Here is a 287,557-nt window from a genome sequence, read left to right on the forward strand (position 1 = left end):
ATGAGGCACAATTTCAGTTTCGTGGGAAGCCTAAGGAGTGACTCCAAAAGTGCCACCATCACTGGTGTTTACTGATTTAAAGCACAGACCCCTCCTGGCTTTTCACTTGTCCCAGCAGTTCTTTAGGAAGTTGCCTGTTTCCCTTCACCATCCTTTGCTGTATGAGCCCAGGGAACTCCTTGAATGAAGGCTTTCCTTGCATTCTCAACAGGAATTTGCCTTCCTGATCTCTAGATCATTCAACAAAAATCCTCTTTAATTTTTTCCTTGTGTTGCAGGTCCATGGCAGCTTCCCTGAGACAGAGAGGTTGTCCTTGTTGTCAAAGCATGTAACCTATGGACAGATTAAACCTTTAAACCTCTTCCCTCACTTCTCTTGCTGAGGCTGCCAAGGTGTAGGGGTTTTCTGCAATCCTGGGGGTGGTTTTTGGTTTCTGTAGGCTGTTCTTATTTAGAGTCGCTAAGATTTTGTTCCAAAGACTTTTTTTTTTTTGGTGAACTTTTTGTGTCACAGGTACCTTTAAATGGCAAATGTGGCTCTATTTCAAGGGAAAGGGGAAAATAAAAGGCAAGAGGTCTAACTTCAAGATTTAGCTGCTTTTCTGTGAAACGAACAAGATCTGTGCTGGTGTGTGAAACCCAGCCTTGTCCAGAGAGGCTCAGACTGGGGCAGTAGCTCTTTTGCTTTCTGCTCTGTGTAAATACCTTTGCTGCCTTCCACACCAGTCTCTGGGGATTTCCACTGGATAATAAGTTGTAGTCCAAATACCGAACCATTTGGGGTGATGGGGGATGTTGTGCATACACCCAGGGTATGTCATTTCCAATCTGAAGGGAAGCAATTGTTTCCATATGTTGGCACGTTGGGGTTCTTGGTGCTGAGCCAGTTGTCTGGCTCTTCTGAGCCTCAGCAGGCAGCAGCATCTCTCAGTGATGGAAGATTATACCTTGGAAGAGGGATGCTAACTTTAGGCTGTATTCCTTAAAAGGATACAAACTCTGAACACTTCTCCAGGATGTAATTTATGGTTCCAGTATGTTTTGACTTTACATAGATGAAAAAACAGACCTTTTCTGTATGCATATATGCATAAAAATTCCTTCCTGCTCCGCAGCCCCCTCTCCCCACCAAAGGAATCCAATAAAACAATAGCTGGGGCTGGGTTATGTTGCTAGCTTGGCTGCATGGGCTGCTGCCTGCTGAGGCTCAGAAGGATTCTTCCTCTTATTAATCCAGTTCCTTACAGGTATTTTAACAGTTACATCTAGTTTTGTTAACTAAATCTAGCTTTTGTTGCTCAGCTGGAATTCAAGCTCTTGTAACAGATTTTAGAGATGTCTTGCACCTACCAAACCCATCATGTTGGGATTTTGGGGTGGTTTAGGTTTTTTTGGTGAAGCATCAAACTGGTTGCATGTTGCTGCACAAATGAGTTAATATAATTTTCAAACTTCATCAGTAAGATTCCTGCATGCCAAGGCCCTGCTGCATCAAGCAGGGAGGGGCCAAGTTAAAGGTTGCTGCAAGAGGGTATTTTTAACATAGTGAGAAGCCACCAATTTAAAATATTCTATGAGTTCCTGAGCTATCCACAATTCCCTGAGTCACCATCACTGGAGCAAAGCTGCCTGATGGTGATGCAGCCAGTGAGGGAACACCACATCCTCCCTGAAGTGTCTGTACTGCCAACAAAACCTGCAGTAGATGTTGTGTGTGTGTGACCCCATTTGAAAAACACAGGCAGGTCATCAGGGACTTCATTCTATGTCATATCCAGGCCAGTTATTCCGGATAAAGTCAGTCTGAAATTCTAAAAAATGTGTAATTCCCCTCCCTAAATGGTGAGCAATCATCAGGCTTTAAATTCTGCAGCCAAAAGCCTTTGCAACTGTGAGACGCAGTAGGCAGAATCACTCAAATCACTGCAGCAATGCTCCCTCCTCCAGCTGGGAATAAAAAACACATCAAATCACTTTGCCACACATACATTTCATTTAGGGAAATAGGCTAGATTGGCATTTTAACTCTGGAAGTGTTTGCAGTGATATTGTTTGAGCATCTTGGGGTTGTGTATTGACCACTGGATGATCTTCTCTGTGCAAGATGAACAGATATGGAGAGAAATGTTGGAATGCTGAAAGCCAAGGATGGAAGTATCTTCCCAGGAGGACTTACAATGTTGTGAGAGGAAAGCAGAGACACAAATTTGTTTTTGTTTTCAGTCATGTGTATGCATTTTTTTATTTATGGGAAATATTAACTTATTAAGACCCTCTACAGGAATATTATACATAATATATATTACATGATCTGAAGAGATTTTTGATGCCTAAAATTACACTCAGAGGAATGAACTAATGTCTTTTAACAGAAGATTCATTTGCAAAACTGAAATGTATGAGGATACATAATGTATTCAACTTTTAAAGTCATTTATTAAGAAAGGAGTTTTGATCTTCTGGTCAGGTATTTGGATATTGAGGAAAAAAATGCTCATTGCTTTTATAGGAGCTACATGCACACTCAAAATGTCAACAGTGGCATTATTCACATGTCTTTTTGAACAATGTGGCTTTTACCTTGTCTCTAAATAATGCTCTTGGTGACTGAAAAATGTCAGAGTCTGGAATTGCTAACAATATTGTTCATGCAGCTACTGCCATGGTTGGTGTGAATATATATAAATGTATACCTCTGGATCCCAGCATGAAAATTGGGACCTAGAATTTCCATCTAATTTTGTTTTTCACTTTTAAGGTCTTCTACAATTGCATGTGTAGATTTGGTTATAAACATGAGGAATCAGGCAATTTATAGTTCTACCAAACCAAACAATTGTCTATATAAAAGAAAAGTGCTCATTTTAAACATGCCTCATTCCTGCTCAGAAAGCTGTAGCTCCAGGGGTGCCTCAAGTTTGTAGAGCTTCCTGAACAGCTACAAATCCATGTGTGTGCACTTTTGTAGGAACTCCAGAGCTGTGTTTCCATTCCCAAGCTGCAGGGATTGCCGTTCCCCTTCTGCGGGGTAAGCCTAGGATTGTTCTGCAGTGGTTGACCTAAAATTGCTGTGTCCTCCTACAAAACTGCTCCATCCCACCCTGCTGGAATGTAGGTCTGCCCTATCTTCAGAGCCATGTTAGCACTAATTAACTACTTCCAGCATATGAACAGCCTTGGCTATATGTGTCAATACTAGATGGACGCTTATCTAACGAGCTGCTCCGTGTTAATTACAACCTCATTGAGCCAACCCGTTTGGGAAGAGTGGGAGATCCATTCCCCTTTGTGGTCTGCGGGCTCCTTCCCTACCGGCCTCTCTGCCTGGCGGCCATGCTGACCTTGAGGAGCTGCCGACCTTGGATTCCAATCCTTTCCACAGCGTAGCCCGTTTCCCTGACTGTTGCTCTAACAAAGGACTCCAGGTTATCATACTCAGACTCCTGTACCTGATCTGACCTTTGCTGCTATTTGGGGCCCATAGACTACTATTTCTATGTGATGGTGCATGTTCCCAAAATAAATGTCCTTAAATTAGCAGGTTCAGTTACAGGAAGCAGTCTGGCTGTAGCAGCAGAGCCTGATTTAGGCCAATTTGGATATATATTTTTTTCTTTTTAGAAAATGTGCTCTTTTGAGGTTAATAATTATCTAATACTCAGTTAATAATAGATGCCTCTCAACATATTAATGGGACATTATACATTTTTCAAAAGGACTGGGTCCTTTAGCAGATGCAAGCCTTGGTCCAGCAACGTTGTAACAATAAATCAGCATCTGTTCAAGGACTGCTGGTCGTATCACGGGGATGCCAACTGCAGATTTACTCTATTTCAGCTCTGCTTCCACATTCAGGAGGATTTATTTGAGGGGTTTGTGTCCTAGTGACTCTGACACTCTGCTGAGTTGCTGCTGTGCAAATGGAAGTGCAGTGGCCTACATTTCCCTGGTGATCTGTGAGACAGCCTGACCCACTTGAAACACGTTAACCAACCCTGCTTCCAGACAGCTGGGAGCACTTGTCCACCACTGGACCTGGACTGATGCCATGTCTCAAGCTGAAAATTCGGAATTTCTGGCCTTTTTGGAGGATTTGATACAGATCATTTAAGTTGTGCTTGGCACTTGTTTTCTTCCCCTTGTGCCTGGATGTGTCATGGTTCAGTGTAATGGGTCAGTCTGTATTTCATTAAATATTAACAGGCAAAATGATTTGTGCTCGTTTAGAGGGTAATACTGCTGTGCTAATGGATGGAAAATTGCCTGGAAGGCTGCTGGTAAAGCTGTAGTGGCAACTGGTGCTGAGCCTTTGTTCTGAACTGCCCTGCCAGGGGGATGGAAAACGTGAAGAGGTAAAAAATCTACAGGAAAACAAGAAGAAGGATACTGTAAGGAATATTCAGGCATGTGCTGAGTGATCTGACTGGCCTTTTCTGCTCTGCACTGTAAAAATTATCCTTCTGACGTGATTTTCATCCAGACCCAGCCAAAGCACTGCCCTGAAGCCACCTTAGAGCACTGTCCCTCAGCAAAACCTTGTGTTGCTGTGACACATGTAAGCCCGGCCCAGCATCTCACTCCTGGCATCCACTTTCCTTTGTGGGAAGCGTTATGGTCTCCCTGTCTGGCAAAGGCATTTGAGCAGCTCAAGAGGAGCAGCTGCCACTTGTGTTTGTGCCCTGTGGGCTTGCTTGGCCATGTCCCACAAGTGCTCCCTGACAATATTATAACAAGATATTTTTCAGTTCCACTTGCGGTTCCCAGAGCATCCAAAGGTCTCCTGGAGCTGTTCCAGGAACAGACCTCCTTTAGCCATTGGTGCAACGCCAGGGAGTCTGGTAATGAACCCATCCCAGGGAAGGTGGGACAATGTGCATCCGGTGTGATTAATGGCATCCAGGAAGGTGGAGGAGAACGTTTATCCCAGAGCTTCCGACTGTCTGGGCAGTAGGAAGATTTGTTGTCAGATGCTTTAGATTAGCTAACAATTAATATTAACGATGTGCTCTTTTGTGCTGCTGGGACATGCTCCCCTTTGTATTTGTGTGTGCTGTAGCACCCAGGCTTCCTGTGGGCTTGATAAACAATAACCTAATCATAAATCACATGATTTGGGTTTCTAAAGAGGGTGTTTATGCTGTGACTTCACTGAATCCCACTGTCTCTGCCTGCGAAAAAGCTGGAATGAGTAAGATAAGAACAAGGCTAATGCAGAAGGGTCTGTTTTGATACAGGCACTTAACTCTTGCCAGGCCTTGGCTCTCAGGAGCTTGTACATGTGATTATACATTCCTTATAAAACAGTAACTTAGCATAACTAGGCTATAATATATATATATATACACAGACTTTGATTTGCTTCAAGAAATCCAGTATACAGGATATGACTGTGAAAAATATTTTGAGAAGTGCAGGACCTGCTTGTTTCCCCTTCTGTTTATGTAGAAAACATAATACTGAGGAGAATCCTGTGTGGCTCTGATGAGCAGAATGGTTGGGGATGCAGTCATAAATCTCCTGGCCTACAAAAGCGGCGGTTCAGCATCATCTCCATGGCAACCCATGGAGCAAGAAATGAAATCTGATATGAAGAGTCTCACTGAGGAGAGCCGTATGCGAGTCACACACTCGCCAAGGCAGAGTGCTGGTGAAGCAGAGAAAATAAGATGCATTTTCTTTTACTTGTTGCTTCGTTCTGAGTATTTCTGCTGGGAATAAAAGGGGCTGACAAACCAGCCATTATTCCATGGCCTTCAACTACTCGGAGCCAGGCCAGGGGCCAGCAAAGCGGCTGAGAAACAAGCGCAGGCTCTGCCAGCACTTGAGCTCATAAATGAACTCAGCTCACAGCTGCATCTCTGAGCTGCTTATGTTGCCCTGCTTAATGTCAACCTTGTTTCCCCTGCCAGTGACATGGAACTTTTGTGTGTGCACAGATAAAACCAATGAGTGGTCGATAGCTCCTAAGGGGACAGAAATATTCCCGAGCGCTGGAGGGTCATGTTCACCAGAACGGCCAAAAACAGTGAAAGAAAACTCAGTGAAAAGCTGAATGACCTCACCCACTTTCTTCCTGCAGAATTCCTAGGAGACACTAGGCTCTGAAAAACTTATCAAAACCAGACGTCAGAGAAATAGCCAAGGCATACCCCTGAATTCCTGCGGGAGGACACAAAAGTTCAGGCATTGCTCAGCTGAGGTGGATGTTGGCTGCCCTGCTGGGGAGGAGTCCTTCACATCCTGCAGTGAAACACCTTCCATCAGTACAGGAAGGGGGTTTTACCTCCTGCACAGGAAAACATGGAGATACTGATCCCACCAGCAGCAAGTGACAAAAAAAAAAAAGAGCCTGGAGTCGCTCTCTTTGCTTATACCAGCGTGTCAATGATGCCAACCACGAGCTGACACCAGGGAGTTGTTGGAGGCAGCACAATCCTCCTTTGACATACCAGCAGCTGCACCATGCTTTGATATCTCCACAGAACTCTGTTTATCAGAACCTTCCCTGATGGTAAAATTTCATTGCCTCCCTGGTGCCGTCAGCCCCTTGATTCCTTCCCTGCATCCCATGAGACGATTTTTAAATTCATAAACGTTTTCAGAGCTGCTGCTTAGAAGTGGAAGCCACTGTGAGTCATGAAGAGGTGCTTCATTTTCTGAACCAGTTGTAGTTTTCCTTTCATGTTTTTGCTGGTTGCTAGGTGTTCTGGGTGTTTTATTTACCACATCCCTTTGGGTGCTGCAGTGTGAACAGTAATTCCATATGCCGGGTGGTGTCAGTTCGTGATAAATGGGAGCCATTGTTGCTTCCGTAGGAAGCAATGACAGCCAAGAGGGACAATTTGCTGCAGTCCACAGGAATGCAAAAATAATATGTCACTGCTCTCCACAGCTGATGAAGACAAGCCCTTGGAGCAAGCCCTTTTGGGAGAGAAGAAAATACTTTTACCTAAGATTTAAGTTGACTTTTTTTTCTCATATTGGGATACATTAAGCAAGGAAACAGTAAATTTACTCAGGGTTTCCCCCCCAGACTAAGAGAAAACAATTGTTCAAGAGGCCGAAGGACAAGTTTTATTAATATATCTCCAGTATAATTCCCTATACTGTTCACTGGTCTTCCCAATAGATTTTCTCCTGTATTCTTGTTTTTTAATTCAAAAACTCTCCCCTGTACAACATGCTGAGATAATTTTTCATTTCTTCTTGCACACTTTCTCTGGGTAGACTTTTTAACATGAAGTGGCAGCAGTTTTGTTATGTTTAATCTGATATTTATGTAACACACACATCTCCAAACTGCATTAATTACTGTGAAATTTTGCTAAGTCCAGTTTTAGATGAGATGCCTCAAAAAAACCAAATGCCTAAATTAAAACCTATGAGAGACCAAGTTCACATGATGGAAAGGGTGTTGCAATCACATCTGGTGCTCTTTCAGTCTCCTGAGTGCCTGGAGCATCTTCACCAACCAGCTCTGAGGCACCACTCCAGGATTCCCTGTACTTGGAGCTGTTTTAGGACTTCTGTCTGTCGTACCTTTTATTTTCATTGAGAATCAGTAAAATCAATTCTTTAGATACGGTACATAGTGAGAAATCTGTGCCATTTAATATGAACTTGTTACAAAATAAATTTCTGTATCCTGAAGAGTTCTGGGAAATAAGTGCAATATAGAAGAGTTGGGTCTTGTTTTACGTTTCTCTTTTTCAATCAGAGATTTGTGAGCCCAAGATGAAAAATCGTGTGGTAAAATCTTTGAAATGTGCCAACATTTTAGGACTTTTGATAGTGGATACTAAACTCAGAAGTTCCCAGTATGTGCAGTTGAGTTTTCAGAGTTTTTGCTGACTTTTTGTGACATTTGGATGCATTGTTAGGCGCTCAGGCACAAGGAATTTCGTCAGGAGTTGTGCTACCCATCATGTCTGGCTCATTCATCTGCCAACTGAAAAATCCTATAAGGCAGCAACAGGAGGATGAAAGTGCTGGTTACGTTGTCACAGGTCACCAGCCCAGCCTACAGCTACCCAAACAGGCATAGTGGGGAGGTGCTAACCAGACAGAACCTGCTGCCCTTGGCTGCTGATGTGGATCAGAGCAGAGCAACTTCCCAGAGCAGGCTGTGCCTCAGGTTTCAGCTCTGAGAGGGTGTTTCACTGGAGAAGACTCCACAATTCTGCCCTGGAAGCATCCTTGCACCAGCTAGGAAACCCTGTCCTGGTTTAGGTGATGGGAAATAGCAGACTCACAGAATGGTTTGGGTTGGAAGGGACCAACCCCTTCCCATGGGCACTTTCCTCTATCCCAGGTTGCTCCAAACCCCGTCCAACCTTGCCTTACACACTTCCAGGGATGGGGTAGCCACAGCTTTTCTGGGCAACCTCACCACCCTCACAGGGAAGGATCTGGCACTGAATTCAATTTGCTGCTTCTTCAGCTCATCATAAAATGGCAAAACTTGCAGCTGAGGCTTCTGGCAGCCCTGGCTGTGTTGTTTGCTCTGTAACACATTCATCCTTCCCAGGCAGCTCTTCTCAATGGGGTGTCTGTGTTTTTTGAATATAAATATGCAGGTAGCTTCAGGGAACATAGATTTATTTCTTTTTCTCTTCTTGGAGAGGTGATTCAAGATGGTGGGTAGGGATCAGTTGGACAGATTTGTGTGTTGCCCAGAGCTCAGTCACCAGGAATTCCTTTGGGATCTGTGCTGCTCAGTGTGTATGGGTCATGTGTCTGTTGCTCTGTCATGCGAGTTACTGTTTGCAATCTGTTTGCACACCTGGGCAGGCAGAATTCTGTGAAAAGAAACCTGGTAGAAGATCCCACAGTGTACGGGAAACCCCAGTCTAGACAAGCTGAAGGTGGTTCATTATTCAAGGCTGCTGCATTTCTGCTGTGGAATGAAGACAGCGAGTGATTAGCCTTGTTATTGTCTCCATAGCACTGATTTAACAAAACTTGTGAGATTTAATCTATCTGGGTGAGCAGGTAAATTTTTGGAACCCCTCACAATTAATCAGCAGCTGTAATTGCAATACACAGCCTAAAATGCTGTGTTGCTCTCAGCTGACTGAGACACGAGGTTGTGTCTGCTTCCAGTCCAGTGGCAAGTTCATAAATTCCATCATTCCATAATGCAGAAATTCAGCTAAAATAGCTGCAATACGGGATATTATGGCTTATAACCAGCTTCCAGAGCCAGTCCCAGCCTGGCAATGGTGTCCTGCCCAGCGTTTGAGTCACCAAAGTGCAGTACTGAGGCTACAGTTGCAAGGTGTGGGGACTGTTCCTTGTTTTCCAGGGAGGAATTTCGCCTCTCCTCTCTCAAGGCTGCTAGTGAAGGGCAGTGAAGCATCCTGAGATGGCCCCAACTGGAGCATCACATTGTGCTGTCGTTTTCCATGGCAATTGGAGCAGGGATAACCTTACATTCCCGTGGCATGTGCCATTATCTGTGTGCATCCCGGCAGCTGATGATCAGCACCTTCAGTAAAGCAGCAGCCACTCTGGGAAACAGAACACCCTTGAAAATCAAAATAACTTGTAAGGTACTACGAAGTCTTTTCTTGTCAATCTCTAGTTCTAGGGTGGGACTGGAGTGAATGAAAATGCTGCCAGCAGCAGTTGGATCTGGCCGAGTGGCAGCACTTTGTGTTCCAATTGTCTCCGAGGGCTGTGGCTTTCAGCGAGCCCCAAGTTAATGAAACTGCAGCGTCAGTGGCTCCAGTTTAACAAAAGGAGTGGAGCCCCAGTTGAACACACATTTCCCCTCTGCAGTAAGTAATGGGGGCAGGACAAAAGTGCAGTCTTTGAAAAAGGCCCCAGCCCCGCCATTGCATTTCTTTGGCACAGATCAGCAGGGATTAAGCTGTGACCCATGGAAATTCCTACTAGAACTCCTCTGTGAATACAACTGCTGTCACTGCACATGGCAGGGGAAGTGGTTTGTGCAATCACAGAGTGTCTATGAAACACTGTGGTCAGACCAGGGCTGAAAGTGAGGAATATCTGATATGAAGTGAGTAAACCCTAAACACAACAACCAAAAGGTTTGAAATTTGCTCTAGGAAATCATCCTATAGAGTAAGTGCTGGTGTCTTGATCACTGTCCTGACCAAGATTTTATTAAATTTAACAGTAACTAAACAGAAATTTACTGGGAGCTGTACAGATGGTCTAGAACCCCCTCATAACACAGGTCAATGCAATTGTGCCTGTAGTTATCTCTCTGCCTCCAATCTCCCTCCAGCTCTCCTCAAAAAGAACATTTTTCCAGTGTGAAATCTATTTGCCAGTACTTGAGATGTGAGAGCAATGGGATCAGTAAAAAGTCTTAATCTGAATTTGTAGTTGCCAAGAAGCAGTTAAGGAGGTGTTTGGAGAAGGTGAGAATTGCACACAGGTTTAGCACTGATCTCCCCATGTCTTTCCCTGCTCCTTCCTCCCTGGACCAGGCTGCCTGGAAACAGCTCCGGACAGTGGAATGCCTCTGAAGGTGGGATGTGCAACACAGACACTGGGCTCAGCTGCTCCAGAATTATTCTTGTGGGAGAACAATACAGAGAAAACACTAAATCATTTACTCACTGCAAATGTCAATTAAACATTAATCAAATGCCAAGGTAGAATGTGGGCAATCCAAGCAGCATTTATTCTGCTGCTGAGCATCCAAATCAATTAAAAAAGGAACCTTCTCCAACACTGTTTTATTGGAAACTTACGGACTTGTTCATTTTTAAAGCTAAGAATCAGAGAAATTCCAGCCATCTAAAATTACAAAAAAATAACTATGGTTAAATAATTAATAGTGAATGATTTTCTAATGCTTTTTGCATACTCAGGGTGCTTTGCTGAGCTGTGAGCCATTTTCATGGAGCATTGCTACTCCTGTCATTGAAATGGGTCAATACACTGGATTTACATCATTTTATAGTAACCTTTCATATAAGCATTACAAAGGCAACACATCCTGGCAGTATCACCATGACCTGTGTCTCTAGGCAGAGGAATTTCAAGCTTTGGTTCTTCTTATCAGAAATAGAGGAAGGAATTTGCTAGAACAGAATGATGAGCTTTAGGCATTCAGGTGGGATCAGGGAGATCTCTGATCCCTGGCTCTCAGCTCCCAGCCACAGGGTGACAGTGAGCCAGACAATTTTTAGGACCATCAGCACTTCCTCTGTAAGGATGCTTGTTTCCTTCTTTGTAGAAATCCTTAAAGCTTCTCATGCATTTAAGGCACCAAGATAACTGTGGCAATATTGTGGCCAGCCTTAATATTTAGTTAGCTGTCCTGGGAGTCTGCCGATGTGGTAAAATATCATGCAGAGCCCAAATCCAGTCTCAGGGAGAGTCTCTGAAGATGGGAACGCTAAGACACTGCCTCCCGATCTCCTAGGTGACAGGAGCTTGTGTCACTAATTGGTCTCCAAGCCTGCGGCACCGGTGGTGACGTGATGGGGCTGAAAGGCAGCAATTACAGCTGAAGGGATTTGGTAAAGAATTTGGTGAGAACGAATATTGGGCATGTACACAGAGGATTTAATCTGTGCTTGTTCACACAGACCTGTTGTCTAGTGAGTTACTTTGAAGAGGAGCCTCAGGCTGCAGGATTAATATAAGAACCATACTCGGCAAACGATGTCTTTTCTGTGACCAAACCACAGGTCCAAAACAAATCTTTTGGTGAAGCCAAAATAATTTGGTTTGTGTACAGCTCGCATACACATGCCTGCAACCTTACACGGTGTTGATTTCATCCTTTTGAGGAGGTGTTTGCCGTCTATCCCACGAATTGCTTTGCTGCTGTCTTAGTAGCAAGTTAAAGTTGTGAGTCAGCTAATTGAGCTTGAAAAACAATTTAATCCTATTACAGTACATAAGACACTGTCTTTTTCAGTTTTCTTTCAATAATGCTGGTTCATGCGCTACTCCCAGATATTAAGAAACACATTGTAAGAAGTCTATCTCCTCGAAACAAGGTGTGGACCCACAACAGGTAAATGAGCATTACATTCTGCAGTCACTGGGACTCCCAGTTGACTTCATCTGTGCTTTGGTTCATCACCATTTTCACAGACCATCATGCAAATCATTTGCTAAAATATTGGGATGTGTATTTTCCCTCATGCACTTAACCCGTAACAAACAGGTTAAGTGGATTAGAAGCAGCAGGTATCAATAAAGCAGTGCATTTTCTTCTCCATGTGAGACAGTGTGTTCAGAAAGAGAGTAGCAGCCCTCATTTGGTTAATGAGGCAGAACTATTATTATAGTAATATTAATATTAGTAGTATTAGTATTACTATATTACATAATAATAGTAGTAGTAATAATAATGAAGCAGCTGGCTTTTCAAGAAATGTCTGAGCATGGAGAATTTTTGGAGTGAGAAGCCCTCTGTCTTTAGGGTTATGGCACAGGGCTCTGCTGTGACTGACCTCACAACCCTGCTTGTTGGCTCTGGAGGAATAAGTTTGTGGGCTCATTATTCCATAGTGAAATTCTTCTTAGTACCTGTGACTGTTTCCTGCTTGCAGAGGTTGGCTGCTCTCCAGTGCTGCTGCTCTCCTGTTCTGAGTGACCTTCAAAGGAGCAGCAGTCCAAGTTGGATTGTTCTGGGACAAAAGCTCTTTCCCATGGCCTGGGACTTGGTGTCCACGGGACATTCAGCCACTCACTGACCTCACTTCCTCCACCTTCCCAAGGGCTTTATAAGCAGGGACAATCAGCAAGGACAATCAGCAGGGGCAATCTGTGGCAGGCCAGCTAAATCTGCTGTTGTAACCACCACCACATTCTGTAGTCCTGTGCTGAAACAGCGACATGCAGGTAATGGATATTTTATTCCAGTACTTTGTGTGTATGGAGCAATATATTTCCCTACGTATGTGTCAGAGCTTGAAAGGACGATCCATTTTTAATGAGCTATATCATGCACACCTAACGCAGAAGCTTAATTTTGGATGCAGATTTTGGTTTTATCCATTAGGGAACACTGTAAACCCTTGCGGTGAGTTAGGATGGCACAACGAGGGTACTGGTCAGTGGTGGCTTGGAACACCAGGTAAGAGGCACAGGTGAAGGTAGTCCTGTAGGTGCCTCAGTCACAGCCCGTAGATATTGCCAAGCACAGCTGCTACATACATAATGTAACAGCCTGTTCCAGCTGACCAATTCCAGAGCCTCCTAAAGGTTCAGTTCCCTGCAGGCAAGGACTAAAAATAAGTCATCTGAGAGGGGTACTAGCTCAGCTAATTAGCCAAGGAGCAGAGTACTGACTGCTGCACTGATAACAGTGTCTGACCGCCTTGTTCCAGTGCCTGGCACTGCCCACAAGGATCAGGAAGATCCTACCCAAAGGTGAACTCCATAGTGAGCTGCTATGCTGAAATCAAGCACAGATTGAAGAAGAAGCACAGTGAAGAGGATCCAGCCTCTTTAGCCAAATTCTTTATGTTCTGGTGGTACAAAGTTTGCATGGAGCTGGCTTGGGGTCCCAAGGAGTGTTTCCATTTCACTGAAGATCCATGATCCACGTCCTGACCTGCCTGTGTGATAATTCAAGTCTGTCATGACCACATTGCTGTCAATGCACCCCACAGTGTTCTGGGCTACAAATAGAAGAGGTCGAACTCTCAGTCAGACCAGACATAGAGGCACAAATGCAGGAAGAGGAATTTTCCCGAGCTGCATCCCACTTTCTGTTGCATCCCAATTTCTGTTGCATCCCACTTCTTTACCTGAGTGTTCTGCTCACTTCAATGTGACAGTTCTCCTTCCATGCTCTGGATTGCAAATTTGGAGTGCAACATAAAACTTCTCTTTCTCCTAGTTCTGTTTTGGTTTTAATCTTTTCATTATTATTTTTCAGCAGTCAAGGAGAATTACAGAGTATTTCATTTATGCTGATTGGAAGTGTCTAAGCAGTACCACCATGGCCTTTGTGCCCCAGGAAATCACTGAGGTCCTTTATGGCTGCTGAGCATATCTAGAAGAACCTTTCTGCAATGTTCTCCCTCCCCTGCCAGTTGTTTATTCATGCATCGACAATGAGGAGCAGTTGAAGGTGAGCTTACTCTTGCACTTGCAGTGTATTAAAATTAAAGAGCTGTGCTTCCAAGAATTGCACTCTCCTTCCCCAAACACAAAAAGAAAAGCCAGACCTGAGCAAAGTGCACCAGGAGATAGGACATGAACCTCGTTCAGCTCCCATAATTAAATACAGAGATCCACAAGATCAAAGGGCACCTGGGTAAATTAAAAGAAAAGCCTGTATGGAATGGATCCATCTCTGAAGCAGCTTCTTATGGATTAGAATGATGTGAAGCCTTATCAATCAAGGCAAAGGTGAATATGGCTGGGATTTAACTGTTTGGACAGAGTGCACTTCTGGTTTGAATTCAACACAAAAGCTGAACCAGACTGACACTGGTGAAATGGGGAGGTAGCTGTCCTGGGCCTGAAAGGAAATAACTATCAGAGCCAGTGAGAGTCTTTTTGTTCATAGCAAGTGACACTGGGGAGCAATCCTGTCCCCAGGCTGTGTGTCTGAGCCGGCAGTGAGGCAGGCTGTGCAGGCACAGCCAATGGTGAATCGGGAATTCTGGGCAGCAGTGGGCCCAGTCCAAGTAGGAGTGACACGTGCAGAGGAGGACTGCACATTCCTGGGAGCACTGGGGCAGAGACACCTAGAAAACCCAAACCTGGAACAGGTGGGAGTGACTCACGTGGAATTTGGTGGGACTGAAGCTGCTCAGACTCATGCAGAGTTGGTCCAATTTAGCATGAGCATTTTCCAGGACACCAATGAGAGCATCTCTCCTTGCCCAAGGACTGCTTTTCATTGCAGGAAGGCTCTTGTTCCCACTCTTGAGATTCCCACAATGCCACCCCGAGTCTGAGGGTAAGGCAGGGCCCCTGAGCATTGAGGAGAGCAGGATCTGAAGCCAATGAGCAGAGATTAGAGGAACAACACACATTTGACTTTATTATTGTAAATTATCCCACATCCTTCCTACCACACCAGTTGGAGCCATCCCGATACATCTACAGGATAAACACGTCCATAAGAATCGAATGCTTCTGCCCTGCTTTGTTAAGCCCTCCACTGGTTCAGAAGTCATTGGGGGTAAGTAATAGCTCCTGGAGCCGGGTGAGATGATTGTTTCCTTATTTCCATTTCAATGTGTGCATTGCTCTTCCAGTTCACGGTTCTTTCATGACAGTGTTGATGATATCTGGGGACGGGGAACAAAGCAGGGATCTGAAGGCATATGTCTGTGTGCTGAGCTCTTTCTGCAGCAATTAAAAAATCACATCACTCTGAATTACATGGGACCCTTGAAAACCTTCCCTTCAGAACTCTGAAACTTCAGAGGAGCTGAGTGCTGCCAGCCTTACTCCCTTGCCCTGCTCTCCAGTTTCCATGTACACATTATTCCTTGCAGTAAAATGTGTGTGTGTAGTGTCTCGGTGGTCCAGCCTCCGGTGCGACCCCAAAGGAGCATCTGACTTGACTGGAGTGCAGGTAGCCTGATAGACTTGTGCTGAACCTCAGTCTTAATAATATCATAATATAGATATATACAATATCAGTTAGTAATGAGCAGAGATTCCCATGAAAGGAGTAGGAATGCTAAGACTGGCAAAACTTTATGGAATTGAGATGATGGATTGATCACAAGGGATTGGTGCTAGCTTAAAGCAAATTATTTTAAACACTTGGCTAGGCCTTTGCTAGGCCTAAAGGAGCTGTCTTTAAGGAGATGTCATCCCAACATCCATAACCCTTAAAGTCTATGGACCAGTGGTGCTGTCTCTGATGAGTGAGGGCTCACTTCATCCCTGGAAGTGCTGCAGAGCCTATGCTGCCATGGGACTCCCTCTGGAACAGGGAGCAGAAATCCTGCAGATGCTTAACACACAGATTTCTCTGTGGTGACTGCACATCTTATTGCAATTAGTTTGAGGGACTAAGAGACTTGGGAGGCTCCAAGCAGTCAGGAAAAGACAGAGAAAATAGGGTGTGGAGACCTCTTGAGCATTTCCTCAGTGTTTGGTGCAAGACTATGACTGATTTATTGTGCCTGAACTGAAGTGGAAGATGGAGGATCTCAGAGCTTTGCATGCCAGTCAGAGTCACAGATACATCCAGATTCACAGAGGACATCCACATTGTGTGAGCCCACGCATTGTTCCAACATGAATTTGGGATCACGAGGCCCGTTTTCAATTGCATTCTTCTCCCAACATTGCTGTTCCTTGGCATAGCCAGAGTTGTTTTTTGCTCAACAGGCTGAATGGGAGTTAAATATCATTTATACTTCTTTCTCTTTTGACTGTAAGAAAAACACAGTCTGTTCCCTTAGACAATTCCTGGGTATTAATTGCAGGTTTATTAGTTTGTGCAGAAGTGTTTCTTGTTTACAGGTGAGCTGTGATCTCAGGAGAAGATACATAAATGTTTCCATCCTAGCAAATATCAGTGATGGACTTCTAGGCTTAGCAATCCATTTATGTTGGTTCTCTCCAGAAGAGAAAAGGCTGGAGATTTGGTTTTGGTTGAGGAAAATCCTTTCTTGCATCACTGGAGGTGAGCCTTAAGAGCAGGTTGGTGTGAGAGCCACAGGGCCTGGCTCTGAGCAGTGAAAAAATACCAAAAAGAGCATGACATGGCTGAGTGTTTCCTAAATAGAGCTGCAAGAGAGGGGAGCATCTGGTGGAATTAATTGCCTGCAATTTTCTGGAGGTTGTAGCTGAATGGGAATGGCTGCAGCAGAGCAGAGGTCAGAAGGGTCGGGACAGATTTTGTTTTTTTCAGCAGAAACTGTATCTGATAGGGCATCTCAAAAGGAAAAGCTGCATGCAGAGACTGTCTTAACACGTTGACATGGCCCAAAATCTTCAGCTGCTTTAAACACATATTATAGAAAATTCAGGTGCCTGAGCCAATAAATGGCACAGACACTTTGGCTGAGAGTTCCAAGTCCCCTTTTCCAGTAGCTTGTGAATGTCAGATTTGAACTTTTCAGATGAAAGTATACCACCCTCAGTGTCAGGCTCAGGTGGAACTTGCTTTTGCTGTGGATTTTTAACTTTCAACGAAAGCACTTCAGCTCTTCCTCATAACCAGGTGTGTCCCACATACATGATTTGGTTTTTTATAGATTGGTTAAACTTCTTTGACTTGCTCTTTCAGAAGGTGGCTACCACAGGTGTGTAATTTGCCTCATCTGTGAAAGTAACCCAAATTTAGACCTTATAAAACCTCAGTAACACCTTCTACCAGAAAGAGCCTTGTTGGAGTTTGTCAGGGAAGAGTCTGTGTGGTGAAACAGGTCTTGGGTGAGTCCCTTAGTAAAACTGGGCTGAACACTGAGCAAGGAATGGCCTGGTCCAGGGGTGACAGATGGCTGGGAAGCCAAACTGAAGCCACAGGGACATTTCCAAGGGGCTGCTGCTCCACAGATGTTTCTGAAGGGCAGCCAGCAAGGCAAGGCTGCCTGACTCTGACAGAGGAGGGAGGAGACAGCACTGTCAGGGATGTGTCAGTGCAAGGGTGAGGTCTGGTGCAGTGGAATTTAGTAGATCAGCATGAATGCAACAGGTTTCCTGGAGCCTGAATCTGACTAAATAAACAGAGATAAAGATTGGAAGCCAAATAATGAGGATTGACAGGGAGGGCTAGGAAGCAGCAAGGTGTTAGTCACGAGCATCAGGAAAAACAAAATCGACCCAAAAACCAGCACAGAGATGGGAAATCAGAGTTAAGAGCAGAAAGCCAGGCATCAAGTAACATGTAGAAAAATTAGGAGAAAACAGAGTGTCTACTCATTGCTATTAGGGATCATTTTTTCCTGGAGACAGAAAGAAGGCTGGGGCTCAGTGGGAAAAATAGTGTGGAATAGTTCATAACACAGGGAGGGCTGAATTAAAATTGCACAAGCAACTCTTCATCTGCGGAGGTGGGAGAGCACTGGAAAGTTGCATTAGTCAGAGGAGTGGTTTGGTATTTTTTATTTGTTCTGAGGGAATTTTTGTTTTTAACAGGGAGGGTAAGTAATGACTGCAAAAATGTAATAGGCTGCATAATGAATGAGTAATGAATTCTCTTCCCCTTGGAACCTCCAAATTTCTAAGGAACACAAACCTAACCGAGATGTAATCCAATTTGCCCAGGATTTATAGCTGGGGAAGGAAATTATGATGGTGGACACTCGTGGCCTGTGGAAAAGGAACATTCAGGCAATTATTCCTAATTGTGAAGTCTCTGTTCCTTCAGTCCTGGCATTTCTACATTTGTTTTGCTTCACCACCACTTGAATGATGTTTCTTGGAGAATCAGCTTTCCATGAGCATGGGGAACTGCAGGAAGAAACAGAAAGGCTTTCCCTGACTTGGTGGCAGCCAAATCAGTTCCACTGGCTCCTCTCTGCTGCACAAGCCTGGCCTGGCAGTGTGAGCATCACTGGAAAAGCTGGATGAGGGATCATCTTTGGAGGCCCCAAATCTCTCCTGGAGTTCCGAGGTTGTCAGGGACCAGATGGTTCTGGAAGGTGCTTTTGACTCTCTGCCTACTTGCTCCCATTTCCAGCCTTCCCTGTGGGGATTGGCTGCTGAGAGGAAGCTGATCCTGATCTTCAGGCCTCTGCTTGTCCCTAGGGACAAGGGATTTGTCCTGCAGCCTGAACACAAGCAGCAATGATGCAACACAGGAAGGGAGGTTGGGGGAAGGGAAGGAAATCTCATTTTTCCTCCGAACATGAGAAATATCTCGATGCCTTGAAATATGCCAGAATCAATGAAATAATTTGGGAAACCACTGGAAAATCTGCTGTGGAGGCAGTGCTGTCCTGTGGGCTCTGAGTAGTCGTGGAGATGAAACAAGGATTTATTTCTGGGGCTTCACTATAAACCCCACAGGCTGCTGGCCATTTGGAAAAGGGTGGGAAGTCCCAGGCTGTGTCCTGGGTGGAGACCTGTTGGCTCTGAGGAGTGGGAAGGATGCCAGAGGACTGGGGCCAGCCCCGCGGCCTCTGCTATCTCCTGGCACTGAGGGCTCTGCTCCTCCCAGCCCTGCAGCTGACACACTGCTCCCTCGCTGTTCCCTGAGTGTTTGCCTGCAAAATCCACTCAAATCTTGCCTGGATTTTGAGAGATCCCTACTGAACTTGTAGGAAAAGATGCCCTGATTTTTGCCAAGGCTGGGGGGGCATATTCTGCAGGGCCCTGCTTGCCCATAACTGAGCCCCTCAGCTGGTGCGAAACCACTCTGAAGTAACACCACTAAATTCTGGGGGATACCAATCCAGTATGAAAATGCCATTGCCTTCCTTTAGAATATGCCACCATTTGGGCTGGATTTTAGGGCAAACTTTTAGAATTTGAAAAGCTGAAGGAGTGCATAGAGAAGAGAGGGAACACTGCGGAGGCTGTGACTGAAGGCCTGTCAAAAGAAGGATCTCAAACATGGGTCTGGGTGTGTCCTAGAAATAGCAGTCCTCTGGCATCCCTTCCACTCCCATTTTCCTCTAGTTCAAGGCACTGGAAAGGTTTTTGTCAGTGACAGTTTTCTGAAGAGACAGTGAAATGCAGCTGAGATAAGGCAGGCTGTCACCTGGGAGCATCTCCCTCCCTTTCAGCACTCCTGACTTCCAGATAATTCCATTATGTGCACACATGAAAAGAGTCCTGTCCTGAGATGATGTTACCAAGTCCAGCCAGGGCTCTGAATGAATATTTGCAGCTCTTGGAGTGTTCTTCCCATGACAGTGCATTCAAAGCCAACCCAGCACACAAGTCTTTTGCAGAACACATAAAACTGTCTTAAAATCACTTCTTCATATGCACCACAACAATCTTACTCCTTTTAAGTTTGGGCAAGGTGTTAATATTCTTGGCTAGCTGGAAACCTAACAAATACCTTTGACTTTTCCCTTGGCTGTGCTTCTTGCTGGATCTGCCAAGCATTTTTAGATGTCAAGGTCTGGGATTTATATGCTGGAAAGAGCATGATATTTTTGAGGACATGGAGTTAACCAATTTTGCACAGAATGTACTGGTTATGTAAAAGTCATATTTTAGAATGAAATTGATGCCTTATGGAAAATCCTAGATATGGAGGCAAAGTGAAGCTCTGTGTTTATGCACACTGCAGATCCAACCCCAGGCCTGGCTTTGCATTATTCTCCACCCTCCTGTGTTGCTGTCCTTCAACCACGACCTAAAAGGTTCATCCCAGAGGTGAAGAGCTCCATTTCTATGTCCCCTCTCCTAACAAGAATTTCCTCTTTGGCGCGTTGTTTTGTTTTCCATTTTGTGTGAAGATCTGAATTCCAAAAGCCTAAATAACCAGATAACACCAAGCATTTTGCAACATAGACTAGTGGATTTCTGCATGCTTCCTGAAGTGCTGTTGATTTGTGGAATTAGGGGAGAAGGTGAATGTCCTCCTCTTATCTTGCACCACTGCCTCATTGCACTTCCACCCATCCCAAACCAGATCCTCCTGTAGAGGTGGTAGATTAAAATCTCAAGAGACTGAAGAAAAAAGGAAAGAGGGTGAATTTTTATATTTGCCTTTCAGAGGTCTCATATGTATTTTAAAGCATTTTTGAATGGCTAAAAAGGTAAAGAAACTTACTTTTTCCTTTTTGTCATTATGTGAAGAACTAAAGTATATTAGTCATACCTTTATTTTAGTTTAATGAATGGAGAGATAAGAAGATATTTCCAAACAACACCCCTGGAATGGAAATAGAGATTACCCTTTGCTTTCTGGGCTTTAGTAAAGATCTGATTGGGAGCTTTGATGAACTTTAGTGCAAAATACATTGAATGAATATGGCTTTACTGTGAAAAGCAGATATGGATTATAGCTAGGTACATTCCATAATGGAAAGTCTCCCTTTTGAGGTGGATGTGGATCCACCCTGTGCATGTCTTTGTTTATTTGTGAGATTGTTTCCTGCTTTTCCTTATCACAGACTTCCAGCTGTGAGTTAAAGAGGCAGCACTGACATTTCGATCTCTGGACTAAGGATGCAAAGAAGTCTTTCTGTCCAGGGAAGGACTTGGACCACTATCCAGGGGTACATGGAGGCAGAGAAGACTTCTCCAGCTTCCTTCCTTCACCTTTTAGTTTGACTCCACTGAAATAGACGGAATAAGAGCAAGAACAAATCTGGACTATTTTACAGTGATTTAAAGCCTGGTTTCACATAGAATTACACATTTGTGTCTTCTTTCCCAATATCTTTTGGAGCTGCTGGCTGAACTCAACACTTGAATTTTTAGCAGTAATTAACTTCTTACACGTTTCCTAAAAGGAAACTTGTTTCATACTTCTGTCTGATCCTTTCCCTGTACTAAACTCCTTTTTTTTTCAAGAGTAGCCCTCAATAGCAGGTGCAGCATTCCAGCAGCATTCCCAGTAACAACAGAAGTAGTGCCATCCCTTTCTCCTGGAAAACAATAGAGAGTGGGATTGGTAGTTGACCCAGATTCTCCCCTTGTCATAATGTCAAAGTCAGTTATGAAGATATCTGAATGTGTAAAATTTTAAATTACTCTTCTAAAATTTAAAAGAAAAACCCTGATAAAACACATTTCAGTGATCTTTAGTAGTGACTTGAGCCTCCTGTGATAAAACATTTTCGTCTATCCTAGGACAGAAATGATTTGTAGAAAAGCCTTCTGAGTAAAAACACAAAGCAAATTCCACAATGTTCAGTGTGCTGCTTCTTTGAATATGAAAAAACCTCAGGCATTGCTCTCTGCTACCCTGACCCGACACCCATCAGTTACAATAAATAGTAGAAATGTTGTGAAATAAATAAATAATGACAAATCCCAGGCCCGAGTGTTCTGCCTACTCCAGGCAATGCAGGATGTCCTCAGCACGTTCCTGCCATGCGCAGCTTTACCCTCAACCAGCAGAGAAGGTGCCAGCCTGGTTTTAAGTGGGCCCCTTGAAACCACATTGAAACCCTTCTCCCAAAGACCTGGCAGTGTCTGGAGTGTGGATTTGGATGGGCAGGGCTGGCAGTGCCTCATGGTGACCTGTGGAGCAACATGGGGACAACAGCTCTGGGAGCTCTGGCTCATGGAATGACCCTTCCCTTGCACAGCTGCAGCCTTGGCACCCTCCAGGCTGCCCTCCCTGGGCACTCCCTGCTCCATGGGAACACTCTGCTGAGAGCAGTTTGCCCATATGGGTTCATCTGGACAAAGGAATTTAGGAAAAATTCCCATTCTTTTAGGCATGAATCTGAATCTGGATCTCATTTCCATCTTGGCCTCTTCAGGAACAACTGTCCCTTGAAGGGAAAGCTCCAGGCTTGTTCCCTGTGTCCAGTAGCTCAGGATTCTAAGGCAGTGAATATCAGCCACTGTGGAAGTGGAAAAACAGGAGAAAAATTGGTGAGATGAGACCAGTACTCCAAGGGTCAACAGGGATATCCAAAGTTACCCCATCACCATTGCGTGTTTTGAAATTATTATTTTTCCCTCTGAATATCTCATTCTAAAATGAAACAGAAACACCTGAAGGTCGCAAAAAATTCCTGCATTTTCATGTTGTATTACTTTTGCTTATTTTTGTTACATTTAACTCTTACTACCCTTCTCTGTTTTACATTATCAACACAGAACTTTTACTCCTAGAGATAAGTGTGCACTGAATTCTTCCACCTTAACTGGGGTGGAAGAATTCCTTAATTGGAAGGATGTCAATGACTTTCCCTGTTTTCAGCATGGATCTGATCCAAAGCTCAAGGAAGGAAACTTTCAGCAGGCGTTGGCCTGTGTGTCACAGACACTTGAATGACTTTCTGTGCACGGTGGGAAAATAGAATTTTCCATTGTGTTATTTTCCTTTTTAAAAGGACATGCAGTATGTACTGGGTTATTTTTTAAATTATTTATACAACTGTATCCTGACAAGCTACAACTTCCTCCCGGGTAAACACAGCTCCAGTTTGTTTCTGTAGTGTGAAGCTGTGTTTATAAGTTTGGGGAAGGACCACAACCAGTGTGGGGTGAGCTGTCCCCAAAATCACCCCCTTTATTTTCTTTACAAACTTTGGAGACATTCTTCTTGTCTGGATTTCACAAGTTCTGGTTCCTTGTACCACAAAACCCATTTTATGTAACCCACATTTGTTTTTATTCAACATTGTACATATGGATTTTGAATAACTGTATACATAAAACAGTGAGCTCCAGGCACTTGAGGGGAAAGTTGCATCACAAATCTTTACCATTCCCCGTGTATTTAATCTTGAAATTCTGGCATCAGACTCTCTTGTCATATATTAAAGGCCATTTTTCCATTCTAGACAAGGTCGAAGCATTAGTTGGAAAGTGTTTTCTGGTACCTTGAATGGGGATGCAGAAAAAAAAAATCAGATTCTGGTCTGTCAGGTCCTTTAAAAAGTTCATCTCTTGGCTGAGAAAATCACCATGCTGTTGTCTGGGTTTGTGCCATTTTCCACGAGTAACACAGAGGCTCTAAAAGCACTTGAGGTTTGGGAAAAGCAGCAAAACCAGTCTGATTTTACAGGGCTTCTCCTCCCATCAGCTTCCCACTTTTCACGCTTTCCTAATAGCCATTTTGTTGGATTTTTTTTCCCCCAAGTAACAGTCCTTGTAACAATCCAAGTAACAAAGCTGGATTGCCTGAAAATGCAGAAACTTCTGGATTTTTTTTTTTCATGAAATCCAAACCCCAGTTTTGGTACCAAAGAATCCCATGTGGGTTTGGAACTGCTGCTTCCCCAGGACCAGAGCACAATATTTACCTAGTGTTTTTCAAATAGGAATAAGTGTGCTGGCTGACAGGAAAATAGCAGTTTGTTTGGCTCTGTAAAACTTACATTTTTCCTCATGAAAATACCCTGGATAAAAAGTCATAACCTCTGAAGATGAAGTGACCTCTCGGTTAACTGGAAATAAAGCTGCCTTCCAGGAGACAGGGTTCCTGGAGAGGAAGGATGCAAGAAGCATCACCTGCTGTGCGAGTTTTGCTCTGTTTTTTCCTCACTTTGTTTTTGTTCCTAGAGGGAGAGTGTGTTAAACAGTAGTCTTCTAACTTGTTCTATGCTTTGACAGTTTTGGGAATAACATACACGCTGAAATACAGGAATTTAGACATTGTGACCTCTGGCTAACTATAATAAAGATAAAAGTTGAGAGTTTTCCAAGGAAACTAGCCCACAATTAAGATTTAATTCTGCAATTCACCATTCCCCCTTCAGCCATCCTGCTTTGTGATGAAATTTCCAACAGATGGTTGGGATCCTCGAGGCGTGGAGAAACTGTTATTATCCGAATATTTGCAGGCTTTTAAACCTTCCTCCTACCTTAGCTGCTGTGCTAATGAGGCTCCCATCACCCCTCCAGGGTTTGCCTCAGGGTTTTCTCATGCAAAAGGGACTTTTCAAGGAAGTAGTGAAAATGATGAAGGAAATGTTGTAGGTACAGCCTTGGAAGAAGATTTTCCTTCATATCCTTTCTGCAAAGGGCTAAATAATGCTCTTGATTTTTTTCCCCTTGTTGAGTAAAGATGTTTGGACCTTGAACTGAAGTGTGTAGGAGTAAACTTCGCAAAGCTTTAAAATAGAACCACAGTAAGAGGGGGAAAGCGGCATTCTGCAGAAACATGCTGCTCTAGAACAAGGAGCAGGAGTGTATGAAATACCAGATCCTCTGCCTCGGATTTCAGGCAAGCCACTATTTATAGGGTGATTACTGAAGCTGACTCCAGGCTTCACTTATAAATAGCTGAGCTTGCATTTCCCTTCTCTGTAGAATTTTGCCAACTGCAGTTTCATGCTTCCTTTGTCATGCTGAACGTTGCTGGTGGTTTGTGGACAACATGGCTGGGCAGTGATGGGGGCTGATAAAACTGGATTCACCAATAGATTCTCATTCCTCCTTAGCGAATTCTGCATGGATCCAATCCCACTTTGGGAGTGATGTGGGAATGTGGGTGCTATTGCCTGGACACAGACAAGACTCTGATGACACTTTTAAGATGAAACTTAGGACTTCAGAATCCCTATGGAACTTCTGACTGAAGTTTGAAAGTCAGATTTTGTGAAAAGGTGTCTTACTGTGTGGGCTTATGAGGAAATCCTGTATGCCTTAAGCTCTTAAAATCTGCTGTGTTTGGTGGCTTTTGACTTTTTAAAATCTGGCCAGACCCTTTGTAAGGCAGAATCATGACACAGGGGGCTCTTTGCCTGCCAGAACATGGCAGAGTCACACTCAAATTCCTCATTCCTGGGGTTCATGTGGAGAGTTCCTCACTAAGGCAGAGCCTGTTACAGGCCAGGACATTTTTAGAATAAGCAATCCTGCATGGTGGCAGGTGAGAGATCTCAGCTAAATGAGGAAGGGGGAATCTTCTTAAAGCTTCCCACTGAATTAAAAATTACCAGCTTTTGCTTCCAGACCTGCACCTGAGCAACAGCCCTGGTGTGGAGCATGTCCAGGATGGAAGTTGTGAATGTGGGAGGGAGCAGCTCCAGCCTGGAGCTTTGAATGATGGAGCAGCCTCCTGGTAAATAATTCCTGTTAATGTGCCTCTCTGAGGATAATTTCATCCATCTGTGTGGCTGCATTAAGGCAGGGAGAGCAGGTGACTGCACCTGGCTGAGGCTCCACTGATGTCAGACACAGCCTTGCACATGGAACTGAGCAAGGGATCATGGCCTCAGCAGTTAAAGCCCAGCATTACCAGCACAAGGTAATCACCACAGAAAGCATTTAAAATTTTATTTATGCTGCTAGGTTCTTGGAGTATGTGCTGGCGTCTTAACCTGATCTTCAGTTTTCCTACTTTTCTGTAGGAAAAGTAAGCAGGTTGTCAGGAAAATAAATAAAATTTGGGAGAGGGCTAACAATTTAACTTTTTTCCTTGTAGTAGTTAATGGACCAGCTGCACCTGACAACTTTGTTTTGTCAAATTACATGGGCTGATGTGTGTTTTTCATAGAATCATGAGATGATTTGGGTTGGAAAGGACCTTAGAACCCATCTAGTTCCATCCTCTGCCATGGTAGGGACACCTTCCACCATCCCAGGTTGCTCCAAGCCCCATCCAACATGGCCTTGGACACTTCCAGGAATGAGCTTTTCTGGGCAATCTCTGCCAGGGCTTCACCACCCTTCTAGAGAGTTTCTTTCTAATATTGAATCTAAAACTATTCTCTTTCATATTAAAGCCATTAAATTTCTAATTAGGTGCATTTCTGATGCGTCTAGAAAAAATGGAGGAGTAAAACTATGGTGAAACACAAGGAAAGAGAATAATGTTTGGCAAAAAGGGGCAAAGCTTTTTGCAGAGTTCTTGTGGGATAGATAAATGCTGAGGATTTTGGTCAGCGTTCCTCCCCTTTTCTCTTTGAGTGAGGAAACCTTGCTGCATCAACACCTTTGAGGCATTGAACCTCAAACTGCTGCACCATGAAAGTGGCTTTGAAGGGCCAAGAAACTTCCTTTGCAGTTGTAGACATTCTCTGTGTTTGGATTTCTGCTGTGTGGAGCTGCAGGACACAAGAGCAGGTCCCAAGACATGTATTTCATTTTTTAATGTACTGCCTTGAACACAATGGGAATGTCTGCAGGGGATGTTGTGGTACACTGGCCCTGAGCCCCTGCCAGCTCTCGCTAATGCTTCCTGTCCTTCCACAGGGATTCCTGCCAGGATTCCTCCCGGCCACTGGAGATGGCCACGATGCTGGCAAGGAGAGCAGGAAAGCCATCTTGTCTTCACACTGTCAGCATTTCCACTGCTGACTCCAGTGGCATGGGAAGGAGACAGCAGCTGGCTGAGGCCAAGGCCAAACTTTGGTAAGTGCCCTGTGCTTGAGTAATTTTCCAGGGTTGTGGATGTTGGGAACATAGAGAAATAGGCCTGGAGCTCACAGGGTCTGATGATGGAGGGAAAACAGCTGGGAATGGATGCTCTGGGGACAGGGTAGGCACAGAGACTTGGGAAGCACTTAGAAAAATAAGATTTTCTCAAGAAAAGAGTATTGCCAGACCTCTGATGTGCAGCCTGAGAGTAGAGTTACAAATGGTCTGCATGTCCCTGGTCTTTGTTTCTCCTGGTAGAGCCCCTTCCTGTGTCACACACACCTGTCTCTGTGGCTACTGCATGGCGATACCTAGAAGAGTGTTTATTCACTGGTGCAGAATTTTGGGCAGGTCAGCCTCCTGAGCTGGTCATAGAGAAAAGGCAAACTAAGGATTGAGGATCAGACACATTTATGTTTTCAGTGACTGTTGGGAAACAGGAATATCCCAGTAAATCCATTCTGGGAAATGCATTGTTACAGCATGTTCCTGAAGGTTAAAGGTGTAACCAAGGTGCTGAGGAAAAAAAGGGTTCTGTGAGGAAATGTTTGTGAAGAGGAACCTGCTTCCAGACACGCTACACACAGTCAGGGAGCTGAGTTTTTCCTCTGGGCAGATTCTTGCCCATCTTTGATTTTCCTCTCTAGAGCTTGGCCAAGTCTGCCACGAGAAAAATCTCCAGTCTGCAGAGCCCTGGAGTGTGCCTTGGAGCCCTGCTGTGTGTCTGGAACCAGGAGGTACAGGTGGAGGAAAGGTGTGTCTGGTAGAGGGAATGGATCTCAGTCCTGCTGGGAACCTGTGGAACTGGAACTGTCTCATAACAGGAGGCTTTTCCAGTCTAATGGAACAGCGAGGGAGTTTTTTATTACTGTGTGAATTTCTTGGTGTGCATTTTTATTGTGTTCTTGGAAATTGACACCATCGTTCTTAGATTCTTTTGAGTTTTAGTATTGCCTTAACAATTGTGGCTCATAATATCTCATCTAGATGTGCTGCTTTTGTATCTGCTTGGAAGTACCCTTTTACAAATTCAAATGTAGGCCTTGGGGACATGGTTTAGTGGTGACCTTGGCAGCACTGGGTGAATGGTTGGACTCAAGGATCTTAGAGGATTTCTCCAACCTAAACCATTCTCATTTTGATTAATTTTATTTTGAATGATGCGTTAGGTTATTTAAACTAGTATTTCTTCTTAAATTATCTTTCAGAGAGGTTGGAATATGTTTACCTGTATACACCTATGCAGTGTTTTCCCCTTGGTGAAGGTGTCAATGTGCACATGGATCTATTTCTGTGGGATGAACAATAATATTGAGTGTGGTGCCTTGGTAGTTTTTCAAAAGGAAAAAAAAAAAAAAAACAACCCACCCCAAATTAAGTATTGCTTCAACTGTGAAGACATCTACGTTCGCCTGGGCAAAATGTGTGAGGGAAAAAGCCTTGGGCTTCAGGGCCAAACCAACTACAAAGTAACGGGGCTGAAGGGAGTGACTTTACTCAACATTGTTGCTGCTCCTTTCCACTTCATTTAACAACAGTTTCTGTCGAGGCCATTCATTGCAATCCTTTCAGTCTGATTAAAGGAGCAGGAATGTGGACATCAATGGGAACAACCTGTTTGTCTGACTGGGTTTACTCACCGACATTAGGAAGTGCTGCTAGTTTACCTTGTGAGTATTCCCTGCTGAATTGTCACCAGGCTGTAGGCTTTGGCTTTCTAACTCTGCAAGTGGAAGGTTCATGCTGAAAATACAAACAAATTGGTGTAGTTTTTAAAATTAAACGAGCATTCTCTCTGTCAAAGCTGGAAATGTTGCTGTGAACTATCAGCAGCAAAACACTTGTACCTGCCCTGTTCCTCACCAAATGCCAGCTCTTTAAAAAGGAGAGAATGACTGTCAGTAACTGGGATAACTGATTTGAGCCCACAGTACCCCCTGCTATTTTGGTTCTTGCTTCTCCAAACATTAATTCCTACTCCTACCATGGGAATTCATGACCCACCCATCCTTGAACTATGGGGGCTAATGAATCCTAAAATCCACTGTGTGCTCTTGCTCACTCCCAGACATTGCAGAATTTTGTCCCTTCCAACTTGCTTGAAGGATATTAATAATTGAGTGAAGGGTGATTTTTAAAGGATATTTCTTAACATCCTAGCATTTGAATATATTTTTTAAAAATTGTATCTGTACACACACATTTTTACTGCATTCCAAGGTCTGGATATAAACCAGCACAAGTGACAAACATGGAAGTATGTTCTTAGATCTTATCAAGAATCTTATAAGCTTCATGGGGACAGAATATTGTAAAGAGACTTTCTGAATGCCAGAGGAGCTTTTCCCAAGTTGAAGGGACTTAGTTCCTTTGGGGTCTCACTGGAAATTGGGAAGAGGACTCACTGCAGGAGCTGTAAGGAGATGGCTCTGGCAGGGCAGTCTTGGAAACGAAAGAACAAATATCCAAAAGAGTCTGACTGATAATTTTGACACGGTGGAAATGAAGCAATATTCCAGAGATTATGCCAGGAAGTGGATATCGAAAATTTTGGCAAAGCAGCTGAGTGTGAAGGGGCAGGAGCCAGATAAGAGGGAGTTTAGGATATGTAGAGGAGAGGAACTCCAGACAGCAGTTAAATAGCGGAGAGTATGGGGATGAAGAGCAGGAGAAAAGGGAGTGATAACCAAGGAGCCAAATAAATCCAAGAGTGGTTTGTTGATTTTTTAATAAAAGACATGGATAGCACTGGTCCATAGCTGTATTGCAAGCAAGAGGTGAGGGAGAGTGGACAGGAGGGAAGGAGCATGGGCATGAGGAGGGTGAGGACAGGGATGCAAGCAGAGAGGCCAGGATTAGCAAAGGAAACCTGAAGCAGCAGTGTCTGCCTCTGACCTTGTCTGTGGAAGAGGGCAAAGGAGGAAAGGCACACTTGGCTGTGGGGCAGCAGTTTCCTCTGAATGACAAGACAAAATCCTGCCCAGGAAAGGAGGAAAAGGGAAAGTATGCTGCAAGGGCAGCTGGACCTGGGTTCCAGGGGCTGGGTTGCACTGGCAAAGGGAGGCTGTTTACGTGGGAAGGCGGTGGGAGTGGAGCAGCAGGAGAGGATGACTGCAGTGGAGGAAGTCAAACCCGGGATGGGGTTTCCACTAGGAATGACAGAGCAGAGGGAGGGAGAGCAGCACTAGAGGAAATGGATGCTGGGGGTGAGCCAACATTGTCTTTGCGATAGGAGAGGGTGTCATAGGAGGAGGAGCAAGGAGGCTGGAGAGACCCAATAACCAAATAAATGTAAGAGAAGGGAAGGGGGGCCGGTAGCGGCTGGATAACACCCACGGGGAGGCTGCGAGCGAGGGCCGGCGGAGGGGGAAGACCTGGCGTGAGCACAGGGCAGGCCCCAGCAGCAGCAGCAGCAGCAGCAGCAGCAGGTGAGGATGCGCGCCGGGCGGTGCGTGCTGCGGGCCGTGTCGAGCCCCCCTCGCCGCAGGGCCGCCGCAGGGCAGGGGCTCCTCCCGCGCTGTCCCCGCCCCCCGCGCCCCCCGCTCCGCTCCGCGCCGGGCGGGGCGCACGGAGCTCACGCAGCGCCGCGCGGGCTGCGGGCACCGTCGCTCCCTGCGCACGGCGCGGAGCCGCCGCCCGGGCGCAGCCGAGGTAGGGCCGGGAGCAGGGAGCCGGGATCAGGGAGCGGGAATGGGAGGCGGCCCCTCTTCCCGGGTGCGTCTGCGCAGCGCGGGCAGCTCCCGCAGCCTCTCCGCAGCCCCCATGGGCGCGGAGCGGGCTCCGCGCTCTCATAGTCGCCCCACCCCGCCTCGCCCTGCCCTGCCCTGCGGCGGCCCCGGCTCGTCCCCGGGGGCCGCGGCCGCCGCCCCTTTCCCTCCCTCCCCTTCCCTCCCTCCCCGCCCGCGGTGCCGCCTCCGCCGCGCAGCCGCACGCCCCGCGCGGTGCGGAGAGCCCGGCTCGACTGCTGCTCCTGCGGTATTCCTTGCTAGACAGATGTAATTCCTTCTTTATTTTATTTCGTCGGGGCGGGACGCGGGGGGCGGCGCAGGGGTCGCGGCGCTGCGAGCCGGGCCCGCGGCGGGGCTTTGTGCGCGGGGGCGCCGCGCTGACCCCGCCGCGCTCCGGTGCGGGGCTGCGGTCCGGGCGCGGCCATCGCCGCGGGTGCCGCGGTGCCCGCAGCGAGCGGCACAATGCGTGGGCTTGGCTCGGTTGTCTCGGGGCTGGCTGTAGCTTTTAGGTGGGTACAGGCCTGATTTAACAAAAAAAAAAAAAAAAAGGGGCAGACTTGTGCTAGAGACTGTGAGACTGCAGCAGCTCTGAAAAATCCTTGTTCATGGCACCGAGGCTGACATTTCGTTCGGTAGCTGATGTTTTTCCTTCTGGAGTGATGATACAGAACTAGAGTGAGCATTGAATTTGTGATGTTGATGTCTTAATCGTGAATGAAATTGCATTCTTGTTTAAAGGTGAGTAGTGATCTGTGTTTCTGTGCTGTGCTCTGCATTGTCCGTAGGTATAAATGCTAGATGTTCAAGATGAGGATTGCAGGGAGAGGGAATAAACACAAACTCTCAAGATCCGGAGCGTTCGGCTCATCCTTCGACCTTTATTGACAGGATACCAGCATTATGAAACCTGCTTATTGAACAGTTTGGGGAAAGGGCTGGGATTCCTGCAGCCTGGCATCGTGCTGACAGGCATCTTGGGGAACAATGCTCCCTGGAGCCGGGTTTAGAGAGGCAGAGCAGAGAGAGAAATTTATTCCGAGAGATAGCAGCCGTGTGGAAATGTCAGGGGAGGCTGTGACTCCTCAGGCCATTGCGGGAAAACTCCACTGGAGGAAGGACTTGCATATGCTCAGAAGGCTCTGGAGAGAGAGACAGGAGTGAAAATGGAATGGGATAAAAGGCTGGGAAGGTGGGCGATGGCAGCGGGATGTGATTTTAAAAGAATTGTTCTTATCCTTTAGAGTTTCTTTTTTCCCCTTCATGTTTCTGGGGAGAACAGAAATGGCTGTAGTGATGCCTCCATGACTTAGCAGTGGTTGTAGGGTGAGGAGGTGAGGAGGGATGAGGGGCTGGCTCATGTGTCACAACTAGTGCTGAAGAGGCAAGAAAATAGGGAATATTTTGTTACTTCATGCAGGAGTATCAGCATGGAATTATGCATGTAGAATCAGGAGGTCAGGTTCTGGAACAGAACCCGCTTTGGATTTTTCTGTAATGCAGGTTAAGTGCAGCAAATGACACTCACTAAAGCAGGATGCAGCATTTTGGGATAAAATAGGGGCTTGCAGCAGCCATGTGGCAAAAAGCGATAGAGATGCTGTTTCATCTCTGTGGTGGCATGGATCCTGCAGCTTTTGGAACTGCTGTGTGTCACTGAGCCCCACCTGCACTCAGGAGTGGGGCAGAGAGGGGCAAAACCCTCTTGCTGCATATATGGAAACCAGGATACTGCTGTGTGCTGCTCCAAGAGCCCCTGGGGAGCAGGAGGACAAATCATTTTATGAAAGATGTTTTCTTTTTCCTTCATCATCTATGAAATGGAATCAATTAAACCCCCTTTATTGGATGGGCCTGGACTGCTCGTTTGCATTACGTCACCTGACTAAGGATTTATTTTTCATGTGGGTCAGTTACGTGATGTAATATTTGTAGTTGGATTGTCTGCAGAATAATTGTGTTTCATTAGCGAGGACTGCATGGACATCTTTCATGGAACACAGAGAAGAAAGTCTGTTTATGCAGGTGTTTAAGGGTCAGGCTGCAAAAGTTATTTAGACTGCTAATCTCTATAGGCACCTAAATTCCTTAGTCATCTGATCTGGGCACAAGTGAACAACCAGTACAATAGTTTATCATTGCCCATTTGCTATGAGTCAGCTACTGAATCCTGCCCAGGCTGGTGTCTGTGGCCACAGGCTTCCTAATTGCCCTTTCCCTAGGGTCTAGGAATACCTCTGGAAGTTGGAGCCTCAGGGACCGGACAGGTGAGCTGACGTCAGGGCACGGAGCCATCAGCTGCCCTCGGATCTCTCTGGCTCAGCTGAGGTAGTGCAGGAGAGCAGTGCAGGCTCTTTCCTGTGGTGCCTGGAAACTCCTGATGAGACCAGGCCTGTGCTCCATGGTAGGAGCTGTGTGGAGCCATAAGGGCTTTCCTGGCGTATCAGCTCCTGCCGTGGGCTGCTCCTGTTCCCAGCTGATGGAGCTGGGGAGTTTGCCAGCACCTTGGACCCTTACCTCTGCTGAGGCTCATGGCAGCTTCCCTAGTGAAACCAGCAGGAATCTGGCCTAGAGGTGTGAACTGTGAAAATCCAGTTGCCTTCTCTTGCTTTAAACCTGAGAAACCATCTCATGTTGGATTGTTCTGACTAGATACCACTTGTGTGGAGAAGCAAGTGTTGGAGCTGCAGCTCCACACCGAGGGGAGTGTGATCCATTGGGATCCATGTCCTGCAGAGCCTGGTTTGGAGCCTGCGTCCCCCACTGCTGGGCTCTTTTCCCCCCACCCACATGTGGTTTTCATTTGTCTGCCTTTTATTATTACTCTTAAAATGATCTGTTGTGAATTTGTTTTTCTAATGAACATGAATACAATATTGCAGCAGAACAGCTGGACCTTTGGAGGCTTTTCTTGTAATGAAAAAAGGGTTTCAGAGAGATTACATGTTTTTTTAACAAAAGTAAGACATAAGAGAAACTTTTCTTATACCCAGTAGACCCCAACTTATTTAACAGCTTGATCAGAGTGACACAGATCAATCCTATATATATTTTAACAGGCAGCTTTTTTTTCTATTTTTCATGTACTGTTAATCCCAGACACATTTTTTACTCTCAGATCCTCATTAAAAAGGCTAGTTTTGCATGGAAAAAGCTTTGATGTGTATTGTTAGGTGAGGGTTGAGTTCATAACAGGTTTTGTGGCTGGGGGAGGGCTGTGTCTGGAAGTGTTATTTCTGCTTGCAGTGAAATGTATGTGATTATCAAAAGGTATGCACCAATGTATAAAGGATGTGCTATGGGATTGTGTACGTCTCCCTATGTCCAAGGACAGATTAAGGTTGAGGATTATATTGAGCTATTGTTTTTCATCACTATTAACATTTTTCTCATCATCTTCTCTGTGAGGCTTTTTTCTCATTGAACGGTGATAATTTCAGGATGTTCTTACTTTGTCATGTCTTTTCACTTTTCTGCTATTCTCTTAATATATTATTTGATTGTTTAATATATTTACTCTCCTATTACATTGCACAAACTTATATTTGTTTCTAAGCTGTGTGTGTTTTAGCCTACCAGAAACCCCTTTGGTGTGTTACCACTGCCACCAGAGAAACACATTTACGCCACTGTGCCGCCACTTTTATTCCACAATGTGCTGAGTATTAGAACTTTAAAAAGAGATGGTGAGTTGGTTTGATTTGTTCAGCAGCCCCTCACATCAAGAGGGCAGTGGGGACTGAACAAAAGAGGCACTACATGTGAAGCCCTTGTGGTAGCAGATGCTGACCCACACCTGTTGGATACTGGGAATAGCCCTGCTAGTCACACCCGTGCCCTTGGAACAGGAGAGGTGTGCCATTAACACTCTGTTGTGAGAGCTAAAAATACTCTGCCGCCGAACTGTTCACAGGTAAATGTTCCAAATTTAGCAGTTTTTCTGTTTACTGGGATTCCAAACATAGGCCGTTCCCTTTTTGGGAGACGTAGCCAGATCTGCTGAGCAATTTGCCTGTGATCTGTGAAACACGTTCAGGAATGATGTTCCTGGATTTCCTGATGTTCTCAGGTTTTGTTCATGTGTCCAGAGCTGTGCACCAGAGGAAAAATTTCTCCTTCTCTGTGACAATAGGAAACACAGATACAAATCATCAGAGAAGCTGTGGGCTTGCCTTGAAAAACAAAATGTTTGTATTTTACTTTTAAGACAGGAATAGGGATTGACTGACAGCTCAGTTTGATTGACCACTGGGTCCAGTTTTGTTAATCATGTCTCAATACAAGGTGGAATGATCCCTGGAATGATCCCTGGAATGGGCAGCTGCTACTCTGCACGAGATGTGGGATCTGGGAAGAGACGTAGTTGCAGACCCAGATTTAGGATGTGACCAGAGAGGAAGAGAGGCAGATATGGAGCCACCCAGCCGTGCCCCAGTGCCCATGTGAGTGATAGGCATGGGTTAATGGGTTTGAGGTAGCCAACTTAATGAATGAAACATTTATGCTTCATGTGTTCAGTCTCCCTGTAGGATGTGCTGGAGTGGCTGTTGTGATCCTTCTTGCCCTCAGTCTGTGGGGACTCAGACACTTTTAGTTCTGGCTTTTGTTTCTTCATCTTGCCTCGAGGTTTTGTAAAGCAGCATCACATTGAGGTCATGCCTGTGCTAAAATCTCCTGGCCAGGGCTGCAGTGGTGCCTGAAGAGATCAGGGAGGATCATGCCCTACCCCAAAACGGTGGAGTTGGATTTCCCATTTTTGCCCTTCCTTGGAGGCGTCAGTGGCCGGGCTGGGTGGGAGGTGCTCTGAGGTGACGCAGAGGTTCCTCTCCAAGCCTGGCCCTGACATTTTAAGGTTGTACTGATTACCCAGTTTATGCCAGGCAGACATTTTTCCCAAGCCAGACCTACAGGCATCGTTGGGAAGTCTTTAGTTTTTGCTGTGGGCTTCAGCCCCAGTAGTGTCCCAAGAACGTGGTCAAGGTCTTTTACAAGGAGTTGTGGGGATTTCCTGCCATCCAGCAGTAATCCAGGTCTGCAGCTTTTGATTTTGTAAGTTTCTGGTTTTTGTTCTGAATTAATCCTATTGCTCTGTGGATTGATTCATTATAGAATGACATGGGGTATCTGCTTTTGGTTCTTACATGATAAAAGGAAGCCTTGTGTTTGGAAGGGCAAGGAAAATGCATGGTGAGCTCTGGCAGCGTGGGCAGAGCCCGGGGTACAGTGGAACTGATCACTCTGGGATTGCGCACCAGGACCAAAAGCTGATTTTTCCCACTCAAGAAATCAATTTTGCTTAGTGCCTAGACACTACAAATGCTCCAGCTAATTATAGCAAGTAGCTCCTCTGGTTTTTGGCTTGGAAGGGAAAAGGTGCTGCCTGCTATATGTAAACTAATTTAATATAGATACATTTATTTGAACACCCACAGGTTTGGGGTTTGGACATTCCAGGTTTTGGCTTTTTTCAGTAGCTAAACCAATGGTGAGATTTTTCTTGCCAAGGGCTTTCACTGACTTTTCTCTTAGTAAACAAGTATTTAATGAAAATGTTTCAGGGTGATCTGTACAGGTCCCTGCAGATGGGGTGGATGGCTCATGGCTCCGGGGTGCCAGTGGCACACACATTTATAACAACTCTGGAATGCAGCTTGGAGTTAATTTTTGGAAAGAGACTTTGGGCCTAGATCTGCCTTATAAAGTCTGGGTGTTTGATCCAGAAGGATCATCCAGTAGATCACCCTTTGCTAGAGCCTGGATCATTCAGTGAAGAACTCAGGAGAGTTCTCCATAACTTAACAGGAATTCTTTGTCATGTAGGATCCATATGGGATAAAGATAACCTGGTTAGTTTAACAGTTGCTTCTTTTTCGTAATGTAAAATATTGTGACCTTTTTTGGAGCATAGTGCCGTGAATAACTCTCTACGATTTCATCACAGTAAAAGATGAACAGATTAATTGCTACCTTTTTATTTTTAACCTTTTTTAGAGTAATGTATTCTTATAGCAATTTTAAATGCCTTTAGGAGGCTAGGTCCTGAGCCTGAAATAAACCTGGCTGACTTTGGTGGGACTACACTGATTATCACAAGTTGAAAAATCTGCCTTGCAGTTTTTAAGTTTTCGTAAAATGAACACTGGAGCCTGTTGTGTTTTATTCTGTTGATGTTTTTGGCATCAGAGAAGCTTTTCCTGATTGTTTTCCTCATTTGAAGGCTGATTGTACTGAGTGACCTCTTGCTACTAAAGGGTGGGTCAGTTTATGTGGGAAAGTCTTAGTCAGTGTGTCTGGGAGATAAGTGGGACTGCATCCCAACGAGCCTTTTGCGTTAAATACTGGAATGTGCTGGGGACCTGCCAGGAGATTGGAAGCAGGACTCTGCGACAAGCCCAATGCAGTCACACTCTCCCTAAAATAGCACTGTGGATAACAGGAGATCTGCAAAGTTATCACTTACCTCATTTTTGCACAAATTCTTTCCTTTAAATGGATTATTGACTGTGAGTTCAGGCAGGTTTTTCTGGTAATATATTCCATTTACATTTTGAGAGCAGTCATCCTAAGTTCCTCTTAAGCGTTTGGCTGCAGGTAAGAGGGAAGAAGCTGTGGTGAAGCCACACAAGTCTCAGCACAGGAAAAGCCATTTGTATCATCCTCATCATCACCTGAATGAGAAAGGAGATGGGTTTTACCTCAGTGTAGGTCAGTAGGAGCCTCTTCAAATTCATCTTGAACAGTGTGGATGTATCGAGGCAGAGATGAATCAGTTCATTGGCCTCAGACATGCCTGGGCTGGCTGTGGGTGACAGGCCTTTGGCATCAGCCCCTGGATGCAAACAGCCAGTGTTTGGCTATTCAAATGAGCAGTGGTTTACCACTGCAGACCGTAGATGGTTTTGTTTAAGGGGAAAAAGAAGCAAATTTGATTTTCGGCCCCATGTCAAGTTTGTTGAGGGAAGAATCTGATTGTGCAGATTTAGTGGTTAGCATAAGCCAATTAAACTTTAAACCTGGGGTGCCTGGATTAGTTTCTTACAGAAAGAGGATGAGTTGGCTGCTAAATGGGATAGTGTGAGGAAAATGCGTGGGCGGCTGGGTTGGGAGCAAGGTTGGGAGATCCTGAGTCAGCAGGTGGTTGTTTAGCCCTAGGTGAGAGGCTGCCCAACAAAAGTATAGATCCAAATAACTATTCCCTGGATGTGTGTTTACACTGCTGCAGGGACCTGCACAAGGAGCTCTGTGAAAGGGAAAATAAAAGTGGGATTATCAGGAAATCAGAAGATTGAGAACGGAAAATTGGGGAGGCTGCAAGTTGTGACCTTTTGGTGCCTGCAGATTTGAGGATGAGCTGTGCTCTTGGAAAGGCAAATGGATTAGAGGTCATTTGTGGAAAATATCCCTCAGCTTCTGGTGTGCACTGCCAGCCTGGTGTCAGTTCAGCTCCCGAGCCCCGCAAGATCTGACTCCCAACAAGCCTGGACCAGGACTGACATCCCTGGCCCCGGGAATCAGATCCACAGGGATTGTGCTTGGAGCAGAGTGGTGTCATATCCCCTGTGCCGCTGAGGTTCTCCATGGGGAGGACGCTCCCTCAGCTGCAGCTGCCAGGCTCTCTGTTACCCTGCTCCACAGTCCCTCGGGAAGGGAAAGCTGTGGCCCTCAGGATGAAGTGATTGTGCTGAGAGCTTGACTGGAGAGGAGGACGAGGCACAGCAGCCCCACCCCTATGCCCCTCGGGGGGATTCCCTGACCCCAGGTGCCCCATTGATCCAGCTTTGCAGCTTCCCAGCGCCCGGGTGTGTAAAGGAGCTTTATTGCTGCTCCAAGGAGGGACACGATGACATCAAACCAAGGTAAAAGGGAAAAAGAGGTGAAAAACTGCAACCCAGTGGAGTTTCAGTGAGCTCTGCCCCCTCCAGTCTTGCTCACTTTCAGGTTTTGTATCAGGAGCCATAAAAATTTCCAGAAATTGCAGTTTATGTAAGAGATGTGAATAATGGCTAATAATAAGTGAAACTGCCACGAGGAGCTGGAAGAGGGGGGAAGTAGGTTATTTTTAGAGATCTATTCTCATTGTATGCTAGACAAACAAGAATAAGGTGACTTTGCATTAAACATATACCACAAAGAAGTAAAGATATTTTCCCCATGGTGCAGTAATGGTCTGCACTATCTGCCAGCTTAGGAATGAGACTCAAAACTGCTTCTTCACTGTTTAGTAAGAAAAAAGGGACCTTTCATACTAATTTTCATTGCAGCACTGTGATTCTTTTTGCTCTGTGAAGCTTGAGAATGAAGTATCTGAATCCCCACTTATGCCAAGTTACACAACTACATCCCAGCATGGGTTGTTGTGTCCATTTACATCACCATAGTCTGGGACTTGAGGTTTTAAATCCTCTTCATAGAGAAATAAGAACATCTTAGAATCACAGAATTAGCTAGGTTGGAAAATATCAAAATCACTGAGCCCAACCTATATCTGAGATAATTTTGTGTTGCTCCGTTATGTTTCAGGACCATTTTAGAAATGTAAAGATTATTTAAAAAGTGACAAGATCCCAAAAAAGGTCATAGTCAGGGGTGGTGATCCCTCTCTGTGGGTAGGTGACAGGGAGCACGCAGCTCTTATCTAGCTGTGTTTTCAGTCGGAGTAATCCTAATCAGGTAGTAAATCCTGAGTGAGATTATGCTGCTGCAGCAAGTGCAGCAAAGATCAGCTGCAGGGCTAGACGGTGATCTGGAGATGCCTGCTGGGATGTTCACTGAGGCAAACCAGAACTTGGGAGGCTTTGTAGAATCTTCCTCTGAAGAAGTGGGGAAGAAGCCTGGTGGAGACAAATGATGAGTTGGCTGCAGCAGGGCTGACAAGTGAGGAGCACATGGACATTCCAGGGCGAGGCAGAGCACTGAGGGATGTTTCTACAGCTGCTGCTGACCAGCAGAAAATAACATGAATCACTTGGGGTTGCAGTGGCACAGCAGAGCTGGTGCAGAGTTCAGAGAGTCCCAAAGTTCCTCGGATTCCTGGCATGGGCCGATGAACCCCCGCATCACCTTTAGGGCAGTTTTCTGAGCAGAGCATCCATGTTGTTCCAGAATGCCTCTAACAGGAGGACAGCTGTTTGCAGTTTTAACTTCTGGTTGTCATAAGCTGTGGCAGGAATCCAGGGAGCCATGGAAGAGCCCTGGGCCTGAAATTAATTTTCAGCTAACTTGATTAGATCGGTGCCCGTAGCAGACGTACCACTACAATTTTATGTGTATTTTGGGATAAATGCAGCCCCTTGCTGGTCTTTAATAGCTTGGCCATCATAGCTAAAGGAGAGCTAGGAGGGCATGCAGATACATAAAACAAGGAACAAAAATATCCTTGTATGCATTTTTAATGCTCTGCTTTGTCTATTGATCAAAACAGTGCAGTTTGATGGGGAGAAGCATTGAGAAATGGTCACCATGCAGCAGCACAGCTGCTCCATCAGAGGGGAATGAATTCCCAAATTGCATCCCAAGCATGTTATTAGAGGATTAAAGAGCTGGGCAGCTCACCTTGGCTAACTGTCCTGAAACTGTGCTTACACTCATCATACATATAAATAACCATTATGCAAATACTACCAGAGCAACAAAGCAGGTTTTGAATTTGCTTTGTGCCTTGCAGATGACCAAGTCTCTTGTCTCAGTGTTCCAAATGATAATCTTGTTTTCCCCAAACACAAAGCACTGAAATTACCTGTGTAGTAATTGGAATATACCAATCAATTCTTCTTTCTCTGAATCGGTCTCAGCGTACTGGAATGTTTGGTACATAATTTCCTTCCTTGATTAAGTTAAAATTTAGGAAGATTTCCCATTTGGGCTGTCAACAGGAGCAATAAGTCTTTGTTCCTTTTAAAAATCTGCCCATTCTGATTTTGACTGACATCACCTGCTGCCTGCATATGTCTCTGCAGAGAGGAAACCGCCTCATTTTGTACCAGGAGAGGTTTAGGTTGTGTATTAGGGGAAAATTCTCCATGGGAAGGGTTGTCCAGCCCTGGCACAGCTGCCCTGGAGGAATTTAAAAGCTATAGAGGTGTGGCACTTGGGGACATGGCCAGTGGTGGCCTTGTTGGGTTAATGGTTGGATCTCAGAGTGTGTCAGGAATCAGAGGCTGGATGGGTGCTGGATTCTGCCTCTAAGTGCTCATGGGTTTTGTGCTGATATTTGATCCTTGAATATTGCACCTTAGAGATCTGTTCCCTAAGAATCACTTGGAAACCCCTTTGCTACTCCTCAGAGAAGTCTTGGATGTGAACTGATATGGAGAGCTTCCTGTTCCCTGGGTTGGTGGTTTGGGAATCAGGGTATTATGATGGGAGGCTCCAAAATAACTGCAGATAATAATAATAGTAGTAATAATAGTAGTAATAATAGTAGTAATAATAGTAGTAATAATAGTAGTAATAATAGTAGTAATAATAGTAGTAATAATAGTAGTAATAATAGTAGTAATAATAATAACAATAGTACTGTGAAGTACCGGTAGCAGCTCCTCCGTCAGTGGAATGACCATGTCAGCCTTACCTGGGGTTTGGGTTTCTCCTACAGGGACTGATGAGGCAATTCCCAGAAGTGACATGTTTGGGGAAATGATGTGCCCTTGTGTTTGGTGACTGGCACTTGGCACATTTTCCTAGACTGATTGCTAGAGAACCCAGGTCTCCTCAGGGACAATGAGGAATTTTCCTGACTCTGTTGGTATGGAGTTATTTTGCTTTACCTGTTCCTGATGTTGGCAGGTAGTAGCCATGGGAGCCAGGGGATCCTCCATGGGGTTGGATGGGATGGTTTGGAATGGTATTAGCATTAGATGTGTCTGGAATTGTGTTGTTTAAAAGTTGCATTTTGTGGTGGGGGAATCCAAACAACGCAAAATCATGGGCTTGTTCTCGAGTTGTTGAGTTTAAAATGAAGGCCAGAGGCTGTCTTGTGGTGTCAACAACAAGGGGGAGGAGGCTTTGTAATTTGAGTGTTGCAGCAAACAGAAACCCGGCAAAGGCCAGAAGAAATGCAGCTGAGGGAATTTTTATACAAGCCTATAGTTAATTTTAGCTGGGAGTTTGGGATGTAGGTTTTTTTAATAGCTTTTTGTTTCAAGATCTGCTGAGGGATGGGGAAGAAAGGATGTTGCGTGTGTGTGCCGACCTCCCAGCCCTGGTTTTAGCTGTGACACCTGGCTGGGCTTAGCAGCTGGGTGTTGGAAAGCTTTCATAATCAGTAATTTTGTACTTTGTGCATAGTGGTTTCTGTTGGAGACTATGGTAGATCTGACCAGCTCTGTTTCCATGCAGAATCCAAAATGGTATGGGAAGCACAAGCCTTTGCACAGAGCTTTGTCACAAACTCCTCTTTGGCCATCTATCCCTATTACAATGCTGCGATTGTGAGGCATCTATAAAGCCAGTGCTTTGCTAAAAATAGTCCATTCCTCTTGTAAAAGCTATTACAATTCTGATATTCAAATATTAAACCTTCTCTGCAGTGTTAAAAATAGCTGTGAACAGACACATCCTTTCCTTATTCTCAGCTGAGGAGTTGAATATTGAACGAGTCAAAGGCTCAGTCCTGAGGCTGGAGCTGTGTGGGAGTTGAGCTGAGGCTTCTTCACCCCTGTTTCTTCACCCCTCATCTGCTGGTGTTGTTGTTAAACACAGAGGACAAGTGGGTGGGAGAGAGAAACGAGCGGGAAGTGGATGAAAAGAAAGTGAGGAGTAGCCAAAACGAAACGGAGAAAATAAGAGTGGAAGCAAAGCAAGAAGAAAAATCAGGATTTAAGTAGAAAACTGCATTGAGAGTGTTTAATCAGAATGAGGCTCCGATCCTGATGGCTGCCAGACAAGGATTTGGGGAGAAGCTGGCAGAGGGTGTGAGACTGACCTGCCTCTCTCAGGGCTGTGGGTACAGCCCTCCCTCCGTGCCTGTGGCAGGCACTGCAAATTGCAGCAAGCCACTAATTGTCTTTGGGAGGCCACTTACAAGGGTGGGAGCATCCCGAGGATTGAACTCAGTGGGAAGATCAAGGGCTTGGCAAGTTGGGATGTGTGCTCCAGGTGCTGATATCCTCAGCCTACACACTTCAAGAATGCACAGATTGAAAGGCAGGTGTTTATGTTTCTCCCCCTTCCAATGCTCTTGTGCATTAACTAATGTAAAATTTAATAATAAAATACCATTTCAGCAAAATAATTTCCTTCCATTTGCCATCAACAAAAGACATATTGGAAAAGAGAATTTCCACTAGGGTGAAATAAAGGACAAGCAAACAGAAATGACCATTGTAGATTTAATGGGGGAAAAATGGATTTATCATTTTGGCTTGAAAGTGGCTTGAAAGTCATCTTAATGATATTATGAGGCAAGGAAGAAACAAAACAACCTTTTTTCATAGAAATGAAGTTCAGGAAGGCTTTCAGCAAACACTGTTTAGCCAAAATAAGGGTGAAGGAAAATCTGATTTGACCATATAATCCTGTTGGCCCAGGTGAGTGATGGCAGGACTGCTCTCTTTGCCTTAGAAGTTCCAAGGGAAAGGAGATCCTTTTCCCCATTTCTGTAGGGAGGAGACCAGCACTAACATTTATCAGCTTAAGTTGGGTTTAACTAATTTTGTTCAGCTGGAAACCCCTCCGATGATCATCCATCACAGCTGGAGCATTCTTGAGAGAGAATCCTGGAGCAGGTGGATCCCACAAGGCAAAGCCAGAATGCTTTTCTCTGACAGTATTATCAGTAATCTAACAGGCTTGTCCTGGATTTCCCCCAGCAGGAATGCCATTTTGGCTGTGGGGACATGTGCTGCCAGAAGGCTGGCAATGAGGGAAGAGCTTGATAAATCTCCATGTCGTCGCTGTGTCTGGAATCACTTTGGGATTGCAGCACTTCAGCGCCCTAATACTCCCCCTCTGTGCCCTGGCAGCTGTCTTTGGAGCTCTTCCCTCCTTTAGGAGGTGCTCCAAGAAAGGGAAGGTCCCTGTGTGTTCTTCTACTTCCCCTGCCACCCAGCCACCCTTTTCTGGTCACAAAGCCCAAGTCTTGGAAACACAAAAGGGTGCAAATTTCAGTCACAGATGGAACACCCCGAAAAAACAACATGCTGTGTACAGGGCATGGCTTGGCTAGTCACACGCTTGGATTAAGTCATGGTTTGCACTGGCCTCTGGCTGCTGGTCAGAGTTTCTCAATCAGCCAGTGATTTTTCCCTTGTCCAGGTCACCTGTTGCTGTAAGTGGAGCCAGGATTCCTGGGCTTAGATTTGTATCAGGTTCCTCAGGTGTGGTACTTGTGCCTGTTGTGTCACACCAAAGGCAGCTGTCTTAGCACAGATCTGCACAGAAATGAGTTTTAGTTCCCCTTGCTTTAGCAATCCAGGGAGAATTGAGCGGCAATGCTTTGGAAGGCAATGCTGATGTGATGAAATGTCCATGTGTGCTGTGCAGGGAGCTACCCTGCAGGCCACCAGTGTCCTCCTAATGTCTTTACCTGAGTCCTATTAATCACTTTACATACAGAGATGTTGACGCACTTCTCACACCATATTGGTGCTTGGGTGAGCAGTTAAGTGCATTATTTTAATTCAGTATCATCCTGGAGGGATTAAATCCTTCACACTGGCATTGTTTCCTGGGCAGAGCATGCTCACAGGAGATAACAGAGGTTACCAGGCCTCCCAAATAAGTTAATTTGTATTCTCCTCTGATACATTTGAGTTATGGATGAAGAGGATGGGTGAGCAGTGTCTGCTCTGGATAGTCCAGGTGTGCAGGTTGTGCATTTCCATGGCTGTGATGATGGCACTGCCTACTGGTGGCAGTAATCTTGATGCTTCCTGTCAGGTATCACCTTCGCCCTTCTGTCTGGCACCTCCACATCTTTTGTCTCCTTCAGTTTTATTCAGTTATTTTCATTTTCAAATCACAGTGTCCTCCTGAACCTGCCAGCCTGTGCCCAGGCTGCACCCATGCTGCACCCATATTTTGGGTTTTCTCCATAACTTTTGGAGCATATGAAAGTAAAAGTGTCTGGAATATCTTAAGGGACTTGGCTTCAGTGCTCATTTTTCTTTGACAAAATCCAGACCAGCTTTGGAAAAGTTATATCAAGAAGAATGCTGAGTGTTGCTCTGGAAGGGAAAGGAAAAGGAGCTGTTCAGACTTATGGCTGGCTGTTCTCAGGAAGGCTGAATTGCAGATCTCTTGTCCTCAACTTGCTCATAAACCATCCTTGATTAATTTAGTAGCAGGTCCAAGTGGGAGGAAGGAGAGGGAGCCATGATGGTCTTGATGAAAGAAAATCTGCCCGAGGAGCAGGCGAATCCAAGCTGTAATTCCTGCAGAGCTTCAAACATGGCCCTAATTTTGCTGATTCAGAACGTCTTTTCTCCTAATCTTGGCATGGATACCTGCAGGTAAATTTGTCCATGTCTTCATTTGTCAGAGTAAAACAGTGAGGGCTGAGGTAGGTACCAGAATTCCCAGGACACAGATTGGAAGAGCCTTCCTGGGAGTAGGATGTTTGGGCTCACTGTGCTCAGGTGCCCTGTGATCTGGGGAAAAAAGCCCTAAATGGTGAAAAATAAAGGCCAGACAAAGCCCAGCCCTATAACAGCATTCCTGGGGCTAGAGAATTCCCTGTGATCACCTGCTGCTCTTAGGGCTCCTCCCAGGATGTTTTGTAGTGTGTCCACTTTCCTGTTTCACTTGCACTGAATTAAATGTACTGATGGGTGTGATTTTTTTCTTGGTTGAAAGTTTTGTGGGTATTCCCTGGACTTGCAAAGCAGATGATGACACTGTTTTCCCTGCTCTGACTTTGTGAGCCTTCCCAAAGCTCGGGCAGGGGGAGGTATGCTGAAATCCCTGTGCTAGAGACACAGCTGCTGTAGGCTGTTTGGGATAATGAAAGGAGGGAGATCAGAGTTTTACTTCAGGCTTGGAGCACTGGAGACCCAATTAATTTGGATGGCAGTTGTTGGTGTCCAACACCTGAAAATGAAGCTTCCAGCATTTTGGTGCAGGTAAGGAAGTGGCTCTGGGTTGGGATCTCTGTGCTGTTTTTTCTCAGATGAGACCTATAGGGTTAGAGAAGTAGTTACTTTGGGGGTAAAACATTGCTTTTGGTATTTTCTGCCAGTTTTGTTGCAAAAGGACAGATGGTGAGGCTAAATTTGAACTCCTCAGTAGAAGTGGTTAATTAATGTGTTGTTTGTGCTCACTCAGAGTCACAAGTCAGTAGGGAAAGGTTTAACATCAGAGAGGTAAAGTGAAAATGTGAGTATCCATTCCCCAGACCTACAGTCTGTCTCCTTGCTGGTTTATTTATTCCCCTGCACAAGCGACTCTCCTGTCGGACAGTTGAGCGTGGCTGTTCTATTTTAGCTGGTAATTTGTCTGTGGTTGGGTTACTCCTGATTGACACTTCCACACAGGAGCCCAGACCCTCCCCTTGTGCCAGTGGGAGATGAGGTCATGGATGCCTGCTTTGGCCTGGGAGGAGGCTGTGAGTAAGGAGTCATTTTTGTCCTGTGAAATGCCAGTCCTGGTGCCTGGCTGGGTCTGTCTTGGAGGGGAGGCGGGAGCTGGCAGCTCTTGCTCTGCACAGAATGTCTGAAGCTGTCCGTAATTTCCTGCTCTCCAGATCCTCCTCCTGCCTGGAACCCACACCCTGCTTTGTTCTGGGTTTGGCCAGCTTGGAGAGGTGCCTTGCTGTACTCTCAGGACAACAAACCCACCCGGTCTCAGTGCGCTCCAGACTGTGGAATTCCAACACTGGATGGGGCTGGAGTTGTGTCAGTAGGTGCCAGAAATGCTGATCCCAAGGGATAACAAGCTGTAGGGAGAATGGCCTGGTTTAAATCAGTGTTGCTGTTCCTGCTGTATGTGTGGGCTCCTGGGATTAACTCAGGCTTGAATGATCCCCAGTTTTGAATTTCACCCCCTCTGTATTCCCTGTAACAACATCTTTAAATCTTGTGCTTCACCAGGATCCTGGAAGAATCCAATAGCAGCCACTGGGGAAGGGAGCAGAGGAATACAGAGGGAGGTGCCTTCCTTGTGATGTTTGAGATTTTCAGCAGCCTTCAGGAGTTTAGAGGGTTTATTTTAAATCAGGGTTTCTATTCATCTCAGCTGATTTCCCTAAAATCACAGGTAGATCAAAGCTTCTGTAATAGCATAGCACTGGTAATTTTGCTGCTTATACCCACTTTATATCAAAACACATCATAATAGGCTCTGAAGAGTGTGCAGCAGACTTGAGCTGCAAAACAACACCTCTGTTATTGTACAGAACCTACAGTAACTTTGAATGGTATGAAGTTTTAATAGGCGTTAAATCTTTGTAAAATACCCAGTACAACTCTTGTGTATCTGCAATTAATAAGTAATTCAGCCATGCCAAAGTCAAGCAAGCACAAATCCCCTTTATACCACACCGAACCATCTGTCTGTGTCAAATATGGCTTGTTTGGGTCTGTCCTTCCATAGGCTGTTCTGGGTAGATTAAGTTAAAATTTCTGGTCAGGAGAATACTTTCTATGTTTTTAGCTCAGGTAACAAACATATGTTTGGTGGTAGTTTTTGTAATGTATTTGGTGAACAAGTATGTGGTAGTCAGCACAAATATCTTTTTGTCATGGCTGACTAGAGGGATTTTACTGCTCCAGCACCTTTCCAGCAATTCCTGTGTAAGAGCTGAGGGAAGGGATCGTCCTTCAGGCACTTGCAGGTGGACATGCACTGGAGTGGATCCTGTAGGTTCATCTATTGCCCAGAGCTTGTTTTCTGTTTGTTCTCTGCTACTCTGGGAAGGCTCTGTTTGCCTGGAACTTGCATTAGCAAGGTGGAATGTCAGAAAGGAATACTGAAAAGGATTTGGTTTCCTTCCTGCTCCTTTGTGCTGGTCTGTGTGAGTTAGAAGTGTTGGGGGAGTGGAAGGAGCAGCACTGCAGTGGGGCAAAAATAAACTCTGGGATTTGCAGGTAACGTTTTCTTTTGATGTTTTTCCAAAGCTGGTGCAGTGCCTGTGTCCTGTTACAGAGGTTGCTGTGCTGGGAGCTGCTGTTGGAGAGAAAGAAACTCCTTTTGGAGCAGAGCTGGGGGCTGTGGGCATGGATATATGGCTTGGGTTGGGGTGACTTGGGTTTTATTCCCTCTTCTGCCCAGGGGATGCCTAGTTTTGGAGAACTGGGACATTTGCAGGGGTCCAGAGATCCCAGAGGGGCTCCCAGGCAGGTGGGCCTGCACGAGGGATGCTTAAGGAGAGCAGGACTTGTGCATCTATGTGGTTCCCAGGTTCTGATGGAAAAGGCTCGATTCTTCTGTTCCTGCCCTGTCTCTGAGTGTCTGCACACCAGGCCCCAGTGGGTGCCAGCCCACTCCTACAGCTTGGGAATGGGAGAGTTCTCTCTAGGGCTGCTGTTAAAGCTGTTAAAGCAGCACAGACACAGCCTGCATTCACTGTTACCCTCTGGAGAGAACCAGAGCGCAGAGCTTTTCCTGAGATGCCTGTTTGGAACAAGAACAATCTAAAAATTCTGCATTTTTATTTATTCAGCCACATTACCTCGCTCTGCTGCTCACCACCTCCCCTCAGCCTCACTCAGGGTTTTTTTTTGTCTCCATCCTTCACTTACATGTGCTTTAGAGGGAGAGATCCCTGGTCTCCAGACAGCTGAGCCTGCTGTGCAGTGCCATGTGAAGAGAAAGTAGTCTCCAGCCATTCAGGAATTAAAATGGCTGAGTTGGAATGTGGTGAGTGTTAAGATGGAGTCAACCAAGCAGATCATTCTAAAAATTACCAGGGCTGATTTTGCTGTTCATGGTGAAGTCATGAGGGCTTCCCCTTGTGTGTTGTGCAGGAGCAGGAACCAACAATGGGATCCTCTGGAAGAGAAAGGGCAAAGCCACGTTCTAAGGTCTGCTTTAACCTCTTGCTGCCAGCGCCTGGCTTTTCATGGAGAGTATAATAACTGAAAAGCTGGCATAGTGTAATCCTGAGGTTTATATTAAAGCCTCTTATGAGTGCATCATGCATTTCCAAACACTCCCATTAATATATTCTCTTTGAGAAATGCTCTGATCCAGGCGTTCTCTGGGTTTATCATTCCAAATAAGGATGCTTTAATTACTGTTGACCTAATTTGAATATGCGCTGGACTGATTTAATTTAAAATATTGATTGTAGAGCATTGGATTGGTTATGCTTTTGCTTTATTCCTGGAGCAGTCACCATCCTCACTCAAATCTATGTGGTCCCGTCTTATCCCAATTCCCATCATAAAGGGAGGCAGCAGTGACCTGATCCTTTTAGTTAAAAATCCCATTGTGCTTTTACATTTCATTCCTCACTTTCACCAGGAGTTCTGGAGTCTGGTGCATGGGTGGAAGCCACAGAGAGGATGGTGGTCAGGGCTCCAGAAATCTTGTCCCATCCCAGGCGTGTGTGAGGTCTGGGAGCTGCAGTACGGCTGCACTTTCCCCAAGGAACTGTTATGCTGCATTTTTGGTAAGGAGGGGAGCTGGGCCTCCTCCAGATCCATGGGTGCTACAAGGGGGAGATCAAAGCACAGCTGGTTGGGAGCAGGGAGAGCTTCCAACCACAAATAATTGTTCCAGCTTGAAATGCCAAGTGACAGTGAATGGCATTTGAAACAAGTGGTGGGGTGGGTCTGCTCAAATCTGTTCCTGGTGGGGGTCAGAGAATTACAGAACCAGTCCCACTTCATTTAAAACCAGTGTTGGTTTTGAAACCTTTGAAAACACCCAATTTTTCTGGTTGGTTTTAATTTTTCTGCTCCAGGCTCTCATTTGGTGAGGCTTTGAAAGCTTGGAGATTTTGGTTTTGCCTTGAAAGTGAAACAAGGCTGAGGACTTCCTCCGGGAAGTGGAGCTGTTAAGAGGCTGAAAAGGTGGGAGAGCTTTCTCTCCGGAGGTTTGTCCTTGCCCAAGATGGCTGTCAGGAGGACGTGTGGGAGAAAGGAAAAGCAGGAAGATCTGGAGAGCTGCCAAACATTTAAAAGGGCTGTGTAGTAAACAGTCATTAGGTGGAAAATGATCAGGATTAGCGCTTTCTAAATGGCTCCAGGGCTGTTCTGGGTTTTGTTGGGTTGGGGTTTTTTTACTGTAAATCTGCAGGTGTACATATGAAATTTGTGAGAATCTGAGCTTTTAAAAAGTAAAAGCTAAAGAAGGTTCTACCACTTGTTTGTAAGCATTCCTTCATAACTGTATCACCCCTGTAGTACTTACTAGGTAATGTTTTAATTCTTATTAAATTAAAGAATCATTTAGGTACATGAAATAAGATAATATTGACTTAAGACCAATCTGTTCAGGATCCAAGGCAAGCAATCATGGCAAGTGAAGGATGTCTCTTTCCTCCTGTATGGGAATTACTTAATATATTTCCATAACCCAAGATAATTCCAGACCTTACTCTTCTGTAATTCAGGGAAAGGTGGAAGCTTTCCATAGAAAGCCCCAAATGCAGGGAGTGTGACTCAGGAAACCAGAGAGAATGGGTTGTCAGACAGACAACCCATTTACCCACATTCAGTGTAGAGGCTGTAGTCATCTTGTATGAACTCATGTAAACACGAATGATAAAACATTTCAGAATTTTTTTTTGACCTAAAAGTAAAATTGTGACTGATAAAGTCAATTTCAGAGCTGTGGGAAAAACATAATCTCCATAGATTTGTTTCCAGACCTCCAAATTTACCAGATTAACTGTTTTTCAGATGGGAACTGAGTGTCTAAATCTGTAATGAGGTCCTGACCTTTATAGGATCTGTGCTGTGATCCCACGTTGATGGAAAGGATGACATCATTTTTCAGGAAGAATTTATCAGCAGCTGTGACTTGTGGGAAACGTGAAGGGCGATGTCAGGCTATCCAGCCAAATTGAGGTGTGCCTAGGGTGAAGAGGGAGGGGGCCTGGGTGCTCCAGAAACTCAGTCCCACATGCTGGTTTGCAGACATACAACCTTTTTTGGTAATCTATCCTCCTTTGTAAATACTTGGAAAAACAATTTCCGAGTGAAATACACTGTGTTTTGCCATTTTGTGCTGGTGGAAAGAAATTATTCCTGATGTAATTTGAAATGGCAAAACCGTTACAGGTCAGTTATGGAAAATGCCCCTGACTTCCTTGTGTTTTCACTTTCGTGGTGTTTGCTGTCAGTTGCAGAGCTTTGCACATTTCAAATATTTTGCAGAATTAATCTAATGGACCAAGGTTCAGAAATGTGGAGGGCAACTGAGGTACTTTTGCAGGCAGCTTAAGCTGAGTGAGGTTTGGGCTCTGTGCACTGGGCAAGAAGCAGCCCCAAAAATGCTGAGCAGATGTTGTTTGCCAGAAAATAGGAAAAAAGTTGAAGATTATCAGGTATTTTGAATACTGAGAGATTTAATCATGGATTCTAACTGCTGGAGACTTGGCATGATGTGTCAGGTTTATTTTCTGGGCCATGAACTAAGAATGAAATAGTCTGATTGCATTTGAAAGTTGCTGGGTAATGAATACAACAGCCAAGATCATATTTAAATATGAAATGAATCTCAAGTGGCATTTATGGAACTCTGAGGAGAGATTGTTACTGAGAGGAGACAAATGGAGATCAAAAGTTATTGGGTTTTGAAGGAGGAATTCTGGAATATTTTTCCAGGATAGCACACATAGTTATCTTATTAAAAACTCCAAAAGCAAACAGGTGATAGAAACAATCTGTAAGATCCTGTCCAGTGGCGAGAGCTCCATAAATCTTCAACATCTGTACCCAATTAATGAGCTTCTCAGGGCTTTTTTTTTTTTCCTGTAGTGCACATTTCTCACTATGAACTAATAGTACATAATAATAAAGTGCTGGCTGTCTGCCAGCACAAACAGGGCTTTGGCGAACTTTCCGAGTGTTTGTGGAAGTAGAAAAGCAATGCAGCTGTTGGGCTGGGGCTGTGCCAGCTGAGGATCCATTTCCCAGACAAAAACCTCAGATCAGAATGAAACAAGAATCAGATATTTTACATGTCATTGCTGTATGCAGGTTTTCCCTTGGTGCTGTGATGGTGGGGTCTGTGGGCAGGTTTTGGCTTTGCCTCTGGAGTAATCACACAGTTCCAGAGCATTTCCTTGTGGTTCCTCCTGTTCCAGGAGATGGGTTGGAGCCCTTGGTGCGACAGTGCTTGGTACAATTTCCCTGGGAAGTCAGTGGGAAGGACCATCAAGCTTTTGGACCCTTTGGACTCGTTCCCTACCCGGGGTGCACAGGGCGGGTTCTGTGCAAGCCAGGCTGTGTTTACGTGTGGCCAGAGGCTGTTTGGATCCAAGTGCCAATAACAATAGTTGGATGCTTTGAAGGAGCCAATGTCATTGGTGTGTTTATTTGCCTGTTTCACTTGGAGAATCCAGAACTGTGAATAACACACGCTTTGGAGGATTCTGGGCTCTTCTCGTGGCCCCAGGGAATTGAGGAGCCCTTCTCCTGGCCCTGGCTCCTGGAAAAGGCCTTTGGCTGGTTGTGTAGCCAAGGTCCAAGCTGGAGGGATCAGGGCTGGCCAGGGTTTGTGTCCTGGCTGGACTTGCTGGATTCACTGGGAGTAAGATATTGGGTATGGTGGACAAGACAACACTCCAAGGATTAGCAAACTGACATGGAAAACCTGGAAAGAGTCATCACTCTATCATATATAAAATGATAAATATGTCTTCTCTCACATGAATCAGCACACAAGGATGTGCACTAAAATATTTATTTAAAAAACCCAAAACAACTCAGCCATAGTGGAAACATCAAAGAACCAAAATACTGACCCGAGTTATTTAAGACATAGGTCTTTTTGGGCATTTTCTTCCCATCTATCATCTTATTTCCCAGGGGTTTCCATTGTGGCCCATGTGCTTTTCCCTCCCAGGATACAAATTGTTTGCTCACAATGTTCTGAATAACAAATTGACTTAATTTAGATGGCATTAAGGCTCTTTAACCCATCTCAAAGGGCAGGGATGCAGTGAGGACCTACAGGCATGCATTTAAATGAAAGCAATAATGAGATAGATTTCTTTTCCTTGCCTGACTATTTTATCTATGCATCAGTTGAAAGTTGGAGGGGAAAGGTTTCTGTAAGTCTTGTCGGGAGTTGGCCAAAAAGAATGTGAAGAATGTAGAAAGGAATTAACAGCTGGTGTCCATTTAAAAACTTCCATGTGGGCAAATGCAGGCAGCCTGCTTAGTTTTACCTGTTGTGTTCCTCTTGTCAGTGCCCACTAACCCATTAAACGTTTAGTTTAGAGGAGAGGAGATCAGTTCAGATGTGGTGCTCTTGAGTCCCCTGCCAAGAAGTGGATGATGTGTGTTGTGTGTCCCCTGGGGAGGACGAGACACATTTCCTGCTCTTTGGGAAGCAGTGGCTCAAGCTGTGCTTGGTTACTTGAACCAGGAATCTTGTTAGCCTGCTAGAATCGTGCCTTACATTATCTGACTTGGTGATTTACTTGTGTGACATCTGACATTTCCCTCTTCCTGGGCAGGGATCCTTTTCCAGACTGCTTTCAGCCATGTTTCTGGTTTTTCTAGCCGAAGATATGCATGTGCATTGCTGCTGCTGCAGGCTGTGCTGATTTGCAGGACAATTCTTAACACCTCTGTTTTCAAATGGGTGTTTCAGCAGTATCAAACTGCTCCATTTCTCAGTTCACTTTCCATCCAGCTTTAATCCAGAGAAATGCTGGCATTCCCTCACCCACAGTCAAGTACTGTCTTCATCTCCCCAAAGCAAAAATTGTCCCATTCTGTTGGTTATTCTGGGTTTATTGTCGTTCAAGAGAGAACAGTTAGAATCCATATAGTACTTGTAACATATTCCAGGGCAAGAGACAAAGCTTTGCATGATCCTGGCTGTGACTTGGGCTCCAGCATCTGACGGAGATGCTTGTTCTGGAGCAGGCTTTGATATGCCTCCTTTGAGACCACCACACTATCCAAATCAGAGTTCAAAATTCCTCTTTGCTAGGCCAGCTCTTTGTCCAGATCTCAGGAGCTGATTGAGCATCTCTGGCTATAGCAGAACTCACTCAGTGAGGGAGGTCTTGGGAATCTCTGGTACCTGGAGCCAGTACCTGTGTGGGAACAGGCGGATCATCTTGGCATTGCTGTGGGGTAATTAGTGCTGTCTTGTGTCTCCTTTTAATGAGAGTCTCTGCGTGTTTGGACTCGGGACTGCTCCGTCCTGGGTAGGTGCTGGAGCTGCTGAAACCAGCTGTTGCCTCAGCCATGTTGCTTTATGCAGACAGTCAGCAAATCCTTCTCTATTCCTGCCCCCTGAATCTGATTTTTGTTGTTTGTTTGTTGATCCCAAACCTACCGACTGCTTAGCAGGTTATTTACTCCAGGCTGGCCCTTTAAATTGCTTCCCTGCTCTGCCTGCCTGGCTGTGAAGCACCGCTAATAAACAGAGTCCAGAACAAAAGCCTCTACCACAAAACATCCTTTTCTCCCTGGGCGTCTCCCTGGGTGCGGTTTCCCACCGCTGCCTTGCAGTTTGGGGGCAGAGCCAAAGCAGCTCAGTCTCATTCTTCCTCCCTGGAAGTTGTCACCAGGCAGCCTCCCCCGACCACCAGCTCCGAGCAGGGAGGAGGTGCCTGTGCACAGCCTGTCCTCAATTTCTCCTCCCTGGCTGGGAGTGATGGAACCTTTCCCTGCCCTTACATAAAACCCTCCAACACGGAGGAGTTTCGCCTAGGCGTAGATCAGGGTAGCTTGACATTACTCCCTGGTTTTGTGCCCTCTCCCTCAGGGATACTCCAGGATTGCCAAGCCGTGAGTGTGCTCAGCCTCCCACGGCTGCGTCTTGTTCTGGCTGTGCCTCAGCTCAGCACTGCGGCATGACCCAGGTGGGCGTCGCAGCCTCCTCCCTGTGGGAAGGAAACGGGAGCTCGCAGAGATGCCGGGAAGATGGGCAGAGGCTCTGGCTCACTCCCACTCATCCACAGGTTGAACGCCCATTGATTGGGCTGGGACCTTTTGGAAGGGTAGGGTGTGGAAGTGAAGAGGGAAAATAGAAGGGCAGGGGAGACAGCAGTTGTTTACTTGGCAGCCCTTCTCCTGTAAGGAGGTCATAGCTATTGCATCTCGGCTCCAGAAATGGACCGCAGGAGCAGGAATGTGCTCCGGATGGAAGTGTGTCAGTGCCTGGAGTCAGCTCTGTAGCAAGGGCAGGCTCAGGGGTGCTCTCCTTCTAAATGTAGTCCAGGGCCATCGTTTCTGTGTGAGATCCCCTCGCTGGGAGTAGGAAGTGGGGCAGAAACTCCAAATCCAAAGCCATGGCACAGCGCCTCTGATCCCTCTCCCACCCCCAGAAACCTGGCTGTAGCTCTCTTCATTTGAATTAATACAACAGATATAAACTGATATTGATAAACTATATGGTCACACAGAGGCAATCACAGCATTTCTTGAATGACCCAGTGATGTCCGAGTTGTCTTTTTTCCCTGAGGAAAGTTTCCTTGTAGGTTGCAAACTAAGGTGCTGTCTCCATGATGCCCCTCAGCCGAGTGCCACCTGGCACTGCCAGTTTGCTGCCCAAGTAAACAGTGATGTCACTGAGGACATTCAGGTTGCCTGGGACTTCCTGCCAAGTGAGGGTCATGACCAGGGTAAAGATGTGAAGCTTTTCCTGCACCAACAGCAGTGTCTTCATCCAAAGAAGAGCCAACTGTCTGGCAGACCAGAGGCAGCAGGACCGTCTCCGCTTTCAGTCCTTCCTCAACACACAGCAGGTTCCCAAAGCTCAGAGCTCTGCTTCTCGTAAGCTGGGTCATGAGAGAGTGGAGACCAGAAAATGGGGAACTCCTTTCTGAGAGCACCTGTTTTTTTACTGGGGCTCTGCTCTGCACGAGCTCTTGGAAAATATGAAAGAATTTGTTCTGTTCTGCTGAAGAAAAGTAAATACCACTATAGACAATTGCTCTGTATTTTCACATTCTTTTGGTGAAGGTCAGCCCACAGATAGCTTCTAGAACAGGGTGATAGTAAATATTGTCCTTTAAATGCTCAGTGGCTGTGGAAGAAATTTTTTGGGTAGTTTCTTTGGAAATGTGTTGATAAGTAGTGAAATACATCTGTTTTCCTTCCTGCAAGACAAGTTGTCCCTGGTGTCCTCCACCAGTCCATCCACAACTACTTCTTAGAGATGCTTGGAAAGTGGATCTTTGCCTTGCTCTGTGATCAGGATGGTGAAGGATGAAATGCAGAGGCTTCTAACACCTTTGGAAGGTGGTTTGGTGAAACAAGGTCCTGTTCTCCTCCATGGTAGCTGTGAAACGGCTGAGTTGGGCTAAAGCTGAGGGGTGGATCAGAGTAAAGGTTATCTTGAGTGAGAGCCTACATCAGAAAAGTCCTTCCTGTAGTTCCAGAAGGGACTCGGCTGACCTGGAGCCTTTTTGATTCCAGCTCCAGTTTGTTTCCTCTTGTGGATTTCATTTGGGTTCAACCCAGAGCACCCTTTGAGGTATATACAGACAAGGTAGTGCTGATCCTACTCAGATTTTTAATCACTTTATATTAATTTACCACCATCAGCACATTTCTGCTATTTATTTGTCAAAAAGTTCATGCAATTCTATGGTCAAAATTTCCTGTCTAAGAATTAATAGTAAAAAAGTGTATGGGCTGTCAGAACTGAAGGGCTCTTGGCCTGCTGGCAGTCATACTCCCCAGAAAAAGGAGTGGCATGCCAGCTGCTGACCCCACAGATCAGAGCACACAGGTGCACCAGCACATATTGGCTGTCTTGTAAAGCCCTCACAACATTCAGGATGCTATTCCAGTCCCAAGCAGAACATAATCCCTGGTTTGCTGCTCATTCCTTACTTTTCAAAGTGACCAGCTGCGTTTGCACCAGAACAAGTCTGCAAACTCTGAAAAGCAGATTCAGTTAAAACTCATGAACTAGCACATGAATTTTCCTCAATGGGAACATCCTCCCTTGGCCTAGGCTTTGGAAAAGGCACCTTCTGGATGGGTTACCCTACTCAAAAATGCAGCTCTTGCTGAAAATAGGTGGGAAATCTCTTAACTGGAACGTAGAAGTTATAAATAACGCAAGAATGGAGGTGGAGAGAGAAACCGCAGAGCTGAGCTGGTCCCCCAGGTTTTTTCCAGCTAAGCCATATGCATGGCAGGACACTCCCAGATATCCTAATAATTTCAGGGCCTTGTCTTTCACTGACACAGGGAAGACTAAGAGGATGATGAAAGTGTTTTTTAAAAGCAACTAACCAAGAGCTGCATGAATTTAAATCTGGGAATTTCTTTACTGACTTACTAAGAAGTGGAAAACAGGATGGTAGATTTAGAAAATGCCCAGCTGATAGTTCATAAGATTTTTTGGGTTCTGAATTACATCTCTTTTGGCTGTGTTAGATACAAAGGTGGTTTGTGAGTTGGACTGAAGCTGTACTAAATTCATGGATCTCACTGGAGCAGCCATGGACTATCTCATGATGTACTTATTGGAGCTGAACCGAGCTCTTACTGCTTAAATACCACTGACCTTGCCCAACAGTGTTTGTTTAGGGGAAACACATGACGAAGGAATTTGCTTAAAAACTAAATAAGGAGTTCAGATCTTTGAGCTGGGCCCAGTTTGTGGAGTTTAATTCTCACTTATGGGTGTTCATGCTCTGTGTGTAACTCCAGGCCCTGCTGGATCCCCATAGGCTTTCCCTTTCGGTGGGGATGCAGGAATGCTACTCCCTAGGAGCTGCTGATGGCCGAGACAGAGCCTTGCCTCAGCTTGGCAAAATGTGTTTTACAAGTGATGTAAAACTTGTGATGAGGGGAATCTGCAAGTGATGAGGGGAAAAGGAAGGCATTCCCAGAAGGAATTTGGTGCTCGCTCCACCCTGAAGTGTTGTGTGTTGTAAGTTCAGTTCTGCTTCATCTTTGTACTCCTCTTTATTAACTTTAACTTTATTAACTTTATTAACTTCTTTCCAAAACCAGCCACTTTCTACCTGAAATGTCCGAATTTTGTTCTGTTTTCGGTTTAGTCTTTTCGTGGTTTGTATGTAGTTGGTGGTGAGGCATGGACTTCTTTAGAGGATGGTTCAGAGGCAATATCTATTGTAGGATGTTCCACAGGGAAATAGAGAAGCCTAGAGGGTCTCACCACAGCTCCTGTTATGTGTCCGACTTTGTATGAAATCCATATTCTGCCCTCTTGGTGTTTTAAGGAGGATCTTCAAATAGTGTTGGCACATCTTGGGTTGTAACTTTAGCTGAATGGAGCTACCTCAGGTTACAGAGGGCAAATTTGGACCACATATATCAATTAAATTGTTCAGGATAAAATGTTGGAGTCCAGGTCTTCTGGGTGATGTATGAAAAACTGGGTGAAACTTCATTCCTTCAAGTGTAGAGAGAATCAGATCAGAAGGTTTTAATGGCCTGTGCTGGAACTGAAAGATTTGAAATAGAGATTTGTGTTTTTAAATAACATATTTTCAATCATTTTGAGTTTCTCTGTGCCCTTGGTGCCCTTGGCTGTGCTTGATTGTTGGAATCCTTGTTCTGGGTGGGGCATGTGGTGCTGGGTGTGCACCGGTCACCCCTGCTGACAGCTCCAGTACAGTGAGGCTGTGTCTGTTTTCAGGGAGCGGCACAAACACTTTCTGAAGTTGTTTCAGTGCTAATTTAATTATGTACCCATCTCCCAGCTAGAGCGTGATATCCTGTGGGCCTCAGAAGGAAAACAAGAGCCTGGAATCCACTGTTAACTGCCTGGTCTTTGGAGTGATGGGTTATCTGAGATGTGGGAAGCAGACCTCCCTTGTGAAGGACGGGCTGCCTGATTTTAGTGACCTTTGCACACTTTTCCAACTTGTATTGGCAATAAAAAGGCTTCAGTCTCGCCTTGTTTGTGCATTCCTGAAGTGCCCCACACACTGATTGTGGCATTTGGTAGCACAGCCTGTCCTCCCTTTGCTGTGACCTTTCAGGGTGCTTTGGGCTGTTGGGCTCCACATCCTGCAGGACTCAGCACCACAAAGTGGGTAGGCTTGGGAAGCAAAGACAAAGACATGGAGCGCTCTTGAGCTGGAAAATGGAGAAACAACATGGTTCTGTTTGTGGAAGGAAAGATGGGATTGGGAGAGGGGGAGGGGGGATATTGGAGGTCAAGGGAGTTACAGCCTTGCTGAGTTACTGCCTTATTATTTTGGGATTGGTTCAGCAGCTGAAACAACAAGCCAGAACATAAGTAAGCGTGCTGCCCTCTCTGCCCTGTCAGGACAGGGGAGCTCCTGTCCCTGGAAATGTGTTGCAGTTCAGCAACACAGGGGCTGAGCAGGGAGAGAACCTGGAAGCACCTCCTTGGGCTTCAGGCTGAGAAATGGATGGAATTGGGACATGCATTTTCCAGTCTTTCTAAGCTTTATGCTCAGGACTTCAGTTTCTCAATCCAAGGGTTCTGTACAACTCTTGAGTTTCTACAGAGTGTTTTGTAAATAGTTGCAGAGCTGGACCTGTGGAGGTATTTGATGTGTATGTTCGTATGGCATCCAGTCCTGAGCCTCTCCCAAAGTGCCCCCATTGACTCTGATCAGACCACTTTCCTCTGTTTTAAAGCTTAGGGTGAGAATTTCACCTTGTTGGAGTGACAAGATGTGGGTGGACCCAGAGAGTTCAGAGGAACTTCCATTCTCCAGTTTAAATATTGGCTTAAAATTACATTTAAAAAAAATTTAAATGTCTGTTGTGCTGCTCTTAGGAGGGAGCTACATGTTGCTCAGAATAAATGCAAAGTTTGTTTACATTTTATCTAAATTTCCCTCTCTTTAGTAATAATCATTGCTCTGAAGTGGAGACCTGGACTGGTGAGATGGTTTGAGGCATCAGTAGGGGAGAATGACTGACTGGGAGGGCAAGTATTCAGCAACAACGGTAATGGAATTGCTTCCTGTGCTCGTCCAGCCTTGGTTTCAGAGGGCTATCAGAAAGGGGGCAGTGTGTAATTTTGGTTTCTTGGAGGTACATATCTGATCTGTGGGATCAGGACACCATTCTTTATGTCACAGTGGTTGTGTTCATGCTGGTCACCAGACCCATATGCTCTGGTGACCTGCAGGTGTGAGTGTCTGTGTCCCCTTTTCAATCCTGTCACACAATCAGTGGGAATTAGAGATGAATTTACAATTTATCTTTAATGCCAGGAAAGCTGCAAGAGGTTAGGCTATGTGTTAGCCAGGGAATGGTCTATTTACATAAGCCATGAGACCGTTTGGAGATTGCTATTCAAACTGTATCTTCTTCAGTCACAGTGCCATAAAAACCTCTTGACAATCCTTAGCTAGAGTTACATGAATCTAACTACAGCTTAGCATGTTTTCTGGAAGAATAGTAACTCTTGAAAAAACAATGTTTACTTTAAAGATAAATGTAACTATTAGGAAGTAATTCCAGATGTGTGGTTATGGCAGAATTTCAGGGATAATAGTCATAGCCTGTTTAGTGAATTATATTATTGCATTTAAGAGTAGCCAATGAATTTTTTAAAAATTAATTCATTCTTCAGATGGGCCGAATAAAACTGTTTGTTTTCTATTATCTGAGAAACAAACAGAGCAGAATCTGGTCTATTTATGAAAGTAAATACAAAAGGTCTGACCCCTGGATGTGGTCTTTGAAAACTGTCTGAGAAAATGCTCTTCCTGGTAGCTGATTTTTTTCTTCAAGCCATTTCTTCTTTTTGAAGATAATGCCAACCCCCCCCCCGCCCTCAGATTATGCAATAGGTTTTAAGGAATGCTTTGAAATGAAATGGTTTGATCTCTTTTGTCTCATGAGGTTGTCTAGCATGGTAGCCATAGCAGAAGATAACAGAGTTATATTTTATCAATGAGGAAGAAGTCTGGGGATTTACAGATTTTTCTCGACCCATTGTGGTGGGCTGCGGATTCAGGGCCTGGAGCAGTTCCATGCTGTTTATTAGTTTACCCCTGTGCCTGCTTATCCCTGGAATTGCCTGCTAACATCTCCCAGCCAGGTGCAGACAGCAGTGGCAGATGAGTTTAAGAGGGCATGGATTAACTCAGAAACCCCACTGCCTGCTTTTTCTGGTTTTAAGTGCTATATGACATCCTAGAGTGACTCTGAACTGTGATTAGTAAAGGAACTGTGACCTGCCATTTCTGAAATGTCTTGTTCCCAGTGTGTTTATCCAGTCCTAAGAGTGGGTTGGTTTGAGCAGGATGCTGCTCAGAATGTTGGCAGCTGAAATTCCTGTTGCCTCTGGCTCTCTGCAGAAAACATCATTCCTTTATTAGAGGGGTATCTCAGCTTAAAGCCAAGCCAGGATGTTTAAGTGACAAAGGTCATTCCCGCTGGAAAATGGGCTTCCGTCTGTCCCTGTGCTCCATGGTGATCTCTCTGTGGATGTTGGTGGGTGCTTCATGCAGAGGCTTAAACTAAATCTATAAATATATGTGTGCTACACACACACACACACACACACACACACACACACACACACACACACACACAGGGTTTTCAGCATGGTCCTTCAAGTGCAGGGTTGATTTCACAGGTGGATTACATTCAAGGTCATTAATAGTGAACTCAGCTACATTAAGGGCTCCAGGGAAATGCCGGACCATTTTCCCGTTACTCCCTGGGTGGTTGCTGCTGTTGTTCATGTCAGATCAGGATGCCTTTAAAGTAGACATGAGATGTGCTGCTTTAGCTCTTCCCAGCTGCAGGACCTCCATCTCTGCAGTCAGGAGCCTGCAGCGTTCTGCCAGGGCTCGTGTTTATCTTCCCTCCCTGTTCCCAGAGGCATCAGTGGGTTGTGCTGGATCAGAGCTGTAGGACTCAAGAAAAGCTGTTTTCCAGCAGGGGCTGAAGGCGGTCGCTGCACTCTCTGTAGCTGGGTCTGACTCTGGAATCAGGATTCTGTTGTGTTCTCTTCACCTCTTTGCTGCAGGTGCTTATTTTTATCCGTGCAGTGTTTTCCTGCTCCCCCGTTCTGCTGTCCCTGTGCTGGGGAGCTGCATCCCAGAAAAGGGAGCCTGATGTCAGGGAGTGAGGTGCTGATTTATTAGAATCAGAACATGGATGCAGGTTTTCCAGCCCTATAGGTGTGGGATAACAGGCCATTTCATGCTCAATTTAGCTTTATCTGGGATAGATTTTGCTTGTGTGATGCTTAGGGTGGGAGAAGTGATAAAGCACAAGTTAGACTTGAATTTATTCTGGATCAAGTTGTGCGTGTTTCTAAACAGCAGTGACACAGAAATAAATCAAATCCCATGGCTTGTTCCATCTATATTAAATTACATGTCACTGCATCCCGATTTTGGGGTCACTGATTTTTATGGTTGGAGCTGCAGCTTTTCCAGTGGCACATCTGCTCTTCCTTGAGTTCTGGTGAATATAGAAAAGATGGAAAATGATGCTGTCAACCAGCCTGTTCCCACTCGTTGTTTATACCCTGGCTGCTCCGTGGATTTAATTGGAATTAACCCTGATTTCAGCCTGTGTACAGGGATCAATGGGAGGTTTTTGTCTAGGCCTGATGTTCAGTGAGGATCAGCTGGGGAGTGCTGTGCAGAAACGCGGCGAGTGGGGTTTAATCCTTCCCCTCGTCTTTGCTCCACGCTTGTGTTTGTTCCCAGCAGCAGGATCCGGCCGGATCGGCTGATCCGTCCCCAGCTCCTGCGGGATGCGCTGCGGGAGCGTCGTCCCCACGACCTTCCTTCCCTAGAGCCAGTACTCCTCGCGTTTCCTCGCTCTGTTGGCAGCTTCCCGTGACTAAAGCGATTCCTTCCCATCTTCCGTGAAGGTTGAGCACTCGCACTCAGCCCTCGCTAACAGCTCCTTATGTAACAGCCGCCCCAGCACCGCTCCGTTCCCTTTTCTGCGCCAGACACCGCAATTGTCCGCGCGGAAACGGGACGGATCTGCCGTGGGGTGGGGACGGGGGCCAACCAGCCGGCTCTGATATCCCAGGCCGGGACGGGGAATTTACGCCGCTGATGAGCCACGGCAGCCACGCCGTCTGTCGCGCGCGAGGTGGATTTATGTCGCGACATGCGGATGTCGGGAGGGGCCGGGCCGGCAGGTGGCGCCAGCGCACCGGGCGGGGAGGGCCGCGAGGGCGGGCTCGGCTGCCGGGGAGGGGCAGGCTCGGCCTCAGCCTCAGCCTGAGGGGCGGCCCCGGCCCCGCCGTGAGGGCGGGCTCGGCTCCCGGGGAGGGGCAGGCTCGGCCTCAGCCTGAGGGCAGGCCCCGGCCCCGCCCTGCGCTTCGGGCTGCTAGAAAGGGCGGTTGTGTGGCTGCTTTTTTCCCTTTTTCTTCTCCTTCTTATTTTTTTTAATATGTTTTTTAAAAACTTTGTTTTGAAATAAGAAAGTGAGATAAAAGAGAGAAAAGACAAGGGAGGCCCCGGGCGGGGCGCCGTGCGTCCCGCCCAGGTGAAAGAGCGGCCCCCCTGGCTCCCCCTTGCCCATTTATTTAACTGCATTTCGGGTAATTATTGCGTTTTGCAAAGGTGAACTGTGTGTGTCCGTGTTTCTGAGGAGCACCCTGTGCTCCTCAGGGTCTCTCTGAGCACTGACTGCTGAAGGGGATGCGCAGCGCTGTTCCCACTGGGCTCACAGCTGTGTATAACATCCCTCCTTCTCCTCCAGAGGTGTCTGCCTCTCTTATATCTAGTACTGATAAATACACGGAAATCCTAATCAGAAAACAGAATAAGTATGCAAACAGCACCCTGAAAGAGGAGAACTTCACCCCACAGGTTACGTTGGTGGGTGCCATGTTGTTCCTGTGGAGAGTTCAAAGTAATGCATCATTTAGTTGGTTTTATCTGGATTAGTTCATAAATAAATTGCCAGGACCAGACACAAAGTCAGTATTTGTATGTGGAGACAAAAATATTTATTTTGATACTTGTTAAAAGGCTTTTGCTTGTCAAATGCTTATGCTTTTTGAGAATCTGGTTTTTTTTCCCATCAGTATTCACACCTTTTTGTAGTAAAGGTATTGAGGTCATCTTTGTGCTTGAGGTTTTTCTTAGCCGAGTTATCCACAGCTCCATATGCTTAAACCAACACTCACAGTTCTCTAAAGCCAATGGTCTGCTTTTGACAATGACAGTTGTGGAAGTGTTTTGCTGCACTATCTATCCATGTTCTGCTTTGTGGAGCTGAACATGACAATTCTGGATGTATGTATGCAGCAAAGCTTCTGGCTTTGGTAAAGCACTTGATTTTTTGAGAATATTTTTTCTCTGAAGGAGTGGTTGGTATCTCACCTATTCTTGAGCTTGTCTTCAAGTTAAAGTCCCTGATTTTTGAAACCAGAACTCCTGAGCTTGTCCTTTACAACTTTCTTCCAGTATTTATGTACCATCTAAATTACTGTTTTTATGTGTTTTTCTTTGACAGAGGGTTTTAGGAAGAATCTGATGGTGAGGAGAGGCTAAGGAGAAGACTCAGGATGACGACAACGGTAGCGACAGATTACGACAACATTGAAATCCAACAGCAGTACAGCGACGTCAACAACCGCTGGGATGTCGACGACTGGGACAATGAGAACAGTTCTGCTCGGCTGTTTGAGCGCTCCCGCATCAAGGCGCTGGCTGGTAAGCACTGACCTCGGATTTGGAAAAAAAGAAAAAGATATGTAACAAAGCTTGCTTCAAAACACCTCCATCTGGAAGTGTGCAAAACACCTCACTAGTCCTGGGAAGGAGGAATGTGGTAGGTGGAGGTAGTTGTCATGTAGTAATGAATAATGGGACTATACATTCTTTCAGAAATACTTGGTGTCTTCTGCTGAATTCCACTGTCATCAGCAGAGAAATGAAACTGGATTGGATATTTTCTCATTTGAACCAAGATTAAGTTTGATTATGGCATATTAAAAGCCATACATTAACCATATTTGTTTATAGAGCAAAGAGATTATGTCATGTCCTCTCAGCTCTGAGTCACTGCCCTGCAAAGCAATTTTTATGCATTCTGTAAATGATTTCCTGGCTTTTATGGTAGCATGCCCACATTTCTGACCTCTGAACAAAATGCCTTGGCAATGTGGGACAGGCTTTGAAAACAGCTCAAAACTATGCTGAGCATTCTGCTGTCGAAATCTGAGCTCCAGGGATGGTTTTAAACCCAACACTTCAAAAGGTGTTGAGACAGGTTTATTGAATCAGCTGCACTGAGACAAAGGTATCACCTGTTCCATTTGTGATTCCAATGGGGCTGGGTCTGGAGTGCAGCGTGCCCTTTCTGCTCTCCACTGCGGCCCTGGGGATCCATTAGATGCTGAAGACCTTTACGTGTCAGGCACAGGCCAGGATCAGGTGTGGAGCTCAGCAACAGGAAAATGAAGTAGTTCATGCAGGTGGGCAGAGAGCAGATCACATAACTCTTCCTGGGGATAGTAATGCTATTGACTTAATGGAACTGCTCATAGAGAAAGGATGTGTGTTAACTTTTGGTGCCTTTAATTACAGCAGTTCCTATCACAGTGTGCATTTGGAATGACAGTGAGAATACTCTACCTGGGCAGGGCTGTGCTCAGTGGAGTGAGAAACAGCTTGCTGGTACCTGTGGTGATAAACAAAATGAATCTCAGCTCGGGTTGCTTTACTTTAATAGTTTACTCTTGTTTGAGGAAGAAACTGTGTTTTACTGCTGCCATGTTAGTGGTTGTAGGTTGCATCTCGTTCCTTGGGTAGGAAATGCTTTTAGTACAAAGCTCATGAGCCGTGTTTGGGTCCCAGATCTCACCTTACTGCAGCTGCTTGTTCCATTTGCTTTTATAGCAAGCAGAGCTCCCCACCTGAGTAATGAATAATAAACATGAAACTCTTATTTCAAGGAGAAGTAATGTAAGGAAAGCACTTGAATTATTTAGCTAGCCTAAAACACATACCAATGTCAAAGCAAATAATTTTGCTGAAGATTCGATTCAGGTATTTAAACATTTTCCCACAGTATGGTGTATTTATTTTTCTTCTGAATGAGCATTACTTATAGTTATTTTAATTTGATACATTTTCATACCTGTAATTCTTTACGGTTGCTGCTGAGAATGCTGTGTCCTGCCAAAACTTGGCTTAGCATCCTGCATTGCTGCAGCACTGCTTGAAAGCTTAATCATGGTGCAGGGAGAGAAGAGTGAGGAGAGGTTTATATTTCAAATCCAAGGTTCTGGTTAAAGGCTGAGCTGTGGTACTTCTGACACTGTTCAACATATCTTTTCAGAAATGCTGTCTGGTGAGTAATCTTCCCTTGCATCTCCCCAGGAAGGCGGTGGCAGGTTTTTAACAGCTGCAGCCTGAAGCTGGGCTGGCAGTAACCTCTGTCATTGTCTTCTTTCAGTGGAGACAGGCCCTTTCTGGAAAGGTGTTCTCTGATTCAGTTGCCTGTCACAAGACTGGGCACAATGACCTTTGTGAAAGCCTAGTGCACATGCAGTCAGGAGGTCCTTCTGGGTTCTGCAACCCCTGCATTTGACTGGCTGTTGCACCATCACTTTCCTCTGGGTGAACTTCACTGCTCTCTGAAGCAGAAGTAGTTGTGTACCACCTTTGGAGTCTGGATTTACTGAACAACACTCCAGCTTGACTTGGGTGAGCACTGACTCTTTGTGGGCATGAGCACCTTCCCACATCTCCAGGACTGGGCATCTTCTGATTTCTCTCTCCAGAGGTCACGGATGGGTTGTATCTCAAGACTGCCTGTGGCTGTCCCCTTGCTGTCCCCAGTGACAAGGCATAACAAAAAATTATCAATGCCTTGCAGTCTATGAAATGCTCATGCATCATTATCCCCTTGTCTCAATATGAAAGATTTCAAAAGAACACACCAGGCATTGGTTCCTTAAATTTCATCACCAAGATGCAAGCTGCTATATGCCAAAGTAGAACAGCCGTGGGCATATTACACTTCCCGACTAATGGCTCTGTACTCTCTGCGGGTGCAGGCATCTTCCTTCCATACTCTTCCACAAGCTGTGAAGTGCCTCTTTGGTGGAGCTTCCATCTCGTGTTCATTCTACTTTACTGTAATTGAAATGAAACTTACTTCCTTTAAGGTAAAGTAAGGTAAAGAGTAAGGAAATGAGACGTGAGGTTTGTAGCCAGGGTCTGATACTCCACTGTATGAAGAATCCTGATGGCCCCACATTGCATCAGGATGTTGAAATATTTAAACAGAAAAGGCAGGAGGTCAGAATAATCTGTGACTGGAACAATGTCCCGAAGGAAAGCTCAGGTAAAGCAGGTACGATATAATAATAATAGAAAACCAGTATTGTCAGTACAGCAGTTGATAATCGATGTTATTAAAGTGGTCTGTGTACCATGAAAACCAGAATGCAAAGGGTTGTTTTGGTTTAAAACCAAGAAATCATCTGGGAACTCAACTTTCAATCAGAATCCAGATTTGGAGGGATATGCAACCAGATTGGTTGCCATTCATGTTGAGCTAACTCACTCTGCAACTGATATGAGAAGGTAACTGATCCCTTCTTCTCCACGTAAGGTATCCCACTGTAGGAAATCATCTTTCACCTGTCCTTGTTCTCAGTGGTTCTTCGGAAGGTCTTGCTGGAAGACCAGGTAATTCTACCTGCTCTGTAGGAGCCAAAAAGATATCATGTTTGTGCAAGACTCTTCATTCACAAATCCTCAGGGCTTGGATTTCGTCTGTCTAGGACCATTAACTAACAGGATTTGTTGTGCATCTCCTTGGTGCATGAAGCTCTTGCAAAAACCTTAAGAAACAGTTCAGTTGTTCAGCAGAATTTTTCACACTCAGCCTTTGGGCTGTGAAGTTCAGGTGTGTCGTGCTTGTCTGCTCTGGTGCTGTTTTCAGGTAGTGTGAGAATTGTCACCTCCAAAACTTTCCATTTCTTCAGTTAGCTAATTCAATATTAAACTTGGCTACAGTTACTTGCTTTTCTGCTCATTCGTATTTTGCCCTTTTATCTTCTGGGTTCATCCAAGTGACCGGAAGGTCTGTGACTCATCTCTCTGGCCCATGAATTAAAACCAGTTTCAAAGTTTATGAAATAAGAGGAGTTTCCTAGTGTGGGCAGGAGTGCATTCCTTTTCCAGCTTCATTCATGTGGCCATGCGTGGATCGGGGCAGTTACTGGTGTTGCACGATGTTCATGAGACTTACAGGGCAAGCCAGGAGGATGCATGTGTCGTACAGCTTTCTTTAGTTGCTCAAAACAGGCTTGTCATTCATGCCAGTAATTTAAATCCTCCCAGCAGCAAGAGGGGAGAAAGTATTGAAATTATTCCTGATGTTACGCTATTGAATTTTTTTCTTTTTAATACAGCGAAATAGCCATTTCATAAGATTAAAAATATTAGAGAAAACTTCCAGCGGGAAAGTTCTGCATATCTTAGGTGAGGCTAAGTAGCCCCTTGCGGCCCTGATATTTGAGCCATTCCCCCCCATAGCTCCAGTGCAAAAAGTCAGCAAAACAACCCCACAAAGGAATGAAAAAGAAGATTCTGCTTCTAGTATGCTCCAGGTATCACACACCTGGCTGGCTCTGCTGTTGAGCATCTCTCTCATAGAAAAATTTCTGTTTCACTCCGAGCATACAGAATGAAGTTTCAGGCGTCAAACCAATAAAAAAGGGCGAAGTACAATGATTTAGAGTTCAAGAGAATAAACTTTGGCTTTGAAAGAGCATACTGAGAATAAGCTCTTGCAGGGTGTTTCCTGAGTATCCTGCACCTGAGCTATCCAGGACTTAAAAATCAGCCACTAATTTTAATAGCAGCAAGTGGTAAGGAAGGAGAGCTCAGCATTATTGTGATGCTCGTAAATCAACTTGAAAGGGCATGTGAAGGATTCACTTGAGACTAAACAGAAATAAAAACCTTAGAGCAGTGAAATCTGCTCTGCACTGGTGTGGCAGAGCTGGTTATCAGCCCATGGGTTTGTTTAGAGCTACAGGCCTAATGCAGATGTACCCAGATGAGCATGAAAGGGTTTATTTTCTTTTGCCCAGATAAAGGTTGATGGAGTTATTTCCACAAAGACTTTTCCAAGCGTTGACCTTACCCTATGCTTTCCTTCTGGATTTTACTTCAGGAACAATTTCTTCTGTCATTTCTAACCTTCCCAGAATCCTCAAGGGCGGTTGTTAGGAGCAGCAGTGTCATTCAGTGTGCTGTGTGTCATGCAGGCATGAAGAGAAGGAGCAGGGCAGCAGAGAGGCTGTGGTACTGCCACATGTCACCTGTGGTGCTGGCTGGGACTCCTGATGCACACTGTGCTCTTATCAGAGAGCAAGGGAAAGCTCAGCCCATCTGTCCCTGTGCATTAATGTGTTGGCTTTTAAAGTTGCCATGGAGAACTGTTTCTAAAGCAGATAGCAAAAACCAGACGATAAATAATACTTTGTTCTTAGTGGATTTATTTTTAAAGATTATCAGTAGACTGACCAAAAAAAAAAAAAAAAAAAAAAAAAAAAAAAAAAAAAAAAAAAAAAAAAAAAAAAAAAGAAGACAGAAAGAAGAACAGCCAGTATGTCTGTGAAACAAAATAACTTGCAAGTAGAAGCAAACATGTAGCTTGCTACACAGGTCATTTGTATCTTGCTGCTGTAGCAATGTGATTTTTGGTTTCAGTTGGGCATGGTTTGGGGACTTGCCCTCTCTCTATGTAGAATCAAAGAAGTCATGTTGCACCCTACAGGGAGGTGTAAATCAGGTTCTGGGTAGTCTGATTAGATCCCTGGTCCCGTGTAGCCTCTTGAATAGAGAGCCAAGCTGCTGAGAAGAAGTCCTGCTGAATGTGCCTTAGGAATTGTCTGGAACTGTGCATGCTTGTCTGCTCCATGGACAGGATTTATGAGTACTTAGTAACTGAGTGGTGCATGACAGTGGTTGCATCCTGGTGAATGACTGTAATCTGGCACACATTGTTCAGGCAGGATGAGCTGGGGCTGGAAAAATAGGCTTTTTGTTTCTTTGGGGACGGAGCAGGATGGGAGCAGTTCTGGCAGCCCCACTCTGGAAAGTCTGAGTGCTGCCATCATTTCATGTCTCCACTGAAATCCTTTCAGGACTAAGCAGTGTCGAGTTGGACACATATACAGAAGAGCCCAGCATCTTGCCAGCGTGAGCCTGTGTTGATTGATCCCTGGATCTCTGAATTCCTGTGCATTAAGTTCCTGGGCTGGAATACAAGTCCGTATCTGCTTCTCATAGTTCCTTGAGGAGAGCTCCAGGCATATGCCAGTCTCTATGCATGGAGGACTCTGTACTTGGACAGCAATTTAACAAAATAGGGTACAAGACAATTCTGTGCTCTACTTAAGCTTAAATATAAAAAGCCATCTGTACCCAGAGGAAGCCAATGGAAAGCTGATGTGTGTGTGCTGGCTCTGTGTGCATAGGTGTATTTGCCTTTGGGATATTACCCATGAAATGTGCATGGGGATAATCCTGCAGCAGGCCAATCTGCGTGGTCATACCTGGGCATTTCAGTACTGTGGCACTACACTGACTTCCAGAGTGAGCTCCCTTACTCACAGTGATTTCATTCCCAGAGCAGCACAGCACCTGCTCTCCTGTCTACTCCAGTTTTCCTCATCCATTCATCCCCATGGCATCAGTGAAGAGTAAGAGCACCAGGGGATGTGCTTTTGGCTGCCCCAAAATGCTGAGCTGAGTGGGAAGGGAGTGTTCAGCATCAGCAGGGCAGGAGTTGTGAAGAGGGGATAAAGAGGTTTTGCTGCAGCAGCTGCTCTGGGAAAGGAAAAATACTCCCTGGGAGACACCCTCCATGAAGTCAGTGAGAGCTGAGCTAGGCACTGTCTTAAGCCTGGGATAATATGATGAAGTTGAGAATTTAGAGGAGTCCTCCCAGCCAGATTGTTACCTGGTGTAAACCCGATTTTCCCCTGGTTTGTCTGTCCATGGCCATGCTGTCTTACACCAGCTGGGAACCTGACCAGAGGGTGGCCCTTCATGGGGAACCTGAAAAGGCTACAAATATTCTTTCCTGTTGAAGTCAATGTTTTAGGGATATTTAATACAGAGAGACCATGAGACCCTTCATTGGGATAGTTAGACTGTTTTTAGATAATTTGCTGAATAATCTTAATGGGAAGGATTTCTTCTTTATAGAAACTACATGCCAATATTTGCAATATATATATATATATTTTTAAATTATGACTTCTCTCAGGGTTGAGCTTAGCTGTGGATGAATATCAAAACCTAGTCATGAACCGGTAATTGAAAAGAAGTCTTTCAAAAAAAATGTGTATGCAGAAGAGAATGTTCTTGTCTCATGTATTTAGCATCTAACTAGCAATGTTTCTGTATTTATGTTATTTATTCAGCCAAATCTGCAATGTGCCTTGCATTTTTTCCTTCTATTTGTTGCTGGGATACTGCCTGAAAGCACTCTCTGAGGTATGAATAATGTCTAACAGAGCACACTGCAAAGTAAAATTCAGTGCAGGATTCAAACATGTTTACTAATTTCTGTTAACCTTGGAGCTCTTCTAATGGGGAAAGATTAGTGATGAAATCATTCCCTAGGATCAGAGCTTTGATTCTTATCTTGAGGTAATATCCTGGAGAGATGTAAACCCAGATTGCCTGGAGACGAATTTCCTTGATGGGGAAGAGGCAAAAAGAACAGGAATAGTGATGAGAGCCACGTAGAGAGGGTGATGAAAATCCACTTCTAAGTTCCACTTCTTTAGTTTTCTTTAGCATTCTCCCTAACAGTTTTGAGCTCTTTTAGTGAGCAAGGCAATCACTACTATTTTTTTTGCCGACCACTTTGTCTGTGTATGTGGTATGAGGATTTTTTCAAGTTTTTCTTCCTTTATTAAGCCCTGAAGGCAGAGGGGTGTCAAGTGACAGTGTTTGTACTTTCACTCGTACAATGTGTTATTTTTAAATACATCATATAAAAATTAAGTCGGTTATTCTGGAATAATAACTTCATGAGTTGGACACAGTTAATACTTGTCAACTGATCACAAAGCTTTTTTGTGGGGAGAGGCAGTTTCCAGATGCGGAAATACTCTGACTTCTGGAGATTTGTAAAGATCAGTGTATTCTGCTGCTTGTTTTCACCAAATTTCCATTTTGTTCAAGAGTAGCAGGACATTGAATTGTTGTGTGTGAGTGATTATGGTGTAGCAACAAAGCTTCTTCTGTGTTCCTGGTCAGACTGAAAAGAAAAAAACATGGTGCAAAAGGGAGAAAAAGGAGGGTGGGCATTTCTCTGTCTCTCTCCCATACATATAAACATAGGTGCAATTCGGGTGAGAGAGAGAGGAGAGAGAGAGGCAATGACAATAATCCCAGCTTCTGAAAAAGCAAATCAAAACCCATAAAAAAGAATTTTCTGCATGAAAATGAAGAAGTGTTTTCATGACAAAATTTCACAGCCACCAAGTGTGTTAAGTGTGTACCTGTGCAGTGTGCTTGATTTGAACAGGCTTTATAAGGGCTCTCCATCTATGTCAGGGAGCGAGCCAAGTGCATTTCATGGGCAACAAATAAAACCTGGGAATGTAGTTACAGCTTTTCAGGGGTGACTTCTCTGAGTTCATGGAGTATGGGAAGCAGTACAGGTTGGAATACAAACCAACAGAAACAGTAATTTCTTGCGAAATATTCTGCTAGTGCCTCCTATAGCTCTTCCCTGCTGGCCTTCCTGGCAGGTGTTTGATTCCTGCAGTTAGCAAGGACATGCTGTTACAAAAGTCATGTCAACTTTCCTGTTAATCTGGGACTTGTGTAAACTGAAACCTGAAACCGAGTGGAACTGACCCAGTTTCAGTAATAAATTGATATTCTGGCCTGGTTTGTGAGAAAATTCCCAAAGGTTTTGGTCTCACATGTCACAACCTAGAGATTTACCTAGAGCCCAAATCTAGTTTATACCTGGGATTCAGAGCTGAGCTGCTGGAAGGCCAGCCTGGACACGGAGAAAGGAAAACATGTAAACAGACCCTTCTGTAATAAAAATCTTTGTCTCCTTGTCTCTTACTTCTAAATAGGCCTCTTTTCCTTGCCTTTGGATTGCATTGGCTCTCCAGAGCCCACATGAGTCACAGAGAATATATCTGGAAGGGACTGGGAGGACCCCATGAAGGGGTAGTTGCCACTGACCTAAAATCCCCTTCAAACAGAAACATTGAGATGCTTTCTGCAATGGAAATGAAGAGGAGAGCTCTTGGTTTGCTTGTATTCATTTCACTTCCTTGTGAGGGAGTTACCAAGTGTTGCAGGACATGGCAGGTTACAAACTGAAGGCTTCTGTTCCTTCCAATACCTGCCACAGAGATGATGAGCTTGGCAGCTCATTTCTACTTGGTGTGTGGGCTGCTGCTCCCTGCTTCCAGCATCTTAGATAAAAAACTGGAGGGAAACCAGCTAACTCTTCAGGATTCATGTTATGCAAATTGTCAAACAGGGTAAAAAATAGCTATTTCTGATTAAGTTCTAGAACAATCCCCAGCAAACCTATCTCTCCTTTCTCCAATATATAAGGAAAGGTTTTGTTTTTACTGTGAGGATGGAGGCAAGTGTGATAATGAGTTTTCAGTTCCTAGTTGTAGCATTTAGGGGAGGTGTAAGAGCTTTATGCACCTTCAGGAGAGGAGTAAAATGTTACGTGATTTTTCTGGCATTTTAGTTTAATAAATCATCCTTTTTATCTTGTAATTTTTTTTGTCCTTGTTAGCTACCAACTAGAGAATTTACAAGAGCAAGAAAGAGTAAAGAGAAAAGGCAAGGGTGATGATTAACCAGGCTCCTAATTATTTTAAGCTCTGGCTTAGAAATAATGACAAATAGGAATTTGAAGGTAATTTTGCTGGATCTAACATTAGTGTCTTCCTTAAAAACCCTAGATTTTCCTTTGTGTCAGAACCTGTTTGCTTCAGCAGCATTTTTGAATTTTGAATATAAAGACAGAGCCCAGGAGAGACCCTTTTGTTCTGGGGTTAGCAGCTGTTTCTAAATGTCACTTATACATTCATAATATTACTGTAATCAACCTCTCATTCTCCTTGAGGCTTTGCAAAGCTCTGATCATGTCAGCTAGGACACTCTGCATTATGGCTAAGTGGATAATCACTTGTGTTTTATTAACTCTCAACAAGTAGGCAAGCCATCATCGCCTGGCAGGTGCTATGAGACAGGGACAATTCAAACTGTACCAGCAAAAGTTATTTCACAGTTATGGGCAAAAAATTGAGAACAAAATTTAGAGGGTGAAAAAAAAACCAACCCAGCACACCCCTCCCTCCTCAATATCCTAAGCTTAATATATGATCTGGCCCTTCTTTTCCTCCAGTGCTGTAAGCAGTAATGAATTACACCACGGACAATTTCCAGCTGTGTTGATGTGATAAGTTGCACTTGGCCCAGTTCTCCAAAGCTATCTATGGCTTTAAAGCATTCAATCCCCTCCATAACATATTATCTAATTAATATTCTCAAGGGCTTAGTCAATTAAAGATAAACAGGGAAAATGAGTAGAACTGGGGTGTCACAAAGGGCTTTGTGCATGCAAAGCCTTGTGATCGATCTGGTGCATCGCCACATGGCAGCAGAAAAGGGCTCAGGTTCACTCATTTGCAGTCAGCAGCAGAGCACTGGATTAGGCTTGGTGTGACTCACACAGAACGGGGAGCTGGCAGGATGCCTGTTTGGAAGCAGTCTTGCTACATACCGTGTAGCATTTCACAAACACAGACACGTCCCCATTTTGCTTTGCTCTTTCCACTGAATCCTCACCAACCTGTTCAGCAGAGCCTTCAAGATGTATGGCAGTGACCAGCAAAGCAGCAGGAAGGCCCTGGCAGCTGAGCCTGCCACCAGGGCCAGCCCCAGGAGCTGAACCTTCATCAGCAGAGTCTGTCACATCTGCTGCTGGGGGGCACATTGTTCAGCCCAAATGCCAACCTGGATGGCAGCTCAAATGAGGTCAGATATTCACAACTGCGCTGCTGACAACACGTCAGGGTCTGGTATCTCTGTTTGTCAAACCTTGAACAAAATAAGGTCAAGCACAGGTTCTTCCCTTTTCTTTTAGCTCTCCCCACTACTCACTGGGTAGCCTGCATTGCTCCATACCTGCTGCATTTCTTCCCTTTAAGGTAGTGTTTAGTGCTACTGGGCAGGCCAGAATTGAGAGGGACAGAGAGGGGACTGGGACAAAAAAAAACAACCAAAAACAAAACACCAAAACCCCCCCCCAAAACAAAACAAACCACAAAAAACAAACAAACAAACAAAAAACCCACAGAAAAAAGATCAACCCCCAAATTTTGTTCAGTATCTCCTGAAGCTTGCCAGCTTCAGTTGTTCCACAGGGGACAAGCTGAAATGTAAATTTGTGTGTGGTGTTAATGTTTCATCATGGGGTGGGTAAGGCCAGTCTGTGCTTTATATAGGCCTAAGACAAATAATTACTTTTAGTTTTTAATATTTTCCTTTTGTAATAGTTTACTTTCAAATATTTTTAATAATGGCCACACGCATTAGTGCGTTGCCTGCCAAAGGTTTTGGGAGAACTTTCAGCTGGGGAAAAGTTCCTGACTTATGGCCTTCATGGTATTAAAAATGCAACCAGTTTCCCCGTCAGCCACTTGGACTTCAGTTTTACCTTCTGAGCTCACATAGCAACACCTGTTTGCTCAAGGTGGGACACAGTGAGCTGATATGCCTGCAGGTAGGGCCTGGCTGCCTGCCTGCTCTTGAGGGGAAGGGTTTGCATTTAATTATAACGTAGGTCAGGCATGTCAGGTAAAAGCTGCTGTTGTTAGGAAGCTGCAGGAGAAATATCTGTGATGGAAATAAGCCTCTACTTGTGTGCTGGGCAAAACACGCTCCTCCAGCTCAGCAGAGTTCACCTTGCTATGTTAACAATTCAGCTTACCCAGCTCCGTTTCTGGGAATTTAGGAGCCTTTGGTACTTTGTGCTGCCCTTCGTCCCTGGAAACCCCATGGTCAGGGCTGGTGTGTGGGTGCCTGTGCGCTGGAGGGACAGCTGGCTGCACAAAGATCATCAGGGGAGGGTTTCGTTTCGCAGGAGCCTGCCACACCAGCCCATTGTTGTCTGGAGAGCAGCATCCTGCCTGCTGGGCTGCAACTGCAGGTGCTTCCTCAGGTCCCCCTGGCGCCTTCCAGACACGTTTCTAGGGCATGAGCCTGCAGGGCTCTGGTCCCCTCTGCAGCCACTTTCTTCCCTGATAGCCTGACTGGGGCAGCTGAGGAGTCCTTCGTGACCAAGTGTGTGTAGTGCTGAAGGGAATGAGGGCCAGCTTTCAGAAGTGTTTTAGGCTCTGCTTGAGGTGTGCTGTAGTACCAGGAGTCCAGGGTAAATACAGCTCTACTGAAATAAGGGGATGTAAAAGCCCTTCTGTATCAATATAACTCTAGACTAGAGCTATGGTGGTGCTTTAAGTAAAACAGTATAATTAAAATAAATATTTTAAATTGCATTTATGACCTCAGGAGCAGCCCACCAGACATTTTCAACAGTCCATGTGGTTTTGGAAGCCCCAGCTTCAGCTGAGGAGTGGTGACTTCCATCACTTCTCCCTAAACTGGACTTTGTACACGTTTGTTCCCTGGTGTGCTGGTAATGGCTGGTTGAATTTCCACCTTGCACCAAGCAGGACCTTGGGCTGCAGTGAGTCGGGGGAGTGGGCTGAGCTTCTCCCACAGAAATTGTCCTCACAGAAATTACTATATGACTTAAACCTTGTGAAATGACGGTATCAAAACAAAGGCAACATTTTGAAATGTTTAATGAAGGGATGGAGTGGGAGGAGGAGAGAACATGGGTTCCAGTGAAAAGGAATTTGGAAATGCAAGAGAAGAAAAGAGAAAACATTTGTGTGAACATTATCAGCAGTTTTAAAAATGAACAGGCAAATGTTATATACTGAGACTATGAATGTGGAATTGACCTTTTAATTTTACTTACAACTAAGTAAGGGCTGGGAGCTCATGTCCCTGAGGGAAAACTGACATCCTGTATCTAATACCATCTGCAGGAACTGACTTCCAGGGCCAAGCCCAGCTGCTGCTGCTGCACACGTTTGTATTTCGGCAGGGTATTGAGGTGCCAGTCAGAGCTCGGCGAGGCATCTTTATTTACGTTAGAGCCCTCCCCCTCAGCGCACAGCCCATTAATCTTGCAGTAATGCCCAACACACTGATAACTGGGCAAGGAGCCACATGCACAGTGCATGTCAAAATCCTCAATATCGTCAAGTAACATAAACCAAAGTGACAGGAATTGGCGGTTTAAAGAACCTTTCGACAAAGCTTTCGTTTGTTCCCGGTGTGCTGGAGCGTACATCTCCCAGCGTCCCCTCTTCAGCTGGTGCTAAATACTGAATGAGCGCTTCTGTGTGCGCGCGGTGCTTCTGCAAGCCGACAGCCCCGCAGATAAATAAAAGTGCCCTCCTTTTCAAGTGATAGTAATCTGAGACTTTTCCGTTACATGAAGCTCCTAACAAAAGGTTGTAATTCCAGCAGCTTCTCTCGGGAAGGTACCACCGTGCGAGGCGGCAGTGCCAGCAGCGCGGGGCCGGGACCCCGCGGGCTGCCGCTCCCGGGGCGCGGCGGAAGGACTCGCCAGGGCGTTGCATGAGCCGGGCCGCTCTTCCCCTGCTCCGCCGCCCCTTCGCCCTTGGTACAGCCTTCCTTTCCTCCACCGTGCCGTATGGTAATCGAGTGACATCAGCCCGCGCCCGGGCGGCTGCTGTTTATATTACAAACCAGCAGAAAGGTCTGAGGTGTGCGCAGCTCCTGGGAGCGCCGGCCAGGGCGGCAGCGCGTGGCTCCATGCTGCCTTTACTTCGGCCTGAATCGCATGCTTGCCTTTATTTCACTTGGTTTCGCCAGAGCCAGACGAGCATTTGAACCAGATTCAAGCACTTGAGAGTTGCCTGTTGTGGAACTGGGGAAAAAAAAAAAAAACAAAAACCAAAACCACCCTCCTGGTGCTTTAAGTTTGAATCCATTACAGAGAACTTACCGCCAAGCCACACTGCTGGATTTTGAACCGAAGCTGTTATTTACTTAGGGCTCAGGGGGGAGCGTTTTCGCTAGGGACTGACGCCAAACTACTGGAGGAAGCTGGGATTTACCTGGATGTACGGTAAAGAAACTTGTGGTTCCTTTATGCTGCAGTTCATCGTATCCCAGCGTTACCTGTAAATGGAATTACAAAAATCAACCAGTATGCCCGGGCCGTTGTCCCCAGGATATGCAGCTCAGGTGCCGTATAACTATAACCAGTTAGAAGGACGATTCAAGCAGTTACAAGGTAAGCCTGTGTGGGTTTTTTTTTGAGGTGTTGCCATGCTATGATCCTTGTAAAGATATTAGTCTGGGCTTATTCTCATTGCACCAAGGTGTTAGTGAGAGAGGACAAAAGCGGTTCTGTGGGATAGAACTTTGAGTTCGTTTAAAGGATACTCTGTGGCTTTTCTCACTCCGAAGGTGTCCCGAGCCTTACACAGGGTTAAGGTGTGTGTCCAGCCTCTCAGCCACTCAGCCTTGCAATGAGGACTAAGCCACACCAGTCTCTTAGAACAATAAGGGGGAGAGTCAGGAAACAGTCTTCTATTTGTTTTATCCTTAAATAAAATACAGTTAAAACTGGCCATCAGTCATAAATCCTAGCTGTGTTTGGGTGCAGTGTGCAGTGCAAGGGCCCTTTCCCACCCCTGCATACCTCCTTCACTTCTTCAAATGAAGAACAGTTGCATAATTGCCTAACGAATTAGTTAGCTCACGCCATAGATATCTGAGAAAGCAGTCATATACTTTAACATTCCCAGTTTTCTTTGCTTTTAGACAGGGATAATGTCCTTTAATATTTTCCCACTAAATTCTCTGTCTATGTGAGAATCGGAGGTTTCTTTTGGGAGTGCTGTGAGCTCTCTGCAGGGAGGGTAGGCCTCGACCCAGGCTGCAAGCCCCCATTGCAGGGGGGAGGATGGTGCCCAGCAGCTCCATGCCTCAGGCAGGGTAAAACAAGCTCTGCTGTTTTTCTGTGGAAGACATGTCCCAATAATGAATGAACTCCGGGATTGCAGTTACAAAATAAAAAAGAATTCTTCACTGAAACCAAACCTCCTCCTCCTCTAGATCCATGTGACTCGGGAGATAGTCCCAGAGCAGCTTGAGTAAGCGAAGTGCTGCCCTTCTGTGCAAGTTTCTTTATTTACTCTGGTCTGTGCTGCAAGTGTGGTCTGTGGTTCCTGTCAGAGAGGGGTCAAGAGCCTGGTTAGTGCAAAGAATGTTCCTATTTGTTGGCTTAAGGAGGGAGGAAAAAAAAATCTCATTCATAGCACTTGGTTTTTCTTGTAAACCAGCTCACAGCAATGGCTGGACATTGCATATAATGAGGCAAAGTGACAGCATCCTAAACACTGAGAACATGGAAATTCCTGGGACAAGGCATGGAAAATCCAGGCTCCAAACTTGCACATGAGGGAATACAAGGAATACGTTACAGGCTTTATTTTGGACATCTGTCAGATCTTAGGCTGTGGTACTTGTGTTGGAAAGAACTAAGTTTGTGGCATGAAGAAAAACCTGGCTCATGCCTCTTTCTTTGCTGGTTTAGTTAGCAGTCTAAAGAAGGCAGATTTTATCATTTTCAGGGTCACTGCTTCAGGAATCCATTATCTGTGTGTTTACATCACACTGAAAGAAGAAAGCAGACCAAATTGTTGAAAGCACAGAAAGTGAGTTTTCCCTTCAGTGGAATGCACTGAGTTGACTTTAAAAAAAGAGGTTAAAAAAAGATCCAGTGCTCTCCATAAAGTACTGCAATTTCTTCCAACAGAAGAGATAAAGGGCAGTAAATTCTGTGCAGTTTTGCAGCAGACCATCCAGTGGATGTTTACTCACGTCACAGGCTTGAAAATGAGTGCTGCCAGGGATCTTGTTCAGGGTAGAGCTTAGGTGCAGGCAATGTTGTAAATTATGCACTAGATACTCCATGAAATGCTAAATAACCATACAAAATACCGTGTGTGATGGAAAGGGAGTGGCTTAACTCTACTGACACAGAAGAGGTCTTTCCTCGGATTAGTGGCTCTTTGCTTGAGGAATGTCTACAAAGCCATTGTTTTGGTGTTGTAAGATTTTCAGGGGATTCTTGCTGGAAGGCTCTTGGTGTGAACAGGGGGTGTTCTGCATTGGGCAAGGCTCAAGCCCAGGGCACATGAGCTGAATATACGTATTTTTTTAAAACTACAGATTTATCACCAGTTTTACCTCTTTCACAATGGAAGTGTACAAACAAGTAAGAGCAGATGCATTTCAAATACTCAAATACTCCTTGATAATTGTTTCACCCCTCCTACTTCTGCTAGGATGGCTCTCCGGAGCAGCACCAGCATTGGCACCACACAGATTACTCTAACTTCTGCTCATGTCCTTCACACACTGAATTTACCCCTCTCTTCCTCACAGTTCATGCAGTTATCATGTGAATCCCCAGCTTTGCACTAGATTATAGCAAGGTACTGTTTAGATCTAATGAATGTTGAGTTTTCTTAAAAAAAAAAAAAAAGCTCTTGGGAGTGTGTTGTTTTGTCTAAACTAACACAGAGAAGTGCTCAGGCCCTGTACAAAGAGAAGTCTGAATCAGCAATGAGTAGAAGACAACTCTCTCTGATCTCCTCTTTCCTAGGATATACAATACATGAGTCTTGACACTGCCCGTTTCACATGAGGAGAGGAGTCAGCCTAATTCTGCCTCCAAATGCTATGGACACAGGAAATTCACATCATACATGATTGCATAGGCACTCCTATGTTCCAGCTCTTTTAAATGCCTTGAAGTGATGGTTGTAAGGAAACTCGTGTTCAACTTGATGGGGTAATTAAAGCCGATTTTCCAGCCCAGTCCTGCTGGGCCGTGAAGCCAGTGCAGTTTGTGGGACTGCACTGAAGGGACCAGACCGGCTCCTTCTGCACCTGGAAGGGTCACCTGGCAGGGGATTCCAGCTCCCGTTTGCCTTGATGGGCCAAAGAGAAGCAGGATGTGGCAGAAGGCATTGCTAGGAGTGAATCAAGACTGTCTTTGTGCCAAAAGAAGCCCTGAAGTTCAGTGTACAATAATCCAGGAGTTTTGCATACCCTGTCCTTGTGCTCGTGAGACTGTCGGCACAGGTGTGGGGAGAAAAATGCTTTAGCAAGTTGTGTTTCCTTTATTAAGGTTCAATAAGTTCCTACTATGCTTAGTTCACCCAATCCTGGAATGGTAAGTGAGCGATACTATCAGTGGTTGCTATCATCTTAAACCTAGGTGTGGAGTTTTGGTTCTCATGGCCACTTGTGCAGTAGAAAGGGATCAGGTTGCACGGCTGCAGTTGCTCACTGCAAGTAAAGACAGAACCCCAAAACTTGTTTGTGGGAAACATGTTGCCATGGAGCTTGTGCAGGTTCTGTCAGTGGAGAAAGTCTGTCCTGCTACATGGAGGAATGAAATGCAAATCAAACCAGATATGTTGTTGTTGTTATAAAACGAATGCTTCACCTATGGTATGTTAATGTGGCAGGATCCTGTGGATTGGCTGACGGGTGTAGGAGCTGGCAGGAAGAGGTTAATGCAAGTCAGGAATTTTGGAAGGAGATCCCTGCAGCTGTATCACCTTCCATCGGGAAGGGCACACAGGGAAACAGCTATCATCACTGCTCCAGGTGCTCTTTCCCACCTGGTTAGCAGGACAGTGGTATTCATTAACATCTCTGGCATTCGGGAGCTTAGTGACTCTATCAGCTCCTGCTCTGTCGCTGGAAAGTTGGGTCTCAGCTCCAGGGCTGTGCTCAAGGTGTGAGATTTCCAGTGGTAATTACAAATGTGAAATCTTGGGGGGTGGGGGTGAGCTAGATCGGCAGTCCTGATAAGTCCCAGAGGAAAGACAGCTTTCAAAGGAGCTCTGCCGTGTGTCCTGCTGTGTGGGACAGCAGGACGTTTCAGGTTTGGGCATTTTTGTAATGCTGCCTTTCAGACTCGGGACTGGACATTTTATTGAGAGCCTGATGTGTTTTGGTGCTCAGGCTGCATGAGAGGAAGTGCCTTTATTTTAAGCCATGTTAGAAATAGTATGTTTGAAAAACTGGAGACTGGAATAAGCTGTGGGAAAGTGAGCTGCCTTTCCTATCAGAGGTGTTCTAAGATCAGTTCTAAACTCTGTTTCATGGGGATACAAGGCTGACTGTGGCTGCACAGCACTACCTGCACCAGGAAAGGCAATGCAACTGTATTTTGGGTGTTTGGGGCAAAGACCCTCTCTCTGATAAAAGAGCCTTTCAGCAGAGGAGCTCCTTGGCTTGGAATCCTTTGATCTGCAGTGATCCAAGGAGATTTGGCATAAAAAGAGACACATAACACTTCAGTTTTTAAGTGGTCACTGGTAATCAGCTTGATCATGTATGAATATATGTATAGGCTGGTTCCCATCCATGCTGCATTACAGCAGGAAGATTTTCTTGGTTTTCTATTCTCAAGCAGGGCTTTCCCACAGCTTTTGCTGCAAGAAAATCTTCCCCCAAATCCCTGTCTATGCTCAAGGTTAAACAGGGAGCTCCTACTGCCGACAGAGCAGTTTGCAGGAGTTGCAGTTTGCAGGAGGTGCAGTTTGGTATCCTACACTAGGGCAGAGATGCCCTCTGTGACACAAAGGATCCTTGGAGTTCCTTCCCCCCGTGGGTGCCCTTTGAGCAGCCAGTTTCAGCAGTCGCCTTCCTGGTTGGGAGATTTACCTTGCGAAGGCTTTGAGTCTCCTGGGAGCAGTGACCTGCATAGCTCTAGGCGCTGATTACTGACCCGGGACACCCTACTTTGTCTACCAAATGGGTCACTGGCATTTCTTATCTTGGTAATTTCTGTTAACCTGAAATGCAGAGACGCTGAATGAAATGTGTGGATGAAATGTGTCTGGGTTACAAGGATTTTTGGTTTAACACCCACCCCCCTTCCTCCTCCCCCATGTTCTCAGATGCATCAAAGGTTGAAACTCCTGTTAGTGTGGCAAATTTTGCTTGATTTTCTGGTGTCTTGGTATCTGCAACACTCCAAAGCCCGAATGTGTCATGGCATACTTCAGTCTTCTGGTTTGGGTGAACACCTGAGCTGCATGGTTGGAAGCTCTGTCAGATTTGCAAGGAGTTTTAGAGGGATCCCAAAAGGACTTAAATGTGCATTTCTGTGGTAGCTGGGCCCCTATTCCTTCCAGTGCAAAGATCCCTGCAAATATATCCAAATCGTGACTCAGATTTAGGCAAAAATTTACCTTTTCTGGTCATGGGTTTTAGTACTTATTGAGGTAGAGAAGGCAAGTTAAAGGAACTAAGGGTAAGGTATTTCTGCTCGTGTGGTCAGTGTTGATACAGGTCAAAAGTAAACATTTAAATTGGATTTGGCTTCTCACTCAAATAACTGTGAACATTTACAACTCTGAGCTTTTGAGTCGGGTTTTTTTATTCTATTCTCTTTGGTTTTCATTTAGAGTATGTTTGTAACATTTGTTTTTTTAACTCTGTGTGTAAGGAACCTAATTTAAAAGCAATCAGAAATCTCAAGGTGCTCTAGCTTAATTTTAAAAAGGGCAATTCTGGAGCACTTTTTGTTGCTCTGAAATGAAGTAAACAAAGCTTGTCAGCAGATATTTTCACATGGGACAGTGGGGTGTTTTGAATACCCTGCAGGAGATGATTTGTGTGATGCTCAAGTGGTGTAAATCTCCACAGCTCATGGATCTGGGAATGCAGCATGAGAATCAGCCCTTGGGTGTTTCTGCATTCCATGTCTTCAAGAAGCTCTGTGTCACAGACCATCCCAGTGTTTCATGGACATGTTCTAATCACCTGGGAGTACAGGCTCCTATTCCAAATATTTTTCCTATCCAAAATGGATTATGGGTTTTGCCATTAAGTTGTATGGAAAATGGGGCAATAAAACAAGCCTACAGACAGAGATGAAAGTGGTGATAAAACAACAGAACAATGGTTGTCTTCTGTTCCTGAGCTCTTTCCCAGTTTGGATTTCTGATTTCCTCTTTTTCCTTAGTTTCTTTCATCTCTCTGTTTTCTGTTGGGTGCATACTTTGACTATTAAAGTGTATGAGCTGCTACCTAAGCTTAGAAGAAATGGTGAAGAAAATCTAATTATGTGATTCACAAAAACCCCACTCTCTTCCCTCTACTAAACTCCTGTTCTGTGAGATCCCAGCACAGGGTGTGGGGTTTGGTAACTGCACCCCTTCTGCTCAGTCCGAATTTCATGAGTATTTTATTACTAACATCTCTGAAGATCTTTCTGTTCCTGTTTAGGTTAAACTGAGAAGTATTAAGTATCAGCTATTAAGTAGCAAGGTATGACAATGACATCTTTTCCTCCTGTGAAAATGAATTATCTTCATTGAATAGATGGGTTTGGGAAAACTCTTACACACCAAATATTGGAAATTAGTCTCTGTTGACTTTCAAAGCTGTGGTGAAGGAGGTAGAATACCATAAATAGGGTGGTCAAGAATCTGTTTTGCTCTTCCCACAGGAAATCAAATCTGGAATTCCATTTGGATGTCTATTTCTAGGCCTGGCAAGTAATGGCCTTTATCCCAGTGTGATTGTCCAAGTGAAGTGACACTTAATCAAAGATTAAAAGTAGTTTAATGTATATTATTAAACAACTCCCCTCCCACTCAAAGTGAGTCCTTTCAAAGTAAAGGGTCATTTGTGAAGAGAAGCTTGTGGATTACTCTGCATTCCAGCAGCTCTGAAATACACTGCAACAGGAAAGAGGTGGTGGCCTGGCGTTGAGAAGCAGAGGGAAACCCGATGAACACAGGGATGCTGCGGGGAGCAGGGCCTCACTCCCAGCTGCACCTTGAGCATGTTGTGTCCCTGTGGGGACCCAGAGTCTCCGTGGCCCTCCTGTCCGCACAGAGAGCCTCGTGCAATTAAGGAGAGCACATGAACCCAAAATTGCTCCCTGCTCTTGAAAATGCATTGAGCTGAGTCCTCACATTTCAGTCAGAGGAGAAAGGCCCAGAAGGGATGGGAAAAGCCCAGAGGGATGGGGAGCACTCATGCTTGTGGCTTGTGATGCAGAGCCCGAGGTCACGGTGGCCAGGAGAGCCCACGCTCACACAAAAGCCCTTATGCACTTGCTGCTGGAGCGAGGGTATCCCAGACTGAGAGCCTCCTTTGTTGGGAGAGCACTACTGTAGCCAAACTAATATTAACCAGTCTTGTAGCCCTGCTCAATGCCCCACTGTTCTCGAGAAAGGAGCTTACAGAGAAAGGCCCTTCAGTGTGCAGGGAACAGCATAGCCCAGCAGACACGCAGGCAGCCACTGGGACATGGTCTGGAGGCCTTTTCAAAGGGCTTGTGAAAGAGCTGGCATTACCAAGTGGCCTTTTCGTGGGATAACTGGAAGTGCTGATAATTCCATGTTCAGTCAAGTTTGGTTTGTTCATAAAAATATAAGCTGGAACTTGAAAGGACAAGCCCAGTTACACATACGTGACAATGTGACACTGGACAGGGTCAGTTTGCTCTTTGGTGGGAACCAAAGATCAAATTTTGTGGGTAGCATGCACAATCCCGCACTGATTTTAGCTAAACTGTTTGGGGAGGTGGTCGCAAATATGATTCTTATGTATTATTTATGTTAGGAGAAAAGAACGGTATCATCCCAAATGACATTGTACAGAAGCCATATTTGATGTCCTTGCAGAGACTTCAAACATCTCTGCTTACAATATTGCCACAACGGCTGGGCATGTGCTTCTTCAGATTGGCTTGGTCTTGAGATTGGTGGCTTTATGTTCTCTTGCCTGTTTTAGTTCTGTTGGGACCGTTTTCAGGTTGAGGAGCTGAAGAATTGCTCACCAAAGGGTCAGTGAAAAAAGTGCAGTGGTAAGGTACAAACATGATCTGTGTGACCGCGGTACTCTAATCACAAGCAAAGGGTGACCTCATGCCTTCAAAGATTAAACAAAACAACATGTGGTTACAAAGAGATTCAAGAGTTTATCTGAACAGAATAAATGCTGGCTGCCCAGATTTTTCTTGGAATGAAACCCCTATGGTTTAATAAAGATACCTAAATTTCACTTAATGGCTTGGCAAACTGCAGAAAATCAGCCAATGTGCAGCACCCACTTCTCAGATAGTCTAAACCAATGCAGGCCCATTAAAAGGAACTGCACAAATAACACAGTGCTGAGGGATTTAGTCTCGCGAATCTACTCCTATTCCTATATTTTTCTCAAATAACAGCTCCCCCTTGGTTTCAGCTTCTCCATGCTTAATACCATTTATTGTGTTCTGCCTTCTCCTTTCAAAAAGCCTCCAAAGTCCAGTTCTTAATGCTCATTTTATCCAGGAAGTGTTTCCAGTTTTTGACAATATGATCTGATTATGATTTGGTTCCAGGAAAAAAGAGAAGTGAAAACCAGACCATCCCATCTGTAGTCAATGAACTACGGTTTGCTTTGGATAATAATTAATTCTGCATCTACTTTAGTATCTTTCCACAGTTATTTGGAGGGAAGCTAGACCTTGATAGTGCAACGGCTGCATTTTTCAGGGTGTGTTGCTCTGTCAGCTCAAATTGCCTGGCAATCTAATGGGAGAGACTGCTGTGAAATCACAGATGTGTCTGTACTGTGATTGCAGGTTGACATGAGTAAGCGCCATTACAGAATGGCACTTAAGGCAGGCTCTGAATAAATAGGGGAGGTGTCTGAAACATCAAATATTGGTGGTGTTCTGAACTTCTGACCTTTCTGTTATCCTCGTCACGGGAAGTTCAATAATCTGGGTTATCTTTACCTTTGAGCGCTGAGTGTCTCGTGTTCTCCCTCCCCGTGTCTTTGTTCACCCTGTGGGGTGTGAGATGAGTTTCATCCTCACAGCCTCCCCTGGGACCAGGAACAGAGTGTGTTACTTCTAGCTCAAGGAAGTCTCTTCAGAAAACTGGCAGTGCCTGCAGACTGTTTCCTGACTGTTCTCTGGGTGATGTCCTGGCCACTGTCACTTGTGCAGGTGCACTGATAATCTGTCAGCCTTTAATAGCAGATTAAGTGCTGCTTGTATCTGGACCTGGTTGCTCTTAGCTGTGGCCTAAGTCCTAATGAGAGGAGCTCACAGGGTGAGACGTGGAAGTTATGGAACATTTTTTCCATAAATTCCCTGCTGCTGATATATTACTAAATGCTTCTCTCTCTGCTTCTCTTCCAAAATAAATACATCTGATAGAGTATATAATAAAATTTCCATGATATAAACCTTATTTACTGGAGCCTTTGCTCCTAACAGTTGACTTGCACTAGTGTTTGCCAGCACACTGATGCTAATGATGTTCTGTGCCACTTGAAAGATGCTCCTGTTGTCCTTAGCTCCTGGCGCCAGCCATGTTCCAGCTAATTCCTCACTGCACATACTTTTTTCCTAAATAAAAGCAGTCACAAGTTGTCCTAGAGAGCAAACAACACTTAAGGACCCCTAATATGTAAAACCTTTAACCATGCAGCGCGTCCTGGCAGTGCCATCCCCTGCAGGGATGGATTGGAGCTCTGCCCTGGCGCCAGCAGAGGTGCTCGCCAGGCTGGGTATGGCAGGGCTGGGACCAGCATGGAATAAAACAGCAGCTCCAAGGGGACTTCCCTCTGTTTTTCCCGAATGACTGAAGTGGCTGGGCAGGGTGCTGGGTTTGTGGCTGTCCTTTCCCTCTCCTCCAGCCTTATGAGCATGGCCCATCCCATCCAGTTCCTGGCAGGTTTCAGGTGTACCTGTGTGAGCCACCTAATGCCAGAACACCTTTTGTTTTCTGTGCTGCACAACTCAGCTCTCCCTTCTGGTTTAACTCCTGTTGCCAAGTTTAGACGCATTTCCCTGGCATCAGCTGCAGGTCACCTTGGCCTTCACATTCGGGAGTGTATTCATGGGACTTTTTCTTTTGCATAAGCAGCTGGTGTATCTGAGTTAGGCTGAAATATGTGAAATGTGTCTAAGGTTGGAAACCTGAAAATCAGTGAGTTGTAACTGAGGCTTCAGGAACACACAAATGAGTGTGAGATGCCACAGTGTGTTCTCATGACTGTGCACCCCTGTATCCATGTGATTTTGGAGGTGTGTAAGATGGGTGCAAGCACAAATATTCTGCAAATGTGCAATAGTTCTGTGCTTAACCAATACCTGAACCATGTTCTAATGACATTGCTGTTACACTAACAGACAACTGGGACCGTTAATTAGACACTGAACTTTCAGAAGTTGCTTTTCCTTTATTAATTGCCATTACCTCATAGTCTGCTTGGGGCTTTATTGTGGGGTTTTTTGGTGTTATTAAAGAAAACATCACATCACGGATTCACATTTTGAGAGGGAAAAGCCCAGAATATGGAGACAATGTGCAACATGGCTAAGGAGGCATCAGTGAAATGACTGTGATCAGGAGTCTTTGAGTGCTTTTATAATTTTTTCACTGTGCTAAAAATGAAAGAAAATGAAGGCAAATACTTGGGAGCTCTCCTGGATCCCTTCCATGGGAGCCACACCCTTGTCCCTGTGTAGGGCCTTCCAGTTGTTGCAGTCAAGGCCTTGCACAATCAGTACAACTCACAAGTCCACTTTTAAGACTAGAAAAACAAGAAGCAAGTGATGTTTCTGGATCCAGATACACATTTAAGGTATTCAAACTATAATTTTACCCTAATTTCTTTAAATTTGCATCACCTTTTAAATCTCAGAGAGACTTTTGATGGTTTCAAACAAAGGGGCTTTTTCTGGTACTGCTTTGAAAGTTATTACTTGGGCAGGAAATACTGTGCTGGAAAGGGATCTCTTTCCCCCACTCTTACATAATTCCAAAGGCTGAAATGATTTTGCTTAAACCTGCCACATTGTCCCATGAAAGCAGATCAGTAAATGACCTTTGGATTGGAATCAAACAGGCAAGTAAGAAAATTTTGAGGTGAGGAATTAGAATGCATGTGCAACTTGTTTGTGCCTCAGAAGTCTTAATAAAGAAGGTGTGTAATGAAAAGAAATATTTCTTATTGTTGTTATTTTTTAATTGTCACATGGATTTCTTAAAGAACTTCTTGACTCTACAGTGACTAGTTGGAATGTGTGTTCAAGTGGAGATCATGGTTCAGTTTTTCTGGAGCTTTTCTTAAGCAAGCAAACAGGTGAAGGTGTGGATCTCGAAAGACACCAACTCCAAGACTTTCTTGGGAGCTCTGCATGATGGGTTTGCAGATTAGAGCCAGAGAAGATTAGTGGTTTTTCCTCTAAGGCTTCTTATTAGCAGTTTGTCTCAAATCTCATTAAAATTAATAAATTTTTAAAACTCCCTTTTTAGAAATAATGTCATTTTATAAATATCAAGGTTTCTTCAGTTATACAAGTGATTTTTATTGTAACCTACAGTATTTTTGTTGCTGTTACTCATTCAGTTTCCACATTTGGGATTTAGTTTGCTGACCTATGGTCTGGCTTACCTGTGGTGCTGCTGCTTTTATTCAGCATGCTGTTAGCACAGTGTAGTGCATCTGACTCTACAATATGGCACACAATTAGAGATAGCAAGTTATTGTGTGACCATGGAAACTGCAGGAACTAAACACATTATTCAGCAAGGCTATGAATTCAGCTCTTATTAATCCCTGATCAACACAGTGATTATTTAAATACGTGTTCTTCCATTAAAAATATTTCTGTGATAATGAAAATTATAATTTAGCAGCAATTAATTACAATGATAGCATCTCTTAGCACAGAGATTTAATATTTTGAAAGGATTAAATGCAGTCATTGTAGATTTCTTTATTTTCTATTCATGCTTCTCTGCCATTAAGGTGAAATTAGGTGTAAACATGAAACCAACAAAGGTTTGGCTTTCTTTCAGCCATTCTTCATTCTGATCACAGTGAGTTTTTACAGAATCATGGTCAAAACATACTATAGCTTTGACTTTGCTCTCCATATAACGTCTCAACTTGTGCCTCAGATGAAAGAAGAGATCCCACAGCCCTCTGAAATCCCTCAGTGGGATTCCACAGGAATACTGGCAGTGCAGTCTTCTGGCTTGTTCTTGTTTAAGCCTGCTGGAATTCATAGAATAACAGAATACTTCTGGTTGGAAGAGGAGTTTGTTTGGTCCAGCCCACCTGCTCAAGGCAGGGGCAACTCCCATGATAATCAGGTTGCTTAGAGATCTGTCCTCCTGAGTTCTGAATCTCCCTAAGGATGGAGTTCCCACAGCCTGTGGTGGATGTAATGTCCCAGCACCCTCACAGTGACAATTTTCTTCTGGATACCCCACTGGGGTTGCCTGTGCTTGGCTCCCTGCAGCCTTGCATCCTGGCAGGTCTTCTCCCTCCAGGTTGGCATGTGTCATTGGAAATGGTCACCCACAGTGCCAGGGTTTGCTCTGGAAATATGGGATTTATCATGCACTTTGCTGTCCTCACCAAGAGTGCTGAGTCCTGATGCTCATCTCTCTGTGACTCATCTCTGGTTAATGTCAGTTTCAATTCTGTATTTCTAAATCCCTGGCTGACAAGGCTGGGCACACAGGACCAGTAGGAATTGCATTGTGGGAATAGCAGTGCCAGCAGTCTTGTGTGAGAGCAGCTGCATTTCCCACAGTGCTGAGAAGAGGGAGGAATGCTGAAAGGAAAAGAGAACAACAGAAATAAAATAAAACCCTCCAGCTCCTTCTTCCTACCCTTGCTTTGCTTCCCATAGACAAGTGGGAATCCATGGTAAAAACTCTCATTCCGCTGGCTTTGCTGAACATGTAAAGAAATAAGATGGATCTGATGTAGGGAAGTAGCTGGCATGTTCCCTGCCCATGCCAAGCCCTGCTCTCATCCTCATTCAACACTGCCAATCAAAGTGCGGTTTGGACAAGTAAAGAAAGATGTTTTTGTCCCCCTCAAAAATCCCCTGCCACTTCCCTGCATTATGCATATAATGTGTTCTAAAGGAGACTGCCAAGACCCCCGCAAGATTGTGTGTACTTGAAACAGTGCAGTGAGCTCAGGTTTTCATTGTTCTTCTGTGGGAATTTTGCAGTCAGTGTCCTGGGACAGGCAGATGCTTTTTCCATGCTCCTTTTGATGAAGTTATTTGGTTCTTACACAAAAGGGAAAAGTGGCAACAAGCACAGACATCAAATCAGTCATGAGAGGTTTGTGTCCTTTTGTGTAAAATGCCAACAGCACTGAGACATTTTCTATGCTGCTTTTTAAGGGAGGCCCATTTGAACACTGCACATCATGAGGCTGAGAAGTTACTCCTTTATTCATCTGTACTTCTGCAATTTCACTGTAGATACAGTTTTGTAACATCTTTCTTCAAAAATGAGGAAGAGAGGCCCAGAGGAGGACACCAAGATGGTCAGAGAGATGGAGCATCTCTCCTTTAGGAAAGGCTGAAAGAATTGGGATTGTTTGGCCTGAGGAAAAGAAGTTTCAGTGTGACCTGACCGTGGCCTGACAGTGCCTGAAGAAGGTACAAGAAAGATGGAGAGAGACTATTTACAAGAGTCTAGAGTGACGGGATAAGGGGGGATGGCTTCACACTGACAGAGAGAAGGGTTAGATGGGATATTGGGAGGAAATTCTTCCCTATGAGGGTGGTGAGGCCCTGGCACATGTTGCCCAAAGCAGCTGTGGCTGCCCTATCCCTGGAAATATTTAAGGCTGGGCTGGATGGACCTCTGAGCAGGCCTTGTGGAAGGTGTCCTGGCCCGCTGCTGGGGGGTGAAATTGGGTTTTATTTAAGGTGCTGTCCAATCCAAATCAGTCTGTGATTCTGGAGATACAGTTTGGGGTCCAGGCCTTGGTCCTTGTGATCAGTTTGTTCAGCAGTTGTGTGCAACCCAGGGTAGGTGGTGGTGGTTGAAGCTGAAAGTGGGTGTAGATCTTTCCAAGAGCAGCCCCCAGAAGTGTTAAACCATTTGAATTGCCCACTAGAAAGGTGCTGTTTCTGTAGCTGCTTTGCATTTCATACAGAAAAACTAGCTGTCTTTGGTGGGATTCCTGGGGAACCAGAAGAGCAGCTGAGTGGTTGCTGTTGCTGTAATGGGTCCTGTGATGGGTGTTCCCCACAGAGGGAGCTTGGCATGTTTGTCAGAGATGGTTACACAGGTTTGTGTTCCAGTCCCCTGAAGTTAAACCAGCAGTTCACACAGCCATCACCAATGCAGGGAGAGCTGGGCACCTGCTCCTTTAAATTTGCTTAAATATGTCATCTTCATCCTCTGAGTTGAAACAAAAACTATAAATCAAAAGCTTATTTCTTCCACCAGTTTAATCTGTTAAACCCAAATGACTTTTATGTTTATTTGCAGTGGGAGCTTTTTGCAGATGAACATAGTCATTCCTGCACATGAATCTGCGTCTGGCTTGTGGAGGGTTTATTTTTGTGTTGCTGCTACCAAAATGCCATAAACTCTGTGTAAAAATAAAGACAATGAAGGGACATACCCTTCCACATCCCATAATGCTTGGCTGGCTCCTGGACATTGTTCTGTGCATCATGTCATTGTGTGAGGGAGGCTTTCTGCCATCAAAGAGAGAAAACAGCAAAATTGTTTGTTCCACATGCTGCATTATGTAGCTTTCCCTTTTTTCTTTTCCAGAGCATTTTCGGCAGTGAAAGTGGTCACATGCTGTAACATTTATTAGGGAAAGGTAGATGTTTAATAGGATTTAGCAGCTGGCTGGTCCTTCCTAGTAAAAGCAAAAGAATTGCTGAACACACCCCTGATTCCTCCACAATTGTCTCCATGTTGCAGAGTTGAAAAGCAGCAAAAATTTTGGCCCTAATGAAACCACCAGCTAAACACAGCATGAACCAAATCTCTTCGTTGCTTTCTCATCTTTAACATTTGCATTCAAGTTCTTGTTTAAGTCATGCTGGAGCACGTAAAAGCTTTGGTGTGATCTCACCAGTTTGGATTGGAAGTCACTCCGCAGATTACTTTGTGCCATAAAATAACTATTAACAAATGCATCCTGTTTGCATGAGAATCATCACCTGCTCCACTCCCATTCCTCCGTGGTAAACTGTCAGCAAGATTAAAGTGAAGGAGATGCATTTTTCTAAGCAGTGGACCCATGTGTATGATGTTCTCTGTATGCCATGTTTTATGCAGAAATTTGACTTTCTGCAGGTTTTGTTCTAGTTTTTTCCTTGTCCCGGCATGTGTGTACTACGGACTTGTGTTTTCTACATGAAGCTCTGTTTCTTCCATTTTTATCAATCCAGATTTTCAGTCCTAACCTGTCATCTGCAGCTGGAGAAAAGCAGTATCTACTGCTCATTTACTGCTATAGGACACCTGGATATTAAGAGAAACTTGAATGTTAAGAGAAAATTTCCTTTTCTCTGCTGATAGCTAATAGTGATCTTTCCTCCTTCCTTCACTTTCCTCCGTATAGATCAATTCCAATATATTTCTGTTTAGAGTCTCTGTGCCTGGCTGTGCATGTTTATGCATTGTTCCCTGGACTTCCTGTTGCCCAAGGACTAATGCAGCATGTGTAGGACCATGTGGAAAGGCCATCATTTTGGGAGTGTTTACTCAAGCCAGATGTTTCTCTCCTCAGTTGATCCTTAGTGGATACACTGAGGTGCATTTTACCCTCTGGGCTATATTTAGTGGTGCATCAGTTCAGTACTTTGCATAGCTACACACCCCACAAGCTGCAGATCGCACCCCAGGATGGGGTCCTGCTGGGCTGTGAGGAGCACACAAACCCAGGCTCAGCCTCCTTCCCCAGCCTGAGGCACAGTCCAGGGCTGCTGGCAGCCTTCTCTGAGCACACAGTCCTCAATTTGGACAGGGAATCTAAGGAGCGGGTTTGGACAGAGAATCTAAGGAGCGGGAGCCACGAGTGCTGTTTCTCAAGGTGCTGTATCAGACCCGCTGAGGTCTCTGTGCCTCAGGGCCAGGTTGCTTTATTCAAGCTGGCCTGGAATACCAGAGGCTGGACCCATGTTAGAGTTATTTCATGTTCTCTATCTCTTTTTGCTTCAACAAACAGTGAAGGTTATCACAGCACATCTGTTCATGTTGTTTGCTGATAAAATCTTATTTGATCACCACATTCTGTTCCTGGTAGCTGATCTGCCCTTCCCTCATGCATCTTTCTCAACTGAAAAACCTCTAAACACAGCTGGAATTTGTGAAGCTGGGAATATCACTGGCTGTTTCAGTCCACATCCTCACATCTGTGAGAAAGCATAGGGGTGATACCCTGCACCTTGAACACCAACACCAATGGGAATGTTGTCCTGTGAAAGGAAGCTCTGTTTTCTCTGTTAAATGAGAATACGATCTGGGAAAATCTGGGAAACTGTGGGTAGTGGATATCAGCAGAAGGGGTGTGCTTACAGCAGCGCTCAGCTGATTCTGAGTCAGTGGATGTAGCAGTGTTTCATGTAGAACACACACTGGATGCTATAGTGAAAAGAGTAATCATTTTAAGCTGGAGAAATTCCAGCATGGAAGTATAAGATGGAAACCTGCAGGAGATGGAGCTTTTGGAGTTAGAGATTAAAATTCATCTGTAATTTGTCTTCCTTGAGATATTGCAGGGATCCATGGACAGTGCCAGTGCCAAGAGCAGCTGCCCTTGGGCTGGGCTTGGCAGGGAGGCTGTTGGTGCCACTGATGGCTGGGCTGTCCTGAGGGGCTGAGAGCCCAGCAGCAGTCCCACACTGCGCCTTTCAGCTCTCCTTTTTGTGCTCCAGTTTCACTGTTTGGGCTCTGTTGAGAGCACTACCTTTGCTGTGTGGAGGCTTTTGCCCCTGTCCAGGGGCTGGTCAGAGCTGTCACACACCCAAAGTCATTTTACCTGTGCAGGGCTGACCCAGATTTGCCGCTCCATTTGAAAGGGACTCAAGGTCAGTTTGTTGGAAATGCGGTTTGACTGCTGTGGAAGCAATCAGGGTGTCTGGAAGCTGTTTTTAGCAGGCAGGTGGCTGCACAGGTAACCTTTGCCACAGCTGCACTCAGTGTTGCTGCACACAAAGGCCCTGGGGCCCGTAACACCCGCTGGCATGTGGGAGAACACAGGGTCACGAGGCCCATGTTGGTCTCAGCCAGTTCCTGTAGCCCTGCCTTTCCCAGGGCAGTTATTAAAACAAATTCACCATTATTCTGGCACAGCCCTATTGGGTTCACCCAGCAGAGTGAGTGTGTGACAAAGGGGGGCGGTGTGAGCCCCCTCCCACTCTCCTGCACTGGGGACTCAGTAACTGAGTTCTGGGCTTTCAGAAAGTGGACCGCATTTTTGTCAGATTTTTTTTCTCAACAAATTAGTGGAGGAAGAATGGTCTCCCCTCAAGTGAGGAAGGGGTTAGATGGCTGTTTGTGATCCTGTCCAGCTCATTTTATGCTTTCAGTGTATCAACTCTAGTTTATTTACTAAACTCCTAAACAAAGTCAGTCCTTGATGCATCACAGTGCTGGAGTTTGCAAGCTCCTGTTTGGTGGTAGCATTGTCGTGGGGCCTTCCGCATAAAGGAAATTTCCTTCCCAGTGTTGCTTCAAGATAAGTTGGATTCTCTATTATCGATACTGCTCTGAGAGCGGCTTCCGTTTTCCTGCTGTGTATGTTTTGCATGTTGCTCATTTCTCTTTACCCTTGGGAAACAAGTGTTTTCACAAGCTGTAGGACACTTGGGGCTCCACCCATATCCTCTCATTTTAATTAATCTTCAAAATCCATAACTGTGTTTTTGAAAATATGAAGGACATTTGTCAAAACCATCACATGAGATTTGTAAATAGCACTCAGGACCCATGCCTCATGTTAAATCCCTGGAGTCACCACTCATGGATGCATCTGGCCCTCACTGTGGAGGTTTTTACACATTAAGAGAGTCACAGCTGCATTGTTTGCTTAACCAAATTGTCAGGACTCTAAGCACCACATTTCTGTACACATCTTTCTTTATCTGAAATATACAACCAAAATTCCTTGGTTTTAATTCTGTGTGTGTTTTAACCTGAAACCCCAGAGCAGAAAAATAGTTTATCAATGTAGAAAGGGTTGATAAAAGCATTGCAAAAACCTGCTGTCATTGTGAAACACCATGTGGAAATAATCAGGAGAGGTTTTAACATGACCAACCCCAATCACACCACTTTCCAAATGGGCTTGGTTTGCTTTCCCACGTTGTGGGAGTGCAGGAGGAGTGAAGTGATGCGGGGTAAGAAGGGCTGTGCCTTCTCCCTCCAGGGGCTTCTCTGGCTGACAGGGTCAGTGAGGAATTAGAGCTGTGCTCTGCCTGTGCCAACTGTGGGATAAAGCCTGGCCTTCCTGGGTGACTGCCCCATTAGGAGCCTGAAAGAGCAGCCGTGTCTCTCTAATGGCATTCTTCTGACATAAGTTACTGGTTGTCCCCAAAAGTTGGCAGTGACATGTGGGGCCTGGGCCTTGTGTGGTGCCACAGGGTTTTCCCATGGGCTGCACCCAGACAATCAGGGATCTCCCAGCTTTGGGCTCTGCTCACAGTAAATCAGAGGAGAGATAGAAAGAAAGTGAAAAGCCATGAGTAGCTCCAGCACTGAAGCTGCTGGAGCTCATGTGAAAAGCTGACTGTAGGCTCAGCACCAGGAGTTAGCACTGGAACCAGCACAGCTGTGGTCCCAGTAGAGACTTTCACATTATTTTTAGGCAGTGGGGCCAGCAGGGAGGAGGCTGGTTCCACAGAGGATGGGTGGGGATCAGGTGAGAGGAGTTCAGGCAAGAACGAGCTGGGGTGGGGGCAGAGGTGGGGAGAGAAACCGACGGGGCCCTGCAGCCTCTCGCTGTAAACAGGAAATCGAGGCCGCTGCAAGCAAGGCTGAGGAAACGGGAAAGCAGAAGGGGAGAGGCAGTGACTGGCTTTGAACTCAAAGAAAACACTCCTAATGGCACCACCATCGGCTCCCCCAGCACAGAGGGCCTCCAGCCAGGCTGGAGTCTCATTCTCTCCTTCCCTGATAGTTCACTGTGTTTAAGGATGCTGAGGCAACACTCAAGACAAGAAGTCAGTCCAACTTTCTCAGGGCTTTTTCCCCAAGTCTCCACTGCCTGAAAAATGCACTTTGTCCTCCTTTGGCAGCAGTGAAAGTGCTGGGGTGGGAAATCTTTTTGAGAAAGCAGCCTCAGAGCAATATGGACACTGACCCCAGGAGGGACCTATCTTCACTATCCTGGAAGGGCTGCTTGCTCTGTTGGCTTCCTTGACTTGCTTTCAACACCAGAAGATCCCAAGCTGGTGTTAGTTAATACCATGGCTCCAAAGGTTTCACAACATGACTTGATGTGTCACTGCATTTCCCACGTCATGTCTTTCATCTGTTCAAAATTACACCCTGACTCTTCATCTCCTTTTACTGAACCCACATGGACGTTCTTTTCCCACTCTTTACTTCCACTGTGACCCCGAATTGGGAGGATTATTGATAACCATAATTTTTGACCAAATATTTTTAATGGTTGTCTTTAAGAAGGTGTTTGATAGTTCTTTTAGTTTTACCTAATATTTTGTATATCCAGCTCTATTTTCAAGGTCTTCTACATTGGCATTTCTCCTTGGAATTATTGTAAGCACAGGGATCACTGAATGTTGTGCTTCTGTGTAGAGACTGCAGTGATTAAATAAACTTGCTGAGCTGTTTTGGGGCTTGTTCAAGCTGGTGAAAGGAGACATAATTTCTGTTGGAATTTTCTTTAAAAAGCACCAGCTATTGCAAGGTTTCTCTTCTATGACTCATTTCAAAAAAATACTTCAAGTAAAGGCATGGATTACTAGACAAACAGATATGCAGATACAGCATTCTCAGGCACTTGCTATAAATAGTTAATAAAAAGTATAGTTAAAGCTAGTGAACACTAGCTGCAGTTCCTGCTGATTTCCTGTTTTCTTCCTCTATCACAAGTATCCTCTGCTCCATACAGAGTGAGGGCAAACACAAAAATGCAATCTGTCAGTTCACCCAAAGCACATTGTTTTGCCACTAACCTCAGCTTTGGCATTTTTCCAAGCCACATTTGTAATTTCACACCTTACAGGTAGGTAAGAGCTGTCAAAAATGGGGCAGTCTCAGGGCAGTAGAATTGGTCATGTCCAACCACATAGGTAGGAAGGGCAAGTTCAGAAATAAGTGAGAAGAACTGAAATCTTTGCATGGGGTTCGTGCAGTTGTGCAAACCACCACTCAGTGCAGGTCTGCTTTCCCTCCCACTCACCACCATTCCGTTATCTGATTTCTCTTCTTACTTGTCTTTTCTTATTTTACTTGGTCCCCAGTTTTCTGTCCTCTTCACTCTCAGTATCTTTGTCATCCCACATCACCACGATCAGATCTTTGCTGCTGTCCCCAAGGTCCTGGAGGCAGTGACTGATTATGAATGTGCTGGGACCATGTCCCCAACCATGCTGCACTGCCAGGAAGGGAGCACATCCTTCCTTTGGGAGGACATCATCTACCAAATCCCTGGGCAGTCAGATCTGGAATGTTCTCTGTATTTCAAGCAACATTCTTGGAGCTTTCAGAGCTGGGGACGCTGTAGTTTAGAATCAGTGTCTTCATGTCCTGTTCCTGCATATGCCAACGACTTTATAGAGACCGAGAGGCTTGGAATCTTGTCTGCTTGGGAAAGCAGAGCACTTCCATTCATTTGTCTAACGGTGGCTTTCAGAATCCAAGTCAGAGCACCTGTGTTTTGACAAATTTGGTCTGTAGTATTTCCCAGCTCAGTGAAATGCCTTTTGGCTAACAAGGAAGGGCTTCATCCAAAGCCCTTGGCAAAAGAATGTAACCACAGATATGTATAATGTTTTCTGTCTGAGAACTCTGGGCTTGGCAGATACTGGGTAGGAGTTTGTGAATTAATATGAACTGCAGTAAGCCTGTGCAGTAAGAGTGCTCTTACAGCCAATGTTTTCCTCTATAAACAGTTGTGAAAGACTCTGGGAAGGGAAGGTGGAAAGAATCTATTTTTCTATGGTTTGATATAAATGCTTGTCTACCTCAAGCATGCAGTTATGGAAAAATTCATGTTGACATTGTGTAAATACAGTTACAAATGTTAAATCTGCAAATAAATATTGTCATGAGAAAGGAAGAAAGTTAGTGGGAAGCTTTGGTCTCTGCTCTCTATCATACTTGCCTTAATCCAATATGACTTGTGGTATTTTGGGGGATCTGTTGCAGATTTGTGTACATTTTTCAGAGCAGGTGAACTCATCAGGTGAAGAATGGTGGGTTTTCAATGAAAAGTCTTGATTTCATCAATGATTCTCCCAAAAAGACAAGCCATACTTTTGATTTAATCTTTAATGTTTGAGTATCCCATTTTCACACAGGAACATGAGCTGTGATTTATTTTGAGTAACGTTATGTTGCTTTCCCCACAGATGAACGTGAGGCAGTTCAGAAGAAGACCTTCACAAAGTGGGTGAATTCCCACTTGGCTCGTGTGTCCTGCCGAATTACAGACTTGTACACTGACCTTCGAGATGGGAGGATGCTCATCAAACTCCTAGAAGTGCTTTCAGGAGAGAGACTTGTAAGCACTAATCAATATCCATTGTGGGGGAGGCTGGGTTGGGTTTGGGTGGGGTTTTGTGAATCCTTGGCTTGACTGCACTATAGGAAGCCTGAGTGCTGAGGGTTCAGCACTGAAAATGTCTTTTTATATATTAAAGGAAAAAAAACCCCAAAAAACAGGTCTATTGCTTCAGCTGGATCCAGACACCATTAAAATGCTTTCCTACTGGCTTCAGTGGGAATCAAAGGAAGTCTTCTTCAAAGATTCCTTGCTAGGAACATGCTGAGTGCTTCCAGCAGCATGTTCCCTGCTCCCAAATCTGACAGGCACAGAGTACAAAATGTTCCTGAACCCCTTGGATCCCTCGGTGGTGATGAGTTAGATATGCTGGGGGATGTTCCTGGGCCCTGTGGGCAGTGGCCCATTTCTCTGCTAACAAACCCTGCACTAATGCAGGTGTGCAGGCCTGGCACATCCCTGCTCACTTCCCAGAGTGTGCCAGGGTTGTGCAGGACAACAACTGGAGAGGGCCACGCCACCCTGGGAGCAGCTGAAGGTGTGTTCATTACACTCCACTGCTAAGGAATGTCCCTGAGCGTACTTGATTTTACTTGGATAGATAAGCCTTGGGCTTTATTTGGTTATGGGAATATCTAAAATCAATGTAAATAAATGGGTCACATTCTTTCTTTGGGTGTGCTGAGGTACCCCCTTGGTACCAGCACAAGGAATGGTAAGAAAGTCCTTGTAGTGAAAACGCTGCTGCACAAGAGGAAAACTGGGTGACAGGAAGTGGCTGGGTATCAGCTTCTCCTTCAGTTCCTTAAACGATGTCGATACTCTTAACTGCCTAATTTAGAGCAATCTTTTCAAAGAAATACGAGTCTTTAGCTAAGACCCAAGGCTGCAGGGGCTGGGTAATCACTTGTCATCAAGCTCTCCTGTTAGTGGAGCTCCGTGGCTTAAGACTCTGGTTAATGAGTGGAACATATGGCCCAGTGTAGAGTGTGTGTGTGGGGAGGCAGGAGAGGAGCCGAGTGCATCTGGGAGGGTGAGGGAGTTGCGACGTGCACAGAAGTGCGTGTGTGGATGGGTAACAAATCCTGGTGTTCATCAGCTGCAGTTTGCTCAGAGCCCTCCCTGTCTCTGCCAGACCGCTTACCTCAGCAACGTGTTGGGTTTGACATGCTCTCTGCAGGTGGCAGGTATTCCTCACACAGGGATAGTTGAGACCAACATGTCCCACTATTTGAGGGCTGAGACACCAACTGTGTCACCTCTGGTTAAGTCTGCCTGTCTGCTTGCCAAGATTTTACTTTCAGCAACAAATAGGAAGCTCAGAGCAGTCCCATGACTCTGGCAGTGCCATTCATTTACATTTTTCACTCCAGGTTTTGGAAAATGCAAACAGGGCTGAGGCAACTGTGGGGTGGGGAGAGGGCAGGAGCCTCCGTGGAGCTGCACTTGCATCATTGTGTCTGGCATCGGCAGCTGCCTGCACCACCACACATTCTTTTTGTAGCTTCCTTATCGGAGGCTGGAGGACAGCAGGCTCTGTTTGAACAGTGCATTCCACCACACCTTCCTCTGCAAACAAGCGTAAACGCAATGCACGAAACTTTGAGACAATTACACACACCAAAAGTATTCCAGGAGGATCTTAGACGCACCAAAAATATTCCAGGAGGATCACCATGCAGCATCCACTTGCTGATGTTCTTCAGTCTTCTGGAATTTATTTTAGTCAGTATTAGGTAGGTTCTGACATCTCTATGGTGCCCCAGGGAAATCTGAAGGCAGATCTTACACCGGAGGCTTAAAATCAAGACAAGAAACATCAAGTGGTATGAAAGCATAGATGAGTATCCCATAAACATGATGTGTTTACTGATGCAGTGCAACAAACAAGAGTTGTTTCCTCTGTTTTGAAACTGGGATTCAGATTCTGGAGCTGGAGCCTGTGGAGCAGAGTCCAGGATTTTGGATGCCAATCAGGGAAGCAGGGCTGCTCTTTGCCCTCTCACTTCAGTTGCACAAGCCCCTGCATTTTCCAAAACCTGTTATGATTTTTGTTGATGAAAGCCCACAGTCCTTGGAGGTGTGTTGGAGAAACTCAGAATGAGAGCATCCAATAACAGCAACACCTACATCTTTCTGACTTTGCTCAGTTGATTCCTAATCCTAGTGTGTAGTACAGACCTTACAGCATAATATCCTCTGCACAGTAGTGTTTGGAAGGAAACTGATAGCATGCAATGCTCTCACTGAGCACAGTGGAAAAGAATCCAGCCAGCATGAAAGGACAGTTGTAATTCTGGTTTGCACACACTGTTAGCCAGCTTCTCCCAAACAGAAAAATAAATCTGGGAATTGTTTTCGAACTAAGATTAAATATTTAGCTCAGTTTTTCCCATGAGTAAATGAAGGATTAGTGAATTCCTTACAATTCTTGGATGCTCAAAGGTCAAACCACTTAAGCACATTCTCTGTAGTGAATTCTATCACATTTTCACTTGAAAAAGAGGAAGGGTTTTGATGTAGAACCAGTTTTCCTGTAATGTGCATGTGAAGACTCTGGGTTTGGTACTTGCTTTCCCTTCATTCCGTATCTGGATCTGTGTTAGCCCAATAACTGTGCAAGATATGTCTCACTCTGCCTCATCCCGAGGCTATGCAGGGGAGTGTGGCAAGCACAGCCAAAGCTTGCACAAACCAGACTCAGACGTCTCTTCCTCAACATAAAACGTCGCTAGTGAATGGTTTTGGCTCTGTAACCATGGTGCTGGAGCTTCTGAGAGCACAAAAAGAGCTTTTTGAATCCTTTTCTGCTCAGTACTTTGAGACAATAGAAGTGGTGCAGGTACTGCTTCAGGCAGTGTCAAGGGCTGAAGGGCTGTGTTAAGGCAGAGGGGACAGGTTGGAGTCTGCCACTGCTACCGAGAAATGGCCACAGTCACAGTTATTCCTGAGCCTTGGGAACATCCTTGTGCAGCTGAGCAGGCCTGGGAAGCTGCTTCAGGGCTCCGGGTGTGGCCATGGGCTGAGAGGAGCCGTGGGCCGGAGCTGAGGGTGCAGCTGGGCCTCTGCCTTTCCTCCTGTCCCGGAAGTGTCTCCTACCTGTGTTTTGCAAGATTCACTCAAGCCTTAGCTCCAGCTTTCTACACTCCTGATGACTGATGGTGCCAGCTGAAGGCTGGATCCCAGATTGTCACTGCTGGCTGAGGAGTCTCCTGTCAGCCTCAGCCAACCATGCAGCTCCCTCCTCCTTCTGCTCCAGCTGTGAGCCTTTGCAGTGGCAGCATTTGGGATGGATGGGATGTACACAGGCTGTACATGCAATTTGGGCCTCTTTGGAGAGACTTTTATACCCCAGAGCAGTGGAGGGCTCTATAGTAGTGCATTCTTACACACAAACAAGTGTTTCTATATAAGGGAAAGCGTTTCGGCTTACCTTGAAACATATAAGGAAGTTAAACTAGAATCTTCTGTAGCCCTCTCATTGTAATTGGTTCAGTGCCAGCACAGAGGCACTGATTGGGCTTAGGAAGTGTACCTGAAAGCCTGGTGCCAATCTCATTGGGCAAACAGCCAAATAGCCCACCTAAGCCATTCAGTATTTAAGAAAGAGCACAAAAGAAGTTAGGGGCTTTTTTGGACTGCCTTAGCCAGTGTAACAGTGTCTTCTACACTCTGTTTGCCTTGTATTTCTTTGTTTTATAATGTTTATTATTTTTGTTATTATTAAAACCTTTATTTTCCAAAGCATGTCCAGAGAAGCCATCTCGCTATTTATTAAGCCATTTCTCTGCGAGGCTGGACCCTTGGAAAGTATTGAGGTCTTTCAGTAGGGCTCCTGGAAATTCTCCCACTTGCTGTGAGCTGGCATGACCTGGCATCATTCCCCAGCCTTGGGAGGAGAACAGACCCAGGCTGACTGAGGCTGAAGCTGCTGGCCTCAGGGTTTGTGTGCCCCAAAGGGCATCTTCCTGCACAACTTCCTCTCCACCATCCCCTGTGGTACAGGCTGTGTTTCCAGGGACTGTACCATGGCACTGGCCGAAACTCTTCCCCTTGAATGCAGGCTGGGGCAAGGATATTGCCTGAGCTATTTCCATGGCCAGTTAATTACATTCACTGCAGAAAACAAGGAAATTATGGCAATTAGTCATTTGGCTGAGTACCTTTGGTGACATCCCAGTGAACATTGAACAGGCTATTCAATTGTAGTCCTTATCTGCACAACAAAATTCCTTTAATTTTATTCAGTTTTACAGCAGAATTCTGCATGCTGATAACACATTCATGGTTTTGCAGATGCACTGGGCCTTCATATGATTGTATTATGTTGGTGTAGTTGATTTTTTAATTAGTATGTTTTTCCTAGAAGAAAAATTTGTAATCAATCTCTGTTATTTTCTTACTCTTTATCCGATTTACTGACCAAAGAAAAGCAATGCCTCTTCCTTCTGGAGGAGATTTACTGACTAGCTCACAGTTCAAATCTGAGCTTGTGAGTGAATAGCTTAGAGAGGAGACATGAGGGAAGTAAGCAGGAAAAATCCTTTGAAAGGCAAATGAAATTGGGGCCATGTGTCCAGCTCAGGTCCAGGATATTGTTATTTTCACCATGGGTTTGGCACCTGCTTCCATTATCCTGGTGAAAATGGGCTGGAAGATGCAAGGGGTGGTTTTGTCCCTGGAATTTGAGGAACAAATGCAGTGTAGCTGCCTGGGAGTGGTGATGGACCAGCCAGGACCAAAGAGTTCACAAGCTCTGATTTTTCCCCCTCCTGTCTACAGTAATAGATTTTTTTATACTTCCTTTTACCTTCTAGCCTAAACCAACTAAAGGAAGGATGCGCATCCATTGCCTGGAGAATGTGGATAAAGCCCTCCAGTTCCTGAAAGAGCAACGAGTGCACCTGGAAAACATGGGATCTCATGATATTGTGGATGGGAATCACAGGCTGACACTTGGCCTTATTTGGACTATTATCCTGAGATTCCAGGTAGAGTTGTGTGCACAGATACATGAATGAGCTTTCCACGCCTGTTTGTCACATGTGACACTGTGCATTTTAGGAGCAGAGTGCTCCCAGGTGCTGGGAGGGAGAAGTGCTTGGGAACCTGTCAGGATAAATCAGTCTGCGTGGTGCTGCTGACCTGCGGTTGGAGTTTCCTGTTGGGAAATTCATATGGCTTTATTTCTAAATCACTAACAAATGTGTAGCTCCACTCTCTATGCTAAATCCAGGAGGAAATGCTGCCCTGAGCTGCTCTCCATCTCCATGCTGGTTATCCATAACCTGGCTGGCTTGGCACTAACATGGATTAAGGTGCCCACAGGAATTATTTTAGTGTCTCAGCTAAGGCTTGAGATTTCTTGTTTTCTGGCAAGTTACATATTGGTCTTTGCCCTCAGTTAAAAAAGGCTGGGAAGTCCTTTTGCAGAAGGAAGAATGCATCCCTATAATAAATATATAATTCATAACAAATAGTGTAGTAATAAACATTTAATAGCATTAATTTTGGTGTTTCCCAGTGTTCCTTTCATCTTCTCCAAAAAGGCAATGTGTTTTCTCAGAGAAATATTGAAATCTTCTGTGTTACTTTTAGATCCAAGATATCAGCGTTGAAACTGAGGACAACAAGGAGAAGAAATCTGCTAAAGATGCTTTGCTTTTGTGGTGCCAGATGAAAACAGCCGGGTGAGTGTGGATTAAGTGAATATCTCTAAAGTTCTTACAGCATTTTGAGTTTTTGTTGAAATAATTTAAAATGGGAAATGTATCTCTTCTTTAGTGGATTTAGAGAGAGGGAATTCAAGACAAGTGAGTTGGTGTTTAGTTGAAGTCAGAAAAGTCTGAATTTATGATGTTAATGCTGAGTGGTAAACAATCTGATAATCCATGGATATATATAGTAATATGCTGACTCTTTTTCAGCCTATTCTGAAGAAATAATGACTTAAGGTCTCCCTGCTCTGGTTTTTGGTGCCAGAGTGTGCACAGCTGCAGTGGAGTTGCTGTATTGATTTCACTCTCCTTGTTTTTGTTCTGCAGGTACCCCAACGTCAATATCCACAACTTCACAACAAGCTGGAGGGATGGGATGGCGTTCAATGCACTGATCCATAAGCACAGGTACGTGTGGCTCAATGTCTGCCCTGGTTTTGCAGCTACTTTGCTGCTTGATTTTAAAAATCTGTGAGGAGCAGGAAGTTGAGGACTTGCTGAGAGTTTTACAGCAGCTTGCCTTGTTTTGAGCTTTACAGCTCTTGTGGTCATTGTGAGCTCAGCTGGGCAGCAGCTTCTCACACCACAAGTCAAAACAGGCTGTGTTTGGTTTCAAAGGAATAAATTACACCTGTGATTATTTGGGTTTGGTTTGGTTCTTGTACCTCAGTGAGTAACCCATGCCCAGGTCTGGAATTTGGGGGCAGGAGTGGGGAAGTACACCCAGAGCAGCCTGGAGGGAAAGGAAATCCCTGCACAAGGATGGCCAGATGTGGTGCCAGGCTGCCATGGCTGGGGATGCTGTTCATGGCAAGCTCAGGCAAAGTTATCCAGATGGATTGCACGCTTCCATGGGCACAAGGAGAAACTCATGACCACAACTTTGTTCTCTTCTCCAGGGTCACCTTCCCTGCTGTTAAGCTCTCCCCTGTTCTCTCCCATGGCGAGGTCCTGCCATGCCATGTGCTGGGCATTGCATCATTCCTTTAACACTGCTGGGAAATACACAGGGCACATGAAACCTTGGCCGGGTTTTCTAAGGGTTGGAGATTTTAGGTTATTTGAGGGTGGCTGCACTGTGCTTGGGGAAATCTAAAGAGTTTTCCTTCCTGTCTAGGCCTGATCTGATTGATTTTGACAAGCTGAAGAAATCAAATGCACACTACAATCTGCAGAATGCTTTTAACCTTGCAGAGCAGCACCTTGGTCTTACCAAACTCCTGGACCCTGAGGGTAAGAATTCCAGCAGTTTCAGCACTTAAGGGCTCTTTCCTCCCACCCCTCCATGTCAGAGCACATCTCTGTGACAGCTTTTTGAGTCCAAGAGCAGCTGGATGCTGCTGACTCACCTGGTGATACAGGCAGAGAAGGAGGGAGAGAACGTGAGATGTCTCCAGCAGCAAACTGAGCAGCAGTAGCAAGAGCCCTTAATCTTGTGTTTATTTACTGCCATCTGACAAGTTTGTTGGCCTGGCCATGTGTCCATAAAATCATTCCAGTCACAGGCTTCCTTCTGAGAAGGAAGAGAAGCAGAGGAGCAGAGAAGCTTCAGCCTGTGCTTCTATGGGAGTGTGTGTGCTCCCAATGCTGGGGCAAGAGCGTTTTGTGTCACAGGGCAGGAGTGATGTGTTTGGGCTCGTTTCTTCTTGCTTGTTTTCCAGTGCCTCAGAATTGCTGCAGGAGAGGAAATGCTTTATTTCCCACCTGTATCTCTCAGAGTCACCTGGACAGACATACGTTTGAATTTGTTTCTCCAAATGCTGACACAGCACTGAGGTTGTCAATTAACAGTAGTTCTATCAACTTACACAGACACCAGAGGAGTTATTTGGCTGTGCACAAGCTGTGGCAAAATCTGGAACTTGACTGTAAAGCCCAAAGGCCCCAAGCTTTAGCCCCAGTCCACACTACTGCCAGAACTGCAGTGCAAAGCTGCTCAATTTACTTTTTATTAGGGCACCAACCTTAGGGGCTGAACTGCCACTGAACCCATCTCTGACTCCCAAACACATCCTTGGTACACTCTGAGCTCTGTTAGCGTAACCCCTGCAGCCTCAGCGTGCTGAGATAACTCTTGTTTGGTTTGCAGATATCAGTGTTGATCACCCTGATGAAAAGTCAATCATCACTTATGTGGTGACATATTACCACTACTTCTCCAAGATGAAAGCTTTGGCTGTCGAAGGAAAACGTATTGGAAAGGTCTGCCCATTTAAATTATAAATTGTTTCAAAGCAGGCGAAGTATTTCTGATCTTCTTTTTCCTCTTGGGTATTAATTTTTTAAGAGTCCACTCTGTTAATTTTTTTTTCTTTCTTTCTTTCTTTTGAACATGTTTTGAATGTTAAATATTCCCATGTGACTATGAGGAGTAGTTAATTTCCAGCTGCCTCACATTAGAAAACACTTGGCTGGTGTTTTATTTTTGCTTGTTAATTTGGCATCATTGCTACTTTTCTCATTAACTTCTCCTCACCCTCTGGGCCCTCTGTCTCCTCTGGAAAAGTCCCTCATTTAAAAACATGTGCAGTCATTCTCTGTCCTTTGGCGACATTGCCCCTGTCCTTAGAGCTGACAGACTGAACATAAATTCTGGTGTGAGCCTCAGCTCTGCCCCCCTCTTGCTGTGGGATCTTGGGAATTTTGTGCTGAAAAATGCTAAACTCATTCCTCAGGGATCCTAGCAGTGAGTATTCTGATTCACAACTAAAGTCTCCCAGCAGTTTCTTTTGTGTGGCTTGTTGGATTTAAATGACCGAAGAGCACTTCCCTTATGACTCATTTGTATTGTTCTGCTGTTGCAGGTGCTTGACAATGCCATTGAAACTGAGAAAATGATAGAAAAATACGAGTCCTTGGCTTCTGACCTGCTGGAGTGGATTGAGCAAACCATTATCATCCTCAACAATCGCAAATTTGCCAACTCCCTGGTTGGGGTGCAGCAGCAGCTTCAGGCATTCAACACTTACCGCACAGTGGAGAAACCACCCAAGTGAGTTTAATCTCAGTTTAACACAACAGTCACTGGTCTTGTTGGCGTAGTCACTCATTGATTTTTTTTTAAAAAACAAACACATCCAAGTAATTTTAATTGTGGCTTAAGAATTTATTTTCCTGAGTAAGCCAAGCTCTTGTATTCCTGATTGGTACTCGTTGATGTTGCTTGGGGCCCATTTGCTTTGTGCCATTCAGCATGCAGATAATAACAACAGCAATGAGAAAAACGTGTCTCCCCCATGATCTGGGAGTCCTGGAAGCTGTCCCTGCCCTGGGATGCCTGTCTTATCATATGAGTGTAATAGCATACTGTGGTAGTACAGTAATGTCACTGCTCATGCTTTTAATAGCAGTGGATAATACCAAAATGCTGCTATTAAAAGAAGCATTAAATTAAATGCTGCTATTACTGCTTATCCAAAATGAAGAGGAAGCATGTCTGGCTTTGTCAGACAGCTCTGCTTGCTCAAACCGATACAAGCAAAGCTGGGCAACTTTTTTCTGGAAAGCCTCTTTTAGTATCGTGATATCAAATCTGTTTATTATTTTTGTCTAATACAAGTTCTAATGGACAATAATCACAACCCAAAACATTACACAGAATCCAGACTTCTTCCAAAACTGCAGACTATTCCCTAATGCCCATGGAGTTTGTTTATTTCCCAGGCGTACAACACAGGGAAAACAGTGGGAAGGGTTTATTGACTGAAGAGGGCTTTAAATAAAACTTCTGTTTCTTGTGTTGATGGAGTAAACTAGGACAGTGTATGTATTAGAATAGAAAAAAGCCTTTTCCTGTGCCCCGAGGGGTTTGAATCCAAACACTCAGACAGCTGACTTCTGTGAAGTTGCTTTTGCTGTCTGCCCCAGCTGGCTCCAGGGGAAGTGTGGGCTATTTCCATTGCTCCCAGCTTCCACACAAGATGGAGGTGTTTATGTGAATGCACCATTCACCACGTCAACATTTTAAACAAGTGTTTTATTATAGTTTATTGTAGTCCACTATATTCAATGTTTTATAGAAGTGCTTCCCTTGAGGGTAGTGAGGCCCTGGCACAGGTTATCCAGAGAAGCTGTAGCTGCCCCATCCCTGGAAGTATTGCAGACCGGGTGAGACAGGGCTGGGAGCAACCTGGGATAGTGGAAGGTGTCCCTGCCCTGGCAGGGGGTGTAACTAGGTGGACTTTAAGGTCCTTTGCAACCCAAACCATTCTGTCAATCCACAATTCTATGATTATACCTTAGCAGTAATGGTAGCTTGATTGTAACTCAATTGTCTTGCAAAATTTTGTTTAGATTTACAGAAAAAGGAAACCTGGAAGTGCTGCTTTTTACCATCCAAAGCAAAATGAGAGCCAACAATCAGAAAGTGTACATGCCAAGGGAGGGCAAACTCATCTCTGACATTAACAAGGTAAACTGAGCAGCTCCTTCCCTGTGATTCCGGATGTTGCTGTTTTCTCTCAGAAAACTGAGCAGAAAAACATTTGTGATCTCTAGCCTTGATGTGGGGGCTGTAAGGAATGGGTGAGGTGGGGTGACCTTTTCCTGTAGCTTGGACTTACTACCCTGAGCCAGGCCCTGGGTGTCCTCAGCATCTGTTGGAGCTTCTGCTCCTGGGCTGCCAGCTCTGCCTTGCCGCTCATGGTCCTGGCTGTTGGAAAGAAGTGATAGAAGGTAGCAGCAGTAGGTACTGCCCTTCACCTCCCAGTGTCCTGCCTGGTCATCGTGCGTCCCTCTGGGATCCTGCGGCCTGTTCTCTAGTGCTGCAGCTGGCAGGGCAGGGCTGGGCACAGCAGAGCTGACAGGCTTTTCCAAGGATAATAAACAGCTTCAGCCTGGCAGCTTCCTCCTTTGTGTTTGATCATGCTTGGCATTCCCAGACCAGCTGTTAAGGGTGTCTGTGGCCTCATCCTAGGGAGCAGCAAACTGCTCAGTTCTCCTGGTTGCAGGAGGAATGTCCAAAATAGTCATGTTTCAGGCAGTTTCGCATCTGTTTAGATTTAGATTTAGCTTGTGTTTAATTGAGGGTATTTTTGTTGTCTGTAAGAAGATCTGAAAGGTGATTAGCTGACTTCCAACATGCTTCTAAGACTTCTGATTTCTGTAATATTTTCATCAAGCATGTGAATAACTTCTCGCTTGGGGGGAAAAAAGGACTTGTAAGGACCAGTAATAACTAAATTCTGCAGTTGTTTTCTTTTCCAAAGTGTAATAAAGAACAACAATTGTATGTTGATTTTGGAGGTGAGAGGCCATGAATCTCTAATTCCCATTTCCTAAAGGAGGAAAATAGAATCTGCTTGTTTCGGAGTAGCAGTCAGGAGATTTTATTTTCTTAAACAAACATTTTCTTACACATTCAAGCCAGGTGTTTTCTTTAGGCTTTATTGGGAAGGAGGGTAAGAAAGGACAAGAGAAAATGCGTGTGAAATAAACAACTTTCTCAGAAAATGACTGACTAATTGAGAACAGATTTTAAGTCATGTGTTTATATTAGCAAACAAGGTGTAGGGCCAGCTGGTGCAAACTGGATTTATGGGCTTATAAATAATTGAACTAGTTTGGTGAAAGTTGCCTGTAGTGACTTCAGCTCTGATTTCATGCAAAGGAGATGGGATTTATCATAATCTTGTAAGAATGTGTTGTTTAGAAGCCATGTGTTTTTCCTCCACGTCTTCAGGCCTGGGAAAGACTGGAAAAAGCTGAACATGAAAGAGAACTGGCACTGCGAAATGAGCTCATCAGACAAGAGAAACTGGAACAACTTGCACGGAGATTCGATCGCAAGGCAGCTATGAGAGAAACTTGGCTGAGTGAAAATCAACGTCTCGTTTCTCAGGTGCTGCTCTCAGAAATTGTCTGGGTGACTAAAATGGTTCTCATGAGTAATTACAGGATGCAGTTCTTGCAAGGAGAACATTTTCTCCCCTGTGCCTCATATTTTACTACATCTACGTATGTGCATATTTATTTACTGTATTTAGTTACTCTATATGTGTATGTACTGTACATCCTCTCTTTTATAAGTTTGGGATTCCCTTCCTTGAACCTACCAGCCTGGGGTCAGGAGATTTGATGAGGAAATGACTACCCACAGTCAAGATTTTCTTTATCTGAGTATTTTGGTGAGGTCAGTTAAATTAGCCCAAGAGTTAATTTTATTGTTTAATATTAGAGATTATAATATTAGATTAGCCCCAGCCTAATCTTGATGGCCACGTGATTCTTCTCCCAAAGGCAGTGAATAATATTTCTGATTTTATCAGTGGTTCTTTATTATCAGAGGCATCTCTTATTTTATTAAAGAGTACTCTTGGAAGCAGTTTGAGGTCCTGGATTTGCTAACAAATGTGTTTTGCCAAGTCAGAACTGACAGCAGAGGTTGAGGAGTGAGACTTTTGTCCTCAGAAGCCATTCCTGAAGAAGTGCCTCTACCTTTGCAGGACAATTTTGGCTTTGACCTCCCAGCAGTGGAGGCTGCCACAAAGAAGCACGAGGCCATTGAGACAGACATTGCGGCATACGAGGAACGGGTTCAGGCCGTGGTGGCGGTGGCGAAGGAGCTTGAGACTGAAAACTACCATGACATCAAACGCATCACTGCGAGGAAGGACAATGTTATCCGCCTGTGGGAGTATCTCCTGGAGCTGCTCCGGGCACGGAGACAGAGGCTGGAGATGAACCTTGGGCTGCAGAAGATTTTCCAGGAAATGCTGTACATTATGGACTGGATGGATGAGATGAAGGTGGGTGGAAATCCTTTAAGAACACAGACCAAATATTCCTCAGAGATGTATGTGTCCTTTTCTGTCAAGTTTTAAGATTCATTTTGTCCCTCTGGTTTAGTAGACAGACCCAGAAGATCCACTTTCAAGAGCAGTGAACAAATTCTTTATGATTTATTAACAATAAAGATAAAAAACAAATAAAGAAAAAGAACAAGTTCACTCCTATAAAAAACTATTTTCCAGCTTTGTGTCTGTCTTGTAGAGCCCAGAAGTTTTGGTCACAGTGCACTGGTAAAGATGACAGATTTGGTGAAAGGGAATTAAATAATCTCTCTCCTTCATGATTTACATGGGGAGCAAGTCACCTCTTCACCTCTCTGCTTTAAAAAGCTTGAATTTCTTCCTGTCTGTTCTCCTGGGATCTGGGAAGGGAAAGGACCATGACTTGTCTGCCAGCCAGCAGAACTTGGAAGCTGTTGGAGGAGTGAAAGCTGTGTGTCACTCAGCAGGAGCTCACAGCACCTGGGCTGAGTGCTGCTCCTTGGCCCTGCTGAGCTAACTCAGCCTCTTGGCATCCTAGACTGAAAATACATTAAAGAGCAGTCAAGTTTTTCATGGTTGCCAGTGATTTCAAAAATACTGGCTCAAATTTGTGTTAGCCTTGTCTCTACATTTGGAATTTCAGTTCTTACGGGCCTGGAGTTCTGACCTAATGTACCAACAGATAACAGTGCCTGGAGTCCCAAAGAAGCGAACAGCTTATGGACTTCAGCCTGTTTTACCTGTCTTTCTCATTTTGTTCAGGTGCTTTTGCTATCCCAAGACTATGGCAAACATTTGTTGGGAGTTGAAGACCTGCTGCAGAAACATGCTCTGGTGGAAGCTGACATTGCTATTCAGGCTGAGAGAGTGAGAGGAGTCAATGCCTCTGCTCAGAAGTTTGCCACAGATGGAGAAGGTAACCAGCACCCAACATAACTCTTTTGTCTTAATTACCTATGAGGTTATCTGGGAGACTCATTGGTTCTGCAAGACAGGTTAGCTAAATTCCCCACCAGAATGAGAGAATCCAGCTCCATTTTTTCCTTCTGTACTCAACATGTCAATGATTCATTTGTCCAGGAACCTGCTCAGGAGCTGAGTGTGGCATTGTGCCCTACATGAGATGTCACGCTCCTCCACCAGCAGCTGCTGTGGCTTTGTAGAGTTCACCATGGTTCCCCCTGCTGTGTTCCAAATGCAAACATTTACACAGAGTGTTGGACCCAGTCTGATGGTGTCCCCATTTATCGTAAAATGGAAGCAATTCCCTAGAACCCAGTGTTGTTAACTACAGTAAATGACGTCCATTTTGTGCAGTTGTGTATAAATCTGAATTCAGTGAATTTTGTCTCACTGGAAACAGTTATGAGTATCTTAACTTTTGGGGTTTTTTATCTTCTGGAAAAAGCAGTATTTTCTGATCTGTGTTATTGTGTGGTGGAGCTTGAATACTTCCCACTCACTTTTCTTAGACTAACTATGGATTCTTTCATGTAAACCCTGTAGCTGGAACACACTGGAATTCAGAGCTCTGCATATGCCCCAGCTGTGGGGATGGTCATACGTGAGCCCAGGTGGTAACACACTTTCTCTGTCCGAGCAGGTTACAAGCCCTGTGACCCACAGGTGATCAGGGACCGCGTAGCTCACATGGAATTCTGCTACCAGGAGCTCTGCCAGCTCGCGGCCGAGCGCCGCGCACGACTCGAGGAGTCACGGCGCCTCTGGAAATTCTTCTGGGAAATGGCTGAAGAGGAAGGCTGGATCAGGGAGAAGGAGCAGATCCTGTCATCTGATGACTATGGGAAGGACCTAACCAGTGTTGTTCGACTCTTGAGTAAACACAAGGCGTTTGAGGACGAGATGAGTGGCCGCAGTGGCCACTTTCAGCAGGCAATAAAAGAAGGTGAAGACATGATTGCGGAAGAGCATTTTGGGTCTGAGAAGATCAGAGAAAGAATTAAGGATATCCGGGAGCAGTGGGCTAACCTGGAGCAGTTATCTGCCATTAGGAAGAAGCGGCTGGAGGAAGCCTCTCTCCTTCACCAGTTCCAGGCTGATGCTGACGATATTGATGCATGGATGTTGGACATCCTCAAGATTGTCTCCAGCAATGATGTTGGCCATGACGAATATTCCACTCAGTCCTTGGTCAAGAAACACAAAGATGTGGCTGAAGAGATTGCGAGCTACCGGCCAACCATCGACTCTCTTCACGAGCAGGCCAAGGCCCTGCCACAGGAGCACGCAGAGTCTCCAGACGTGCAAGGCAGGTTGTCTGGAATCGAGGAGAGATACAAAGAGGTTGCTGAGCTGACCCGGCTGCGTAAACAGGCCCTGCAGGATACCCTCGCTCTCTATAAGATGTTCAGTGAGGCAGATGCTTGTGAGCTTTGGATCGATGAAAAGGAAAAGTGGCTGAATAATATGCAGATCCCAGAGAAGCTGGAGGACCTGGAAGTGATCCAACACAGGTGAGAATGCCTTTACCAGGAGGTTTGGGGAATATTGGGTGGAAGTGTTTTACCCCAGCTACCTTTCGCAGCTTGTCTGTGGCTCAGATTCTCTAATGCTTGGGGGATCTTGTGTTTGTTTGTGTTCCCCCACTCCAGATTTGAAAGCTTGGAGCCAGAAATGAACAACCAGGCATCCCGTGTGGCTGTGGTGAACCAGATTGCCAGGCAGCTGATGCACAGTGGCCACCCTGGAGAGAAGATCAAAGCACAGCAAGATAAACTCAACACAAGGTAAGTGAAAGCCTCATGCTCAGGAACATCACACCAGCTGGAACAAGTATGTTGGGGTCATTTTTTTTTTTTAAATAGGCTTTTTTAAGATATTCTGATGCTGTTACCTGAAGTATCTTCAAGGTAGGCCTTTAAAGCTTCAAAAGGAAAGAGCTGTGCCTTTCAAATACTTGAATACCAAATGGAGTTTTGCTTTTAACTTAATCAGACTCTGAGTGTGTCAGTACCTTGATTTGAGAGCTGGAAATTTGCTGTAATAATTACTATGATAAGAAAGAAATCAATATAGTTTTGTGTAAACTCCCTCATTTTTTAGCTTCAGAATAAACCAAGGGAGTGTGAAAAGTTGATGTAACTGCCAATTTTTCACTTGAGGAAAAATTATACTCAGCGTGCTGGTACTTGTCACATTCTAATACACACCATATCTGGGTTAATGATTGCTTTGCCAGAAACACTGATGGTGTGGGAAGGACTGAGAAAACCCTGAGTAGCTGGGTTTACCGAGCTGGTGAGAGCAGCTGCAATGCTGCCACATCATTTTCCCACAAATCTGAGTTTCTCTGCTCTCCTCTCTTCACACATTTCAGGTGGAGCCAGTTCAGAGAACTGGTAGATAGGAAGAAGGATGCTCTGCTCTCTGCTCTGAGTATCCAGAACTACCATCTTGAATGTAATGAAACCAAATCCTGGATCAAGGAAAAGACCAAAGTGATTGAATCCACACAAGACCTGGGTAACGACCTGGCTGGAGTGATGGCCTTGCAGAGGAAGCTGACGGGCATGGAACGGGACCTGGTGGCCATCGAAGCCAAGCTCAGTGACCTGCAAAAGGAGGCGGAGAAGCTGGAATCGGAGCATCCTGACCAGGCACAAGCCATCCTTTCACGGCTTGCAGAGATCAATGATGTGTGGGAAGAAATGAAGACCACCCTGAAGAACCGGGAAGAGTCCCTGGGAGAGGCCAGCAAGCTCCAGCAATTCCTGAGAGATCTGGATGACTTCCAGTCCTGGCTCTCTAGAACACAGACTGCAATCGCCTCTGAAGATATGCCCAACACCCTGACAGAGGCCGAGAAGCTGCTCACTCAGCACGAGAATATCAAGAATGAAATCAACAACTATGAGGAAGATTATCAGAAGATGAGGGACATGGGTGAGATGGTGACACAAGGGCAAACCGATGCTCAGTACATGTTCCTACGCCAGCGCCTGCAGGCTTTGGACACCGGATGGAATGAGCTTCACAAAATGTGGGAGAACAGGCAAAATCTCCTTTCCCAGTCTCACGCCTACCAGCTGTTTCTCAGAGATACCAAGCAAGCAGAAGCTTTCCTTAATAACCAGGCAAGTGGTCAATATATACCTGACTTCATTTCTACAGGTTGGCACTGTGTACTGCAAGCAATTAACAAAGTCTATTGGTAGGAGAGCCACAAGCAGAAAAGTTCCCCTTTTCTAACTGTATTTTACTTCAAACTGTTCTTGGGAAATATCTGTTGTTGGAGCAGCAGCATAGCCTGAGTGTAACAGTTTTCTCTCTGATATCTTTAATTCCAGGAGTATGTTCTGGCGCACACGGAGATGCCAACTACCTTGGAAGGAGCAGAAGCTGCTATTAAAAAGCAGGAGGATTTCATGACCACCATGGATGCCAATGAAGAAAAGATCAATGCAGTTGTGGAGACAGGCAGGAGGCTTGTTAGTGATGGGAACATTAACTCTGATAAAATCCAGGAGAAAGTGGACTCTATTGATGACAGGTAAGGGCAGAAGGATGGTAAAATGTAGCTGTTCCTGCTTTAATTCTTTTCTCTGAGAGATGCCCTTTTACCAGGATTCAAAGGCAAAGGAACAGCTTAGAAAATGTCTGTTCCAGAATGTTTTCTTTGTCTCATGGAAAAATGGGAACTGTCATGTTTCAAGAATGTGCCAGGCTAATCTTAGTTAAACAATACCTCTCCCACTTTCTAGAGGCTTGGTGGGTAATGAGCTCCCTACCCAGAATTTGGCTGTTTGAGTGTTGCTGTGTCATTTCTAGAGTATGAACAGACTTGTTGCTCTGGTGGGAGCTGTAGCAGTTGGCTGTGTCTGGTTCCACAAGTCTCAGTTTCCTCTGCTGGTGCAATTACAATTTCCCCTAGCTGGTGTAATTACAGTAATGTATTCCTGTCCTTCCTCTGGAGAAGGAATGTGACTCTTCAAGAGTGTAATTGGCATTGCATCCACCCCACCCGCTCGACTTTGATCACCTCTTCCAGCTTGTCTGGCCCCTCTGAGATCAGATTAGGAAGCACTGGTACAAGTGTGTCTTTCATCCCAGAACAAGGCCTTTGCTTTCTTTCTCTGGCTGTGGCACGGATGCTGTAGAACATTAAAAGTTTCTTTTCCTTTGAAACCCAGATGTTCAATTTTGATGGCTGTTGTTCTTTCTGCTTTTGGTTTGGATAATAGTGGACTCTTTAAAGGCACTGTGAGTGTCAGGGCACAGCAGTGAGCTGTGAAATGTCACTGATGACCCTCCCATCAGACTTCCATCCCCCCACGGATGGTAAGCTCAAAATTCTCCAGATTCATCTCCAAGGAGAAACTGAACTGAAGTAGTTCAGAAAATGTTGTACCTTTCTTATTTGGACAGAGATGTCCCACTCTGTGTGCACCCACTTTAGCTATGCCTCATGGCATCAGGAAAGGCAGCTCTTCCTGTTCCCAGAACTTGCTGAGGGCCTCTGACAGCTGAACTCCCAGGGTACCCCATCTTTCCATTCTCTCTCTGACCAGCTTGGCTCTAGATCCCAGAGAGCATCTGCAAAGGCCAGGAAGAGAACATTATGTGAAAGCAATCAAGGGACAACTAGGACAGTGATTTTCCTTATTTACCTTCTCTAAGGGCTCTCTACTCTAATTTTTCCCATGCACTTAGGAAAGCAGGAGAGCTTGATCCTAGCCTTCTGGTCAGTTGTCCTCTTTCTTGCAGCTTTTTGTATATTGAAAGAAAGCATCCAAGGATATCATAGCAAATGGCCAGCTGCATCTTGCTGCCCTGTCTGAAGGAGTTGGAGCAGGGAACAGCTTCAGCCTACATCCTGTGTGCTCTGAGGATGCACCAGAGGCTCTGGTGGCTGTCACCCCAGTGCAGCTGCTCCTCTGTGCCCTGTTGTCCCTGCTGTCCTGCCTGGGGACGTGTGCTGGAGTTTCTACTGAGACTGAGCATTTCCTCAATTCCAAAGCTATATATGCCGAGTGCTGCAAAAACCATCCGGTGCGCTGCTATCCAGGAAATCTGTGTGATTGCTCCCTGAGTCTGGGGGGTTGATAAGCCTCTAGAACAAAGCCTTGAGGCTGTGTGCACTGGGAGGGGTAGCAAAGGAAGCCTCTTTGCTTTCACAAAAAGTGGCACTTCCAGCGGATCTCCTCCTGGATGTCTAACAAAGGACCAAAACAAACAAGCACAAGTATGTGCAATGGTTCCATACTTCCCATAGGGAGCCCTTTGTAGTTTCTGGTATTGTTCAGAGTGGGTTTTGCAGTTGTGCTTTTGAGCTGTTCCTGAAGAGACCCCACTGGCCCTGGTGCTGCAGACAGGCCCTTTCCTCGAATGGTTCCCATCTCAACAGGGATGTCACAAGGGGGAGGAAAGTGCGATAGGAAAGAAGCACTTCAGCACAACCTTTTAGCGCAGTTCACAAGCAAGAATGAATGGGCATAAGGACAATGGAGTAAGGATGAGGGAAGGAGAAAGGCGTGTTTGCATCAAGCTATCACCAACTAGCTTTTCCAACTGTGGAAGAAGGTGGTCTCCCTGTGCAGCTGTCCCTGCTTGGGTGACTTCTGCTGCTCTGATGCATTTTCTCCTCCATTTTCTCTTGGAAGAGTGTTAGGGAACTGCCCCTCTCCATGTGCCTCCTCATGGCCTCTGATTCTGCAAGGGAGATTTAGTCTAAAGACAGTGGCAGATCTGGCACTGTGATCTGAGCCTGCTTTACATCAACTTTTGTATTTGTGCAACTTTCTGCTCAACAGAGAACAGAAGTAAGTTTTGTTCTTGCCCATTCAGAAGGGAGAGTGCCTCATTTGCTGGAGCAATGAAAGAAGATAAAATTGCCTTTCATATATCTCAGGATTCCTAGCAGGCAGCTGCATTCTCAGATTTATTATTTCTGCACAGGCTTTGAAACCCACAGGCTTACAGTTAAACCACAAGTGGTTTTGTCAGTTTTCAGCACTGTCAGCATTCTCAGGGGCCTCTGGGAGTCAGCCTGGGGACACCGGGCAAATTCTGGATTAATTTGTGTCAAACACATCCTTGTGCTGAACAGATCTTATGCTTATGGTGTAAGTCATATGTGTGATATAGAATTCAAAACCATTCTAAATAACTGGAGTTTGCAGAGCAAACTATTCTTCTTCCACAAACTGTTCTTGCAAATTAGTAAGAAGGAGTCATTGACAACCTTAAGTGTAAGTTCTTTAAAAGAATTTAGGGATATTTGAACAAGGAGTTAATATTTTGGTACAGCTAGTCTGGAGCAGGAGAACAGACTAAATAACTTCTTAAAATCCTTTATTCCCATTTAAAAAGTCAGTGATGAAAACACAGGAATTCCTGTCTGTTCCAGCAGTGCCCATCCTCAGAATGCTTCTACTTTCTTATGGTTCAGCCCTGTTCTTCAGAGAAAACTCATTGTCCAGTCTCACTCCAGGTCATCTTGAACAAAACAACCTTGTACAGTTACATAGCTCTAAGCACCAGAGATCATATTTATTATGCTATGGTATCATCTGTTTGATGATATCCCAGCATGGTTTCCTTCAAAGTCCTTCCAGTCAGTATTTCCAACACTCCATGGGAGATATTTTTATTAGTTTTTTTAAAATTTGGGTTTTCTCAACATAAGAACTTCTGTACTTATCATAAATCTATTCAAGTGCCATGAAAGTTCTCCTTTAAACTTGTGTCCTCTCCAGAATACATGAGTCTGTAATGTGATCTAGCCTTAAATCTCTGAAATCAGCCTGATAAAATCACGCAAGCAGTTCTTTGCTTCATTTTAACAACCTGAGTAATGCAGTGTGTTTGCCCAGACATATAAAAGCCAGCCAAGAAAGAGTGGAATCAAACCCAGGGATGTTTGCATCATTAGAGAGGTTTTTCCTGAGGCACAGTTTGTGTCTTTTCCTTTGTGTTCCCTCTGTCAAAACTTCAGCCTCACCTGGGCTTGGAGTCCAGGTTCTTGCTTTGGTGGTTCCACAAGTCTTCCTTGCCATGCATCTATAAATCATTTTCTTGACTGCACCTAGAGAGATGCTGCTTGCCTGGTTGATTGAAGGCAGCTGTTTTGGCCAAAGAGAAGCAAACTGTAGTCCTGTAAAGGGTTTTCTCCTATTCCTCTGCCTACAGACCTTTTGCTTTTATAGAAAATGTATCTCCAAGTATTCCTTGTGTTTCTGAAGTCACTAAGTTGGTGCCAGAGAGCTTGCTGTGGTAACTTACTGCAGATCAAGGAAAGTGGTGTCATAATCCAGTTGTCATCAACATGTAATTTATGGTCTTGTAAAGTATCATGAGTCTCTGGAGATCCCACTAACATGGATTTATTTAGCTTTTGCCAGCATGTGCTGAGCTCATCTTATAAATTGCCACCCTTTAAAATAATTTCCAACTCTCAATCCATATTTATCTTATTACAAATGGCAGCAGTATTTTGCCTTAAACCCCTGTACAGTGCAATAGGAACAAGCCTAGCACAATGAGCAGTAAATAAAAACTATCTTCTTTACTCTGTCTCTTCCTTGTGAATTGCCTCATAAATAATGAAAGGATGGAAGGGCAGGGATAGCTACTCCAAGTTAAGCATTTTTAAGAATATGCCCAGAGGTACCTTGGAAATCAGCCCCATTCCATTTTAAGGACCCACCACAACCTTTGGGACTGCCAGTGTGACTCATCCTTCAAGGGGCAAACAGTGATGAATCAAATTAGGGCTTCTGGATTAACTTTTCCTTCTCTTCTGGCTGTGTGTAAACACTCTGAAAAATATGTTCCAAGCGCATAAAGCTTCTGTGTGCAGAACACACAGGAGTGCTGTGCATGGTTAAACACAGCCTTGGGAAGGTTCTGTTGCCCAGCTCAGTTTTGTGTGGGACAAGGAGGTGCTGAAGGTGTTTTACAAAGAGCATTCCAGCAGGTGCACCCTGCAAGGGCCACACAGTGTCACCTTACTGTTGCAATTTGCAGTTTTCTTATGTTTTTTGGCAAAGAGCCTGAAATTTCCTGTGGGCTTAAAATGAGTGGATCAAATTCTGTCCATAACACATTGAAACCCTGCTGACTTCAGAATGTTCTCTGTGTATTTAATGGGTCACAAAAACAAGGAGATGGTGAACTCCAGCGAGCCTATTAAGTAACACATTCCAAAATGTCCTTTGAAAGGCAGCAAAGGACAAAGACCACAGACTTAGCAGCACCCGTAGTCCAAAGAGGCTCCAGAAACCAACAGTGACAGTTTTTCATGAAATGCCTATTTAATTTCCTTTCTCTATTGCTTTTTTTTTCTGACCAGACATAGGAAGAACCGTGAAGCAGCCAGTGAACTTCTGATGAGACTGAAAGATAACAGGGATCTCCAAAAGTTTCTTCAGGATTGCCAAGAGGTAAATCATGCCCTTTCACTTTTATTGCTGAAAGCTGCATCCTGCAGAAGAGCATTCTTACTCCATATTTTATGAGGTCTGGAATGCTCAGTCATCCAGTAGTATTTAGTGTGGAGTAAACATTAAAAAACCCCCTGACCATACCATTGCAAAAAAGAATGTTTTTTCTTTTTTCATGAACCAGATTTTCTTCTGTCATATAAGCTGAAGACATAGAAAACTGTCAAAAGCAGTGAAGATTTTCTGCTGTGGTATAAATTATAACCATGTGGAATGTGGTAGAGTGCACTTACTAAGAGTTTTGTCTACAGCTGTACAGATGTATGTTGCCTGGTGCGGGGATTTCAAGTGATTTTTAGCAAACATTAGTCAGAGGAATAGGAGGTTAAGAATGAAAAAGGAGCAAAATTAGGCTGTGTCATTTATATGTGATTTACCTGATAGTTTGCATGTGTTTAAAAATTAAGTATTATAACATTTGAAAAAAGAGATTTTTTTCCAGGTTTTCTAATCACTTACATGGACTGTTTGCACTGAAGACAACATTTTAGTTTGGAATACTCTTGTTCCTCGCACAAGGAATTAATCAAGTAATTTTCAGGTTATTTCATGGAGTACTGGCAGATAATAATAAGCTTTGCCTGTTAGGTTTTGATCACAAACTGGGCAAGGGCTGTTTGCTGCTGTTGCCTGGATTCAATCTGTTTCCCAGAATTGCATAAGCTGCCCGCGAGCTTGACTTCAATTGCTCCTTCCTTGGTAGTTAAAGCAGGACAGATTAGCAAAAATTCTTCTGTTATTAGCAACAGCTTCTTCCTTCCTCTGTGACAGCTTTTGTACAAAGATCCCCTGGCTCTTGGGGCTCTCCTGGCCTCAATGTCAGTGTGGGTGTGTTCCCTAGGATCTGGTTTTTCCCCTGTATCACTGGAAGAAAAAGGAAAGTATAAAAGCTCTGGTATTGGCTGTCTGAATACTTTTCCTCTCCCTTGTTCCCCTCCAGCTACTAAAGCATGGATGTCTCAACTGCACAGTTCAAAGACAAACTTACAATCACCAAATGTCAGGGATTTCTCCAATTCTCTTTGAGAGGACATTAGCTTTGGTGATAATTGAAGGGCTGTTTCCTGAGAAAACTTAGGATTTACGTCAGTGTGGGGCCTGCTGACACCTCTGTTGGGCTGCTGGAGGGTTTGTGATGGAACAGCACTGTCCTGTGGGGTGGAAAGGAGCCAAGGCAACACCTCCCCCTTGGCTTTTTCCTTAGCACTGCCTGTGAGGCTGGGAATTGTTCGGGAACAGCTTTGAGCCAGTCCCCATTTCAACCAGCAATGATCCCTTGGCCTTCCTGCCTGCTGCTGCCTTGGGGACAGTTTCCTCTCTGTGTGTAACATGAGGAAAGGCAGAGTGTTTTCTTCAGCCCTTCCCAGGGCAGCCACATTGTCACTGTCACCCCGTGCTGAGGTGTTTGAGAGTGTGGCCTTCTGCCCCTTGCTCCTTCCTGCAGAGCCAGGGAGGAGGGTCAGTGGCACTCTGGAGTAGCAGGACTATTCTCTTCACAGCAGCCCAGCAGCGATAACCCCCACTCTGGGTTTATCAGTAAGGTAAGGGAAAACAGCAGATTTCGTTGTTGTGAGGAGTCAGAAACATTGACACAGGTTATTCCTGGGGCAGTGCTTTTCCTGCTGTTCCTTGCACTCATCAATATGAATGTGTTAAATAAATTTGCCGAGTGAGTGACACAGTGACAGCAGAAAATCCTGAGTGGAGGAGATGTGATAAGCGTTGCCATTTAGTTTTCTTTGACTTCCTGCTCTTTCTCAGCTCACCTTCAAGGAGTTTACAGCTGACCTTCCCTCTGAGTGCTTGGAAGTCCCAGCACTTTCTGGGCTCATTTCTCCAGGGAGATGGTGGAAGCTCTTGGCAAGACTCTGAACTCTGAATTTTCTCTCCCGGAGTGTGCTGGCAGGATTTGCTATGTGAGCCTCCCCGCAGGATGGGCTGGCAGCTTGGCTCCTGGCACAGTCTGGGAAGTGCAGCGGCACTCAGAGCCCTTTCCCCTTGCCTTGCTGCTGCCCCAGGCTCACAAGAGTTTGTCTCTGCATTTCCCTTCCTTCCTGGCAGGTCGGCACTGCAGAGTGGCAGCCAAGAGCAGGAACAGGGTCTTGTGCACAGGTGCAAAGGATGGGTGGAAGCCTCCTCCTCTCCTGGCCTTAACAACTTCCAGAGAAATAAATACTCCAAGTGTCATTTTGAGGCAATTTAGGGAACTGTTTTGTTTTTTGAAAATCTACTTTCACACTCAAGCTACTGACTTTTAGTGCCTGTAGTGGTTGCAAAACCCAGATTTTAGCAGTGAGCCCTTAAATACTTTCTCTGCATTTCTGTGCACTGGGGGATTTATCCCAACAGTTCCTGGCTGTGAACCACATGTTGTCCCTGTCTTGCCTTCCACCAGCTGGTAACAGGAATGATCCAGCCTCTCCTTGGGAAGCACTTTTAAATCCCCAGAAGCCTTAATGCTGTGGCTAAGTAAAAGCAAACAGTGAAAGCCAAGCAGTGCAATTTGCAGGGCAGAGCAGCTGTCTCCTCCCCAGAAAGGCAGGAATAAAACCGCTAATTCTGGGTTATATCCTAACCTCCATGTAGCCTTTGACTGTTCAGCAGCACAGTAGCCTGTTCTAGCATACACTTCTGCCTACAGAGCTCTTCACTAACATGGGCATTTTTCTGTTTAGAGTGGATAGAAAGATCCAGTGAGGAGTTTCTCTGATTGCTCTTGTAAATTTTCCTTTTTTGGGGAGGAGTGCACTTAGGGGACAATTGAAATTTTAAGGGGCAGTTGAAAAGAGGCTCATGAGTGATCAATGGAATTTGTTGCCCTGTGTCCTGAGCACACAGCAGAGGCCTCTGTTCCTCTCCTTTTTGGGCTGCTTGCTCACCCAAGTGCTGTTCTAGAAACCAATCTGAGATTTGTTTTGACATTTTCCGCTCCAAATATGCAGAAAATAGACCTTTTCAAATTCTATAAGCATTGCTGTGAATGTGGTTTTTATCCACACCTCAGGGATAGATGAAGCAGCCAGACTCACCCTGGGAGGAAATGTGATGTTGGCTGCTAGGATCATTTTCACATTCCATTTGCACTTGGTAAATCAACTGTCTCTTAAAGTATTGGTTTTCTCTAGTGATGATATGGAAATTGTCCCCAATGCCTTTGTGTTTGGTGAAAATCAGACAGAAAACAGTCTTGGATTTTATATAATGGAGAAAGGAAAGTCTCTCCCAAAACACTCCTAGAGACTGGATAAATAAACAAATTGCTTTTTGTAAACCTATACAGAGAAAAGACTGAGAGGAAAAGGTACAAATGTGCTGTGAATAAAGGTACAAAGCCATCTCTAACAATGTCCACAAAACCATCTGACCAATAAGTAGGATGCATGTCCCTTTTTCTCTTGCTGCTGAACTGGATGGGACCTGTGTGTTTGATTTTGCATGTCACAGAGGTGATTTCTTTCTGCTTGAATCAAGGATTATTTATATATTGGAAATGGATGTTAGAATTGAACTATTAAAGAGGGAGATGCTTGACTGAACCCTGAGTAAATCCCTGAGTAAGAGCAGTCTCTGAATTTCACACAACTCTTCTGTAGAGGCATCTCTTTATCCTTGATCTGGAGGCATTTTGCATTATTTCACACCAGAAGTGTTTCCTCACACCCCCATGTATTTTCCTTTCTAGCTCTCCCTCTGGATCAATGAGAAGATGCTCACAGCCCAGGATATGTCCTATGATGAGGCGAGGAACTTGCACAGCAAGTGGCTGAAGCATCAGGCATTCATGGCAGAGCTTGCTTCCAACAAAGAGTGGCTGGAGAAGATTGAGAAGGTAAGCAAAGAACATCCAAAAAATGCCCTTATCTTTGTCCAGGGTGGTTGTGCACAGAAATGGGATCTGCTCCTTTGCAGAACTGATCTTTAAATCAACCTACAGCTGAGGCTAAAGGAGATTTCTGGTGCATTGTGTCTCCATCCAACCCATTATATTCCTTACTGGTGTTAAGAGTCTTTTATCCAAGACATTCACTCAGACATTGGCTAAGGTGCCCATTTAGTTTTGTCTAGTCGTTCCTATCTGCCAGAAGGAAAGCACAGGCTAAATTTCATACCTGAAGGGTAAGGTGGGGCAAATGTTGGGATTTGAGCCAATAAAGTAGAAGTGCTTCCTGGGAAATAACAGACTATAGGGAAGCTGAGTTTACTCTCCTGTGCTGCTAAGCTGGCTTTCATTCATTCAGAACTATAACCAAGCTGCCTTTCCCCTTGCAAAATTAGGGCATGAGGTAAAGAACATCCAGTTTTGTGATTAAGATTCACAGCTCTGTATCAAGTTATTTGAAGCCTTATTATGCTGTGATGAGCTGTACTTTCCCCACCATTTCTCCTGTGCAGATCTGGAGCACTGAGAAGTCTCCTCTTTAGCTCTGACAGTGGGTTTCTGTTCAGTGTAAGTTAGCTTAATTGCACATTTCCTCTCCCACTTTGGCACTCCATATCCCATTAGAGGCTTTTCTGTGATCTACAAATAGCAATACCCTTTAATGGTGTAATTAGAAGGCTGCTCTTAGTACTGGAAGTTCCTTTTTAGTGATGCTAATGTGTCCTTCTCCTTTGCCTCTGAAAAATCAGATTGCAGCAAAGGACCAGGGTTGTGTACAGAGTTGTGACAGTCTCTGGATTAACGTTTATTTGGAATGTGCCGGGTTGGGGGCAGCAGTCCCATCTGCACCCAGCTGAAGAGATGGATAGGGATAATTAGAATAAAGACAATATTTCCCAAACTCTCCCAGCATTATGTATTTATGGTTCTCTGGTGATGTGGCCCCCAGGAGCTGGGGCCTCAGGTTTGCAGTGTGTGCAGCTCCAGCTCCCTGCTCCATCCTGCCTGAGCCATGGCCCCAGGAGCTCCCTTCGGGGAACATGTACTATGGAGAAGAGAAAGGAGGCATTGCTTGATCTTCTACTTGCTACAAAACCCTCTTCCAGGCAGCAGAGGGACCTGGGAGCTGATGTTCTGGAAAGAGTCACTGGCTAATAGGAGACAGAAAATGAGTGGTTGATGCTGCCAGCAGATGAGGAATCCTGAGTGCTTATTAATCAGGATAATTGCCCTAACGGTCTGTGAGTGCTCCCGAGGAGGTACCATTTGGTTGCTCTTTGCTTTGCAGGAGGGAATGCAGCTCATTGCAGAGAAACCAGAGACTGAGGCCGTGGTGAAGGAGAAGCTGACGGGTCTCCACCAAATGTGGGACGAGCTTGAATCCACCACCCAGACCAAGGCTCAGCGTCTCTTCGATGCAAACAAGGCAGAGCTTTTTACCCAGAGCTGTGCAGACCTGGATAAGTGGCTGAATGGTTTGGAGAGCCAAATCCAGTCGGATGACTATGGAAAAGATCTCACCAGTGTCAACATCCTGTTGAAGAAGCAGCAGGTAAACAGAGCATGGGGAGCAGCAGGCAGGCAGCAGATACCTGCACTCAAAGGAACAGGCAGGGCAGGCTTTCAGTTTAGAAAAGAAAGAACTACTTTTCCTTCTTCCTATTCTTTCATATACCTTTAAGAAGAACAAGAAATTCATCCAGCAACAAATCAGACAATAATTCTTAACATGGTAAATCCTCACTGAGCAGCACCTGTCCTCCCTTCTGAGGAAGCTGTTGATGTGCCCTAATTGTATGAACAGCTTTTATCCTGGTTTTCAGGACCTTTTTGCCATGTTTCTGTTTAGATGCTGGAGAATCAAATGGATGTCCGTAAGAAGGAGATAGAGGAGCTGCAAAGCCAGGCAAGGGCTTTGAGCCAAGAGGGTAAGAGCACAGATGAAGTCGATGGCAAACGCCTTACTGTGGAGAAGAAATTCTTGGAGCTGCTGGAGCCTTTGAATGAGAGAAAGGCCAACCTGCTGGCCTCCAAAGAGATCCACCAGTTCAACCGGGATGTGGAAGATGAAATTGTGAGTATCAAAAAAATCCCATTCCCCAACCAATAGGAAAATGTTGGAATATTGCTGCTTAAATGTGCTACTACTGCTGGAATGCAACTTGTGTGCACAAGCCTCTCTCTGTTGCCCCAACTGTATCTGGGATTGCTTGAAATCATGTGTAATCCTCTCTCTTTCAGCTGTGGGTTGGAGAGAGGATGCCCATAGCTACATCTACTGATCATGGACACAACCTCCAGACTGTGCAGCTACTAATAAAGAAAAATCAGGTGAGTAGGTGCTGTTAGAGCTCCATACCTGCTATTTCTCCTCAGTGATGACTAATTCCAGAAGGAAATGTTTGGGGTAAAACAATGGGTGCTGTGGTGTGACCACAGGTGGTAGCAGAGCCCCAGGTTGTCCATATGAGCTGATGGTGTGTGTTTTGCTGCCCCTCTGGAGTTAAGACCCCTGACTTGAATTTCCTTTTCATTTGTGCATTATCTCATCAGTCAATTTTCTCCCATGTAGACCCTTCAGAAAGAAATCCAGGGCCACCAGCCTCGTATCGATGACATTTTCGAGAGGAGCCAGAACATTATCACAGAGAGCAGCCCCAATGCTGAAATCATTCAGCAGAGACTTGCAGACCTGAAGCAGCTGTGGAACCTCCTCATCGAGGAGACGGAGAAGCGCCACAAGCGCCTGGAGGAGTCTCACAGGGCTCAGCAGTATTACTTCGATGCAGCTGAGGCTGAGGCCTGGATGAGTGAGCAGGAGCTCTACATGATGTCAGAAGAGAAAGCCAAGGTGAGCGGCTCTACAGTGACACTACTTTGGCCTTAATTGCTTTGCTGGAGGGAGGCAGGCGACATAATTTAATGTGGCACTATGGAGTGGTAACATAAACAAATTTAACTTCCTGGTGAAGCCTCAAGTGATCATGGCTTCGATCTGTTCTGACATGTCTGATAGTGTGCAGGATAGGCTGTGCTGTACGGAACCAGTGAAACATCCCTGCAGTGCAGAGGGCAGCTCTGTGCCTGCCTTCACTGCAAGATCAGGATTGCCAGTGTGGTCCAGTTAGGTCCAGTTTTCTGTTAGTTTTGAATGACAGCACAATGCACCTGGCTGTGAAATGGGGCCTGGTGGTCAGTCAGCTGCTACCACTGTCACCAGCCTTGACTCCCAGTGACTGTCAATCTGCTTTGACTCCCAGCTTCAGACTGTACCAAAGAGAACATAAACTTCTGTTTTCCAAGGAGGTGTTAGTGCTTGAGCTTGTTTGTTATTGAAATAAATGCACCGTGTTTCCTACCCTGGTAAAATAAAGCTCAGCTTTGTATCAGGAAAACACATTCCATGGGTTTTCAGTCTCCAGTTAAAAATGGCTTGTTTTCTTTTTTATCTATTTATTTGCAATATTTGTTCACTATGCAAAATATTGTATTGAAAAGATTTATTGACAATATTAGTTAGCACTGAAAGTAGGGGGCTGTTTTTTTCTTAGCTCTAACAGTGCATAAAAAGTTTTGATTGGAACTTCTCCAGACACTTTGGTGGAGAATCCGTTGGCATGGACTCTGTAGGATTTCTTTTCTTTGCTCCATGCTGTTGTTGAGGTGCCTGACAAGTGGAGTGTCTTAATCTGTTCCATGTTTCTGAGCCCTGCACCAGTGTTGTGGAAACACATAAAAAGCTTCATAGAAGAGGAAACTCAAATGCTGAATGCCCAGCTGATATAATTTTCTTCTGCACCCCACAGGGGTTGATGCATTATCTCTTTCATTCATTATTTTGCTTTCTGGGGGTACCATTTGCTGTGACATCAACTGTTCTATACCATTGGCAGAGGGACTTGTCTTCAAGCTGTACTTGGGAGCAGCTCCTTCTAGTTCTTCCTGTCATTTTCTGTCACCCTTACAGGATGAACAGAGTGCAGTGTCCATGCTGAAGAAACACCAGATTTTGGAACAAGCTGTAGAAGATTATGCTGAAACTGTGCACCAGCTTTCAAAGACCAGCAGAACTTTGGTGGCAGATAATCACCCAGAAAGGTATAACTGCCATTTTTAATTGGATCACAAGTTCTTTTAGTAATTCAGTCCCTTCTTTAGGTGTTTCTGACATACAAAGACCACAGCAGAGACTAAGTAGCTCAGAGGTTCATGCAGAGGCAGAGGAGTTCAGCCTCACTCAATGCTGGACCACCGTGATTTGGCCAGAGGCAGGGTCAGTATGTGCAGCTGCTGATTTCTGGTGGCTCTGGACACGTGGAGTACCTGTCACACATGTTATGTCCCCTGTGCAGGCTGCAGCGCCAGGTCTGCCAGTACTGCTGAACCTCATGGAGGTGTAGCAGTCCTCAGGCCAACGTCCAGACCTGCTCTTCCAACCAACTTTAATGTCCAGCAGAGAAGGTCACTGTCATTAATCCTTCTGCAGTGCTCCCCAAGACCTGCCTCTTCTCTTTGAGATGCCAGCAGAATCTGAGCCTGGAATCAGATGCTTTACACATGGTCACATTAACATCTTACTTTTGGTAAATTTATCTCATCTTTTGTAAATGGCTTTCCCTGGGGGAGAACTCAGGAAGCTTAAGAATCGTTTTGCTGTAAGAGCTGCAGCTCAGCAGACAGAATTCTCCACTGGCTTCAGCTACAAGGCTGATTCCACTCTGAGGCTGATGTATTTAACTGCTCAGCCTGCGCAGGCTGGAAGGTGGCACTGGTCTAGGACAGACACTCTGCCTTCTGTGGAAGGTTGTTATTTAACTCTAAAGCACTCTCTTGTGGTCATGATCACTTCTGATGAGAGCAGATTTCCTTGCTGAGCTATCTGAGTACTGGAATAACATCATCAGCTTTACAAGGCAGATGGAAGGCACTTTGAGAGCACTGTATGGCTTGAACAAAATAGAGGCAAAAGATACAGCAAGTAGAAATATTAATCCCTTGTGCAAATGCTGAGCTTTAAGGGGTGAGAACCCCATGAGTGCTGCTGAACTCTGAAGCAGAGTTTAACTGAAAAGGAACTGCTCCCTGCCTCAGCAGCTTAGATCCTGCCTGTAGCTTTGGGAGAAGACTGGTGTGATCTGTGTCGGGACAAATGGAGAGCTGGATTCCAGCTCCCCTCTCTAAAGTCTAAGGTTTACAGTGCAGGACAGACAAGCTTCCTAGCTATTGCTGTCACCTCTGCCAGCAGAGGATTGGTCCAGCATGTTGGAGTCAAATTCCTGCCTGCAGCAGACGTGCATTCTGTGGATTAAATTCCCTGAGTGACTTCTATTCCTTGCAGTTTTCCCCATTTGATTTTGCTTGCAAAGGCAATGCAGACTCAGTGCTGTTTGGTTTTCCAGTGAGCGCATCAGCATGCGCCAGTCCAAGGTGGACAAGCTCTATGCGGGCCTGAAGGACCTCGCTGAGGAGAGGAGGGGAAAGCTGGATGAGAGGCACCGGCTGTTCCAGCTCAACCGCGAGGTGGATGACCTGGAGCAGTGGATCGCTGAGAGGGAGGTGGTGGCGGGGTCCCACGAGCTGGGCCAGGACTACGAGCATGTCACGGTGAGTCCTTAGAGGGGCCTCTCCGGGTGCTGCTCACAGCGGGTGGCTTGGCTCGCTCAGGCCTCTCTGTAGCCTCAGTGCTGCATGAGCCTCTCTCTGTGCCTTCCAGATGCTGCAGGAGCGGTTCCGGGAATTTGCCCGGGACACCGGAAACATTGGGCAGGAGCGGGTGGATACCGTCAACCACATGGCTGATGAACTCATCAACTCCGGCCACTCAGACGCTGCCACCATTGCTGAGTGGAAGGACGGACTCAATGAGGCCTGGGCGGATCTCCTGGAGCTCATTGACACGAGAACACAAATCCTTGCAGCCTCTTACGAACTGCACAAATTTTACCATGATGCCAAGGAGATCTTAGGACGTATCCAAGATAAACATAAGAAACTGCCCGAGGAGCTTGGTAGAGACCAAAACACAGTGGAAACACTACAGAGAATGCACACGACGTTTGAGCATGATATCCAGGCCCTGGGCACGCAGGTGTGTGGCAGGGGAACTGTGGGTGTGGGAACCTGAGCTACAGAGCTTGCTGCTGCCCTGGGCATCTCCATGGCTGGGAGACAGAGTGCTACCAGCTGCTTCCCACGTGTAGTGCTGTGGGAATAACCTCACCTGCATCCTTTTCTTATCTGTCTGTCTGCTGCTGTCATTGCATTCGGTTGATTATCTAAAGTAGCAATCTGTAAGTACATGGGCTTCTGAACATGTTGGCAATTGTTGGATGTTGTTCCATTTCCTGTCCTTGGTTGAAGAAGAAATGAGAAAGGCAGAGAGCTTCTGTATTGATTTGAAGTGCAAAATATGAAGGAATGTATAAACTTGGTTGGCTTTTTGAGGTTTGGTTTTATTTTGGTTGGTCAGTTTAGGTTTTATTTTTAAAAACACCAAAAAGCCCCAGTCAAATCCTTTGTACCAGGCATTGTTTATTCTTCCTTTCTGAGAGACAAAGATCCACACAGAGGCTTTCTGACCTGGTTATGAACCTGGACATTCTGAAGAAGATATGGCCTTTCTTGGTGCTTCCTAATAGCAAAAAGAGATTTAAAATCCACAGTTCAGGCTAAGATTTTTAAAAGCATCCAAACTCGATCTAATTCTGAATCTTTTGAAGCCAAGGTGTGCCAAGTAGAAGGTGGTAGCTGCTCATAGAGCAAAGCGGGGATTCTAAATCAAAATGCAACATTCAGCTGCCACAGGGAGAATTTGGGAAGACAAGTCACTTAAGGAATGGGGGAATTACAACTGACTATATTTATCCCAGTAGGTCAGGAAAGAACTTCTATGGCCCAGCTGCCAAGCAATTCTTGGTTATGTTGCAATTTACAGCAAAACAAAAGGATATAGAGCAAGCATTTGATTTTCCAGGTGTTTTACTTTTGGAAGCCATAGATATTATACAGAAAATGGGAGACATTCACAAAACAAAAATCCCAGTCTCTCAAAAAGGTAATTATAATCAAGACCTAAATGAAGGAATATTTAATCACAGCACAGAGCTGTGGGGAAGGCACTTAGGATAATTTCTGGATGAAACAGCCAGAGCACCAAGGTAGATCATTTTGAGAAGCATGGTCTCTATGCCTGTAGCTAGAAGGTTATTTGATTTGATGTTAAAGAAAATTAATTTTTAGACAAAAGTTAATGGAATGTTTCCTGGCTTGAAAAATATGGAAAACTGCTAGGAATTAGCATTTGCCATCCTAAGACAGTGTTTGAAAGGAAAAGATTTTTAATAGTAGAAGGTTCTTAACACTTCCACATTTTCTTCTCTTTGAAGTCGTTATCTATGTTTTGGAAAATAACCTCTGTCAGCTGCAGTAGTGGTTTGGATACAGAGTTCTCAGGTGCCTTTGTCCCTTGTATGAGAGGAGGGGAATTTGATGATGAAAATGATCCCCATTTGGCCTGACTTGTAACAGGCACTTTGTTTTGGCGCTGTGTCTCACAGCAGGTTCAGGCAGTTGCAAATCTTTGCTGTTTTGGGGTTCCCTTGACCCTACAGTGTTCTCTGAGGGATATGGCTGGCTTATGAACAGCACAGACCTTTCTAGTGTGGACAAATGAAATCCATTTGCAGTGACTTTAGAAAGCCCCTCAAGTGATGAACTAGCAGGTAAGTGTCACAAACCCACTGATGGCTTTGTCTCTCCCAAACCTGTACTGCAGGTGCGACAGCTGCAGGAGGATGCAGCGCGCCTCCAGGCTGCCTATGCTGGGGACAAGGCCGATGACATCCAGAAGAGGGAAAACGAGGTCCTAGAGGCATGGAAGGCACTGCTGGATGCCTGTGAGGGCCGCAGGGTGAGGCTGGTGGACACAGGAGACAAATTCCGCTTCTTCAGCATGGTTCGGGATCTCATGCTCTGGATGGAAGACGTTATCCGGCAGATTGAAGCCCAGGAAAAGCCAAGGTAATGCAAGGCATCCCTTCTCCATCCAAAGATAGGGCTGCAGGTCACCTGAGGAACATATATAGGGCTCAGTATTACTGAGAGTGGCTTTCAGAGCCTGCTGTTGCAACAACTTGCTCATTTGGGTAGCTGCTGGAACAATTGCTACAGAAAATTGTACCCAAAGAGGTTTGATCTCACACTGGGATTATTTGATCTCTGATTCAGGCCAGAATGGTGCTGTTCCTAGGGAAAGGCTTCCTGAACTACAAAGACAGTCTAGGAATTGTGAGTCAGTTTGCAAATATAGCAGCTGTTAAATCTGAAATCTGTGTTTCTGGTCATTTTAGGGATGTTTCATCTGTGGAACTCCTCATGAACAATCACCAGGGGATCAAAGCAGAAATTGATGCCCGAAATGACAGCTTCACTACGTGTATTGAGCTTGGCAAGTCTCTGCTGGCCAGGAAACACTACGCATCTGAGGAGGTACCGTGTTCCCTGTGCACAGCCATGGGCTCCTGGGGGTTCTTTCCGAGGGAGAAACCTGCCCTGTGCCACCCACAGGATATGGAACAATGACAAGTGTTACCTCAGGGACTGGTGCACTTATGTGCTGTTGGGAAATCAGGGCATAGCTTCACTCTGGCATTTCATGGTGGGTAACAGAGAACACACTGAGATTTAAAGTGTCATTTTCAGCCCAGAAAATGCAAAGAAGCTGCTGCATTCCATCCTGCAAAGAATAGCTCTGGGATGGAAAGGTGTCGTCCTTGAGCAAGGGCAGAGGCAGCTGTGAAACAGCCTGAACTCACTGCAGGGGAAATGGAATGCTGTGGAGAGGCCTGCTAGGGGAAGGAGCAGGAAAATGTTCGTTGTGCAAGGGAGTAAATTCAAGGAATATTGAGAGAACCATATCCAACTGCTTAAAGCCTTGATTTATTTTCTGAGATGTCTAGGCTAGAGGATAGAGGCTTTAGCCCTTGGTTCTCCTGCCTTCCTTTGGGGAAGGGAGGATAACCAAACATTGTGAAGGCACTTCCCTCTCAGGAAGGGGAGAGCTTCTGCAACAATGCCGAGCAGCACATTTTGCATTATTCACTGGAAAAGGGCAGAAGATTCACTGCCTGATTGCACTATTTACATTTGTTTGCACATTACACCCTTTTATCAAATACTCTGGTTGCTGTAGCTTTTAACAGACACTGAATGGTTATGCAAATGTGATATTTTAATGGAAATGTCACGTTTATTTATACTTTGAAGAGAAAAGCAGCTGTTGTTTGCACGGTGAAGTCACTTCCTGAGGAACTCCTGTCAGTGCTGGACTGGGGGGAGCTGCTGCCTGGTGCTTGTGTAACAGCCCTGCTCTCTGCTCTCCATCCAGATCAAGGAAAAGCTCCTGCAGCTGACTGAAAAGAGAAAAGAAATGATTGACAAATGGGAAGACAGATGGGAGTGGCTGAGACTGAGTAAGGACACCCTCGGATTTCTTTTGGGCTGGGCCATATCTAACTTTCTTCATTGTGCCTTTCTGAGCATTGAAAAAACCTGCAGCTCCTCACTTTTCTGTTACAGTGCTTGGAAGTGTGTTTGTGATAGAATAGCTGCAAGGTTCACACCTGTTGGTTGTTAAATAATGAAGAATTTGAAACCAAGAAACCTGCACCAAAGGTCTTGCTCGGTGGAACTCAATGCAGTAGCTCTACTGTATTTGCAGGTGTCACATTCTAATTTTTATGCTGAAATTAGTAGGTTACAGCAGATTAGAACAAAAAAACCCACACTAAACTTGCAAAATGAAACTTGCATTTTTCCTTGAAGCAAAGCCAACAGGAGAGATGTCTGTCTTTTCAGTGACTGGTTTCAATGAACTTAGCTAAGGGGAACACTTAGCCAAGTGCATGTACTTTGTTCCCTGAGCTGAGTTTGGGTAAATCCCAAAGCTGCTGGATGACTCCATGATGTTCTTCTTTGTGATATCAATGGCACTGACACCTGTTCCCTCTCTGCTCAGTTTTGGAGGTGCACCAGTTCTCCAGAGATGCAAGCGTGGCTGAAGCCTGGCTGCTGGGACAGGAGCCTTACCTGTCCAGTCGTGAAATAGGGCAGAGCGTTGATGAGGTGGAAAAATTAATCAAGCGGCATGAAGCATTTGAGAAATCTGCAGCTACCTGGGACGAGAGGTTTGCAGCGCTGGAGAGACTGACCACGGTGAGTGTCTGAACCTCCCTGGCCATTCCTCTTGGAATGGTTTGGATAACTCCCAGCATCACCAACCTGTTCTCCGTTTGTTGGTTGTTTGGTGATTGACCTAAGCCAATCACAGAGAGCCTGAAGTTTCATGTTTCCAGCCATACTAAAAACCCTCTCTGATTAATTTGAATGCAACAACCTGCAAGGAAAAAGCTTAAATGATAAATGACTTCAGGAGTCAGCAGGGGCTGTCTCAGGCCTGGGAGCGATGACCCAGAAGAAATTTCAGAGCTGCACAGTTTGCTCCTGCCCCCTGCTGTACTGGTTGGCCAATTATTTTTGGTTAAAGATGACAGTCGTGGGAACGGGGCAGTGACAGTGAGGTATGTTGTGACTGCTCCAGAGCAAGGCTCTGTTGTCTCCTAGGAAGACACAATAAGCCAAAAAACCCCTCAAACCCCAATTTGAGCACAGCTGCAATGTCAGTCATTAATGCTTGGAGAGCATTTTACCATCTTTGGAGAACGATTTGGACACTACAGTTGAAGTGGCCTGGGTTTTCACACACACTGAGTGTCACAGCTGCAGACAAAAGGAACTGGAGTTTCTCAGCATCTTCACAAATCAGGCTGGTTTTATGAAGATGGATAAGTTCAGGGATTCAGACAGGAAACATTTTATTTCTGTGTTTGGCAAGCACACAAGAAGGTGTTGCTTTTGGATATTTTAATAACTTAGGCTGTTTTCTTGTTTGTCTGGGTTTTATTCTAATAGAATGAATTGGAAAATAGACATGGCCAGTGGTGGGCTGCTGTCAGAGAGTCTGATGCTGATGCCCGCCCTGACCAATTCAGTGCAACAAATGCTTTTAAAAAGTGATGCCTTCCAGTTTTATCCCCATTCACTTTAATTTCAGTAATGTTTCAGAAAAACATAGAGAGTTGTTGTTAGTTTCTAGAGCACCCCATGAAAAATGAGCAGTGTTTTAAATTAAAAATGTTTCGTCTCCCAGCTGGAACTGCTGGAAGTGCGTCGGCAGCAAGAGGAGGAGGAGCGGAAGAGGCAGCCCCCCACTCCGGAGCCCAAGGTTGCAGAGGATGGAGACTCCCAGCAGCAATGGTGAGTTGGACTCTGCACTTCCCTAGGGAAACGCTTGGGCTAAAAATGTGCTGTTAAAGGAGAGGGGGTTGTATGGGTTTGTAACATGACCTTTGTTAGAAGATTTGGTGGTTTGTTGGGACAGGACCTCTCCCAAACCCCTGAATTCCCTGCTAACTTCCCATTTTCCGGTTGTCACTGCTGAGGCACCCCTAGCCCAAAAGTGGGAATGCTGCTATAAACTGCAGTTTCTGAACAACCTTGGCTTTTTTCTTTGATAAGCATCATCTACAGATTTTGAGCCACATCCTTGGAACATTGACATCTATGAAATTGCTTATGTGATAGGAGGAGGTTTATTTGTGAGGTAACTGTCAGTAAAGTCTGGTTAAATCCCACTTCACACTGGATTTATTCAGTTGGGCCTGAGGATTTTTGGAACATGTTTGAATTTCATAAATTAATATTCAGTAAGAAAATCTCATTCTCATTTTGTTGAACAAGATGGGTGACTTCCACAAACCTTATACAATTTCTTTTCTTTTTCCTCTCTCCAACAGGGATGGGACAAAAGGAGAACAGGTTTCCCAGAACGGTTTGCCCTCAGACCAGGAATCTCCACGGGTTAGTTACCGCTCCCAAACCTACCAAAACTACAAAAACTTTATTAGCAGACGGACAGCCAATGACCGCTCATGGTCTGGACTGTGACTCACAGAAACACTTGCAGCGAGAGAAACCTTTTTTCAGTATGGTTTACTGGTACTGGTTTAATCTTTTGGCTTCAGATTTCCCTGCTGCTTTTCTCTTCCTTCCCATCAGTTGACTTTTATTTAATTAGCAGCCCCTTGGACATATATTTGCTTCACTTTAATCTTTGTTTATATGAATCTCCCCACTGACACTCAGTTGCTTTAAGGTGACACATTTATTTCATGTTATTTACTGTGAGTTTTTCATGTCGCTAATAGTATTAAGATTTTCCAGCGAAAGCATCCTTTATATGAGTAATTGAGATGTAATGAGATTACATCCTAATGAAGAAGAGCACTAGGACCTGACAGGTATGACGCATCGAGTTATACTAACAGGTCTCAGCACGGCAACTTTATTAAATCAGCTGCATTAGCAAGAGTTATGTACCAGGCCAAAGATAATCCACATGAGTGAGCTGGACAGGAAGGGCTGGGAGGGGGGAAGTGTGACTGTGGACAAATAAAAGCCTTAAGGTTAGTTTGTATAACATTCCATGCAGAATGGGCTCATTGACTGCAGAGACAAATAAACATGAAATAAACCATTCAAAACCAGTATCTAGATTTATCTGGGGGTTTAGTACTCACGGAGACTTGTGATCTTGATGTTTTGGGGCCTCATTTGGCCTTGGACCTGTCCAGTTGGCACTACAGCAATTTGATTTCTGGGCGCCAGAGAGGCAGGGGTGTAAATGAGAGTAGGGTGTTGCCCCTTGGGGAGAGGATGTGATGCTTTCCTTTAAAAACTTAATAAAATACACTGTCTAAGATCCCAGCTCTTTATTTTACATAGGTGCAGGCTGAATGCTCCATGCCTCACTCCCAGTGGAGTCAGGATGCATGCCAAGAATCCTCATGTGCAGCCAGGACAATGCCAGTAAATGTCTTGAGAGTTAATGCAACACAGGAGCTGAATCTGGCTCCACTCCCCACCTGCTTCCTGCAGAGCCTCCTCGTTTCAGTTAATGCTTTGAGTGAAAGGACACTTCTCTTTGTTGCTGAACCTGGGGTCACATTCAGTGCAGGAAGGGCTCCTGGCAGGCTGGGATCTGTGGATATCAGGGCTCTTACAGTGCTGCACAGCAAACACAAGTCCCAGCCGAGGGCTCTGGCAGGAAATGCCTTTCAGCACAAGTTTGGGTTTAAGATGCCCATCCTAGTTTAGGTTTGAGTCTGCACACAGACTCTGCCAATGCTCCACAGTACACAGCAGTTCCACCTTTCTCTTTCTGGAAATAAAACCTTTTGGTTCTTCTTTAACATTCAGTCCTGAAGTGTATAAATTCTCTACAGTTGTGGCAGGGAATGTGAATGTGAAATGATCTTCAAGCACATGCCAGATAATAATCTTGTTGGTTAGCACAGCCTTATACATCACCTGTTCGCTTCTTTTGAATTTTTATTTTATTGCCATACTACATAACGCATTTCCATGTGCATCTTTGCCATCTGCACTTCAGTCTTCCGTGAGAACTTCCGAGCTCAGTTTGTTGAGTGCTGTGTTGCAATGCCTTGGGTGTACAGAGCTGCATCAGTGAGGCACAATATGTGTTGCTGTTGGTCAGAATTTTGGCTTTTCACAACTGGCTGAGCAGTGCAGCTGGATTGTTTTTTGGGCTGAGCTTGTGAACTTAGAGTGGTGATTGAAAGGATGTGCTTCAGTGACTGTACTTTTGTCTTTCCACTTCATGATGCATGTTTTTGTTTTTGTTTTGTTTTTTTATTTGTTTTGTCAGGATAACAACATATAGCTTCTTAATGCTTTTAAAAATTCTGTATGAATTTATGGGGATGCTCTGGTGGCTGCCCTGTGCCTTGAAAGTGTGCCAGTTCTCAGAGCAGGATAGCTGTAGCTTCAGACTCCACCATCTGCAGAGCTTTCACGTGTACTCTGGCAAAAAAGTAGTCTGTAGAAGGAATTTATAGATAGACTTTTAAAATTTGTATTAGGGCACTTAGATAAAGAATCCACTTTTATGACAATGAAGAAAAAGTAAGTAATTGATTAAGGTCATAATTTCAGAGAAGAGTAGGATTTCACCTATTGCAGCCTGTGGGTATGGCTAAAGGCATTAGGAAGGTCCTTTTGACAGAATAGCCTAGAGGTTGGCATCTATTTGCATCTGAACCAGGCAAATCTTCTTCAGCTATGGGGCAGAGCCTTGAGTCAATGAACTGAGCAGATGTTGCTTCAAGCACTGCGAAATCTAAAGAGGCACCTCCAGTCATTGTCACCACCTGTCTTGTTGCATGTCCCAGTCCTGCTTTAAAGATTTCCAGAGTAGCCTGTAGCCACTAAAGCACTTCCAACTAACCCCTCAGGCCCCACTGAGAGAACTGTATCATGTACATGAGACCTGTTGTGTTGTAACAGGAGTTTGCTTTTGCTGTTTGTCCTCCATGGCGTTGTCTCCGCATGCCCCACGCATGTTTCCATTAAAGTGTGTTCAGCTCCTGTTTTTTTCTCCGTTTTCATGACACATCCTTCACAGAGCTGTTCATGATTTATTTTGCTTGTTTTCTGTTGATTGTAGATAATACGTGAAAGGAAATAAAACGTGAAAGAGCATCAGAAAAGCTTTTCATAGCCCTTTTACAACCAGTAGAATTTGACGTAGAAGGTGCAGGTCTGATGATGTAATTACAGTCGGCAGTTACTTTTCAAAGCCACAGGGTTGCAGCACTGAATTCCATATTATTTCCCATAAAATACGTTGAGCAGCTGTGCAATGGCAGCTGGTTTGAAACTGGTCTGGTTTACCTCAGATTAGGGCTTCTAGGTACCCCCAAATCAGTCCTATTTTCACAACTGGCTGGTACTGCTCCAGCAAATGTGCTGCTTTCTGTGTCAGTGCAGGGGCCAGGTATTTCTGGGGGATTTATTTAAGTTGTGGAGACGAGTTGCTGTGGACTGTGTGATTCCTCAGTGCTGGTCAGAGGTGTCAGGTCCCTCAGACAGGGCTCCAGCCAGCAGCAAAGCAGTGTTTGAGGTTCAGGAGCTGTTACTGGACAGAAAGGTGTGCAAGGGGCTCTTCTTGTTCTTGAATGGATCTGTTGACCATGGGTGGTTGACACAGGTGATGAATGGTGACTCAGGGGTTGTTAATTCCACTACCTGTGTTCTGGCAGTGTTTGGATAATCTTCAGCCTCATCTATTTACCCTCTCCCCTGCTTTAATGCAACATTTTTGTTATACTTTGAGATTTGGGTGCAAGTAGTGAGGGTTGATGGCTTAGATTGATCCCAATTGTGAAGGAGCAGTGTAAGGCTATGTGTCTTTAAGGGACAGGGTAAACCAGATCTGACTGAAGTGCAATGTGAGCTGTGATTCTCTCCCTCTTTGAGGGTGTAGTATCTGTACTCTGGAGGTTTAGGTTGCTAAAGGCAGTTAACCAATCCTTCCCATGTTCAAAGCAAGTTGACACTCAGATCTTTATAGACTAATGGTGAGGTACAAGGTGTGAGGCACAATAATGGATATTGGGTAGGTATAAGAAGTTCTAGCAAATGGTGGCAAATTTGAGTTTGTTGCATAATAATTTGGCTGCTTTTGATTTGTCCAGGCCATGTGCAGAAGTGGGAATATCTAATTATTGTGCTATTCACAAAAACCTGCTTGTCTGCATAAAACCAGTCCAGAATGTTTGTAATCTACTAGAGCATTAGCAGCACTGAGCTTTAGTAACTTGCGAATAATAATACTACACACTGGTTGTGTAACTCCTGAGCTGCTACCAATGGCTCTACACGTCAAAGTAATGGTACAAGAAAAAAACCAAAACTGGGACCAAGCTGTATTTCAAAAGCTTATAGCCATTAGGATTCCAATTTAAATGATTTTTGGATGAATGGCTCCTGAAGACGTCGCCAGCTTGACCAGTGAGAGCTGCTGGAAACACGGCTGCTCTCTAGGCTATCGATCCCAGTGCACCAGGCAACGCGACCAACAAAGCAAGTGATGGGCAAGGCCTTGGTTCTGTCTTTGTTTGGGGGTAAATAGCTGTGTGATGCTGTGTGACTGTGGTGGTTTTCAGTTCCTTTAACCAAAATCCAATCCACCTAATAATGCCAGTCTGAACCAGACCTCGATCAATTGACATGTGACCTCATTCCCCTTGTCTTTACGATCCAATATCCTAACTGGGATGGTGGAGATGCATGGTGTAATCTTTCTAATTTCTGCATGTTTTGATTTTGTTGTGTCACTAGGGGAACGGGGAAAGCGGGAAAGGAGCTTTTACAGAAACAAATCAATTGCACACATTTTTGTAAATGCTCCTGGGTGATTGTGACATCTTTCTCTGCTGACTCATAGTTAATACCTTTTATGGACCTTTAATGCCCCAGTAATGCCATAAATGTACTTAAGGTGGCTGATGTGTATAACTTCTACTGTTCCTCTAGGTTTGCAGAAAGTGTGATTGTTACTGTTCCAAACATTTGAGTACTTAGCAACAGAATTGAATACTCTCATTCTAGGAATAACAATATATAAAAGAATTGACCAGCAGAGCAAAGCACAGTAAAATTCACACTGATGTTCAGCTGCTTTTATTTTCCCGTTTCTACACCTGTAAAATGGGTACTAATCCATTCCTACCTTCTAATTTCCTTGGCCTCCTGTGTCTCCATGGAGTGTAAGAAAGAACTTACTCGCCTGTGTCATTGTCCAGGCAAAGTTTATACACAGCCACGTTGTGCAGGGAGACAGATTAACTGCAGAATGCCTCACTGCTGAGGGCTTCTGGCTGAACGTGTTCTCCGCTGTTCCTAGGTGGCAGAAACTGCAGAAACCAACGAAATGGTCAATGGAGCTGCAGAACAGAGGACGAGTTCCAAAGAGTCCAGTCCCGTTCCTTCCCCAACGTCAGACCGCAAAGCCAAGAGCGGCGTTCAGGCCCAGACTGCTGCTACCCTCCCAGCCAAAACCCAGGAGATCCCCTCAGCCCAGATGGAGGGCTTCTTACACCGCAAGCATGAGTGGGAGACGCACAGCAAGAAAGCCTCCAGCAGGTACAGTGTATGTGTAACACGGGCAGGGCAGCCCAGGGCTCTGCCCGAGACAGCACACAACCATCTCCAGCCGTCTCCCAGCTCCCAGAGACCTCCCAGGCTCCTGTTACTTTAGGGCTGGGGCTGCAGGGCTGAACACCGCATGTGGAGAATTGCAGTCTGAAGATATTTGGTACAAAGAACAGCGTTAGCCACATTTGTCAGGTGGAAAACTGAGGCAGAGAGATACCACGACTTTCCCACTCCACATGATGGATTTGTGGCAGTAGTGGGATTTGATTCCAGATCTCTCAAGTTGTATGTTACTACAAGAAAAGAAAACCACGTAGGTGTGAGACTAGAAATGTTCATATTCTTCTGACGTTTTCTATTTGCACATTACCGCTTCCCACCTACTCTGTAATCTGTTCAGCATGAACAGAGGACAATTGGTGTGCCATAGACAATTCCATTCCTGAGGAATGTCCTGCAGGTCTCAAACAGGCAGAACTTTGAGATTTGTCTGCACTGAAAAAGCAGACTGGGCTCCTTTGTGACCTGACAAAGCTCTCAAAACCACATTTATGACTTGGCTAAGAAGGGAAATGTTCACAGCAAATGCTGAGCTGCAGCAACATCTGTGGGATTTGGTAGGAGCCAAAGCACTTGGCAGAGCTGAGATCTCAAATGAGTACAGCAGTACCAGGATATTCATGCCACTGGAGTTCTTCATACCAAGACAACACCTTTGAGGCAGTGACAGCCACTGTTACTAGTGTCTGGGTATTCTTATTTCTAGTAATTGTTAATTTTCACAGTTCTATTAGAGAATGAGGTGGATGATGCCAGTAAGAGGATTTTTGTCAATCGAGAATTTCACACAGAGTCCATTCTATTCCATTAATCAGTTTGCAGCACAGTGAGAATTCTTCTACAACAGAGCACTGCCATTAAAAGGTCAATCATTTTGTGTCTCAAGAATGCAAAGTACTCAGTCTGCCAGTCTTCTGAGTGTGAGGACAGGCTGATGTGCTGTCACAGGGACCTCTGGGAATCTCGGTTCCCTTTGGCTTTTGTCTTGAAGGTGTGCTTACATGAAAGAATTCCCTGTCTGCAGTTCATGGGACAGCATAGGCTATATTCACATCCTCACACTGAACCAATCTCCCTTAACTTACAGAAGTAATTATGTTTAGTTTCTCCAGTTCTGCAGGTGAGAGCATTGGATTTATAACTGCTCTTGTTGTTTCCCATGTCTCAAAGGTCATGGCATAATGTGTACTGTGTCATAAACAACCAAGAGATGGGCTTCTACAAGGATTCGAAAGCTGCTGCTTCTGGCATCCCTTACCACAACGAGATCCCCGTCAGCTTGAAGGACGCAGTCTGTGAAGTAGCAGTCGATTACAAAAAGAAGAAGCATGTGTTCAAGCTCAGGTAAACCTGGGGCAGTGTTCTGCCCTTGGGGAAAGCCATGGTGGGTGTGTTCATTGGAAATCCAGCCCAGGAACTGACTGTGAATGCTAACTGCAGCACCTGCTTTTCTGAGCAAGCTCTTCCCAAGACTGAGCTGTGGTCTGTTCATCAGAGCGAGCAAGCAAAGGACAGTGTTACAATGATCAGAGCACGTTCATCAGATGTGTGTGCCTGCAGTTGGGGGTCGGCATTTCACAGTGCTGGGTTTTTCAGCCACTCCCACTGGAACTGATGGAGAGCAGTGATTGTGGTTCTGCTCTTTTCCAAATCAAGCCCCTTGTTTAATTTTTTCAGTATGAATTTAGGAGACTACTGAAGACATCTCACATTTGCAGGTCTGGAACATATAGTTACAGACCATTTCAGTCAAATATGTAAAAGACCTGTTACTCAAAGGCTAGAAAAAAGGCTTTTCCTTGGGAAACTCTTTCATTTACTAAACAATCTTCTACTGTCAACAATTAAAAAATATGCATCATTACACAGCTGCAAGGTAATCCTGTCAAAGAAGACTTGCTTTGTGAACTGATTGGGTCACGTATTCCAAGACAGGTGTTTTGGGGTTTTTTGGCAGAGCAGGGGTGGTGGTGATGTAGTTCTATATTGGTGGAGGAGTCCTCTAAAGATCATAGAATCCCTATCTGGGGAAAATTTGCTTTATAGAAAATATATGTGGTAATATTTAGCAAATATTTAGAGAAATGTACTTTTCTTGAAGACAGGCCTGCAGCTATGTGATTCATCCTTCAGACTGTTTTAAACCTCTCTGAATTGCTAATGGAAGTATAAGCTGTTCCAAATGCAAAGTTAGGCAGAAAAACCACCTGCCCTTTTTTCCCAGTGCTCCATCACCTGCATCAGGGCCCTTGGTTACTTGCATTTAGATATTGCCTTTACTCAAGCACTGTTACTTTACTGTTTAATCTTTAATTTCATTTCATAAAGAGGGTAAAATGCTTGCTTTCTGTTGGGATAGATGGGCAAGCCTGCAACAGAGCTCCTGCTGCCCCTGCCTCCTGCTTGTTCTGGTGATACTCAGTTGGTTTTTAATTTCTATGTATCATCATATACGTTGTTAAATGTATCCCAGTTAAACCACCTGAATAAAATCAGTGCAGAAATCAAACAGAAGGCAGACTCTGGCCTTCACTGTGAGGAGAGGTAGCTGCTCATCACCAATACTCAGAGGAGGACCTTGAGCCAGCATCACAATAACTACAAGAGCAGAGCAGCTGCAGAATTTTGCAGGATTGTCACAGGAGCCACAAAAGCTCTGGGTGCTGCCTGTGACTTTTTTCTTTTGAAGGTATTGAGTAAACTTAGGTAATGTGTTTTGCAACAGAGAAAAGATGTACCTGAAAGAGCAAATACTGAGCCAGCAGCCACATGGGAACATGAGCACCACCCTGAGCATGCCCAGAGCCCAGAGCTATCACATGTGTAGCTGCAACAGGGGTTGTTGGAGGCATTTGGCACGTGGGCACTGTCTCGTGCAGTCCTGTGTGCCTCGGGCTGCTCATATGCTGGAGCTGAACAAGCAGAAGTTGAACCAGTGTGACCGCTACTGAGATAAATTTGTGATGGTGTTTTCTTTCCAGATTGACCGATGGCAACGAATACCTCTTCCAAGCCAAAGACGATGTAAGTGTGTTTTTCTTTTGTTTTTGTACTGTGCTGTCGGTGCTGTTGTACCACAGGCAGAAGCAGCTGCCAAGAGCTGGTGTGCACTCTGTGTGCGGGTGATGTGTAGGCCCAGGGTTGCTCAGGTAACAGCTTCTAGGAGGTGTCTCTGGAGGTGCACAGCCAGAGGGGATGAGTTTGGGCTGTTTTTCCTTGCATTTCCACCTGTGTCTGTTCTGCCTCCGCACTGTCGCGGGAGTCAGAGGGGTGTGCTGGTTGTAACAGTTTTGTGCCTTTGGGGCTTCTTGAAGGAGGAGATGAACACGTGGATTCAGGCCATCACATCAGCGATCTCTTCGGACAAAATCGAAGTGTCCCCGACCACCCAGAGCACTCCAGCCTCCAGCCGTGCCCAGACCCTGCCTGCCAGCGTCACAATAACCAGTGAGTCTAGCCCTGGCAAGCGGGAGAAAGACAAAGAGAAAGACAAAGAGAAAAGATTCAGCCTTTTTGGTAAAAAGAAGTGAATTCCATCTCCACACACTGCACTTCTCTGACCGTTCCAGTGGAATTCCAGCATGCGAGCTCAGAACCAATACGTTACTCTCTGTGCCTCATGTTCCTCAATGTGATTGACATTTTTTTATTTATAGAGCGTTTTAAAATAAAAAAAGCCAACAAAAAAAAGAATCTAAAGTTACAAATGTATGAGGTGCATTGGGCAGCTTCTGTAGGAGAGGGAGGACCAGGTTTTGGGGGTTTGTTTTTGTTGATTTTTGGGTTTTTTTTGGTTTTGTTCGTTTGTTTTTTTTAAATGAAGTTAATGTAGATTAGATCTTAATATTTAAACTGTTCCTCAATTTTGTGAGGCTGTCTTGGAAAATAACCCACTCCTAGTGCTATTGGTATGCAAGGCAGCGGTGCTTTCGAATCTACTGTGCAAATAAGAAACCAATGTACAAATTCTCAAACGCGTTCACTTCCAGTTAAGGTTGTTATGCTGAGTCCTGACTAGTAGAGCCTTCCCCTGCGATTCTAACAGGAATTAAAGTGGTAGTGTGTTCTCTTTGCTGTAACAGAGTGCAGGTATGCATTGACTCACAGCCCAACGTTGGTTTAACACCACCCGAAGCGTCCCCGCATCAAGTACGACAGATAAGAATGTTGGTGTTCAAGACGGATTAACAGGCTGGTACAGTTTTAAATAAGCTGTAATTTCAAATTTCTTTCTTCTTTTTTTTTTTTCTGAAATACATTATATTGTATGTTTCAGATAATTCTAGTACAAAGTATAATAAGACTAGATGTATAATAAACCCTTTAAAATCATCAATAAGTGTAAAAGTGGAACTGAAGCATTTACTGGAAAAGTAATGTTACTCAAATGGTTACTTGCTTGTCAGCTGCAGCACTGTGTGTTATAATTTTGCTACATTACCTTGCTCTTTGATACATAGTGTGCATTTCTGTCACTGTAACTATTGTAATGAAAAATTTTCATCTTACTGCACAATCAAAAATTACATTTAATAGGAATGAACTTTCAATGACTGGGCCTGTAGTCAAGAGTAGTACTGGAACTGGCTTTCAGTTGTATCGAACTGTACCTCTAGACTTTTACCCTATCTGTTAAATATATGCGATGTCATTAAATGCTTTTAAAACTAAATATGCTGGGTAAGTTTCTTATTTCATTTCTGACAATGTTAAATCATAATTTTGAAAGATGATCAAAAATAAAGTTATTTTAAAATGTCATCTCTCCTGTGCACTGAAACTGATGTCTTCAAATGTAATTCCATTCTTTTGTGCAAAAGTTCATTCTGAAATAGTTGTTTTCTCTCTTCCCACTTTTCTTTCCCTTCACTTCTCACCTGTCCTCTCTTTTACCCTGCCTCCCAAATTAAGTGCCAAAAATAAAGAGAAATGGAATTAAATGAATATTTTGAAAAATATTCTGATACAGATACTTTTTGTGAGAAGTGAAACCAGCAGAGTGGATGGGAGTAAGCACATCAGAGGCTGGGGCAATGGAGTTCCCTGAACATTTGCCCGATGGAGGTAAAGCTCTGTGTTCCAGTTGGCAGCAAAAGGACATAATTTTGAATAAGCACCGCTCTCCAACTTTCTACCCACCTTTTGCTCAAGTGCTTATGTCCTTTCCTTACTTTGGATACCACCTAGGGAACCATCTAATAGGAATAGCTCTAAGAAGCTATTGAATGAAATATAAAGGAACCTGGGTTTTAATGTATTGTGATTGTTAAAATCCACTCAGATATTAATTTTGGTAGAAAGCAGATAAACTTCAAACTCACAGGTTTCCAAGTGACAGTTTCCTGAACATGTGACCAATACAGTGTCTTAAATTATTTTCATGGAGTGTACAGTGTTCTCTGGGTTTTTCTTGTTTTCCAAAGTTTTTGGTTATTAAATGATGGAGTATTCGTGTACACAAGTTTTTACTCTGTAATGTTATACTGTTGAGTCTAATTATTAGTCAAATGTAGGCTAACACTGCTAGTATTGTAAATGTAAAATTTAATACATTAGAAAAAGCTGAAGTTTAGCCTTATTAGAGACTATGAAACAATTTTCTGAGTTGATTAATGTGCACAAAAATGTTGATGCCTTGTATATGTGTCACTTCAACTGAGCTGGTGCAATGAGCACTCAGGCAGATGGATCTCGACAGCCTGTGGTGTGTGATTCCGTAGTGATTTGGTTGAACATTGCCTTTAGAGTTGTTTTCTGGTTTGTCTCACTCCTTACTGGAAGTTATTCCCAAGAATGACTTGAATAAAAATTCTGTCTGCTTAGAGACTGATTGGAAGTTGCTGAGGAGCAGGAGTGAATCCCAGTAAGCCTTGGAGCCTCAGGGAGCAGTTCCCTGCAGAGAGAGGTCAGGAGGAGCCTCCCTGGACAGAACCAAGTCAGAGAAGTCAGGTCAGTGCACACATCCGTGTGCCAGGGCAGAAGGGAGAGGAGTGCGGGAATCTCTTGGGTCATGTGAAGGGAGGGACTGCTGCCAGAAAACACATGGGGAACAGGAAACTCCAAAGGTGGGTGATGGAAATGGGGCTGAAACTGGAGCAGGTTGTCACTGCCACTGGTGTCACCTTCCCAGAGGTGGCCGTGACGCTTTCTGAATTGCACCGGTGAACATGGCTGGACCACTAACAGATGAATGTTCTGTTCCTCCTGGAGCCGCACTGAAGAGTGAGTATTTCTAGCACAGTGCAACACATTACTGCAGCTGTTTTGTACCCAAGTTGTGATAGTTCCTCTGGAGATACATTGCAAAAGTAATTCAGAAGCTGAAAATTTTCAAAGAAAATTAATTAAGGCAAACTGCTTCCCAGCTGTGTTGCTTGTCATTGGTAAGAATTGTCCTGTAGTCAGGTCAGTCTCCTTTTTCCATCTTGGAGGGACCCTCACATCTCATTCTGAGCTGGGGGAAGGTGTCAGAGGGTCCTTCCCATATCCAGGCAAATTGAATACAATGTGGGGAAAAAACCCAGAAACCCTCAGCCATCAGAATTTAGTATGTGTTGGTGGGAGGGTTTTCTTTTAGATTAATTACAATAATCTGTTAATCCATCTGTTCTGCACAGGGAATATGCTTTGTGACAGGGCTGTAGTTTGTATGAGGATGATTAATAGTAATGGTAAAGGAAAAGAACGGAATTACTAATCTCTGTCCTGGTGAAGTATTGGTTTAAATGTTTTTTCTCTTCTCCATTGTCTCTTTTCTTATGGTTGAATTCTCAGACTTTCAGAATCTAACTTAGCAATAAATGACTTGCAGGAATGAGAGTTTTACTCCTTTTGGTGGCTGGGTTTTTTTGTTTGGTTGGCTTTTTTGTTTGGTTTTTTTGTTTTTTGTTTTTTGTGGGTTGTTCGTTTGGCTTTTTTTGTTTTTGGGTGGGGTTTTTTTGCTACCTTTGCTAATCACAGGCAGCTGAAGAAGTACAGACATTTAAATCCCAATGAGTAGGAGCAAACATTAGTCCTTTTCATTTAAAAAACATAACCAGAAGACCAGGCTGTGCTAAATCCCTGACTAATGGTAAGAATGAAATTACTGGAAGAAGTGGATACCTCAGCCGTGTCCGTGGACTGCCCAGGGGAGGCCGCCCCCCCGGCGGGTCGCAGTGGTGTGTCCGGAGGCCCTGGGGCAGGGCCGTGCGGTGCGAGGGGGCGCAGGGCTGGCGTGTGCCTCCGCTGCCGTCCGCGGGCGCCGCGGAGCCGCGCGTGGGCGCATCCGCAGTGTGTCATAATGCAGCACAGCCCGCCCGCAGCCCGAGCGGCCGCGCCGGGCTGCCGGGGCCTCGCCCGTGGGGCAGCCCCGCAGCACACGGCCAGCGACATCAAACGGGCTGCTTGCCATTCAAACACCTAATGGAATGAAAGGAAAGCATTTTGTGCGTCGGGGCCTGCCGGATCCCCCGTGCCCAGCACCACCCCCCAGCTGATCAGCCGGGTGGTGGTGAACACCACCGCTACAGTGCAGTGTGAATACATATTTTTCTGTGTCTGAAATATCATTTATTTTATATTCCAAAGTAAGGATGTCACACGATACTGTTTCTCTCTTAGATGAGACGCTGGGGTGGCTCACTGCGTTGTAACGGCAAAAACTATCTGGGCCTAACACGAATTTTGTTACAAGTCTGTTGTTGCTACTGCTCTTCTTCTCCTCCCACGCCCAGCTGAGACAAAACTGTCCCTTGCTCACCGAGTGCTGGCATCGTCCATGAGAGGTCACTGTATCCAGGGAGATGCCGAGCTGCGGCGGATCCGCTGCCACCGGGACAGCGAAGATTATTGGTGCGCTCGAGAGAATGAAGAGCTCGGATCAAATTTCTCTTCACTCAGAAAGTCAGATTTCTAAGGAGTTATGTAAACTCGTGGCAAGATTTAGACACGTCTCAGCTGAATCATCGTAGGAGGGAAGTTGAGTCAAGTATGGCAGCCAGGATACGGAAAGGTGAGGAACACCTCCATCCTTGCTGTGGCTGGAAAAAAGGAGGTTCTGTGGGAAGATCAAGCTTTCTGCAGTGATTTTAAATTGGTCACTGATGTTCCATGAAGAGATGGCAGAAAGGCAGCCCCCCAGGCTGGATGAAGGCAGGCAGTGTCCCGTGAGAGAGGAGGTCTGGGAGACCTCGGGCTGCTGTGTCCGAGTGCAGAGGTGTGATGGGTAGGGTTGATCCGTGTGCTGTTCCTGGATGTCCTGCACAGCTCTGGGACAACAGCAGAACCAATCTGTTGGTCAGCACTTTCCCTCCAGGCTGGTTGTGGGAAGAGCCTGGTCTACCAGGTCTCTCCAAAACACGCGTGAGGATGGAAAAGGCTCCATTTTTTATTTTCTCCTTTTCCCCTAATGCTGTTTCTGGCCAGATCCAAGCATTTCATTAATGCAAATTGGTATTTCTGCCCACAAGGAATAAGAGCTTAGAGCCAATTCCCCTGTTACAATTTTGTAGTTAAATTGTAAAATCACCGAGAGGCATCAGTCAAGATTGGCTTAATGTAATGCCAGGCAACAAATAAACAGAACTAGATCACAGCTCCTGCTTCCGATCCCTCCCCTGAGTTCTTAGGGATTTTATATAATTTTCAAAAGCATTTGCAGCTCAAATAAGAGGTGCCAATTTTGAAATACCAATTATTATGCCATCTCTGCATCTGCTGTACATTCATCTATAAAAATATGAATTATAAAGGCTAATTTGTGGAGCACAGATCTAGGACATAACACAGATGTTTCTGGGAGGGAAAACCTCACTGTTCATTGTTAATCACAGCTCTTGGATATGTACAGAGTGGGCAGGATGTATCACAGAGGCTTGGAGTTCATTTGAGATGTGGTGCTTTCTGGCATCTTCTATACAAGGCATGCTTTAAAGAAGCAAACCAAACAAAAACAAAACCAAAACCAACAACCAGAAAAACTCACCAACATGCCCCCCCCCCCCAAAAACCCAACACCAAAGCCCTCAAAAAACCCAACAGCAGCAGCAAATGGTCCCTTTGGCAGAGTTGTGACTGTCACTGAGGTACTACTCATCCAAGATGCTACATTAGTTGTTTTTTACATTTCATACTAAAAACAAACAAACAAACAAACAAACAAAAAAACAAAAAAAAAAAAAAAAAAAGAAAGGAAAAAAAGAAAAAAAAAGTAGTACAGTCAAAAGATATGGGTTCTGGGCCAGTGGGCTTCTTGCCACAATGAGGAAGGAAAAATGCTGCTGCTATTGCCAATTTTTATGTATCTTTTAATTATGTTCTTCAGTATATTTTAAAACATTCATTTTTACAGTTATATGAAATTGGAAGTATATTCAGACTAATCTTTTTTTTTTTTTTTTTAACAGAAATACCCTTTTTTAACTTAGGTGCACACTTTGTCTTGGCTTGTGTTTCTCATTCCATTCTCTTTGTGATGCTGAGGGCTCCAGAACCTGGAATTAACACACAAAAAACAGCCCAAGAAAGCACCCAGGACATTTAAGTTGTGCTGACAGTGAACAGCAGGCTGCAGCATTGAGGAACATTCTTAACAACATGACAGCTCCTAATAGGAAAGTAATAATGGTTTTGTTTTGTTTTTTAATTGGAAAAAAATACACATAACCTTATGCTTAAAATAATTGAATTAATTCAACCACCACCAAAAATTTACTAAATTCTTGAGAGTACAGATTATAGAAAAATGTATGAAACGGAACTTTTGTTGCTCCATGTTAAAGGTTTTTCTTTGAGGTTTTAATGGGGTGTTCGTTCATGACTAGTGTACTTAATTGCTAAAACAATGATAATAATTTATAAATTTTTTTCCAAAATGCAGGATATAAATTTTCCTAAAGGGTTAAATATAAAGTTCAGCTTGACTGCTTTCACTCACAGAGAAGTGACAGCCATGGCAGCAGAGGCTTGAAACTAGTTTTTCATTTGTCCTGGTTGGATAGGTGAAGAGCCCATCGTATTGATTAATTTTCCTGTGTAAATTAGATAATTAACAAAAAAATCATAAAAGGAAAGCTGTGATCACATGGAAGTTATTCCATTGAATAATACCAGGGTGGGAAAGGATCAAGGATTCGTGAGGGGCACTGGAGGGGCCGGTATCGATCTCTTCACTCCCATGACCAGGACAGGACCGGAGGAAATGGCTGGAACTGTGTCAGAGCGTTGGGTCGGATATGAGGGAAAGGTTCTTCCCTCAGAAGCTGTTGGGCACTGCCCGAGCTCCCCAGGGAATGGTCACAGTCCCGAGGCTGCTAGAGCTGCAGGAGTGCATGGACAGAGCTCTCAGGGACAGGGTGGGATTCTTGGGGTGTCCTGTGCAGGGCCAGAGGCTGGACTGAACGATCCTTGTGGATCCCTTCCAACTCAACATATTCCACGATTCTATGAAAAAACAAGGTGCCTGTGGGGAGCAGCTGCTGGGGAAGGAGTTTAAAAACGTGACTGCGAACTTGATTGTATTTTCTGAGACTTTTGAAGACTATTGCACACGGGTAAAGCAGAAAGATGGGGGGGGTTTGCCTAAATCTGCGTCTGCCTTGCGGGGGGAGGGGTGGCTGGGGAGTGCCGGGAGTCGCTGAGGGCTCCGCGGTCCCCTCAGGCCGGGCCCCCTCAGGAGGAGGAGCGGGAACGGCCGCACCACCCCAGCAGCGCGCCGAGGGCCGCGCGCGCCCCGTGAGGCGGGAAGGCGGCTCCGCCTCAGGGCCGGCGTCGCGAGGGTTTCGGCCCGCCCAGGCCGCCGCTCCTGCCGGGGGCGGCTCCTGAGGCTCCGGGGTTCGCGTTCCCCGAGGGCGGGTGTCCCGCTGCCGCGTCCTGGGATGCTGCCGGAGCTGTGGCGCCGCGTGCGAGCGGTGCCGGCACTCCGCTCTTCAGCTCGGTCCGTGTGAGGCGTGTTGTGTGGAAAAAAGGTACAGGGATCGTCAGCCTTGGAATTCTCTCTTCCCATCCGTCTGGCGCTGTGTACTGTGAATGGGTGTTTGGTTCTGCTCCTCTGCATCCTTTTCCCTGCGGTTGTGGCCTTCTGTACTTCTGTAGTGAGTTTCTGAAAGGCTGGGTTTGGGGTCCTGTGCAGTGATACTGTGTTGGTCTTATCACCAACAACATGCAGCAGCCAAGCTCGACAGATAATGGTAATATGAATTTTGCTTTAGGAAAAGCAGAAGGCAAGAGAGGACATATGTTCCTTATAATATCATTCCAAAGGATGACAGTGAATAAAACCAAAAAAGTGGGTGGAAAGAAATAGCCACAGTCCCCCGCTATCTCATGGTGACTTGGAGTGTTTCGTGACTGAAAACCGGAAAATAAGATTGTCTTAATTACATAGTCGCTATAGACCCCAAAAGGAGAAAGTTTTTGGTTGCTGGGGGTAAGGGTGGGGTAATATTCCCATATTTATGTTGGATATTGTATATGAGATGACATGGAGAGAGAGGATTTGTATGAGGACTCGGAGCACTGGATCCTCCTGGAAAGCCTCAGAAGCACCCCCGACCACCCAGAGTGGCCACAGCACCCATCCAAGAACATCTCCCCCATCCAAGCAGAGTTCCCCTTATCCAGGCAGAGCTCCCCCATCGGAGGAGAGCTCCCTTCATCGAACGAGAGCTCCCCATCTAAGCAGAGCTCCCCCGTCCAGGCAGTCCTTTTGCATTTTAAACACGTGCACGCTGCGGTTCCAGTGCACGGGTTTTGTATTTTCTTCTCTTGCAGCTCTAGCCCCGAGGGTAGATATGTTAAAAAGAAGAGCGCCCAGGAAGCTTTGTGCAGGAAGGCAAGAAGGTGCAACACGGGAGACGCAGCGGGGAGACTTTGGCAGGTGCTGGTGCTGGTGACGCACAGAAGTTACTTTGCATTCGGAAAGAAAAAACCCGTGTCTGCTGCTTATGTAGGTGTGTTTTTGTGCCCCCGAGAAGTTGCCCGGGTCGCGCAGCGGCGGCGAAGCAGCGGCGGCTGGTCCTGGGCAGCGGCGGCAGCAGATGATGGTGGCGGCGCGGCGGTAGCGCGGCGGCGGCGGCGGCGGCATCCCGGATCCGCCGATGTGCTGCCCATCCCCATCCCTGCGCGGAAGGGACACCTGAGGCTTCGGCAGGCGGGCGGGGATCGCCGCCGTTCGGAAGGGGAGAGCGTGCCGGGGGAAGGCGGGCCGGCGCTCGGCTGTGTGTGCCGGTGGGCAGGGGGCTGGTTATCATGGCGGATCGGACGGCTCCGCGCTGCCAGCTCCGGCTGGAGTGGGTGTACGGCTACCGGGGCCACCAGTGCCGCAACAACCTGTACTACACGGCAGGGAAAGAGGTGGTGTACTTCGTGGCTGGAGTCGGCGTGGTTTACAACACCAGGGAGCACAGCCAGAAATTCTTCCTCGGGCACAACGATGATATTATCAGGTAAGGGGGCTGACTTCTTTGGTGGTGGGGTGGGGTGGGGTTTAAAGGGAAGGGAGGAGAATGTAGTGTTGGCAGAATACCCCCTCCTCGCCTCTTACAGTTCGGCTTGTACCTGCCGTTTTAGAACAGCTCAGATTTGTCAGCAGCGGTCTCTGCGAGAGCTGAATCTCTAGATACTGTTGATTATCATTATTTCGTAGCAAAGCTTGAAAATGTTGCCATAAAAAGGGAGGGAATGTTAAGTTTTTCTATTGCACTGCACCAAAAGCAAAGCACTTCATCTCAGCCCTGAAAGATCTCAGTGCAACAGTGCTGCAAAATCGTGGCTACAATACCTTGATGTTTCCCGAGCTGGGACCCCAGCTCATCAATTCTGACCTCGTACAGAAGGCAGGTGTAGCTCTCATCGCCCTCAGAAAATCCCAGCACGAGACAGCCATAATTCTGACACGTAGCTCAAATTAATCCAGTTTTAATATCATCCAGAAAATGTAAATCAAATTCAAGTTCAGCTGTTTGCACTCCAGGCAAAAAATCCCAAGTGTGCTGGTGCAAGATGGCTACAGAAGGACAGGTCTTACTCCTCATCTGTCCAGTTCATTGTTTCTTTCTCTCGAATTCTGCCTGAGAAGTGGATTAATTGATGTTTTTGTCCTACAGAAATGCTGATTTTTTACTGCATCTCAGGAAAAAAAGGGTGCCCTTACAGTGTTCAAGTAGTGTTTAAAAAAAAATCTGTCCAAAATACAGAAATTTATGTCAGTAAAATAGAAAATTAATGTAGCTACTACTTAATGAGAGAAATCTGAGCCTAGAATATCCTCATGAAGGATGTTGCCTGGTGATGCCACTCCTCTGAGCACAGCTATCTGCTGCCCTCCTTGTTCACCCAGTTCAGCATGAATGAAGCGTTTCCTGGATGATGTGAAACCAGAACAGTCCCAGGTGACTCATGGTGTGGGAGTGCTGTGGAAGCATCTGCTGAAGCCAGAGTTTTGACAGTCCGTAACCAAAAATCACAATCGTAATGTAATCCTTGTTTGCAGAAAGCCATCCACTATTCCCAGGAAGATATTTTGGCTACTGTGTATCCTTGTAGTACCCTTCTCCCCTTCTCTAGGATGTGTTAAAGCAGCAGCATTTCATCAAGTACAGTGCATGTGCCTCAAAGTTTATTTTGATCTCAAAGGTATTATCAGCTCCAAAAGGCTGCTGAAAATAGACACTGGACTGCTCAGAGAAGATTCAGTATTTCAGAGGCATCTGTAGGATCATGAAATTAAGTTTTGCTGGTTGTATGGACATAAAATTTGATACTCTTTGGAACAGGAAGTGTAGCCCATGTAGAGAGTTGTGTATTTCTGTGCTTATGTTTGCATTATTATAGTATCTGACAGCACCTCCCTCCCAAAACCGAATGTATTATAGAGCTTCTGTACCCTTTACTTTAAGACCTGTCACATTAGGAGTCTGCTTTTGGCAGCGTCAGGTTTAGAATGTACGATTGGGATAGAAAGAATGAATGTCTCATATTTATACTTTGACACTGATTCTACCTATTGTGCTCTTTAAAGGAAACTAGAGCCGTGTGTTCAAAGTGGTTGTGTCTTGAGGGACTTGCTGAATGTCCAACTCATGCTTTGGGAAGACGGGTTTTGTTTCTGATCTGCAACACCATCAGAATTCTGGTGGAAAACTGTAGTTTCCACAAAGGATGAAACATTTGGGTTCAGAAGGCATGAGCAGAAGCCAAGCAACAGTTCATATCAGCTCTTAGTGGCCAAGAACTGTTGCTGTCACCATGTGGGGTTTAAGGAAGGACAGACTTTCCAGAATGCTGCTGGAATACTCTGTTGTTTGTGCCATGGCATGGGTGCTTGCATCCTTTGCCACCGCTGCACTGTGCAGTCCCTACTGACATAATATTCCATCACTGTACGTACTTTAAAGTAGATGATGTCTTGTGTGGTCATTACTAATATGACTTTCAAATGTGGGAATTTAATTTCCACATTTAAAGCTTCACAGCTCTCATCCATTTGAGATGAATGGGATGAATGTACTTGTCCAATTTTTCTGGGTTTGTTGGGATTTACTTGCTTGGGACCAGCTTCCAAACAACAGGGGGTGCATTTGCAGTCCAACAGGTTGTAATTTCTAAAGACGTTTGAAACACTGTTTAAAAAAGAAAACTTGGATTTTGGAAAATACCGTGAATCACCGAGACTGGGAGGCCTTCCAGTGGGAAGCTCTTCTGATTCTGAGGACTGCTGTTATCTCCTTCTCTGATTTTTTTTGTGTGTTTTTGTGAATGCTGTTTTGTTGAAAAAAAAGTCGATAAACCCATGATTCTCAGAAGTAATATCGTGCGTTACCTTGAAGTGTTTATTGAAGTCGTGAAAGGGGATATTTGTCCTTGGTGAAAAGGGCAGGTGTGTATGTTTAATATGTTCTGCAAGATTAATAGTTCTGTCTCTTGTTTTGCATCAAAATAATGCAGCTGGACATGATTTAGTTTGGGCTAAAGCAGACCAGAATGTATTGGATTAAATTGTATTGTATTGGAGAAATGCCATTTTTTCCAAGATTCACATTTGAAAGGCGAGTTCTGCCTGCACAAGAACCGAATGTTCTGCACTCAGCTAATAAGGTCACTGTTCTGAGGAGTGGGAAGGGAGCTCGGAATTGTCCTGTTTTTTGTGTGAAGCCACCACCAGGTGCTGTGCTTCCAGCGCTTCCTCCTTTAACTTCAGGGGGAGATGAGGTCCTGAACCACCGATTTAACCTTTGAGTGAGCCCTGTTTTGCAGAGGAGTTTGTGAGAAACCTCCAGAGCATTAGCTTTGACAGTAACTGAAAACTTTCAAAAGAACAGGTTTTCTTACTTTTATATGGTGCATTACTTGTAGAACAGTGATCAGTTAGATCAGTCTTTGTTTTTCTCTCATTTAAGTGTTCAATGGAGACAGTTTTTTCCTATAATTTTTCTGCAATTTGTGCATGTAAAAGCCACAGAAAACAGCAAAAATAAAAACACAACCAGTTGAGATACTTTTCACTATCACTTAAAGTACAACTGATTTTATCTATTTCTGCAGAAGTCATTTGTTAACAGAGATTCCTAACCCTGAGAAATTCTTCCTCTGGTGTAGTGACAAAGTTATTTCTCCCTGTTTTTGAGTTTCAAGAATTTCTGCAGTGTTGAACATTCAGTTGTCCTGAACATATTGTATTGTTATACACCCTGGTTTCTTGTGATATTTTGTGTGTTATGCACTCACAAAAGCAGTTTTGCATCCTGGCTGCCTCCATGCCAGTCTCTCGTGAGACAGCAAACCTGCTTCCTCTCCCAGGTCTCTGTACTACCTGCAAAGCCCTCCTGCTACCCCTGGATTCCAGAGCTGCTGTTTACCTAAGGCTGCTCACAGCACACCAGCAGTGTCGGATTTATCAGAATATTGCTTTAAGTGCACTGGGGGGGTGCCACTGTGCTGACAGATTGAGATTAAAACTGCGGCCGTGCCGGTGGGGATAGGATTTACTGGGCTGTGGCAGCCACTGGAGGCCTGGCTTGTTCTCCACAAGGGTCGTTTCAGGAGACAGGATATGTGTCAGGATGTGGTTTTCTTGTCTTGCTGCTGAGGGGAAAAAAGGAGTAATATGCTTCAAGCAATGTTGTGTTTGATTGCTGACCACAGTAAATACAATTTTGGAATTAGTAAATTGATGGCAGAGCTATGCAAATCAAAACCTCAGAGACAGATGAGCTAAATTGTACTTTAATATTTTTATTTAAAATTATGTGTCATAATAATTCTGGGGTTATAGGGTTATAATTACAGGGTTATGCTTATTTGAAGGGATCTAAAACACTTTAAATTTCTGTTCAGTTGCCACCATTTGGATGGTGACAGCAGTTGTTTGTTGTAGAGTGGTGTTCAGGTTACTGTGGTTATTGTTTATCATCAGTACTTGGGAGCTGTAGCTTGGGCTAACCCTGGACTTCAGACACCTGAGGTGACCCCAGAGGGCTGCTGAGATTCGGTGACCTAAAAGAGAGCACAGGAGAGATTTTCAACAACAGAAATTGCAGCCCTGTTTCTTACGTGGATGCTGCACCAGTGCCTCCACCAAGCCATCCAAAAATGACAGACATGGCTCACCTGGGATGAAGCAGGGTTTTGGGAACTGTTTTGCAGCAGCAAGTTGTTAAATGAGTTTCTTATTAAAGAAATTAATTCCCTATAAAAACTCCTCTAATCAGCTTGTTGCCTCCTTTGCTTTCAGTGCTGGAAAACCTGGGGAAAATGCTGTTTATTCCATGAAATTCCAGTGGCCTTTTTTGCCTCTACTTGAGTGCTGTGCTGCACTTAGATTTGAAGTTTTTATCAGGGCGTGAGCTGCTATAAATTGGTTTCTTAAATTCTGTATTAATGCATCAGATGTGTAAGAATATACAGTAATGGTGTCTTATTGAAAGTGATTTAGAACTACTTAGTTCAAAGTAGAGAGAAACTCAGCAGCCATTTGTCACTATGTGTTGATGAGAATGGTCATCCTTTAACCACAGCCTTTAACCAAGGCAGTCTAAACCTAATTTTTAAATACAATTTTTTCATTTTCTATATGTTAAGTCTCTGCATTTTTTTTAACTTGTTTTATTTCAACTTTATTTCAGATGGCCAAGAGTGATGATGGTCAGGTAGTTGTGTGTAATCACTCTTTACCAGGATGAAAACTCACAGAAAGTGTTTTCATATGAGTTAACTTAATTTCAAATTAAAAAAAAAATCTACAGCTGAAAGTATTGGAATGTTTCTATGTGAAAGTAGGAGGATATTTGAGGTCTGTAAAAAGGTCTTCTGCTGACTTGCCAACTGCTCAGGTTTTTGGGAATCTTGGTAAAGAGCAAAAATGCCCACATTTCTTCCCACCTAAAGACTGTTCTTCGGAACATCAGCTTGTTTTTCCTGAGGTGTATTTCTACCACAGGAAGGTTTAGTTGTCTGCATTGGCTGTCGAGGAGACATGTTGAATTTAAATTCCCCTTTAGAGGTGGTGTTTAAAAAGGCCTGGGAATAGACCTCTAAAGCTTTAGGGAGGCCTGATCTTAAGGCCGAGTGTATGTTTAGTCAAGCTTCTTTAGCATTCCAGCAGCACATGAACCTTGGTATGCTTAACCTTACTACTGGAACTTCTGTGCGTGCTGGCGGTGAAGTCTGTTCTTTCTTCTGTGACAGATGGATGGAAATACACTAAAATGGTGGTAATTAAAACAGAACGTAAAATAAAGGCTACTCTCAGAGTGATACAGCAACCCTGTTATTTTGGCTACCTAACACTCCTTGTTCCAAAAGATTTTACTGGATTTTTTATAGGGAATTTTGAGTGCCTCCATTATTTTAGCAGACTTGAATGTTCAAGGCATAATCGTACATGAAAATTGCTGACTGGCACTGCGGTTTCTATGTAGTCATACTAATACTGATGCCTCCACATGAAAATTGGGAATCTATTAATGCCAAACATCTGCTTCCTCATCCTCAGAAACTGTCTTCCATATGCAGAGATAAATATTGCAAGTGTCATTTACTCTGGTAGTAACCTACTACTTGCAAATATTGATTGCAAATAACAGTTTTGGGCAAGATGAGCTGTACTTTTGAAGAAGAATTTTCTGGGTTTTTTTCAAGAGATATTGTTTATTTTAGAAATTACTGTAGTAAAAGACAATAAAATACACCCTCAGTTTTTTACAGCACTACCTGCAGTTACGGAGCCTTTTTGCTTTCATCCTGACTAGGCAGACCATGCCTCCTTCTCTGTATCCTAAGAACTCTTTAACTGAAGTTAGTAGTCACCGTCAGCTGCTGTCTGACCAGAAAAAGTGTTAAATGTACATTTCTTAACTTTTCCTTTCCTCTCTCTAGTGTTTGAGCACTATCTGTAAGATACTTAAAGGACCTTTTGGCTTCTCCCGACCCTGGAATCCATGATTAGGTAAAAGCTGAGCTTTCTCTGGGGCTTCTCTCTGTCAGCAGATCAAAGGTGACAGCACTGGGACCTGCTCTCTGGCCCTGGTCACACCAGTGCTGAACATGTACAAGTGTGGCTGCAGTTGAATGAGATTTTAGCAGTAGGTCTACTGCAGGTTCCTGGTCCCTCTAGGATTTTGAGTGATTATCATCTGTTTAGAAATTATTTATTAAAAAAATATTGAAATGCTGTTCAGCGAAACTGCTCTTTCTTAATGGTTGTAAAACAAGTTTATAATATACAGTTGTGTTCCTGATTCAAGGTCTCCTGCAGATGCAGTGACTGTTGCATGTGTGCTGGCCTATTACTTCCACAGGGGGTTTGTTTGGGTGTTTTAAAATAGGTGACATCTGGAAGTGGCCACAAGCGTCTAAAAGAGTATTATATTGCGTCTTTATGAAAGCTGTCTTTAGTTGAAAGAGCTATTTTAAAGCCTTTGCTTGTTAGACTGAAGAGGTTTGTGTGATTCTGTCTGGGATCTCAAGCTGCTTTAGGATGGGCATCTCTGTGCTGCATTCCTTATAATGCAGTCCCTCCTTCCCAAGAGGGGAATAATGTAACTGCCTTTCCCCGGGGAGTTCTTTCTGTGGTTTGGTTGGGTGTGTGGCTGTGGCGCTGCAGTGAATTGTCTGCAGTCACCTGCCCTGCTTGGGCTGTCTGTGTAAATATGAGGCTTGGCACAGCTGAGGGTCTGATGCTGTACTAACCAGAGTTATGTTTCCAGACACACCCCAGGTTCTGCCTTGGGTGGCCCTTTTACATCCTAGTACTGGAACCAACTTTTAAAGAATTGCACACAGGCTCTGGGGTGGCAGAAAAGAGAATTTTACCAAAGCTACTTAGAAGAAGTAGCCCACTCAAATCCCAGCCAGGAATACTGCTGCGTCTTCTTAGCTGTACGTTGGGTCAACATAACTCCATGGGTCTGGCAGGTTTCATTAATTGTGTCAATAAGTAATAATTCATTGAGCATTTGTAAAAGATGCACAACAGAGCACTATTACCTTCCACATTCGCTCCCATTTTCTTCTTTGAAACTTGATGAGATTTTTGATTGATAAATATTGTTAAATAATGCTGTTAAAGAAATGCTATTTTCTTTTGTGTGTGGCATTTTCCTCCTCCTTTTATTTCTCACACTGTGTCCTTTAATCAGTTGGTTTCTGTGTTACGGGTCATACCATTCAGAATGCACTCAAATTTTTGGAGGCCTTCTTTTGGATATGGGACTCCTTGGAATACAGAGTTTGTGATATAATTGTATCACAGATCTCCAAATAAATATTTCCAATTATTTTCAAATGAAAATTTGACATTTCGTATAGTGACAGAAAATTTTGGCAAAGAATAAATTAAGAGAGCTAATTCCCATGATTTCTCTTCCATTAAGTGAAGGAAGAATGTCTTTTTAAAGGAATCTACACATCTATTTTAGGCTCATCTCTCTTCTGTCTTATCTCTTCTCTGGCAAGAACAATTCAGATTATTAAAAATTCTTCTTTTATCCTTTTAAGTTATCCTTATATCCTTTTAAAAATCACTTTTCATAAATTCAGGTCCTCCTTGGCAGAACACTAACAGTTTTGTAAAAAAACCCCAATTTTATAAATAATTGCAATCTTAAGAAAATAGATATAAAGAAATTTCTTCCTTTGAAATAGAATTTAGCCAAGAACACAGAGTTTTGAGGGCTTTGTGTTTTTTGTTAATTTTATTTTCATATTTAGTTTTCCCATGGCTTCTATCAGATTTTCCCATTTAATTTTTTTTCTCCTTTAAGGAGATTGATTTCATGGAGAGAGAAATAATATACAGCACGAGAAATAGCATTTTAGTTTTGTTTGCAGAATGAGCAGAGTGCAGACACCTAAAGGAGACCTCACTCTGGCTCTTGGCTACTCTCTTCCCATGGAGAGTTTGTCCATTGTAATTCTTACCTTAGGTTTGTGCTGAAGAATTGGGTGTGATACATCTTTTTGTCTTATCTGACATGGGTGAAAAGAATGAAGCAAAAAGGATATTTTGCTCAGGAAGACTGTAAGAGAATAGAAAAGCAAGTAGATATCTGAACTGTTATCAAGGACATGTGAAGCCTTCTGTAATAGCTTGTAATTTTTGAAGCTCTGAAAGAAATTAGGCTCTTCAATCAGCAATGCAGAGACCTCTGTCCCTGCACAAGACTGAGTGTGTTGCTATTTCCCACTCTGGCTGTCTGCCATGGTATGGTGAAATCTGCAAGTCTGCCCAACCCCACTGAATGCACTTGATTAGCAGATTTTATTGGACCAGCACCACCCGCATCTTACCCTGAGCTTGTGCTCCAAGATTCTGCTCAGCTGCAGCCTCCGGTGCCACGGGAGCCATCAGAGAGCCCACCCTCCGTGAGGCAGGGCACAGGGCGCTGCTCTGTGTGCTGAGGCAGAAGGAAGCACAGGGGATGAGCAGGGAGATAGGCTGTATTCTCCACACGAGCCTGGCAGCTGCGGCTGAAGCCTGCTCTCTCTCCTACTGGGAAGGGGAAGGCAAACCCCTCTGTAACATCCCTGATACCATAAGCTAGAGAAAAACCCCAAGTATTAGCAAATGACAAGCAGTAAACCAGATTATAACTGCCTGAAGCTACATGCTGCCAGGCAGTTACATAATGTCACAAAACTCTTCAGCCTCCACTGCAGCACTGAGCCTAAAATACAGCAAAAAGGGCTCGGATGAGCCCAGCTCTCCGAGGTTTCACTGAAAGCCCAGCTCCAGGTTCCCCATCTTTGCTCTGAAGAGTTGGCTAAGAAAGCAAGAGAAAAAGAGAAATAATAGTAATAGGCAAGAAAATGAGTCACAGTGCTTACATAAAAAACATAGAAAGGCATAATTCCATGTTTCTTTATGTAACTTCTGGTATCAGTCTCACAAAACAGAAGTTTAAAAGGCATTCTTTGGATCGTGGTAATCTCCCTTAAGTACAGCATGTCATGGATTTTGACATACCTTCACACCTGCACTTTCTTATTTGTGTCTGTGACTGCACATCCATTAAAACATAGGTAAAATTAATAACTGGTTGGATAATTAATAATTATATATTGCATTAAAATACATGTTTTGAATAATACAATATAGGTCCTGTATTCTGAGGGTGCCTAGTGCAGATGGTTCTGTGGAAGAACAGATAAGCTGAGTTGGTTTGTGAACATCTTTTCAAAAATGTCTGATGAGTCCTCCAGTGGAACAGGAAGATTGGTGAACACTTCCAGTGACACTCTGCTTCCTCAGAAATTCAATACTGAAGGTTTTACTTATGGAAAACATTAATTTAACAACATGGCATAACTTTTTATTTGAAACTTGCTGTATTTACATTTGATAAGAGTTAATTTTGAAGTGACTGTAAAGCAATCCCATAAACATGACAAGTTACTGTAGATTTGGATTTGGATGTGGCTTGTGGGCTTTGAACAGTGTGTGAGGTATTTGTGTGGTTTCTTTCCATTGTCTGTGATGTTCCTAGAGGCCTCAAAGTCAGGACCTGAGCTTATTCCACATGCAAGGGCAGCTTTCCTCAAACCTCTACCAAGTTTGTTGCCTAAAATAACACTAGGGGTTCTGAACCTTTTCCCTTCATATTTTTCCCCAACTATCCATTGTGTAGCCAGCACAGAAGGGAAGTTATTTGATTGAGAGAATTTGCTAAATTCCCAGACTCTGTCCTCAGTTTTTGCTGTTCTCTTCCCTTTCTGTGGAGTTACCACAGACATAATTTGCTTTCCAGCCATGATGATGACTCCGTGGGCACTGCCTTATGTGCAACATATGAATTGCTCTGTTACACAGATGGATTATTTTAAAAGCTTGGAAGTAAACTAATCTTCCATGTCTAAAATTTCTAGAAAATACTTGAATTTCCAGGGCTTGTTTGTGTGCTTTGATGGGAACCAGCCTGTGGATCTTTAACTTTCCAGAGCCTGATGGATACAGAAATGTGACTAGGCATGTGAGGAAATCTTAGATCTGCATGGGAGATGGGTGACAGCTATTTATTTTTGTAAATGCCTATTTTAAGAATATTGTAAATCTGAACAGAGAGTCTTGTTCTCTGAGAGCTGGCCTTATGTGAGGTAAAGCAAGATTTTCCTGTGAGGGAGCTGAGAAAGCAGCATGCATTTATCTGAGCAAGGAATATTTTGGCACTTGTGTGTACATTAGTATAACTTCACAATTGTATTTTCGGTGCCTGTTAAGACCTGGTGAAGGGTCATAAGATAATTTAAATTACGAATAACCATGTATTTGTGTTTCAACCAAGGACAGACCAAATGAGGTATGAATACACTGCTGTTAAACAAGTCAGCTCTTCAGAATGCCCTGTTTCTTTCTGTATTAAATAGTTATTTGAATGTGTATTGCATTTCACATTTTCCTTGTGGTATCTGTTATTTTTCATTTTCAATCTGTGGGACTCCCCACTGCCTAAAGGTAAATGTTCTTTTACCTTGTCATTTAGTTTGGTAGGAGTTACTTGATACAGGATGACAGTTTAGTGCACTGCACACATTTTTTTCTGCTTTCTTCCTCCCTATCAGATACAACAATTTTGTCAGCCTGAGCCCCTCAAAACTGAACATTTTCTGCAGCTGTTACAGGCTGCTATCAACAGAGCTGGAGTTTCTGTGATCCACCTCAGTCATTGTCAGGATTGTGTTCAGGGTTTTTAAATATATGTACACACACAAATACATATAAATAGTGTGTGTGTATACACACACACGCACACACACACACTTATTATATAATTATGCAGTATTATATAATGCATAAATATTAAAAATTGATAGTTTTTGCTTTCAAATAAATTGTTGACTAAATATTATCACAAAATTACCCCTTTCACTTCCCTCTTTTCTGTGCTGGAGGAAGCAGTGGGGAGTGATGTACCTTCATTCCATTTATGAACGGACTGCACTTAAACCTGGAATTCCTAAGCAGTTTGGACAATGTATAGTTCTTCAATATTGGCATATCTAAGCTCTTGCTGAGTGCTGGTAGAAATTCAGGCTCCTAGGATATGTTTCCTGTAAAAAAACCCCCTCTTGCATTGTGATGGGGGAGGGGGTTTCCCTCTAGTATGTGACAGAAATTTAAAAAAGAAAAAAAAAAGGTGGAAGTCACCAAAAAAAGCAATTGCCACAACCATGGTTTGTTCTTTGGGGCTTGGGCTGTGGCTTTAGGACAACATGCCCAAATTTGTTAAAACAGAAGAGCTTCACTGTATGTCAGCATGAATTTAAGGCATCAGACATTGCATTCTGCTTGGGAGGTCCTGGGGATTTTTAGCTCTTCGTTTCTCTCTTCTGAAGACAGACCGTGGCATTTCAAATGTCATTTTCAGTTATGTCCTGCACTGGTTATCCCTATGGGAATGTTAGCATACTGTTTCAAACATGTTGGATTTCAGTTTTCTCCCGGCTTCCACGACTCAGTGAGGTAGAGCTGCTTTACTGGTACCTCTGGCATCTGCCACCCCAAATGGGAAAGTCCCAATAGGACGACAGCTAGAGTAGGTTGGTCTCCTATTTCATTCTTGGATTGCTCATGGACATGGGGATTCCCAGACTTGGTTGTTCATACAGCATGCCAAAACATTTCACCTATCCTACCTTGGAAATGTAAGCATGTGGTTTTAATTAGCTTTTCAGAAACCAGCAAAAGCCCTGAGGAATTTGGTTCACAGAAAAATATGGCAGCATCTCATTCATTCAGAACAAAAACTTTATTTTTCTTAAAGAGAATCCTCATTTATATTTCAGATTATGCTTCATTTGATTGATTTTTTTCCTTTTTTCTCAGATTTATTTTATTTATATTTCTTATATTGTTGTAACAATAAGGCCCAGGTGACAGAGTGAATAAAGATGAGTGCTTCTCACCAGCCTTCAGGGAGATGACTTCAGAGTTATCAATTAAACTCCCACTCAGCTGCTGGAATCTGTTCTTCATCATGACCCCACAGTCACCCCGCTAAAGGCTGCCTCAGTCTCTCTGAGACATTCTCCAACTAATATATGGGAAGTTTCCTTGCTATCTTATTCCCTCTTCATTTTGTTCTTGCATCCATTTTTGTTTGTTTGCTTGTTCCATTCTCACCCTTCTGCATAAAAATCCATATTTATGTTGTGGTTCCTCCCCAGAGTGGTTGAGGGTAATTCAATTCATCAGGTGTTTGTTCTGAACAAGAGGCTGGATTGTTCCCAAAACATTCACCTAAAACCTAAGAGAGACCAACTTTCTATGGAACAAGCTGTTTCCATCTGCCTGGGAGGAGCTGGGACTCAAATGTGTGTATTACCTCTAAAGGCATTAAATGAAAACCTACAAAGGCTCCTCTTCCTAAACCTGCATCTTGAAGTGAAGGAGGTTTTAAAATGACAACTGTTGGAGAATAGATGCCAGTCTCCAGGTTTTATGGGGTTTTTTTTGAACTGTACCTGGAGATTGTAAAACACTGATAAAGGGTGATCTGGATAGTTTAGAAAAAATTAAAAACCCCCATCCAGTGAGCCCTGTTTTCAGCCAAATAAGATAACTTAAATGTCATTACACTGAAGTGAAATCATTTCTAATTAAATGAAAAAGTTACTATTATCTAATACCATGTTAAACAAAACAATATTTTTAAGGTGTGTTCCAGTCAGGTTATGAATCTTATTTCCAAAGTAAAAGTGCAAACATTTCTAGATATGTTTATGGCTTGCTTATAAAATCATGAAAGCCAAAGTATATAGTTTTACTATTTTAATATTTAAATAATGAATATAGAATAAAGCTTTGGCTTTCAATTTTTTTCCAATTCTGAGATGATTATAGATCTTTTTTTACTTATTCCAGCTGCCTGCAGAATACAAAAATAAAAGCAAATGTATACAAAATACATTGTTCAAATTAACATGCATTAAAATTCTGGTTGTTTCCCAATTTGTCTGATATTTTTGCAAGAGAGAGCAGAATGTGGATAATGTGTCCCACATCAGTCATCTCTAGTAATCTTTTGCTTTCAGAAATACAAATCTGTTCAAAAAATACTGACAGCTGTATTTTTAGCCGAGCTGCAAGGGTATCAGTACTGCAGACTGTAATACAGATAACTTAAACCACCAAACTTAGGTACCACTGGCATGGGACTCTCCTCAGTTTTATTCTTCCTTCTATGGCAAATCTGGGAATTCCTCCAATGCACGGTTGCCTAAATTAAGTCTGCTTCCCATTTGATCTGTTCGCCCGTATTGGGAGCACAATGAAAGATCTGAATCCCCAAATCAGCTCAGAAGCTGGTTTGCAGTACAAAATTCTAATAACAATACCCTGAGGTGTGTCCCACAGACCCTGGGGAGGCAGTAACTTGAGTTAGCTGAATTTATTGTGTTCAAATCCTACATTTTAATATGCACTTAAAACATTATGATTGTGGAAACAACTCTAGGGAAAACAGCATTTTGGTTTATTTTGCTTCAGTAGTTGTGGCAGAGACGGGGATGTCTGATGCACTTGGCGTGTTGGTATTAACTCCTGGTGTTTGGACTCTCTAGAGTAAGATTTTCTATTGCAGAAGTCTAAGAAGTAATTTGATTTTCTGGTCTTGATGAATTACAGCTTCTCATCCAAAAGTGCTGCTCATATCCACATGAATCTGAAAATATACATCTTTAGAGCTTGCACAGCCTTTGTGAGATTCCAGAAGGCAAAGGAATATTTTACTTTGGCTTGTGTAATTATTATTAATGTTTATGTTTGAAGCTGCATCTTTCTTTTACTTCATTAGACAGTGGATTGATGGAATAATAAAATGGACTTTCTAACTCCTCAGGCAGCCTGCTTTTGTATGGCCCTCCAGACTGGGATGAACTTTATTTCCTAAGTAACTAATAAAGTCATTGCCTTCTTTTCTCCTTAGTTTATTTTTTTTTAATAAAAGCAGATAAAATACTTACAAAACATGGCAGTACATTAATTAGTGGAAATATTCAATAACATCACAGGAAAAGACAGGATTAAAAAGAAAAGTGGAAAAATTAAAACATGTTTAAGTGACTATACAAAGCTGATTTGACAATTAAGCATCATAGAATTATTGTTTTACAGATAAAAATAATCAATGAATGAAGAAACACACACACAAAAATAAACCTTTCTCCTGATTATAATTTATAAACACAATTGAATTCTAAAAATGACCAAGGTGAATTTCTGCCTTTCACTAGATATAGGTGCAGCTTCTTTAATTCACAGACTTTTGGGGTTTTACAGAAAGGATAACAGCTTGCTACTATTTTAGTAATTTCTGTAAAGATAAACTCAACAATATTTGTATGTGCTAAATGAAGGAAGATGTGTCTTGATGGTGATTTTTCTAAGACATGTGAGTTGGGAGTATTTAGATGTACTTTTACAAGTAGAGCAAAATGGACATCACCCTTCAGTGTGATCAGCTGAGTTTTGGACACATTTCAAGTATCTGCAGGCAGTGCTATGAGCCAAACTCTCATTAAGTGTGTCCGTTGCTTACTTGCGACTAATAAGGATTTTTTTTCAGTATAAAGCTTCAAAATGAGCTTCCTTTCTCTAGATATTTAGAAATTTCCACTCAGCCAAGCAAGCGCCTCAGATCCACAAGATATTTAGTGTAACATCCCTGTCTTAGACATCAGAGATTCCACTGGGAAAAAGACCGTGGCTGGAGATTGAATTTTGTGGTATCAAATTGTGGTAGACTTGAGTCTTAGCTGCTGTTTTGATTAAAAGCAGCTCTGTCCTGTGAGAATTTTCTGTTGTCTGTGACCTGTTAAGCACAGATTGTTCTCAGGTGAGCATTTCACCTGAATTGAATCAGCAGAACTTCGAAGTAACAGAACTAACCCAAGCAAGGAGCAATGAAAGTCCCTACACTTTGGCTTGCCAGGCCTTCATTTGTAACAAACCTGGGTCAGCTGGAAGGGGGAATGAGCAGGAGGTTATATAAAGGATTCAGTTATTAAACTGCCTTCTCCAAAGCTGCTCAGGAGCTTTTTAAGTACTTCTTTTACTTATTTATGCTTTTAAAAACAACCAAATAACTAAAAAGAACTGAACTGAGCCTGTGGTGGAAAGGAGAGAAGGCTAAAAGGGAAGCACTGAGAAATTCTAATCAGCATTAAATACTGAGTGCTTTGGTGTTTTCCTGTTTATCTTTCCGGGTTTTGTGTGTTGAGTGTTGGTATGCTGTTGATGAATCATTTGTTGGTTTTACCATGGTGCTGCATAACTCTGTTGTCAGCAGGACAGCAGAGTATGGTGAAATCAATGTGTTGGTTTAAATATTTAATTGTTCTCTGTATTTGCTCTAAAAGCAATGTTACTTAGCTGCTTTTTTTTAATAACAGGCTATAGCTGGGTAAGGTCTTGCAGCTAGAATAGGCTCTGGGAAACCAGGTAAAATCTGTTATCTGAGAAGTTTAACAGAGGTTTTGTTTAATCTGTCTCACACATAAGAGACATGCTACTTTTAGAATCTTCAGGCTGTGTCAGACAATGTAAAGCAAGGTAACAAAAGTCACACTTACTTTAGTAAGTGCCATTCTCAAAAAAAAAAAAGCTGTTTCGTGGATAATTGTAGAGAAACCTTTCTTGTCTGAATTGTTAGAAAAAAGGAAAATGGATTTATAATAAGTATTTGTTATAAACAGTGTTTGAACTTTTAGGCCTAATGTTTCTATTTGTGTTCTGTATAATTAACTGGTGAAGCAGAATTTCAGAAGCTTGTCAAGAGTTTGTTCATAGAAGCGATAACTCATGACTTTGCTACTGATCCATTGTGACTGGAATTTTAGAGAACAGACCCATTCTGGTATTGCATGTGATTCCTACTTGCTCTGCAGTGGTTTCTGTTCCCAGTTGATGTTTGCTATTATTCACTTCAGCATGGCCAAACAGAGAGCAGGATTTCTACATGATCATATAAGAACTTCCTATTTCTTTCCTGTTTCTATTGATTTTTCATCCTCTAAAATAGAAAGATGTTTTCCCTGAGAACAGTTATGGTCTTGGCTTTGCATTCTTGTGAGTCAACAAGAAAAAAGCATTCTTAGTAGCACTGAAAACTCCCCCTATCCTGAGGCATCTAAAAATGAGGTTTTTTTACCAGCCACATCTAATATTGCTGCATTTATCATTCCTGTAGACATGCAGTGTACAAAGAATGATCTGCTTCTGACCTGTGAAATGCAGCTCAGTGTGTGTTGGTTTGATAGATCCAGGAATCAAACCCTTTCTCTTCTCCTTGCCATCAAAGTGCCTAAACCTTAAACATTGCAGGGCAGGATAGCCATGAGAAGAAGGCCCAAATGGGATGCAGCTGTAACCCCCAAATAGGATGCAGCTGAGTGTTTGCTGCCCTTGAAGTAAGAACACTTCCCCTAGGCTTAAAATCCTTATTTCTGATAATCAGGAGAGGGCAAACCTATGCAAACAGTATTATTATCACAGTGTGAATTTTTTAACAACAGCCTGGGAGTTTTGTTAGACCACACAATTTGTCATAGATCTGAATATACCTGGGAATTTTCAACAGGATGAGATGAAATCTCTTAAAATAAAAATGAAAGTGGGAGTGAACCAGGAAAGTTGTGACAATGGCTGGGGTTTTTTTTACCTTGTTCTCTGCAGTATTTCCCATTTCCCCTTGGCTGTTCTCTGGGCTCTTTGGTTATTTTTATCACATCCTCTATATTCATTTTGCAGCTCCCCCATGATTCCTCTTTTTGTCAGCGCTGTCTTTTGTCTGTCCCGTTTCCAAAATTTTCTTCCCATTTTCCCTCTTTTCTTTCTTAGCTGTTTCTGCAAATGTTTTGATTCAGACTGTGATCTGCATAGTTATACCCATATTCAGTGCTGACTGTTGGCTACACAAAAAGCAGAGTAGATCCAGGAAATGCCAAAGCAGTTGTGCCTGAGTCAGCGTCTGGAGGGAACAGGAGAATCTCCCCTGGGAGTACCTCCTGCTGTGCTGCCAAGCACTGGGGGGCCATCTGCACCCATCAGCATGCTGCGGGCAGTTCATTAATTAGTGCATGTGGGCAATTAATTACTGCTCAGATTTGCTGTTCACTGTGACCACCAGTTGTAGAGCTGTCAGCTTAATCTTGGCATGAATGATCGTCACATCTCTGCCTGTGGGGGAAAGGCACAGCTACATTCAGACCATTTTCAGTTGTTTCAGCCCTGGAGTGTGATGAAACCGAAGAAATAAAGAGTTTGATTGCCAGCAGCTGTACATGGTTTGTGTGTCTGGTTTGGGTTGCATTTTGTTCTGGTGTTTCCACAGTCAGGTGGGAATAAGGTGAACACAGGAAATAAAGGAGGCTCCAATATGTGACAGTGATTTCTCCACTTCCAGGCTTTATCTGATGTATGAATTTTATATTTTCGATCACAGTGTTCAGACTGGCCTTCGAATTCCTTATACCAGATGAGCACAAAAGTTTTCCAGGTTCCTGTTGAGCAGTACTGGATTTACAGCAGTGTCTCATTAGCCTTCCATGTATTGAGAATCACTGATAGCATTTAAGTTAGTGTTTTTATCTCAGCATCATAGACCAGTATCTACTTGGTGGTTATTATAAATGCCAAGCCAATCTCAATTAATAAAATAAAATTTTATTAATTAAAGAATTACAAGATGTTATAAATGCCAATCCACAAGTCCAACTAAAAATATAATTTGGTTTATTAAAGGATCAAATTACAGAATTTTGGTAAAAACCCCAGTGGAGTTACGTTGACAATATACCCTGGATTGTCAGTGGGTGAACAGGGACGCAGTATCTGGCACACTGCTGTCCCCCCCAAAGTTCACAAATTTGCCTTGTTCGGGGCTGGTTTTATACGCTTTATTTTGCCCCTGGCACTAGATTTCCCCACAGTCTCTTTGTTTTCAGGGTTGGTTATTCAAATCCATACCTGTCTCCAGCCGACTGAAAAGATTTTCCTCTGGTAACGTGAGGTGTCAATTTCGGGCTTCCCCTGGGCGAACGGAAACTGAAGTTTATGAACTGAAGGGCATTCTTCTCCGGAGATCCCGGTGATGATGGTGCTCTGATGGCTCTGCTGTCCACGGGAGGAAGGACTGATTCCTTATCTTAATGTGTCCTTCTTTCAGATGCCAGTCTCCTCATCTCCAGTTCCGGCACCTTATTATGTCCCCCTGAAAGTAGTTACTGGGTGGTGCCGCCTAGGAATGCTAATTCCATGGCTGGCTGGAATTTAAGTTACAATGTATTTTATATTTTACCAAACCATGATTTTATTATGTTATTATCCCCAAAAACCACAAATTAACCCACTACATTTATTACACAGGACATAAAATTTGGCAAGCCAGCAATCGGAAGTTCAGTGTCGATGCCCGGGATTGGCACTGGGTGAACCTCAGCTATGGCCTCTATCGCACCGTAACTCCCCTCGTTCATGAATTTGCCCTTTTCGGGGTCCCTGTTTTATACAGTTTATTTTGGCGGCAGCAGAGCATTTCCCCACGGTTCTTTGTCTTTGGGTCTGTTTCTTCATATTCATTTCTGCCGTCCGGACTGCTGAATCGGGCTCCTGAGGAAAGATGACTGTTAAGTTCGTTCCTCCAGTGAATGAATGGGAGGTGAAATCTTGAATGGAAGGCATTCTCCCGATTCGTATCTCCCGCCATGGCTGGGCACTTCACAGTTCCACTGCCCTGGAGGACTGATTCCAGTCTTGATTTACCCTTTATTCTGGTGTTAAGAGTGTGCTTCCCGATTTCTCTGCAAGGGGATTGTCTTTCCCGGATTCCCGGCTTTTGGGTGTTGCCAGTCCTGGAATTAGTCGGCTTCATGCCCGACCTGCTTGTGCATTTCATTTTACAAAAAATATCTGCGTTTTATATACACCAAAACACAAATTATTTGACAGTATTTATTACAGTGGTTTATTGTGTATTTTATTACAGAATGTGTTACATTGTCCATAAAGTATCATAAGCATAGAATAGGGTAGGGGCAAATACAATGCTGAGCTAATTACAATTCTTGCTCTTTCTCAACCCTCTCTCTTTAGTCTCCACTTCCAGCAGATTTTTCTTTACAACTGATAGTTTCATGTCCATTTTACTGATTGCATCAAATCACAATGCTTATATTGAGAAGGATGTCATCTGTATCTGTTTTGGGTATTTATTAGCAACTGCTTTGGCCATCAAAATGAGTGTTTGGTTCATCATTATGAATGCAAATATCATTAGACTCAAATGGGAACTCCGAGCACGCCTGGGAAAACTGGAATATGGTGGTTGAATTTTAGAGTTAGACAGCAGGGTAGTGTGGCTCATAAGAAATACTGGGCATTTTCCCCGATCAGTTGTTACTTAAAACCCACAATTCATGAGGACATCAGCAGTTGTTGCTTAGTTTTCAGTGTCATAATGGATAAAATCTCCTAGGATTGTTTTTCACTGGGAGAAGCTCAAGAGTTGCAAAATATCCATGAGTTTCCCATAAAATAAACCTGCACAAGGAAATAAATCATTAGAGAACTGCAGCCATGTGTGAGGAGGAACCCTAGTGCTGCAGGACTGTGCTGTGGTGCTGTTCTCTTTTCATTTGGGAATCTGCCCAATATTTCTGTGTGTGCAGATGCATATGAGTATAAATCTGTGGTCTTAATTAAAGTGCAGAATGCTTTTGCTCAAAGCATTACATTTGAAGAGTTTCTTTTTCCCTCTTGCTTCTTTCACTTTCTGTTATTGGGGAAATTTTAATCACGTGTTCAAAAGCCATTTACTTTTTAAATCTGGCCAGACTCTGATCCCTCTGTAGCTCCATGGTGCCATGAGAAATTCAATGTTCTGCCATGCTTGGGCTTTCTGGATCTGATCTGTCAAGAGTTCTAGTAAGCCTTGGGCAGCTGAACAGGCCTTATTGACACGGTGGAATAACTCCATGGGCTTGAATAACAAACTCTGGCACAAAGAAGCAGGTCAGCAGGAATTTTCCAAAGATAAAGAGGGGCAAAAATGGTTATAACTTTGTGTGCTTCTGATGCCATTCTGCCTCAGGTGACTTTTGGAGAATAGTCAGAAATAAAACTCCTGTCAAGATGCCCCTTGGACTGCCAGGACACTCGAGGTGTGCTTGAGCTGAACAGCAGCTGTTAATGTGTGTGTTTCCAGGACCTTTATTGAGTTTGAGCTGCGCATCCATGTCATACATGGGTCAATCTGGGCTCCGTTTGTGGCCCAGCCCAACACAGTGAATTCAGTCATGGTCTGCTCCGACTTTACTTGTTCCAGGGATGTTTGCTTCCTCAGAGCAGATGAGAGCTGTCTGGAACAGGCCACTGAATTCCAGAATTGTGGCTCAGAGGCAGCTTGGCTTCTTGGAAGTAGGAAGCTGGTGCAGAGTGATGAGTAAATGCTAGAACCTGTGTCTATATCACTCTTCTTCCTACACAGGGACCATGGAGGGGGAAACCAGCAGTGAAACAGCTAATAAGAGCTTGGACCTAAAAATGCCTAAATGATTTTTAGAAAGCCCATCATTCTGTACACATATCCTGTTCTCTGTTATATATAAACAAGATACTGCCATATAGCAATCAAGCCAGCAAATTAAAATGTTGCCATTGCAGTATTTTTATCAACATTTATGTTTTTATTTTGTCAGGATAAATATGCTCTGTACTTGAGTTGTTTGCAAGAAGCATGTGGCAATATTTAGTATATTTAAAAGTATCATTAGAGCTATATATTCAGATGTGTAAAAAAAACAATTCACTTGTATGAGTGTGTGTATCAGCTGTATTATACATGCAAATATGTACACACAGAGAGTCTCTATGTCTTGGGACTAGCAGATCTGTACATGCCAAATAAAATTGGTTGTCGTGGTGTGTGATCTGCCTGCCAGCTCTGTTCTGCTCTGCGGGTCTTGGGTTTGTGCTGGAGGAGGCAAAGGTTGGGAATTATGACTGTGCATGAGTAACAGTGTCCTGTGTTATTAAGAGTTGAATTTTCCTCGAAACATGGTTGGTGATGTTGCTGTTTCAGAACTCACTTAGGGGCAGATTAGATGTAGGATTAGCCTGTCCTATTCCTGCAGTTTTCTTCTCAATGTTCTCTCCATTTATACAGATCTGGAGGGGTTTGTGCAGGTTGTTTTGTTGTTACCTTATTCCTCTTCCCTTTTTCTGGTTTCTCTTCCTTTTTGGATGATCCTTTGCTTCTGAAAGCCCCTGCTTTTACTTCCATTTAAGTGCTGGTCTTTGTTCGATTATTCCTGTCATTGGAGCTTGATGATGTTTTGTGTTGTATTCAGAAACAGGGATCAGGCTGCATCCTGCCTTATTTTGCTCCTAAAATAGCTCTGTCTGTACAGTGAGTTCCCTTTTGACCCCACACTGAGGAAAGAAACTCACTTTGCTCTCTGAAATGGGGAATTGCTGAGTGAGTGTTTGTGCTCTTTGCTGCCATGCAGGGACAACTCTGTCCTTAGCACTGTGTGAGCAGTAAAATGCAGATGATCTCTGGTGTTCTCATGTACTGCTGGCCTGCTAGGAGCCTGGAAGTGTCCTGCCAGGAACAGGCAACAAGGAGAAAATACCTGCTGGCACATTGTGGATATTTAGGGACAGGCTTGGAAATATTGTCTCCTCAGAGATATTTTTGCTACAGAGAAAGAGTCCTAAGAAGAATTGTTGTTGTCTAAAATGCCCATTGTTCAAGCGTAGCAGAGTCAGTACCCTGAGTACTTCATAAGTTTGACCTAAATTCTGAAGAAAGACCTGCTGTGTTCTCTGTTCTGCTAAACTGTGGGGTTTGTAGATGGTTTTTAACAAAAAGCTTCAATTCTTTCATTGTGAAGAGACTTCCTGAAGAGAGTTGATAGAATACAGACAGTATCTGCCCCTCCCTAAGTCTCCATTAATATCTAGCACTGAGTTCTGTAAAGATTTGTGTAAACAGGAAATGTTATTCCAAATTTAAAACTGCATGGATTTGAAATAGAGATTAATTGATCGGTGTCTAACTATCTAGAGTTATTTTAGATTAACATCAAATTTGCACACTGCTTTGAAGTGTAAAACATCCCAGCACTGGGGATGAATTATATTGTCAAGAGCTGGTGACAGTCCACCTGAGACAGTGATTTCATTCAGAACTGCAGGTGTTTGTTTCCTTTACAAAAAGCTATTTCTTTTTTGTCAGGTGGGATGTTCTGGAAACCAGAACCTTTGGTTTGTATGAACAAGCCATTGATGCAATGATTATAAAAAGATTCAAATTAATATGGCATTTGAAATAGAAAACATAAATTATGCACCAAAACTACAAAAGCAAATGTTCAGTTTTCTGCTGCTGCAGTGAAAGTGTTTTGCCTATCTGATAAATAGGATAGTGCAGTGACAGATTTAAAAGCCCCAGAGTAGTGAGATTTAAACCTCTGTCTCTCATCTGATACACCCATTTAAAGGTCTCCATCAATTCTATATGCCTGTATTAAAGGTAACAGAAGTGCTTGCTTTTTGCAGCATCAGGGAGCAATTATCTAATGCAAGTTAACTGCTGTGAGCCAAAATGCATTTTTACTTTGATTACTTTAGACTTTCTTGATGTATTTCAGTATTTGGAGCCATAGAAAACTCTGGTTTCGAAGGGGCCTCCAGAGATCATCCAATCCCATTTTCTCCTGAGAGCACAGCCTTAGATTTGGTTATTCAGGGTCCTGTCAAGACAGTTAAGTCCTGAACAGTTTCCAGGGAGGGGAATTCTACCACTTTTCTAGGCAACTATCCTGATCTTTAGTTTTTCTAGTGAAGGATGTTTTCCTTGTATCCAGACAATGTTTCCCACAAAGCAGCTCGTGTCTCTTGCCTTTGTCCTCTCATTGTGCATCCATGTGAAAAGAGAACCTCTGTCTTCTCTGTAACTGCTTCTGAGGCTTGAGCCACATCTAAACTTTTCTACTTAGTTCTATCTTGGAACTTGTGATCTGTACTCTGTTTACAAGAGTATGGCACCTCTTACAGAAAAGCAATGTAAACAGAAATACAATGTAGACAAGAAACAAATACTTTTAGTCCTTTGGAATTCTAATGTGTTATTAAAAAATAATCTTGGGGTGGGATATTACTGCAACAGAAATTGCGGAGGTCGTATGAGTTTCCCATCTGGCAAGGCCCCCGGACCAGATGGATCCACTAATGACTTTTATAGAGCATTTCATCAGACCCTGCTGAAACATGTGTCTGGCATCTTTAGTTACCCTAAATTAACACGAATCTAGCCTTGGATGCTTAGATTCAGGCTTGTTGATCTTTGAAGGTAAGGAAAAGGAAATGTTCCCTGAAAGATCTTCCAAACAGACCTTTTTATTAATGAGGTATAATGTTAAAATATTACCTGAGCTTTATTGGTTCATCCTGAATGGATTATTTGCATAAAGAAGTGCCTTGGGAGGCACTTGGATTAAAGAGGTTTTTTGCAGACACATCAGAGTGCTTTTGGAATTTACGAAAGTACGTTTAGCCAGGGAATCCCATTGCTTTCTTTGTCTTCCCCGGAAGGAAGGGAATGGGCACTCCCAAAGCAGTTGATCTCTGCCTCTATCCCTGTGTGTGCAGCCACTGCTGTTGCTATTCCCACAGAGAGAAATTCTTGTATGGGGAAGTGGCTGCCAGGGCCAGTGGGCAGCACCAACAGCAACTGCTGCTGCTTTGATGCCTTGTTTGCATCCCAGCTCCTTAGCAAGAGGGAGTTCGTGTCCTTTTCCCTCAAACCTGGAAAACAGAGACAAATTTTCTTGGGAAATTTCTTCTGCTCATCCTGCTTAGATCTTGTTCTCCTGGTAGAAAGAATAGGAATTAATCCTGTATTAATGTGTTTTCTGTACCATAAATTGCTGCTGTTTGAATGCCTTGTCTCTTCTAATGATATTTCCATATAAATATAAGAAATTCAGTATTTCAGTGTTTTCCAGTGGTGCAAATAGAGATGTGGTTTCATTACAAATGGTCTAGTTATGGGATGTTTGCTTAGAAAATGCTCCTTTTCAGTTCGAAACAGCCAATGAAGTTGGTACCCATTTAAGGAGGCAGGGAAGGGCATGGAAATCTCACACCCTGAAAACAGCGCATGACCCCTGTAACAGAGATATTGTATAGGTACAATTACAGATTTTATAGTTGAATACACATCAAACGTATAAGTCATATACAGGTGACAAACAATCACCAAGAGTTGTTCTTGAAATTTGGCTTCATTTCCTTCCTCTAACCCACTGCTCTGTCTGCCAAAAATAAGCCCTTGGTTATCTAACAGCCAGACTGAACGTGGGCAGGGGGAGTGCATTGGAAAGGCTGGTGGCAGGAGATGAATGTCCTCAGCAGGGCGGGGAAATCAGACTGGCTAATTTAGGTGCCAAAAATTGGTATTATTCCCTAATTTTAGTTCCCCTGCTGGCTGACTTCATGCATCAGAAAGAATAAATAGCAGAGACATTCAGTACAGACGTGTTGATGTTTAGGAAGTATGTTTGTGCTCTTAACCCAAGAGGAGGCTCTGATGTGTGAGAACTGCTCTGTGCTAAATGGTGGCACATGTAATTAAGTTCTACTCTAGCAGTGACAGAGATTAGCCCAATTAATCTTTTCCTTCTGGTTTTTGAAGAAAGGTATTCTAACTTAATTACAGCTAGCACACCTTAAGTTTGTGGTGTCACCTCTTATTGCCTGTATAGGTGTAAAACTGAGGTAAATTAGCTGACACACAATATAATATGCAACTCAAGCCTGGAGAGGGAAGGAGGAATGGGCAGAGGAGATAAAAGTTAAATTGTGGTAAAATTGTTCTTTTTCCATGAAATGTATATGTTTACAAAACTTTCTTAAGCTTTTGGTTAACTTCTCTTAATAATTAGTTTTATCTGTTCTTGGGATAGCAGAAGTGTTCAGCTCCCCTCAGTCACCTGGTGAGTGCCAGTTTATTAATAGGATGTTTTATTCCTTATTCCATGTGTAGCTCACATACTCAGCCATTGTTCAAATTTGTTTCCTGGGTAACTGTGTAAAACTGCCTTTGTATTCATATGACTTTGCAGAGAGGTTTTATTCTTACTTTCGTATCTGAAGGGTTGTGAACAGAAACACACAGTTTGATTCTGGTGAAACAGTTTATTTGTGTCGCTTCTGAGATTGCTATGTTTAAACATAAAAAGATGAGAGGATTTCTTGTGTGTATTTCTCATAGTGAACAATATCCATTATTCAGCCTCTGGTCCATATTTCAGAATATTTGAGCTGATGTGCAATTAGTAGAAAATCATCCATTATAAACCTGTCAAAGACTAAGATCCAAGTCTGTGTTCAATCAGCTTATCAATCAAAAGTATTTAAAAATTCTCTGGTTATGCTCTTCCTTTTTCTAGATAAAATATTATTACATGATAAATTGTATTCTGCACTCACCATGTCAGTCTGAGCAAAACATTTTAAGTACATACTGGAATTGGCTGAGTTTTGAAGACACCTGCTGTGATCATTCCCAAAGTGTGTTATAACTTGAAGTGTGTTGTTTGCAGCCTTGCGGTTCACCCGGATAAAACGTTGGTAGCCACAGGGCAGGTTGGGAAGGATCCCTACATTTGCATCTGGGATTCCTACCGTGTCCAGACCGTGTCTGTCCTGAAGGATGCACACACGCACGGAGTCGCCTGCCTGGCCTTCGACTCGGACGGCCAGGTCAGTACAGCTCCTCCTCTGGGTTCTGAACTGAGCTGGATTTCTGGTTCACTGAGAGATGCACCTTAAATGTTTTGAATTTCAGCAGCTACAGGGCTGCGGTGTTGGAACCCCTGTTACAACTGAAATGTGATTGCTGTCCAAGGCCTTGGTTTGTATGCTAATTGTAATTGCAGTGGGAGGACAGCAAATGCAACTCTTGCAGAGGAGGTGCTTTTGGGATGAAATCACAGCCTGGCATCTGAGTGGAGTGGAGGCATCGGGTGTTGGACAGATATCCAAAGCAGAAATGCCCCTCTGTGGCTTAACTGCAATGGCTTCACCATGTACTTGTCACCTGCTGTCCAAAGAAATCAGTTCCTGGCAAAGCGCTCAGAACCCTGCAGCTTATCTGGCACAAGAGCTGCACTAATCTCACTGCTGGGAGAGTCTCCTTGGCTGGGGTGCACTGGCAATTTAATTAAATAATGGCATTAGGACACACAGTGTGGCTTTCTACAGTGTGATTAGCCTAGATGATATCTTGAAACAAAATTTAAAATATAACTAAATTGTGAGCTATTCCCAGCTAAACACAATGATTTTTTTTCTTTCTGGCAGTGTTAAAAGCTTTAGGCAAATAGACCTAAATAGACCTAAAATTCACATATACCTGAGAAATATTTCACAGAGCTTTATAAATAAATATCTGGCTGTGCAGTATCTGGCTGTCTTGATGAGTTTCCTGGTAAGTAATTGTATATAACAGTAATAGTATTTAACAAGTAATACTTGTTAAAATATTTTTAGGACTGCTTAGATTAGCTGATACCAAAAAGCTCAGACAAGAAAACCCTCAGATCAACAGAACAAAATTTTTAACAGTGTAATATTTTTTTAAGATATTGTTCATTCAGAAATAAATGCTTTTCATTTTTTCTCCTCTCATTTTTAACTGCATAAGACTGGTGGTTAAGCTTTTTTAAAAGCTATTTAAGCACCTCATGGGAATGAAGATTCATGAGCCAGGGGGGTGATGTTTGAGGTGGGGCCCTTCTTGAATACCCTGATGGGTGCTTGCTGTAATTGAAACCCAAGCTCACTGCCACATTGACCTTGCAGAACAGTGGCAATTCCCTTCCTGGAAGTGCTTGAGAAATTGCAGTTTATTCTGGAAATAAAAATTTGCATTGAGCACTTTTATATCTGGAGAACGACCGGTGCTGGAGAACATGAATATGGATAATGCATCTTGGCTTTTTGCTGCTCTTCCTGGCTTTGCAGGAGAAGCTGCTGTGCTGAGCCAGAATTAAAGGGCATGGGAGGAAGTTTGAGAGTATTTGGAGCTCAGAGCTGCTGGCAGTTCTGGTTTGTTTAGTCAGCATTCCCAAGGGAGCTGGTGTCTGTGACAGGGCAAAACAGACTGTGCAGGCACTGCTTGCACCTCTCAGTGCAAAGCATTCCTTCTTTTGTATCCGAAGGCTGTTAAAAGCCAAGGAAGATCTGTATTCCAGCCCCAAAACACAAGTAAATGCAACAATCAGGAATGATATAGATGCAATAAGAACTGTATTCTTTTCACTGCTAACTCTGCCAGCTGTCCACTTCCTAAATACAAGTAGGCAGAGGCAAAGCCCAGGTAACTGCTGCATTCCCAGAGTGGATGTCCATGGATTCAGCTCAGCTCCTTGTGCATTCCTGCGTGAGTGCTGCGCCATGTGCAGGGTTTTAAACGGGGCCACCCCGCCTCTCTCAGAGCCAAGTTAATTTGCTCTTGTTGAGCCAGAAGCTCTGGGATATCTGTTCCTTTGGATGAATTAGCAGGGAAACATTCCTCCTGGCCAGACTGGAGGTGGCCCCACACAGAGACAGCACAGTTGTTCCTGCAGTGCTTCCCTGGCCTGGTGTTTCACAGGGTGGATAATGCAGATTGGTGTGCACAGGGGTTTGTTATTGTTTCTAATAAATGGAGATCATCAATCCACAGGGGAGAGCTTGAATGCTTTCTTTATTTTATTTACCTTCAAAACAGCTTTTGGAGACAAGCAGAGTAGGAGTAGATTTCCTATTTTGTGTTACCTGTGATTAATACTGTCCTGATGGGAGCTGAATTTCTTGCAGAAGTGTTGCTATTTAATATCTATTTTAATTTGAGCTTTTTCTGTCTGAGCAGGAGCTGCCATTTGGCAAGAGGGAAACTGCACTTTGTTCAAATGTTTAATGAGGAGCTGTCATTTTGCCTGTAATTAAAAAAGTCTTCAATCAGGAGTTAACTAGAATTTCTCCTTAAAAGTACTAACATCTCCCCTTCACAGAATTACCTACAAAGCAGATGCTTCATACTGCACTATTTTATGAATATCACACAGTTCAATTTCTGCTGAATTATTTCAGATTAACCCTTTTTATGTGCTTTCTGAAAATATATTTTAATGGAGTGGGAAGGGCACTGCCATAATGCATACACACCTTATTAAAAAATTAAAAATGGAGCACTAGGCTTCTTTAGCCAGATCTTCCAAATCTGTGTCGATTTAAAAATAATTGTTTAATTATGTGCCTAAACTACTCTGCAGATATTTTCCTCTAGTAGTACTGTGAATTCTCTGAATAGAATTCTGTCAAAGTCCCTTCCAGGAGAACTAAAAGTGTGTTTCAACCAAAAAGGAAAGTCAGCATTTATCTCTTTTCTGCTAGTGGGAGACCTTCCTCAGCAGGCCAAGGTTAAAAGAAAATATAAAGTACTTCTTAGTTTCCCGTAGTGCCTTCCCTGCTGACACCAAAGTCAGCTAAGGAATAAACTTTCTAACACAATTTGAAGTTTTAGAAAGCAGCCATTCCTTATTCCAGCAGTGGACACCATTGGAGGAGTGATTTTTTTCTTTCATCAAATGTGTGTCGTGAAACTTTACAGCAGGTCATTTATTCCATCCTGATCAGACATACTACAATACACTTCCCAGCTACTACATAAACACCGCTTTCCCTAGAACTAATTTCCATGCCTTTACCCCTTTTGTGGTCCTAGAGGGTTATCTAAAGGGGTCTCTGCTGGCTGTACTCACTGACAACCCCCAATATTGTAATGACCATTATCTTGAACTTTTCAGGGCATGCAGTGATGTTTCCTGTTACACAACTGCCACAAACTCCACTCAGCATCCTCATCTGTTTGTCTACTGGTTCCAGCTACCTTTAGTATCCTGTGTGTCTTTTATATTCTTTTATCCAATTTGCTCGTTAGTAGTTACATGCTCTATTTTGCAATTTCAAGGGAACTGAACATTTCTATTCTTCATGTTGTCTGTCGAGTCCCCTTTTGCTTGAGATTATCTCTTTTAGACAAGTCTCAATACTTCATTTTCCAGCACAAAATGTTAAAACAACTATAACATTGAACTAAATTGCTTTCCAGAATCAAGAGAGTATAATTGCAGATTGTCCTGCACTCCCTGGATGGAAGACTTTCTCTTGGTCTTGTTGTGGTTTGTCACCCAAGTACCCTGAGGGGAGCCATTAATAGTGCTGGGAAACAGGAATGTTTAGGAAGCCATGTATAGGCATTGTCTGCACATATGAAATGGGTCCCATTTCCAGTACTAAGGTCTGATATCCCATTCCCACTCCTGGGCTGCTGATGGGTGCAGGGCTCCTATGTGTGATTTTTCTGTGTCCTCAGCCATTGGCCAGTGGAGTTTCTCACTGACCCTGCAGCTGGGAGTGTGGAGTGGTGTAACACTGGCACTGACCAGCTCCAACACCCTGAATTCTGTTGACATTTTGAGGAACAAAATGCACAGAAATCTTTTCACATTGTGACTTCCTGCAAAAACTATAATTTTATCTCTTTGTTCCACTGTACAAACTTCTTTAACTCTCCCTTCACAACCCCATTATGAGTCAGAGACCATTGAGACAATTCTGCCCCACCCCGTAGGGTGAGCCCTCCAAGGGAACCTTGTTCCTCCCAACCATATCCAGATTGCCCCATGAAAACCTTATGTTCCTCTAGGAACAGCTCATTGAATTTCTCTGTATTTTTATTTCTGTGGAAGGAGACTGGACTTGGAGGAACTTGTGGTATAAGTCTGTGAGTAGTTCTCTCTGGGGGTGATGGTGGTGAGGGTTGTTGAGCTGGATTTTTTGGAGGGTTTTTGTTTTGTTGTTGTTTTCATTAATACCACATTGCTTGGTGCATTTTCTGGTGGGACAGTGGTTGAGTTCTGCATTATTCAGTAGGCAGGTTTTGTATCGGGGTAATGCCTCTTGTCATCTCTCATTAAACCAAAGTCCCAAAACATCTATTTCAGTCCTCTAAATCAGAAACTGTAACTGTTACGACTGTGTGAACCTACTGCAGTTAATGCAGAGGCTGTCAAGGGGCTCTCCCAGGAGGGAAGATGTGCACACAGTATTTACACTCAGGAACAGGACGAAAAGGCCTCGAGTAGCTGCTCTCTGAATTATTGCTACAGAATGAAAACTGAAGTCTTCTGTTCCTCTATGAGCAGTAATTTCCTCTCTCTATTATTCCATTGTTGAGAGTTTTGTTGCATTTAATGTTTTTCCTAATACAGCATTTTGGAGGAGTCTGTGGTAATTACACTTTTTTTTCTTTGCTGGCTCAGTTCTTTTGTGTTATCACAGACAGGTCCAGATTTTAAACAATTTGCTTACTCAAAATTTGAGCCAATTTTTAATGAAATTGATATAAAGTTGGACAAAATTAGGACAGAAGCTGGAAGGGAAAAGGCCTACAACTTCTGCAGTAATGGCTGATCTTCTGGGCATGTCACAGATGGATGCACACTGCTTTTTCCCTTCCAGAATGCCCTCTCCATTTTATTCTGTTCTTTTTATTTCTTCTAATATTGAAATGGAAAAGTATTAAAATTAAGTTCTTTTAATTGATGACCAATAAAACTTTAATTTAGCTTGGTTATTAGTTAATTAGTTATTTTAACTGCTGATATGATACACTAAGCTATGAAAAAGGCAATTATTAAAAGTACATCCAGTTCTGGTTCTAAAGCTCAACAAATCGAGCATAATGAACAAGGCAGTTGGAAATAGTGAAAGCTTTTTTTTTCCCTTTCACTTTTATTATCAGATTAATAAATCAGTGCTAAAGAGATGTACACCTGAAATAAGAACCTCAGATGTTTCAGGGTAAAAATTTCCCTTGGAGCATTGGTAGCCTGAAATCAATAACCTGACCTTTTAGAGAAGATGAGACATTTCAGTGCTCTCTCTCATGAGTAAATGTTGAATGTGAATGTTTTTGCCTTTGCAATGTGGTTCAAATCCAGGTCACACGTAGGAAAACCCATTTGTGCACATAATCCTGGGAACTACAGCAAAGTGATTAGGGACTGATTTCCTGTTAACTAGATTGCTGTTGTTTCTCCTCAGCGTTTGGCTTCGGTGGGACTGGATGCCAAAAACACAGTGTGTATTTGGGACTGGAAGAGAGGAAAGCTCCTGGCAACAGCTACAGGCCATTCCGACAGGGTATGGAAGCGTTCCTGGATTTTGTCTGGGAGCTGCACGGGTGTTTCAGAAATAATTTTTGTTTCTATTAGATTAATGCAAAGGTGATTTTGGTCATTCTACCTGGCTTTTAAAATACTGGACAAGATATTTACTCCTGCTCACTCTGGCAGATCCAGCACAAGGCACTGTTAGTAAGCCTGGGGAGGAAATATGTTGTAGCTACACACTGAGTGGAGTGATCTGTAGCTCTTCATATGAGATGTGAAATGGGAGCTCAGTGGCCAAAGATCATGTTGTCTCTGAGAATGTCAAAAAGACAATTTATCCTGAGGGCAAATTTAGTTATATCCCTTTCAGTTGTCCTTAAGACAGTTACCAGTAGAAGAAACTTTGTTGGGATAAATATTTCTTTTCTATCTCTTAGCTTCAGGTAAAGGATCATAACTTAAATAAAGATGAGAACTGACCAGGTTGAAGTTTAGAATGTTATTCAGGATTAGGAAATGTTTTACCAGGTTTAGCATAAGCAAAATAGCGCCCTGACATATAAAAGCACATGGATGCATACATTAAAATAAATTATGGATACATTCTGACAACTTATATATGTATTATCATATTATAATATGCTTTACATCTGTGAACATTTTGCTACTGACCTCAGTAAGTGCAAGATCAGGTTCTGAACTAGCAGAATTCTCCAGGATGGGCTAGAAGTACTAAAATCTTAGTCCCAGTAGACTTTCCAAACCAGAAAAAGAAACTTCTGCACAGAAGAGGGAGTGGGAAAGAATGCCTATGTAAATATTGTTTATTCAGTAATATCTTGGAGCTCGAAGGGATTTGCAGTGTGGAGTCAGGGATGAAGTGTGGTGACAGACCTGTGTGAGGAAACCCTCCATGTTTGCATTGACCTTTGATTACAAAGAGTTCCAAATTTACCTGTCGAGTGTTCTTTCATTTTCAGGAATATGTTCTAACAGAAATTATGCCTAAGCACTGGTAAAAACAAGCTGAACCTAGATGCCATTACTGTATTAGGTTAAAATATCATCCTAATATATTTCTTAACAGATATTTGATATTTCCTGGGATCAATATCAGCCAAACAGAATTGTCAGCTGTGGAGTAAAACACATAAAGGTAAAGAGCTTTCCTTATTTACTTGGCAAAAGTACTTGCACAAAAGAAATGTGTTCTTACGTGATGTGGACTTGAAATACATGACAGATTATATCTTTCTTTCTTTATGCTGTGAACATTTTGCAGAATGTTTTATTTGAAACCAGTTCAGACATTCAGCTGCAGATTACCTGAACAAGAAAGTCAGGAAGATCCTTTGGTGTAATTTTCATCATTATATATTTACAATTCTGGGTCTTCTGTCCTCTCCATTCCACCCTAATAGTCTCAGCCTTTAGGGGTTTCCCTCTGGCATCACAAACCATCACTGTGCAGCTGTAGGAGAAACCAAGGTAAAAAGTGTGAACAGAATGACCCGCACTTGGGCTCCTCATGTAACACCACTGAGTGGTGTGCAGGGCCTGCAGAGGCAAAAATGATGCACCACTATTTGCTCCCTCTAAGTCACCCTTTATGGAACTGTTTGAAATAGAAACCTAGATATGTATTAGGTGTTTAGGATAAAACATTCTCATGCCTGTGGAAAGCTTAGAAACAAATCCTTGTCTGCCAATATCCCCTTCAGGTTTCTATTTTTCTCCTGTCTCCTCAAAAACATTCCTAACAGATGGCAATTATTTCACATGACTGGGGTGGGAAGAGTTTTAACTGGAAGTTTAGGAAACCAGTTAATATCTCTAGTTCTGGTTCCTGAGAAGCTCATGCCCTTAAACCACTACTGCTTCAAACTGTGGGTGGTTTTGGCAGCAGTGATACCATCTGTTCTGTTCTGCAAGCTGTTTTCCAAAACCCGTGTTTGTTTGGCACCTGTCTTCTGTTTGAAGTGTCCATAATCACCCTCAACACAGATAATACCAGGCACTGTAAATACATGGAGATAAAGGAATGCCAAAAAATGGGGAAAATTCAGTATGGAGGGGAAGTTACTCTGTGTTCCCCTCCAGTGGTGCTCCAGCAGCGGCCTGAACTTGCTGTTTGGTACAAGGCTGTGCAAATGTGATAATAACAGCTCTAAAAGGAATTGTATCACTGTGGGAATTGGGACTGATGCTTGGGAATTGTGCTGTTTATTCCTGTAGCAGTCCAGTTCTGCTGGCTCATTTGGCTGAGCAGGGATTAGAAGTTGAGGTAAAGCCCAGGAGCTAAGGAATCTCTCACTGAGCGCAGGATCCTCCCTCCACCCTTCTAAGACTCTGCCTGCTCTTCAACCCTTCCTCAGCTGACCAGAAGGGAATAGAGTTTAGGTTTTACTCAAGGAAAGAGAGCCCTGGGGGCAGTATTCCCTCTGCCTTCTAAACTGGCTGACGTTAAGAGGGAAAGGGAAAATTTAGTTGAATTAGCAATAGAGAAGCAGCTGAAATAAAACCCCTTGATCCAAGGACTTTCTGGAATAAACAATTTTAGAAAAATACCTAAAAATTTGGCTGTAGGCAAATGAAGTGGGAATAGATGGATGTAATGAATCCATGGCAGACACATCACTTGCCTGTCCAGTCTCTGCCAGTATCTGTCCAGTGTTTGTCAGATGACAGAGCAGGGATGGTTCGACTGACACTGTGCTATGCTGCACCCCAGAGATTTGCTGTTCTGTATCTGCATCTGTCCAGAACATCCTGGTGCTGACAGGACTGGAGATTTCAGCACTTCTCTTGCACATCTCTCATTAATACTCTCTTTATTCTGCCTTCCCTGTAAGGTCTGGTCCTTGAGTGAGAGCTGAGTACAACTGTGGCCTCTGCTTGATAAATGATGTTTATCTAAATAAATTTAAAAAGTACTCTTATTCAGAAACAAGTAGTCTGCTATTTCTAGTTCACCTCCAAAGACAACCTTCTGAGACAAACTTTCTGTTTTATTCACTCTTCCCCTTCCCAGTCAGTCTTAGATTCCTTTTTGCAGAATATTAATGACTTTCGTGTGGCAGCTGAGCAAGTCCCTTTCCACACTTGGGAACCTGTTACTCTGGGAGTTAGGGAGTTGTCTCCCGTATGAGTGTTTGCAGTCCCCATGAACAGATGGTTTCTCAGTAACTGTGATGATATTTGAGGGGAAGAACTTGTTCACTGCACTGGAGAAGGGCAGAATTGTCTGCTCTGGCATGCAGGTTGTGTAAGATAAAGTATTTTGTCACTTCAATGATGTAGCTGTGCTTTGCAGACAAGAAAAATGGGATTTTCTTGGATTTAAAAACATGCACTTGTCTGGAAAGTGTTTCCCAGCAAAACCTGATAAAGGACAGTGAGAGAATGAGAAGGGACAGTGTGGCAGTAGCGAGGCAGCATTGAGCCTCACCCCCTCAAGCAGTTTGATAATTTAGTTTGGGTTTAGATGTACTACATTTGCCTGGATCTTTCCTTGGTAAATGGGCAGGCTTTGGAGTAGTGGGTGTTCTGATAGGACTGAAGCAATCACTTTTGTGCCTGCCCAGACACTGCTCTGTCAGTACGTGTGTCTGAGATCTGCACACTAATGTGAAAAACCAGAAATTCTGCTGAAACCTCTCCAAATCTGCATAATTTACGTTTCACAGTTTTGGACATTGTGTGGAAACGCCCTGACAGCAAAGAGAGGAATATTTGGTAAAACAGGAGATCTCCAAACAATCCTGTGTTTAGCCTGTGCTAAAGAAGACATCACCTACTCTGGGGCTTTAAATGGAGACATCTATGTTTGGAAAGGGCTCAACTTGGTCCGCACAATTCAAGGAGCGCACAGTGTAAGTGGTATTTTCCTGTCTGTTTGATAAGGAACTGTTCATTGAATTGAAAAACTTCCTGAAGGCTTAGCTACAAAGTTGTCCTTCTGTTTCTGGTCAGAAGGATGTCTGAGGCTGTTCAGCAATTAAGAACTTAGATGAAATGTTGTACTTGTTGACACGTTGCCAACTGATGCTGAGCTGATAGTGCCAGAACTGCTGGTATTTATAGCCTCCTCTAAACAAGTAAACCAAACCTCAAATGAAGTCTGTAAATCTAAAATTTCACAGATTGAGTAGCTTCAATTGTGATCAGTTTACTTAAAAATAGTTGGTAAGGAGATTAAATAAGCTTAAATAGAATTTTACCACTAAAATTCCCAACACTCGAGACTGAGTCCTCAGAGGAGCATCAGTGTGGAGCAAACCTGTTGAATCTGTGAGTTCGCACTCCAGCCATGCTCCAAAGAGTTTACTCCAATTGCCTCCATAATACACACCCACAAACCACCACCCCCAGTCTGGAGCTCTCACAATTACAGAGTGAAAGGGGGATGTGCAGGATTGTGATAGATTTCTAACCAGTCTAATACAATTAATTTGCTTCTGTTGTTCCTACAATAAAGGCACAGTAGGACTTTCTTTTCTTATTCCAAATGTATTTGAGAACTGCTCCTATTTGGAATACGGGTATGGGTAACGGAATTCTGTTGTGGGTTTTTTGGAACAAAAAAAACCAAGACAGTTTTCTTTAGAAAAGTGATCTGACATCTAACACTTGTCACTTATAGTTTTGTTCTAGAAAGAGCACTGCAAAAATGATGGGTTTTTTTCTGATCTCCCAGAATTAGTTATGATGACAATTCATCAGGATTCATAGGACCTCTTCAAATGACATCTAAGTATTGATTATTTGCAAAAGTAATCCCTAATTTATGAAAGCAGGGAGACGGGAGTCAGTGGCACATTGTATGTGAGGAACTACTGTGAAACTGCAGCTGCAATAACATAGGAATGTCTTTGGCAAGCAATAACTCCCTGTAATATATTAGCAGAAATCTGTTTGCAGAATTTTAGTTAGATTCATTAGAATGATTAAGTACAACCCCTTCATACATAATGTGATAAATTATGGAGTTTGCCACGGCTAATGTGCAATCTCTATGTAGTTAATAATTGGAAATATTAATTTATGAAGACATTGCACAGGGCCACTTTGAAAATGGCGGTCTTCTCCATTGTATTTATCTCCATGCAGTTCAACTCATCTCCTAACCAAGGTTTTCCTGATAAAATACTGACTCAGCAGGCATTCCTTGAATTGTTCCAAGGTAGTTCAGCACAGTCATTAATCATGAGGCATTTTCAAACCAAGGAGAAATTAAAACTGTAACAGAAACTTGTTTTCAACAAAGAGAATGAATTGACACTCTTTCAGTTCCAGTCAGATTCCAAACGATGTTTGAACTGAATTCATGAAAGAATGTCTGTCACCTCTGCCCCTGTAAGAATATTTGTACTGCTTGTTTGCTTGGTTTTGTTTATCATGGGTAACTCTTTATTTTAAATGCTCCATTAGTTATTCAATTTTCCTTGTCATAATATTACCAACCTAAATTTGAAATTCTGCAGATAGGCTGTATCAGTACTGTTTGAACAAAGGTTTCTACATAAACCATGCAAGTGGAGCACTTGAAATTAAAGCTGTGTTTGCTGGTTTGCTTTCTGGATGGGCAACACTTTTGTGCCCAGCAGTTTCTGGCCCTTAACAAGAGTCTGTTTGAAAACGTTTGCTTTGTGTGTTTAAATTGGTTATAAAGACCTTTAAAACTTGGGCTGCTGTTGGTTGACAGGCTGGAATTTTTAGTATGTATGCTTGTGAAGAAGGCTTTGCGACTGGAGGGAGAGATGGCTGCATTCGCCTGTGGGACACTGAGTTCAAACCAATTACTAAAATTGATCTCAGGGAGACTGAGCAAGGATACAAAGGTAATGAGCTATTCTTTTAATGGTTTTTCACAAGTCTGGGTAGTAGACTGTGACAGCATTTAATGTGAAGCATAGATGTCTCTGCATACTGCTGGTTTTTTTACTTAATCACTGTATTTATTTTTGGATCTGTGTTCCATTCGTTCTCTGATAATTCAGTAACCTGTGGAATGTTCCATGGTTCATGGTATAAACATAGGGATGAAATCACTGCTCCCCACCACCACCACGTAAATGCAAGAAAATAAGTGAGAACTAATTAAACACCTTAAGATGGGAGAATGAAGTTACCCAATCCTTAATTAATTAATTACTTGCATTTCAGTTAACTAATTGAAATTTCTGGAACCCAATACACAGAGAAGCTGACTGTGTGAACACTCCACTCATACACTTGGAATGGTAGCATTTGGCAGATTTATTGGAGAGAATGCTATTAAATTGATGATAATCACATTTGTTGAATCTAATCCTGCTTCCTGTGAGCTCAGTCATTGCTTTATTTTATGATTTGAAGCACTTATTATTTCATAAATCACAATGCATGCTTTATCAAGGATGTAGTGTTCTGTCATGGAATTTAGACCTCGAAAAGTTGTCCAAGACCCAAGCACCAGTCCATGTGCTCTGCACTCCTGGCTTTATGTAGTTTTTTGCACCCTGAATTGTAATGTTTAATGGGAATTTCTAGAAAACAGTAGCAGCAAATAACCAAAAAGCAAAGATCTGGGCAAGTGAAAACTGCTTTCAAGGCTACTCCCAACCTCTCCAACCCTGCAAGTGGGGTTTCATTTTCGGTTGTCATTGGCACTGATTAATTTAAGCGTATCTGTAGCCTCGAGCAGTGGTGGAGCCTTAGTGCTTACCTGGGACCTTCTCTCCCTCCCTTCCAGTTATTTTTCCAAAGCATTTTGCAAAGGCACTATCTGTCAAACAAACCGTGAGAGCAGATAACCTTTCTTCATGTGCAGTATGTTCACAGAGATCATTGCCTTTCCCGCATCCAAAGATGTGTTTGTGTACTAAATCTTAACAATGTCCACCTTCCACCGAATTCCAATCTGAATTCCACTGTATGGTCATTGCTCTGTACCAAGAAGAAGATGGAAGTCAGAACTTTCATATGAATTTAGCTAAGTCATAAAATGGCATTATAAAAATTAAAAGCTTTTGGAAGTGGACAAGAAAATAAATTAGGATTAATTTAATCTTCTCAGGAGTTGAGAATATTTTATTTATGTGACCAGTAGTTCACTGCATTAGGTATTTGGTTCCAAAAATACATGAAAATGATGATGTGGGTGACCTTGACTACATGACAAATGGATTTTTTCATTCATTCACATCTCACAGCACCTAGACCTATTATCCAAACTTTTTTTCATGTACTGGAACAGAAAATACAAACCCTGCAAGCAGCTGAACAGAGAGTGCTACTAAATTGCTCAGCCTGCTGAGAGGGTGTTTTTAAGCTTGTGGGCAGTAAAATTCCAGCTCCAAAGTTAGGATCAGATTTGTGGAATAAGATCAAGCTCTCTTGAAGTTATACAAAGCAAAATTCTGTTGGTTTGGGTTTTGGGAGGAGAGATGTCTTTTTTAACATTTTTTTTTTAAATAATACATTTTGATTGAAGTGGAGAAGTGTGATAAGTAAGCATTTAAATTTGCCATTAAAATTTTATTTGAATGTGCCAAAGAGTAAAGCCCCAGAAAAAGGAATAAACCAGCTTCAGTCACAGTAACCTGTTGGCTAATATAAAATTTAGGTCTTCGAATCCTGTGAAATGGAGCTGGTTTTTAAATTCCTAAGTTGTGCAGCAAGCACATTTTCCCAAGATAGAGCTTTATCTTTGTGTGCCAAATGGAGAAAATCTGACAGAACTTGAGCTTGAATCAGCTGGGGTATTCTGTGTGACCCCAGTGCCAAAGATATCAGTTGGGAATGACCTCTGGAATTGTCAGTGTTATTGGCTGTGGCCCCTGGCACTGTTGGCACTAAGGGCAGCTCCCACTGTGTCCCCAGGCCTGTCCATCCGCAGCGTGTGCTGGAAAGCCGACAGGCTCCTGGCAGGGACGCAGGACAGCGAGATCTTCGAGGTGCTGGTGAGGGAGAGGGACAAGCCCATGCTGATCATGCAGGGCCACTGTGAGGGGGAGCTTTGGGCCCTGGCAGTGCATCCCAAGAAGCCTTTGGCAGTCACCGGCAGTGACGATCGCTCCGTGCGGTAAGGTTGCGTCGGCTTTGTTGATTTTATTACTTCACGTGCACGTTGATTTGTAATGGATCGACTTGCTGGCCTAATGTTAAGACACCATCTTTTCCCTGTGTTTTTCCTGGCAGCTTTGTTTCTTCTCTTCAGTTTTCATATTTGGGTGCTACACAACGTGTGAAAATAATCAGAATTTATGTTCAAAATGTGTTGGATTTATATCTTCTGCTTGTATTATGGATTTATTCCTGCTGTGTGCAAGGGATCTAAATGGGTCACCTCATACTTCTCTTCAGTAATACCAAGCAACAGTCTTAAAGCCTAAATACCTTTGTCCAGTGTTTTACTCAGAAGGTGTCTGCCTCAACCTTGAGTGTTTAGGAAAACTGATCTAAAACCAATTCAGAGAAAGTGAGATCAGTGAAAATGTGCCAACACCATAAGGGGCAGACACTGATCACTTCTCTCTGTGATGAGTGCCCAGACCCAAAGAAACAGCTGGAGCTGAGTCAGGGGAGGTTTAGGACGGATATATTAGGCGAAGGTTCTTTCCCAGAGGTGGTGAGACACTGAACAGGCTCCCCAGGGAATGGTCATGGCCCCAGGGCTGCCAGAGCTCCAGAAGTGCTGGGACAATGCTCCCAGGGATGCACAGAGTGGAATTATTGGAGTGTCTGTGCAGGGCCAGGAGCTGGACTGATAATCCTTATAGTTGGTCTCTTCCAACTAAGGGTATTCTGTGATCCTGTGTTTAGTTTTACCACTTGTGTCTTAAGGCTTTGCAGCAGAGTTTTTAAATTTTGTCCACATATTTGTGGACATTGTCATGAACTCAAGGATGCTCCTTTTCCTGTCTGTGTTAAAATCTGAAATATTGATAAGCCTCTGGGGAAAAAAAGGCGTTTTACTGTGCATAGTAAGACTTGACTGTAGAGTTTGGAGGTCCAGCTCAGACTCTCCCTGAGTCCACACCCACAGAGCTGCTAGGTGTCCTCACCTGAGCATGGAACTCTGCCCAGTAGAACTGATTATTTACCTGTGATTAAAGAGAGTGCCAAAAATCCATCTCCTACCATACACCCAGTTTCTGATTACTGCTCCTTCAGATCGCACATTATTATTCACCTCTTGGAGGCTTGCTGCTCAGCTGGGATTTTTTTTCTTCCCTTTCGATCTTCTCACTTGTACTGATTTCCTATCCCTGCAATCCCTCATCTCTTTCTAACCCCAATTAAAATCCAAATGTGAAACCCACAGAACTGCCAGTCATTCTCTACAGTCCTTTTTTTTTCTCCCTGCTTCCTACAGGAGGGTTATATCTTTCAGTTTCTGCAATGCACGAATGGTCTGTTTTGCTGGGGTTTGCCTGCCCAGTGTTACAGACAGGCACAAGTCTCCTGGCAGGTTGCAGGTCAGTTCTGGAGGAAGGGCTGCAAAGATGGGATTAGCATTGCACTGCCCTTAAACCAATAATCCCACTAATATGGGATTTCTTGTCTTGGGCTCATCCCTTGGTGAGCAGAGTAATTCAGCTCCTGGAGCTGGAGAAGGTGCTGCTGACTCAGAGCCTGACCCAGCTCGTGCCCCTCCAGGAAGCACTGCAGGATCTGTCCGTACATCAAACCTTGATTAGTGCTGCTCTTATCATTCTTATCTCTATTGGAACAGTTATGGTATCCCTGATGCCTTTGGATGTGCCGTTCTCTCAAATGTGCGGGGATTTTGTTGCCCGACATCACACATCTTGGAGCTCTTTGGGCACTAGAGAGGTGGGAGTTGAATCTAGTGGGTTTTTTTTAATAGATTATGGCTTCATGTAAGGAATTCCAGTGAAATGTATAAATACTTGCATTAAGATAAAAAAGTACACAAAGGGATTTTCCTACAATTTTTCTGTGATAATAAAATTGCATCAACAGGGATGTTTCTGTATTGCTCTTCATTGGGTAATTTTTCTTAGTCTCTGATTATCACAGTATTTTTTAAAGAGTGGGTATATAATATAAATCTAAATTGGTTTAGAAATAAAAGAATTTAGTGAGTCGGATTATATTCTTGTGTCTGGGATGTCTAAATGAGAAGGGGAGTTACTGTATTTTTCCCTAGCACAGCTGAGAGAAGGCTCTAGCTAAATATAGGTTTCTAACATTTTAAATTTCCAAAGCAAACCATCTCAACTAGGAGAGTTCCCTGTTCCCTGTCTCTTACCACAGGAACAAGGAAAAAAATATCATTCTCTGAAGGCATAGAGAATTATTTATTACATTTATTAAATAGACTGTCGTGTTTTGCGATTAGATGTCTAGAGTATTGGACAAACTGATTTATGTGGAAGCAACATTTTAGAATAATAGTTGTATCCTGGTGTTTCCTTCAAAATCTTTCCAAAGTCTTCCTGGTTCAATCCTTGTTATATTGGGCTCACAGCTTCTGCCTTGTGAAGGCTGCAAGATTCTTGATCCTACTATTGATTTCTCTTTGAAAACAATTTTAATGTCCCACAATCATTTATTTTCCACGTTCTTTTCAGGCTCCGTCCAAGTTGTGTTTATGCTGTTTATTACAGTGCCAACAACAGAACTTCTCCCTTGGACCCTCTTGTGCTCCCAACTCCCTGTGCAGAGCTGATCTCAGTGGCATCCACATCCTTGGTGCCAGTGCCTTCAGTGAAAATAGGAATTGTTACTGTTCCAGAGCTTTTACTATAGCTTTCAGTAGTATTTCCCATCCAGCCTGGGTGTTCCTTTCTGTCCAGCTTTGCTCTACAACTTGATCCAGTGTCACATTACAGTTCTTGCACAAATTGTTCTTTTCTCCAGTTTAGCACATAATCACATCTGCTGATTCATAATTCACATATTTTACTGAAGATGTTATCAATACATTATGTTTATGACTCTAGCTTGAAAACAAAGATAGTTGGGTATGTTGCCTTAATTTCTCTACCCTGAAAGAGGTCTTTTATGCATTTCGTCCATTATTTCAATTGTTCCTGAAACTTCTGAGTCTCGCAGGCTACTGAGATGTGATGGGTCAGCCAATAGCAATTTGGGAAGCTCCCTCCATTCCTTCAGAAAAATATAGGGACATTATTTGCCTTTATCTTAGGACATAATTTATTGGTTGATTCTTTTTAATTGCACTGCTGTAAATGAGGGAGTCAATATGCAGTTTTCTCTCCTAGCTTGTTCTAAGTTAGGACAAGAAAATCTTCCCTGTGTTTGGAATGTTGATGTTCCCTGAGTGTTGCTTTCAGTGAAAATTTCACTCTGAGCTGCATTGGCCCTTCCTGTCTACAGAAACTGCATTTTTATTATTCATTTTGGGGAATTCAATCAGATAAGTGAAGTTTGAAAATAACAGCGAATAATGATATAATTGAGCTTCACTCTGTTTTCTTCTACTACAGTTGTGTTTAGGTTGAAAGGAACTCAGTCCTTTACACAATATTAACACAAGGGGTGTGTGCAAGTGATTTTCTCAGCTGAGTTAGACCTTTGGGATTCCTCTTGATGACACCCAAATCCTGAGCAGTCAGGAAAAGCCCCCTCCTGCTTTCCCTTCCCTTTGGGGCAGGTTGTGGAGCCTTGCTGACCATGCCTTGATCGCTCGCTGCAATATGGAAGAGGCCGTACGGAGCGTGTCCTTCAGTCCTGACGGATCCCAGCTGGCACTTGGGATGAAGGATGGCTCCTTCATTGTCCTCAGAGTAAGGTGAGAAAACCACAGAGTATCTTACCAGAAGAAAAAGAAATAATAATTGCAGATGCACCCACATCCCTTTTAAGAGGTAGTAGTTTGCCAAAGAGGAGAAAATCTATGCTTTAATTAATTTTAAAATATTAGCTCTTGGGAATAATGTTGATAAAATTTACATTTTTCAAGTTTGGCTCTTTTCCTGTAGTCTGAAGTTATACAGCTATTTAGTAAGAAAAAATGTGCATAACAGAGAGAACATAGTTTGGAGAGAGATCTTCTTCACTGATGATTTATTTCCTCTCATACACATACCAGGCAAAATAATTCGTGATCAAAAGACTTTCTTAAGTATTTTCAAGGTAAACCTGAATTCTACTTTTTGTGTTAGAGAAAAGCTTTTTTTTTTTTTTTTTTGCATGGCTGCATCTTAAGCATTTTCTGTCTGAAATTCTGTTATGGAGGGCACACAAAAGTAGGTAAAGCCTTAAATTTGCCATAGAGTGAAACAGCCAAATGCCCAATGAGATTTCAAAACACAAAGGCTTTCAAAAAAACAAAAGTTTTAATTGATACCTGGAAGAGTTTAACCCCTCCTGACTGTTCTCCATATGCTTGCCAAGCATATACTTAAGATACTTGGAACTCCAAGCTCATAGGAGGGAAAACCCCTATAATGCTCTAGTTTAATGACTTTAACAAAACTTAAGTGAGCTGTTCATATTAATTTAAAAGCCTTCCCAATTACTATTTTTTCTAAAGAAGTTAATCTTCTTTGTCTCCTAGTAATCTTGTCCTTGTTAATTTGTCTGATGCCTCCTAGAAATCTCTTGTCTTGGATTAAGAATGCTTCTCCTTTCAGGACTCTGCTTTTAACAGTGCTGTGTGTCAGGATTTAGAAGATATAATTACAAAAAGTGTCTCAATAAATTTGAGTTGGATGCTGCTGGCAGTACTTCATTAGAGCAGGTGAAGAGAATGAAGAGCATTGTGGAAGAGCATTGAGGTGGTGTGGTTTCTATCTGTTGCTTTAAAAGATGCTTAGAATCAGTGGAAGGAATAGAAAGTTATCCACAAAAAAAAGGGCTTTTTAAGGTGAAATCTAATTTTTGCTGTACAAATTATTCAGTGTATCTGTCTTCTTACCTGTGAGTTGCAAATTCCTGTGTTTCCAGTTGTCGTTCTCCCCTCTGGCTCCTGCAGGGACATGACTGAGGTGGTTCACATCAAGGACCGCAAGGAGGTGATCCATGAGATGAAGTTTTCCCCAGATGGCTCCTACCTGGCCGTGGGCTCCAACGATGGGCCTGTGGACATCTACGCTGTCGCCCAGAGATATAAAAAAATCGGGGAGTGCAGCAAATCCTCCAGTTTCATCACTCACATCGACTGGTCTGTGGACAGCAAGTTCCTGCAGACCAACGATGGTGCTGGAGAGAGGCTCTTCTACAAGATGCCCTGTAAGTTTACAAGGGGCTTGTGTTATGAACAATTAAGTTTTGGTTTTCGTTTGAAGAGAGCACCACAAATACGATACAAATATTAGAGGTGAAAGTGGAGTTTCCTTGCTGGAACTTACAGAAATACCCACTGCTTGTTTATTAAATTGGTACTCACTAAATATCTTCAGCTTTAAGGAAAAGCTGTCTCTGCTGTGTAAATTACATATTTTTTCATAGCAACTTTTACAGGTTGACTCACTCTCAGGTAACTACCAAAACCCCTCTGTCGCTGTTGTCCTTTCTTCAAATGATGAATGATTCCTGTTAGTGATCAGACTGTTTTTAAGAATACAACTAAAAATAGGAGAACTGTTTGAGTCAGCTCGAATTGCTGAGGTTCTCAATGTAAAAGCTTGTTAGTAGAAACAATGCTGACAACTATTTAACTTATTCTCACTCTTATTTGAGAACGTGTTCTAATGTTTAGAGGAAACTTTTGCAGAAGAGAGCTTTAGAAATAAAATTTTGGGCTTTTTTGAGCTAGTTTGGCAGCCTTCAATCAACTCTGAAACAGCCCATGTAAGCAAAAAGTACCACAGAATGGATGACTGACCAAATACTCACATTTCAGGGACTTAAGATAATGTGGATGAAAAACTCCTACTAGCATATGAGCATGATTTAAAATTGTGCATTATTAACCTTCTAGCACTTGAAAGTGTTCTAGGAACTCGCGCTATTCACAATACTTTCTACTGAAGGCATTTCTTTGGTATATTTGGAATTATGAGGTTTTTCCAATTTTATATGTTTTTAGCATGCTAATCCTAATTAGCATACTAATTCTCATTGGTATTCTAATTATTTCTAATGCAGCTGCATTGGAACTCCTCAGATGTGTGATGTCTTCAAACACCACTAATGAGAGATTATAGTAATTTAAAGAAGATTGTGACTCTTCTTAATTGAGGTTAAAAATTAATCACAACTAGAGTACACAGATAAATATGATGAAAAGAAAGAGTTTCTGAAAAGCAAATGATGAAATTGGTTATTCACGTGCACATTTTCAGCTGGGAAGCATCTAACAAGCAAAGATGAGATCAAAGGAATCCATTGGGCCTCATGGACCTGTGTGATAGGATCTGAAGTGAGTGGAATTTGGCCAAAATACACAAATATCACAGATGTCAACTCTGTGGATGGGAATTACAACAGCTCCGTGCTGGTGACTGGCGATGACTTTGGGCTGGTGAAATTATTCAGATTTCCATGCCTAAAGAAAGGTAAGATGGAATTTTATATGGCTGAAAAATGCAAGATTTACTTCAACACCTTCATCAGTGCATTTTCTAATGGTGGCCTTTCATCCTGGTGTAAAATTCAAATTAATGTGTGCACAATTACTGTGAGTGTTACTGGATACAGAGACCAGACTTTCACCCTCTCTGTGTATTTGTTTTCAGAAGTGTTGAGAATGTGTGGCTGCTTCCTCAGGATTTGCACTGTACCAAGCATAAAGCCAGCAATCCAAATCAAACAGTCTTTTGCCTTTCTGGGAGCTTCAGTGTTTAATTTAATTTAATACATCTCAGCATATTTTCAAAATTTGTGTTTTAGGAAAAATGTAATCCATGTGTTGAGTTCACACTGGCACTCATGGCCAGAAAGGTAAAAATTAAACCTTGTGTGTGGCTGGTACTTCCTGCCAAAATTGAAGTACTTTTCTGACAACTGAAGATATTGTCCATATTTTATGCCACTTATTTTTATGTCATAATTACATTTGTATCAGCATATCAAACGAGGAATTTGAGTATGTTTTAGTATTCAGATTTCACAAGTGTATATGTTTCTATTAGAAACCTAACTTCATTAGTTACAAGGTTAATTTTTTCCCCTTGCATACCAACAGTTCTCTTCCTATTTTCAGGAGCTAAATTCAGGAAATATGTTGGCCACTCCGCCCATGTCACCAATGTGCGCTGGTCTCATGATTTCCAGTGGGTTTTGAGCACAGGAGGTGCTGATCACTCTGTTTTTCAGTGGAGATTTGTTCCAGAAGGGATAACCAATGGCATTCTGGAAGCCTCTCCACAAGGTAAAGTTCATCTCTGTTCCAAGTATTTATTAAATTAAATCATCAGAGAATTCAGCACTGCTGGAAGAGCTTTTATTGAATTAACAGGGGAAAAAATATAATTCTTTGGAATTGCATATACTGAGCATGTTTGGGACATTGAAGCTTTTGAAAACAAGCCTTGGTTTGGGGCACATTAAAAGCTGCTGCAGTCTGCATTATTTGTGTTTGGGAATACATAAACAGAATTCTCAAATTGTGTAAAAGAAGACATTTAGAGGTACTGGATATTTAAATTTTCAACCTTGGCCATCTAATTTGCATTCAGAAGTCACACTACACATGTTTAATTGTTTAATTTTGTTTTTCAATGCAATCTCACATATCACAACAAATTTCTTGTATTTATGCAGTAGCTGTACTTCAGATATATAGTCATGATCCTTATAATATCCTACCAAAGACATATGAACTGTGTCATGGTGGTTGCTAAAATCTGGATTCCCTCCAGCAGAAGGGCAAAGTTTCACTCTGTATAGGCACAATTTGGTAAAATATCTACATTACAGCAAATATTTTAAGCACAAAGAGTGTCCAGTGAAAGCTTTTATTTGCCATTTCTGTGTGTTTGCTCTCCAGACCCTGTTTTGAAAGCAGAATTCTCTGATGCTGGAACTGTAGCAGTGACTGCTCAGTGATTTTGCTTCTCTCTGCCACCTTCCTGCCCTGGGCAGGGAAGCTGGAGAGACAGAAATGAAACCTGACACATTCAGTCAGCCCCCGTGACTTTTGCAAGCTGCTTGAGCTTCCAAGCTTCTTGAATACTGCTTTGCCCATAGTCTAAATTATACAAAAATGTCACATACTATTTTCTTGTGACGTTATGTGTTCAATATATTGATTTTTAATTTTTTTTAAAGCTGAGGGCGGTGTTGATTCCTACAGTGAGGAATCTGATTCAGACTTATCCGACGTGCCAGAGCTGGATTCTGACATTGAGCAGGAAGCTCAAATCAACTATGATCGCCAGGTGAGTGTGAAATAACACACAGGGCAAATTACCTGGCAGGTTCCCATCACTATTCAGCAACAAGAAGAAGTTTACTGCTGACTCATAGACTGCTCTCAGTTATTTTCATGGTATTCAGCTGATTATGCAACCAATATACATAAACCCCTGAGCTGGAAATGAGAATTGAAAAGGATTTAGAGAAAATAATTTAGAAGTGTTGTGGGCTTTGGCAGGTGATCTTTAAGGTCCCTTCCAACCCAAACCACTCTGTGATTTGGGTTCTCTTTACAAGTCCCTTGAACCTGATTCCAGGAGCTGTTGTGAACTGAGTATTGCCTGTCCCTTTGTCCTTGACCTCTCAGCTGCAATGGGGAAAGGTCAGAAATTCCTCAGAGCAGGACTGGGATCTTGTACTGGGGGGGAAATCACAGAATAAGTTGGTTCATGTTTATTTGAGAGATTTAATGGCTGGCATGGTGCTGCTTTCTGGAATATGGGAAGTTCACCTCTAACATTCCAGGCTTTAGGCAAGGGCATCCTTTATCTTTTCACTTCCCTTTCTAGCCTACAATAAATTGCATAGGTCCTTCTGCTAACAGCTTCTTTCACCTGTTTATTACAGAGATCAGTCATGATTGACAAATGAAACAGATCTTGCCAAATTCTCTTACTTTTCTCTCATTCACTCCCAGTTTCACCGGAGTGCTGGTCCCATCCTCCTCTCCTCCTCTTCCTCCTCCTGATCTTCCATCTGTATTCAAATCAGTCATCATCCTCCTCCATGCTGTCTGTGTGTCAAAAAGGACGTCTGGGTTTAAAAACTACAAGTGACAATATTATTGTAGACAGTTAAACAGCAATATTCCAGGCAGGTTAATGCATGGAAAACCAGAAGCAACTTAAAATAGCATCTCATATAGGAAGTGTGAGACAGCCCCAAGCAGAAACTGCATCTGACAATTTGTTAAAGGAAATAATTGACAAAACACAGGGAAATTAAAACATTGATCTTATTTTGAGAATTGGGATTTGGTTTGGATTTTTTCTTTTTAACGGTATGGCTGATGTAGCGGAGAGGATTTTATATTTTGAGATGCCCCAGTATTTTGTTTCACTGAGTTTGTTTCTTTCTTTTCCTTTCTTCCAAAAATCCAGTGTTGCTTCTTGGAAGTCAGGTAGATTTCTGTGGGAGTGGCAATTTCATGGTCTAAGAAATGTAAGCACAGAAAACAAACACTAAAGCTACATTTCGGCATTGTAACGGATATTGTTTGGGAATGCTTCAAACACCTTTAGTGGCTCCACAGAGTTTTAGCATTTCTGAAGTGTTTAAATGGAAAGTATTTTGTGTATTTGTAGAGCTGTAATTGTACTTTGGGATTCTGAACATGTTGGCAGATCCCTGATGTAGTTTTGGTTCCTGTGTATTTCACCATAATCCAGAGACAGAAGCAATTCAGCTTTGAGCTTGGACACTGAAGCACAGATGAAATTAAAAAACACCTGGAGACTCCCAGTCACCATTTACATTCCTTTTCACTAAGTGACACTGGAATCTTCTAGAAAAAATACACTCAGATTTAGATTGCTTCAGATTGCTGTTCTGCGCCACTCAGGCCAGGGGAATTTGTTGTCCAGAAAACATTTATTATCATCTGAAGGCTGGGAACAATAGTGCGGCTGGGAACAATAGTGCCTGGCTCTGCATTGTAACCACTGAACATCACATTAGCATATATTAAATTTCATTCTCAAAGTCACTTTCACTCTCATATACAAATATTTAGAAAACCAGAGACGTGCAGTTAACTTTAGCAATTCTTCTTTAGGTTTACAAAGAAGACCTACCTCAGCTGAAACAGCAAAGTAAAGAGAAAAACCATTCTGTGCCCTTCCTTAAGAGAGAGCGAGCGCCGGAGGACAGCTTGAAGCTGCAGTTTATACATGGGTAGAGTAATACCAGATAATATTTGCTATTTCTGATTGATTAACATTGCTGGGATTTTGTAACAATTCGTATCAGAGCATAAGCAAAGCACTATTTGGTGCTTACCCACAATTAATTTGTCATTGTTACTGTGGTAATTCTTAGAATATCAGATACAGATTTTCTATTTTCAGTTGTATTTCAGGCTGGATGGAGCTCTGAGCAACCTGGTCCAGTGGGAAATGTCTCTGCCTGTGGCAGGGGATGGAACTGGGTGATCCATAAGGTCCTTTCCAGCTTAGACCATTCCATGATTCTCTTTGTTGAGGAACAAGAGAAGCTTATAACACTGATAATGCATCAGTGCTGAGTTTTGTACTTGCTGCTCACTACAACTGATGTTTTCTGGAGCAAAGATTCTCTGTAAATTGCTTGTGATAGCTGTCATTTATTAAAATGCCTGACAGATTTCTGTACAATCCAATTCCTTGTGAAGCTTACCTGGACACAATTCTATGCAATTCCATACAGCCTTTTTGTGGAATTGGTGCTGATTTAGGAATTGAGTGCAAAGTAACCCTTGAGAAGATTCCTGAATTCCTGCTCTTGGAGGGAGCTGCCTCTGTGATACTTCTGGGCTTGAGCTGTCACAGCAGGACTCCTTTCCTTAAACATTCCAATGATTTGTAACACAGATTTCCCGAGCAGTTGTGGGGCAGCCACGAGGTGTTTGATGTTTGCTGCAGGTACAGGGGCTATGACTGCAGGAACAACCTGTTCTACACACAGGCAGGAGAGGTGGTTTATCACATTGCTGCTGTGGCTGTTGTCTACAACCGGCAGCAGCACTCGCAGCGCCTCTACCTTGGCCATGATGATGACATCCTCAGCCTCAGCATCCACCCCATCAAGGACTACGTGGCTACTGGGCAGGTGGGGAGTTCAAAGTGATAGCAATAATATTTTCATATAGAATTAGAAAAAAAAAAAAAAACATTCTATTTTCCCCCCTAAATCCGGGCAAACTGAATGTTGTTTCTTATTTCCCTGCCAAAACTGTTGGAGGTGATTATGAAACCATTCCTGTATAACATAAACACTGCTGATCATGTGCTGTGGTCTTTAAAAGTCTTACACTTACTTTTAATCTCAGCTGTAAAACATAGGAGCTGTATTTTATCTCTTTCCTAGAATGTTTTGGACTTTCATTATTCAGTTGCAGTATCTTTGCACCGTAGAAGCTTTCAATAGCCTTGGTCAGATAAAAGCTGTTGGGCACTTTCCTGATATCTGGTACTGAATATGACGTAATTGATGTATACATATACATTTTAAACATCAGAATAAATGATACCATGAATATTCTGCTGAATATAGTGATAGTTTTAGAGACCATCCACTGATATTTCTCTGAAAGAGAAAATAAATCTTGAAAAAGATAAGATAGGGCACATGACAAACAGCTACCTCCGCAGTGTTTTAAAGATATGATAATGCTAATTACTGTTACTGGTGTGCTTTGAACTTCTGTGGGCAGAGATCCCAATTAACCCTCTGATCTAGGTTGGAAGAGATGCTGCTATCCATGTTTGGGACACCCAGACCCTGAAATGTTTGTCATTGCTCAAAGGCCAGCACCAGAGAGGAGTGTGTGCACTGGATTTTTCAGGTAAGCCACAGTCCATGTTTATATAAATGATTAATTTAAAAGTAGTCCTTGTGATAAAATGTTAATTCAAAGAGGTGCAAAATTACTGCCAGTACTTTACATAGCAGCTTGCTGACTTGGGATAAAAATGGTGTATGTAGTAAAGTCAGTCGTGGGCCTTTGGTCACTCAACCAATGATTGATTTTGGTGGTGTCTGGTAGATAATACCAAGTGTGCAGCTGGAATTCTGGTCACTGTCTACACAGTGGTGTGAGAAGTTTGAAGCAGGCAGGATGGTGACTCAACGCATACAAATGAGTTGGAAATGTCACCTCTGGGCTCATCCAGTTCTTCACATTTGCTCACAATTGGCACATTTTTCAGTGAGTTTACAGAAGAAGTAAATATGACAAACACTTGTCTGCTGCCTCTCCCTTGCCTTTCCAAGCTGGCTGCCCTAAGTTGTCTCAGTTTTTACAGGATATTTCCTGTGTTCAGCACTGAAGAATATCATACATATGGTGGGGACTTAAATACTTCTGTATCTTTATAAAAGGGCTTGAAAATTCATTCTCTCTTATTCTGTTAAAAAATAAAGAGATTAATTTATCTGAACTATCTGCTACTTGATATGATTTATTTTTTCAGTTAAACATAGCTTATTTCATATTCTGCTCTCCAGCAAAGCGGTAAGAATTCATTAGGATGTAGATCACATTTGTAAGACAAGACAGTATGAAAGAAGTTTGACTTCCACAAAAATAAATCTGTGGAACTCAGTCATAGTCCATTATCAGGAGAGGAGCCCTGGTGCTCATCCTAGAGCTGGAATTCAAATGTGAAATTGTTGACCCACTGTGGTCTGTAAGCTCACTCTGAAAGGAGATGAAGTGCCAGAAGGAGGGAAAATAGATGAGGATGATTTAACTGATATTAGGTAATGTGCATATATGTCAAAACTCCCCTCTTGTTAAGATCTTTAATTAACAAATGTTTTTATGTTTGAAAATACCTTGTGGTTTGCATTTTTAACACTAAGTAAATTTCTGTCCAAGTGGGAATATTCTGGATTTAGAACCCATGTACCTGTAAAGAGTAAGCCAGCCAAATATTCTGTTGGCATAAATCTGTAAATAAATACTGAATGTCTTTTAAAAAGCAGAAACCACTCAACATTCAGTGTTGCTTTAGTACCTGATCCCAAGAATAATACACACACTGCATTCCTGGCAGTGGCTAACTGGCTTTAGTTGGGATTCTTGGCATAGACAGGGACAGAAAGCTCAGCAAATGTGCACATCCCTGCAGGATCAGAGGCTGCACTACCCCATGTATGGGATTTGCATTGTCTTAATTAACGGAGATTTCAAAATTAGGTTCAGATCGCACTGTTTGGAGCTTAAAGAAAGCGACATGGAGCTCCCAGCCTTTTCTGGCTGTAGTTGATGCAGCACCTGACTCTTTATCCCCAGTTCTCTCTGCCCTCACTCCCTCTCTAAAACATCATCTTTCTGCTGCCCATTTCTGAAAGCAGGGTCCTTCTGGTAAAACCCTTCTCGTGACACTGATTTCGAGAGGATAATTTCATTCCTGCAACTTTTGGTTGTGCCCTCTGGTGGCTAATTTAACACTTATATGTTGGGATATTGTTTGGAGGGTATAGTCCATATTAGTGCATAAACCTCCTGTTTCAAGTGAATAAAGTTTGAATTGTTATGTTGTTTGGAGATTTTTAAAATAAACTCAGTTTTGGTTTCTTGTCCTGTATTTTAACTTCATTTCTTCCTAACTTATTCTGCTTCTTCCATTTGATCCTGTTTCTTTCTTACCGATTCTTAAATTCCCCTTCTCCTTCTTGACTAGCTTCTAGTAGAACTCAGTCATTAAAGTCTGTAAGAACTTACTCAGCCCTATGAACTCTGCGGTAGTTCTGATGGAGCAATTTATACCAGTGACTCTCTTTTTCTTCATGAAGTCAAATATGCCCAAGCCCAGACTCCTTCACATCATTCATTACTATCAGAAGCACATTCCCTGATCAGTGTTCTTGTTCAGTCTCTGCCCAGCTCTGCTTCCTCCAACTTTGACTTTTCTGCAGTTAAGAAAACCAAGCAGGTGATCAGCTCTTCCTACCCCCTATAAATTTCAATTGTCTTATCATAAACTGTAATAATCGTGGCTTAGTTTTATGAAATTTTTAGAATTTCACAACAGAAATTTAGTTTAGTTGTCTCTAAAACTTTGTTAGAGATGGTTGTGTTTATCATTATTTCATACACGTGGCAAGAGTGCCTGGGTACTATTGAATTATGGATGATTTTCTCTTCTGGCTTACCTTCCTCTGATTATCAGTACTGCTGTGGCTTTCCTGCAGTGAAAGTGAAGATAGCCAGCAGTTATTTTTACCCTTAAAATTTTATATCGGATTTATAGTTTCATCACCCTGCCTAATTTCATACCCTAGTAAATCTCTGCACCATTTCAAACAAAGAAAAGAAGCATCATCTGATCAGAAATATTTCAAATAAAATGCAACGTGAATTTAGAGTGCTTGAGCTTTATGAAATCGAATTTCATTGCCTTGTTTGATCCTCCCTATTTTCCTTGTGTTTACACATAGAAATGTTTTGTGTCTGCCTTTGGGAAAGATCTGAACTCCAATTTCTTGAACTATTAGTTTGGGCTTTTGGGGGGGTTTCTTGGGGTTTTTTTGTGTGGGTTTTTTTATTTTTGGGGGGGGTTGGGGTTTGGTGTTTGTTTTTGTTTTTGTTTTTTTGCTTCATTTACAATCCATCATTAGAAATTCAGTCTGCAATGTGATTGTTGTGTTCATTGCCTGTTCCATTTTCAGCTAAAGCCTTAGCACCTATAACACTCAGTATTGCTTCTGTGCAGCTGACGGGAAATGTTTGGCATCTGTTGGGCTGGATGATCACCATGCTATTGTGTTCTGGGACTGGAAAAAGGGAGAAAAGCTGGCAACAACCAGGTAAGGATCACCACAGTTTAAAATGTCCCCTCTGATTACTTCTTTCTGAATAACATCATCCACATTTTTCCTACAAAAAAAGAATTAAAGCAGAACTCCCCTCTGAAAACAGGATGGTGTTTCAGAGCAACATACCCAGATTAAAAACCTGGGGACGCACAGCCCAGTGTTTGGAAATCGTGTGAACTATTTCTGTCAGGAGTTCCTTAGCCTTTCTGTTGGGAGAGCTACATTGGCACTGTAGTTTGTTTCAGGTTTTTCAAGTGAAGTTCAGTATTTTCTCCCAGTTTTATGTCCTGGCTCAGGGCAGAATGACACCCACCAGAGGTGTCCTTTCCTTTGTGTGTTTGATGATATGCTGGGCTCCATCAATAATCAAATCACTTTCTAAAAAGAAGTAGTCCCCTCTAATCTCTCTCTATAAATTTCAAGCACTGCTGATCCTGCCTCTCTTCTGAGCCAGCTTTTTCTGAGCTATTTGCTCTTTCAATTGCCAACTGAAAGCTCAGCCAATAACCCAGCAGTGAAGGGTCCTTTGCAATTGCTTGAAGGGACCACTGCTAGGAAGAGAATTGGATTAAAGTTACATGTTTGCTATTTTGTTCAGTGTAGGAGAATCAAACTATTTGAGAACCTGGTTTCTGTCTCAGCCTTGGACAAAGCAAATGTGCCCCTGGTCACTAGGATTGAGCAGAATTCCTGTGAGTGTGGATGCGTGTAACAGAAAGGCAAAGAGAGAATTCCATATGCTCTCTGCAACCACGTAATGTAGCATTGCTCAGTAGAAATTGTTAGTATATCTGCAAAAAAAGTGCCTGTGAAAGGTAATTTGCTTGAATTACAACATGCTGACATGTTGCAGAAGAATTGAGATTTTCTGGTGACAGCACTCACTATTAGTGGTGTGCCATTACTGAAGAAATCAGTGTTTTACTCCATGTGTGTGTACCACAATCTGTTAGCTATACAATTTCGTCTCAGACATCCAGTTTCTTAGGCAGTGAGGGTTTAAATCCTGTCTGAAATCTGTGCTGGAGGCTTTGCTTAGCAACAGCCCTGGCTGTGTTGTGACATTTTCCTGGGCTTTGCGATCCCAGTTCTGCTGTCCCTAGACAGATTGTGCTTGACTCACAAGCAAAGAAACACTTTATATATTCCCATGTTGACCTTTAAGTTTTTAAAAACAAGATAATGATGAGCTGTGTCACTACCTGGCTGCTGATGCTCCCAGGACAGATAAAACATGGAGCACTCGGGTTCTTTTCACCATGTAATGCTGCACGTACCCAATGGATCTGTTATTGCTGATCTGTTACCTTGAAAATGTGCAGAGTCCTCACAGAGAGTGGAAAAATGAATGTGTCTTCTAAAATGTCCCAGTTTAAACCATGGTTTAGAGTTTATCAGTGCCTAAAGGCAAGTCCCCTGTTCTGGTGAGCACAGGAGGACAGAGTGAGAGAGACACACAAAAGCCCTCATGTGGGCTTTGCACACAAGAATAAAATAACATCTCCTTAAAATCATGTGAACTCATATAAACCTGAAAAATGGGTGTTCATTCACCATATACAGACACTCATTATGTTTATTCTGCAATTATAGTTATTTTTTGTGAATGTTCTTTTTGCTTAATCTTTCTAAGCTGAATTATTTCAGCATGACTTCTCAAATTTTTTTGTTGCAACATTAAGAACCCTCTTATTTATTTGCTGTAATTGTTTCAGAGCTAAATTATGCAGCTTGTTTCCCTGTCCTGGCTCTCCTAGTTCCTGTGTAATTTAATTAAAATCTTTGTTGTGTAAGTTGGACACAACTTACACAACACCTCTGCACTGCAGGATGATGTGCTGCAGATGTCAAAGGTGGCCAGGACTGGTTTGCATCCAAACTGATCCACTAAAAGGAAATACTGAGCTTGAGAGGGATTTCAGAACCATGTGATTTTCCAGACCTGCTGATCCTGTCAGGAAAAAGTGACATAATCCTAGCACAAAACCTGCAGATGTATAGTGAAAAGCTCATGGTTCCTGCTTTGGGAGGTTAAGAAAACAGTGACACACATATAATTGATGCTTTACACCTGGGAATATTTTTTGCTATGATAAGACTTAAGCTTGTAATGTCCCATAAATACATCAACAAGCATAACTTTAATTACCCAGGAACTAAACCTGGAGGTGAATGTGCTGCTGAGTGAACTATTTCCTACAGTATAATTTTATAGTTTGTGATTTTATATTCCACCTTGAAGCCCATGGATTAAATACTTCCTCATTTTTTCCTGTCTCAGAGTATCTTTTAATATTTATTGAGTTCTCATCCATTTAGATACCTATGTTGACCTTTATGTCTTCTCTTAATTGCCTTGACCTTTGTTGCCTGCTCCTTTGTTATGACTTAAATGAACTGAAATTCAGCAGGAGAGGATTTTTATTCCCCACATTTCTGTATTCCCCACATGGTGTATGCTCAAATTCCTCCTGATAGCTCCGTGGGGCAAATTGCCAGAACTAAACCCTTGCAGATTAGAAATATGGATCTCTACTTTTTGTTAGATGAGGAAATGATTTATATCAATTATTTAATTAGTTTGAAATGTTAAGTCATCTCTCGCCAAGCTTTTAAAATGTCTACCTTTATTGCAGGGGCCATAAAGATAAAATATTTGTAGTGAAGTGTAATCCCCATCATGTGGACAGACTAGTCACAGTTGGAATGAAGCACATCAAATTTTGGCAGCAAACAGGTACTGTATTGAATATTTTAGATTTGATTAACAGGAAAATTTGTGAATGTTTTTAATACAGGAACATCATGTTCTCAGTTTAAGAATTTATTTGTTAAGCACTTTTCCAGTTAGCAAAATATTAAAGGGGTAAGGAGGGAGACAGGCCTGATTGTTACCTTTTCTCAGGCCAGAAGGAAAGAGAACTTTTCCTGGGGTTTTTCCCAATTTTTCACCTGTGTTTTCCAGAGGTGTATCCCCATATTTAGTTGGTTAATGAAGTTGTCAATATTTAAAGCTGGTCACTGGTTGGTTTTGCTACAACCCTTCTTGGAAAAATGAGTTCTGTGCAAAACCAGCACAGGGTGAAAACTCACCTCTGAGTCACCAAATGTCACAATATTCCTTCCTCCTTGGGAAGAATTTCCAGCTAATTGTGTTTAAATTCCAGTCATAATAGTAAGGAATTCTCTGGAGTAAGCATCCTTGGCTCCCAGAAAGTCAGGTTCTGATTGAGGATATTTTTTATTCAGGACTGGATTTTTCAGTCTTCGTGACTTTTTAGTTATGTACACATGACACAAATTCTCAGAACAACTCAAAATGAGGTAATTTTAAGAGCTTCCTGTACTTCATACCATCGTTTAGGCATCCAAGTAGTTCAGGTGCTCTCAGATTAATTATTTTTTCTGCCTTTTTTTTTTTTAATCTGTAGGTTATTTTTGCAGTGATTACATAGACTTGCATTGCAGTTTGCCAAATTCCATGATGGGAATGTGTCTTAAGCAACATCTTGCTCCAAGAATAGTCTCTTTGCAATTAACATGGTATATTTTAAATTCAGATTTGCTGAATGGTGTGGGGACTCACTGTGGTGTCAGCTGTGAAGCCCACAGTGCTTTGACACAAGGCCACCACTGCAGATGATATTTTGTAATTTTATGTGTATTTTTGTCTAAGAATTGGTTCATGGTCCTTATGGCTGCTTCTCCTTTCTGACCCAAAGCAAGGCTGTGGTGACTTGGTTCTCTGACAATCAGAGGAGGACCAAACCCTGCCTAAGTGCTGCCAAATACTCAGGATGCCAGGGGACAACTAAACCAATCTTCTAGTTGTGGTCACCTTCACAGAGAAGCCACATGGCAGAAGTGGGCAAAAACCAACCTGCCAGACATTGCAGTAGTTGTTTTTGCACAATTCCTCGCCAAATTTATCTTTTGCTTGGAAAGACAAAGTCTAAAACCCTGGGACTGATCTGCTCCAGAGCTGTCATTGCTAGGTTCACTTTCTTTGATTGCGCTTTTCCATTGTGCTGCGATTTCTGGATTTCTGTTATTGAGCAGCCGCAGGAGATCTTGGGGTCAAACATTGATCTTGGGGTCAAACATTTGTCCTTTGGCTATGAGCCCAAACAGAACAAGCCTTGTGCTGCTGTTGCAGGTGGAGGCTTCACCTCCAAACGAGGCACATTTGGGAGTGTGGGGAAGCTGGAGACGATGATGAGTGTCTCATATGGGCGTGTGGAGGAGTTGGTGTTCTCTGGGGCTGCCACTGGGGACATCTACATCTGGAAGGAGACACTGCTGCTGAGGACAGTGAAGGCCCATGATGGCCCTGTGTTTGCCATGCATGCATTGGACAAGGTATATATCACCTTCCTCTACCTTGATTTTTGTTGCACTAATGGATTTTAGAGGGGGTTGTGATTAAAATCACAAAGCTAATGTTATTTGACAGACCTGGATTTGTAAGCACCCTCCCTGTTCCCTGTGCTGACCAACAGCTTTCTGACTGTAGGAGAAGGGAATACAGGTGACCTTGCTCCTGATAAGTAACAGCCCTGTTAATTACCCAATACAGCCTCGCCCTTGATGAGTCACAGCTATATCCAGTAAAGATGAGCGTGATAAAAGGGAGTGGGTTATGTGGTGAGGGGAGAATCATGAAGGAGGAGGAACCTTGAGGAAGAGGGAATAAAGGAATCATGAAAAAGAAGGATCTTGGGGAGAAAGAAGCCCTGCTGTGAGGTCAGTCTGGGTCTGCAGTTAGAGCTGTTGTTGGAACCTGCAGTCACAGTCTAGCTAGGTAAAAGCCTGCATTCAGAGCCTACAAACTAATACGTGCAGTTATAGTTTAGCAGGAAATAACCAGCAGTCGGACGCTGCAAGGGAAACCTACAGCAGGAGCTTGCTGCAGCCAGAGTCAGGGAATAGTTGGAGTCAGGATGGCTAAACTGTAAAGAGGAGTAAACCAAGACCCTTTTCATGCTGTGATAAAAAAGAAGTCTGTGCCTTGGCTCATTTCTACTCTCTAACAAGAGGGCTGCTGCAACATCTGATCTCTAAAAATTCAGAATTTATTTCTCACTGTGCTCAGGAATGTCATTTTCTTGTTTGTGTAAACCACAGGAGAGTGATGGGTAACACTCCTTTCCTCTTCAAGCTGTTCCCAAAAATACTCATGCATTACCAGTTTCCAAAATATGAAACGTGGTCTTTTAATAATACTGTCACTGTGTCTTAGTCAAGACTTTAGATATCCAAAGGTTTTGGGTTTTGAGTTAAATATTCCAGATATCAAAATAATTCTTTCTCAGTTGCATCAATACCCCTAAAAAAGTAATTATGGCAAAATATTCACATCACATAAATGAGCTTAGGACAAAGTTTTGCCCAGGCAATTTGAAGATAACACTGATAATGGAATATCCTTTTTGAGGTTATGGTTTCAACTATAGAAGTAAAGGATGAGAAGAATGTTAGCTATTAACATTTTTATATCTCAAGGTCAATTAAGATCCCCGTGGCTCATTCCTTTTTGGCCTTAATTGATTGTTCCCAGCTTTCTGTCAAATTTTCTGTTTGATCTTGGCACTGAACATCCTCTTCACTTATATTTTTTTGGTTAGTTATTTATGCTCTTTTGCATTCACTTGGCCCAGATAATCTACCCAGGGAATTAATGAGAGAATTGGTCCCAGATGCATTATTAGAACTTGGGTTGAAGCATCTGTTATGTAAATTGAATTTGGAATAACTTAAGAAGCTGTTCCTGCCAACTACTGCGTCTTTTAAGGGTAAAACACGTTTTCCCATCACTTATTTCCACATACAGGCAAATGTCTTAGTCCAGCATTCCTGTTTACAACAGTATGTGCTCCATATGGTTGCAATTCTTTATAACCCTGGAAAAGAAACTCTAAATCTTGTCTACTTGAATTCTTCCCTCACAGGTACAGATTCCAGTGTTTTTAGTTTGACACATGAATAAAAAGCAGGGAAGACTTTACTGTGCCTTTGGACATGTCCTTTTGAATCTCTCCCATGAGTGCTGACATCTGTGTGTGTTCTACTGTGATTGTGCAGGGCTTTATAACGGGTGGAAAAGATGGAATTGTGGCCCTTTGGGATGATATGTTTGAGAGATGTCTGAAGACATATGCTATTAAAAGAGCAGCTCTCTCTGCTAGTTCTAAAGGTATTGGTTTTCAGTGCATTTCAATAAGGACTGTGTGTGTGGAGGGTGGTACAATGGTAGTAAAAGGGTAGGACTGACTGGGTGTCAAATTTCACCAGAAGCCAAAGGGAACAGCAACACACCACTTGCTCTGTGCTGAAATGTTCTGGTTTGAGCCATATAAGATGTATTACTTGTATTCCTTGTCATTTATAGTTTGTTCTGCTATTCCCTCCTTTATTTCACAACATCGAGCTTTATTTTGGTTGGTGAAATGATTTTAAGGAGAAATGTGCCCAGCCTTGAGTTTGGTGGTTCCAAAGTCAATCCAGTTTCCTTGGCTGGCCATATTCCCTGTGGTGAGAGCAGGGACTATTAAATTCCCCAGGCCTCAGTGTAGAAGTCTGGAAAGGGGATATTCACATGTAATCATGGAAATTCTGAGGTGCTGGGACTCCTGAGCCCCTTGGACCCTGTCACTGTTAAAGCAGTAAAATATCAGTCTTTATATTGCTACTACTACAGACAAACTCCCTTCCCTGAATTAATAAGGAATCCATGGATTATCTGGCAGTTTGATCAGGCAATTTTAGGTCACATTCATGAGTTTGAACAGATTTGAATTATATATAAACTGCAAGAGATATGAACTTAAAAAAACATCTTGCATTCTTCAGGTTTACTTTTAGAAGACAACCCCTCCATCCGAGCCATCAGCCTGGGACATGGGCACATCCTGGTAGGAACTAAAAATGGAGAAATACTTGAAATTGATAAAAGCGGGCCTATGACTCTGCTCGTTCAGGTACTGTATGGATCTCCCACAGCAAACTGTTTCCTGTATTTTCACAGAAATACTGGTTGTTTGGTATTCTTTTTTCAATATATTTTGATCACATGAAGTAATTCTTCAAATCTGCTTTGCCTGCATGACTACCTTACTATCCAAGATGTTTGAGGTTGTGTTTTATACAGCATTGAACTCATTCACTAATGCAGATTGAGAGCAGTAAGAAATATTTAACCTTGATAGTCAGTGATAGCAAACTGTATGCAAACTGAAGGAAAGCTGGAAAAAAAGCAGGAAGACTGATTAACAAGTTGGAAAACTGAGAATCTGAGGCAAGGTTTAAAAAAAAGTATTATGTGCGTGTTGGACAAACAAGGATCTGAAAAAGGACATAAACTTTGAGGATTAGCCAATATTAGGATTTCAGGATAAAGTTCTGTTTAAGGTGTAACTGTTCCCTATTCATCTCAAGTTTAGAAAGGAGAATATTGGAAGAACAGGAATTATAACCAGCAATAGTGAAGTGTTTTAGACATTTGTCAGAGGAGACAGAGCAGAATTTCAGATCTTTTGGAATATGGAAAGCTTTGGAAAGCAGTGAAGGCTTTATTGCTTGGGACTTGCAAGATGAGGCATTGCAAAGTTAGAACATATTACACAGCCTCCTGTGCATTATTTCCTCTTGTGTGGAATGCTTTCCTCCAGGGCCATATGGAAGGAGAAGTGTGGGGCTTGGCAGCTCATCCTCTCCTGCCCGTGTGCGCCACCGTGAGCGATGACAAAACCCTGCGCATCTGGGAGCTCTCGTCGCAGCACCGCATGCTGGCAGTGAGGAAGCTCAAAAAAGGTACCTCTGCCTTGGCCAGGCCCTGGGGCAGCCATGGATCCTCTGCTTCTGTAACAGCTCCCTCTCTGCTTTCAGGGCACATCACGGGCATTAACTGGGTAGGCAAAGGACACAGTCATTAAGAAATTGGGAGCAGAGGAAATAAATCGTCTTTGGCATGTGTCAAGTCAGTTCAAAGGGAAGGAAGAAAAAGGACTGTAATCTATTGTAATGAATAATAATAAAATGAACTTCAGTCTCTTTTCCCCTAATTTCAAGGGGAATGAGTTGACCTCAGAATCACTTTCCTCACTAGAATACTTAAGGCCAGTATGTTGCTGACATAAAAGAATTTCCTTAAGAAGACAAAAGTACAATTTCCTGTGTGTTGAGCACAATCATCTTTTGCTGTCAATATGAGCTTTACCTGTTAAAGCAACTTCTCTAATTTTTTTTCCTGCCCTTTCCTCTGTATAAAATTAGATAAGCCATGTTGAAATGCTGCCCTTTTATTTTATTAACTCATTGACATCGTTCAGGAAATTTTAAATTGTTCATTTTCAGTGGCAGATTTGGAGCACAGAAACCCTTAACTTGCTGAGGGAAAAGAGAGTTAAATGTTTTGGAGAGGTGAACTTGGGGATGAATGAGGATGATAGCTATAGGAGAGAGTGATCAGGAATAATGCTGAGGCAGAGTTACACTGTCCTTAATGGGTCTTTGAATTTTCCATGCAGATTTCCTTTCTGTATGCATTTTGGGTGGGTTGTTTTGTTTTGTTTTATTTCTGTCATTGGTGTGTTTAGAATGTGGCTGGAAGGTGGTATTTGCACATAAACCTGTTTCAAAAGGGATTAAATCATTGTTGTTAATTCCCTGTAACAAAGCATCCATCACAAGCCTCTGTAACATACCTGTTTCAAGAGATAACAAATCTGCTTTAAAAGTACATACTTGATGTAAAAACCTTTCAGTCGCTGTTCACTGGTGGTTTTTTCTCTGTCCCAGCTTTTAAACTTTGACAGACTCATTTCCATGTGCTTCTGCAGGCGGGCGCTGCTGTGCCTTTTCTCCCGACGGGAAAGCCCTGGCGGTGGGGCTGAACGATGGCAGTTTTCTGGTGGTGAACGCTGACACTGTGGAAGACATGGTGTCTTTTCACCACAGGAAGGAGATGATCTCGGATATAAAGTTTTCACGAGGTACAACCAGATGATAAGGTGGAAGAGTAGTGTTTATCTTGCAGTTTGTTTCTCTCGTCTAGGCGAGGTTGAATGTTGCAAAGGAAGACTGGCTTTGTGTGTGCTCCATGTGGCTGTGTGCTGCACTAAAACAGGCCTGCCCCTGCTTGGTGGTGCATCACTACACTGGTGAAAATCACACCAGTATCAGTGAGATTTACCCTTTAATAACCTCTGTATCTTCTCCTTACAGAATCAGGAAAGTACCTGGCTGTGGCTTCCCATGATAACTTTGTAGATATTTACAATGTCCTTACCAGCAAAAGAGTTGGCATTTGCAAAGGTGCTTCCAGCTACATCACCCACATCGATTGGGACTCCAGAGGTAAAGTGCTGGCCAGAGATACAGATTGGAAATGCCCATAAAATGGAATATCAGGAAACTCTTCCCCTCAGTTATTGAGATCAACCACTGATGCAAATGCTTTTTCCCTATGGAGCACTGTATGGTTCCAGTGCAATTACATTTGTTGCTATCCAATTTCCTTTCCTTGCTGAGCTCTGTGTGGCAGTCCCTGCAAGAAGCTATAGTCTGATGGTCCCACCTAATTAAGTCCAGCAGGATCCATAATGAGCTGATGCCTGTGAGCCTTCCCAGAGCAGATGTGATCTGTGTTTGGGACCACCTATGTGCCTGAGCCCTGTCCCTGCTGTGTGCCAGCCCCAAAACGTGGTGTGAGCCAGTGGCAGCAATACCACAGCATCTCCATGGGCACAGCAAACTTCCTGTGCCAGGACAGCTCAGAGTGGAGTTGGCTCTGCCAGTGGGGGCAGTGCAGAAAGGAGAAGAGCTGGGAAAAGTTCCACCTTTGGCAAAGCTGCCTTGTAAAATCATTAGGGAAATTATTAGCACATGCATTTACTTTTGACTTCCATTAGTGTGATGATGAAACACAAGCACAATATTCCCTATCAGTAGAAACTGATTTGCTGTGCAACAGCAACTTCTTAAGGATATTGGATGGTATTTAAAATATTATTTATGCATGAATCACAGTGTAGGACCCTTACAAGAGTGATTTTAAGCATCTGTGTTACTTTGGTTTTGAATAACTCTCTAGAGGATAATTTCTTAATTTACCTCCAGAAATCTCTTCACTCAATTGAAGTAAGTTCTCAATAGTCATAATAATTAATAAGACTCATAAAAAAACTCTCCTTTTGCATCCAGGAAAGTTATTGCAAGTCAATTCTGGTGCCAAAGAACAACTATTTTTTGAAGCACCGAGAGGGAAAAGACATATTATAAGAATTGCTGAGGTATGAATTTTGTGCTGGATTATTTTTACTGTGAAAATTAATTTTAAGAATTGTCTTCAAATGGTGTATTTTTCCTTTTATAATGCTATATTTGCAATGGTTAGAATAAGAATTATTTAGTAATACCACAGTGTCTTTCTGAGCATTTGTAAATGGCAGAATGTGCAGATTTCTGCTTCTATCTCTGAATTTATTATTGTTAATTTATTAGCAGCCATTTGCCATAATCTCCTTCTCAAAGACACCTGTTTTCTGTGTAACCAGTTGCACGTAGGCTATAAATCACCTTCAAACAGCAGAACCTGGCTTTTCATGATGCTGATTATTTGTGACATATGTAATTCTGCTACAAAATGGTCAATGTGTAGCACCTCAGAAAATCTTCAGGGAGATTCAGGGAAATCATGCTCTGCCTTGGAAAAATGGGAATGTTTCATGTTAAGCCTTTTGATGAAGATACACAATTTGTATTAGCAAGCTGGAACAGCACAGTTTCTTAAGAACTAAAAATATTAAAATAAAAATTAATGTCAAATGTGGAAAACTATACACGTGAAACTAGTGTGTATTTGGTATGTTTAAAGTAAGAAGCCTTCTTTTGGGGGAATTTTGCTTGCAGATAGAGAAGATTGAATGGGACACCTGGACATGTGTGCTCGGCCCCACCTGTGAGGGAATCTGGCCCACGCACAGCGATGTCACCGTTGTCAATGCAGCCAGTCTCACAAAGGACAGAACCCTCTTGGCCACAGGAGATGACTTTGGGTTTGTCAAGCTCTTTTCCTACCCAGTGAAGGTAAGAAGTTGTCTATTTCAGTGATTGGAAGGGAAAAGAAGGAAGCCACTCTTCCTGGGGTGTCAGGCTGCCAGCTGGGGGATTCTCTGTACTGCAGGGCCAACATGCCAAGTTCAAGAAGTACGTGGGACACAGTGCCCAGGTGACCAACGTGCAGTGGCTGCACAACGACTCCGTGCTCCTCACCGTTGGCGGCGCCGACACTGCGCTCATGATCTGGACCAGGGAGTTCCTGGGCATCCAGGAGAGCAAGCTGGTGGACAGTGAAGAGTCAGACACAGATGCAGAAGAAGATGGAGGTAAAGAGGTTTAATTCAGTCCTCCTTGCGTGAATCAGAGATTCACACAGGAGTTTACTTGAAGCTTTGCTGTGCTAAATTTCAGTGTAAGGAGAGCTTGGCAGGGTTTCCTTTCTTTCATTGGGGCAGATCTTCCTGTCCTCTACTCTCCCACTATCAAACAAGGGTGGTTTGTTTTAGTCTATGTTTTATCTTCCTAAGGTTATGATAGCGATGTTGCAAGAGAAAAAGCAATTGACTACACCACTAAGATCTATGCAGTGAGCATCCGAGAAATGGAAGGCACAAAACCCCATCAGCAGCTGAAGGAAGTTTCAGTGGAAGAGAGGTATGTCCCACAAAGGCTTTTGCTTCCAAGTGTGCCCTTTTGCATCTCTTTTCATTCAACCAGAAGAAGTCCTTAGAAATAAGACACGAATTTTAAAATTCACCAGATAACACTTAAAATGGTGTTCACAGAGTACAACGTGTTAATGTTATGGAGAAAAGTACATGTACATGACACATCTCGGAGTGTTGTGTTCTCTTCTGCCATTCACATGAGCATTTATATTCTCTTCTAACCAGTGTGTGTTTGCAGCAGAGCACTTGTGATAGTGGTAAGCTTGTAAATATTTTGTGGTTAAGGCTTTGGGTGGTGATTTTATAGAAGATTTTCAGTCACTTGTAATTGTGTTGGGTTGTCACTATTAAAGCTGGAATTTCCCATGGCATATGCTGGCCTTAGGCTTAAATATTCTAAAAAAAATTAGCTGGATTTGGAACAGTGTTGAAGAGGGGAGCAAAGAAAAGAGGTAAGAGCTAAGAACAGAGGGTGAATCCAGTGAAACCAGACCTAAAGGAGGAGGTGGTAAAATCTGATGGGACAGAACAGGAGCATCTATAACCAGTAAAGTACATTCCCCCTCAAAATCTGGAGTAGTAAATCCCTGCCTGTAAATCCAGCTGGTAACTCAGCTGTAAATCCATTCTGTCTCTTTAGATAGAATATTTTCTTAGAAATTATCATACTTTTCAGGAATTTCCCTGCTCTTGCCCCCCACTGGGCACTGACACAAAGGAATGCTGTGGGTTAACCCACAGAAGGACTTTCAGCTTAGTTGTTCTATTATTGCAAGAGATGAAATGGAGTTAATAATACTTCCTAATCTCATGTAGACCTTGGAAAAATAAGTTTGTCTTTAAAGCTCTCAAAGAATGCAGTGCTGAACATCTTGAACAGAAAGTAATTAATAATTTTTGCTCAGTAAGTGTGCAGAACAAGAGAATTGGGTGTGAAACATGGGGTATGAACAATAAGAAGAAAAATGTTGCAGCCTTTATTTTCATCACAATGTTTTAACAATACCATGCAGGAAGAGGATCAGTGATTTTTACAATAAAATGTTGGACCATAACCTTCTGTTTTCCTGAAATAAAGAATTTGTTCCTCCATTTTTCTACAAACAGCATAGTGTATCTGGTAAACATGAATGTTTGCAAATCGAGCTAAAAATGGGAAAAATATTATTTTATTTTGAATTGCTAAATTGTTGCAGGAATAATAAGTGGGAGAGGTACAGATGTTTCACACCAGAAACTCTTCTACCCTCCAGCTGTTTTATTCTGCTTTGGTGATGCAAAAGCAGCTATAGAGTGAGTTTAATTGACAGATTAAGCTGGGCTTAAAAATGTCTTGTACTCATGAATTACCAGTGATTTCAGCAAAAGCATCTGTGTCTTGTGCAGCTTTTCAGCACCATTTCCAGTCCAGGAGTGAAAATCCCCCTTGAGGTCCCTGGGAAGCTTACCTTCTCTGCACCCATGACTGTGCTGCGTGATGGGATGGGCTCTGGAGCCTATTCCCATCCTCAGCCGCTCTCATGGAGAATAGGCCATGTCTATCCAGCACCACAAAGCCCTGGGGAAGCTGCTCCAGTGTTTCCACACCTCCCACTCTGGTGGAAGCTGGTGAAATGGGGAGGCACCACCTCTGCAGTGAGGATGACCCTGACTTCTAAAGTAGTCCCATCACAATGGCTGCACATGAAAATAGCATCCCAAGGGAATAACCCATCCCATGTTATACCCCCGAGCTCTGGACTGAGGAGAGTAAAAAGCAAGGTCTTCACATTCTCCTTTATTTTTTTCTTGTTACTGTGTCTGTGTTATCAACAGTTTTGTACTTCATTTTAATCTAGGTTAAAAATGAACCCTTGTCACTGTCCTTCCCATCTTTTCTGCTGTTTGAGAGTCACAGCTATTGTACACATTTTTCTCTCCTTACTAAATTACAAATGCTTCAGTACAATCACACCTTTGGTATTTGGAATTTGCTGTTTTGATCAATCTGACAACAAATCTCGTAATTTTCATATGTCACTTGTTAAGCAAAGATAATTCACTTTCCTTTTTTCAAGGCATTAATATAAATAGTGAGAATTCATAGTTAAGTAATCAATCAGAAGCTGCAACTTTATGGCAAAATGCCAGCAAAACTTCTTTCTGAGGGTGTTGTGATTGGATAGGGCCTTAAGCTGTGAAAGGTGCTGGAGTTTGGGTGCAGTAAGATGGGATTAATGTGTTGGCTACTGCAAGACTGCAGTTCCTGGTCACAGTGGGGCAATATGGGCACAATTCCTGCAGAATCTTGTCAATCCCAGTGGTGAGTGCCTCAGGCTAAAGCTGACTTCTGTCAGAAGATATGACATATGAGGAAAGCTTTGTAGCTATGCCAAATTCCACCTTTTTAGAGAACACAAAAGAATGTAGCAGCTGGAAAAGGGTTTGTCTACCCATGACAAACTTCTGAAATCCCTGGGCTGACTTTTCTTTGCACCTCTGAGGGTCTGAAGTGACAGTTGATCAATCCAGGTGAAATGGAAAATCTGCAAGTACTCAGCTGTCTGTGTTGAGGGAATTCTAAATGTTCAGGGAAATCTAAGGCCCAAGTCAGCAGGTCATGAGGCTGTGGAGTCTTGAAATCTCTGTGCACAGGGCTGAGTAAAGAAGCAACAAGGAATATTGAGGGCAGCTCCCAAAGCTTTAGGTTTTCTGCCAAAAGCACAGCTGAAGTAGCTCTCCCAGTCCCTCCAGGTCTGAAGAAGGGAACCAGAGGATGTGTTCCATTCTCTTTCAGGCAGGTATGTTGGGAAACCTGGTAGGCTTTCAAGGAGGAAGTTTTTCTGGAGGAAGTATTCCAGATCTTTCCCTTTGTGGTTGTACCTTATGTCTGTCTGAAGACCCCAGTGATTGTGCACTGAATACTGTAGCATTGGTAACTTACTGTCACTTACTGTCCACGTGTTGAAAACTATGGGACAAGCTGGAAGGCTGCTTAGAACAGAAACTGTGAGTAAATCCCGAGGCCTGGAAAATTGCAGGCCTACTTCACTGCAACATGTAGTGAGGGTCTTGGAGTGTCCCTCTTGATGTATTTTCATTGTGGCTTTGAGAAAGGAAACATTGTGAACGTGTAGTGAGAAGAAACTCATAACTAAGCAAGTTTAAATAAAAGAAAAGAAAAAAAAGAGAAAAGGTTTCTGGTTTAAGCAAGAAGTAGATTCTGGTTTAAGCAAGAAGAAGCTGGGGCTGCTTCTGTGAGCTGCTCCTTGGAGGCAAGGACTTGGAGCTAACTGGGATTTTTTCTTTTAATAGCAATATTTAGAGGGTAAACTGTTGCTGAAATTACTTTCCAGCTTATATAACCAAACATGCTTCAGAGGTGTCATGTGGCACCTATGAGACATGTCCATCTGTTTAATCTTTTTGTTTGCTGGAATAAGCTCGCAGGACTCCATGTTTCTCTGATAGAGAGTGGTGAATCTAAAAACCTCCAGGTATATTATTTCTCTAGAAGTAACAATTCATTGTTTGATTCAGGAGGAGTTTCATCTCAGGAACTGTGATGGGACTCCTGAGAAGATTACAAGTGTAAGGTTGAGAGCTGAACTGTACAATGATTAGTACAAACTTAGGAATAATAATAAAGTTATCCCTTAGAAAAGAGAATGAGACTCCTTTATGAATTTTTTTTCATAACTCGAATGTAATTAAAATAATTATGATTCTGCAACTATCTTGGAGGAGTGTAGAAGTTACATGGTAGATTTTACTTGCAGGATTTGAATCAAATCATGGCCTGGTATTTTTGGGGGGTTCTAACACTTCCTGTCTCTGTCAGCAGCTACAGCTTTAAGATGGCAGAGTAACAGGAGAGCTGTTGCTGAGGGACAGTTTTAAAATGTCTTGCAATTGTATTGGTGCATTTGGTTAAGATCATTAATCGATTGTTGTTTCTCTCTCCTCTCCTCTCCCCAACCCTGTTGTTTTTTCCTTCCCCCTTTCCATATCTTCCCTCCTCTCCTCCCCACCCACCCTTACCCTTGTCTCCCTTTGTGCCCTGTGCTTGGCACCCCTTGCCGTGCCGGTGGTCAGGAGCGGGGTGCCCTCCAGAGGGGTTGCAGGAGCAGTCTCGCGGGGTGGGAGCTCCCAGCATGGTACTCCCACTCCTCGGGACTTCCTGGCTGCTGGCGGGACTGCCCCAGACAATCCAGGACAATTGTAAGCTCTGCTGTGTGTCACAGAGGAATTGTGCTGTTTCAGAAAAGGGCCAGTTTTTGAACTGGGACCATTTGAACCAAGAATTGATATGAGAAGTAACACGAGCTTGCTGATGACTTTATTTACGTTACTAATCTCAAAGGCAAAGACCTGTTTGCATTTGGCTTCTTACTAACCCCTAACACACCCTCTGCATTTGCAGTTCTCCCTTAGCTCAATTTGCATGACTCCACATGAACCTGGTGATGGGAACTCCTTTAAAGCAGGTGGAATGTGTAGAAAACAAAAAGCAGCATTAGCATGTTTGTCTGGTTTTCTGTTTTCTCGGCATCCTGGCTTGTCTCAGTCTCCATGAATTACCCACTTCAGAGCCTGGTCTCCATCGTGGTTTGCCTCATGTGTAATCATATGTCCTGATAATGAAGAAAAGTTAAAGAAGTTGAATTTTCTCTCTTCGAATGTTACTCTTGAAATTACTGATTTCTTTAAAACAACATAAGCTAACTTACAGAAGCTTCCAAAGCAGCCCCCACAAGCCTTTGCACCATGAAGTGAATTATTAGACATATGGTTACAGCCTTGGTTCCTGCACCTTTACATGCACACGTCTGTGGGTGCAGTGCAAAAGCTTTGAGTGTGAATCTGTGTTGTATTTATGTGTAGGTGAGGACTATTCAAAATGTATCTGGAAAAACACGTCCTTGGGGTGGAGAAAATAACTTTGGGCTTATTCTGGCAGAAAGCCCCTCTCTGAGAATGTGGAGCATCCTTTGGAATATTCCCTTTTACTTTCTCAACAGTATTATGTCAAGTTAATGCACTCTAAATACACTTGATAGCCTGCTGGTTTCATCCCGGCTGTCCGCAAGGCTTGTACACATTGTGACTGGTATTTGTAAGTCCCTGCCAAGCAGCTGAACTCGGAGTCAATCTCACTGCTCCTGCAGGTCAGCTCAGAGCTGGCTCTCAAAGGTCTTCTCTGTTTGTGTGACTTGTGGGGGTGGAACAAAGGGATGCCAACATTGCCACACTTTCCCAACACTTCTCCCTCTGAGCTGAGTGCTCTCTGTACTGAGGGTGATGTGAAATACTCAGCTTTTCTGAGGGCTGTTGTGCAGGAGGTAGTCCAGGGCTGATGGAAAAACCTGTGTTTCTCATGTTGTCATGGAGGATCTGCCATATATGATTGGTTCAGTGTTTTTATATACACCAATACAGCTTCAAAACATGCTGAAGCTTATCCAGGGAATAACAAAAGTGGAAATGACCCTGTTCCTCCAGTGTGTGAGGGACAGTGTGTCTGGTGAGTCCAAAGTGTGAGGGATGGCATGTTCAGGGTGTGAGGGACATCAGGTCCTGGTGCAGCTGGGCCAGTCTGTGGTGCAGGAGCTCTTTAGGGATAAACTTCCAAGGTGTTCAGAACAAAGGCCCTCACGTTTCATTCCAGTGATTGCCCTCCTTACTAATTGTTGTAGTGCTCATTTCTCTAGGCACTGAGCTGGAATGACCTGGGAATGCAGTGACCAGCTGCCCTGATAGGCTTGTGGCAATGGCTGGCCCCACCATGTGTCCTGCAGTACTTTTAAGTTTTTATTTATTTTCTTTTTAAAATCTTTTTTAAAGGGTACATCAGCATACATGTGAAGTTATAAATTTTATAACCATGTAAGGCTTTGTCAGTCCTTTAAAAACATAATTTCCCACTGGTGTTTCTCTGTAGTTCTGTTTGAGCTTTGCTTTGGTCTGCTGTATTTGAGAGTAGGGTATTTTCATGTTGAATCCTATTCTTTTTGTTGTCTTATGATAGCTATGAAATGTTAAGAAAAAGGTAACAGCAGAAAAAGTTGTATGTAAAACTCCTATGTATGTTGGGATGGGAAAATCCAAGGGTTTAGAATTTACAAAATCTTTTAATCCCTTCTCTGGGAAGAAATTAAAAAAAGCTCAAGGAGTTTTGCAGTAATGTGGGGGCACTTGGGAGTCTCCTCCTGTCACTGGTTAAGGGAACTTTTAAAAGCTGCTTTTTCATTTTTTCTGAAGTGAACAGTATATTTTTTAAACCTTGGATTTTTGTTCTGTTGCCCAACCCAACCTTACCACCCTTTCCTCTCCTTGAACCTTGCTTTCTCTTCTCAGGAGCAGTCCTGCTCACATTTGTGTAGATTAAAGTGTGTTCCCTCTCCAATTTGCAACCATGTAAATCCATGTCTATCTCCCTTTTGGTCTCGAAGCTTTTCCCTACCCATTGCTGCTGGCTCAGCCTATCACCTTCTGGGTTGCAGGACACTCCTGTCCGTCTGTCCCTCTCCAGACCTTGTTGGTCCCTTTCATGTGATGCTGTTTCTGGAATTCCCATCATGTTCCCACTGGCCTTGGAGCAGAATGTTTGTGTTCTCCCCAGTTCATTTCTGCTGCAGTCAGAATTTCCAACCAGGCAGCAATTCTGGCCTGTGCCCTGGAAGCAGGAGTTGGTTATATCCCCTTTCCCATAGAATTTGTCATAACAGTTTTTGATCTGCCTTTTCTTTTGACCTTTATTTTCCCTCTAAACAGATCTAGATTTTTTCCCCTCATAGTTTGGTGCTTTTCTCTAAGATCACATCTCCTTTCCCCCTCAAGATGCCCCACTCTTCCAAAACCCCATTCCCTCTTCCGCCCAGTCCAGTTCTTGTAGTGTCCATCTGTTGTTCTCCATCCTGGTGCTGCCTGTTCACCCCATCCCAGATTTGGACTTCTCTCTCCGCCATGGCTGGAGGGAATGTTCACTTACATCTTTTCACATTTTTGCATGAAGGTGGTGCTGAGGTTTTGTCAGTTTGGATCTGGACTTTTATCCCTGATGGACAACTGTGTGTCCTTATGTGAGAACATCCTCAAGATTGCCATGAGATTGCTAAGAAATCTTCTCTGCTGTATTCACAGTTCCCAAAGAACTGGAACCCTCTAATATCTGACTGTGTCTTACCTTTCCCGGAGCTCTTCCATGCTATCACGTAACCAAAGCACGTTTATTTTAAATTGCTGCAAAGAAACCGTTAATGCTTGTGTTATGTTTTAAATTGCTTTCCTTTGGAGGCAGGGAATTGTCAAGTAAGTACTGATGGGGAGCCCAGCCGAGGCCTGGATTGCTGGGAATGTGCCATGCAGGTTGCACATGTCTAACAGGGCAAAGGGATGTCGTTTGCTACAGTGCAAATTTCTTGTCTTGGCAGTGTCATCTTCTGTATCAAAACAAACTAGGTGTAGTCATAGGCTTGTTAAAAGTGAAATGACTTCTTAAAATGTTTCAAATGTGCTGCTTTCCATTTGTTTTATTAAGATGGTGATGAGGCAATGAATGCACATGTGTGTATATATACATGGCTATGTATATATGAATGCACACGACATCTGTATTTGTGTGTGCTGTGAGTAGGTATCTATAAAAGTATCTGTGTGTGTGTGTCTCCAAATTAAGCCTCATGCTTACAATCTAGTGACTATCAAGCATGTGACAGTGGTAGTGTTCTCCGGCTTTCACGAAGTATTTTGGCTTGCTCTTGTCATAAACTTTGATATTCCTAGGTAAAGAAATGTGGAAATGATCCAGTTTGAACTAACACTAAAACAGAAAAAAGCATACAAGAAAAAAGCATACAAGAAAGCAATTCTTTTCCTAAGTGCCAGTTCAGAGGCCCTCATAAATCGGGGCTGAAATTAAATAATGAATTAATTATTTGGTAACACAATTAAGTTTTGTAATAACTTCTTTTGCCCCTTCCCTGCCGGTGACAGTGCCCCTGCTCGGTCCCGTTCCACCCAGTCACCCCAGTGGACTCGAGTGACCGCTTTCTGAGGAAATAAAGGTACTTGTTCCCTGAGGACAAGGCAGGACAGGCTGTCCTGGGAGTGGCTTGGCCTCCCCACAGCAACTGTGGGCTGAATTGCAGCTGAGCTGGGATAGAGAACAATCATCCATTGTGTGCACTCTCAGCAGTGCCTAGGAGACTGTCAGCTTCCTACCAGTTCCTTCCCTATCAGGCTCCTGAAAATAAACCAACCGTGGAATCCCGTTCTGCTCCGGTGCAAAGTGTGCAGGAAGCTTGGATGTAGCTTCCCTTTCCCCTCCATCCTGCAGGATCTTTATCTCCAAGTCTGCCCAGGGATGCCGGGTGTGATGTTTCCGGGTCTGTGCACTCTTTGGTTTCTGTTTTAGTTCTTGCTGGCATGCTTGGATAGCATGTGTTTTGCCCAAGGAATGACTGCTGCTCTCTGAAAGTGCTTGTGCATGAGTCTCGTGCTCAGAAGTGACTCCTAAACTCTATTATAAAGTTTCTTGCTTGGCTTTATTTGCTGCTTACAAGGGGATCAAGGTAACTCTTTCACTCTCTTCGTGTTGCGGGGTCACCTGCTGATGTGCTTGTTGGTCCTTGCTGTGCCTGAGACATGGGTTAGACTGGTTATCTCCAGCTTTGCTCTGTCTCAGAGCTCAAGTTGTCCTGCTTCTCATTCCCACAGGACTCAGTCCCCACTGTGCTCTGCCCACCATGCCTTTAATACCTTCCATTGAAAAATCCAGCTCCAGAAAAAGCAGCTACCTATACACAAAAAGGATTTCATTCTTCTCCAATTAATTTTTTGCACAATGGGAATTACTGGTAGTTACGGTCTCAGGACAGGAACAAATTTCACAGCATGCAGAATGTAATACCAAGTCACATTTCTCTGGAATCATAAGCTCTGATTTCCAAGAGCTTTCCAAGAGCTCCCCTTAGCTCTGTCCCTCTTTTCCCAGCAGGATCAACAGCAGCAGTGGAGGTTCTCTGGCCTTATAGACCATTTGCACACATCAGATTTTGTCTCAGCCTGTATTCTGCATTTGTCTCTTTAGCTACTTTTAGCAACTGTAATTATGTAAAAAAGCTTTGCTGGCCTCAGTCTCCCAAATTCCCTTGGATGAATGACTTGTGCATTTCAATGCAACCATTTCATCTTTAATATGATTTTGAGAAGATTTTATTGAAGCCATATCAAGGTTTTGGGATGAGATTTCTCAGAAGCAAGGCTGGACAGAGGTCAATTGCCAGAAATTACTTCAGATTGTTTCTGAAAGCACCAATTTACCATCATTTCATATTCAAGGATTTTTCCATGGATTTAAATCATTATGGTTTGAGGTCTTTTGAATGATGTAAGGTTGTTTTTTCTACCATTCATCCTCAAAGTCTACATCAATGTTTCCGCTCTTTCTATCAAAAAGTGCAGGATTTTAATCAGTTTATTGTGCAACTCTGAAAAAAGCTCATACAGGGGTAACTGTCCATTTGCTGCTCACATATGCTGTGGTTTTGAAGGTTGTATTTTACTTTCAAACATATTGATTGTCTTCTTTTTTAAATGTTCTTTTCAGGCCACCTGTGAGCAGAGCTGCTCCTCAGCCTGAAAAACTGCAAAAGAATAATGTCAACAAAAAAAAGAAACTGGTTGAGGTCAGGATTAATATCTTTTAAATTCCTTTAAAAATAATATGTGCTGGGTGAAATCCATCCCTGTTTTGTCTCAGTGAAGGGCGGGTACAAGCACAGAGTATGTGCATTCCCAAGCTCCCTGCTCAGTTCCAAGGCAAATACATCCAGAACCAGCGCTTTGGCCCAGGAAAAATCTGTCTGGGATTTTGAATGATGGACTTTGGAATTTCCCTTTCTCCTCCAAACAAATTGTTTCAATTGCCTCATAATATGCAGAATCAGGAGTATTCTGTGACCTGTGTGGGCAGTTTGCAACACTTGGTCTTTGGCTAATTGAGATTGTTCCTGGTGAGCCGTGATTGTGTTTGGGACAGGCATTAAGTCTGGCTTCAGGGCTCCAAGGCAGCTCTAACAACAATCCATTAACCATCCTGGGTTCCTGGAGAAAATTTCCTTGGCAACTGCTTGTTGTAAGCTGCAATTACACCTCTGATTAATGTCGTAATTACAGAGTTACTTTACAGTCTGCTCTGGCTTCCTTTAAGGACTTTAAGGTCAGAATTTGGTCTGTGGAAATTTGGTAGTTTATGATTTTTGAAATCTCTGCAGATAGCTTCTTTAAAATATCTGATACCCTATATAAATATTAAACTGTGAAGGGAAGAGCAATAAAATCAAACCTGTTCTGTGAGTTGTATCTGTTTGGAATGAAAATTTACAGAACATTTATAGCCCTCTGAATAATTAAAAAAGAAAATAATATAAAAGCAGTGCTTTAGTTGGCCAGTTGAAGGTTGTTGATAGCCTCTGATAATATACCTCAATAAATGAGCAGAGTGGGGATAACTAATTGCTGTTTCGTTATTCTGTTGCCTGTGTAATTTAGAATTGTCCTTAAGTGGTCCAGTCTCTGAAATCTCCTTGTTTTTTCGTTCATTTCACTCTTGTTCTCTTTGTTTTCCTGAACCAGGAGCTGGCCTTAGACCATGTGTTTGGATACAGAGGATTTGACTGTCGCAACAACCTCCATTACCTGAACGATGGTGCTGACATTATTTTCCACACAGCTGCAGCAGGCATTGTCCAAAACCTCTCCACTGGTAATTCCACTTGAAACAATTCCTGGAGATAAGATTGCTTTATAAGGAAAATATTTTTAATCGAAAGTCTGAATGTTTTAATATTCCCATGACTTTCCCACATTTTGCATCCTGGTAAACAGCACAAACCCACTGTAGGTGGCTCTTGAGGGACTCCAGTCCTAGGAAAGCCTGTGAGCTGGGAAACAAGGATGGCCCCTCTGCCCTTTCTGGGCTTGTTCCCTTGGGAGGGCTTTGCCTCCACTTCACTTCCCCACTCACTGCCTCAGTTCACTGGGATTTCACTGGGAAACCTGGGCTTTTATCCTGGTTTAGGGCAAATTTGGGAGAAAACCTCCAAATGGGGTCCTCCCAGAATAGCAAACTCAAGCAGCCCCTCCCTCAACTGATTTGGGAAAAGATTTGCTCAGAGAGAAGTGGAAAAAACTATTTATTTAACAAGCAAAGTATCCACAACCATATAATAAATAATATGAAACAACAAAACCTCTCACCATTCTGAAGAGAGATGGCAAAATTGAGAAAGCCTTGCTGTGGGTATATCTTGGCTCGCCCTCTCTCTCATCCCTTCCTCTGGCTCTGGAAAATGCCGTCCTGGGTCCTGGTGGGCCACAGGCGTGAGCTCCCGGTGTTTCCTGGGTTTTCAGTCCAAAACAGGTTTAAACAGTTCCAAGAAAAAGAATAAAAGAACAGTCCAGGGAACTGCTCTGCCTCAGCTAGCTAAAAACCAAAGCAAAGGAGATTTCTGTCCGTGCTGCAGACAACAGAGTCCAGGAGTGGAATGTGGAGGAGTTAGTGCAGCTTCTGAAAACAAAATCGACCCTTCTCCTTCTCCCTGCTTCGCTCTCAGAACACTCTTAAAGGCAAGAACAGAATATCCAACGTAAACAGAGCAGACGACTGGGGATACAGACATCGTGAAGTCACCCTAGGACAGCTTTGCATTGGCAGTTTTGGTGTTTCTAGCAGTTATGGTTCCCTGGATATAGAGATAATTTCCCAAATACTGCTTTTGTATCCACCTCTGTGTGTTGGTGGTTCTGCCCATAGTGTGTTTGGGAAGGGTGCCTGGGAATGAGAGCAGAGTAGCCTTAATGGCCCCTCATCCCCTGCGGAGTTGTAACAAGCTGCCCAGATAGTCTGTGCTTCTGTGGTGGCTCGTCCCTCGATCCTGCGGTGACTGAAATCCTGTTTGAACGTCATTAGGTAGCCAAAGCTTCTACTTGGAGCACACCGATGACATCCTGTGCCTGACGGTGAACCAGCACCCCAAGTACAAGAACGTGGTGGCCACCAGCCAGATCGGTATGCGACCCCACAGCAAAGCTTTACTCACAGTTTTCAGGGCACTGATTTATTTGTGGCTTTTCTGTGGGGGAATTTTACTTTTTGTTTGATTTGGAAGAAGTAATCGAGTTTCAGGGTTTTCTTACTGTTTCAATTCCATCTCTGATTGTGAGTGATTAGATTTTAGAGTTAATTGTAGTGTAATCATATTTCAGAAGGCAAGCTTTGATAAATTGCCTAATCATCTCAGTAATCTGATTTATAGAATTCCTTCTTTCCTTCCTGTGTCCAAGCACTGTTTAGCAATGAGAATACACTGAGCATCATTTTCTCTGCAGAGTACAGGAGCTGTACAGAAAAGGCTAGAAACAGAGAGATATCTCAGCAGAGATTAGGGCACAGATCAGGGGACAGCTAAGAAACCATATGTATTTGTGTGTTTGTTATTTACATGGAGAGTCCTGCAGGAGTAAACATTGCATGGGGAATGCAGGATGAGTTGTCCCAAGCCTTGAGAGGGGTCTGCTGCCTCTCAGCCTAGTGCTGGAATAATTAACTTTATGGAGGAGAATGGGATCAGAATGTCTCTGCAGCCCATTGTGGAAGGAGAATGGAATCTATAACTTGAGGACAGGAGTCACTTAACAGGGGTCAGGGGATGGCAGTGATGAACACAGTGACAAACACAAACCATCTGCTGCCTGTCCTGAGCACAGCGACTGCAGCTGGAATGTGGACAGAGCACCCAAAACCTGCATGTGGTGCCAGAGCTGTGCAAAACGCTGATTTTTGTGACATGGAAAAGGCTAAAGCCCCTTTTCCTAGACCTCAGGAGATCAATGCATCTGAGTTTGATGCTTTGTATAACTAGAGATTCACTTCACTTTTAAATTGAATAATTTTATAACATGCATGCTTTTAACATTTCTTTTAGACACCATTTTTAGAACTCAAAAGTACTAAATATTGTTGCAGTATTTGTGTATAAACGCCAATATACCCAAAAAAGTTCAACAATATTCCTGCTTATTTGTTTTGTTGATTTAATCCATATCCATTTCCAAGTTTTAATTTTGTTTTCCTTCTGGTGCTGATGCTGGCACTTCAGCACAAGTCACATGACTTATTTCACCTATTGTTTTCCCTTGGTGCTTCCTCATTTGCCATTGCTCTCACAATGCAGGTGACATGACAGAATTCCCAGGTAAGGCTGATTTGTTTGTGAATTTAGCAGAGTCCTGTACAAGTTTCATGTTGCCTCGTTGTATCTGTGTGAACCATGGATACAAGTGAAACATCTGCAGGCAATTTCTTTTGCATGAGGCTCTTCATAAATGTTATGTTATTCTTTTAGAACTTGTCTGACTTCATGGACTACAATGATTCCCCTCTGTGTTTTGCGAGCTATTTTGATTTCTCTTTGTTTCCCAGTAGTGCTAATCTTCAAACAAATCCAACCCCCCAACTAATGTCTGTTCAGGTTAAATGTTCTTGAAAAATGTCTGGTTTGCACTGAAGCTTTCCAGAATTAATCCTCTTTTACACCTCTCTCTACCCGCAGGTACAACCCCTACAATTCATATATGGGATGCCATGAGCAAGCAAACCCTTTCCATGCTGCGCTGCTTCCACACCAAAGGCGTCAATTACGTGAACTTTAGTGCCACTGGCAAACTTTTGGTGTCAGTGGGAGTCGACCCAGAACACACCATCACTGTTTGGAGGTGGCAAGAAGGTAAAAACCAGGGCAAAATTGTGTTCCTTCAGCCTAACAGAGCAGAGAACAATGATTGGCTTTGCCTTTCAGGTATTTTGGACTTTTGTGTCCTCGCTTTGAGTATACCAGTTAATCAGTTAAAGATATCAAAGGGCTAGAAAATATGAACAGGAGGATAAGTTTTAAACACTTATTGTAAGTGAAAATAAGAGAAAAAATGATGCTTAATGTAAAATTACATGAAATTAAGGAAAATTATTTGTTTCCTTTCCTAAAACTCTTCAAGTACTATAAGGGAGATAGGACTTTGGGAAGTAATTTCCAGAAAAGAATTATCTTTCGAAATGGTGGAGGGGAAAGGAAAAGTGCCTCAGCTCATTAGTGTGTCCCTGTGCATTTTTCATTACATGATAGCAAACATTTCTGTGTTATTTCACTGACTCAGGAGATAGACTGTCTGTGGAGGCCTTAAATCTGCATTTCCTGAATCTATAGGTTGCAATGGAATAACCAGGGACTTTGGGAGTTGCATTAAGATGTTTGATATACTAAATAGTGCTAGGATTTGAAGCTTTCAGTATCTGGTATGCAGATCTCTAATCCAGTGCCAGCTCAATTTATTTGATAAAATCATATCAGAACTTAATTTCTCAGGTAAATTCAGCTTTCTTTTTATCCTTGCCTCATTAAACCAGGGGCTAAGGTTGCCAGCAGGGGAGGACACCTGGAGAGGATCTTCGTTGTGGAGTTCCGCCCGGACTCCGACACTCAGTTTGTGTCCGTGGGGGTCAAACACATGAAGTTCTGGACCTTGGCTGGCAGCGCTTTGCTCTACAAGAAAGGAGTCATTGGTTCCATGGAAGATGCCAAAATGCAAACCATGCTCTCTGTTGCCTTTGGAGCAGTGAGTTCAAATTACCTGCTACAGGATTTTACATTACCTTTATATTAAACCTGCAAGGGTCAGTTTTCTTTGCTGAAATCCAACCCAGTGCTTGTTAGTAAAATGTGGATTTAAAACCTGTGCACCTTGAGGTCCTTCCCTTAATTTCCTGAGCACAACTGAGTGAATTTCTTCTATTACGTTCTGTGCACACCTACTGCCCTGACTTCTTTTTTTTTTTTTCCCTCTTTTTTTTTTTTTTTTTTTTTTTTTTTTTTTTTTTTTTTTTTTACTTTGTTGATTATTTATCTGTTTAACTTAAACTGTGATCTGTTATTCTGTGTATCATTTTTTCTACTAATAGTATTAGGCATGACACATGCCAGTGATCCCACCAATGGTGACAATCCAGTGTGGTCACTGAGGACTTTTAAATTTAATTGAAAGAATTTAAATTTAATTGAAAGAATTTTACTTGAAGCTGAACAAAAAAGCCGAGGTGTCTGTTTTATCAGAGACTGCTGCTGTCTGTTGCAGAATAACCTCACGTTCACTGGTGCCATAAATGGAGATGTCTACGTGTGGAAGGATCATTTCCTGGTCAGGCTGGTGGCCAAGGCTCACACGGGACCAGTGTTCACCATGTACACGACTCTGCGGGACGGGCTCATCGTCACTGGAGGGAAGGAGAGGCCGTAAGACACAGGATCTTCCTAAAGTGCCCAACTTCTGTCTCTCTCATGTGGTTTTTGTTTTCATTATTTATCTAGCACCCCAGGGATAAAATGTCTTCGTGCTGTAGCAGTTTCACTCTCAATTTTGCATAACCTGCTCAGGTAGTTTAGTAAGTAAAGAACTAAATGTGACTTGAGGGTCACAGTGACACATATTATGCTGAACCTCTTTGGGATTGATCCAAACATCTGGTTAAGCTTTTACTGCCTGAGCTCTTGCCATTAGTGGAGTTTTCATCATCTGTTAGTTCTGTCAAACTACAGACAGCCTCTCCTGGTGGAGATGCTGCAGATCTTGGGATTACTACAAGAAACAGATTTGCCAAGAAACAGAGATTTGAGATAAGTGGCAAGAGAACAATTTGGTATATACAAATTGTAGTGCTGTTTAAAACATGAAATTTGAAAGCATTTAATTCTGTATTATTTAGTTCCCATTGCACCATAACAAGGTGTCTTGATATAGAGTTCAGTGTGGGTCAATGTATGTTTTGTGATTTAAGCAGAAAAATGCTGGTGGGATTTCCATGTGTTACGGAGCCCTCCAGGTAACACCAGGCCTCCTTTGCAGCACGAAGGAGGGGGGAGCAGTGAAGCTGTGGGACCAGGAGATGAAGCGGTGCCGAGCCTTCCAGCTGGAGACCGGGCAGCTCATCGAGTGCGTGCGCTCCGTGTGCCGGGGCAAGGTGAGGAGTGGCTGGGGCAGAGGGCACAGCTCAGCTGCTCCCCTGAGCTTCTGTTTGTTCTTTAAAGCCACAAAGACCCTGCTGGGAGTTACTGAGAGACCGTGAGTTTTGGTAATGTGGGACACAGCAGAAATAACAGAGTAATTTGACTTCCTGCAGTCACTCTTGCATGTGTTTAAATAGTAAATGAGAAAGGAGCAGTGATGCTGCAAAGGATGGGACCTGTCCAGCTGAGCGCTCCAGGGATGCTGTCTATTTCATTTTGCCCAAGAGTCTGACACGTTCCTTGATAACAACACCAGTGAGGAATGTTTTATATTTCCAACCAAGTAGCCATTAACCAATTACAAACTTAATCTGTTTTTCCAAGTATTTGCCAAGGAAGCTCAGGCAGTTTAAACCATGGCAGTTACTATTACACTGACCACTTCTCTCCACTCCTTTTCTTTGGTTACAAACAGGGGAAAATCTTAGTGGGAACAAAAGACGGAGAAATCCTTGAAGTAGGAGAAAAAAATGCTGCTTCTAACTTGTTAATTGACTGTCACATGGAAGGGGAAATCTGGGGCTTGGCAACACACCCCTCCAAAGACATATTTATCTCTGCAAGCAATGACGGAACAGCCAGGATCTGGGACCTGTCAGACAAAGTGAGTACCGTGAACATAAAAGTATGTGATTAAAAATGAACATTGTATCCAAGCATCCATTTTTCCAGCTGTGCCTTTGAGCAGCCCTGGAATGAGAGCAGGGTTTTGCCTCTGTCTGAGCACATTTTGGTCTTGTTTGACCCCAGTTCTTTCGTTGCTGTGAGTGCGAAGGCGAATCCTTGGTGCAGGAGAGGTGCCAGGCTGTCCCACAGCCAGCACTCCCAGAGGAATGCAGGGATCACCAGCATACCTGCCCATGGAGCGCCTTTGTTGGGCACTTGATCTAAATCTGCAGGCTGGGGGATCAAGGAAGCATTTTGTTTCCACATTGCCAGTATGAGTGACACAGACTGTGCTGTCACACACACAGCCACTGCCCATCATTCTGCCTTCCTGGCAGGCATGGCTCCCTCGTCTTGAGAGCCTTCCTTTGGAACTCAGCATGTTGCCTTCAGGGATTTTTCCAAGTCAAATTGACTAACAACAACCATTTTTAAAAACAACAAATAAAACATTAAAAAAAAAAAAACACCAAAAAGATTTCTGCTCATTTTAGCCAGCATAGACCTTTTTAAAAGCTTGTTACCTGAGCTAACAGGAATAATTTTTAATCAGGAAAATGTATATATTATAAATATAACCAGCTAGGTGAAAATGCAAGAGGAGGTTTCCACATATCAAATGAAATGGGAAAACTGTGTGCCCATCAGCAGTTGTTGAAGATGTCAAAATCACCTTTGAAAAATAAACTAGGAAATAGATTTTTCAGCTTGTTCTGCTTAAATAGTCCTTTTCCTGGTGTGAAACTGTATGTCAATCTACAAAACAATGCAAACGTGAACATCCGAATCACGTATCTATTTTGAAGCCTGCTTAGCGACATATGCCCGGTGGGATGCAAGTCTTGGTGTGACATTTCAGGTTTATGTTTAGAGGGAAACAGAGAAGATTTGTTTTTAATTAAGCGAGTTTTATACTTCGCATTTGGAAGCTCTCCGTGTGCTGGGGAGGTGTGAGTCTCTTGCGTGTGTCCCTGCAGAAGCTGGTGAACAAGGTGAGCCTGGGGCACCCCGCTCGCTGTGCCGCCTACAGCCCCGACGGCGAGATGGTGGCCATCGGCATGAGGAATGGAGAGTTCATCGTCCTGCTGGTCAACAGCCTCAAGGTCTGGGGCAAGAAGCGGGACAGGAAGTCTGCAATTCAGGACATCAGGTAGGAGGTGCTCAAGATACGCAGCCCTGGCTCAAGGAAACGGCCATCGAGTGCCAAGTGGATTTGCAGAGGCTTTGTAAGTCCAGGTTTGTTGAAACTTGTGTGAGCTGCTGAAGGGCATTGTGGTGGTGCTTTAATTCAGTTACAGCCACACTGCACAACTGTAATTATGGGAATTAATTCTCCAAATTGCAGTTCCTGTTGCTGACTCCCAGAGGATTAGTGTCACTGCACACTGTGCTGTGGCTTTGAGTGCAATATTAACATTATTTAACCATAAACAATATAGAATAGAGTCACAGGATGATTCGGGTTGGAAGGGACCTTAAAGCTCATCCAGTCCCACCCCCTGCCATAGGCAGGGCCACCTTTCACTATCCCAGGTCGCTCCAAGCCTCAATGTCCAACCTGGCCTCGAACACTTCCAGTGGTGGGGCAGCCACAGCTTCTCTGGGGAACCTGTGCCTGGGCCTCACCACTCTCACAGGCAACAATTCCTCCCCAATATTCCATCTAATCCTGTCCTCTGTCAGAGATATCCTGCATCTTCCTCTTCTCTTAAGCATCAAGTTTTGGTTTGGGCTCATTCTTGCTGTTGATAGAAGGAGTTTTGTGTTTTCCATTAAAAAATGTTACTGTCATGTTAGCATGAGAAGCAAAAGCAAATCTTGCACCAAAACAGCCAGTGACATCCCCACTCCATGTTTTATTGTCTAGGATCAGCCCAGATAACAGGTTTTTGGCAGTGGGCTCACAGGAACATACTGTGGATTTTTATGATCTCACTCAAGGCACAACCCTAAACCGAATTGGCTACTGCAAGGACATAGCCAGTTTTGTCATACAAATGGACTTCTCTGCAGACAGCAGGTACATCCAGGTATGTCTGGGACAGCCCTCGGAGTGCTCGGGTTTATTGTGCCACTGTCATGAGGTGGAAGCTTGAGCTGTGCTAAGGGCAAAGCATTATCCCGGGTCAATGGAACTGGTACAGAGCTGGAAAAGAAATTGTGGATTATAACCATATGAAAGCAGTTCTCTTCCTTCCTGAGGCTGGGATATGTGTGTGAGAGATGGGTTAATTTGTTTTAATTAAATTGTTAATTTGAAGAGGTTTCCTTCAGAAATATTTCTGATTTAGTAAAATTAGGTTGAGATAAAGTATAGAAGTGAAAGAAAATATGTCATCTCTGCATGTGAACATCTTCCATCATCATACTGCAACATCGTTATTCCTTTATATGGCACATGATGAATTCCAGATAATGAGGAAAAAAGAGAAATGTTATCCTAGATGTTTGATTCCTGATAAAACCTAGTGAGACTGCTGGACAACCTAAAGAAAATAACGTATTTATAGCAGAGTTTCCAGTTGTTTCCTTTCCCACTTTCAGGTATCCACAGGTGCCTACAAGCGTCAAGTTCACGAGGTGCCACTGGGAAAGCAAATCACAGACCCTGCAGTCATAGAGAAAATCACCTGGGCCACGTGGACCAGGTAACACTCAAGAAGAGCGTGGGGCCAGGGGCCAGCGCGGGGATCAGGTCACAGGTTTGGGTGTGTAAATGCTGAGCTGTCCCCAGGGCTTGGCAAACCTGTGAGTGCAGCCAGGCTCTGCTTCCTCAGAGCTCCATCTGACACCCTTGGGTTTTACACACAGCTGTGGCTGTTTTGGTGTCTGTAGTAGTTAGTGCTGTTAATTACACCAGAGGCTGTCACAGAGCCACTGTGGCTCATTGCCACTCATCCCAGACCTCTCACATGGCTCTGGGCCACTCCAGGCAGCCTCGTCCCATGTCAGCAAACACCAGCAGCACAGAAGGCCTGGAAACATGCACTGATTGTATTAAGGAGTAGTGAATGTCATTAAAATGTATTTCCTGGCGTGGAAGAACACAGGAGTCTGCCCCAAGCATTGCAGAACTGTGGCTGTGCTCTTCCTGCAAGAAGTGGGACAGCCAAAGGCAGAGCTGACAGTGGATGAGAACCAGGCAGGGCTGGGAGAAGGTAAATGAGAATCCTCCTAACTCTGACTGCTCTGCTGGCATAAAAATCTGCCCCCAGTTCCCCCTTCCAGAGGACTCTGGACAGCTGGTGGGAGGGGGCAGATGCCTCTGGCAGTGACTCTGTGGGTGAATGATTACAGAGAACTGATGCCAGGGGCAGAACGCCTATTTCTGAGAATGAGTCAACATCCAGACAAGCATTCCCTCATTCATGATACTCATGGCTAAGGGAACAGTGCAGTCAGAAATCCTGGGGAAGGCTCATAAGAGACCAGAGCTGCACGAGGTGCTGGTGTACAATGATGCCAGTGGTTTCATGGGAAATAAACCTACAGATTAATGGATAGAGATTACTCAAGAATCATATAAAAATGATGTGTTGTGTGATGGTCTCCACGATGAGCTTAGGGTAATAATTTAGAGAGGACAATTTTATTTTAAATGCACCAATTTTTTATTACTGACCTGTGTTGGCTCTGCACCTTGTGGAAGAGTAGGTTGTCTTATGGTCTAATGCATTTTATTTACCTTGATTTTGGAACAGCATTCTTGGAGACGAAGTCATTGGGATCTGGCCACGAAATGCCGACAAAGCAGATGTCAATTGCGCCTGTGTGACCCACGCTGGCCTGAACATAGTCACAGGAGACGACTTTGGGCTGGTCAAGCTGTTTGACTTCCCATGCACAGAGAAATTTGTAAGTGCCTGTTTTATTTCCACCTTTTGAAAAGCAGCTTTTGCTTTTCTCAAACCCCTCAGCACTCGGTGTTACAGCATCCAGCCAGCGTGGTCCATGCTCAGGAAGCTCCCACAACATTCAGACAGCACTGTCCATCCATGGGCAGCTCCCAGGGAGCGAAAAGGCCTTGGGGTCAGGATAGCTCTGGGCACAGAGCGTTGCCTGGTGCCAGCCCTGAGCTGCTGTCCTGTCCCACAGGCCAAACACAAGCGGTACTTTGGGCACTCGGCGCACGTCACCAACATCCGCTTCTCGCATGACGACAAGTTCGTGGTGAGCACCGGAGGGGACGACTGCAGGTAACCGGGGCTGGGACTGGGCAGTCACACACAGAAAGGGCCACAGCCACACCAACATGACCCACACAGACATCCTGAAGATACACGGTGCACTAACGGTGTGCACACACAGCAGACAGGATACACACAGTGTGCAGCACAGAGCACACGTACACAGATGCACAGAGATACACTCAGACATACAGACACTGCCCAGACCACACAGTGTGCACACACACGCTGCACATACACTCACACAGGGACATAAACTGTGCACACACATTGCATACACACTGACAGAGCAAGTGTGCAGTGTATCACACATACACACACACACACACACACACACACACACACACACACGCACACAGATTGCAGGGCCTGTATTTCACACACCCAATGTGGTTTATTCTCCACTCCTGTCTCACTGGGCTGTGCCAAAGGCCATTCATTCTCTGCTCTCCCTCCTGCCTCCACAGTGTGTTCGTGTGGCGCTGCCTTTGAGGAGCCTCTGGCTGCTTACTGTCCTGCCCCAGCGAGGGCTGTGCTGGCCAGGACAGCTGGGAAATGCCCCTCCAGCTGCAGGAATCCTAGCCTAGTTGCAGGCTGACATTTCCAGATCACTCATCCCAACTTACCAGGAGGGAATGGGAGCTGGCATTGGAAAGCCCAGTGCCCTTGCGAAGGAAGCTGAGGTTTGAAGGGTAACCTGGGGATCCCAAAGGGATGAACAGTTCACTCACAAAGCTGCTTTTGCCTAATACTGTGTTGTTCAAACCATGTCTGAAAAGGGAGAAAATGCTGACAAAATGCTGGGCCCTTTAATTTCCAAATTTGTGGCTTGAACAAAACTCAAAAAGTGGGTGGGTTTTAACCACACCTGCTTAAAACTCCCATTTGGTGCACTCAGTAAAGCTGGGAGCATTTAACAAGCAGGCTGGGGAGGGGGGAGGTCACCCTTCAGCTTTCATTAATTGAAGGAGCAAAGTATCCTTTTTTTTTTTAAATTCATTTTATTTTTAAATATATATATTTGGCAAAATTTTCTATCCATGAAGTGCCTTGGAATAATTTTCTAGTAGTTTGGGCTGCAGCCTTGCCTCCCCCCACGTGTTTTCCACACACGGTGCTATGACTCTCACCCAGAGGAGGGCTAAACCATTCTCACCTTTTCCAGCTGGGTACTTCCATCATCCCTATTCTCTGCTTTGGGTTTTGAATACCTTCACTAGTGAATTCCCCACTGTTTCTGCCAGCGAGCGGCTCTGTGCTGTCAGAAGGCCAAAGGGACAGCATTCCAGCTCCTGGGCAGCTGCTCCTGCAGCCAGCAGTGCGAGCTGAACTCCAACACTGAGTGAGAGGAGGAGGGCTTGGACATACTTGGTTCAAGACATTTTAACCAAGACTGAGGGAGTAATTCCCCAAGTGTTCCTGCATGCTCCCCACTTCTGGGAAAATGTGCCCTACAAGGCAGTGGCCAGCCAGAATCTTGGCCTGGTGGGAAGGCCTCTGTCAATTCCTATTTCCTGTTCCAGAGCAGCATCCTAAGCCTCCAAAGGAATCCTTGGAATGTCCCTACAGCAGGGCTATGTGTGCCCTCCAGCCAGTCCATGCTGCTTGTAAGCAGAACATAAACCCCCTGGTACCAGGAAATGCAGCTTTTTTTTTAGGAAAGCCTCATCCTGGCTGACTCTGGGCTTCTCTCACTATCCCTGCTTCTCCCTCACCCCACAGAGCTCCTTGTCCTGGCCTGGGGGACAAGCTGAGATCAAAGGAGAGCTGCCTCCTTAGAGAAGTGGAACCACAGAAATTCCCAAAAGGAAACTCAAGTCCTTCACTCTTTTTTTAGAATATTTTGTCAAAACCAAAAACTCAAAGGACAGTGGAATTGGAGAAAGTTTAAAAAGGGGTAGCAAACATGGGCAATGTCAAAATATGTATTTAAGATAGTTAAGATTCTGGGCATGGATATTTTGAAATTACCTTTCTTAATTAAAAGAAATAAAGGCCAAAATAAAACATTTAAGACTTACATTTAGTCTCTGAAAAGCAATAGTGCTTTAGTCCCAGTTCAGGACAATAGGATTTTGAACTCTGGAACCTTTGTGCCAGTCCATTTCTGCTGCCCACTGCATAGAAAAGTAGCAAAAACATCCCATTAAAGGAGTGGATTCCTGTCTGTTTAACACACAAAGTGCTTCAGCAACTTCAAAGAATCACCTTTTTTTTACAGTTGAATTTATTAATGCCTTATATGACTATACAGCAGAGCAGTTTGTCAGATACACAGTACGAGTCCCTATGCAGTCTTTTTCTTAAAGAAACCTTCGGGATCAAATCCTGTTCTGTCAGGTGGTGCCAGCAGTGAGCACTTCTGCCTGTGTTGTAACCACTCATGTTTGCCTTCCTTCCACGTTGATTGTATCCCAAATAAAACCAGTTGTGTGGCAGAATGAATTAATCAACAGTGATGTGACAAATACCTTCAAGCAATAGTGTCTGTCAGGAAAACACAGTTTGTATGTTTCTAAGGTCTGGCTTCCTGTATAAAATGCTCAGAAGTAATGCCGTATTTTACTGTAAACTGAGATATTAATGCATGAATTTCTATTTTTCAATGGTCAAGATGCCATTCATTTAAAATCTGCATCTCAAATAAATTTGTACACAAGTTTTCAATGTCCAGCTCTTAAATCAGAATCAACATGTTGACCTGGAAAGATTATTGGGACTTATTTCCTTCAAACTCGAAAATGGCATCAACCATTCCTGTCTCAAAAATCCAAGAACCCGATACCCTCCAGAGCTCCCTGGGACACTGGAGCTGGCCCTGAGCAACTCCACCCTGCAGAGAAAGAAAAGGGACCGTGACAAACCCACCCTGCACCGCGCTCTACTTGGACACTACTGCCAACACCATGGACAACAGATATTTATCACAATGAACTTCAAATAAACACTAATATATTAAACTCACCTCAAGAAAGCCAAATACCGGTATTATTTTATGTCTATAAGCTTTATTGATACTTGGGGTTTTTGGGGTTGGTTTTTTTTTTTTGCTTTTTTGTAGGGTTTTTGTTGGGTTTTTTTTTACATTTCACAATGCATTCCACAGACTTAGTTCAGTACAGCTCAAACTGCAAGTGTATAAATTTTCACTTATCATTTCTTGCATAACAGGACAGGGCTTTAAGTTTCCAAACAACATTTGCAGCATTAGATACTCAGTCCACAGATTATCAGAGTCTGAGAGCTGGAGAATTATTTGCTCAAGATCACCTACTGTACGTTTGTGCAACAAAGTGTATGCTGTAATTTTCTTTTACTCTGTGTGGAGGTTATTTGTTCATTTCTCTTTCGTTGTTTCCAACAGATGCCAGTGTTTACAGAGACATTTTAGTTTCTCAAGCTTGTGTGCTCTGGAGCTCATCCAGGCCTCAGTCAGTTCTCTGAAGTACAAAGGACTGTGGAGCAGCTGAAAGATCTAAGCTTTGTGAAACACATATATATATATATTGGCAATTGATAAAACAATAAAATCACAATACAGCTATACTCATACCAAAAAGGCAAGATTCTTCAAAACTTGCTAAACTGGTATATTTTTCTAAAACATCTCATTTTAGAAAATCTGCATCAATCTACACAGACCATACACAGTGCACAAACTGGGAAGTGTTCTCCTCTGCCCCACCTGCTCTACACCTCCGGAACGCAGCAGGAACTACCTCTGATGAAGCAAATGTACAGCTGTCTCAGTCGTTTGTATTAGCCAGTGCTGCACACAGGATAAGGAAAGATGATTAGTTTTAGATCCATACATAGCAGCTTACAATACTTAAGATGATGAAACACATGGCAGTCAAAACAGTTATTTTTCCTCAAACACTGCGTTGCTAAAAAATAAAGATCTGTGAAATTGCACTGCAATGTCAAGGGGTTTGCTATTCCCTGACCCTCCCCGTGTAAATCCAATGAGTATTTTCCCCCTTAAAAGATGAACTTCCTATTGATAAGTTGCTTCAGGCTTTGTTTATTCAGTTTTGCGCTTCAACCCAGGGATCTTTGCTTGGATCCTGCAAAAGGAAGAAGGAAACAGACAAAAGTCAGTCTGAGTAACAGACAAAAAAGAAAAGATTAAACAGCAATGGCAACATAGAAAAGAACCCTCACAACACAGCTTTATACTCAGAGCCCAATGGAACTGCTGAACTCATTCCAGCCCCTCCCTCAGTTGCACCTGCTGAGGGGTTCAGGTATCACTCATGAGTTGAAATACACAGATTTCCATTAGAAATAGTAGAGACTGATTTGAATACAGAATCAGCAATAAATGAGCTCATTTCCTAACCAGTCCAGAGTTACAGACCTTTTCCCTCTTTGACCTGGCACATGGAAGAACACATTAGTCCTAAACAGGAGCACTACACGTGCCAGGAACTGTCATCAGTACAAAGGAAAATAAATAAACCAACTCACTTTGCCATGGCATCTTTGACATTCTTGTTCACAAGTCCCAGGTAATGGTCAATTTGGGCCTGGAATTGAAGCAGACAGAAGTTACAGCCCTGCTCCCCCTTTGCAGCCTGGCTGAGTCCCACAGAACTCTGGGGCAAGTGGGAGCTCAGCCAGGGGTATTTCCCAATGCGATGCCAGAACTTCCAGGAATGCACCCACCAGAGGGCATGCTGGGCAAAGCCCCAAAGGAATCAATCCCTGGCTTCTCTTCTCCCTGGTCCATCAAGCCCCAGTTGTGGGTGCAGGGCAGGGCCCCTCTGGGCCCCACAGAGCAGCAAAGCTGCTTAGCTGGGCTGGGCCAGGTAACCAGCTTAGGCTGCAGCCCAGGCAGAGGATTGAGCAGCTCGGGCTAAGCCTCACACACTGTCCATGCTCCTGCTTTGGGGCTCCAGGGCTCCCTTTCCCAGTGGGGGAGGAGCCCGGACAGGACCCCATGAGGCTCTGCCATCTGCTCCTGCCTCCCCCCGGTCCCAGCCTGGCAGCCTTGCTGCTGAAAGAGGAGATGAACGGCTAAGCCAGAGCTGGCTCCCCCTCCTGCGCAGTGACCTGCCCAAGACAGGCCTGGCCATAATTTAATCACAAGCATTTTACTTTGGCTCCTTCCTCCCAGTCCTCCTTTTACATGGGAGTCTCGCCCCAAAAGCAGCACTGGAATGGGCCAAGCAGCTCCCTGCTCCCTGTTTTTGCCAGGGCTACAAATTCCTGAGCTTTGAGCTGAGTATCAGTTCCAAAAGGTACAGCAGGATCGAGTCCTGGAGCAGCAGAAAAGGCCTCCAAGTTCATCAAGCCTTTTCCAGAACAGTTTGCTGGGGAAACCTCTTCTTCCACCAAGATGGAAAAGGGAAAGCACACACAGCCTGAACTTCAAGCTAAACTAGCATTCCCTGCTCCTCCTGGCTCCTGGGTAAAGGCCTATTTTTAAAGGCTTTAAGTACTTCAGAAGGCTGAAATTAATTTTAATTATTTGTTTCTGGTTTTGCTTCAACAGAGCTGATCTTATGAAACATTTAATGAATTCTATTAAACACTCACCTGATGTCTCTCATAAATAACAGGAACACTGAAGAGCGAAATCAAAGCTGGAAAAGAGCACATCAAATGTATAAATATGGACAAATAGGGCTGCTGTTCAGGCAGAACAAGGACTGGTTTCTACACCTTGATATGTCTTGCAAAAAAGTACAAGAAAAATGAATAACTAAGTCCCGTGTAGTAGTGGCAATTTTTGGCCAGTAAATTCATTAATTCCTATTAAGGAGAGCCTGGGCTGTTCTCCAGGTCTCACCAACAGTACAGTAAGTCTGGTCACAGGTCACTTTTTCACTGTGGGTTATGCAAATTCTTCCCAAAGGCTGCTCGGGCATCCATTGGTTCTGACACCTGAAGCCAGCCTGCTCTGGGATACAAGAAATTAAATCCTGCAGTGGGACACAGCCACAGCAGATCCTGCACCTCCTCCAAAGTCCCAGCACAGCAATGACATTCAGGGCAGGCTGACCATGACAGGGACAAGCACAACAAACCTGCCTATAAACCGGGTAATCTCTGGAAATCATCAATCTCAAGGGATTCAACAACACAGCTCAAAATTACCTGTTTCTGTTGTGTTATCAAAAAAATAAGAACCTAAAAGTGCAACATCTTAAGGCTACAGGATCAGCCTCCCAGTGTGGACCAGACCCCACTGCCTTCCCCAAGGTCATCTGGTGTGCCAGGTTGTAACACAAGTCAAACACTTACCCAGGATCAGTAATGTCAGACCATTGAACAAGGCACCAACATAAGTGAAAACCCACATCAACACTGCGAACTGCAAGGGAAAAAGAGCCTGTCAGCACCCAGCCTGTACCCAGGACACCCCCCAGTCTGCTGTAAACACAAATACCAAACGACACAGCCCCACACTGCACTTCACCTTTGTATGCCTCCTGTAACCAGAGCTGGGTGATCAGATGGCTGAAGGATTCAGTAACGGGATACGTGGTCTCCTGCATCCAGGTCACGGGGCTGAATTCAGCCCGAGTCAGCAGTGCCCAAACCCTGCCTTGCGCCTTTGCAGTGCGCTGCCAATTCTATGGTGAGGAATGATGAGCAAACACTGCTCCTACCTCCCACCCTCCAGAGAGAGGGGACAGGCCAGGCTAAGAGAGGCCAAAGGGCTGCTGCATGACAGAGCCAGAGAGAAAGGAGGCCACACATGTGTGTGGTGGCCCTGCTGCCACCCGGGCGTCCACCCACCTGCCCAGCTACACTGCCAGCAGGGAGAGGCTCTGTCACATCAGGAAAAGCCTATCTGGAAGGTTGAGGGGTAGGGTGGGCCTGATTTACCTTTTCTCCTTGAAAAAACCCAAAGGCATTTCAGATATTAAAAAATTTAGGAACAAGGGAAGTGAAAATGCTCGAACATGGAAGGTGGCTCCAGGTCAGAGCCAAGCTCAGAAGCAAAGACATCCCTAAAGCCTCACACTGCCATCACTGCTGGCTCCATGTCCCAGCCCCGTTCCCCCCTCCCTGCTGACAGCCTTGGTCCAGCTCCTGGTGGGACACAGGCTCTGCTTCCCAGCTCCACACCAAGGTCTGTCCATGTTTAGTGCCAGGTGGAGTGTCCCAGGCACAGCTCTGACCTATAGCAGTGGGAGGGGACCAGGGCTCTATTTCAGGGTAGGATTCCTCCTGAGGAAAATCAGCCACTCTCTTCTAGAGTTGCAGGGCGGCTGAGGAGCAGAGCAGCCGCCAGGAACAGCGGCTTTCCCAGTGTTTATTCCTTGCTCTGCACAGAGCAGAGACCCTCAGCCCTGGTCAGCTCAGCACATGAGGTTGTTTCCCAGCAGAACCGGGGACAGACACCATGGGAAGGCTGGCACTGGCACCAGGGAGGGCAGACCTGGGCACAGTGAGCAACCCAAGTTGGAAACACTCCCATCAGCAGGAGCTGCACCCAAGGAAAGGACAAGTACAAAGTGCTAGCAAAGAAAACAGTGCAGGGTTGCAGGACTGTGGGTGCGGGCCAGGACCCTGGTAACTGGCCCACAGCCAAGGTACTCTGAACTTATGTATCCCAACATCCAATTTTAGCTTATCAAAAGATGCAGAATATCCAAACCAAACAAAATCAACAGCCAGCAGCAAGATAAGGGCATGATAGTCAATACAAATTTAATTCCATGACCCCTGCAATGAAATCAAGTTCACTTCAGGAGCTTCACCCAAAACTGATCCTGTTCAAAATTCAGGTGCATTTAACTGCAAGTGATGCAGTTCTTTATCTGTCAGCACTCTTGAGATGTGACAAAGTAGCACCAGGGAGGGGCAAAAAGTTAACCCTCGGAGAGGCTGCACTGTTCTCAGCAGCTGAAGGATTCTGGCAGGTTTCTCAAGGAAAATAAAACAGATTTGCTGAACTCCCTCATGACTGATTCAAACCCTGGCCCAGTTCTGCCCTGCAATGCCAGGGTGAGCCTGGAGCTGACGTCTCTGCACAAGGCATTTAATACTTGCACACTGGAGCAGCCTGCACATGCAGCACATCCCTCCGAGAGGAAAGGCACCAGCTTGCACTGGGCAAAGAGCCCCTGAGTGTGTGATGGTTCACAATGGTTCTCTTGCACCCCAGCTATCCATGACTTGCTCCCCATGGACACAGTTCCTGAAGCTCAGCACCATCCAGCCAGCTCAGCAGCCAGTAACACTGCTGATGACTCTGCCTAGGACAGAAAATGTGCGTTTATGTAAGCAAAGGGGTAACAAGACTCAAATCAATCCCAAAGTCCAACCATTATCAGAACTATCCTATTTAGTGAGCATTGAATTTATGGTTCAAGGAAGAGCAAAATCCAGGAGTTCACATTTGACTACACAAGCTTTTCTCCACCCAAAGTCTGTCCAGAGCAGCATCAGGGCAGAACCATAAACTGCTGCATGTGCAGGTTTTAATCCCACTTATGGTACTGGATGGGAGAGGGACCCTGATCCCACAACTCCTCTCTCTGCACCCCTCTGACACTTCAAACAGCTCTCCCAGGATTATCCATCGTGGAGTCCATTTCAACCCCACATTCTCTTGCTGGTCTCTATTTTCTTTTTCTTATAAACTATGCAAACCCAGAGACCCTCACAGACACAACAAAGCTTACTTGAAACACACCTAAGAGACCTTTACAAACACAAAAATCCTTCCCTGAAGCACCTCTAAATAAAGCTCTAAGACAAGAAAAAGAAAGCAGAAGGCAACCCAGGATCCATCTCCAGAGCTGATACTGCCCATCCCACCTGCTCGGGATGAGGGGAAGCTCAGGAGCCAAGCTTGCTCTGACACTTCCAAGGACATGTACACCAGTGAAAGGCCTGTGTGGCTGATGGACTGAATCTAGTTTTTCTAGCCAAAATGGGCAAAATCCAGAAGTGCCCCATGCCCCTTCTTTGCTATTGAATACTCAGAATACAGAGCTCTGTTCCTCAAAGCCTCAGCTGAGCAAGAGCAGCAGTGCCCAGTGCCAGCACAGCCTTTACCAGGACAAAATGCAGCTTCTCTTGGGGCTTTGGCAAGGGCTCCTCTGGAGTTATCCCTCAAGAGCTGTGAAGAATTTCTCCTTGTGCTGCATAAATATTTAAAGTCCATTTTAAGACTTCCCTGACTGAAGCATTGTTTAATAAAGAAGAAAAAAATCTTAACAAGACAGATTTTACAGTCAGAACTATTACACACAATAAACCAACCTGCAGACATTTTCTACATTAGAGCTGTGTAACTTGAATTATACATAAACATGTGGTTTCCTATCATGAAGATGTTTAAACTACACAAGCCAAGATATTTTTATTTTTTAAACCAGGGCCATTATATTACATAAGACCCTAGAATCCCAATGTTCTCCTTGAGCATGAACTCCAAAATCAGTCACTTGTGCTTGTGAACTGTCCTGACATTCACTGGTTTCTGATCAAGGGTTGTTTCCAACTACCATAAATTAGACTAATTAACCTACATAAAACATTTTAAATGTCAGAAGGAGAGAGAGGAAATGAATTAGTTCAGCTGAATAAACCCATCTTTCCTATGGACTGTAGTATTTTAAGTGATTAGTGCCTTGAAGACATTCTGGCTGGAATTCTGCTTCTCACGTAATTCCTCCAGAAGGCCTTGTTTTTAGACCAGTGTTCACTGGAACAGCACTTGGCTGCTCACTGCGTCCTTCTCCTTTACTGCAAGGGGTTGGGATCTCTACACAAATGGTGTGAGAAGTCTCTTAATTCAGACCAAGGCACGGATCACAAAGGGCTTCATCAGAAACACAAGTGACTTCGTGATCCCCAGTTTTTCTGTGCTGTTGATAATCCAAACAGGACTTTGGCAGCAGTACTATTGATCATATCTCAAACAACAACCAGAAAAAGAATGCCCAACCAGCTCCTAAAAAGCCTTTTCCTGCAAAGTCCTTTAGGAGCAGGGAGATTATTGCACAACCCCCAGGGCCAGTACTCCACCTCCTCTCTCCCTCCTGAGAAAAGGAATCTGTCCCATAAGCAGCAGAGCCCCCTTACACCTCCTCTTGCTTCCAGAGGGAACTGCCTCGCTGCAGGAGCCTTGCAGGGCATCAGGTGCAGCTTTTCTGGCACAAACTGTGTTTAACTTGCAGCATAATGAGAAACTGGATCTACGAACTCTGGGTAAGATTCCGAGATCTGCCTGCAGATTTCTACTGCACAAATACAACAAAAACTTGGACAGCCTTCCTGGTTTTCCCCATGTTTCACAAGGAACCCCTCCCCCAACTCCACAACAACTCAAAGGACTTTACAAAGCACTAAGTAAGGGGATTTACTGCAGCATAAATTCAAGTTTTTTCAAGAAGATTAGGCAAACTGTAAAAGGAGTGAACACACTACATTGGGTAAAGGAAACACCAGTTTCAAAAACAAAGAAAAGCGATTAGAGCTTGAAAGGAGAGAATATAATTCTCCCAGAACAAAACTGAAGGGTTTTCAGCCAATTCTCTTCTTTTGGCAGCAGTTTTTTGTGTGTTTTGTTGGGTTTTTTTTGGTTTGGTGGGGTTTTTTTGTTTTGTTTTGTTACATTTGCTTAATTTATTACTATTCTTCAGTGTCAGTTGTGCTCTGCCACTCTCAATAAATCCCATTAAATTCTACATGGATGTACTCAAGCTGTTATACAGCACTGCTCACACTGGGTAATTTGCAACCCTCATTTCAGTAATTCCCATCACTAAAAGCAGCAGCTTTCACTCCCAAATCCAGGGGCTGGAACAAGTGTCCACCTTCCCAGTAACCCAAGGGCATCACTCAGTCCTCACCATTCCAGCAGAAAGTAAAACAAGAACTCCTGTTTGAGACAGGGAGCCGTGCACTAACCACAAAGCAGGCTGGGACAATCTAGCCCAGAGCCAGGTTTTCCAGAGGGACACACACATAAGTGACACACCCCCAATGCCCAGACTGGAGCATGGCTTGTTTTTTCAAAAGATTCCTGCCGTAAGAGGCACTAGCGAGGAGCTGAAACAGGGAGCTGCAGGCAGCCAGAGCTCATTTCTGCTTTCCACTTGTGTTACTGCTCTGCCCACATGCAGATCAAGTTATCCTTTACAGTTACCCCTATCACTGCAGGCAGCACTCAATATCCAGCCCTGTGCTGAACACTTCCAAGAGCAAACTACTTCTCATTATTTACTTAACCAGAGCCATTGTTCATTCTGCAAGGACCAGCAGGCTTTGCTAACCTGGGTCAGCAGCAATGTCCTCACAGAGCAAAACTCACCTTGAGAGAATCCACCAGGTCATCGACAAGGAAGAGGCGCCGCAGCTCCCGGACAGTGCCGTTCACGTGGCCCAGCACGACGTTGCTGTACTTCTGGATGAGCTCCTCCGACACGGCCACATCCGAGTCCAGGTAAGCCCTGCAGGAGACAGCCAGGAAACCTCAGTGTAACAGCGCTGCCAACTCGATCTACCCGTTAGATAGAGTATCAATAGAACCTCCTTTCCCTGCTACAGAAACACTAACTTCACCTTGTGAGGAATGCTGATAGGACAGAACAGAACTAACCTAAGCTATTCTTAGGGAAACATTTTTTTCTCACTGCTATTTACTCAGTCACCTGCACCAGGCAAAAAAGGTGGGCAGGCTAAGACAAGGAAAAAAATCCTACAAAAGCAACATATCCATTTTTGCCCCTGAAAGGCCCCTGTGGAGTTACCATGAAGCTGTAACATACTATGGCCTAGTAAAATGAGCTAAATTTCTCATTTGCTAGAAAAAATTCTTACAGCTAGTAAGAGCAGTCCTTTTACACCAAGATATAAACCCCTATCTGGTTATATGTTCTTTCCACTCCACTGTCACTTATCTGTAGTTGCAGTGGCTATGACAATTTGGAGTCTTGAAATGAAGTATAAGTTATTTATCTAATGTGCATGCTGGAGGCAGAAGGAGCAACGCAGCACATGCGTAACACAGAGCTCATTTTACAGTTGTTAAACTTTTGTTTAGGGGAATTCTGCTTTGGGGTGGTTTTGTTTGGGGATTTTTTAATAAGAAAACTGCACAATGCTCCCATGTATGTAACTTAAGGCAAAGCTAAACATGACCTTGTGGCAAGTCCAAGACAAATGAAAATACTTCAAATGGTAACTGCAGCAAATGGTCATTTCAAGGCTACGTTCTGCCATCCACCCTTGGCTTCCATCTGCTCACCCTTCCCAGCTCAACCACTGGATATTCAGCACCTGCATGAAAAATCCAATTCTTCTCACAGGACTTTTCAAGTAAAAATATCCTTCTTGTAGCTAAGCTACAGTGAAGAAAGTAAGCAACCAGGTATGCTTAGAATGTCTAGAAGCTACTTAGGGATATCAGTATTTTTAGAAAAAAAAACTGCAGAAAGAACGCAGGTAGAACTAATTCTGCTTGTTCTTGCTAAGAAAAAACTTGAAATTGTTGTTTGGATAATGAGAAACAAACAAGATTTCAACTGGTAATATTCACCCTAACAGGGGGGTGTTTTTTCCCCCAGAATTTTGTCCCACAGACTGGCTGCCACTGGAAAATGAGCCATTGCAAATGGTCTGGGAAGAATGGAGGGAAATCTACAGAAACATTTTGCTTTGCTTTACAGAAAATGGGAAGGGAATACCACAAAATTAGTAAGAGGGCTGCAGATAGAGGGGCAAACAGGAAGGCTGCAAGGGGAGACTGAGCCACTTCACTTATTAATAACACGGAGAAGCAAGGCTCGGCAGAGTGGGACAGGGCTGGCAGGGAAACAAGAAACACACTCCTACAAGTCCTCTAACACAGATTAATATGGTTTTATTTCTCTTAGGAGACAACTCTGCAGCAGTGGGTACCTGGACCCTGTCACTGACCTTAGAAGTGGGAATAACAGCTATACTGCTGCACACTAAACCACACATTTTAAGGTCTTAGAAGTTTCAAAAGCATTAAAGTAGCCCTTTGTCCTGGTTTAAACCCTGCTACACTTATTGTGATTTTTCTATTCCTTGTACCAAGCCCTCAGTCCATTTTCTGTATTTACTGTATGACTCCTGAGAATATCTGAAAGTGGGGAACACATTTTTCAGTGCAGAGTCTATTTACATTATTATGCAACATCTTGCAGCACGTGTCACCCACTGCTTCTGGCAACACCAACACTGCTGCTCTCCAAAACAGCACAATTCTGTTTAATTAAAAGAAAAATCTCACCTGAAGGGGTGGCCCTCATCCGACTTCTGGATTGCCTGGATAACTCCCTTGTATATCCTAAAGCTGATGGTGACAGAGAGCAGGGCCAGGGCAATGTAGGCTGTGACGCTGACGATGCTGAACACTGTTAATGAGAGCAGCAGGAACAAGCTGGCTCCAAATACCACCCCAGTCTTCTTAATGTCTCGCCAGTAAAGGAGGTCAACAACTACAATTTAAAAGAGATAGGAAATTAGAACAAGACACCTTTGGCATTCATAGCAAGGTAGTAATTTTTCATTATTCACTCAACTGCTGAGAGTCACCAAGAGTGGAACTTGTCAAACCAAAGCTGAAATCACAACTAGAAATAGGTTATTTAGTACTGGTTCTGCTCTGGACTTCAGATTATTTAGATTACTGCTATTAGGATTACCTCAGATGCAATTGCTCAAATTTTAAAACAATGCTGCCCTTAAGCAATGTCAGACTTCATCTCTTCAGCTACTGTGCTGTGTTCTGCACCAGAACCACAGCAGTTTGTGCTTCATTTCCTCTCACTGTCAGGCATTTTGTGGAGGTCACTCCCTGAAGAGATTGACTCCAATTCCCTGTTAGGACAGATAACAAGACACCAACAGATCTCTAAATCATTATATCTTTCCAAGCCTGGTAGATGCAAAGGCACTGCTCAAAGACTCATTAACAGTTCATTTTGTTTTCTTTCGATGGAAGCTTTCCCATGGGCGTTTATAATGTTGATTATGGGTGACAGACTGAGCCATCAAGAGGGAATACTCTCCCTGAAATGTCAATCCAGGCTAAATCTGTTGTGCTCCAATGCTGAAGACTTCATTTGCAAACCAATTTTAGTTTTCCTTAAATGACCCTCATTAGAGAACACAATATTATGCCATTTTTAGCATCACTGTTCAAAGCAAAGTACACCCTTGCACAAGGCATAGGTAATGGCTTAACCTACTCACTGCAGATCTGCTTGTTAACAGCAATAATGTACTAGAGTCAGAGTTCCAGATGAATTACAGACACATATTACTATTGCACTACACATTTAGTAATCCTGCCTCATCCTAAACATCACCAAAATTAATTGTAAAACAGTATATCACAGCTTGGAATAGATTATTTGGATGACAGTAAAAATATTTTTAAAAATAGAATTTGTTATTTCTTGCAGGATGAAAACACAGTCATGCACCAACATTCAACACTTGGTAGCCTCTGCAGGGCAAAGTCTATGTAATCCTTTTGTAGGTACATGCCAAAGCCCCTGGGGCTGCAGTGTGTTTTCCCAGACTTTCAAGTGCTGAAGTTCTTTCCAGTTATTCCAGAGTGGAAACTATACCGCATAGCAGGAAAGGTGAAAACCATGGCCAGAAACTTAAACCCACCCTAATGCAAAGTATCTAACCCCCATATTTAATTCACACTTCAGCAGAAGTTTCCTGCAGCCCCACAGACAGAGCCAGGTTACAGCTGCACCAACACCTTCAATTTATTGCAGACTAGAAGTGCTGCGGAAAGAACAGCCTGACCCATCCCTCCCATTCCTTTCTTCCAGCCTGGCTGCCTGTGCTGTGCCAAAACCACCCCAGAAAGCCGGGAGCCAGCCAGATCAGGGCCTGGAGCTGCCACCATGTGACTGCACAAACATATGGGGGCAGAGATAGAGCAGCATCGCCCAGAGGTGATGCTCCTGCTCTCCCAGCACCTTCAATCCAAACTACTCCTCCCACTGCAGCCCAGGCTCCAAGCAACACTTTTCCTTTATATTTGTAAAAATAAAACAAAACCAAGATCTGCTTTGTAGATCTGCTTCTGTGTGGGTTGCAATCCCAAAATTCAGCTTTTTCTTTGGGTTCTTCCTTTGCTTCCGGACACAAAAGAATCTCTTATTGTCTCTGCACATCTTGCATTAAACGTCAACAAAATTTTGTGACTGACCTAAGAATCCTTGTAACCTGTAAACCTAAACTGAACTGTAAGGAGCCTCAGCACTTGGGTGAGATCTTCACAGCCAGTCTTGCCAAAAGCAATTGGTGGATTTTGTGCTCTTAAATCATGTAAGGCATCTTTAAAAAAACACCCTCATTTCTTTTGGAGCATTTGCTGCAAGTTCTGAAACTGTGTTTATTTTTAAATGCTGCAATTTGAGCATCCATGCACTCGAATTTGGTGCTGCCCCCGTATCAGGTGACACATTCAGTATGAGCCCTGCTCCTCTCTGCCTGCAGACAGCATTATTTCTGTAAACGAGCTGCTCCCTTCTCTCTGCACAGCTTTAAAGCTGTGGGTTCTTCCTGCTCCATAGGCAATCACCTATTCCATGCATTAATGCATTATTCCAGTTATAAGGAATGTAAAGAGAGTAATTCATCTGTATGACAGTTCCAGAATGCCAGAAACAAAGGCACATTGCTGGAATTAAAGCACACAGCAAAAGCCAAACGGCCTTTAGCGACCCATCCAGTCTTTTGTTCTCGGTAATCAATAAGAAAAATCCCCACGCCAGTAGCTCCCTGACCAGAGTTAAGCTGCACATAAAACATTTTTCCTCATTCCATCTCCACTTCTTCTGGAGAACGAGCAAACAAGTGTCGGCTTAATGGCATATGGATCTGGTTTCATCGTAAATTCCTCAAAGGAAATTTGGTGTTTAAGTCACTGAAAAATGCTTTGTAATTCTGCAGTCCAAGAAAACAGATGAAGCCACTGATTTGTATTCTCCAATTGATCAGAAACAAGTAATTTGTATTTATTTTGAAAGGAAAATATTAAAAGCATTACTAGAAGCAGCTTTCTAGCTTTAACTTACATGCAAGATATTCACAGCAGATTAAAAACAAAACCAGACACACAAAAACCCCAAACCAATTTTCAGCAACAGCCCTGCAACATCTTTCCTTATGGAAACCGTTCGGAGCTGCATTTTATACAATATGAAGTATAATAAAATAAATAATATTAATGCACGTCTTGCAGGCCTATTCTAAAACAAGAACAGCTGCCTACATTTGGTAAGCACGAACTGTCACTTGGCACGTCTAAAAATAGTCCTGTACCATCCGTGCCTTACATGCACAACTCATCCAGTTACATTCTGCTTTTGAAGCAAGCGCTGCTATAGCTTTGGCGCTGCATTTTTTAGTCTTTTCCTTTCAGATATTTAACTTAAAACTGAGCAAGTCATGTCAGGTTTGGATGACAAAAACAAGCGGTCTGATATATTTAACCTGATAATCCTCTTTTTTAAAACCCCTGAACCAAGCAACAGTGTCTTGGGGTTTTTTTGTTTTGTTTTTTTAGAAAGAGAAATTAAAAGCGAGACCTACGAGCGAGTTGAGCTCACGTGTACCAGAGAAAACCAGGAAAAAGAGACTAACCCATTTTGGCATCCATCTTGAGCGTGCTGCAAGCACCCAGCCCTGGCACGACTCGATCCCGGCGCTTTCCACTTCCTGCGAGGGCACTCGGAGGTCGGAGCTACGCAACCTCCGCCCGCTGCCATCCCAAATCCAGCGGCCGCCGCCGCCAATGGCCGCCTGCGGGCTAAGTCCTTGGAATGCAGCTGCGGAGCCGCGGGCTCCCTGCACAATGAACAACTCCCCTCTATCTGTATTTACAGCCCAACAAACCCCGCGCTTCAGCGCCGAAGAAAGGCTGTTTGTGTCAAAGGGGAGGGGGGGAAATAAACACTGTACCATTTACAGGCGTTGTTACACTGGAACCTTTCTGTGATGTGAAAGGTAGGCACGGATCCTTTATGTTGTCCTAATAGCGAGGAGGTACAGGGAAGAGCCTTTTCTGGCTCAATTTAGCGTTGTGCCAATAGAGAAATGGGACAGCAGCGCTGAGAACGGGCAGTTTTCAGCACGGCTGCGGCGCAGTGTCCCATCTGTCACTGAGCAGGAAAAGCTGCTGCGGAGAAAATCCACAAGCACAAATTGCTCTGTATTTCTGCTCAGAGAGGCCTTTTCCACTTACATGTAACAAACTTCATATTCACACGGGATGTGATCTTCAGGGTTTCTACTTATCTCTGTGAGAGAATCTGAGTGCTGACCTTGCAGTTCCACTGGAGTGTGGCAGCCTCGGCCAGGCATAGCCCAACGCCCAGGAGAAACCATCAACCATCCAGTGGCTGGTGTGTCAAGCACCACCACAGACTGGGGCTTGACATTTTCAAGGCTTCCTGCATCAGGATGATTATTCAAAATCCTGACTGACATCCTAACAGGAGCAGAGACTGGGCCACAAAATTGCATCCTCTGGTTTACCCTCAATCAGATACGTGGAAGCCAGTTCGGTCCATGACTGTCTCCTTGCAGGCCAGGAACAACCACCAGCCCCTGGCTGGAGAAACTGGGTGGTGACAGCAAGACTGCAAGTGGTGCCAAGCACGTGGGACTGCCACCAACAGCGCTGTCCCTGTCCCAGGGACAGGCATCCCCGCACAGCAGCGCTGGATCGATGGGCAGGAGGCTCCAAAGGGTGCCAGAGGGCACAGAACAAGGCTGCACCACGCACGGTTCAGGCTTGGCACGTCTGCACCATGATCCCAGCACAAAAAGTGATGCAGATTTGACATGTACATGCTAGAACAACAAGCAAACACTACCAGAGCCTCAAAAAACAAACAAACAACAAAAAAAAAAACCCCACCAAAAAAACAACACAAAGAACAAAAAAAAAAATCACGAAAAACCCCCCAAAACAAAACAAACCCCCCCCAAAAACGAAACAAACACACACACAAAAAACCCCCCAAACCAAAACCACACCAACAAACCAAAAAACCACCCAATCCCAAATACTACCTAATGAGCCAAAGCAAATTTTCCTTTCATTTCTACTTCACCAGACACTCGTGCATGTGTGCACGATGTACCTAGTGTGAAAACCATTCCAAAGCCCCAAATATTCATGATAAATGTTGCTTATACAGTCTTTGTCATCAGTTATTAAGTAAAACCAAAATTCAAAGAGGTTTCTGCTCAATAATTAGAAAAGAATCCTGGGATGACCTGAAGTATAACTGTGCTGTTCACCATACCATCCTATCAATATTCAGCCATTAAATTCAGCTTGGCAATTCCTTGAAATCATTAAAAATTAAATAAATAAATGTTACATTTTAGTACCAGTTACTCCAGAGGGCCTATCTTCAAGAGCATTAAAAATTAAAACTATCCTACCCCCAGGGTACACCTATTTCATCCTATCTATCCAGATGATCAATACCACAGGTATTAATCAATGCCACAGGTTGTACCACTTGAGTTATGTTCCTCAACTATAACACATTAACTAATCTAAACTTAAGATTATATTCATTAGGAATTAGTGTTTCAGCTGCAAAGTCCAACTATGAACCATACTTTTTGCTCTTCTCTGGTTATAAATTGATTTTTTTAAAGTAATTTTTTAGCATGGAAAGAAGCATGTTGCAATATTTGCTTCTATATTTATTTTGGGGCTTGATGAATAGTGCAATCAGTCCCTGAACTTTACCCATCATTTTCCATGCCACTGGAGCCTGACCTAAGGAAGGAAGAATGTGAAACACGGTTTCTTCATCTTGCTCTAAACAAAAAAACAACTCTAAACCAGGCTTCAACAGCAGCTGCACAAGGAGAGGAACCAGGGTCTTCTGCTTCCCTGAAAACTTTCATTTCTGCTTCCATTTTCTTTTAGACCTGATCTCTGCTCAGGATGGGCAATTCAGGGCTTTTAAACCAAAAAAGACTCCATTATTCTCAAGGCCTCAAATTCCAGGGTTGGAAATGGGCTTTCAGCTCAGCACCACCCCTGCCGGGCTGGTTGTAAAAGAAATCTGAAAACTGGGCCTGAACACAAAAAGGGAACTTGTCTTTTGATTTTTACCAAAACCTTCTGACCTCATCCCCTTTTTTTTTTTTTTTTTCTTTTTTCCTTTCCTTTCTTTCTTCCCATCCCCTGAGAATTTCAGGCCTGACATATGGAGCCTTGAACATTTAAATTACTTACACATCAACAACGCATTACTAAACACTGCACAATATTTTTTTCCTAATATCTTACAGCCCTTTAAGGTTAAACTTTAAGAACCTGATTTTGCAGGGGCAAAGTGTTTTCAGCTTCAGGATTTTTTTGCTATATATTTAGGTACTGATAAAGCACTCTATGGATTTCAGGAAGCTGGCAGTTTCGTCCAAGTGGAAAAAATATTTTAAAAGTCAGATTTTGAACAACAATTCCCAAAAAAAGAGGAAAACTTCATATGCACCAAGCGTGACGGGGCCCTTTAAAATATATTCAAGTATCCAGAGATGATTAAATTTTTTTAAAGCTTGTCCTGTTGATAAAGTATGAAGATTACTTATTCAAATAAGGCTTAAACTCTAACACACTGAGCACTAATGTAATGATCCACAGAGATTTGCAGTGGAGATCTCCCATTGGTGCTTACAGGAACAAAGGTCATCACCACACTAATTTAAGGTTAGCTACTTATTTACCTAAAACTTATTTCCTTAAAATTTGATATTATGGATGTAAATTCTGAAAATTCAGACACAGTTTTACCTAGAATTTGGCAGAATTATGGAAGATCCAAAGCAAACAGGATTAAGGGTAGATTTCAAACAGATTTTTAGAGAAAATGCCCCCAACCCTGGTGTAAGCTTGCATGCAATTTTAATTATTTAAAAACATCAAAACATGACCTGCAGATTACATGGGGTTTTTCAGTTAATGGTTAGTATTGTTAGATTATTAATAATCTCGAAATTTCCAAGGACCACAGACTAAATTGGGACTATGCCGGTATTTGTGCTGAGCATACCAAAACAAGCCCTTCATTAATATGCTCTGTAACGCTGGAAAAGATCTGCAGCGTCGCACGAGCCATTTTACCTACATAAATTATTTATTCTTCTGCATTGCTCATATTTACCTATTTTAATCTGAAGCTTTTCTAATTCTGCACATGGCACAATGAGAGTCCACATCTTTGGCTACATTACACAATCAAATGAATACATGCTACAGACACCATTTACTAAAAACAATCTGCGGCATCTCAAAGGAATAAAACAAGGAAAAAAGGTGAAAGAATAAATACCCTTATCCTTCCAACTGCTCGGCTGACTGTCCATCTCTCCAGCTGGGATTATCAATTATGCATTCCAAGAGGGGAGAGCTGCGGGAGAAGCGCCCTGCAGCCCAGGGAGGGAACCATGGGCTTCCCCGGGCTCCGCAGTAGTGCTGCACTGGTGCTGCAGGAGCGGGTCAGCTGACGGGGTGTGGAGCTGACGCAGTGCTGGCACCGCACGGCCCCGCTGCGCCCGGCGCAGCCCGGAGCGCCGGCAAGGAGCGCTGGCACGGCGAGAGCGGCTTCTCCCGGCTCCTCCCGGCACGGCGGCCCCGCTGCACGGACGGCAGCGAGGGCTCCAAAACCGGGCCGTGCTAAGCGGCTTTTCGCGGCCCGGCTAAAAGTAGTCAGCAGACGAGCTTTAAATAGATTGCTTTTCAAACAGAGGTTCAAAGGCGTTTACAAACCTCCCAGATGTATGGCTTCCCCTCGGGTTTCTGTAAACTAATGTCTGCCTGCTGGAAGACTAACAGAGACGTCTTTGTAACACTTCTCCCTTCACAACAAGCAGCGTGAAGGGAAACAGAAAAGCACCCTTTCTGTGCCTGGAACAAAAGCAGAGGCTCATGAACACGATTAATCCTTTTGCTGATATCTTTAGTCCTCAGGAGCTGCTCAGCCGTATTTATTCCTCTTAAGGAAGGCTGCAGAAAAAGTTACTCAGTCCTTTACCTAATTCCTACAAGCAAACACCTTCCCTTTTTCTATTTTACATCAGCATTCTCTGTCGGCAGCTGCTGACCTGACAATTAACTGTCCCCTTCATTAAAATAAAAACAGGAACCTGATAGTTTACAGTACCAACATATAGAAAGCAACATGTGGAAAGTATTGCACAAACAGGAGAGTGTGAACTACAAATCTGAAATCGCTGTGGGAATCCTGTTGTCATTTTGTTTCCATCCCTGCTGAAAAAACCCATAACTTCTTTCCCAGTTTGGAGTTTCTTCTTAAGATCTGGAACCAACAACAGAAAGCTAAAACCTTCCCAGGAGTGCTCCAAAGCCTCTTAAAAATCTAATACATCATTTTCTTAAGAACTAGAAAAAGGCATTCCCACACTTACATGAAAATACTGTAGACCAGGAGGAGCTAGAGATCCTGACTCAGACCTTAAATGGACAGTTTCACTTTTCATTAGAATGATCTTACACTGAGAAAGATTACTACTGAGACCCAAAAGGCCTGGTTTTGACTTCAACTGCTACATAAATTTAAGGCCTCTTTTGACAGCAAGACCAGTTACATCTCTTTTTAACTTATACAAAGATGTGCATTTTAGTTCCAATTTCAACAGGTAAATCCAAACAAATCCAAAATAGGAGGGAAGTAGAGAGTGTATATTCAAACATCACAGTGCAAGTGAATGTAAAAAGTTACACTGTACAAAAAAAAAAAGTACAAAACACATCTGAGAATGTGCTTCTGTCTTCGAGCCGAACTGGAAACCCCCAAAACCTGTGAATCCCCCTCTGTATTCACACTGTCACCAAATTTTCCTAAAAAACATTGTGCTTTCAAAGGTCTTTCCAATTATTATCATATTTCTAAAGATACCCAAATAAAGCCTTTTCATTTAGTATTTATATCTTATACTTAAAATAGTGCATTTATATGACTCTGTCTAACCAGAGTTTGTTGTGGCCACAGCTGAGCAGCTGCACCACCAGTCCTGTTTCTCCCATCTCCAGTGTGCCCTCACTGCCACCCAGGAGTTCCTCCCTGGCCTTCACATCCTCATCTTTACTCTCTGCATGCTCAGTGTTCACTCTCACCACTCCATGCAAACACAAGCATAACAAAATACATCTCCCATTTCAGGCAAGAGGGGACCCTACTCTGCACATAAACTGGGCATCAGCACTGCCAAACTTCTGGAGAAGCTCAGTTTTCAGCAAAGATATTGCACACACGTGCCTCTAGAGCATGTATGAACACCAAGTACAGAGGAGGTGGCATTATCAAGTCTCCCAGACAAGACAGACACAATCAGTTCTGGACACGTGTCACGGAACGCCCCAGGCTCCACGGGGCTGCTGCCTGGCAGGGCAAGTGCTTTACTCACTCACTACTCACACATTAAATCACCCTGAGCAGGGGCACTGAGAACAGCACTGCACCTCCTTCTGGCTCTCCCTCAGTGCTGCTGCCTATCTGGCAAAGTTGGGAACTTGGCCCAAATGCTCCATTTTCTCCCTAATTCTACTACTCTGAAGGAACTTCCTTCAGGCTTTGCTCTTTTAGCAGCCTCAGCAACACAAGTCCTTGCCTCTCAATAGGGGTCACAAGAGCTCTAATGAAACACAGCAGGTCTGTGTCCTTCAGAAAAATTTTGTTCATTTGGTTTGGTTTTTTTCCTCATTCCTACTCTTCCCCCACAAATTATCTGCACTCTGGAACTCTCCATTTATTACTATTTACCTGGTAGCATAAAAGATGACCCGAACAATCAAATATAAGAATACAATGAGATTAAATTGAATTATTTTATGTTGAATTAAATAGAATTTTACCAATCTGCTTCTGAAAGAAACTCAGACGTTCCAAGGCATTTTTTCTCCAGCGAAAAACAACAAACAAAACCAACACCTCCCATCGGCTGAGTGGCTCCATTTAACTCACTATGAACACAGAAAATAACAGAAATTCCCCAAATGGGTACAGCTGGTACCAGGCAGAACTTCTAATGTCCTTTAAGCTTTACACAACTGCAATGACCTCGTTTCTGTTACAGCATCACAGGAAGTATTTGATTACTGCCCCTATGCTGTAGGAAGAAAAAGGAAAGATTCATCATTAGTACTACCCTCTCAAAGCACATTTCCCACCTGGGCTTCGCCTTTGCATTTGCCCCCTAAAGAAAATTCAGGAAATGTAAAATATTATTAATTGGCTGCATTCCTGAGTGCCTGTAATGGAACCAAATAAACCAGTCAGATTTAACCTGAAGGGAATGTCTACAGAGCTGGTGGTCAAATCCACAATCAAACAAGGGTGTTCTGAGGAAACTGAGGCATCTTGGTGGTAAAGATCTCAACATTACTTCCAAATATTATTGTAATACTCATCATAGACACAGTGAGGAATTTAAACTGCCAATTTCCATTTCAGTACATAACTTTGCTGTGGCCAGAGGTTTTGAGTTTATAATTCAATAATATTGATAATATAAAAACTTTCACATCCCGTCAATGAAAACCAGGTTTGTGGAAAGCATGGGCTTGGAGAGGATTAATGATCTGTATGAGAGATGAAAGTCTGTGCAACAGAAGGGCCGAGATACGTAATGTGTATATTTAGCTTTCACATCTCAGACTCATTTCAGGAGTTGGGAATTTCTCCAAACCTGGATGGATCCCTTCTCATCCAGCAGGCACTGAGGTTCCACCTCGGTGACAAACACTAGATGGCATTAAAGCCCTGTCACACAGGCTGGCCCTAATCCATGGCTCCCCAGTGCCTGCTGCACTGGCCTGGTGCTCACACCTCCTGCGGGAGCTGGGGCAGCAGCACCTGAACCCACAGGAACTGCCCTCTGAGGTCACATCTTATCAGACAGTGCATTGATGGACCTCAGGAATGCATATTTGAGGTCTGGTGAGAGTGATAGAGAAGCAAGGTAATTTCCTTAAAGCCAAATACAGCAGCTACTGAGAAATACAAACCTAGGGGAAAAAAACCCCACTGTATTCAAGACAGCAGAAATTGCTGGTGTTGCAAGGGGGTATTTGCCCTTAAAATTGTTCAGTTGTTACCTACAGTCCTGTATTTGTTTGGGTTTGGGGTTTTTTTGCTTTTATGTGTTTCTTAAATCTGTCCAGGTTACCCAAGGGTGTGCCAGGCACAATTTAACAAACCTCCTTCTACCCAGGAGGCTCTTCAAAGCTTTACATGTGCTTCAGTGGAGTGGAGAAGTTTAAAAAGTTTCTGCAACCTTTTTAGAATCCCTGTTAGCTCCCCGCAGCCCACTGGGTCTGTGGGAAGTTACAACACACTGGCATTTAGGTTAGCTTCCAAAAACCAGCACTGTTAAGTAAGCATTCCACAACCTTGGATTTAAATGAACCAGTTAGGCAGCTCAGATTAAAGCTTTACAAGCATCAGTCACACCATCACACTAGCTGAATTCCACAAGTCTTAAGACACAGTGAAATCTATTTCAGTTCCACTGATGGGTAGGAAAAAAAACCCCAAAGAACAAAGGTAGACTCAGAAGGCCAAACACATGCACAGATGCACTTGGCCTTGTGATGAACAATCCCTCCTTGTTTTTTCTTCAATGATGCTCTGAAATTGTGCCCAAGCAGGGTGGTATTTAAAGCAGACAACTGATGTTGGTTGTGGCTTGTTTCAGAAGTCCAGTTCTGTGTTTTGCAACACAGCAGAGTGTGGAGAAAAATCCAGGAAAAAAGGCTTATTTTTGAATTAGTATTCTCATCTATTTAGCTTTAAGCAAGTGTTCCTCTAGCATAAAGCAAAAAATTTTCTTCCCAAACAACACAGCATGTCAAAAATGAAAACTGCAGCTGCTCTCCAGAGTGAACACAATACTGAGAGGCTGCAGCTCCCAGCACACTGGGCAGATCTGGGCCCTCTCCCTGCACTGGGCCATGGATGGGAGAGCAACGAGACTGTTCAACTCCTCCTCTCTGCTCTGGCAGTTGGCTCTCTGCAGCTTCTGTGGCAGCTTCCCACGGATGGAAGAGCAGCAGCTGTGCCCTCCTCAGACCCATAGTGAGGGGCTGCCTTCCCCAGGCAGGGACTTGCCACCCCCAGCCTGCTATATCTATGCAATGATTAAAGAGCCTCCGCAAAGGTCTCCCTTTAAAAAAAAAACTAACACAAAAGATCTTATATTAAGTGCAGTGTTTTGCTTAGTGGGTTTTTTTTTTGTTTGTTTTTAAGTAGTCTGAGCTCTAAGCAATTAACCCCTTGACATGAAGTCCAAGACAGACAGCTGCTCTCTAAACAGTTCTATCTGCTGGAAGCCCGAGGAGCCTTCACAGAACACACAGACACACAAAGAGTTTTAGCAGTGCAGGTTATCAATGAGGTTTTACCCCATGGGAAAAGCAAAACTCTCTCCTTTCTGCCTTACCTGTACGTATAGAGGAGGCACGTGAGACAGGAGAAATGGCAAAGGTAAATATAAAAAATACATCTTCTACCTAATTTCTCAAACCTATTTCAATAGGATGTTCACTTTAACATACACCTGCTATTTCCTTCCAACTCAGGGTACTCTGCAATCCTATTTTATGAACTGTAGGCTGCAGCTACTGCATACAGTACTGCTGCTGAGTCAAACTAACTCCTGCTTTTCTATTTAGAGCACTGTGCTTTCTGCAGTAGCTGGGGTTATTTTGGTGTGATTGCTTCTGGTCAAAGCTTAAGTAGCAGCAGAGTGCTGCAATATCAAAAAGCAACATACTCCTCTAGTCTACAAAAAGCTGGAATTTCATGAGCTGTTCAGTTTAGAGGAAAGAATACAACTTCCTGCTACTGTAACTGCACATGACTGTAAGAAAAAATAACTACACTGAAGTGCAAGCCCCACCTGAAAAGAGAAACAGAAATTAATACCTGTGCTGTACATAAACCAATTTTAGTGTTTGCAGAATACTCAACTTCTTAATGACCACTTTTCCAGTAACCTGCATACTAAGCTCCCTCATGTTCACCACTTGGTTTAAACCACCGGCCTTTCATTTAACATGGGCTGAAGATGCACAGACTATCTTCCAGATTCCAGGCCATACAGGAACATCAGGGGTATTTTCCTGAGTTTTACATCAGTCTGATGTCTGAACTGTTAATGAAAAGGAAGAAATGCCTCTTCAAATCATGTGCACACTGCATCCCAGATTCAGAGTCTGGGAGGCCACCCCATGCCCAGTCTGTGGACAACCATGGCAGGGCCTGCAGCGAGCAGTCACTTATTTCTGCATCAACAGACCATGAGCAGCAGGGCTGGCAGAAAAACCTGGAGATGCTGAGTCCATCCCTGATAAACAAAAAAAAGGTACTAAAGCAATCAGATTATGAAAAAGGTGCAAGTGCAGGCACTGACATTTTTTGTTACCCTTGGCCTACAGAGAAGTTTGCAGAAAATGATTTAAATAGAATAAGTCAAGACATGCTTAAGTTTAGCTAAAGAATTACGCAGATCAGCAAACTGCAAGACAGCATACACAGATTACCTGAAGACTTATTCAGCTTTGCTGAAAATACAGCAGTAGGTGTTTTCTTTTCTTTAACAGAAGCAGCTTCTTTCTCAGCTTCCTTCTCAAAAGGTCCTGGTTTTACTACACTGACTATCTCTTTTTCAGCAGATAAAGGTGAGGTATCTGTGGCTAGTAAGGACATGGTGGATACTTCAGGCACTTCTCTGTCCACAGCCTCCAAAGACCTTTTCAAGGCGTTGGTATCTTCCACAGCTTTTACTTCTACATTCTTCACAGAGAGATCACAGGGCAGCTCTGGGCAGGGCAACTGCCTCTTCTCATCCTGGATCACCTTACTGATGTCTTCATCTTGATCTTTGTGCATTATTTCTCGATCAGTGCCTTCCATCACAAATTCAGAAACAGTTTTAGGATGACCTAACATCACAAAGTCTTCTTCCACTGAGACTGGGGAAGACTCCATGGGTGAGAGAGCTTTGTCATCTCCTGGTTTTGGTTCCATAGCAACAGATACATCAGCTGAATAAGCCAAAGCATCCAGCTCTTTCATTTGAAGAGGAATCTTATCTGCCTTGGCTGTTTTTGCAGGTATTGGCTCAGACGGTGGAGCAGCAACAATTTTGGAAGAGTCAAGTTCAGGTTGGAATGACTCCAGATAAGGCTTGCCCATGGCAGCTACTGAATCCACCAGTCCTTCCTCATGTTCTTCATCAGTTGCAATACTCTCAGTGGAATTACTTTTTAAGAGGAGAGATAGATCTTCATTTGCTTCCTCAGCAAAGTCAGATATCATCTGGCTATTAAACAGGCCAGCTTTTCCAAACTGTGGAGACAGGGTTCCATCTAGTTCCTTGTCTTCAAGCACATCCTGAGAAATGCTTTCTGTTACCGGCGCCTTTGAATACTCTGCAAAAGATGGAGAAGGAGATTCACCAGAGACCTTTGTTCCCTTAATTAAGTCACATGCAATAGATATATAAGGAGTCTCCAGATCTTCAGGAGTGGTGCTACTCTCACCAGCAGGTTGTTTAAACACCAATGTCTCCTTGGCTTCCTGGGCCTGTGTCAGTGGTACATTCACTGCCTCTTGGTACACAGGAGGTTTTTCAGCCTCTTTTACATTCTCATACTTGGCAGTGGGCATAAATGTTTCTAGCGGGGAAGCTTCCAGCTGTACAGCAGATGCTTCTGCCCCAGCAGTGCCGGTGCCTAGTGGGGCTTCCATAACAATATCCGGCAATATTGGTGATGGAGCAGCTTCTGAGCCTTCAAAGGAGGGGCAGATTTGTGCTGTGGGTTTTAGAGTCTCCTGCGCTGCCTCAGAGGTTTGCACTAAATCGATCTTGGTTTCATACGCCAGTTTTGTGCAGGCTGCATCGTGCATCTCATATGCCTCCTGCACCAGGTCAGGAGTGAGACCCTCAGGCATGTTTGCAGCGCTGTCAGGAGGTACTGGTGGGACCCCCTGTGCTTTAGCAGGGTCAGCTCCCTGCCCTTCCTGCCCAACTGCTCCAACAGCAAAATTACCTTGTTCTGGGCCTGTCTGAGCTTTCAGTTCTGCAATTTTTTTCTCATCATCGGTTCTATTTTCTGAAGTGTCTTCCTCCAGTGGAGAAAGAGATTTACCTTTGTTACCACCAGGACTTGGAGAGGAGTCAAATTTAGTACAAGTGATGTAAGTCTGTGAAGGTTCTTTTACAGCTTCTGGGGTGCTTGGGAAGGAGGGCTCTTCGGCACTGCCTTCACTCTCTCTTTCATAATCCTTCTGAACATTCAGTTTACCCACACCATATTTGTCATCCAAACTGCTCTCCAGCTTGGCATCTGTCTTACTTCCAACATCCTCTCTCATGCTGCTCAGTCTGTGACTAGCACCTTTGACTTCCCATATTGGCTCAAACGGTTTGAAGTCTGCATATTCATCCCTCCTAAGAGGGTCTTCTTTCAGCACTCCTTTTTCATCATGATCACCACCTCCTCTGTACTTGTCTTTGTTATAGACGAGATCTTCCTCATTTCTTTCAAATAAATCTTGGGGAGATTCTGGAGACATTTTCAGCTGCTGTGCAGGAGTTTTCTCCAGGTTAGGTAATTCTTCAGGGCTCTCTAGCTGTGTTTTTTCTTTAGCTGGAGATAAAATGGCTGCTTCTTCTTTAGCAAATGGGGGTTGTGAGTATTTCATCTCTGAAATGTCTTTATCATTTCCCTCTGCAAGAAAGGGGTTTCTGGCATTTTTCACAGGTTCTTTATAAACCTCACTGGAGCTTTCTTTGTAAGTGCCTCCTGCAGGAAATCCATCTGAGAAGGTACCAAAGGGCGTGTGCTCTTTAAAGGGATCGGCTGAGAGAGGAGAGAAGGAGGGAAGAGAAGGAGCAGGATCAAGCGGGACTGCAGTAAAATCCTCTTGATCAAGCGACTTAGTGCTACCTGGCTGCTCCTGCAAGTCCATAACTTTTTCTGTGACCGTGGATAGAAAGGAAAGTTAGAGAATGCAAGTGCTCTCAAAGTCAGTGCAAACTTTCAACAGGTTCACATCATTTTAGCTACTAAAAGGCTCTTCCAAGGTCTGTGAGCCATTAATACACAGTATCACTTAAAGCTATTCTACTTCACTTCTAGGAAAGAAGTAAGCAAGAGGCTCAAGAAGCAGCAACTTTATGCAGTGCAAAGATCTCAGTAAAGCTGAAGATGCCACACAAGTAGAGGGGGCAATATTAACAAAGCCAGAACAGGAGGGTGACAAGGGGAGACAGAGAGAGGGGGTGTACAGATGCCTGGGCATAAACATATTGCACAAACATGTGCCAGCAAAGTCTTTTTTTTAAGCCTTTTATAAAATGGGAATTTGTGGATGGCATATCTAATAAAAACCACTAAATCAATATTACAGGTGCAACTTTTACTTCTTTAAAATACTGCAGAAAGTTACTATAGATTAAATCTTTCTGCTAAATCAGTAAAGCAACTATGCTCTGATGCGTTAACCTGTTAACAGTATCAACTTCTCTCCTACATCAAGGGTCCAAGAATTCACAGATGGCCGTATCTTGTTTATCAAACAGTTTACCACGTAAACAAATGAATGTGTATTAAAATCTGGAATAGATCAACCAAAAAGCCAACACTGAAAAATGTGACAGAGGCTATTCTTGGACCCATGCTGACTTTTAGTAGAGGCAGACTAGAGGGAGAGGGTTAATGAGATCAGAAAGGCAGGAGGTACTCAGACAAAGGGGAGCAGAAAGAACTTGCCTGCAGAGGAGTGCATCAGAGGCGCAGATGTAGCAGGAAGAGCAAAAAGGGTCTCATCTGAAAAACAAACAAATAACCTCAGCAGAAGGAAGGGCCAAGGTGAAGAGAGGAGAAAGCATACAAGGAGTCAGTTCCCAGTAAACCAAACAGATCCACAGCCAACACCCAAGAGAACCAGGGAACACCGTCAGAGCCAGGTGATTCGGGAGAGCCAACACCCAGATTTCCCCATTCACAATGGGATCTTTATTGAGGGATCTCTACCCTCCAAGCCAGTGACCAACAGCAGGGTGAGACACACCTTGGCAGCTGCTCTTATTTTCATTCCCTGACTGTGCACACCACTGGGCAGCTACACCTGCCATTGCCAGTGGCACACAGTCATTACTCAGCTCTCCCCACCCAAGGACTCCTCACAGCCCCACACTTGTGCAAGAGCAGCCCCAACAAACTCAACCAAACACTGGCGAAAGTTCAAATGACCAAAGCAACCTCTGAAACACCCCACAAACACAGCATCCCTCAGGCATAGCCATACTGGGCCTTTTTATCTGCTTTGTGTCTTTACTCTTTCCCTTTTGGTACTATACAGAGAAGCCCCCCAGCAGAAGCTGTTATTTTTAAAGCCTTTTTTGGCATGATACAAAGAGTGTATTTGGCTTTGTTGAGTTTGCTTTGAGCCCAATACCTCCCAATACAAACCTAGTTCTCCAATTTCCACTCAAAGCTGCAGTACCAACCATCATAAGGAAACAGGCAAAGCAAAACCAGTCCTCCTTTGGATTTCAGTGTCAGCAGCAGTGTTTTTGCCAGATCCATCATGGCTTGTTGGCTTTACATTGATGTAAGAATGCTACCATTTCGGTAAATTTATTTCATTCTGAGAAGTGCATAGTTTTCAAATTGAGGCTGTTAAAGAATATTTGCAACTTACATCAACTGCATTAGCAGAGCTAAAAATTATATTCAAGCACTTAAATCAGATTTTTATTCTCAGTACAGACACCAACAATCTTTAATTTTGCTATTTGCCTGGACAAAATCAGGTACTGGAAAAGAGGTGGGGATATTTTTGGCTTGGTTTTTATTATTATTATTAAAAGTAAAGAATAATAGAAGCAATCTATTTGAAGAGATGAAAGGCAAGAAGTGAGAAATATGGTAGTTGCAGCAGCACATATGTAACAACCCAGTCAGGCAAGGCATTAAGCTAAGCTGTGTTTTGGCACTAAACCACAATTTGTGTAGAAGCAATGCCACTTGCAGACACCCATGACCTGTCTGGCTTATTCAAGTTAATCCTACCAGCAGTCTTCCAAAAATCAAGTCTCCTCACAACCTATGTTTCCTGTTACAATATACAGTTAATTGGGTTTGTTTCACAGAACATTTATCTCTTGCTGTATTTTGTGGATTAGAAGTATGACCTGAAGATGACAGAAAAAGAGTAAGAAATAAAGCTGAGTGTGGACTTGGCATTCAGAAGGGTCCTCAAATCCTGCTGGGCCAAAGGGATTTCTGTTCAGTTTTCTAAAAATTACATTTTTCGATTAAGGACCATATAGAGAGAAACCTCAATTCCAAATTTAGAGCACATTAAAGCAGTGTCACAGCTCAATGGTTGCAAAGCTTTTAAGGACAAAAACCACACTGGAGGACAACTGATGGGTACATGACACAAAGTCAGAGAACTGCTATACCAAGTACCACTACAGGCCCTATATTCCAGGAGCTTCTTGACTCCACATCCCCTGGCTCACCGGGATCCTTTCCACAAGCAGATGCTGCTCCACAGCCCACACCTTTCCTGAAACCACACACTCTCCCTCATCCAGATCATCCCAGAGCAGAACAACCCAGATGTACTGGAAGGGGTCCGCACTTCGGGGTAGGAGAAAAAGCAGGGACCTGATGGGACCAGACTGATTGTCATCAGAGACCCTGACAACCCAACAGAAAAGGGCCTCCCAGGGAAACCAACACCAAGGCAGTGGAGAGGAGGTGCTCAAATGTAGGAGGAATGGCAAACAAAAACAGCATAGTCCACTGGGGTACAAGGAGGTGAAGGGGAAAACACACAAGTCATCCCTGAAAGGTGCAGCTCCCTTCCTGTGCAAAGGCCAAGTGCAATCTATACCAAAATTTCCACATTTAAAATCTTTTGAACTCTTTCCAGTCCCAGAGAGAGAGGTTTCAGTTTCTGGGGAAGGGCACTGGGTTTAAGAGCATGGGCTCTCATTTTCCAGTGTTTCCTTAAGACAGCACAAGGCAAAGACTCCTTCTGAGGTCTGGCTTCCATTTACCCAACACAGAAACACAGAACCATAAAATCGCTATGCCAGCCATTGAATTCCCAGGTTCTCTTAATGGAAAGATATTATGTCCACACCCAAACTTTATTTTCCACACTGGCTGGAGTGTGAAAAGAGATTACATAAAGGCACTGTTTCCTAACCAGCCAAGGAGAACCACCCACTCCTCTCCGGTCACCCACATCAGAAAGGCATTTTTCCTGCTGAAAGGAGAAATACACAAGGGAGGGCTTTTTCCTGCCCTTGTGAGTCCTGTGTAACACCTGAAGGCAAGCAGGGAAAATGGAGTAGGACAACTCCCCATCAGCATCGGTGCTGACTGAACAACCACTCTTTGCAGAGTGGAATTGAAGTGACATGGTGAAAGAGATTATTTCCAGCAGCGACACTGCTGAAGAATCCCCACCTCCCCAGCAGAAGTAGAAACCTCTCAGAAACACAGCTCTGTGGGTAAGTAGGACACTTCTAGGACCCATCACCGGGGGTGGCTTCTCCTATTTGCATCTCAATGGCAGAAATTAGGTGACAAAAACAAACACTCAAACAAGCAACACAACAGAGCCAAGTAAAAAATCTTCAAGCTCTGAGCTACAATATCGTCAAGCAAAAGTAGATATTCAAAACACCTTAACTGACATACAAAGTGAGTTTCACTACAACAAAGCTTCACCCAAATATATACAGCAAAAAAATATAAGAGACCTTACAAACCATAACTTTTTACAAATTATAAGTAAAACACCTTCAGGAAGATGAACTGCTCAGTTAACACTTCCATCAGAACACAGATTTTGTTTCATGAAATACAGAAGAACGAGATCTCAAAACGAACACAATGTCCATGAAAAAGAGTTCTTACTCCAAATTTTTTCCAGCCAAAAATCCATAATGATGCAAGTTCATTTCCGCATTGCAGCCAAGATAAAGGCTGACCTCTTATTTATGAGTGGTACCACTTTATATGAGTTACTGAAGCACTCCAATTGATGGCTTTTAAAGAGAACTTTAGAGACTCAGTCTGTCTGACTGCATTTCTGTTTTTAACCAGAAACATTCTGTAAATTTTACCTTGGATTTTTGCAAATTAAATATTCCCTAAAAAAACCCTCTAAATCAAAATACAATTCACCCACAAATAGTCCTGTTGCTTCTTTCATTAGCATGGAGTCTCATATTTTAAAACTGCATTATGATTTCAGCTAAAACATAATGTCCCCTAACGAGAATCAGATTTCAGTTTTGTTTAAAAATAAAGAACCCTGACAAAGTGTGATAAAGATGTGTAATTTTAAACCCTCACGTTAATTTTTTCTGATTTCCCACTAACTGCTGATGTTTCAAGATGCTGACATTACCAGCATAAAACTTAACATTTAAATACCAAAATTTCAGATAAAAAGTAGAGAAATAAATGGATATTTCTCACACAACTAATGAAATTAATGTTCTCTGCAAAGATTTCCAGAGAAAAAGAGAAAAATCTTTAAAATAAGTAGTAAACTGATAATTTCAAGAAAAGCAATTTATAAGAAAAGAGCCTTTTTTCTTCCCACAAAACATATTTGCCAAATGAAAGCAGAGGACTTCGTAGAAGTAAGAAAGTAAGAACTGCACCAGAACAATTCCTATCCCTCATCACTGGATTTGTGTAAGCAAAGGACCCTTCCATCTGCTCCATGTGCCTCCTTCCAATCAGCAGCACTACTGTACTAAAGTGGCTTTATTGTTCTGCTGCTCTCTTTATTTTTGGGTATGAGCTCAGCATTAAAACAGACAAAACCCACAGAAATACCGAGCAAACTTCACCTGATGCCCAGTTAGCTTTGGCAGGAGACTGCATTAGGCTGCTACATGGCAGCTTCAGCCTTCAGAGCTTAAAAACCACTTCCTGGGTTAGTTTGCTGGAAAATGTATGCTAGTCTTAAAACAAAATTAGCAGAAACGGAGTCGTTAAGAATCCACTTCACCTTTGCAAGCTTAAGAAATGAGCAAGATACCAAACTAACAGGACAGGGACGCTTTTAACTTACAGACCTCCCACAGTGGGACATTGCGAAAGGCCTCTCCTGTTAACATAAATATTTAACGATAAAGGAAAACAGGGTAAAATTATTACTCCAAGAAATGGCTTATGTGATATGATTCACACATCCTGTAAAAGTTCCATTTGCAGCAGCCCCTCTTGGGCAAATATGAAAGAAAAATTGTTCTTTCAATGCACCGAGCGCTTCATGTGCCTAAAGTGGAGGCTGCCTCAGCAGCATTTCTATCTCAAGCTGTTTTGCAACACATGTGGCTATTTAAAAGTTAATTATTTCAAGTTCTTGGATGCCTAATTTCCTACTGCAGTACAAAACAAGGGCACACAACTTCACAAGAATTTCCTGAGAAAAGCAGCTGCCTACACAAACTCCATTTAAATCATGTCCTGTTATGATGCGATTGTTCTAAATACGCGATTTCACCAAATATTTAAACCATTCAAGATTAAGAACCTTAACTATTAATAACACCTTTTCACATCGTTATATCAGGCTGCAGAGCCACAGCAAATAATTGGTTTTCCTCATTTGGCTCTTTTTAGTTACAGGTCTAAGTTTTTAAAGAGAAATTTCCACTTTAGGAAACTATTTGGAAATCGTGGGAGGAAAGTGCAAGCTGCTACAGAAGATGAAGGTTGTTGAAAATTTAAAGGGGGGGAAAAGGAGCTCCATTTTGGACATCCTGAGGGCATCACAAAAGGAGCCAAGACCTTCGGTCATTAACAAGCCCAGCTGCAGGTCATTTCAGGCCTTCATGGCAATTACTGCCATGTAAGTGGAATAATGCATCACCTGCAGGGAGAGCTCTTCTGCACTACTTGAAATGCATGAAGAAAACAAGTTCAAAACGAGCTTTTAAAATATTCTCTTTCTGCAAAAAGGTCTCCAGCAACTAACATTTTCTTGTTGTCTAAGCAGAAATCTATAACCAAACTGGTTTAGGCAAGTTTTTTTCAAAATCACTTTTACATGGTCCAATTTCACAGCTTCTCCTCTTTTAAAATAGCTCCACTTGAGACAAGCTGCCCAGCAACACAGAGACTGTAAAGCACCGGGACAGAGGTGAGCTATGTGACATTTCTTCTCCTTTTGATCAGCTACTTAGTGAAAAGAAAGGCAGTTCCACTCCCCTGCAATACCCAAGTACCAACCAAAGCACAAACTGAGGAACACAAAGATTCATTAATCCTGGCTCTATCACAATGTTCCCAGTTACAATTCTCAGGCTGCCAAATTAAGAACCCACCACGAGGATGTTTCTAAAAGGCCAGTAAATACTTCAGACACAGCTGCCACTCTCACCTCGCTCTTGCAACCATTTTGATCAGTAACACCAGGGACAGGATCCAAAGCATTTCAGAGAGTGGTTCTGTAATGCCACTTGCTGCTAAAAGTCCCTCATCAACTGAGTGTCACCCCATCCCCTCAGAGCAGGGGCAGGATTTTATCGGGCATCTTTTGTTAGCAAAACTAAACAAACAAAGAAAAAAGTCTTACAGTTCAGCCCCAAAGAAACTTTTCACTCTTCTCCCATCAAGTACACACAGAATACCCAGAAACAGGATGCAAATACCTGTCCCAGCCCAGCAACCTGCAGGAGCTGACCACGAGGAAATGAAATCCTCTCAGGAACAAAGAGAAAACTGTTCTGCTGCTAAGCACGACCCAAAGCTCAGGGAGGAGTAAATGGCACAGCTCGAGTACCACACACCTTGGCTGTACCAACTGCCCAATCACAGAAATTCTGCTTTATTACCAACATTAGCATTAGGTGGTGGGCAAAGCCCTCCTTTATTGAAGTCAGGTGGCCACAATTAACTCCAACTGTTCACAGCCCACCTCTGATAGCCTGAGATACCCACTTCACAATCACAACTATATTTAATATATAAATGAAATTAATTTAATAGCAAAGCTAAAAGTTAATTTAGATCAAAAATATGAACATTCCCAGATTCAGCATTTATAGCCACCAATTTATACTGTTTCAACACATTTGATTAATGGAAAGCAGAAAGAAACAATCTAGCCAGGTGCAAACACATGTGTCCAGCTAGACACAGCTTCAAATCCAAGTACTAGGTCTTTGGCAACACTTGTAACAAAGAAAAAAAAAAAGAAAAAAAAAAAAAAAAAGTAGATGGTTCCCCTAAAACCTAAGTAATTCTTCCTTAAGATCCAGACTCTTTAACCATAAGTTGAAATAGCAAAAAGAAATTTGAGTTCTGGCAGTGCCACAAAGCAGAAAAATACAGTAATTACATCAGAACTTATTCAAAGGCAGAAGGTCTAAAGAGCCATGCAAATCCTATCATCATGCAGACATTATCCAATTTAATTTTAGAGATTATACCAATCATAAGATTCCCTTTCACTGATTTGTACAGATGGATTTTTCCCTGCTTTCCCCATAATTAAACAAATTAAGCAGTATTTAGATGAGCAACCTTATCATTGAGCAAGAATGTATTTATTAGCTAAAATAATTTTTAAAGAATGGAGATGAGATGCTACTGATTTCTTTTGGCATCTCTTCCCAACACATTACCTTGTGTGACAAGCCTCTGACACAAGAGCTTACAGTCTGCAAAATAAAAACAAATTGGTTTGTTTTGCATAAGATGTCTGATGGATATGAAAAACAGGGAGCAAGAACATGGATTCAGTGTAGCCATTATTATCTGCAGAATACTCTTGAATTAAAGGGAAAAAGCAGTGTGGAAATTCAGAGGCTTGATATCCTCCTGACAACCAAGGGGATCAGGTATCAACAGCACTACAACAGATTTCGGTTGACCCAGGTTTTGCCCAAACATTTCTTTTTTCTTTTTTTTTTTTTTTTTTTTTTTTTTTTTTTTTTTTTTTGGTCATTTAAAACAGAATACATAGACAGGGAAACCCTAATTTGCTTGTCTAACAGTGTGGTCTTTTAAGGAAAACTTGGGTTTAAAGCTCTCTAAATCCAACCATCTAAGCAGGCTGGTACCCCCAGCAGACCTGGCTGAAGCCCACAAAAGAAGGAGCCTCTCTGCCACCAGTGACATTTTTCTCCTCACTTGTTCCTTTCTGTTCTGAGCTCCAAGCTGCTTTGCAAGGCTTCACACATGCTCTTTCGTCTGTTTTCCTTGGCACTGCTTTCCTTGTCACACACAGGGGACACAGAACGACAGGCATTAAGGATTTTTCTGTCAGAAAAGAGGGGATAGCAGGGTTCAAGGAAAACTGTCACAAACAAGTGCTGACTGCATAAGCAGGAGGATTTTGACAGACTGAGAACATTTTTAACTGGCAAGAGGAAAGTTTATATTTATCTCAGTCTTGTGTCTTATTTGAAGACATCTTAACTAACATATTCTCCCTAGCTGATGAAGCTGATTACATGATTGCCCTGTTCATTAAAAAGCTGCCAGTAGAAGCTGGGAGTATCTTCTCAGACACAAAACAAGTCTCCCAGCAAAACCATTGAGGGTCACACTGGTATTCCTATTACTTCTACATTGAGAGCCAACATAAAATTAAAAGTATTTTTTCTTTATACTTCTCAGAAAGCAACAAATTGAGACAAACCCAATAAAATCACAGGGAAAAGCAGTAATTTAAAATCAGAAGATCTAACCTAACTTAAAATCTTCATATCTTGACAGATACAGTTGGCAGCAGATTGATTATTTCCATTTGAAAAATAAAAAACATTCTACTGAGATAATTTGATTTTCTCAGACTTTGTGAATATTAATAAGGCCATTATTTTATTGCTGTTGTAATAGCTCTTATTGATGGAAAGGCAAATTAAAAAAGCTATCCATGAAGCATGTGTCATCTTTGTGGAGTGCAGGATCTCAGTGCTGGTTGTCCTATGCTGCCCTAAAAACTGAGACTGCAGAATAAGTAGAAAATATTATGCAGTGTTTCCAAAGCATACACAGGAGCAATTTCTATTTTAGATCATAAACCAAGAAATTTTTTTACAACTGCATTAAAACATTACTTTTGTATTGAAGTCTTACAGATCACTATTTTTACTTGGCAATAATAGCTCTTTTTTTCCTTCAATTTCTAAAGCAGCTTGATAGTTACACAATTTTTCTCCTACTTCACATATAAGCATTTCTGAATATCTCAAGACAATTTATGTGTAAGCTCCAAGTTGCTTTCCATTTTCTAGCCAATAAAAGACCAAGAACTATTTCCTTGTCTCTAAACTAGAACCCAAAGGACATTTCAGATTGAACTATGCTTTGCTAGTTTTTCTGAGTTTCATAGTTACTATAGAAACCTGCCAGCACAAATAAAAAAAAAGAGACTTCTGTCAAAATATTAGCAGAAAATAAAGAAATATAACTCCAGCACACCAAGTGCTCCAGTTGAAGGTTAAGCAACCTTTGTTCCTTCCCAGCACACAAAGGCCAGGCAGATCCGAGGAGAGCCATCAAGGAGCTAGGTGTGGCAGAATGCACACGGAAACAGGCAAACAAAGCCTCGATATCCCCTCAAAACTGTGTGGCCACCACGAGAGCTCCCTAGAATTCCAGCTGCATGGGAACACTGGGCTCCAGGGTTAAGAAGACTAATGCCTAAATGTCTTGTGCTAAGTAGCCAGGACTGAGTGCTCTCCAAAATCCTGGGCACTGGAGGAAGAGGAAGGAAAATGAAAACATCTGCTTTCCCTGCAACTTTGAGAAAAATCTCTGACTGGGAAGCCTGAATACTCCCCTCAACTTCCACGACTGCTGCTGTTTGTGGTTGTCTGTGAGATAAGAGATTCTGTGGCCACCAGTGGTATGCAACAAGTTGGACAAGGCAGTGGTCACTCCCTAGCCATGCTCTAAAGTACAGGCTGGGAGGACAGGGAAAGACGGCAAACAAACAGTGGCTCTTCACTGCTGCCTAACTTGTGGTTCGTAGGATTTCATCTCCAAGGGGAAAACTTCCAGTGCAATTCAAATCTTCCCTGAGGGCTACATCATTATAGGGTAGGTGGAAGCTGTGTGTTTTTATCCTGGAGAGCAAGTCCAGGGATACACACGCAAAGCAAACATACCATCAAACTTGGCAGGACTATCCTTGCACACACTTCTGCTTACAGAAGACAGGGCTGTTTGGCTTCTGAAACTCTTGCACCATCTCAGTTACAGAAGCAGGCCCCAGTGCTAGACACACCACATGACAATGAATAAAACTGAATAAATGAAATGATCCTTTGTTGAACTCACCAAGACAGAAACATGAAAATGAAGGTTTACTATACCAGTCAAATTGCTGATTATTCTCCTCTTTACAATAGAATTTTTAAAAAATCACACTCTAACCCAGGTTATGAACACCTCCCTTAGAGCTTTGCTGACTATACTTGGGAAGAGAAAGTGCCTTCCATCTCAGAGAAAGACTGAAGATCAGGGGGTACATATTTTCATAAATGAAGGGTGCAAATGAAAGTCACCAGTGACAGCATTCAAGGACAGCTCTGTTTTTTCCAAGTTATGCTGCATCCTGTCCTTAAAATGCACACAACTCCTCTGGAGGAGCCCATGCAGACACAGCAGCACAACAGAAAAAGATCTGAGGAGCAAATATGCTGGTTTAGAATTTGTATAAAATGCAAATGGAGGATGTGCAGGGTAAAAGGTTCACTCACTGGGGTGTGCAGAAGCAAGTATAGATCTGCATTTATCCAGCACCTCCTGCAGCCAGGCTCAGCCTGGCTGGGGACAGCTCCAGGCAGCTCTACTGACCTCTGCTTGACACTGTCGGGCAAACCTTCCTGAAACCTCTCCTCACCATGAATGAATTAAAGAAAAAATCCTATATAATCACATGGAAAAGCAAGACTAATTAATAAACTGGCCCTTCACAACGTTTGCATATGCATTTAAACCCAGGTCAGCTGAAGGCAACAGACACACAAGGAAACATCTTTAATCTCTCTGCATGCTGGCCTAGGGCCAGTCTGGTGGATTTTGTGTACAGGCTTCTGCTAAGTGCAGTTTAACTTCAAAACATACTAGTCTCTTCCGGGAAAGTGATATATGACCCTGCTTTTGCTGCAGGATCTAGGGCTTGAAGAAGCAAAGTGGTACCCACTCATAGTACACTGGTTAGTCTTACTTTGGGCAGCTAGCCAAAAAAAAGGGAGTATTACTCTCACTGTGTATAACTACCTCAAACTGACTCTTTTTTTTTTTTTTTTTGGCATGCTATGTAAATTCCAAATCAAAAGATTTAAGTAGTAACCTCTCCAGAACTGTCGTTTCAAACAAACAAGAACCCCAGAAATTGCTCAGGAGAACCCAAGTTTGACTGCAGAGCTCCTGATTGTTTTCTCCTCCTGCAAATATTTATATTAGCTCTTCAGAAGGTAGGCTGCTGTTACCCTGCCAGAGACTTGCATCACGTATACTTATGTCACAATGATACTGAATACTCTTAAGTGTGTAACTAAAAACAATTACAAAGGTTTTCTTTTTAAAAAACACCTTCATACATACACAAAATCCATTTCAATGGGCCATCAAGCAGGCAATACATTTTTGTTACTGTTCCACTGCCAAAAGGCAGCACCATAGCCAATTGTTGCAGATAAAAGAAGCCCTACTATTCTCTGCATACTTGCTACAGGCCATACTCTCCTCCTCCAGAAATAGAATTTCAAAGTTATTTGCCTCAAATCCTCATAAATCAAATTTATGTCAGATAAATATAAATCAGATTTAAAACATGAAGAGTTTTTTTCCAAAGTTTCCAGATTGTGAATTGTAATTCTTCAGTTATACCTTAAATTCAAATAGCAGAGCTCCAAGTAAGTGAAACCAGAACTCTGCAGAGAGCAAGCCACAAGGCCACGTGGCTGTCCCTGCCATGGTCACCCTGCCACCAGTTGCAGGCAGCAATTTTGGCAATCTCTCAGCATGATGGAGAGTGAACTCATTTGAAGCCAAGCCAAATATCTTAACCCAGACAGTTTTAACACCCACTGCTAAATGCAAAACTAACAAATAATTGATGTTTAAATGGATATCTAACGTGATAGAAACTAAGCGCTCCTGCATCTGAGAAGGCCAAAGTACTCATGAGATAACCTGGCAATGCTTTTATCAACATAATTTGTTCTCATCTAGGAGTTTCAAGTACAGAGCTTCTAATATTTCAACTCATCATTAGATGAGCATTGTGTTACAACACCTTGTCTTTGGAAACCAGGCCTCCCCCAGATGCCAGTCCTTACTTCAGAGCCCTAAATTAATCATCACTGACAAATTAAAATAACTCTTTGATGCCACTTCTCAGCTATACTACGCAATTCTCACAGTTAGGTCTCTAACACAGAACTATTTCAGGAATTACTGTGCTCTTTTTGCCTTATCCTTCAAGGGTCAGAGAGGGAAAAAAAATCAAAAACAAAACACTTCAAGAACACACACTTTCATCCCTCCTTGTCAAAGCAACATGATTTGGTAGATCCTATTTCTTTCATTCAGTTCTGTTTAAACCATCCAGAGCTCCACTCAGAGAATATGGCTAAAAAAAATTCTGTTCATCTATCATATAGAATCCCTCCTCTTCAGGCTGTTGCAAGCTTTTATCATCATCTGTCCTCCAAATGGTTAAAACAAAAAATAATTAATCTCTCTGGTGTATTGCTACACAGAGAGCTCTCAGAAGAACAAAACAAAGTAGGCTTCGTGAAAGGCAACAGCACAAGTAATCATAAAGTCCTGTCACACATGCAAATAAAATGCATTGTGAAATTCCCCCTCATAAAACTAAATTCAGGTTTTAACAGGCCTTTTAAAAAATTATTGTTCCAGATGCTTTTTTTGATTATATCTTGAGTATCATGCCCCCTCTTACTGTGGTGTTTAGTTAGTACTGAAATCCTGCGTCTTTACAACATACCAACACCGTAACAGCAATGAAGATAAGCACGCAACATGGTGATCTCAAGGCACTTGAATTTGTTCCTTTTCAACTGTTTCAGTGGCCTCATGTCAGCTCTTGTACTTTGAATTAAGAAGTGGAGCCAAAGCACACTCGCAATCCGCATGTAAGGCATTAGTCATGCGGGTCAGCTCCCGGATTAGACCTGAGAAAGGCTCCGGCAGTCGGGCAGCCCTAGCAATTGTTGTGGGGCTGACGCCCTCCGCTCCATAGCCCTGTGCTCCGGCGAACTCCCACATTATGGGACGACGCCTTGGAGAAGCCCCAGGCGACAGCCGTGGCTAAGCCGCGGCCATCCAGGACGCGAGGGCTGACATTCTTCTCCAGGACTGCCACACCTAGAGCAGCGAGCAGCCTGGTCTCCCTTTGTGCTGCCACACATTCCTCCCTAGGTCACCGGTTCCCTCCCGAGGGCTCAGCCCCGCAGTCCGCGGCCGGGGCGCGGCGTCCCCACGCAGGGCTGTGCCGGCCAGGTGGAGGGCCGGCGGCTCCGCAGTCCCTCGCCTCGCCCCTCCCTCCAGGCCCTCTGTTAAACATGAGTAAGATTACAAATATCTTATGTTTCCCTGCTCCCTCCCGCGTTCCCACGCCCACACCTGCAGTGCCCGGCCGCCCCGGGGGGAGTCTTGCCCGGGACAATGCGGCGAGAGGAAGGCTCTGGGCCGGGAGAGAACCGGCCGGAGCCGCGAGAACGCCGCGGCCGATCCCTCGGGACTCGGCCGGTACCACGGGCAGGGCCGTCCCCGCGGTGCCCAGCCAGCATCCCGGACATGGCCAGTCTCTCTGGACTCGCCCCCCACTCCCCCCGCGACGCGGCCGTTGCCAGGCGGCGGCGGCGGCCTCGCCCCCGGGCGGCCCATGTGCGAGGCGGCGGCCGGGGCGGCGCTTTCCCCTCCCGCCGTTAGCATAACACAGAGGGGAGGAGGAGGGAAAGAGAAGAAATTACAATTTAAAAAATTAGAAAAAAAAGAAAGAAAGGGGAGGGGGAGCCCTTTCTCCAGCATGAGCTGCAGCGGGGCCGCGCCCGAGCGCGGCTGAGGGGAGGGAGCGATGCCGCAGGAGGCGGCCGAGGGCCGGCAGACAAAGGGAACCTCCCGGCGGGGCAGCGGGGCTCGAGAACCGGCCGCCGCCCTCCTCGAGCCCGGGGCGGGAGCACTCACCAGCTGAGCCGGAGGAGGACCCTCTGCTCCGGGGGGCAACGGCAGGCGCGGGCTTGAGCGGCTGGGGCTGCGCGGGCCGGGCATCGGCCGGGGGCTGCTCCTGCGCGGGGGACGGCGTGGTGGCGGAGGAGGAGGAAGAGGACACAGCTCCCCGGGGACTCCACTCGGGCTGCGGCGGCTCCGGAGCAGCGGGGCGGGGCGGCTCGGCGGGGCTACCGAGGTCCAGCAGCTGCGGCGGCCGTTCCTGCGGGGCTGCGGCGGGAGCCGCGGCAGGCTTCCTCTCCATCACCTCCAGCTGCTCGTCGAAGTCTTCGTCCTCGTCTTCCTCTTCCTCTTCCTCCTCCTCCTCCTCCTTCTCGTCGTCGAGCACGAACTGGTAGTTAAACTGTGGCTGCTGCGGCCGGGTTGGCCCGGAGGAGGAGGAGACTAGGGGCGACTGGTCCAGCTCGTCCATGGTGCCTGGAGCGGGCGGAACAATGAGCGGTGCGGGTGCGGGGGGAGGCGCGGGCTGCGCTACCGCCGCCGCTGCGGGACCCGCACTCCACGCCCTGTGAGTCACCGCCCGGGAGGCGCGGGCGCGGCCGCCCCGCCCCGCGCCCGGAGCGGCGGCGGCGCCAGCCAATGGAAGCGGGAGAGGGCAAGGAGCAGCCAATGAGAAGCTGTCTCGGGAGTGGCCCCTCATGAATATGCATCAGATGGGGCGGGACCGAGGGCCGGCGGAGCGGGGCTGAGAAGTCGGGTAAAGTTCAGCGCGGAAAACGCCGGTGGGGCGTCAGAGGGGACGGGGCACGGCCCGGGGACCCTCCATCCTCTCGTGACAGCCTGGGAGCGCGTGGTGTGATTCACCGCTCTCCTCTGCCAGGAGCAGTGTCATTCTCTTTTTTGTTGCTGTTGTTTTAAACAGCGGCCAGAAACCCTCCGCGTTTTCCAGAAAGAGAAGGGGATGGCGTAGGACACCGATCCGCCCTAGCCTGGCTTCTCTCACCCTGAATGTGACCGAAGGATCCCGAGGCATCCCGGGCGCCGCCGCACTGCGGGGCCGGTAAAGGGTGAGGCGCCGTCCCGATCCCGATCCAGATCCTGTTCCTTGGGCATCGCGCCGATCACCGCAGGCACATTCCCCTGGGGCAGGAAGTGGAGTCAGCCAGCGCCTTCCTCCGATGGGAATGGAAATTTTAACCAAAATATGATGCAAAAACCTTCCCGTGCCTGAAAAAAACAGAGAGGAGACACTGTCAGAAGAGACAAACTTGTTTAACCACCCGTGCTAGTGTAAGGCAACCCCATGAAAAGATCTCATCATCTCTTTAGAGTATGAATTTAAATTGTGCAACTTTTGCGGGAAAGAATGAAAAGAAAAATGAAAGGAGAAAAATGAAAGGAAAAAGGAGAAAGGGAAGTGAAGAGGAAAAGAGGGAAAAGGGAGGAAAGGAAAGAGAAAACAGAAGAAGGGAAGGGGAAGGGAAGGGGAGGGGGAAATGAAGAAGGAAAAAGGAATAAGAGAAAGGAAAGAGAAGAAAGAAAAGAGGGAAGGAAAAGGGAAGAAGAAATTTAAGGAAAGAGGAAACAGAAAGAAAAGAGGAATGGAAAGAGGTAAGGAAAGAGGAGGGAGAGCAGAAGAAAACTTGGCACCTGCCTCATGTTAGACTCTGGTGTGGTTTTCAGCTTTCTGCTCAGAGATGGAACATTGGCCAAAGCCCTTAGGGTAACACTTAATTTAACTAAAATAATGTCTACTTGAATGCAATTTCCACCCACACAGCTGCCTCAATAAGACTAAAAGGCCTTATAGTTCTATATTTAACACTACTCAAACATTATTATGGGGTTTTAACCCACAGATGATTTATTCTCCCACATATGTCCATATAAAGAGATTAGTTCATGGAAACACTCAGAGCAAGCAGCTGCCCGTTCAGTGAGACTTGAGAAGTTAGGGAAAAAAAGTAGCTCTCCTGGCACTTCCCTTCTGCCTGTAGGTGCAATGGATGCCGAGATGGATGTTTGTTGAGCTGTCTCGTTAAGCAGTGACTGACAGCCTGGAGCAGGAGAAGCTCCCGAGTGGGATCAGTTCAGTGCACCTGAGCACAGTGAGAGACTGACGGGCAGCTGCATCTCACACTGCAGAGGGAAGAGTTTCTGGCTGGAAACTAGGGTTCAGTCACCAGCTTCAGTCACTCTCTGAAAAATGGGACGACAACAAATGAATGGAGGGGCTCCAAGGGGTCCAAGCACTGAGTCCTCTCTTGGCTCAGGAAAACATATCACTTTCTTTGCATGAACAGTCTGAACCCAAATATTTCTTGCTGTTATTACTATTGGGAAGGCTATTCTAAGATACCTCCTTTTCTAAATAAGAAGAGACCTTCCAGCTTCCAGTCCTAATTTGCTCAAGGCCAAGGTATATCCTCATACCACTTTTCCCTTTAAATTGTTCTTTTACTCTAAATTTTGATTCCTAAGAAGACACTTTGTCCAGTCCTTGCTTTCCAAAGCTAACACTGGAGAAGCTATGCTGTCACCATTCCTCCTGCTCCTCCAAGCAGCCTTTCCCTGCACCCAATCCAGTCTCACATCAGGCACAGGAAATTCCAGATGAGGTTTGGGTTTTTTTTCAGGAATGCACAAAGAAATCAATATTCCCTATCACTACCAGAAATTAGAAGAACAAAGGTGCAAAGTATTTTTATAAATACAGTGACGGCAACATTGTTATTTTGATGGAGATAAATGTTTCCAGCAGGTGAATAAGCCTGTGAGATCACAAACTGTGAGATCTTCTTATGTCATTCTTTTCCCCTAAGATTTTGGGTGTTCATTGCCATGAACATAATATAAATGATCC

The 287,557-nt window shown here is 43.7% G+C and overlaps 3 protein-coding genes and 1 long non-coding RNA gene across 11 annotated transcripts; 3 read left to right on the forward strand and 1 right to left on the reverse strand.

The window, feature by feature from the left end:
• The first annotated feature begins 12,746 nt into the window (after nucleotides 1-12,746).
• Nucleotides 12,747-21,708, forward strand: LOC134547442 (uncharacterized). Its single transcript, XR_010079473.1, has 4 exons — nucleotides 12,747-12,834; nucleotides 13,877-14,071; nucleotides 15,032-15,133; nucleotides 20,991-21,708. It is a non-coding gene; the product is annotated as an uncharacterized LOC134547442 (long non-coding RNA).
• An 8,457-nt stretch (nucleotides 21,709-30,165) lies between these two features.
• Nucleotides 30,166-146,907, forward strand: SPTBN1 (spectrin beta, non-erythrocytic 1). Of its 3 annotated transcripts, none has more exons than XM_063391354.1 (36): nucleotides 30,166-30,293; nucleotides 64,071-64,270; nucleotides 99,123-99,274; nucleotides 104,092-104,265; nucleotides 104,873-104,964; nucleotides 105,319-105,399; nucleotides 106,109-106,224; nucleotides 107,081-107,193; nucleotides 107,796-107,983; nucleotides 109,285-109,402; nucleotides 110,672-110,830; nucleotides 111,435-111,737; nucleotides 112,524-112,677; nucleotides 113,365-114,235; nucleotides 114,374-114,508; nucleotides 115,099-115,855; nucleotides 116,069-116,271; nucleotides 121,072-121,162; nucleotides 124,905-125,051; nucleotides 126,391-126,654; nucleotides 126,952-127,176; nucleotides 127,344-127,433; nucleotides 127,675-127,953; nucleotides 129,070-129,200; nucleotides 130,502-130,706; nucleotides 130,816-131,190; nucleotides 132,877-133,121; nucleotides 133,451-133,589; nucleotides 134,488-134,572; nucleotides 135,118-135,314; nucleotides 136,309-136,415; nucleotides 136,955-137,018; nucleotides 141,925-142,163; nucleotides 143,406-143,579; nucleotides 145,217-145,259; nucleotides 145,550-146,907. In XM_063391354.1, exons 2-36 carry the CDS (start codon nucleotides 64,123-64,125, stop codon nucleotides 145,763-145,765), a joined length of 7,080 nt encoding a protein of 2,359 aa, XP_063247424.1. In that variant the 5' UTR covers nucleotides 30,166-30,293; nucleotides 64,071-64,122; the 3' UTR covers nucleotides 145,766-146,907. The 3 variants fall into 3 exon arrangements, with proteins under 3 accessions (XP_063247424.1, XP_063247423.1, XP_063247425.1); XM_063391353.1 differs by lacking the exon at nucleotides 30,166-30,293 and adding an exon at nucleotides 30,744-30,860; XM_063391355.1 differs by lacking the exons at nucleotides 30,166-30,293; nucleotides 64,071-64,270 and adding an exon at nucleotides 77,843-77,984.
• A 5,902-nt stretch (nucleotides 146,908-152,809) lies between these two features.
• Nucleotides 152,810-244,128, forward strand: EML6 (EMAP like 6). Of its 2 annotated transcripts, none has more exons than XM_063391356.1 (42): nucleotides 152,810-153,181; nucleotides 153,987-154,660; nucleotides 180,315-180,474; nucleotides 185,866-185,964; nucleotides 187,021-187,089; nucleotides 189,620-189,805; nucleotides 191,638-191,773; nucleotides 193,797-193,998; nucleotides 197,560-197,697; nucleotides 198,883-199,139; nucleotides 200,195-200,407; nucleotides 201,055-201,222; nucleotides 202,122-202,231; nucleotides 204,043-204,161; nucleotides 204,887-205,073; nucleotides 205,704-205,809; nucleotides 208,685-208,778; nucleotides 211,424-211,524; nucleotides 212,944-213,146; nucleotides 214,869-214,980; nucleotides 215,637-215,764; nucleotides 216,455-216,596; nucleotides 217,625-217,777; nucleotides 218,010-218,141; nucleotides 218,988-219,076; nucleotides 219,696-219,872; nucleotides 219,970-220,171; nucleotides 220,373-220,499; nucleotides 230,103-230,181; nucleotides 231,131-231,260; nucleotides 232,467-232,565; nucleotides 234,109-234,282; nucleotides 234,960-235,168; nucleotides 235,685-235,842; nucleotides 236,453-236,567; nucleotides 237,029-237,217; nucleotides 238,257-238,429; nucleotides 239,147-239,309; nucleotides 239,824-239,927; nucleotides 240,981-241,134; nucleotides 241,375-241,449; nucleotides 241,934-244,128. In XM_063391356.1, the coding sequence occupies exons 2-42, from the start codon at nucleotides 154,464-154,466 to the stop codon at nucleotides 242,051-242,053; spliced, it is 5,949 nt and encodes a 1,982-aa protein (XP_063247426.1). In that variant the 5' UTR covers nucleotides 152,810-153,181; nucleotides 153,987-154,463; the 3' UTR covers nucleotides 242,054-244,128. The 2 variants fall into 2 exon arrangements, with proteins under 2 accessions (XP_063247426.1, XP_063247428.1); XM_063391358.1 differs by having other exon boundaries at nucleotides 152,812-153,181; nucleotides 241,375-241,475.
• Nucleotides 244,129-244,454: 326 nt separating this feature from the next.
• On the reverse strand, nucleotides 244,455-285,310 carry RTN4 (reticulon 4). 5 transcript variants are annotated; one of them, XM_063391366.1, is made up of 10 exons: nucleotides 284,713-285,310; nucleotides 278,166-278,201; nucleotides 271,264-271,320; nucleotides 268,027-270,468; nucleotides 254,695-254,902; nucleotides 252,748-252,886; nucleotides 247,716-247,785; nucleotides 247,008-247,054; nucleotides 245,937-245,995; nucleotides 244,455-245,533 (listed from the first exon to the last, which is right to left on the reverse strand). In XM_063391366.1, the coding sequence occupies exons 1-10, from the start codon at nucleotides 285,164-285,166 to the stop codon at nucleotides 245,491-245,493; spliced, it is 3,555 nt and encodes a 1,184-aa protein (XP_063247436.1). In that variant the 5' UTR covers nucleotides 285,167-285,310; the 3' UTR covers nucleotides 244,455-245,490. The 5 variants fall into 5 exon arrangements, with proteins under 5 accessions (XP_063247436.1, XP_063247432.1, XP_063247433.1 ...); XM_063391362.1 differs by lacking the exons at nucleotides 268,027-270,468; nucleotides 271,264-271,320 and having other exon boundaries at nucleotides 284,713-285,281; XM_063391363.1 differs by lacking the exons at nucleotides 268,027-270,468; nucleotides 271,264-271,320; nucleotides 278,166-278,201 and having other exon boundaries at nucleotides 284,713-285,280.
• Nucleotides 285,311-287,557: the final 2,247 nt, after the last annotated feature.

The sequence above is a fragment of the Prinia subflava genome, chromosome 2 (assembly GCF_021018805.1).
Source record: "Prinia subflava isolate CZ2003 ecotype Zambia chromosome 2, Cam_Psub_1.2, whole genome shotgun sequence".
Lineage (NCBI taxonomy): Eukaryota > Metazoa > Chordata > Aves > Passeriformes > Cisticolidae > Prinia > Prinia subflava.

Excerpts from the sequence above, each read along its gene's own strand:
- SPTBN1 (XM_063391354.1), top strand. The coding sequence starts at position 64,123 with ATGACGACAACGGTAGCGACAGATTACGACAACATTGAAATCCAACAG. Across the intron at positions 104,266-104,872 it reads CTATTATCCTGAGATTCCAG|ATCCAAGATATCAGCGTTGA; the intron begins GTAGAGTTGTGT and ends TGTTACTTTTAG. Across the intron at positions 133,122-133,450 it reads GAAGCCCAGGAAAAGCCAAG|GGATGTTTCATCTGTGGAAC; the intron begins GTAATGCAAGGC and ends TGGTCATTTTAG.
- EML6 (XM_063391356.1), top strand. The coding sequence starts at position 154,464 with ATGGCGGATCGGACGGCTCCGCGCTGCCAGCTCCGGCTGGAGTGGGTG. Across the intron at positions 187,090-189,619 it reads GTGGAGTAAAACACATAAAG|TTTTGGACATTGTGTGGAAA; the intron begins GTAAAGAGCTTT and ends TACGTTTCACAG. Across the intron at positions 211,525-212,943 it reads CAAATTTTGGCAGCAAACAG|GTGGAGGCTTCACCTCCAAA; the intron begins GTACTGTATTGA and ends CTGCTGTTGCAG.
- RTN4 (XM_063391366.1), bottom strand. The coding sequence starts at position 285,166 with ATGGACGAGCTGGACCAGTCGCCCCTAGTCTCCTCCTCCTCCGGGCCA. Across the intron at positions 270,469-271,263 it reads TCTGATGCACTCCTCTGCAG|AAAAAGTTATGGACTTGCAG; the intron begins GCAAGTTCTTTC and ends CCACGGTCACAG. Across the intron at positions 245,996-247,007 it reads TTATTTATGAGAGACATCAG|GCCCAAATTGACCATTACCT; the intron begins GTGAGTGTTTAA and ends CTTCAATTCCAG.